At 41.7% G+C, this 270,780-nt stretch overlaps 7 protein-coding genes, 1 long non-coding RNA gene, 1 other non-coding gene and 1 pseudogene across 30 annotated transcripts in view; 2 read left to right on the top strand and 8 right to left on the bottom strand.

The window, feature by feature from the left end:
* Nucleotides 1–28,717: 28,717 nt before the first annotated feature.
* On the bottom strand, nucleotides 28,718–28,824 carry LOC115503605. The gene has a single exon (XR_003965440.1). It is a non-coding gene; the product is annotated as a U6 spliceosomal RNA (small nuclear RNA).
* Nucleotides 28,825–34,336: 5,512 nt separating this feature from the next.
* Nucleotides 34,337–43,019, bottom strand: ZNF233 (zinc finger protein 233). The gene is given in 4 exon segments (XM_032591288.1): nucleotides 34,337–34,524; nucleotides 34,527–35,320; nucleotides 35,322–35,976; nucleotides 42,908–43,019. Coding segments are annotated over 4 exon segments (1,713 nt in total). The 3' UTR covers nucleotides 34,337–34,372.
* Nucleotides 43,020–63,368: 20,349 nt separating this feature from the next.
* Nucleotides 63,369–77,502, bottom strand: ZNF227 (zinc finger protein 227). Of its 9 annotated transcripts, none has more exons than XM_030298151.1 (7): nucleotides 77,453–77,502; nucleotides 76,779–76,941; nucleotides 74,498–74,567; nucleotides 73,992–74,246; nucleotides 71,504–71,630; nucleotides 70,328–70,450; nucleotides 63,369–66,514 (listed from the first exon to the last, which is right to left on the bottom strand). In XM_030298151.1, exons 4-7 carry the CDS (start codon nucleotides 74,097–74,099, stop codon nucleotides 64,398–64,400), a joined length of 2,475 nt encoding a protein of 824 aa, XP_030154011.1. In that variant the 5' UTR covers nucleotides 74,100–74,246; nucleotides 74,498–74,567; nucleotides 76,779–76,941; nucleotides 77,453–77,502; the 3' UTR covers nucleotides 63,369–64,397. The 9 variants fall into 9 exon arrangements, with proteins under 9 accessions (XP_030154011.1, XP_030154016.1, XP_030154013.1 ...); XM_030298156.1 differs by having other exon boundaries at nucleotides 73,992–74,053; XM_030298153.1 differs by lacking the exon at nucleotides 77,453–77,502 and adding an exon at nucleotides 77,262–77,431.
* An 18,828-nt stretch (nucleotides 77,503–96,330) lies between these two features.
* LOC115502985 (zinc finger protein 226-like) lies at nucleotides 96,331–110,458 on the bottom strand. 4 transcript variants are annotated; one of them, XM_032591371.1, is made up of 6 exons: nucleotides 110,287–110,458; nucleotides 109,722–109,769; nucleotides 104,128–104,184; nucleotides 102,901–103,027; nucleotides 101,967–102,056; nucleotides 96,331–98,532 (listed from the first exon to the last, which is right to left on the bottom strand). In XM_032591371.1, the coding sequence occupies exons 3-6, from the start codon at nucleotides 104,140–104,142 to the stop codon at nucleotides 96,347–96,349; spliced, it is 2,418 nt and encodes an 805-aa protein (XP_032447262.1). In that variant the 5' UTR covers nucleotides 104,143–104,184; nucleotides 109,722–109,769; nucleotides 110,287–110,458; the 3' UTR covers nucleotides 96,331–96,346. The 4 variants fall into 4 exon arrangements, with proteins under 4 accessions (XP_032447262.1, XP_032447263.1, XP_030154751.1 ...); XM_032591372.1 differs by having other exon boundaries at nucleotides 101,971–102,056; nucleotides 110,287–110,433; XM_030298891.1 differs by lacking the exon at nucleotides 104,128–104,184 and having other exon boundaries at nucleotides 110,287–110,424.
* An 11,681-nt stretch (nucleotides 110,459–122,139) lies between these two features.
* Nucleotides 122,140–142,250, bottom strand: LOC115502034 (zinc finger protein 234-like). Of its 5 annotated transcripts, none has more exons than XM_032591482.1 (6): nucleotides 142,071–142,249; nucleotides 140,013–140,084; nucleotides 135,410–135,492; nucleotides 135,245–135,339; nucleotides 132,555–132,681; nucleotides 122,140–124,840 (listed from the first exon to the last, which is right to left on the bottom strand). In XM_032591482.1, the coding sequence occupies exons 4-6, from the start codon at nucleotides 135,251–135,253 to the stop codon at nucleotides 122,973–122,975; spliced, it is 2,004 nt and encodes a 667-aa protein (XP_032447373.1). In that variant the 5' UTR covers nucleotides 135,254–135,339; nucleotides 135,410–135,492; nucleotides 140,013–140,084; nucleotides 142,071–142,249; the 3' UTR covers nucleotides 122,140–122,972. The 5 variants fall into 5 exon arrangements, with proteins under 5 accessions (XP_032447373.1, XP_032447372.1, XP_032447375.1 ...); XM_032591481.1 differs by having other exon boundaries at nucleotides 122,278–124,840; nucleotides 135,423–135,492; XM_032591484.1 differs by adding an exon at nucleotides 131,613–131,700 and having other exon boundaries at nucleotides 122,602–124,840; nucleotides 132,538–132,681; nucleotides 135,245–135,492; nucleotides 142,071–142,250.
* A 5,497-nt stretch (nucleotides 142,251–147,747) lies between these two features.
* On the bottom strand, nucleotides 147,748–214,855 carry ZNF45 (zinc finger protein 45). The gene is made up of 13 exons (XM_032591287.1): nucleotides 214,802–214,855; nucleotides 199,269–199,422; nucleotides 199,104–199,176; nucleotides 197,064–197,114; nucleotides 192,671–192,797; nucleotides 191,479–191,574; nucleotides 185,919–187,749; nucleotides 176,752–176,933; nucleotides 174,061–174,140; nucleotides 162,356–162,379; nucleotides 159,808–159,934; nucleotides 159,199–159,291; nucleotides 147,748–150,971 (listed from the first exon to the last, which is right to left on the bottom strand). The coding sequence occupies exons 4-13, from the start codon at nucleotides 197,076–197,078 to the stop codon at nucleotides 149,578–149,580; spliced, it is 3,969 nt and encodes a 1,322-aa protein (XP_032447178.1). The 5' UTR covers nucleotides 197,079–197,114; nucleotides 199,104–199,176; nucleotides 199,269–199,422; nucleotides 214,802–214,855; the 3' UTR covers nucleotides 147,748–149,577.
* LOC115503601 lies at nucleotides 161,253–161,497 on the top strand (annotated as a pseudogene).
* A 2,756-nt stretch (nucleotides 214,856–217,611) lies between the features above and the next one.
* Nucleotides 217,612–233,774, bottom strand: LOC115502038. Its single transcript, XR_003965011.1, has 3 exons — nucleotides 233,765–233,774; nucleotides 230,354–230,356; nucleotides 217,612–217,735 (listed from the first exon to the last, which is right to left on the bottom strand). It is a non-coding gene; the product is annotated as an uncharacterized LOC115502038 (long non-coding RNA).
* ZNF404 (zinc finger protein 404) lies at nucleotides 227,011–250,326 on the top strand. The gene is made up of 4 exons (XM_032591486.1): nucleotides 227,011–227,085; nucleotides 237,820–237,895; nucleotides 240,691–240,817; nucleotides 247,154–250,326. The coding sequence occupies exons 2-4, from the start codon at nucleotides 237,887–237,889 to the stop codon at nucleotides 248,674–248,676; spliced, it is 1,659 nt and encodes a 552-aa protein (XP_032447377.1). The 5' UTR covers nucleotides 227,011–227,085; nucleotides 237,820–237,886; the 3' UTR covers nucleotides 248,677–250,326.
* Nucleotides 250,327–268,099: 17,773 nt separating this feature from the next.
* The window catches only part of ZNF283 (zinc finger protein 283), a 15,979-nt gene continuing 13,298 nt past the window's right edge, over nucleotides 268,100–270,780 (bottom strand). For all 7 annotated transcript variants that reach the window (XM_030297186.2, XM_030297189.2, XM_030297191.2 and 4 more), the window contains one exon: nucleotides 268,100–269,897. In XM_030297186.2, the coding sequence (XP_030153046.1) occupies nucleotides 268,231–269,897 (1,667 nt within the window). In that variant the 3' untranslated portion in view covers nucleotides 268,100–268,230. The remainder of the gene's footprint in view (nucleotides 269,898–270,780) is intronic.

The raw sequence follows: 270,780 nt of genomic DNA, 5'->3' as shown, positions 1-270,780 counted from the left end.
TAGATACCCAGGATATGCAAATAAGAGTGGCCAGAGTTTTGTAGGAGATAGATGCATGTCAATCTATTATGTCCCCTTTAAAAGTAATCAGATCATATTCATACCTCTAGATACACTGTGCTATGTATGTAGAATATTCTCATGTATATGTATGGTACAATTACCTTTAAAAGGGGGGTATTATAGTAAAATTTTAACTTGTTTTGAGAGCATTTTAAAGCCTTTATTTTCAGCGTATTCTAAACATTCAGAAAAGATGCAAGAGCAGAATTCCCATATGTCCTTAGGTTATCCACTGTGATTACAGACCAACCAGATCATTCAACTGTATAATACCTGAGTTGAGAGGACCCACACAGCTTTGGTTCCTCGGGCATGTCTTTCCATCTCTGTGGTCGCAGAGCCACTTCATCCTGACTGGAGACTACGTGGAGGCTCAGAGTATCCTAACAAAAATCGGCAGAAGTACTATGGCCTCGTCTAATCTACCCTCAGAAGTTACAGTGTTAATTCGAGGCGGCAGTTACAAAAACCCATCCAGGATCAAAAAGAGAGGGAGCACGGACTCCACCTTTTGATAAGAGGAGTGTCAAGGAATTTGCAAACGTGTCTTAAGATTACCATACTTGGTTATAATGTTTTCTAATCTACAGCTTATTCAAATTCCACAGTTGTCCCATAATATGTTTATAACAGTTTTTTTTTTTCCTCTATTCCAGGATCTTATCTTTTTTTTTTTTTAATTTTTTTTTCAACGTTTTTTATTTTTATTTTTGGGACAGAGAGAGACAGAGCATGAACGGGGGAGGGGCCGAGAGAGAGAGAGAGACACAGAATCGGAAACAGGCTCCAGGCTCTGGGCTGTCAGCACAGAGCCTGACGCGGGGCTCGAACTCACGGACCGCGAGATCGTGACCTGGCTGAAGTCGGACGCTTAACCGACTGCGCCACCCAGGCGCCCCACCAGGATCTTATCTTAAGACAGGTCGTTAAGTTGTCCTGTTCCTTTAACCTTTAAATCTGGATCTGCTCCACAGTATTTCTCTTTCATGAAGTCAGTATCTCTGAAAAGTATGGGCTAGTTATTTTGTAGACTGTCCCTAAATTTTGGTGTGATTTCTCATGATTAGATTCAAATCAGTGCGGCAAGCATGTTCCATGAATGACACATACTTCTCAGTGCATTAAACCAGGAAACATATTTATCAGTGATCCTAGTTTTGATCATTTGAATAAACTGACAACTTCAAGGGTTTCTCCACTATAAAATTGCTGTTTTGCCTTTGATATTAATAACTAATTTGTGGGGAGGTTTTTGTGTAACAACTACCTTATTACAATCTTTCACCTGCTAGTTTTATTGTTGATATCTTTGGTCTGAATCAGTTATTACTGCGATGATTGCAAAGCGATGGCTTTCTTGCTCCGTCATTCCTCCTATATTTAGCGATTGGCATTCCATCATTACAGGAGCTTTCCCCTCTCCCCTGTGTCTCTTTTCTATCTGTATGTATCATCAATATGAACACTTGATTTCTGGTCTAATAGCATTTTGGGTTTATCTTGTATACTGCCTGCTGCAGCCACAGATTCTACAAAGACCTGATTCCTTTGAGTGGAATGGTACTTAGAAACCAAGATCTGCGTGCTATGTGTTATCATTATTGGGGTATCAGTCCTTCCTGTATATGTATGTATGTGAAAAATGAAGATACCTTCAACTTCAAATAAGTATGTCTAGTCTGTCCCTATTCCATATTAACTTCTTTTGCAATAGTCAGAAATCAGTTCCCACTATCATCAATCTGTTTACTGATTATTTAATCCTTTAATACACAGCAAGTAGTTTTGAGTTGCTAAACAATAGCATTGTGGGGGTAACTGGGTAGCTCGGTCAGTTGAGCATCCAACTCTTGATTTCAGTTCAGGTCATGATCCTACGGTCATGGGGTCATGCCCTGCATGAGGCTTTAAGCTGAGCATGGAGCCTGCTTAAGATTCACTCTCTCTGTCCTTCTCCCCCACTCGTGCGTGCTCTCTCTCAAAAAATAAAACAATAGCATTGCAAAAAATAAACCTGGCTGTGTTCAGGACTTGTTTACAAGAATTTTTCTCTTTAAACCAAGTATATAAAGTACTTTAAAAGTAACTTTGTCTATTTCTTTTTTGTTTCCATTCAATCTAGTTATATTATTCATTTGAAATAAAATTAGATTCTTTTCTTTAATGTTTATATTCCCTTTCAAGCTCTCCGTATCTTGTGATTTACAAAAATTGGTAAATGAATTAAGTTCTGATGAAACTCTAGTTCCATAAGTACCCTAATATGTTTTTATTTGTATTGATTTCCTTTTATTTAGACATATGGTTAGACTTATTTATTAAAGTTTTTGATTTACCTCCTTAGAAATATACAATAAGTACTTTTCATTTTTTCATGAAATTAATCTTTATATTATATATTCCATTGTGTAGATAGGCCACAGGAATGGGGAGGTTAAAATGCATGGTGGAAATTGGGTGGATTCACAGAAGTTTGGTGGTTTACAAATGGTCAAGTCTTTGTATTTTCTTTATATTTGAAATAATCCAGGATTAAAATAAAAAATATGTGTGTATATTTATGTACACATATAAATATAAATCTATACATCAATATATGAAAAGAGAACTAGTGAGTATAGACTTTTAGGGTCAGAGAAAGTTTACCAAACTCTGCAGTTGATGTGCAGTTGTAGTTGCTTTGAGACTTGGACAATTTACTGGGGAAAAAAATGCTGCCTGTTAATGAGGCATTCTTAATAACTACCATGAAATTTCAATGAAGAAAGTTGTCCCCGACCAAGGATTCTAACTCTTCCAAATTGTCTCTTTTCTCTCACATTCCTTGTACTAGTTACTGGACTTGGACATGGGGTAGGTATCTGTTGTTCATTTTCCCTTCCAAACCATTATCTCCATCTCCCCTCTGCCCATTAATTTGCACAAACTACCCACTGTTCCTTCATGCAGCTATCAACCAATCTTCATTCTTCTTGTTCCTTGATTTTATCTCCAGAACGAGTCCTGTTACCCTGCCACTACTCTTGTCACACTACTTGAAGATTATTATATCCACTTCCAAAAACCTGGACTCTCAGTTCTTTGACTGCTGTGCCACCAATGGTCTTGTCTTCCACATCACCTCAGCCCCTGACTCCAATGGTAACATCTTACTTACAAGAAAGTAACCAGAAACCCTCTATAATCTCAAACATTCCAATCCAATCACCAACTCTCATCTTACCAGCCTATATCCTCTTTATTCTCATTTTAATAACCTTTAGAACTCACAAGGACCTAAAATTCATCACTCCTACTCCCTTTCACTCTCCCACCTTAATTTCCCCTATGTGTGGAAAGAAGATCAGACTTCCCCTTAAATCCCAATGCCCAAAATTGTGTCTCATGTCAATCTCTAACAGCAAGGAATACTTCAAGAGTGTTTATGTTTCCCAGTCTATAGAAAGGCAGGGAAGAGGAAACTGGGTTAGGAATATATGCTAGATGAAGCAATCTACAGTTTGTGGTCCAAATAGGCTGTGACTTAAGTGTGTTTTTGCACACTAGCTCCAACCCCAATTTATTATCTTTCACATAAGTCATATTGCAGTTCTAGTGAGAATAAGGCTATTATAGTAATAATGCCAACACTCAGGATTTTTACAAAGTAATTTCAGGGGTGCCTGGGTGGCTCAGTTGGTTTAACATCCAACTCAATTTTGGCTCAGGTCATGATCTCACAGTTCATGGGATCAAGCCCCACATCAAGCTTGTGCTGAAAATGCAGAGCCTGCTTGGTATTCTCTCCTTCTCTCTGCTCCTTCCCTGCTTGTGCTCTCAAATAAACTTAAAAAAATTAAGATTTTGGAGATTGATCAGTTGCTAAAATTAGTTATCTGTGCAACATCTCATGAATTACCATGATGTAGTTGGAAAACACTGCTTTAGAGGTGAACTGCTTAGTGGTGTAAATATATGTAAACAAGTAACCATATATGAAGTATAAGAATGAGAGAAGCATTTTAAATCTGCTGACCAAATGGTCCCTGTTGCACCAAAACTCCAGCAGATGACAAGTATAAATTCTAGACCAAATAGTACAAGAAAAACTATCCAAAGGCATTTGAGAGTGAACAAAAGGCACGCAGATTCTGGAGATGGTCAACACTTGGAAGAAAGAAATAACACAAGGTCAGTTTCCTGATTTTCATGGTTTTTACCCAGAGAGCAAGTCCAGCCTGCACTATTTTGGTCAACTAAAATGTGGATGGAAAATCATAAGTTTTCCAACAAAATTGTTCAAGGCCTACACAACTGCTGCTGGAAAATAAAGTGTGTAGAATATCCTGGAAGAGGGCCAGAGAGGTTAAACCCCAAGTTCTGTATATAAGCATTTCCCAAATGCTTGTTGACTCCTCAACTAGACAGAGGAGACAAATAATCCAAGCCAATACTAACAGAAGTTAATTAAAATTTGATCCACCACCCACAGGAAAGGGAACATTTTTGGTTTGAGTCCAGCTAAATTAAGTGCCTAATAAAAATATAAGAAAAGAAAATAGAGGAACATAATGGAATCCAGAGTTTCCTGAATATATTAATCACAATGTCCAGGATATAATTCAAAATTACTAGATATGTGAGAAAACAAAAACAGGAAAACAGGACTCATTTTCAAGAGAAAACACATCTAAGGAGGTCAACACTGCAATGATCCAGATGTGGGAATTAGACAATGATTTTTAAAAGCTATTATAACTATGCTTAAAATGTAAAGGAAACTATGCTCACCAAAGAAGGAAAAAAAAACAAAAACAAAAAACAAAACAAACAAAAAAAAAGAAACCTTAGCTGAAAAATTGAAACTATCAAAAAATAACCAAATAAAAGGTCCAGGGAGAAGACAGTGGAGGAGTACCCTAAGCTTACCATGTCCCACAGATACATCTAGATAACACCCACATCACTATAAATACTCCAGGAAATGCCCCAAAGACTGGCAGAACAGACTCTCCAGAGCTCCATGTAGAGAAGAGGCCACATCAAAGAGGGTAGGAAGGGCAGAGACATGAAAGCTAAATAGACTTATGAAATAGGCTGCAGGAGGGAGGGATGCCATGGGTGCAGAGAGGGGAGAGGACCAGACCCCATGCCAGGTACCCCAGCCATAGGGGACCCACACAGGAAAGATAAATCCCGATGACATTGGGCTTTAAAAAACGAGAGGGGCCAAATTTCTTTAGTTTTTACAACCAATGGGGCTTAACAACTGGAACTTTAAAAGTCAGCAGGTGGGCTCTGCAAGAGCTTGGAGGGCAATAGGAAATGGAGTCCTCACCCTTAAAGAGATAGCACAACAAACAGCCCTAAAGAGATACAGCAAGAAGCAGCAGTTTGAAAAATGCCTGGGGTATATGAAAAGGAGATTTATTAATCTCAGAGCATGTGCTGGAGAGGCAGATAACATGGGAGACTTCTCTGGGAACAAAGGAGTTGGTAGATGTCATTTCCCAACCCTACCCCCCAGCCTAGATATACACAGGAACCAACATAGCACCAACACTCCCTACCTAACTTGCTAACACAACACATCCTGCCACATATGGTGTGGACCTGCCCTGGCCTAAGCAGGAATTCTGGGTGGCTGCAAGTCCCCTCTTAGCTGACCGGTGCTGACCTTGCTGGTATCACTCACTCTGCCCCCACATCTCCTGAAGATCTGCCTGCCCCCCCCCTCCCCCGCCATACAGCTTTGGCCAGATCCTATCCAAAGAAACATCCCCAATAAAGACCAGCACCACTCCAAAGTGACTCCTGCCCAAGAAAATGGGGAACACAACCACACACGCCAGTCCAACTGTGGCCCCAGCAGAGGGCTTGAAGGCAGACATTGGGCCTGACTGCAGGCCTCATCCACCAATGAAAGCTTCTCAGAGGACAACACAAGGAGAGTGCCCTGCAGGCCAGTGCTACTGAGTCTCTTCCAATGATAAAGACTCAGTAAGCTAGGAATAGTGGGGGAACTTCCTGAACTTGATAAAGAACATCTACAAGAAAACCTAGCACAACATAATAAATTAATGGTGGTAAGCTAGAAGTTTTCCTCTGAAGATCAGAGATAAGGCAAACATGTTCACTTCACCATTCCCATTGAATATTGTACTGGAAGTCCTAGCTAACAAATAAGAAATGGAAATAAGAGGTATGCAGCTTGAAGAGGGAGAAATTAAACAGCCTTTGTTCACAAAGACTATGTAGAAAATCCCAAAGAACTGAAAAAAACAAAAACAAAAAACAAACACCTCCTTCTGGTTAGAGCAAGGTACAGGATACAATATACAAAAGTCAATTTCTTCCCTGTGTAACAGCATGGAAGGTTGTAGTTTGAATTAAAAACAAAATACCATTTATGTTAGCTCCAAAAATGGGAAATACTTATATATAAATCTAACAAAATACATATAAGAACCACATGAGGAAAATTATAAAGCTCTGGTAAAAAAAAAAATTAATGTCTGGGGCACCTGGGTGGCTCAGTTGGTTGAGCGTCCGACTTCGGCTCAGGTCATGATCTTGCAGTTCGTGAGTTCGAGCCCCACGTCAGGCTCTGTGCCAAGAGCTCAGGGCCTGGAGCCTGCTTCGGATTCTGCGTCTCCCTTGCTCTCTGCCCCGCCCCTGCTCATGCTCTGTCTCTGTCTTTCAAAAATAAATAAACATTAAAAAAAAATTTAATGTCTAGATAAATGGAGAGATATTCCATGTTCTTGGACAGGAGGACTTAATACTGTTGAGATGTCCGTTCTCCCGATTAGATCTACAGACTCAAGATGATGCCAACAAAATTCCAGAATGTTATATGGACATTCCATAAATTCCATTCCATAAATATGGACAAATGGACTCTAAAGTTTGTGTAAGAGGCAAGAGACTGAGAACAGCCAACGAAGGAAGAAGAATAAAGTCACAGGACAGGACTGACATTACCTGAATACAAGACTTACTACAAAGGCACGGTACTCAAAATGGGGTGGTACTGAAAAAAGAATAGACTAACAGGTTAATGGAATAGAGCCCAGAAACAAGCCTACACAAATATAGTCAAGTGGTCTTTGAGAAAAAGAGCAAAGGCAATAATACGGAGCCAAGAAAGTCTTTTCAACAAACAGTTGCAAAAGAAAAAAAAGAAATAGACACAAACCTTACATCCTTCACGAAATCTTACTCAAAACGGATTGCAAACCTAAATGTAGAAATGTAAAACTGTCAGACTCCCAGAAGATAAGAGAAAATCTAGATGACCTTGGGTTTGGCAATGAGTTTGTAGATAAAAAACCAAAACCACAATCCATGAAAGAAAAAAAATGTTAGACTTCCTTAAAATTAAAAACTCTGTTCTGCAGAAGACACTGTTGACAGAATAAAAAGACAAGCCACAAAATCAGAGAAAATACCTGAAAAACTCTGACCTAATAAAGGCTGTGTATCCCAAATATACAAAGAAGTCTTAAAGTCAACAACGAACCAACTTAAAAATAAGCACAAGATCTGAACAGACACCTCACTAAAGAAGATACAGATGGAAAAAAAGCATGTGAAAAGAGGTCATGTCATCGGGAACTTGCAAATTAAAAAAATGAGATACCACTCTACACCTATTAGAGTGGCTAAAACACCAAATACTGGCAATACCAACTGCTGTTAAGAATGTAGAGCGCGGGGCGCCTGGGTGGCGCAGTCGGTTAAGCGTCCGACTTCAGCCAGGTCACGATCTCGCGGTCCGTGCGTTCGAGCCCCGCGTCAGGCTCTGGGCTGATGGCTCAGAGCCTGGAGCCTGTTTCCGATTCTGTGTCTCCCTCTCTCTCTGCCCCTCCCCTGTTCATGCTCTGTCTCTCTCTGTCCCAAAAATAAATAAACGTTGAAAAAAAAAAAAAAAAAAAAAAAAAAAAAAAAAAAAAAAATGTAGAGCGCAAAAATGATATTTTATTGCTCGTGGAAAAGCAAAGTGGTACAGACATTTTGAAAGACAGCATTTGGCAGTTTCTTATGAAGCTAAACCTAGTTTTGCCATATAATCTAGCAATTATGCTTCTAGGAACCTACTCACTGGGGTTGAAAACCTATCTATATACCTCCAAATCTTCACACAAATGTTTATAGGAACTTTACCTATAATTGTCAAAAACTGGAAGGAACATGGTTGCCCTTTAATGGGTGAGTTGATGTACAATCTATGGTATATTCTTACAATGGAGTGTTCCTCAATGATTAAAAACAAAGAAATGAGCTATCGAACCACCAAAAAGACACGAAGTGACTTTAAATGTATATTTCTAAGTAAAAGAAGCCAGTCTGAACAGGCTACATATTATAGCATTCCAGCTACATGACATTCTAGAAAAGGCAAAACTATAGAAACCATAAAAAGATCAGGGGGTTGAAGAAAATAAGAGGGGAGGTTAACTAAGTGGGACATAGAGTAATTTTAGAGCCGTGAAACTATTATGTATGATACTGTAATGGGAGATACAGGATATTATGTGTTTGTCAAAACCCATAGACTTGTACAACAGAAAGAGTAAATACTCGGTAAATATAGACTTTAGTTAATAGTATGGATCAAGATTGGTTCATCAGTAGTAACAAATGTATCACGATAGCAAGATGGTAATGACAGGGGAAATAGGTTGGGGGAGGAGGAGGGAAAGAATGTATGGGAACTCCCTGGCTGCTTTATTTTTCTGTAAACAATAGAATTTCACTTAAAAAACAAATTAATTAGGGGCACCTGGCTGGCTCAGTTGGTTGGGCATCCAACTTCGGCTCAGGTCATGATCTTGCGGTCTGTGAGCTCAAGTCCCACATCAGGCTCTGTGCTGACAGCTCAGAGCCTGGAGCCTGCTTCGGATTCTGTGTCTCCTCTCTCTCTCTCTGTCTCTGTCTGTCTGTCTGTCTGTCTCTCTCTCTCTCTCTGCCCCTCCCCTGCTCACTCACACTCGCTCGCTCTCTCAAAAATAAATTTAAAAATATTTTTAAAAAACCAAATGAATTAATTAAAAAGACAATAACAAAAACAAGTTCACTAGATTCCTAAAATAGCAAATGCTAACAACAGAGAAAAGTATCCATGGCCTTGAAGACAGATTAATGGAAATTATCAAATTTGGGGGCACATGGTTTGGTCAGTCAATTGAGCATCCAACTCTTGATTTAGGCTCAGGTCATGATCTTGTGGTTCGTGGGATCAAGCCCCGTGTCAGGCTCTGTGCTAGCAGTGTGGAGCCTGCTTGGGATTCTCTCTCACTCCCTCTGTCTCTGCCCCTTTCCCTGAACTCACTCACTCTCACTCTCAAAATAAACAAACTTTAAAAAGAGAGAGAAATTATCAAATCTGAAGAACAGAGATAGCCCCAAATTTAAAAGAACCTCTGTGATCAGAAGGATAATCAAAAGGGATAACTTAGTGTATTTACAGTCCTAGGAGGAGGGGTAGGGGGAATAAGGCAGACAATAATTTAAAAAAAATAAAGATGAAAAATCCAAATTTGGTGCAAGATATAAATCTACAGATTTAAGAAGTGTACTTCAAACAGGAAAACCAGACCTATCTACACTGCAATCAAACTAATAAAAACCAAGGATATAAATCAAATCATGAGAGCAGCTAAAGACAAATGACATTACAGAGGGAAACAATGGTTCAAATGACTGTTGGCATTTGGGGAAAAGTCCAATCAGAAAACAACGTGGGGCCAAAAAAAATAGCAGCACTGTCTGTAAATTGCTGCGAGGAAACACACACACACACACACACACACACACACACACACACACACCCCAGTATTCAGAATAATGTCCTCTCAAAATAAAGATATTTTCAAATCACAGACAACAGAGAATTCACTCCTAGCAGAACTGCACATCGAGAAATGTACATTTCCAAGCAGAAATGACACTAGAAACATGGACTTCCAGGAATTAAGGAAGAACACCAAAACTGTAAATATGTGGATAATTATAAAATGCTATTTTTCTTAATTTATTTAATATACATGATTGATGATGCAAAATAACATGTGGATGCGATACATGCAAAAAATATTTTTACAGGAAATGACACAATATTAACTTTAAGACAACTGTGAAAAAAAACATAATCACTTAAGTAACTTAATGCAAATATGTACAGCCTGAATTAATACTGAATGCTCAAAAATATTCAATTAGCTCAAAAGAAAGCAGGAAAGGAGAAACAAAGGGAAAAAAAGAAGGGAGAGCAACTGGTAAAACGGAAGCCCTAAATGTAACCATGTAAATAATGGCATCAAATGTTAATTAACTATACAAATGCAAAGATTGAATGGGTAAAAAATTCACTATACGTTGTCTTCAAGAAAGGCACCTTAAGCATAAAGACACAGATAGGTTGAAAAGTCCATATGAACAGTAAATGTGTGAAGACTGGCAGTTATGTTAGTATCAGATAAAGTAGATTTCCTCACAAAAACTCTCACAGAGACACAACAGGGAAATCTTACAACGATAGAAAGGTCAATACATTAGTGACACATACAATTATTAATTTTTTTTTAATATTTTTTAACGTTTATTCATTTTTGAGAAACAGAGCGCAAGCAGGGGAGAAACAGAGAGAGAGGGAGACACAGAATCCGAAGCAGGCTCCAGGCTCTGAGCTGTCTGCACAGAGCCCTACCCAGGGCTTGAACCCACAAACCCTGAGATCATGATTTGAGCCGAAGTCGGATGTTCAACCTACTGAGCCACCCAGGTGCCCCATAGTTATTGTTTATGTGACAAGTCACAAGGTTTTAGAATACATGAAACAAAACTTACAAAATTAAAGGGGAATATAAGAAAACCTAAAATCAGAAGTAAAGATTTTTAACCTCTCTCAAAAAGTATTAGAATTGGAGTTTTTTTAATTACATCTGAAGACAGATATGAACAATATCAACCACCTTGATCTAAGTGATATTTATAGAACACTATACACAAGAACAGCAGAATACTGTTGATGGTTACCTGGGAGTTTACAGAATAAATCTGGTAATGAAAGGAAACTGTATTAATCTGGGCATGTATTAACTTAGTCATTTTACATAAAAATACCCAAATTGTAATTTTTCTTCTTGGTACATTATTCATATAATAATTTGAAGTTTAATAACTTCTATTTTAAACCATTTTGACAGTTTATCTCCTAGTGTGTGTGAATAACAACCAAATGATTTTTTTGATAATCTTAAATGTTTCACGAGAGAGAGAAAACAGGGGCACCTGAGTGGTTCAGTTGGTTAAGCGTACAACTCTTGATTTCAGGTCATAGTCTCATGGTCCTGAGATCGAGTACCGTGTTGGAATTCACACTGGGCATTGAGCCTGCTTAAGATTCTCTCTCTCCCTCTCTCTCCACTCCCTCTAACTCACACATGGGAGAAAATAAAAAAAGAAGTGGAACAGGGGTGCCTGGGTGGCTCAGTCGGTTAAGCGTCCGACTTCGGCTCAGGTCATGATCTCGCGGTCCGTGAGTTCGAGCCCCGCGTGGGGCTCTGTGCTGACAGCTCAGAGCCTGGAGCCTGTTTCAGATTCTGTGTCTCCCTCTCTCTCTGCCCCTCCCCTGTTCATGTTCTGTCTCTCTCTGTCTCAAAAACAAATAAACGTTAAAAAAAGAAAAAAAAGAAGTGGAACAGAAAAAAAAAATGAGAGGGATCCAGCTTCAGACAATGATGCATTTATACCATGATGAGGCTAATATGTTCTCTTTGCAAGAAAAAGGAAGAAAGTTTAGATGCAGAAAAAGATTTGGAATAGACCCATTCAAGGACTGACACATAGCTGGTTTTGAGAAAATTTGGTGCCTGGTAATTTTTAAAAGTTAAATTTAAAAGATAATTTTCATTTTTTTAACTTTTTTTTTGAAAGAGAGACAGAGCTTAGGCAGGGGAGGGGCAGAGAGAGAGAGAGAATCTGAGCTGTCAGCACAGAGCCCAGTGCAGGGCTTGAACTCATGAACCGTGGGATCATGACCCAAACCAAAGTCGGACACTTAACCAACTGAGCCACCCAGGCACCCCTAAAAAATAATTTTTAAAGTTATCAATGATCAACTCTTTAAATACAGAAACAAAGGATCAGGTATCTTCCAAATTAAACAAAATGCTCTCACTTCTAGGTAAAAAAAAATCTCCCAATGAATTTATCTTTCCTTCACTTTGTTCCAAGGTGCGTCTCAAACAGTCTTGCTCACTTGTAAAAGTTCCCCAAGTGGCCAGTGCAATTCTAAATCGTCCCTCCAGAAATTGTGCCAGTTAGGCAACTGTACAAGTTAGCACTATGAGTGAGGAAATGATAGAGGCAGCGGATGGTAAGCCTGGAAGCAAGTTTTGTGATAAACATTGGGGTGCATGTGCCCCTTTAATGGATAAAGAAGAAGTGGTATATATCTACAATGGAATATTACTTGATGATCAAAAAGAATGAAATCTGGCCAGTTGCAACAATGTGGATGGAACTGGATGGTATTATGCTAAGCGAAGTCAGTCAGAGAAAGACAAATGTCATATGTGGAATTTAAGAAACACAACAGACGAACACAGGGAATGGAAGAAAAAATAAGATAAAAACAGACAGAGAGGCAAACCATATGAACCTCTTAAAGAGAACAAATTGATGGGTGCCTGGGTGGCTCAGTCAGTTAAGTGACCCGCTTCAGCTCAGGTCATGATCTCACGGTTCCTGGGTTCCTGAGTTCGAGCCCCGTGTTGGGCTCTGTGCTGGCAGCTCAGAGCCTGGAGCCTGTTTCGGATGCTGTGTCTCCCTCTCTCTCTGACCCTCCCCCGTTCATGCTCTGTCTCTGTCTCAAAAATAAATAAACATTTAAAAAGAGAGAGAGAGAGAGAGAGAGAGAGAGAGAGAGAACAAATTGAGGAGTACTGGAGGGAGGTGGGGCAGGCAGGTGGGGGAGGGGGATGGGCATTAAGGAGGGCACTTGTTGGGCCAAACACTGGGTGATGAATCACTAAGTTCTACTCCTGAAACCAATACTAAACTGTATGTTAACTAACTTGAATTTAAACACATATAAAAACAAACAAACAAAAAAGAGACCCCATGAGTATTGACCAGGCAGTAAGGATGGTGCTTGTATAACTTCATGTCTCTGGAGCTCAGCCAAAGCTCAATAGCCACCAGTTAGGGCAGACAAAACAAAACAAAGAAGTTCTCAGCGACGCAAACACTAGGGAAGAAATTATTATACTATTTTGATAGCGACCTGAAGCAAAGTTTGTGTCCAAAAGGCTACGGTCTGAGGAGACCCTCTGACTTTCCCAATCCCTACAGCAGCTTGACCAGAGTCATGGAACCTGTGCTCATTCTATCAACGAGCAGACAGACCACAGGAGCAGGTGTTAAAAGCCTGGAAAACAATTTCACCAAGGAGCAGTTCAAATTTCATCAGATAACTACAGCAAAATATCCCGGGGGACTTCAATCCTAGAAAAACAAACCCAGTGCCAAATTGCTTCATTGAAACCTCAGAGGTAAGTTCTGCATGAACTTGCCTTCTGGGCAGCACCTTGAATACTCAGCTGGGGGTGGAAATGGTTCATACATACACACTGTTATTGAGCAGGAAGTCCCCATCCAAGGCAGCGAGGGCTTCAATGGGATTATAGTGAACCTCCATTCTGTCAATGCCCCCTAGTCATTATCTTCGCTAAACCTTGCTTCAGATCGCTATCCAAACCGTAGAAGAACTTCATTATTTGTTTGTGTCCCTGAGAACTGCTGTGTTTAGTTTCATCTGTCCTACTTGGTGATAACTGGACTTTGGCTCAACTCCAGAGGCACAGAGTTCCACCAGAAACACTCCTGCTATGTAGCTGAACAAGTTAGGCTGATTACTCATTGCAGCAAGGGACAGCAAAGACCACAACCAAGGGATTTTCAGTGAGTTGTGTGAGGTGATATCGCGGAGGGTTCAAAAGAGTGGGGCTTTGCTCTGGGTTGGGTGTTGTCAGGGGGTAATTCTGTGATTGGGTATATTCATAAATGTTATGTAGGAGGGAAGATTAGACCAAAGCTAAGGGTAGAATTGGTGAAGAAACGGCAGTCACTCAAAGCAGCTGGGAGAGGGTGCTAGTTAGCCATTTCTGTCATTTGGGTAATACTATTTTGTCCCTGCTGAAACAGGATTGCAGAGTGGTCTTGTTTTTGCCTTGATGCATCATGGCAAAAAAGCAGCCTTGTTCAAAGCTGAATTTCTATGAAATCATTTCTTTTCTTTTTTTTTTTTTTTTTTTGAGAGAGAGTGAGTACAGGAGCAGGGGAGGAGCATAGAGAGAGGGAGAGAGAGAATCTTAAGCAGGCCCAGCACAGAGCCCAACGCAGGGCTTGATCTCACAACCACGAGATCATGACCTGAGCCAAAATCAAGAGTCGATTCTCAACTGATTGCCCTGAAAACTGTTTATTTTTCAAAAGAAGGCAGGAAAGGGCAAGCAGTGGGAACAAACAGAAATCAAATGGCAGACCAAATTACAAACGTGAAGGGAATTCCAAACATTTCAGTAAATACATCTAAAAATACAACAATTAGGGGCGCCTGGGTGGCTCAGTCGGTTGGGCGGCCGACTTCGGCTCAGGTCACGATCTCGCGGTCAGTGAGTTCGAGCCCCAAGTCGGGCTCTGTGCTGACAGCTCAGAGCCTGGAGCCTGTTTCAGATTCTGTGTCTCCCTCTCTCTGACCCTCCCCTGTTCATGCTCTGTCTCTCTCTGTCTCAAAAATAAATAAACGTTAAAAAAAATAATAAAAATAAAAATACAACAATTAGAAGACAGATTGTCAGAATAAAATTTTTTTTAATGACACAACTATACGTTGTTTACAAGAGAGGTTCTTCAGTTACAATGATATAGGCAGGTTAAGAGTAAAATGATGGGGTAAAATTTTACCGTGTAACAATCACAAGAAAGCTGTGGCTGTTTGGGAAATGCAAATTAAAGCCATGACAAGATACCACCACATACTCAGAAGAGTGGATTAAAAAAAACCTGACAATCTGAAGGGCTAGTGAGGTTGGAGAGCAAATGGATCTATTACAGGTCGCTAGTGAGAATATAAAATGGTACAGTCACTCTAGAAAAGTTTGCAGTTTCTTTATAAACTAAACATGCCATATGACCATATGACCAAAGCCTATCTGCAAATGTTCACAGCAGCTGCAGTCATAATATCCAAGTGGACCCTGGCTAGCTCAGTCTATAGAGCATGTGACTCTTGATCTCAGGGTCATGAATTTGAACCCCACTTTGGGTGTGGAGCCTACTTAAAAAATAAAGTATAATACCCCAAATTATAATAATAGAAGACAGATTAGTGGTTTCCAGGAGTTGGGGTTGGATAGAGGGTCTATTTATAAAGGAATAATACCAGGTGGGCCAGTTCTATATCCTGAGTGTTATGGTGGTTACCAAAACCTGTATGTGGGATAAATTTTCACACACACACACACACACACACACACACACACACACACACACACACAGTTTCTGCATGCAAACACTGATTAAAATATGCAGCTCTCTGCCAAGCCAGCAATTTTGCTCCTAGGCATTTATCCTGGAGAAAAGGAAACATGTTCACACAAAAATCTGTGCACAAATGCTCATGGCAGCTTTATTTGTAATAGCCGAAAAAATGTAATCAGTGCCCATGTCCTCCAACTGGTGAAAGGTTAATCAAACTGTGGCATATTGCATGGGATACTACATTATCCTAAAATGTACTGAACTACTGATACCCACAATTAGATGGATCTCCAGGGAATTTTGATGAGTGTAAAAACGTTAATTTCCAAGGGTTACCTGCTCTAAGATTCCTTTTATATAACATTCCTGAAATGACAAAATTACAGAGATGGACACAGATAGTGATTGCCAGAGGTTAGGGATGGGGTGAAGAAGTTGGAGGTGGTAGGTAGGGTTATAAATAAGACAAGAAACGTTCAATATTTTGACTATAGTTGTGGATACATGAATCTACACGGCACTTGACCTACACACAACGTGTACCAATAAAACTGGAGAAATCTGATTTAGGTCAGTGCATTGTATGAGTGTCAATATCTTGGTTGAATTATTATATCATAGTTTTGCTAAATTTTTCTATGGAAGGAAACTGGGCAAAAGGCACAAGGGGTCTTTCTGTATTGTGTCTTATAACTGCATGGCAACCTAAATTACCTCATTAAAATTTTCAAGTGAAAAAAGGATGAAAACAAATAAAAATGTGTACAGTTAATAATATTGTATCAAGGGCAATTTCCTGGTTTTAAAACCAGGAGCGTACAATGGTTATGTGAGATTTTGTCATTGTGAAAAGTTGTGTGGCAATACTACCCTTCCCCCTTGCTCCCGTCAAGTTCTTAGGTCTTAAAGTATTTCAAAATAAAAAGTTTTAAAAAGAAAAAAAAAGTCAAAATGGCCACATTAATATAAGACATACTAGTCTTATAACAACAAAAGTTACCGAGGATAAAAAGGGATATTATTCAGGAACCTGGGTGGCTCAGTTGGTTAAGCATCCAACCCTTGATACTGGCTCAGGTCATGATCTTGGGGGTCATGAGATCAAGCCCCCCCCATTGGTCTCCACACTGAGCATGGAGCCTGCTTGGCATTCTCTCTCTCTCTCTCTCTCTCTCTCTCTCTCTCTCTCTCTCTCTCTCTTTCTCCCTCCCTCCCTCCCTCCCCTACTCTCTCACTCTGCTTCTCCCCTGCTCACACTCCTCTCAAAAATAAACATTAAAATTTTTTTATTTATTTATTTTATTTATTTTTGAGAGAGAAAGAGCAGGAGTGGGGGAGGAGCAGAGAGACAGGGAGACACAGAATCTGAAGCAGCCTCCAGGCTCTGGAGCCCTACCCAGGGGAACTCACCAATTGCCAGATCATGACCTTAGCCAAAGTGGGATGCTTAACTGACTGAGCCATCCAGGCGCCCCAATAAATAAACATTTTTTAAAAAAAAAGAGATATGTAATGATTAAAGGTCAATTCATTAAGTAAATATAAAAAACAAGGATAAACTATAAAGCAACCTAACAATAAAACTTCAAAGTACTTAAATAGAAAGAAAGCTGAGGAGAGGAGTTAAGATGGCAGAGGAGTAGGGACACGGTAAGCTTGTCTCCTCCCTCAAACACAGCTAGATAGTCACCAGATCACTCTGAACACCCAAGAAATCAGTTGGAGGTCTGAGAGAACAAAACTGCAAGTCTATAAGTAGAAAAGCTACCACCTTCTGGAAGGTAGGAGGTGTGGAGATGTATAGCTATGAGTATGGCAGTGGGGAGGGAGCCTGTTTACAGAGCCTACTGCAAAGTGTTACAAGCAGGGGAGGGCAAAATCTGAACTTTTAGAAGTCTGCTACAGTGGGAGATGTGCTTTAAAGGCTTTGCTCAGGTGGCAAAGCAGGGTGGAATCCCAGGAGTGACAGCATGACCTGAGGATCCTTGGGTCGCAAGGACAGGTGGTGCCACCATGCTGCGCAGTTTTCAGGCATAGGAACGGGGACTAGGGCTGAGGGCAGAAAGCGGAGTTGCCGGCTTTCTGCTCTGTTTTGATATAAACCCTAAACTGCTACATGGTCATGTGACTGCTTTCCTTGCAAGGGCCAGCAAAAGAACAGTTAGACCTTCCCGCGTAGCAACAGAGCAGGTCTGCACTGTGGGAGTCCCTGAAATTTGGAGTTTTGAAAATGAATTGCACACCTGAGATAAAAAAAAAAAAAAAAAAGCTTGGATACAGGCAAGGTAAACACAGGGTTCTGATGGAAACCAGGGACACAAGAAGGGTGACTGACTGCTCTTCTGTGAGGGTTCCCTGAAGAGTGGGGGGGACATGATCTTTCAGCTCCGGGACGAGAAAGCAGGGCAATGCCATATTTATCCCCTCCCCCCAGTCAGAGCTGAAAGCCTTCAGGGAGCAAAACAGCGCCACCTAATGGCGGCCAGAGCCACTTACGCCAAGCCCTACCCCAATGCCCCCGGAAGCACGGTTCCACTGAAACAAGTCAGCCTGAGAATCAGCCCAGCAGGTCCCTCCCCAAGAAAACCAGCACAAACAATTCCCTGGCACCAACCCTACTGATTATAGAGTGCTACAAAGCTTCAGCTCTAGGGGAAATAGGATCTAGCTTCCTGTTTACTTTCTTTTTTCATTTATTTTCTCATTTTTTCATTTCCTTTTTAAATTATATATTTATTGTATGTATTTTTTTATTTTCATTTTGTTTTATTTTATTTTTAGATCAAGATTCTTTTAACAAGCAGACAGAAACACATCCAGGATCTAGTTTTCGGGTTTTTGTTGTTGTTGTTGTTGTTGTCTCCCTCTCTCCCTCTCCCTTTCCTTCCTTCCTTCCTTTGTTCTTTTCTTTTTGGACAAAATGACAAGATGGAGAAATTCACCCCAAAAGAAGGAACTGGAAGTAGAATTCAAGGCCAGTGATTTAATCAATACAGATATAAGTAAGATGACTGAAATAAAATTTAAAACAAAGATTATAAGGATACTAGATGGGCTTGAAAAAAGCATAGAAGATACCAGAGAATTTCTTTCTGCAGAAATAAAAGAACTAAAATCTTATCAGGCCAAAGATGAGATGCAAATTTGAATGGATGTCATGAAGAATGGATGAGGCAAAGGAGCGAATTAGCAATATAGAAGATAAAATTATGGAAAATAATGAAGCTGAAAAGAAGATGAAAACAAAGGTTATGGATCATGAAGGCAGACTTAGGGAAATCAGCAACTTATTAAAACATAATAACATTTATATCATAGGAGTTCCAGAAGATGAAGAGAAAGAGGGGCAGAAGGTTTATTTGAACAAATTATAGCCAAAAACTTTCCTAATTTGGGGAAGGACACAGATATCAAAGCACAGAGAAGCATAGAGAACTCCCATTCAATTCAACAAAGCCAACCATTGCCAAGGCACATCATAGTCAATTTCACAAAATACTCAGACAAGTAAAGAATCCTGAAAGAATCAAGGGGAAGATAGTCCTTACCCTACAAGGGAAGACAGACCAGGTTTGCAGCAGCAGATCTGTCCACAGAAACTTGACTTAGCAGAAAGGAGTGGCAGGATATATTCAACGTGCTGAATCAGAAAAATATGCAGCCAAGAATTCTTTATCCAGCAAGGCTATCATTCAGAATAAAGGAGAGATAAAGACTTTCCTAGACAAACAAAAACTTAAAGGAGTTCGTGATCACTAAACCAGTCCTATAAGAAATTTTAAGGGAGACTCATTGAGTGGAGGAAGAAAAAAAACAGAAAAGACCAACAGCAACAGAGACTGGAAAGGACCAGAGAATGTTACCAGAAACACCAACTCTACAGGCAACACAAACAAAATTCGTATCTTTCAATGATTATCCTGAATGTAAATGGACGAATTGCCTCCAATCAAAAGACAATAGAGTATTAGAATGGGTTAAAAAGTAAAAACAAGACCCATCTATATGCTGCCTACAAGAGACTCATTTTAGAACTAAAGACATCTGCATACTGAAAGTGAAGAGATGGAGAACCATCTATCATGCCAATGGTGGTCAAAAGAAAGCTGGAGTAGCCATATTATATCAGACATACTAGACTTTAATATTTTTTAAATTTTTAAATGTTTATTTTTGAGAGACAGAGGGAGACAGAGCATGAGCAGGGAAGAGCAGAGACAGGGAGACACAGAATCTGAAGCAGGCTCTAGGCTCTGAGCTGTCAGCACAGAGCCCAACACAGGGCTTAAACCCATAAACCATGAGACCATGACCTGAGCCAAAGTCAGATGCTTAACTGTCTGAGGCACCCAGTTGCCCCAGACAAACTAGACTTTAAAACAATTGTAGACTATCACAAGAGATGAAGAAGGGCATTATATCATAATTAAGGTGTCTATCCATCAAGAAGATCTAACGATTGTAAATATTTATGCCCCCAACTTTAGAGCACCCAAATATAGAAATACATTAATCACAAACATAAAGCAACTCGATAATAATGCAGTAATAGAAGGGAACTTTAACACCCCACTTACAACAGTTGACAGATCATGTAATATCCCTGATGAAACCAAATGCAAAAATTCACACCAGATATAAGCAAATCAAATTCAATAGTATATTTAAAAAATCATTCACCATGATCAAGTGGGATTTATTCCTAGGTTGCAGGCCTGTTTCAATATTCACGAATCAATCAATGAGATACACCACATTAATAAAAGAAAGGATAAGAACCATAGGATTCTGTCAAGATGTAGAAAAAGCATGTGACATGGGGTGCCTGGGTGGCTCAGTCGGTTAAGCGTCCGACTTCGGCTCAGGTCATGATCTCGCGCTCTGTGGGTTCGAGCCTGGCGTCAGGCTCTGTGCTGACAGCTCAGAGCCTGGATCCTGTTTCAGATTCTGTGTCTCCCTGTTTCTCTGACCCTCCCCTATTCATGCTCTCTATCTGTCTCAAAAATAAATAAATGTTAAAAAAATTTAAAAAAAAGAAAAAGCATGTGACAAAAATACAGCATCCATTCTTTACAAAAATCCTCAAGAAAGTAGGAAAAGAAAGAACATACCTCAACATCATAAAGGCCATATACTAAACACCCACATCTAATATCATCCTCAATAGGGAAAAACTGAGAGCCTTTCCCTTATGGTCAGGAACAAGACAAGGATTGCCACTCTCATCATTACTATTTATAGTACTATTTATAGTACTGGAAGTCTTAGCTTCAGCAATCAGACAACAAAAAGAAATAAAGGGCATAAAAATCAGGAAGCAAGAAGTCAAACTTTTACTGTTTGTAGACGGCATGATACTCTATGTAGAAAACCTGAAAGACTGCACAAAAACTGCTAGAATACAAGAATTCAGCAAAGTTGCAGGATACAAAATCAACATGCAGAACTTGGTTGCATTTCTATACACCCAATAACAATGCAAAAGACATGAATAGACACTTTTCCAAAGAAGACGTGCAGATGGCTGACAGACACAGGAAAAGATGTTCCACACCACCCATCATCAGGGAGATACAAATCAAAACCACAATGAGATATCACCCAACACCTTTCAGAATGGCTAAAATTAACACAAGAAAAAACAGGTGTTGGCGAAGACGCAGAGAAAAGGGGAACCCTTTTGCACTGCTGGTGGGAATGCAAACTGGTGCAGCCACTCTGGATACCAGTATGGAGGTTTCTCAAGAAATTAAAAACAGAAGGGCACCTGGGTGGCTCAGTCATTTAAGCATCTGACTTTGGCTCAGGTCATGATTTCATAGTTTGTGAGTTTGAGCCCCATGTTGGAATCTGCTTGGGATTCTCTCTCTCTCTGTCTCTGCCCCTTCCCCCATTTTCTCTCTTTCTCAAAATAAATAAACTTCAAAAAAAAAGAAAAAAACTAAAAATAGAACTATGCAATGATCCAGCAATTTCACTATTAGGTATTTACCCAAAGGATACAAAAATACAGATGCTATGGGGTACATGCACCCCAATATTTATAGCAGTATTATCAACAATAGCCACTATGGAGAGAGCCCAAATTTCCACCGACTGATGAATGGATAAAGAAGATGTGGTGTAAATATATACAGTGGAGTATTACTCAGCCATCAAGAAGAATGAAATCTTGCAATTTCCAATGATGTGGATGGAACTATAATGTATTATGCTAAGTGAAATAAGCCAATCAGAGAAAGACAAATACCATATGATTTAACTCATATGTGGAATTTAGGAAACAAACCAAATGAACACATGGGAAGGTGTGAAAAAGAGAAGAGAGAGAAACAAGCCACAAGAAACTCTTAATGATAGAGAACAAACTGAGTGTTGATGGGGGGAGGTGGGAGAGAGATGGGCTAGATGGGTGATGGGTATTAAAAAGGGCACTTATTGTGATAAGCACTGGGTGTTTTATGTAAGTGATGAATTCTACTCCTGACCAATATTGCACTGTATGCTAAATAAGGTTTAAATGAAAATAAATAATACATAAGCAAAAATTAAAATATAAAATGGCAAAATGTAGTCATACAGAAAAAAATTTAAAAGCAGCAAGAGAAAAGAAAACAGTTATATAAAAGGGAAACCCCAGGGGCGCCTGGGTGGCGCAGTCGGTTAAGCGTCCGACTTCAGCCAGGTCACGATCTCGCGGTCCGTGAGTTCGAGCCCCGCGTCGGGCTCTGGGCTGATGGCCCGGAGCCTGGAGCCTGTTTCCGATTCTGTGTCTCCCTCTCTCTCTGCCCCTCCCCTGTTCATGCTCTGTCTCTCTCTGTCCCGAAAATAAATAAACGTTGAAAAAAAAAATTAAAAAAAAAAATAAAAATAAACATTAAAAAAAAATTAAAAAAAAAAAAAAAAAAGTGAACTGAAAGAACTTGCATCCAGAATTTACAAAGAAGTCTTAGAATTCAATGAGACAAATGATCGATTTTGTAAATGGAAAAAAATGTGCTCAAACACTTTCAAAAGATAGAGGAATGGCCAATAATCACATGGAAATGCTCGGTATCATTAGTCCTAGGGAAATGCAAATTAAAACCACAATGAGATACTACCATACACGCATTAGAATGGATCGAATTAAGCAAAAAAAAAAAAAATGGATAATACCAAGTTCTATTGAGGATACAGAATTGAAACTGTTGCACAAAATATAACAGCACTTTGAAAAGTAGTTTGACGCTTTGCTATACAAAGTTGACTAAGACTTACCTCAAGACCCAGCAATCTCACTCCTAGGTAGTTACTCAAAAGAAATGATAACACACCCAAAAACTACAGTGCAGGTGTTTACAGCAGTTTTATTCATAAGTGACAAAGGCTGGAAATAAACGATTTGGAGAAACTGGAGCCATCATACATTCCTGATGGTCCTCCCCCATTCATGCTCTCTCTCAAAAATAAACATCAAAAATTAAACACACACACACACACACACACACACACACACACGCCAGTCCTAAAGTGCTACATGTTAGAGGTTTCCATTTTTAGGAGGGGTGGAGCAGGGAGCTAAATGGTACAGGGTTACTTTCTGAGGTGATGAAAATGTTCTAAAATTATGGTGATAGTTACACATACCTGAATATACTAAAAACCACTGAATTTTTAAATAGATGAATTGTAGGATATATGAATTCTACCTCAAACTTGTTATAAAAATAGGGAAAGAAAGTACCTATAAAAGTCACACTTTTTCTATTATTGCTACTGTACTTATCAAGGTCTATTTTTATTTTTATTTATATTTATTTTTTTAACCTTTATTTATTTTTGAGGGAAAGAGAGTGTGAGGGGGGAAGAGACAGAGAGAGAGAGGGAGACACAGAATCGGAAGCAGGCTCCGGGCTCCAAGCTGTCAGCACAGAGCCCGATGCGGGGCTCGAACTCACGAACCGTGAGATCATGACCTGAGCTGAAGTCAGACACTCAACCGACTGAGCCACCCAGGCGCCCCTATCAAGGTCTATTTTTTAAAAAGCATTGAAAACAGCTGATTTGTAAGCAGAAGAGTAACACAGACATTTTTATTCACTTTCACACTATTTGTGAAACAACAGTGAGCAACAAAAAGTATAAATGAAATTCAGTGATAAAAAGCACACGTTCGACATATTACAAACACTAAATATTTGGGGGTCATCTTTTAGTCCTCATCAAATTGACAAAAGATGTGCCCGCTCATTGCCAAATGAGAAAAAAAAAAAGCACAACTCACCTGGAACTTGGTCATTGTCTCCTCCTTTTTCTGGAGAAGGACAGAGTCACAAGAAAACGCAACTAGATAAAGGAAAAGAAGTCATGAGAGAAAGGCCAGGAATTCTCCAGCCTGTTTGGCATCTTTGTGAAAACTGGAAAAAAATAAAGAGCCCCCCGTACACGAAACAGACGCAGCCCCAAGTGCCCTGGTAAGCAGAGTATGGGCTGGGTTCCTGTTACCACTAGTTTCCTCTGGGATGAGAACAGCGGGGTCTAATAATGCCAACCACCGTTCCTCAAAGCTCCCTCTCCCCCACCCCCCATCAATCCTCAGTTTGTTCTCGGTATTTAAGAGTTTCTGATGGTTTGTCTCCCTCCCTAACTTTTCCCCCTTTCCCCTCTCCCATGGTCTTCTGTTAAGTTTCTCAGGATCCACATATGAGTGAAAACATATGGTATCTCTCTTTCTCTGCCTGACTTATTTCACTTAGCATAATACCCTCCAGTTTCATCCACGTTGCCACAAATGGCAAGATTTCATTCTTTCTCATTGCCGAGTAGTTGTGAGGTTTAAACATGGGGGTAGAAAGAAAGCTGTTATAATTCTGTTTGTGGGGGTTGGGGACCCCATCTCCTGCCAACTGCAGAGAAACAGAGGCTATATTCTCCATCAGAGAGCTATCCTTGCAAATGGGCTGAGAAGATACCAGAACACCAGGGAACTTCATCTTTGAAAAGTGTGAAATCTTCACTGGTGGCTTTACTTGTTATTTGTTGCCTCGTAGGTGGTTTTTTTTTTTTATGTTCATATTTGTTTCATAAAAGGGGATAATTCCTGGTGGGTTTTCTTCTGGAAGCCGCAAGAGACTCAAAGGCACATTCTCTTCTTTGTTCCTGGACCAATGAAAGCTTTGAGTTTTATTCATCATATTAGCAAAAACTCTGAGTCCCTGTTTAACAATCCTTAATTATAGCGATAATCCTTATTATAGCGATAATAAAACTCAACCCACAGAGATGTTGGGGGCTTTTTTGAGCTTATCTCTGTAAGGCCTGGCACGTTAGATACATTCTCAAAAAATAATGAGGATTTTGATGACTGTTGCTCCTGAGAGATAGGAAGACAGAGATTCAGTGAGAATAGGTCACCCAAGTCATAAAGCTGTCAAGTGGCAGTGGCTGGACCCAAATCTGGCTGAGTCTAGAACCTCTCTGTTCTTTGTCACCGGGCTGCTGTAAAGACAAAGAGGAGAGGGGGAATACTCACCGATTCAGTAAAAGGACAGTCCTGGAGTGGATTCGTTTCCTATGGAGGCTGTAATGAGCTAACTTTGTACTAATTTAAGTGAACATATATTGATTCTCTCACAGTTCTGGAGGTCAGAAGTCCAAAGTGAGTCTTACAGGGCTAAAATCAGGATGTCAGCAAAGCTGACTCCTTCTGGAGGCCCCACGGGGAAAATCCGTTTCTTGCCCCCTCCAGTTCTAGAAGCTGCTTGTGGCAACTTCCTCCACCTTCAAAGCCAGTCGCATAGCATTTTTTCTTCCCTCCAATCACCTGCCTTCCCCTTCTAAGACCCTTGTATTACATTGGGTTCACCTGGATAATGCATGGTACTCTCCCCAAGACCCTTAACTTGATTACACCTGCTAAGTCCATAGAAGAGAACACATTCACAGGTTCTAGGGATTAGGACATGAACATCTTTGGGAGACACTATACCGCCTACTGCAAGGAATAAAGGGCAAACACAGAAAAGAAAGAAAGCTCCTGCTGACAAATGCTCTTTCTGCCAGGTAATACAAAATAGGGAAGGGGGTGGCTTCTGGAGCCACATCTTCGAGGCTCTACCACCAACCTGCTACCTGTCTGTGCCTTGTTGCCTCATCTGTGTAAAAGGAAGACAAGGTGTAACTTCCTCATAGGCCTGTGGGGAGGCATAATGCAGTAAATATACATCAAAATACACAGAACCGTGTAGGGCATGCAGGAGGAAGTCTTTGAGACATGTTACCTGCTATTGTTAGTTTCTCTTCCTACTTGGAGACATTCCTTCCCAAGTAACTTCCTCTGGGCGGCTCCAGGATCATCAGATGCCTTCTGCTCAGGCACTGGGAGTTGCATGGAGATCTGACAATCCCAGATGTGTAGTGGGGAAAACTCTCTAGACCAAATAAGGGTCTGGTGCACCAGGCTCAGTTTCACCCATGACACCCATCAGGGTCTGTTTTCTAGACCCAGCTTTCCAGACATGACCTTTCCCAAGCCAAGTCCTTTCACCACTTTGCTCAGGATATTGGCTCCACCTGGGGGGCTCTCCTTCCCTTCACGTTTGCAGGGCAGGCATGAGACCTTGCACGTGCCCCTCAAAACCCTACTCAGGTGATGCCTTGATGAAGCTTCCCCTCACCCTCCAGGGATATTTTATTAATCAAGCTCCTGCACTGCCTGAGAGGCGATTAGTTCTTCCTCTGTTTCATATCGACAGCCCCCCAAACACATGAGGGGCAGACTGCACAATGAATGGAGGGACAGGGTGAGCCCACGGTTGGATGGGGAATGTGTGACTGTTGAGGTTCCCAGGTCAGGGGACTTGGAGAGCAGCAGCGTCACTTTCTGGGTGCTGCTTCTGCGTTTCTCCCCTTACCTACTGCTCTCAAGCACCTTGAGGACATCTTGGGATATCTTTGAAGACATGAAACATTTCCTGTGACGCCCTGCTTTGGCCACCTACTCCTCCCCCACAAAGTGCCTGCTAGGTCTTCTTACCCCACCTGAGAAAAGAAAAGCCCTTTTCTGTCTCCGTTTGAGACACTTTCAGATTTGGGAAATCGGAGCATTCGCCCTAATGAAAGTCCCTTTGAACGAAGTCTCTCCTCACTGAAGTCCAGATGTGTTTCTAGTTGACAGGTCCCATGAGCTAGGGATGCAATCAGTCTATTGACATCTAGTGTGGATCGGCGAGCACCTCAGTGTCACATGACTCCATCAGGCAATAAGCTTTTTCTGAGGGTGTTTCTGTGCGATCCAGAGGGCCCAGGGGCACCCATAAAGGGTTTTCCACTTTTTAAAAAATTGTTTAATGTTTACTTATTTTTGAGAGAGAGAGAGCACGCGAGACGGCAGGGGAGGGGCTGAAAGAGAGGGAGACACAGAATCCAAAGCAAGCTCCAGGCTCTGGGCTGACAGCACAGAGCCCGACTTGGGGCTTGAACCCACAAACCGTGAGATCATGACCTGAGCTGAAGTCGGATGCTTAACCGACTGAGCCACCCAGGTGCCCCAGGGAGTTATTTATCTACTAGTTGCCAGAGGTAGCCTTAACCAATATCTCTCCCATTACCCCACTCCTAGTCCCTGGTAACTGCCGTTTTACTCTGCTTCTATGACTTTGGTTTTTTTGTTTTTTGGCTTTTTTTAGATTCCACATATAAAAATTATACAGTATTTATGGGGCGCCTGGGTGGCGCAGTCGGTTAAGCGTCCGACTTCAGCCAGGTCACGATCTCGCGGTCCGTGAGTTCGAGCCCCGCGTCGGGCTCTGGGCTGATGGCTCGGAGCCTGGAGCCTGTTTCCGATTCTGTGTCCCCCTCTCTCTCTGCCCCTCCCCCGTTCATGCTCTGTCTCTCTCTGTCCCAAAAATAAATAAACGTTGAAAAAAAAATTAAAAAAAAAATTATACAGTATTTGTCTTTCTCTGTCTGACTTATCACACTTAGTATAATGTGATTGATCCGTGTTGTCCCCAAATGGCAGAATTTCCTTTTTTCTCATGGCTGAACAGTAGTTCATATCTACACCACGTCTTCTTTATCCATTCATCTGTCGATGCCACTTAGGTCGCTGCCATAGTTCGGTTATTGTGAATAATGCTGCCTTATACACGGAGGCGCAGTACCTCTCGGGTGACCTGTGTTCATTTCCTTTGGATATATATACCCCGAAGCTGGAGTATCTATGATGTCACAATTTAGGGCCCCCCAGAGGGGTACACAGTGCCACAATCTGAGTCAGTTTCCTGGGCGGAGCGATCCCAACCCACTTCAACTCAGCACAGTCCATGCTGGGGCTGGAACAGCTCGGGCGGACGGTATCAGATTTCAGCCCAGAGACGGTCCAGGCAATGAGGAACTGTGATTTCAGCATTCCAAAAAAGCCACCTGCTTCTCTCTGGCAGCAGCAGAGCTGAGACTATAGGGCAAGATGGCTGTGCCCAAGTCCAAGTAAGGCCATCCTGAGCCCTTTCTACCTTGTTATTCTTAGAGTCCAAACTGACCTCTCAAAAACATGCACACCAGGCTGGAGAAGCACCTGCCTCTTGGGGTTAGACATCTGATTCTCTGAGAGCTCATTAGCAGCTAAAAACTGCTTTTGAAAACTCCAAAAGTGTATCTCCACAAGGAGATGGCCTCTCTTTTCATGTTGCCTCCTTTTTCCCAGAGGCTCCAACAGACAAGACTCATAGCAAAAAATCATCAATTACAGAGACTTATTCTGTTCCCAAAATTCAAAGTTTAATTTTTTTTAAATTTTTAAATGTTTACTTTTTTATTTTTTTTATTTATTTTTTTTATATATATGAAATATTGACAAATTGGTTTCCATACAACACCCAGTGCTCATCCCAAAAGGTGCCCTCCTCAATACCCATCACCCACCCTCCCCTCCCTCCCACCCCCCATCAACCCTCAGTTTGTTCTCAGTTTTTAACAGTCTCTTATGCTTTGGCTCTCTCCCACTCTAACGTCTTTTTTTTTTCCTTCCCCTCCCCCATGGGTTCCTGTTAAGTTTCTCAGGATCCACATAAGAGTGAAACCATGTGGTATCTGTCTTTCTCTGTATGGCTTATTTCACTTAGCATTACACTCTCCAGTTCCAAAAAATATGGAACGCTTCACGAATTTGCGTGTCATCCTTGCGCAGGGGCCATGCTAATCTTCTCTGTATCGTTCCAATTTTAGTATATGTGCTGCCGAAGCGAGCACATTGTTTACTTATTTTTGACAGAGACAGAGCGTGAGTGGGGGGTGGGCAGAGAGAGAGGGAGTCAGGGAATCTGAAGCAGACATCAGGCTCTGAGCTGTCAGCACAGAGCCTGACGCAGGGCTCGAACCCACGAACTGTGAAATCGTGACCTGAGCCAAAGGTTGGACGCTTAACCAACTGAGCCACCCAGGCGCCCCCAAAGTTTACATTTTAACCTGCTGACAGGAAGCAGGAAGCAAGGGAGTTGTGGCCTCTGACACATCCTCTGCAGCTTTCTCTGACTGAGATGATCCCTCTAGCGTTTAGGTCATAATCTTAGAAACTTGCATCAATTTTTATCATACATCCTAGCCACAAAATACAAAGCCATGTCTTTAAAAGTCCCCGTTGTTTTACCCCCTCTTTGTAAGCTTACTCAAACCCCGGGCAGTAGGTCTAACATTTACAAGGTTAGCAATGGCTGGGGAGGAGGGTTGTGACAACACCATGAAAGTGTTTTCTATCAGGGAACCTCAATCTTTCCCTCCTCCATCCACCCTCTTTATTTCTCTGGTTTATCTAAAATTTTGTCTTGTGGGGTGAAGACACAATTTTCTAGAGAAAGAAAAAAAAAAACAGTCCAAGCTTCCAAGAGTCCTCTCTGTGTGGCGTCAAACAAGACACTCTTGATTCCCCAGCAATGGACTGTCACGACACATGTGAAATATGTCTACCAGGGGACACTCAGCACCATTAGACATTCAGTACCTAAGATTTAATTACAGGCTAGTCACATACACACACTCTGCCTACAATGCATTCACATTCCTGACATCCAAAAGGAAAGCAAGTGTTTGGCCTACACCACATCGTTTGTACAGTTTAGGCCCAAGTGAACCACTTTTTATCACTTAGGGAACGGTGGAAACCCTACAGAAATCCCAGGTCTCAGATGTCAGAGGTAATGAATATCTTTTACAATATCTGCCCTCTCATTGTTTCATTATATTTGACACAGAGAAATGGACAGTGCCTACTATTTGGAAATGAGGTAGGGAAATAGGTTTCTCATGAGTCTTTTGTCAGAGTATATTGGCATAGCCTTTCTAGAAGACTCTCAGACAATGTGGATCAAAATATAAAATGTGGGGTGCTTGGGTGGTTCCATTGGTTAAGAATCAGACTCTTGATTTTGGTTTCGGTCATGATCTCACAGTCATGATATCAAGCCCCATGTCAGGCTCTGTGCTGGTCATGGAGCCTACTTAAGATTCTCTCTCTGGGTTCCTCCCCCACTCATGCATACTCATGCTTTCTCTCTCTCAAAAGAAACATGTAAAATGTGACAATGCTATGCTAGGAAGGGTATGAAGAAACTGAATCACTCATACATTGCTGCTGGGAATATAAAATATCAGATACTCTGGAAAATAGTTTGGGAATTTCTTTTAAAACAAAACTTGCAGGGTGCCTGGGTGGCTCAGGCAGTTAAGTGTCTGGCTCTTGATTTTGGCTCAGGTCATGATCTCGGAGTTCGTGAGATTGAGCCCTGCATGGGGCTCCGTGGTGACAGCTCAGAGCCTGCTTTGGATCCTCTCTCTCCCTCTCTCTCTGCCCTTCCCCTGCTCACACTGTCTCTCTTTCTCAAAATAAATAAATAAACATTAAAAATAAATAAATAAAACAAAACATGCATTGGGAAGCCTGGCTGGATCAGTCAGTAGGCCGTGCAACTCTTGATCTCAGGGTTGTGAGTTCAAGCTCCAAACTGGATATAGAAATTACTCAAAAACTAAATCTTAAAAAAAAAAAAAAACTAGGCCATCAGTTACACTCTTGAACATTTATCCCAGAGTAACAAAAATTTATGTTCATGCAAAAACCTGTGAGTGTTTACAGAAGCTCTACTCATCACATCAAAAACCAGAAACAACCGAAATGCCCTCTAACAGGTACATGGTTAAACAAACTGTAGTACACCTACCCCATGGGATACTCATCAGCAATAAAAGGAACTCTGAAAATCATTAAAAGTAAACCTTATTAAAATTGAGTCGGGAGGCCAGAAGGGGGAGCTCTCACGTGTACCACTCACCCTGAACAAGTACCAATTATAGACTCCATCAGAAGAATCCTCAACAGGAAAGAATCATCAATTACAGGCCCCAACAGGAAAAGACTACCTTGCGTCTTATAGCATACACTGCTATCCAATAGATCTGAGATGACTGAAGCGTTTTGTATCTGTGCTAATATGGTAGCATATGACTACTGAGCACTTGAGGAGTGGGGCTAGAGTGCCTGAAGAACTAAACTTTTAATTGTAATCTGAACAGTCACCTGTGGCTAGTTGGCTACCATATTGGTGGTGCAGCTCTAGGCTCTACTGTTTCAATGTTCACTTTTAGGTCTTAGTAACCATAAGGAACTGGTTTACAAATCAGCATGGTGTGAGATAGAAGTCAAGGTTCATTTATTTTCTATGTATCTGATCACTACCATATACTGAAACGATCCTCTACTGATATACTGATTTACTGGAAGATTTCTCCACTGTATTGCAATGATTCCTTCGTTGTATATCAAGACGGTACCATACATGAACTCTATTGTGCTTCATTCATCTGTTGTCCACCACGGTGCCCACCACCACTATGCCATTCTGTTGTAAAAATTGCATTTTCATCAAAGGTTTGGTATTTGAAAGTATAACCCCTCATGTTGTTCTAGACTGTCTTCACTGTTCTTGGCCCTTCAAATAGCTATATACATTTTAGACACAGTTTGTCATTTTACAGCACTGGTTCTAAAAATTTCTCCCAAGGAAATAACCGTACAAGAGCAGGAAGATGGATGTCACTGTTCTAAATTTTGCATTGAACTGTTTAGGAGATACAAACTGAACATTCATCAGTAGGTAATTGGTTAAAATGTGATATGTCTGTATTACTGGAATACTATGCAATTAAAACATTATAGATCAATATTGATAGAAAAGGTTTCCAGCATATTAATGAGTGAATAACATCAAGTTACAACATAGTATGCATATTGTCCTAGTTTTGCAAAACTGAAAAGATATACAGATACCCTAAAAATGTTCAATACAATCTTATTTATTATGTTTATTATGGAGACATTAGTGCCTTTTTAAAATTATTTGCTTATTTAAAAATTTCAGGCATTATTTTTTTATTTTTTAATGTTTTTATTTATTTTTGAGACAGAGAGAGACAATGCATGAGCAGAGGAGGGGCAGAGAGAGAGGGAGACACAGAATCCGAAGCAGGCTCGAGGCTCTGAGCTGTCAGCACAGAGCCCGACACAGGGCTCAAACTCACAGACCACGAAATCATGACCTGAGCCGAAGTCAGATGCTTAACCGACTGGGCCACCCAGGTTCCCCAACAGGCATTATTTTTTAGAGAAAAATCTAATTTTACTCAGGGGAAAAGAAAAAGATTCTCCAGAACACTGATGTATGATAAAAATGGCAAATCGTACCTCACAGTAATCCTATAAATATTGGCATTTAGATAGGGCATATTTAGGAAAATGCCAACCCTTTAGGTGACAAACACGGACAACAAGAGGTTCAGAAAACTGCTCTATAAGTATATAGAAAAGGGGGTGTGCTAGAAGAGTTAACGGAGCATCAACTCTTTAAATAAATTCGCTACGAGTTGGAAAGAACAAACATGAGAATCAACTCAACCAAAAGCGCAGAGATGAGGAAATCGCAAAAAGAATTAATCCAGAGCCATTTTCAATGGGGCCTATATCTTGTCCTATCCATATTCTTTTTAATTACATACACCAATAAATTCTCCTTCTGTCTCAGCTAGTTCAGACTGGGTTTTCTATTTCTTACAACTGAAAACATCCTGATATAAACATCTATGAGCTCCACTTGTCCACCCTAGGATCTGGTAATGACAAAGCACAGCGTTACTGGCCCTGGATCTCTGATGGTAATATGGAACTCAAGTAGCTGAAAGGTAAGGTCCAGGAAAAAAAAATTGTGTGAAACCGTTCTCTCTCTCTCTCTCTCTCTCTCTCTCTCTCTGTCTGTCTCCAGTAAGTATACACTGAAGTAAACTATTCAACCAAGAAAACTTAAAAAAAAAAAAAGCAAAGGAGATAAGAAGTGTGGGGTGGTATCCAAAATACTCTGTGCCTGGGGCGCCTGGGTGGCTTGGTCGGTTAAGCGTCCAACTTCGGTTCAGGTCATGATCTCACGGTCCATGAGTTCGAGCCCCGCGTCGGGCTCTGTGCTGACAGCTCAGAGCCTGGAGCCTGTGTCAGATTCTGTCTCCCTCTCTCTCTGCCCCTCCCCTGTTCATGCTCTGTCTCTCTCTGTCTCAAAAAAAAATAAATAAACGTTAAAAAAAATTCAAAATACTCTGTGCCTTAATAGCTTAGTTCAACGTCCAAAAGGCTTACTATAATATGTCCCCCTTTTTTCACACACCTTTCTCATGAAGACTTTATGGAATTGAAGACAAGTTTCTCTTTTATCATTCAGTCTCTTCTTGTCACAAAAGACCCAAAAGAGATAATGAGATTTATACACAATGGATGATGTACAGAGAGTCTTAAGTGGTAAGATAAAAACTTGCAGAGGACAGGAGCTAACTGCAAAAAAAATCTTACACTCAAATTACAGATTGCATGATTTTATGTATTTTTATTAAGTGGTCACTTCCTTGAATTACGTTTTAAAGCTCCTTACAAGAATCCTTTTCCTCGGACAACTGATTATGACTGACTGGGTTGAGCTCCTTAAAATTTTTACGTATTTGTCATGTTTATGATAGGTTTCCTTTCCACCAAGTTAGACATTTTCAGGGCACCTACTGTTTGTTAAGCACTGGCTGGAGGTCATGGTCATTCAGCAGTAAACAAACTTCCTGCCCCCATGGAGCTTATATTCTAGTGGGTATGGATTTTGTCATGTCCATCTATATACTTTTGCTAACATCCTGACCTTACCTATCATTCTTAAGGGCTCTCTCCTGTGTAGATTTGACTGAACGTAGAAGTTCTGACTGAAACTTACTGTACTATTCTCACAGGGTTTCTATGGCTTGAGGACTGAAATTTTGAGCTCTGCTGGAAACACTAGCCACATTCACACAATAGGCTTCTTTCAGTGGAATTCAGATATCATAAAAAAAAAAAAAAAAAAAAAAAAAAAAAACCTCAGCTCCGGGCTCCTGGGTGGCTCAGTTGGTTAAGCTTCTGACTTCAGCTCAGGTCATGATCTCCCAGTTTGTGAGTTCAAGCCCCACGTCGGGTTCTGTGCTGACAGCTCAGAGCCTGGAGTCTGCTTCAGATTCCGTGTCTCCCTCTCTCTCTGCCCCTCCTCCATTTGCACTCTGTCTCTCTCTCAAAAGTAAATAAACATTAACAAAAAAAACTCAGCTCATTGCTGAATTCTTAAAATACAATATTTTATAAATATTCTCTGCTGTGTGGATTTTCTGATGAAAATGAGAAGTCTACAGTCTGAAGAACACTTTTCTCACACTCATCACGTGCACTGGATTTATCACCATTATGGACTCTCTAACAAACTTGAAGACGTGAAGTTTTACTAAAGCCATTACCACAGTCAAAACATTTGTAGGGTTTATCTCCCGTATGGACTCTCCAATGGGCTTGAAGATGTGAGGTCTTACCACACTTGCCACATTTATAGGGTTTCTCTCCTGTGTGATCCTCTGACGAACATGAAGATAGGAGTTCCAGATGAAGCCTTTCCCACATTCTTCACATTTGTAGGGTTTCTCCCCTGTATGGACTCTCTGATGGGCTTGAAGATGTGAACTCTGACAAAAGCCCTTACCACACGTCTCACATTTGTATGGCTTCTCTCCTGTATGGACTCTCTGATGGACCTGAAGATGGGAAATCTGAGTGAAGTACTTACCACATGTGTCACACTTATATGGTCTTTCTCCAGTGTGAACTCTCTGATGGGCCTGAAGGTGGGAATTCAGGCTGAAGTTCTTATCACACATACCATATTTATATGTCTTCTCTCCAGTGTGGATTCTCTGATGGACTTGAAGATTGGAGGCCTTACTGAAGTCCTTCCCACATACCTCACACTTATATGGTTTCTCTCCAGTGCTAACTCTCTGATGAGGACCAGGATTCTGATTAACTAGCCTGTCGCATGCCTCCCATTTGTATGTTTTTTTTCTCTAGGAGCGGGGGGGGGGGGGGGGGGGGTGGCTCTAATAGGCTTGAAGTTGTGATGCCTGATTGAAGCCTTTATCACACATCTCACATTTAGAGGATTTCTCTCCAGTGTCATTGATACAGCAAATGTTAAGATCTGGGCTATGACTCGAGCCCTTCCCACACATGTCACACCTATACAGATTGTCTCCTGGGTGAAGGAACTCATGGGTGGGAAGACAGGAGTTCTGACTGAAGCCCCTAGCCTACCCCTGACATTTGTAGGGCTTCTCTCCTGTGTTGATTCCCTGATGATTTTGCAGGTGTGAGCTGACTGAAGCCCTCACCACACTCACCATTCCTACCTCATTTCTCCCCTGCATGAATGCTCTGACAAATGCAAAGCACTGAACTGTTGCTGATGTCCTCCCCACACTCACTACATACATGGTGTTTCTCTCCTGAGTGGGTTATACTATGTTGGAACGATTTCCTCAGGAACTCTTTTCCACAACTATTGTGGTTATAAGCCTTCTGGCTGTTGTGTGCTTCCTGATCATCGTAATGTTGAGAGATCCTTCTCATAACACAATGGTCACACTTAGATGGTTTATTTTTTACATCAATTTGCTGACACCTATTCTGATCATTGTGTGACTCTCTCAGGTAGATTTTCTTCCAGAAATCCCAAGTAGTCTTAATTGGAAATTCTTGACTTTTGATAGTATTGGAACTCTCCCCTTGAAGCTTTATTACACAGTTCTCATCTTCAATAACCTGAGATTCTCCTGCCCACACCCGACAGGAGGAATCACCTTGTGTTGGCAACTCAGACTTCTTGCTTTGCAGATTTATTACAAAGTCTTGATTTCTGGTTAATTTACTTGTAAACGGTTCCCAGATCTGTCAGTATATAACATCTTCATGTGAAAGGTATCTTAATCCTACTTTTTGAAAAGTCTCCATCTTGGTTTGATTCCTGTGTCCTGGAAGGATAAAAAGGATTCAGATGCGAGCATGAAGACAAGTGAATATTGTTCAGAGACAGAAATATTTCACAGATCAATCACACCGGGAGATCTTATTCAACCAGTGAAGACTTCAGCTTGACTTTATCACTGGCTTTTTCGTGCCTATGGAAACACAGTAATGAGCAGGCTCCTTCCTGCCCACTAAGTACCAAGGAGACTCATTTATAACATACCAAGACTAATGTATGAGGTCAAATTAGAAATACAAGGCTACAGAGCAACAAAAAGACGTATCAGAAAGATTTTACAGGGGAGAAACTCTACTTCTTTGTCCATAAAAATAATCACTTAAGTAATTCCTGCCTCTTTTCTGCAGCAGGTATATAAGATATACAAAATCCTGGATATTTATAAGCCTTAAAATCATGGTTACACTATTACCACCTGCATGTATGTATAAGACAAGGCAAAAATGGCTGGGAAATGCCGAATCTGTCTCTTAGTGTTTACAGAAAGATTATCATGTGATGCCAAGAGTTCCCACAGAGAAAAAGAGAAGACATCCTCAGAAAAGTGCAAAGAATTTATTTGTAAAAGGAAACATTTTCTCTGTCCTAATAATAAATCCATGAGATAGTTTCCTTATATCCTTAATTTAGCCAGTAAACACACATTAAACAAGCTAGATTTGAGAGGATTCCCCTTTATTCCAATGAAGTCCTAATATAGAATACCCAACTGATAAACATTATAACTAGAAAAAAAAAACACTAGAAAATGTATTCTCATAGCGGACATATCGTATGGGAGTAAAAATCCTATGACCATTGTGGCCACTTAATTTGGCTGGATTTTCTGCTGAACAGTTAGAGTCATCTCTTAGCTTTTGTGGATTTGTGTTTGTACAAAAGGTGCTATGGTACACAGCACACAAGATGGCCCCCAATGATCCCTGCCTCCTGATATCCATACTCCTATAAAGGTCCCCTCTCACAATGTATCAGGATCACTCTGTGTAAACAGAATATGGCGGAAGTGATGCTATGACACTTCGAAAGTTAGATTATAAAAGATACTGTGGCTTCTGCCTTCCACTCTCTTAGATCACTAGCTCTTGGGGAAAACAGCTTCATGTTTTGGGGACACTCAGGCAGCCCCAGGGAGAGGCCCACTTGGCAAGTAAGTGAGACCCCCAAATAATCAGCGAGGAACTGAGATATTTTGCCAACAATGATGTGAATGAGTCCATCTTGGAAGCAGACCTTTCATCCTCATCAAGCCCTCAGAAGACTTAAGTTCTGGCATCTCCTTGGCAGTGACTTCATGAGATCCTGAGCCTGAACCACCTAGATACCTGCCCGAGATTCCTGGCTTACAAAAACTGTAAATAAATGCTTGTGGCTTTAAACCAATAAGTTTAAGAGTAATTTGTTATATAACTATAGATAACTTAATACAAGTACCACAGAACTTCTAATTAGGTTAGACATTAACAATGTTCTGAAATAATCCTTTTATCACCGTGGTTCACTCTGCTCATGTAAGCTTTCTCCAGGAGGAGCAAATACATAGAGACAGAAGGAAAAAATGGTGGTTTCCAGACTAGGGGGAGGAGGTATCGGAGCTACTGTTTAATGGGTATGGAGTTTCAGTTTGAAGATGAAAAAAGTTCTGGAGATATGTGGTGGTCATGGCTGCACAACACTGGGAATGTACTTAAGGTCATTGAGAAGTACACTTAAAATGATATATTTTGTTATGTATATTTTACCACAATAAAAAAAAAAAAAAGCCCTTGTCAAGTAACTAGTATCTCATCCCTTCTAACTGAGAGCTAACATCAGTGAACATCATTTTACTGTATCTGATTGTCTTTCATACAAGTTGAGATTCCCCTCGTTCTTGTATGACAAGTCATTTTTCCACTGAAACTCAGACATCTTGAGTATTATAAGACTTGGGATTTCATGTAAATCTTCTGTTTTACTAGGCCCCCTCTGACACCTCTCTCAAAGGCGAAGGGGGGCAGAGCTAGGCCCAGATTCCCTACTTGGCCTCTGTTGATATCTGGTGGGGTAAGGAGTTAACTACTTCTGGGCTGGGGTGAGACTTCGGGCCCTTTACTTCTGGTCTCTGCAGATAAGACTGTGGCTGAATGGGGCAGAGGTGGTTTGTTACTGGTCCCCATTGGCTTCTACTGACATGGGGTACGAGGAGTTGGCCTCAACTCTGCCGGGTAGTGGTCAAAGTCCTGAATTTCCACTAGGTCTCCTCTGACACCGCCTAAGCTGGGAAAAGGAGAGGCAACTCATTATCACTAGGTGAGTGTGAAGTCCAGGCTCCCACATTGTCTCCTTTGACAACATAGTGGTGGGTGAGTACTTATTACTCCCTGACAGGGAGTTTGGGGGGCTCATTATAGCTGGCAAGGCAGGAAGCCTAGGCTTGTCATTACAGCCTGGCAGGGGCAGGTGTGGGGCGGGTTTTGTTTGGTTGGTTGGTTTTTTGTTTTTTGGTTTTTGTTTTTTTTTTTTTTTGTGACTGGAAAGAGAGTAGTTACTATCAAAAAGTTTTCTGTCTTGCTAAGCTGCCCCTTTCCTCACCCTCTGACCAGACAGAAAAGGCTTTTTTTTTTTTTTTCTTTGGTCTGTACTCATTGGTATTTCCACATTGCCATCATCTCCAGCACCAAGTCTGGGATATATGAGGCAAAAAGAAAACCCAAGTAACTCACTGCCATATCACTCCTCGAGTCTTAGGTCCCAAGCCAGTCTGCCTGCTTTCATGTTTGCTTTACATACAACATCCAGGATTTTTAGCTGTACTTAGTGGGAAGAATAGGGAAAAGTACGTTTCCTCCATCTTTCCAGAAGTGGCAGTCTCCAGAATTACTTTTTGGGAACAGACCTTGTATGTAAGAACACTGAAGTGTTCTTTAAAAACATTTTTTAGGGGCGCCTGGGTGGCTCAGTCTGTTAAGCATCCAACTTCGGCTCAGGTCATGATCTCACAGTTCTAGCCCCGCGTCGGGCTCTGTGCTGACAGCTCAGAGCCTGGAGCGTGCTTCACATTCTGTGTCTCCCTCTCTCTGACCCTCCCCAGTTCATGCTGTCTCTCTCTGTCTCAAAAATAAACATTAAAACATTTTTTTAAAAATCTTAAACTACCTAAATGTCTAAGATTAGGGAATTCTTTAAGAACAATTCATTGAACTATAATGTAGTCATTAAAAATGCAGATGTGGGCGCCTGGATGGTTCAGTCAGTTGAGGGTCCGACTGTGATTTCAGCACAGGTCATGATCCCAGGGTCATGGGATCAAGCCCCAAGTAGGGCTCTGTGCTGAGCATGGAGCCTGCTTAAGATTCCCTCTCTGTCTCCTTCTGCCCACCACCCCCACTCATGCTCTCTCTAAAATAAATAAAAATGTTTTTAAAATGTAGGTGACAGAAACTTCTATTTCTGGCTATAACAGAATAACTAGGACTAAACATGCCCTCCTATCATGAGTAGGAAAATTGGGGGAAAAAGTATGAAACAACCATCTTCAGACATCGAAAGCACAATACTTTGATCTCTTAAATGCAGGAAACAAATGAGGAGTCCTATGATCACCCCAGATATTTGCCAATCGATAACTTTTGAACTGCAGGTGCAAGAAGGAGGAGCGCAAACAGAGACCTGCTGAGTGGAAGAGACAGAAATCAGAACAAGGAGACTGGGTAGCTGGAAATTGCAGAGCAGAGTTCCAGAAAGAAGAATGCAGAAGAAAAGCACTGTAAATCTGCACAGGAATACCTTTGAGTCCACCACTAAAGACCAAACTGTGCACATATATGAGGAAACTCCACAGGCCAGGCAAAAAGTAACCGGAGAGTTATGGGCTGAATGGTTGCCAGAGCTTAGTAGCTTAGTAGGACTTAGAGGTGTTTGAATTCCAAACAGTCAAAATGGAAAGCCCTCACTGACCACTAGGGACATTTGGCAGCAACTGAGGGGCCATGCTTAGGTAGAAGGGCTAAACTATCTCTAGAACAGAGTTTCTCAACAGTTGACATTTTGCAGCAGGCAATTCTTTGTTGCCAGGTGCTATCATGTGAATTGTAGGATATTTAACAGCATCCCTGTCCACTGCCCAGTAGTTGTCAGTGGTACCCACCCTAATCATGACAACCAAAAATGTCCAGACACTACCAAATGTCCCATGGTGGGGCAAAGCTGCTGGAAAGCCACTGCTCTGGAATAAAGATTACTCTAGACCCAACCTAACTAAGCTTAAAAAACAAGGTCGAAAAGAATCAAATTGAACCAAAGGAACATATGATGATCTGATTATTAAAAGAAAAAGCATTTACAAAAAGTTGATGGTCATTCATAATAAATGCTCTTGAGCAAAGTAGGACTAGAAGGGGACTTCCTCAACCCCAGTGACTGGCATCTACAAAAAGGCCAGCAGGTGATGGAGGACTAAACACTTTCTCCCTAAGATTAGGAACAAGTAAAGGATGTATATGGTGAGTACTTCTATCCAAAATTCTTCTAACAGTCTTAGCCAGTGCAATAAGAGAAGAAAAAGAAATCAACACAATGGGGACAGGAATGGAAGAAGTACAACTTTTTATTTAGTGATGACCATCTGTGTAGAAAATTCTAACAGGTCAGAAAAATGTTTTTAGATTTACTATGCAAAGTTAGCAAGGTCAAGATACAAAAGCCAATTATATATCTATATTCTAGCAACAAACGGACACTGAATTTCAACAATAACAGCACTTAGAATAGTACCCCCTAAATATCAATCCCTTAGAGATAAATTTATCAAATACATGTAAGAAACCCACATACTGAAAGCTGTGAAACAAAGCTGAGGCAAATGAAATGACCCAAATAAGTGAAAGAAGATCTAAATGCTCATGGGTCAAAATGACTTGTATCCAGAATATTAGAAGAACTATTAAAATTCAATACAAAGTAAACAACTTAGCTTTAAAAATGAGCAAAAGAATTGAACCTTTCAAAAAGAAAATATGCAAATGCCCAAAAGGCAAAAAAAAAAAAAAAAAAAAAAAAAAAAAAAGGTAGTCAACATCTAAAGCATCAGAAAATACAAATGAAAACCACAGCAATATATCACAACACAACTGTCATTAGGATGACTAAAATTTAAAAGATTGAAAATATCAAATGTTAGAAAAAATGTGGAGCCAACTGGAACTCTAACATATTGCCAAAAGGAATATAAAATATGCAACTACAAATGAAAAATTATTTGACATCTCTTAAAAAGCTAAGCATATAACCCAGAGATTAGATTCTCCTCCTAGTTATTTATCAAAAAGAAGAAAGAAAAGAAGAGAAAAGAAAAGAGCTCAGAGCCTGGAGCCTGCTTCAGATTCTGTGTCTCCCTTTCCCTGCCCCTCCCCACCTCTCAAAAATAATAAAAAATTTAAAAAATAAAATAAAATAGGCTGCTAACTTCACTAAACTTTTCAGAAAGGATATACAGGTGGTGAAAAAAAAAGCACACTAAAAAAAAAAAAAAAGCACATGACTCAACATCATTTATCATGAGGGAAATACAAATCACAATCACAGTGAGATGTCGATTCATGAGACTTTTATATTTGCTAACTTGTGATTGAGATTGGGACACTGTTAGTGTTATGCCCAGAATTCGTGATCCCCAAAGACCAGCAGGGAGCCGAGTCCAATGCAAAAGCAAAGAGCCTTTATTCGAGCTAGCTCGAGCTCAATCCCCTACCTGCACCGATGCAGCAGTGAAATGCTGGAGAGACTGCGTTTCAAAAGCACAAAGGTTTTATAGGGATCTAGGGGCAGTTAATGGGGTGATGGTCATGGCCTTAGCCGATTGGCTGGGGAAGGGTCAGAGTCCCATTGCGCAGGTTGCCGTGCGTGATTTGAATGGGAAGTTTGAACGGGTGAGCGGGAAGTTACTTCAGGGGAGTAGGCATGGTCTGAGGTTTGAGCGGGAATTTCTTTCTGCGGTTTTCCCGGAAAGGGGGCCATGTCAGGGACATAGTCACTCAAGATGGAGGACACAGAACAAAATGGAGTTGGCCGGCCTAGGTCCGCTCTTTCATTCCCCCCTTGTCATGTAGCTTACAGACCCAATCATGGGACTGGCTGCATTTCTATTTTGTCCTCTTCTGTTATTAGGGGCTTGCACTGAGCACGGAGGACCATTAGTTGGACGGCCTCCACACAGACCCTGACAAACTGGACCAGCCTGTTGATGATACAGGGTCCAAGGGTTACTAGTAGGAGCAGGATGGCAAGGGGTCCGACAAGGGCCGAGATGAGGGTAGTTAACCAGGGAGACCAGTTGAACAGACTCATACCAGGACTGAGATTGTTCTCTCTCTAACTTTTGTTTTTGCAGCCCTTCCCTTATGAGGGCCATAGATTCTTTTATGACACCTGAGTGATCAACATAGAAGCAACATTCTTCCCCTAGGGCTGCGCATCGTCCTCCTTGCTGCATGAATAATAAGTCTAATCCCCTTCTGTTTTGGAGTACTACTTCTGATAAGGAAGTAAGGGATTCCTGTAGATGAGAAATTGATTTCTCAATACTTTCTATGTCTAAGTCAATGGCTGCCCTTAGGGTTCTGTAGTTTTTGTCCTGGATGACGAGTAAGCATATTCTGGTCCCTGCCCCCACTAATCCCAGTCCAAAGAGCGCTAAGAACCTGGGAGTGGACGCAGGGAGTGAGGCCACTGGAACAGGCCCACCAAGCATTTTTTGGGGGAAGTAGATACACTGTCTCCCTGGGGACTGTTAGGGTTTCATTACAGAGATGAGACTGCCCGGGGCAGGGGGGGGGCGCCTATGCAAGTGCCCTGCCCTGTTACTGCCTGGAGGGTTAGTCTTGCAGTAACCTGCTGCCATCTGCAGGAGCTAGAGTTGGAGGCTGTTGTATAATTACCTTTAATGGCAATACCTTCGTAATATGGGGGCCGGACATCTAGACAGAGCCAACAGGACTTGGTCAGGTTGGGCCTAGGAGCGTTTAGTAACTGGTATCCTCCGACAACCATGCTCTACAGGGGGTCTGTATCAGATAGTGAGTTGTGACCTGGGGCAGGAGATGCGGGTGACACTCTGGTAAGGACAGGGGATGTGGAGGGCTGTGTGGCTGGGGCCTGGGTGTTTCTGGGTGTGGCCGTCCGGGCGGGGGCAAGTCAGGGAACTAGTACTTGGTGGGGTCCTACCCCCTTGGGGGACTGCTGGGCAAGGGGAGTCGCTTGCATTCAGAGGGTAAATAGCGTTCCCTTGTCCTTGGCTCCCTGCCTAACCCGGTCGTATATCCTGAGTCCCCAGGTTTTTCCACTCTCCCGTCCTGTTGTTTTTTTACCTTGGCTTGTAAAGGATATAACTATGGGATTACCGCGCCCCCAGGCATATGGCAGTCGGGGGCCACTGGGTCGCTTTACCACGATGAGATCTCTGGTGTGTGGTGGGGTCCACCAGATGTGCCCCATCGAGACACATGACCAGGAGGCGCAAAAGTAGCCAGCCGCGTCCCCATATGTGCTCGAGCGAGAGTGGCCAGGGCAGACATAGAAATAAAGGAATCCGGGGGCATATGGTGATAAGGGGAGCAGAGTTTGGAGGTCTACGCAAAGTTCTGGGAACCAAGTGTCCGTGGGGTGGCTCTGGGAAGTCTGATTAAGTATTGTCCCCAAGCTGGTGTCTATGATCTGCCAGGTGATGTTTTGGGGGGGCGTGGGGACTCTCAGCAGCATGAGCAGTGACAAGCAGAGCTGACAGAGTTACCAATATTAGGTGGGTCGAATGCGCTGTAGCTTGAGCTTGAGTGGGTTGTGTTGGTCCTGATTGATGGCCCATCGCATGACGAAGTCCTTCCAGATCCAGGAGGGGTCTGCTGGCCGAACATGGGTGTGATGGACCCAGGTCGCAATGCCATCTACTTTGAGAGCGGTGGGGATTGTCAGCACCACGATGTAGGGTCCCTTTCAGCACGGCTCAAGGGTCTCTCGGTGGTGCCTCTTGACGTAGACCCAGTCTCCCGGCCTGTACTGAAGTGTCAGGGTTGGGCCAGCCTCGTAGATGGCATGGAGGCACGGCCAAATGTCCTCGTGTGCCTTCTGGAGCCCTCTCAAGGAAAGAAAAAGTTCTTGATCTTTAAACTCAGCAAGAAGTTCATCTCGAAGGTTGGGAATAATAGGGGGTGGCCTGCCAAACATGATCTCGTAGGGAGTAAAACCCAGGGTGTAAGGAGTGTTCCTAACCCGGTAAAGGGCGTACGGAAAGAGAGTCACCCAGTCCCCGCCAGGCTCCATGGTTAATTTGGTAAGGGTCTCTTTTAGGGTTCTATTCATTCTTTCTACCTGTCCTGAGCTCTGGGGCCTCTAAGCACAATGTAATTTCCAGTTTTCCCCCACCGCCTTGGCTACTGCCTGTGTTACCTGCGAGATAAAAGCTGGTCCATTGTCTAACCCTATCATGGCATGAAAACCATACCTGGGTAAGATGTCTTCTAGTAGCTTCTTAGCCACCGTCTAAGCCATTTCATGCTTGGTTGGGTATGCCTCCACCCAGCCAGAGAAGGTGTCTGTAAATACTAAAAGATATTTATAACCATACTTTCCTGGTTTGACTTCAGTGAAGTCAACTTCCCATTGGGCTCCCGGTCTGGTGCCTCTGAGCCTGGTTCCTTTTTTATTTGATGTGGCCCTCGCGTTGGTGAGTTGGCACGTCTTGCAGGCAGATACAACTTGCTCTATTTTGGTGTCCTGTTGGTGAAACTTGATTCCGGCATGTCGGATTAAGTCTTTTAGTTTTCGGGCCCCCATGTGAGTAGACCGATACATGTGCTCTAATACTGAGACTCTGAGCCAGTCTGGCAGCACGAGCTCCTTGTTAGGTGTATACCACCATCCCTTTATCTCCTGGGCCATGGGGAGTTTCTTGATCTGCTGTAACTCCTCCTGGGAGTATTTGGGCTGGTCTGGTAAAACTGGGTCTCCCGGGTCCAGTAGTTGTATGGTCATAGTGGGGACTGAAGTAAGGGCTACTGCCTTGGCTGCCTGGTCAGCCTTTTGATTACCTCTAGCTACTGGGTTATCAGTTTTCTAGTGCCCTTGGCAGTGGATAATGGCCAGCTTGGCAGGAAGCCATAGGGCTGTAAGCAGGTCAAGTATCTCCTCCTTATTTTTTATAGTCAGTCCTTCTGCCGTCAGTAACCCCCTCTCCTGATAAATTGCCCCATGAATATGAGCTGTGGCAAACGCATAATGGCTGTCCGTGTAGATGTTAAGTCGTTTTCCAGCTCCCAGCATCAGCGCCTTGGTGAGGGCGATGAGCTCTGCTCGTTGGGCTGACGTTCCAGAGGGTAGAGCCTCCACCCATACGGTGTCCGTTTCAGTGCCCACCCCTGCACCCGCATACCTGTGTCCATCCCGCACAAGGCTGCTGCCATCAGTGAACCAAGTAGCCTCAGCATCGGGGAGGGGCCGGTTGGTCAGATCCGTCTGGAATCCATGTACTTGCTCCAGGATCCCCACACAGTCATGTAGTAGAGCATCTAGGTCAGGGTCAGGCAGCAGGGTTGCAGGATTGAGGGCCGCACTGGGGTGGAACTGCACCCGTGGAGGGTTGAGTAGGAGGCTCTGGTAATGAGTCATATGTGTGTTGCTTATCTATCTATCAGGAGGCTGTTTCAGGACCCCTTCAATGGCGTGTGGGGGTCATGATCCAGATCTCCTGTCCTAGGATCAGTTTGTCTGCGTCCTTGACTAGGAGTGCTGTCGCCGCAATAATTCTTAGGCATGGCGGTCAGCTGGCAGTCACTGGGTCTAGCTTTTTGGACAGGTAAGCCACGGGGCGGTTCCAGGGGCCTAAGGCTTGAGTTAGAACCCCTTTTGCTATTCCCTTGTGTTCATCTACAAAGAGGTGGAAGGGCTTCGTAATGTCTGGCAGGCCCAGGGCTGAGGCACCTAGGAGGGCCTTTTTTAACTGATTAAAGGCAGTTTCTTCTTTTTCAGTCCATTCAAATGTTTTCCCCTCTTTGGTAGCTTCATATAGGGGCCTGGCGATCTCAGCAAAACCCAGAACCCAGAGGCGGCAGTAGACGGCCGATCCTAGGAATTCCCTTACTTCCCTTCGGGAGGTGGAAGTAGGGATCTTCAGGACAGTTTCTTTTCTGGCATCTGATAACCGCCGCTGTCCACCCTCCAGGATGTATCCCAGGTAACTTACCCTCTCTCTGCATATCTTAGCCTTTTTCGCGGATGCCTGGTACCCCAAGGCCCCCAGGGTAGCCAGCAGGTCCTGGGTCCCTCGCTCACAGTCCTCGGCCGTCTCAGCAGCAATCAGGATGTCATCTACGTACTGTAGAAGGGTGAGGCCAGGGTACTCCTTTCTGTACTCACGAGGACCCAGGTCCTCGTGTAGTGCCTCATCGAAGATGGTGGGCGAATTTTTGAACCCCTGAGGCAGCCGTGTCCAGGTGAGTTGTCCGCTGTAGCACTCCTCTGGATCATGCCACTTGAAGGTGAACAAGGGTTGGCTTTGGGGTGCCAGCGGCAGACTGAAGAGGCGTCCTTTAAATCTAGTACAATATACCAGGCCCTGGAGGGCGCCAAGGAGCTCAAGAGAGTATATGGGTTGGGAACAGTTGGGTGTATGTCCGTGACCCTCTTATTTACTTCCCGGAGGTCTTGTACCAGTCGATAGTCATTTGTGTGAGGCTTTTTGACCGGAAGTAGGGGGGGTGTTCCAGGCAGACTGGCAAGAACTAGTACCCCTAGGCTTCATAGTCTCCGGATGTGTGGCTGGATCCCCTTCCGGGCCTTCTGAGACATGGGGTATTGTTTGATCCTTACCGGACCTTCTCCTGGCTTGAGCTCTACCAGGACTGGGGTCCTGTGGGTGGCTAGTCCTATCCCCCAGTCTCTGCCCAAACCGAGGGGAATTCTTGTAGCCATTCTGTCTATATTATCCTCTCTCAGGAGAGCCTCCTAGTGGAGGCGGTATTCATCCTCTAGTTTCATGGTCAGGACCTGGATGGGGTGGCCCTTGCCATCGGTGACCTGAGGCCCCCCTTGTCTGAAAGTTATCTGAGCTCCAATCTTGGTAAGTCCCGTCCTAACAGCGGATAGGGGCATTCTGGTATTACCATAAAGGAGTGGGATACCTGACCCGTCCCCAAATCTACCGTTCTTCGGGTAGTCCATGAATAGTGGCTCATACCAGTTGCCCCTTGTACCCAGGACTTCTTGCTGGCTAGTTTTCCTTGTGGGGTGCAGAGGACCGAATGTTGCATTCCAGTGTCAACAAGGAAGTCAACAGGGGTCCCCTCCACTTTAAGAGTTACCCTGGGCTCGGGGAGAGGGTCCAAACCCCGGCTCCCCTAATCACTCAGCTCATCTAGCTCTAAGACTTTTACTTGATCAGTCTTGCTTCCCTTCCCGCTGGCCTTTTTCGGACAATCTTGGGCCCAATGCCCCATCTCCTTGTAGTATGCGCACTGATCTTTCTGCAGCCTCTGCTTCCCCCCTTGGTGGTTCCTTTACCTCCTTTTGAGTCGTCTGCCAGCTGCCAGAGACAGCTGTCTCGTTCCTTGGGGGAGTCAGCAGTGGTAGCTAGTAGTATTCTGGCCAGGTCTCGAGTCTGCTTACTGCTGGCAGCCGCCATGGTGTGAGCCTGCTTGTCCTCAGGAGGCTCCCGGTTATTATATACCTTTTCGGCTACCACCAGTAAGTCCTGCAGACTTTTTTCTCCTAGTCTATCTATTTTCTGTAATTTTTTCCTAATGTCTATGGCCAACTGGTTTACAAAGGCCATGATAACAGCTGCCTTGCTTTCCGGAGCCTCTGGATCCATGGGGGTATAGGTACGGAATGCCTCCATGATCCGTTCTAAAAAGGCAACCAGAGATTCATCTTTTTCCTGTTGCACATTTCCTACCTTGGCCAAATTGGTTGGCTTCCTAGCAGCCATTCGGAGACCTCCCATTAGAGTCTGGCGGTAGACCCGGAGCCTCTTCTTACCTTCTGCTGTGTTGAAATCCCACTCGGGCCAAGTTAAAGGGGAAGGAGGCATCTATCTGAGCCTGGTTGGTGGTGGCATTCCCGTCTGCGCCCGGAACTAGTTTTCAGGACTTATTGAGGATTCTTTCTCTTTCCTCAGTCATGAACAGGACCTGCAAAAGCTGCTGGCAATCGTCCCATGTGGGCTGATGGGTAAAAAGAACAGAGACTAATAAATCAATAAGCCCTGCCGGTTTCTCGGAAAACTTAGGATTCTGAGCTTTCCAATTGTAGAGGTCACTAGTGGCGAAAGGCCAATAGTGATGGGGCTGATTCCATCTACGTCTGGGGGTCCGGTGGCTCGCAGGGGCAGAATAGTAGAGTCAGCAGCAGAGGCGGATTGCTCCCTCTGAGCCCTTTGTCTGGTAAAGGGCGGGCTTCCCACTGGAGCGTTTCCACCTCCCGCTCTCGGAACAGCATCTGCCTCCCCTGGAGGGGGAGGATGGTGTTCTTCCGGCATCCTAGGGGGGGTTATACAGGAGAGGAAAAATTAATTCTTCTTTAGTCCCCCCTTGTAGGACAGGGTAGAGGAGTGCTGAAGGCTGGATAAGACTTTTCTTGTTCTCCTTCTTCTCTGTCCCCTGCAAAGCAAGAATGGGTTTCGGCTCCGGAGGGCGTGGGGCTAGGAAGGGCTTAAGCCAAGAGGGTGGGTCTTCTACAAGGTCCTGCCAAGTGGTAATATAAGGGAGCTGATCAGGATGGCCCATCTTAGGCCGAGAGATGATACCCCTGACTCGGTGGATGGTAGGGAGGTCGAAGGTTCTCTCTGGCAGCCATCTGACATTGAAAGCTGGCCACTCGCTAGAACAAAAAACCTGCCACTGACCCTTTCGGACTTCCACACTGAGGTTGTTAGCTCTTCCCCTGACATCTTTAAAGTGATCAATCATAATACTTAGAGTAGTCTGAGTCTGTCCCATAACGTCCGTTCAGTAAGTCCACAGAACAAAACAGAGAAACACAGAAACAGACAGAGGGCCCCTAGAAACAGTCTTCCAACTCCATGGAAGCAAAACTGAAAGCTAGACGACGGCCTCACACTGACCGGCGGGAGCGACCTGCCTCGTCTCAGACCTTTGAGGGGAATCCACGTCCCTCCAGAAGGGAGGATCGGAACGTCTTCCAAAACTCCTGGCCCGAGGTCCTCCAGTGCGTCCACTTAGACTGCACCGGGCACTACCAGAATTTCAGAAATGAGCTCACAGAGAAGAGACAGGGAACGAACAGACACTAACCGTGGCCAGTCAGGCTCTCCGGGTCAGGGGTCCCTCGGGGGTCTTGGGGATCCTGGACGAGCCCCCAAATGTTATGCCCAGAATTCATGATTCCCCAAAGACCACCAGGGAGCCGAGTCCAATGCAAAAGCAAAGAGCCTTTATTTGAGCTAGCTCGAGCTCAATCCCCTACCTGCACCGACACAGCGGTGAGATGCCGGAGAGAGAGCGAGTTTCAAAAGCACAAAGGTTTTATAGGGATCTAGTGGCAGTTGGTGGGGTGATGGTCATGGCCTTAGCCGAGGCTGGGGAAGGGTCATAGTCCCGTTGCGCAGGTTGCCGTGCGTGATTTGAATGGGAAGTTTGAACGGGTGAGCGGGAAGTTACTCCAGGGGGGTAGGCGTGGTCTGAGGTTTGAGCGGGAATTTCTTTCTGTGGTTCTCCCAGAAAGGGGGCCATGTCGGGGACATAGTCACTCAAGATGGAGGACACAGAACAAAATGGAGTCGGCCGGCCTAGGTCCGCTCGTCCAGTTAGCAGGACGCTGGGAGTCACTTCTCCTCTGCACCCTCTGAGAACTTGGGGCAGAGACAGGAAAGGAGGCTGGGAGAGATCACAATTTTGTCTCTGGTCCAGGATAAACCACGGAGGACAATCACAGGCCCGAGCTGGGAGTGAGGCCAGCCCTTCTTTTAAAAAGGGGGTGGGGTGGGGTAGTGAAGAGTCAAGAGGAATCCTAAAGGCCCTGCTTCGCGCAGGCGTCAGAGAAGGGCCGGCGACGCTGCAGCGCTGAACTCACCCGGGCTCACAAGCTTCCAGGATCCCAGCGCTTCTTGGAAAGAAATCGTAGATTGGTAACAACCGGCCACCGTCCCTGTGCCAGGATCGCTTTCAAGCATTCTTACATCTACTTACTTCACGTAAACCCCACTGCACTAGTGCCTACTAGGAAGGTACTACCCTTAATTCCACTTTACAGAGGACAAATGGAGAAAGTAAACAAGTCCACGAAATGTCGCTAGAAGGCGGCAGAGCGTGTAGGAGTGGGGGAGGCGAGAGAAACCGAGGTCGCGACCCCCGCCCGCCCGCAACGCCAAGGTGACACACCCCGCCGCCCCGGCCCTCAGCGGCTTCTATGCCTCTTCTATTCCCCGAGCGAGAGGGCGGCACTTGCGGGCTCCGCGCCCGGGCAAGCTTGGCAGAGACGCAGGGTCTCTGCACCGACTCACCTCCCACAAGGTACCGATGAAGGCGGCTTCGCCCTCCCAGGGCGGAAGTGCCCTGTCGGCCACCGTCTCTCGACTACGCTTCCCAGAACCCCCTGCGGTACAAAGGGCTTATAGCTTCTTTCCGTGGCAGTGGCTGTGACTCCCCCAGGCCTGGACTACACTTCCCAGAATCCTCCGTAATGCGGCTCTAAAGGTTGCCACTTTTTCCCCCCTTAAATGTATAACAGTTGCAGTTAAGTCCTTCTCAGGTGCTATTAGCGTTTGACCTTTCTTTTCTTTTTCTTTTCCTTCTTTACTTGTTTAAAAAAAAAAACCTTCATTAGGAACGCCTGTGGGTGGCTCAATGGGTTGAGCTTCCAACTCTTGATTTTGGCTCAGGTCATGATCTCAGGGTCTTGGGATTGAGCCCAGCTTCTGGCTCTGCGGCTCTGCGCTGAGCGTGAAGCCTACTTAACATTCTTTCTTTCTCCTTCCCCCATCCCCTCGGTCTCTCTGCCTGTTTCCCCCACTCGTTCCCTCTCTAAAAAAAAAAAAAATTATATATATATGTAAATATATATATATATTTTTTAATTACAGTACTAATAGGTGCGACTGTAAAGAAATGTAGCTGTATAGGAGAGAGAAGTGAAGCTAGGCTCTCAAGGCCGGTTTGATGCTAGTGTATCTGGAAGTGTCGAGATCTCTGACAACGTTTACCTGATATGAGGTTTTCTTTCCAATGATAATAAGTTTCCGCAAAAACAAAGAGTGACTTCTGATGGATCCGGACCACAAGACAAATAACTAAAGTTTCCCACTCCTCTCGGTTTTAATTGGGCACTTGGAAATGAGGGTATTTTCTGATAAATGGAAAAAAAAATGTAGTGGCAGGGAAGTAAAGGAAGTACTTCAGTTTGGAAAAGAAAAGCCTGAAATACATCTTGAAAATGTCTCTCTAGTTTGCTTTCAGCATATCACCTACAGTCCATTCTGCACTTGACATAAAATACAATAAGATGTTTTATTTTTCTACAGGGTGGTTGAAATCAATGAACCATGATTATTCAAAATTAGGTGTGAAAGTGGGGGATCTTGATCAGATAATGGTAACAAATTCAACTTTTTTTCAGCTTCATTGAGATATGATTGAGAAAAAGGTTGTAACATATTTAAAGTGTACGTGGTGAACTGATATGTGTTCATTGTGAAAGGATATCCACGATGAATTTGCACATCCATCAACCTAACTCTGTTTTGGTGAGAACCTGTGAGTTCTACCCGCAGCAAATTTCAAGTATGCAATAGGGCACTATCAAATCCTCAGACCCTATTCATCTTATAACTGAAAGTTTGTACCCTTTAAACCAACCTCTCCTCACCTTCCCCACCTTCCAACCTCAAGCAACCACCATCATTCTACTCCCTATTTCTATGAATTCAGCTTTTTATCTTCCCCCCTCCTAGATTCTATACGTAAGTGATAACAGGAAGTATTTGTCTTTCTCTGTCTGGCTTATTTCACTTAGCATAATGCCCTTCAGTTTTATTCATGTTATCACAAATATTTCTCCATACATTCCATATGCCAATGGTTAGAATTAGAGGTTCAATTTGATTCAGATTTTTTTTTTAAGAAAGAATACTACATAGATCGTTCTGTTTGTGTCTCTTATTACCCTTACTGGAAACTGCCAAGACACCCTAAAAGAGAACAAGATGGGAAGACATCCTTCCTTTACCAAATATCAAGACTCACTGCTAAGTTATGGTAACTAAACCAGTGTGGTACTGATGGAAGTATTGAAAAAATAGACCAAAGGCAATTGAGAATGAAGATATATATCTATATCCATATATGACTAAGATAGATAGATAGATAGATAGATAGATGATTGATAGATACATAGAGAAAGAAAGAAAGAAAGAAAGAAAGAGAGAGAGAGAAAAGAAGAAAAGAAAAGAAAAGAAAAGAAAAGAAAAAAGGAAAGGAAAGAAAAGGAAAGGAAAGAAAGGAAAAGAAAAGAAAAAAAAGAAAAAGAGGGTAGGGGGAGAAAGGAAGAAAGAAAGTTTATTCATTTGGAAAAAGTAAATTCTCTACCTATCCAGAGGTTTCAAGGAAAGGAAGTTCATGGCAACAAAGGTAGGGTTTCCCTGGACCTTTATTCATATGTGATTGTAATCACATTACACTTACATTTAGGTTAATGCAGGACACTAGGCTCTTTTTTTTTTTTTTTTAATTTTTTTTTTCAACGTTTATTTATTTTTGGGACAGAGAGAGACAGAGCATGAACGGGGGAGGGGCAGAGAGAGAGGGAGACACAGAATCAGAAACAGGCTCCAGGCTCTGAGCCATCAGCCCAGAGCCCGACACGGGGCTCGAACTCACGGACCGCGAGATCGTGACCTGGCTGAAGTCGGACGCTTAACCGACTGCGCCACCCAGGCGCCCCTAGGCTCTTTGATTCTAAAGTGAGTCGCTTGTAGACAGCATATAGTTGGATGTTGTCTTACCCATTTTGCCAAACTCTACCTTTTAATTGGGAAGCTTAATTGACATCATATTAATAATCCATAATTTAATTCACATTTAAATTAATTCCTAAGAAGATTCCTTCTGCTATATTGCTACTTGTTTTACATACATCTTAACTATTTTTGTTCCTCAGTTCCTCCATTAATGCCATATCTTGTGTTTGATTTTTTTGTATCGTTATGATTTCCTTCTCATTTTTTTCATGTCTTTTAGTTATTTTCTTAGCAGTTACTCTGAGGTTACAGTTAATCTCTTAAATGTATTACAACTTCTTTTGAATTAATACCAACCTAGCTTCAATGGTATAAAAGACTCTGCTCCCATATATCTGTCTTCTTCTCTTTAGGTTATCACAAACTACATCTTTATACCTTGTATACCCCATTAATATAGGTTTATAATTGTCGTTTCATGTTTTTTTTTTTAAATCATATAGGAGTTATCCATTGCCTTCTGGATTCCATGGTTTCTGATGAGAAATGGGTTGTGAGATAATAGAAATATATATTTGTTTCTGCCCCCCCCATTCCTCTCATAGAGCTCCTGAAACCCTTGTAATTTTCATCTTTTGTTCCAATATAGATGGAACAAAATCAAGCACGTGGCATCAGTCCTTCAGGTAGCCCCCAGATGATTCCGAACAGACAAAACACAATTCTTTGAGAACACAGTTAGCTCTGGTCCCTCTGAAGCCAACGATCTGGTTCCTACCAGATGTGAGTGTAGGCTGTCCCCATCAAGACCATTGCTGAGTAGGGGAGGTGGGTGAAGCAAGGGCAAGTAAAATACCACAAAGCTCCCTTACCATCTTCAAGTTGCTGTTTTCTCAATTCACCATTCACTGGGTGGTTGTACATCTTTAGCCATCTTCCAGGATCCCAGTGAAATTGATTCTGAGCTTTTGACCTTTTATTGTTGTTTCTGTGGAAGCTGGGCCCTTGGAACTACTTTCTCCATAATTTTTGCTGACATCACTCTGCAGTTCTTAAACAGTGCAATTTTAAGGGGTTAAAAATGGGAATATTTTTTCTTTTAATTCCAGTATAGTTAACATACAGTGTTATATTAGTTTCAGGTGATTCATATAGTGATTCAACAATTCTATGCATTGCTCAGTGCTTATCATAAGTGAGACTCTAATCAAATAATTAAACTGTTCAAATCGAAACATGAGCTCCAATATTGCAATTTGGGGAGAATTTTTAAATTGAGTTTTTTCCTACACTTGGTAGTATGATCATATGGTTCATAATTAAAATTATACAAATATACATTGAGAACTCTTACCCCATCCTGACCCCAGGTTTGCCTTTACCAAATGTCCATGCCCTAAGTTTTGTTAGCTTTTGTGTGTGTGTGTGTGTGTGTTTCTAGTGGTTCTTCATGCACATAACACAAATTCAAGAGGTATATATTCAAGTTAAAAATCAATTTTAAATATTCCATAATATATGACTATTCTTTGTGAGAGTGTGAGTTAATTTTTGGAACTAGTTCTTTGATTATGTATTAAAGTAAAAGGGTTTAAAAGTGAAGGACATTAGTGAGCTACAAAATATAACCAATGACAAAGTGTATACAAACAAGGCCCTTCTAATGCTTTAAAAAATATATCCTTCAACATACAATGGAATATTACAACATGGATGGACCTAGACAGTGTTATGCTAAGTGAAATAAGCTAGACTGAGAAAGTCAAATACCATATGATTTCACTCATAAGTTTAATCTTTAGGGGCTCCTGAGTGGCTCAGTCAGTTGAGCATTGGACTCTTGATTTTGGCTCAGGTCATGATCCCATGGCCATGGGAATGAGCCCTGTTTAAGATTCTCTCCCCACTCTCCTTGTGCCCCTCCCCCACTCGTGTGCACGACCTCTCAAAAAATATATATAAATATGTTAAAAAATTAAGTCTTTAAAAAAAATGAACAAACAAAAAGCAGAATCAGACCTATAAATATAGCAAACAAACTGATGGTTGCCAGCAGGGCGGGGGTGGGAAGTTGAGAAAAATGGTTGAAGGGGAATGAGAGATACAGACTTCCAGTTACAGAATGAATAAGTCATGGGAATAAAGGCCACTACATAAGGAATAAGAAAGGTAATAGCAATTTATCAGGACAGATTGTAGCTACACTTGTGGTGAACATAGCATGATGTATAAACTTGTCAAGTCACTATGTTGTAAACCTGAGATTAATGTAACATTGTGTGTCAACTATACTCAAATTTAAATACACACACACACACACACACACACACACACACACACAAGGGACAAAGAGAGAGAGAATTACAGAACAATTCTTATCAGAAACTATGCAAACCAGAAGACAATATAGAAAAAAAAAATCTGTCAACTCCAAATGCCACACCCAGCAAAAATACCTTTCAAAAATGAAGTAGAAGGGGCATCTGGGTGGCTCAGTCGGCTAGCGTCTAACTTTGGCTCAGGTCACGATCTCACAGTTTGTGAGTTTGAGCCCCGCATCAGGCTCTGTGCTGACAGCTTGGAACCTGGAGCCTGCTTCAAATTCTGTGTCTTCCTCTCTCTCTTTCCCTTCCCTGCTCGCAATCTTTCTGTGTCTCAAAAATAAATAAATATTTTTAAAATTTTAATAAAAATTTTTTTTAAATGAAGGAGGAATAAATACTTCTTAAAACCAAAACAAACAAACAAAAAAACTGAGAATTCACTAGCAGACTAGCACTACTAGGAATCTTAAAGGAAGTTCTTCAGGCAGAAAAATAAGATAGTACACAGAAATTTGGTCCTACAAAGAAATAAAGATTGCCAGAAGCAGTTAAAATTTTAATTGGTATTTTTAATTGCTCTAAAAGATAACTGTCTAAATCAAAAACAGTAGCAATGTATTATGGCTTTATAGCATGTGCAAAAGAAAAATATTTGACAAGTGCACAAAACGTTGGAGGAAGGAATTGTGGGTATATGTATAAGTAGAATACATTATTTGAAGGTAGACTGTGATTAATTAAAGACGTATATTGCAAGTCCCATGGTAATCACTAAAACAATTACAAAAAGTGATATAAATAATAGGTCAATATTGGACATTATATGAATTCACAAAAAAACTTCCAATTAACAAGAAAAGGAAGAAAAAACAGTAGGCAATGAAAATATAGATTTATATCCAAGCATATCAATAATTATATGAAATATAAATGGCATACACACACCAATTAAATATAAATGGCATACACACAACAACAGAAATTGTCAGACTGGAATAGGATATACTATATGTAGTCATGCACTTTGTATTAATATATTAGAAAGCTACAAATCTGTTTTGTACTTTTCAACGTTTATTTATTTTTGGGACAGAGAGAGACAGAGCATGAACGGGGGAGGGGCAGAGAGAGAGGGAGACACAGAATCGGAAACAGGCTCCAGGCTCTGAGCCATCAGCCCAGAGCCCGACGCGGGGCTCGAACTCACGGACCGCGAGATCGTGACCTGGCTGAAGTCGGACGCTTAACCGACTGCGCCACCCAGGCGCCCCTGTTTTGTACTTTTTATACTGTTGGATACTTATACTCAAAACTTTGACTAGGGGGGTGCCTGAGTGGCTCAGTCGGTTAAGTGTCCAACTTCAGCTCACGTCATGATCTTGCAGTCCGTGAGTTCAAGCCCCACATTGGGTTCTGTGCTGACAGCTCAGAGTCTGGAGCCTGCTTCAGATTCTATGTCTCCCTCTCTCTCTTCCCCTCCCCTGCTCATGCTGTGTGTGTGTGTGTGTGTGTGTGTGTGTGTATAAGATAAATAAACATTAAAAAAACACTTTTACTAGGGTATTGAATAAATTCAGTCTTACTAAAAAAAAAAGAAATTGTCGGATTGGAGAATAAAGCAACAATAATCAAAAGAAAGCTGGAATGGCTATGTAATTTTAGGCAAACACTTATTTTTAAAAAGCAAGAGTGATTATATGATAATCAAAAAAGACATCAAGACAAAGAATATTACCAAGGGAAAAAGGAACATTACATAATAATAAAGGGGTAATTGGACCAAAAAGGCATGAAACATGTATGCACAAAGAAATAGAGCTTCAAAATATATCAACAACTGAAAGGACTGGAAGGCTAAACAAATCCACAATCACAGAGACTCCACCACCCTCACCAATCAATAGGATAAACAGAAAGAAAATCAGTAAGGAAACAGAAGAGCTCAACAACATTATTAATCAACTTCACTTAACTGACATTTATAGAATGCTTTACCCAACAATAGCAGAATACACATTCTTTTTTAAGGGCATATGGAACATACACCAGGATGGATCATATCCTGGACCATGTAACTAACTGCAATGAATTTAAAGGAAGTGAAGCCACATAAAGTACATTCTCAGACACAACAGAATTAAATGAGAATCAATCACAGAAAAAATTAGGAAAATCCCCCAAATCTTGAAATTAAATTAACCATGGTCAAAAAAGGAATTACAAATGGAAATGGGAAATAAATTAAATCAAATCAAATCAAAATATAAAGACAATATATAAGAACTTGTGGAATGCAACTAAGGCATGCTTAGAGGGAAATTTTAGAGTATTGGGAGACAAAAGCAGAAGGAAGAAAATAATAAATGAAGCAGAAATCAATGGAACTGAAAGGTGAAAAACACCAGAGAAAAAACAATAAACTTCGAAAAGAGGTTACAAGAAATTACCAATGGCAGGACTGCAAGACATTTTAATAGATCCTAAAGACATTAAAAGGATAATAAGGGAATTTTATGACAGCTTTGTGCCATAGGTGACAACTTGGATCAAATGGACAAATTCCTTAAAAAGACACAAATTACCTAAATCATTCAGGAAGAAATAGACAACTACAGTATTCCTGTATCTATTAATGACATTGAATTCAAGTTTTAAAAGCTTCTAAAACAATGAAACCAGCCCTAGACTGCTTATATACTACTAACATTTAAGAAAACAAAACAAAACAATTCCTCAAAAAACTGAGCAAACAGAAGTGGAGAGGGGTGCCTGTGGTTCCATCAGTTAAGCATCCCACTCTTGATTTCAGCTCAGGTCATGATCTCACAGTTGTGGGATCGAGCCTCGCATTGGGTTCCATGGTGAGCATGGAGCCTGTTTGAGATTCTCTCTCTCCCTCTCTCTCTAACTCTCCCCAGCTTGTACACACGTGCACAGTCTTTCTTCTCTCTCTCAAAATAAATATTTTTAAAAAGGAAGAAAGAAAATAGACGTGGACAGAACACTTCTCAACTCATTTTATAAGGGCAACATTACCTGTTACCAACGCAAGAAAAAAAACATTACACGAAGAAAGACCATAGGCCAATATCCCTCGTAAACATAGATGCACAATTCCTCAACAATTACTATTAACAAGCAGAAAACAACAACATTTGAAAAGAGCAATACATCATGTCAGGTGGGTTTATCTCAGGAATGCAATATCATTCCAACATTTGAAAACTAATGTAATTTACCATATTCATAGACTACAGAAGAAGTGTATGACATCTTAACAGATGCAGAAAAAAAGCATGTGAGAAAATTTAACATCTGTTCATGATGAAAAAATTTCAGCAAACTGGGGATAGAAGGATTGTCCTTAACTTTATAAAAGACATCTACAAAAACCTACAGTTAATGTAATACTTAAAAGACTAAGTGCTTGAAGAGAAAGGCAAAAATGATTTCTCTCAACATTCCTATTCAACAGCACTCTGGAGGATCCAGACAGTACAATAAGGAAAATAACCAAACAGACACAAAACCAGATCGGATAAGAAATAGCGTTGCAGACAACAGACAATTTGCAGACCATATATATATAGAGGCTATAAAGAATGAAAAAAAATTCAGGAAATACTTAAGTATAGGTCTAACAAAACACAGGCAACATCTGTGTACTGAATAACAAAAATTACTGATGAAATAAAAGATCCAAATAGAGCTATGCCACATCCACAGACTGAAAGATTTAAGATGTGAAATATTCCAACACACTTCCCTTGAAAGTCCCAGCAAATACTTTTTTAAAGAAATCAACAAGATACTTCTACAACTCAAAGCAAAAGACCTAGAATAACTAAAGCAAATTTGAAAAAGCAAAGCTTCTCTACTTGATTGACAGGCTTATTATAAAGCTAGAGTAGTTGGGAACAAGTTGTATTGATACAAGAATAAACACAAAGATCAATGTGACAGAATAGAGTCCAGGAAAAGAAAAAACCCATTCATATATGGTCAATCAGTTTTTGACAAAGATGGAAAACCCAATTCAATGGAGAAAGGATGGTCTCCTGAACAAAAGTGGTGTTGGAATAACTAAGCATCCACGTTTTTTTTTTTTTTTTTTTTTTTCTTCTTCAACGTTTTTATTTATTTTTGGGACAGAGAGAGACAGAGCATGAACTGGGGAGGGGCAGAGAGAGAGGGAGACACAGAATCGGAAACAGGCTCCAGGCTCTGAGCCATCAGCCCAGAGCCTGACGCGGGGCTCGAACTCACGGACCGCGAGATCGTGACCTGGCTGAAGTCGGACGCTTAACCGACTGCGCCACCCAGGCGCCCCTAGCATCCACGTTTTAAAATGAACCTACATTTTGTACCATGTACAAGTATCACAATGAATGATCAAACATGATCAAAATGGATCAGAGACCTAAATGTAAAACCTAACTTATAAAACTTCTGGAAGAAAACATAGGAGAAAATCATAGCGACCTTGGATTAGGCACAGATTTCTTCTGTATGACACCAAAAACATGATCTATAAAAGAACAATTTCAAAATTGACCTCATAAATATTTAAAATTTCCACTTGATAACTTGGTGAAAATCTTTGCAAATCACATACCAGATAAACGATTTGTACTCAGAATATACAAAGAATCTGCAAAACCGAAAATGGGTGTTCAGTTTGGTTACAAGTGGCGAGTTAAAGCTTTCAACATGGCTGTTTTTTCTCAGTTTGAGTTAATTTTCAGAGTTGGCTCTTGAGTCATCAAAGAAAAATGTTAGAAAACTAATGGCATTAGTGAAGTCAGAAACAGTCAAGGAAATACAGAATATAAAACGTATCCCTTAGGTTATTGATTTACTATAAACAAAAAAATAAAAGCCTGAGTAGAAATGTAACAAAGGCTTCCTAGATAAATCTGGTATTTTTCTATGGATTTTCCATTCTTACATTCATGATTCATTCATGTGAGACAGGGAGAATGCTCTATAGAGCAATTTTAGGGGTTCTGGCCCTGCAATGTAATTCATGCAGATGGCAGTTAAAAGTAGCTTCAAAGTCTGTGAGAATGGAGTTCAAACTCTGGTCGTGCTATTTATTATCTACTGTCTTGGGGAAAATAACCTCTTAAAGCCTAAATTTTCTTACATGCAAAAATGGAGAAATAAATAACCTGTATTCTTAGCACTGCAGGTTAATCAGACATTAATAATAGCATAATAGCATATTGCTTCTTCATAAATGGCCAGAACCTTGTATTTAAAAAAAAGTTTCCTGGGGGCGCCTGGGTGGCGCAGTCGGTTAAGCGTCCGACTTCAGCCAGGTCACGATCTCGCGGTCCGTGAGTTCGAGCCCCGCGTCGGGCTCTGGGCTGATGGCTCGGAGCCTGGAGCCTGTTTCCGATTCTGTATCTCCCTCTCTCTCTGCCCCTCCCCCATTCATGCTCTGTCTCTCTCTGTCCCAAAAATAAATAAACGTTGAAAAATAATTTAAAAAAAAAAAAAAAGTTTCCTGATGTTGCTTTGGGCATTTTTTAGACTTCCTGAAGGCTTAAAGTGCTCAAAGTTTTAAATCCTGTGGTTTGAGAAGTGCTAAATTGAGCTAAAACTCTTCTGTATTATCACATATTATGTATATATCTCAGAAGAGTTTTTGAGAAACTGAAATTTGCTCAGACCAGACGACGGCAAACTTTTTATAAAGGCCCAGACAGTAAATGTTTGACGCTTTATGGTCCATACTCTGCTTTCTCCTTACAATTCTTTACAAATGTGAAATTCCAAGGTCTCAGGCCATACAAAAATAGGATACAAGCTGGCTTTGGCCAAGAGCCTATAGTTTATTATTCTCTGGCTTAGAATTTAATTATATAAACATATAGTAATAATTTCATCTGTCGAAGATAATACCTAAATACCTACAGCTCTTACTATTATGGTTTTAATCCCCATAACAGAAGAGCTATTACCCACACTGAACACACAAGCTGCAGAACAGAGAGGTTAAGCATCTTGTCTGCACTTACTCAACTAGCAAACAGCTCCACTGGACAAGTCTGGTTCCAGAATCTGCTTTTTAATTACAATATACTGCTTCGTAACCAACATTCTGGTTTGGTCTCTTTAACATTAGTTTCTCCTAAAATACTTTAGTTTTTTTTTTTTCAAGAAGCAATGGAGGGGTGTGGTCCTCAATGGCCTGAAAGTTGTCAACCTCCTTCTAAGTATAGGGGGGAATGGGAGGTGAATAGTAGATGACATAATGCAGGGCTGGTCAATGGCCAGAACTGCTCCCCAACTCACCCTTCAAAGGAACTATTCCTTTACATTCGCTGTCCTAGTATCTGCAAGGGATCATTAACCGGTGGGTTCTCATCTGGATATGCCCATCTTTGAATTAATGTTTCTATTAGATACTTTTCTTCATGGTCCAACAAGGATATTTTACTTGGTTTAGAGTTGGTGACCTGAGACTGGGAAAACTTATGGTGGAGACTATGCCATTCAAAAGTCGCTTCTAGCTTTAGTTGTCCAATACTCCATTCTTTTCTCATGAACAACAGAACCAAGTTGTAGCTGGGAGTGCATGTCCATACTCTTCAGTTAATATGTGGATGATACTGGGAGTAACATTTTTTATGCTTAGAGAATGAAGATGCAATTTGTAATGGGGCAAGGCTAGAAAGAACACTATACTGTTGAATTAAGAATTGGTGGTTCGAACTCATGGTTCATTCTTTCTACCTGTGAACATCCTTATCTACCTACCTATTTAACATTTTCATCCCCTCAGTAGTGAGGGGCATATCTATTTCTCAGGCCTTAATTTCTAAATACCATTCCACACTGTGAAGAACAAGGTCTCCTAAAGAAATAACAGATTCCATGGCTGGGGTGGGGGACTACAAGATAAGTATGGGACATTATATTGTGCCAAAGTCAGGATGTGGTCAAATTTATGAAGAGTAAATAAGTAGGGGCACTGGCGGCGGGGGGGGGGGGGGGGGGGGGGTATGTCAGTTAAGTCTCACTCTTGATTTTGGCTCAGATCATGATCTCACAGTTCATGGGATCAAGACCCGCATCAGGTTCTATGGTGACAGTGCAAAGCCTGTTTGGGATTCTCTCCCTCTCTCTCTGTCCCCTATTCACCCGTACACTCTCTCTCAAAATAAATAAATAAACTTAAAAAAAATGAGCAAACAGTACAGATATTGGCTAACATATGCTGAGGAAATGATGATGGTAGAAAACCACTCTTTTGCAACCATCAGTAAGTCGATTTAGGCCACATTTAGCAACGGATGCTAAAACTAGCGGACAAAAATTTGTTGAAAAACAAGCTATTTAAGAACCAGAATATACCTCCCCACAAAGTACTAATTACAAAGGTAAAAATGGTAACTTTGCAGTGGAAAAACCCAGCTTACCTACCTTAATCGAGTTAACCAAGTTAACATCACCTATAATAGGACTAACATACCATGTTTCCTTATGGGATATACCAAGGACACATCACTTGTGGAATCCTTATGCCAAAAAATGCATAATTTAAATCCAATAATGAGAAAACCTCACACTAATCCAAATTGTATAACACTCAAAAATATCAAGGTCATTAAAAATAAACAGTAAGGCAGTGATCCAGATTAAAGGAGTCTAAATGAAATGTATAAACCTTGACTAGATTCTAAACCAGAAAGAATGTGATGCATTATCAGGACAACTGATAAAATTTGAATAAGGTTTGTAAGTTAAATAGTATTATGTATCAGTATTAAATTTTCCTGATCACTATACTTGTAGCTGTGTAAGTAAATTAAACATCCTTGTTCTTAGCACATACACTGATGTATCTAGCTGCAAGGGGCAAGAGGTCTGTAACAAACTCATGGTTAAAAATTCTATGTGTGCAGGGACACCTGGGTGGCTCAGTCGGTTGAGCAGTTAAGCATCTGACTTTGACTCAGGTCATGATCTCATGGTTTGTGAGTTTGAGCCCTGCATCAGACTCTGTGCTGACAGCTTGGAGCCTGGAGCCTGCTTTGAATTCTATGTCTCCCTCTCTCTCTGCCCCTTCCCCACTAGTACTCTGTCTCTCAAAAATAAATAAACATTAAAAAAAAAATTTTAAGTTCTATGTGTACATACAGATATCAATATGTGTGTATATACACACATTCACATACAAGGAGAGAATGATTCAAACATGTTAACTCATCAATCTGAATAAAGGGAATACAAGAGATGTTATAGAACTTACATTTTTTGGAAAGTTTGATATTATTTCAAACTAAGAAATTTAAAGAAATGCAAAAATACATATGAAACAAAATATCATCATTTAGCGATAACCAGAAATACCTATTCATCTATACCTTTTCTAATGAGATCACACAAAACCCCATGCCTTGTTTTTTTCAGGTTAATATATTCTGGACATCTTCCAATATCCCAAACTACAAATTTACCTTTTCCCATCTGATGTTTGCATAGTGTCCTACTGGATTAATAAATCATAAAATACTCTATCCAACTGATTGTTTCCTATTATAAACAATGATGCAATGACCATTTTTTTTTATACATCTGTAGCAAATACAAATTTACTTCTGAAGATCAAAGCTTCATCCCAGGGGATCTATTCCTTAATTTTAATCCAATATACCATATGAAATAAAGCAATCATAGTATGAATTCTTGGTTATAGGAAATTTAAGTCAGTAATTTTATTCACTTTTCACAGCTTTACAGCTTTAGTAAAAATAATGGTCACTGTAAATAAGTATAAAATATAAGTTAAAGTAATCCAGAAACCTCCCTGACCACCCCCACCCCCCACCAAAAAACTAGCTAGTATATATATGGCAAATATCCTTTTCACACAGTATCTTTAGGCATGTATTTACTTTTAAAGACTATAGCAGATGGATCTTGCCAAGAGGGTTACAAGCTATTCCTCCCCCTTAATATTAGTTCCATTCCTGGCATTATGGTTCCACGTCATCATTTTAATGGATGTTAGAGAGATTCCATCTGAAGAAATCTCTTTCCACTCTCAATACTTGATAGTTTATCACCAGCAACGACCCTCCAAATATGTGACGACGTACATCCTGACAGAAGCCATTAAGACATTCTTCACTTTTAACGATTCTTGCCAGTGTGGACTTTCTGATGGTACGTGAGACGTGAAGGGTGACTGAAGTCCTTACCACATACATCACATTTGTATGGTTTCTCACCAGTGTGTACTCTCTGATGGGCTTGAAGACGCGAACTCTGACTGAAGCTCTTACCACACTCTTCACATTTAAATAGTTTTTCCCTAATGTGAACACTCAGATGGACTCTCAGATTTGAGGGGAGACTGAAGGCCTTACCACACTCTTCACACCTATGGGGTTTCTCTCCCGTATGGACCCTCTGATGATGGCGAAGGTTCAAGCTCCTCCCAAAGCCTTTCCCACACTCCTCACATTTGTAAGGTTTTTCTCCAGTGTGGCCTCTCTGGTGGTATATAAACTGTGAACTGTATCTAAAACCCTTTCCACAGACATCGCATTTGTATGGCTTCTCCCCAGTGTGGACTCTCTGATGGGACTGAAGACCAGAGGACTGACTGAAGCCCTTACCACATACACCACATTTGTACGGTTTCTCTCCAGTATGGACTCTCTGATGTACCCGAAAGTCTATGGCCTGACTGAAGCTTTTGTCACACTCCTCGCATTTATAGGGTTTCTCTCCAGAGTGGACTCTCTGATGAGCATGAAGATTTGATCGCCAGCTGAAGCCCTTCCCGCACTCCTCACATTTATACGGTTTTTCTCCAGTGTGAATTACCTGGTGCAGTTTAAGATTTGAGCTGTAACTGAAGTCCTTACCACACACATCACATTTGTATGGCTTCTCTCCAGTGTGGACTCTCTGATGGGTTTGAAGCTTTGATGACTGGCTGAAGCCCTTCCCACACGTTTCACATTTGAATCGTTTCTCCCCAGTGTGGACATTCTGATGGACTTGAAGATTAGAAGCCTGACTGAAGCCCTTCCCACACTCCTTACACTTGTAGGGTTTCTCTCCTGTGTGAACTCGGAAATGGATATGAAGATCTGTGTTACGGGTAAAGCCCTTCCCACACGCCTCGCATTTGTATGGTTTCTCTCCAGTGTGGACTCTCCGATGGCATATTAGCGGTGAATTATGACTGAAGCCCTTACCACAGACGTCACATTTGTAAGGCTTCTCCCCAGTGTGGACCCTCTGATGTATGTGATAGTGTGCAGCCTGAGTGAAGCCCTTACCACACTCCTCACATCTGTAGGGTTTCTCACCCCTGTGGACCCTCTGATGAACACGAAGATTAACACTCCAGCCGAAGCCCTTACCACACTCTTCACATTTGTATGGTTTTTCTTCAGTGTGGACCCTCTGATGGCATTGAAAATTTGAACTCTGGCTAAAGCACTTACCGCACTCTTCACATTTGTAAGGTTTCTCTCCGGTGTGAGTCCTGTAATGAATGATAAGGCCTGTGCTGCTACTGAATCCCTTGCCACAACTGTCACATCTGTAGGGCTTTTCCCCTGTGTGGTTAGACTGATGAGGATGAAAAGCGCTCTTACCGAAGCAATCGCCAGGTTCATGACATTTATTGTGTTTCTCTCTTGGGCGAATTCTCTGAAGAGCCTGCAGGTGTGGCCACCGCCTGGAGCATTTCTCTCCTGGGTGAACGTTGTGAAGTGGAAGCACTGAGCTATAACTGAAACCCTTTCCACACTCACGACACGGAAAGAGATCCCCTCCTGGGGGTACGTGTCGACTGAAACCATCGCAAATGCTTTTGCCGCATTCATTGTATTCATAGGGTTTCTGTTCTGTGCCAGTGCTAATACAATCACTAAGTGATTGCTTCACGAAGGCCTCACATATACTCAGGTTATTTTTCACATTTACTTGCTGACCTCTATTCTGCTCCGGTGACTCACGCGGGTAGGTGTTCCCACAAGAATCCTGAGTTCTCAAAATAGATACACCTGCAGTGTAACTGGAGCTACCTGCTTTAGGATTCATTCCATTATTCTCACTTGCAGAAACCTGAACAGAATCACCGTGGAGTAACTGGGAACGCTTCCTCTGAAGACAGCTGGTTAAATCACTTGCCACCTGCTTCCAGATTTGCCAGCAGGATAGTTCTTCGTGTGAAAGGTATTTTAATGCAACTTTTCGAAGAGTCTCCACCTCCTTTTGATGCTTGCTGCCTATAAGAAAAAGCAATATTCAGAGATAAGGACAAGTGAATGCTTAGGTCCAGAAACGTCAGGATTTCACATATAGGCCCTACGATAAGGCCTCCACAAACCATGGGGAGGGTCACGTCTATACAGTATCATGTAACCTTTTATGTGTTTCCATGCAAGTGGAAGCAAAAAATGGGGTCAACAGACTCTTAGCCACTAAGTGTAAATGTAACCCATTTTAGAACCATAAATTTCACAGATTAAAAGGAGAGCTTTAAGTTTGAAATCAAATGGCTGCAGGGCAACAAAGACAAGCCACATTCTATCCTCCAATAACATCAATTAAAAGCCTACTCACCTTTGCCCTAGTAGGCTTATGGTAAGAGGCATCCTCCCCAGTAAGATTAAAAAAGCTTATAGGCATTAAATAGTATTTTAGGTCCTGGCAGAAATCACACATAGTAAGGACACCACTTACTATGAACAAGTGGTGAAACAAGTATGAAATGCTTGTTTCAAAAAAAAAAAAAAGAAAAGAAACAGAAAGAAATGCTTGTTTCAGTTCTAAACACACACCTAAATATTATATTTATGCTGGATAAAGATGTAAAATATCTGATCGAAGGTCATGGCTAAAAATGTATGGAAGCCACTGGCTTAAAATGTTTGAGTGGGGCTGGGTACCAAAAGTCCTTCATTAATTTGCTTCAGCGGAAAGTTACATTCTAATAACATAAGCTGAAACATCTCAACAGGTATATACACACTTCTAGGTATGTTAGGTGAAGATGTCCATGTCCTAATCCCTGGAACCTGTATGTTCATGTATGTAGCAAAAGGGCTTTAGATCTGATTAAATTAAGGATCCTGAGATGGGGAAGTTATCCTGGATTATGTGGATGTGTCCAAAGTCATCACAAGGGTCATTATCAGAGGGAGGTGGGAGGGAACGGTCCCGGGCCTCACCCTATGCATCTCTGCCTTTTGCTGGTTCGGATTTGTATTCTTTTCGGGGCACCTGGCTGGCTCAGTCGGTTGAGCACGTGACTCAATCTCGGGGTGTGAATTCAAGCTCCACGTTGGGTGTAGAGATTACCAAAAAAAGAAAATCTTTTAAAAAATAAATAAATAAATAAAAAGGCTGAACCTCACTACTGAGGCTAAGTCTGCAGGTGAAAACAAGACCCAGTGAAGGGAAGCAAGTATCCAACATCCTGAGCGCATCAACCATGAAGCGACATAGGAAGGGAAAAGGACAAAAGAAGGGGTACATCCATCACTCGCTCACAGAATTCATTGCGTTTGTATTCCTTTGGCTATAATGCAGTTATAATTGTAAGTATAGAGCTTTCCTGTGTTCTGTCATTTTAGTGAATGCCAGCTGGGTCCTAAGAGGGTGGCCCTGGAGAGCCCAGCTGGTGTCTGACGTCTTGGTGGGTGGTCTCGTGGAGGTCTGTGCCCTTAACCTGTGACGCTGGAGCTAACTTCGGGTGTTTCATATCAGGACTCACTACAGCATGTCAAAAGGCTTCTCACATTACTCTATGAGCTAGTTAATATCACTAGGATGCAAATTACACTGGAAAATTTAGAAAGGCTGTAATTTTCTTTCCTGTCAGGACCCTTCTCATGTCCACAGGTACGTATACCAGTCTTCTGATGCCTGGAAATGTCCAATTTGAAATTAATGAACATCTACCATATATGCGTTCTGTGATCGTTTAGGTGTTAGCGAGAGGGGCAGGCGCTCAGCTGGGAAGCTGGTGGCTTCCATTCATATGTAGACAACCTGAGCCTCTTCCCTGAGAACTGATGAACTGAAATGCCTTGCATCCTTGGCACTGATAATTTCTGATAGTTTAGTTATCCATTCTGATAACCGGGAATAGCTTTTATCTTCTAAGTTTACTCAGTATAAATCTTTACATATTCCAAGACATCTTAGAAATGAGAACTATGTTAGACATTCACTGGGAGATGATGTTCCAGACAATCCATTAGTCACATTAGTGTGCTCTAAACCTATGAGCCACCTCTAGAAGTGACGGAGATGGGATGCCCACTTGTCTCCAGTATCTGTAAGCTTTTTGTTTTTAAGAATCTACAAAAATAGGGGCGCCTGGGTGGCGCAGTCGGTTAAGCGTCCGACTTCAGCCAGGTCACGATCTCGCAGTCCGTGAGTTCGAGCCCCGCGTCGGGCTCTGGGCTGATGGCTCGGAGCCTGGAGCCTGTTTCCGATTCTGTGTCTCCCTCTCTCTCTGCCCCTCCCCCGCTCATGCTCTGTCTCTCTCTGTCCCAAAAATAAATAAAAACGTTGCAAATAAAAATTTAAAAAAAATTTAAAAAAAAAAAAAAAAAAAAAAAAAAAAAAACCTGTAAATGAAATCTATTAAAAAAAAAAAAAAAAAAGAATCTACAAAAATAAGCCCTTTAATTTGTCCTCTTGTGACCCGCAAAGAGCACTTTAGCACAGTTTTTGTATGTGGGGCATGGCTGCAAAATCCTGAAACATGCTGATGGTGAAGAGGTCAAAAAACCTTTGAGACAAGGTGACAGCAAATGCTACAAGATTTGTTAAAAGACAGACTTGGTCTATTATGCAAAACTGAGAAGTGACAATACTTAGGGTCGGCATTCCTGAGGTTGAGTCTGCATGTGAAAACGAGACCCAGTGAAGGGAAGCAAGTATCCAACACCCTGAGCGCATCAACCATGAAATGACATAGGAAGGGAAAAGGACAAAAGAAGGGGTACATCCATCAGTCACTTGCAGAATTCATCGCCTAACTTATCATGTTTGCAGACAAGCTACTGTTTCGTTTTCAGGCAGAGGGAGAGCCTATGAATTTACTTGATCTGGGAATATCTAATTTTTAACTTCTAAATGGGTAGAACTGAGAAATATGCCAATTAAAGAGAAAGGACACTAGGGGAGAGAAAGGAAAGGAGATCGAAGAGTGAAGTGAAAGGTGAAGGAGAGAGAGAGGGCAGGAGAAAGGAGGGCGGTAAAAGGCTGGGCAGGAAAGTAATCAGCCTGTCTGAGGACATGGACAAGGCATTCTTCCCATCCGGGAAAGGCTGCTATTGAAAGGCTGGTATTGTAGCTCACTTCTACAAGAACAGTAACTAGGTAACTGACTTACTCACTTAACAAGCACGTATGGGATCACCTTCTGTGCAGAAGGCCCACCCGAGGCTTTGAGTAGACACAGCAGATAAAACTGCCCAAATTCCTACTTCCTGGAGAGATAGAGGACGCACAAGTAAATAAAACTGTGTTACCAGGTCAGGAGGTGATCGGTGCTTAGACACAAAATAAGGCAGGGTGAGGGGATGGAGAAGGGAGAGGATGACACATTAAACAGCAGACACAGAAGGCCTAGCTGATGTAGGTGAAACCCGAGCAAAGACCTGAGTAAGGGAGTGGCTGCGGACTCTATGCCCAGGCAGAGGGGGAGGCAGCCAAAGGCCCTGAAACAGCAGATGACACTCCAAGGGGGCCAGGACACCAGGGATGATGGAATCCAGGGTAAAAGCAAGGCTGATCATAGAGGAACCTGGTGAGGCATCCAGATGAGGTAGGGCCGTGCAGGCCACTGTGAGGACACGGAGAGAAATGGGAAGTCTCTGGAGGGTTTTCAGCAGGGGAATGGCGTGATCCCACTTGCTCCCTAAAGAATCACTCAGGTCCCATGTTAAGAACAGATGATAGGAGTGCAAGGGAGGAGGCAGGGAGACCAATGTGGAGGCTGCTTTCCCAGTCCAGGCAAGGGACGACAGTACTGGGACAAGAGTGGTAATCACGGGCGTGGTGAGAAGCAGATTAGCTGGTACCTGAAGGAACAGCCACATGGTTCTCACTGGAATATCCATTTCTTTGGGTTTCTCTTTCCATCATCCAAAGCTTTTCTTCTGCCTCCAACTGGGACATCATATCTGGCTTGAAGGGAAGATGTCCTATGAAAAAGCAGATATATATTTTTAAGATGAACACAAAGCTGTATTTTTGTCCAAATTCTACAGTCCTTAGAACCTCTAAGTGACAATTTAAGAACTTTTTTGATCACAAACCGTAAGAAATGGATGGAGGTCATGACCTAGTCCGTGTCTGGACAGAGATAAAATTAGATCTAGCCAATGGCTGTTCTCATCCTATTTCCCACTCTCACACCACTCACTGCAAATGGTCAGTTTGTGCCTCAACGTGAGCAGGTCTTGATAAGGAACTTTGATGGTTTCTGCCCTTATTCTTGTTTATTCTATTTCACTGAAAAATAAAATTCCAGTACAATGTATTAATTCCATGACCCACCAATGGGTCACAGCCATAATCTGAAAGATAAAGTATTTGCAAAACATAGAAGCCAATTTATAATTTATAATTCCCATTTATAGTTAATTTTTTTTAATTTTGTTTTTAATGTTTATTTATTTTTGAGACAGAGGCACAAAGCACGAGCAGGGGAGGGACAGAGAGAGAGGTAATACAGAATCTGAGGCAGGCTCCAGGCTCTGAGCCGTCAGCACAGAGCCCAATGCAGGGCTCGAACTCACGGACCGTGAGATCATGACCTGAGCCGAAGTCGGACGCTCAACTGACTGAGCCACCCAGGTGCCCCTCATTTATAGTTAACTTAAAGAGGATTTCTCAACTGCGGCACTATGAATATTGTGGACCAGCTACTTCTTTGTGGTGGGGGTTGTCCTACACGCTGTAGGTTTAGAAGCATTGGCAGCCACTAGGTGGCAGTAGCACCCCTCCCCTCTAGTTGTGACAATCAAAATAGTCTCCAGACATTGCCTAATGGGGGGGGGGGGGGGGGGGATCATCCCTGGACAGAACTTTGCCTGAGCAGAAAGACCAGGAAAAACTATGCCTGCAGTCCCAGGGATTAGAAAAACTTGCGCTTTCAAGTTCAGGGAACCATTTTAAAAGGTCCAAAGCTTTGAAATGAGGACACGGGCTCTCAGTAGGGGTGAGGTTCAGTGTCACAGTGCGCCTGTTCTCACCCACTGAAAGCAGGTTCTCGAAGTTCTCCACCATCACATCTCGGTACAGCTTCCTCTGGGCAGAGTCCAGCAGTCCCAGCTCCTCTATAGTGAAGACCACAGCCACGTCCTTGAAGGTCACTGCCTCCTACGACATCAAACACACACAACCTCGATCCCATAATCTCCACTGGAAAAAAGCCAGGATTGAAAAGGGTAAAGAGGATTACCAAAAATCTTGTTGCTGATTTGAAGGGAACCCAGGCAGATTTCAGTCCCAGAGCTGTCCCCCATTCACCGTCCCCTCCCGATCGCCCCACAAAGCTTGGATTCTGTCCCTGCGATTTTCACAGGCCTTTGGCAGTCCTCCAGGACAGGCACACGGCTTTCTGTGTTCAATGCACATGCTGTATCCACCTGCGGCATTCACAGCTGGTGAAGGCACAGACTGAGTTCAAATTTCAAAGTTTTAATTACAGGACCTTGGGGGAAATTCCATAACTTGCCACTATCTCAATTGCCTCTTTTCTTTAATGGTGTCTAAACCACAAGGTGTTTGAAAACGTTAGATGAGTAAGTGCATGTAAACCACAGAGAGTGGTGCCTGGCACATCTCAAAGTGCTCAATAAATGTGAACAATTACTATTATACGGTCTCATTCCATTTTGCAACCAGAGACTCTAACATTCCTTAGAATTTATGATTTGTCTTTAATCAATACAAATCATGTATAATTAGTTCCAGATTTTTATTTTGTATTTATTTTTTCAGTTCATTTATTTTGAGAGAGGGAGAGCATGCACACCCGAGTTGGCGGAGGGGCAGAGACAGAGGGAAAGAGAATCTTAAGCAGGCGCCACACCCAACATGGAGCCCAACACAGAGCTCGATCTCACGACCATGAAATCATGACCCGAGCCAAAATCAACAGTCAGTCACCCAACCGACTGAGCCATCCAGGCGTCCCATAGTGACAGATTTTTAATTTTAATCAACGCTGCAAAGACCCTTTTACAGAGATTTTGGTTAAGAGCAGCAATTGCAAAGTCACAGAATAAACACTTCCAGATTTTTCAAAGAATAGCAGATTTCCCTCTCAAAAGGTTTTCCCAGTTCACCTTTCATGCAAGAGTACAAGTGTTCCTGAATCTCTAGACTCTGGCCAAAGAGGACAGAACTCCTGTTTAAAAAAATCTCCGACAACCTAAGTGATAAATACACAGAAAGACTTTGTTCACATCTGCATACGTTTACTTATGAGTGACCATTATTTTCTCCATAAATTTGCCTTTTTTAACACTCCATTTCTTTTTTTTTTTTTTTTTTTTTTTTTTTTAACGTTTATTTATTTTTTGAGACAGAGAGAGACAGAGCATGAACAGGGGAGGGGCAGAGAGAGAGGGAGACACAGAATCTGAAACAGGCTCCAGGCTCTGAGCTGTCAGCACAGAGCCCGACGCGGGGCTTGAACTCACGGACCGTGAGATCATGACCTGGGCTGAAGTCGGACGCATAACTGACCAAGCCACCCAGGCGCCCCAACACTCCATTTCTTTTACTCATATACCAATTAAGTTTTTCTTTATCATACTAGTCTTTTTTTTTTTTAATGTTTATTTATTTTTGAGAGAGAGAGAGAGAGAGAGAAAGACAGAGCATGAGCAGAGGAGGGGCAGAGAGAGACAGAGACGCAGAATCTGAAGCAGGCTTCAGGCTCTGAGCTGTCAGCACAGACCAGAGCCCGACACAGGGCTCAAACTCACGAACTGCAAGATCATGACCTGAGCTGAAGTCACACATTTAAACAACTTAGCCACTCAGGCGCCCCCTCTTACTAATCTTAATAGAGTTATTAAGCCTTTCTTTAATGTATGTAAGTACAGCTGACCCTTCAACAAGGGTTTGAACTGCATGGGTCCACCCTATATACAAATTTTTTACAGTACTGTAAATGTATCCTCTCTTAAAATTTTCTTAATAATGTTTTTTTTCTTCTAGCTTATTTTATTGTAAGAACATAGTATATAACATATACAAAATATGTACTAATCAACTGTTTATGTTATTGGTAAGGCCTCTGGTCGACAGTACGCTTAAAAGATAAGTTTCTGAAGAGTCAAAAGTTAATATGTGGATTTTCAACTGTGCAGGGGGTTCAGCATAGTTTGAGGGTCAACTGTAGATCCCACCAATGCCAATACTGCAAATACAGAGTTAAGAATGCAAGTGAAAAAGGAATGCGGGAAAGTGCAAAGAGCTGGTTTGTAAGCAAAGCAGGAGTGTACATTACTTTTGTCTATTTCAAATTGCTATTACTTTTTTCAGAGATCGTTTTGTGAAATAATAAAGATAAAACAGCACACACACATGCACACAGAGTCTGGCCAGAACATGCACTCACAATCTGTTGTTTTCCACTAACCTTTCCAAGGAAGAGAAAAAAGGATGTGCCTAATCTCTGAAAGGTAAAAACACACCTTGGGAGCCACAAAAGAATGCCTTATTTACCTGAAACTTGGTCATTTTCTCCTGCTCCTTCTCGGAAAGGTCAGAGTCCTGAGAAGGCATAACTGGGGAAGGACAAAGAAGCCATGAGATGCAGGCCAGGGCGGCCATGAGCCCATGTGGATCTTTGCAGAAATTATACAAGAGTTCTCCTACTTCCAGGCAGTTGCAGTCACATCCAGCATGGTAAGGAAAGCATGGAGTAGATTCCAACTACTAATAAGTTTGTTAGTCAGGGGCCACTGGACAGTCAATAGCCTGCAGAATCAAACGCAGTAACGCTACTATAAGAATTTTCCATCCTGGGGACAGTAGGAAATGAAGGGCATTGTTAACAACATGTATAGGCTTAAAAAAAAAAAATGTGGTTCTAAGTCAAAGGCCTCGGTTTAAATCCTGGAAATGATACTTGCATCTATGTAATGTCAGGGGTGTTAAAGAAAACACTCTGTGCCTCACTGTGGTCATCTGCACGTGAGGACAGGATACGAACTGCAAATCATACTCACCTCATAAGGTTTTCCCCGGATTAACAGCAGATGGAAAGTTCAAAGAGCCAGGAATCCTTTTTTCCTGCACCTGCAAAAAAGCAGATGATACTTTGCATTATAAACTGTATTTGCACAGGTCTTTTCTCAAAGCAGCAAAAAACACCAGAAAAGTACCTGGACTTCATAATGCTCTCCTATGAAACTCACCTTTCTTCTCTGAAAATCCTAATTTTGACTTAAAATTTTCTCTCGGGGCGCCTGGGTGGCGCAGTCGGTTAAGCGTCCGACTTCAGCCAGGTCACGATCTCGCGGTCCGTGAGTTCCAGCCCCGCGTCGGGCTCTGGGCTGATGGCTCAGAGCCTGGAGCCTGTTTCCAATTCTGTGTCTCCCTCTCTCTCTGCCCCTCCCCCGTTCATGCTCTGTCTCTCTCTGTCCCAAAAATAAATAAACGTTGAAAAAAAAAAATAAAAAATAAATAAAAAATAAAATAAAATAAAATTTTCTCTCACTTAACAACTCTTTCCCCGGGAGTGCCTGGTGGCTGGGTTGGTTAGACATCTGGCTCTTGGTTTCGGCTCAGGTCATGATCTCCTGGTTAGTGAGTTCTAGCCCTGTATCAGGCTCTGCGCTGACACGGCAGAGCCTGCTTGGACTTCTGTGTCTCCCTCTCTCTCTGCCTCTCCCCCACGCATGCTCTCTCTCTCAAAGAAAAAATAAAATAAACATTTAAAAAATAATAATTTGTTGCCCAGCTAGTAACATTTCGACACTGGTATTAGTTTTCTAAAAAGCATCATTTCGAGTCAATTTACTTCATGAAGTCAATAAAAGGCTTATTGGTAAGAGCCTTTTAATCCTATGTGCATAGAGATAAAGAAAGATACAAAATAAAAATCAAGAAACACAGAAGACAGATTGAGAGGCTCCAACATTTGTCCAATAGGAGTATGAGGAAAAGAGAATGAAAGAAATGGCAGAGAGGTCTTACTTCAAAAGATAATTGTGAGTTCATACATAGAAATTCTCAACAGTATAAATAAAAATACTCTCTTAAATCATACTGAAACTCAAGAATGCAAAGAACTAAAAAGTGTACGTAAATAAGAACTAAAAACAACAACAAAAATCCTTAAAGCTCCCAGAAAGAAAATACGGTTTACCTAACAGAAATGACCATTAGACTGACAGAATCAGGGAAACAGAATGGAGATGTGAAACAACTGAACGAGATCTCCAAAAGGAAGGAAAAAAAATAATGGTCAACCTTGAATTCTATGCTCAACAGAGTGACTACTGACACAAGGGAGGAAAAAAAAAAAAATTTCAGCTGAACAAAGATGAAGAACATTTATAACTAAATGAGCCCTAAAGAAGAAATGGTAAAATAACAAAACAACAACAAAAAAAACCCAAAACAAACAAAAAGACCCTTGTAAGTATGTTGGTAACGTCTTTGTGATTTAAAACAAACAAAAAGCCCAAGAAAGATCTGACCAATTTGGAGGGTGGTTAGAACAAAAATATAACCTATCCCACAGAACCTACCCTACAGTTTAAAAAAAAAAAAAGGGGGGGGGCGCCTGGGTGGCTCAGTCGGTTGGGCGTCCGGCTTCGGCTCAGGTCATGATCTCATGGTCCGTGAGTTCGAGCCCCACGTCGGGCTCTGTGCTGACAGCTCAGAGCCTGGAGCGTGTTTCGGATTCTGTGTCTCCCTCTCTCTCTGCCCCTCCCCTACTCATGCTCTGTCTCTGTCTCAAGAATAAATAAACATTAAAAAAAAAAAAAAAAAGGTGGTGGCGTTGGGGCGCCTGGGTGGCTCAGTCAGTTGAGCATCAGATTTCGGCTGGGGTCATGATCTCACAGTCTGGGTTCGAGCCCCACATCCGGCTCTGTGCTGACAGTGCAGGAGCGTGCTTGGGATTCTCTTTCTCTTCCTCTCTCTCTGCCCCTTCCCTGCTTGCTCTCGCTCTCTCTCAAAAAAAAGAAAACATTAGTCTCAGAGACAGATAACCGTTTTTTATCCCAAAGCAGTTGCGAGTAAGTAAAAGAGGAATAAGAAGAAAAGAGAGCAAAAGGAAGAAATGTAAAACGTGGTAAACTGAAAAATGAAGACATATTTAAAACATATGCGCGTGTGGTATAAAATCCACACTCACACCTACCAACGGGGAGATTAAACACCGGCAGGCTGATGCGACAAATATTTGCACATTTTCCTACTGCGAATTTACTGACTGAAAGAAACCTGATGAACTGAAAACAGAGGACAGGACAAGAAAGTGCCTTCGCTGGTACGTACCCGGGGCTATGCCGTGGGCAGCCAAGAAGTCCGTCCTTTCTCCCCTTTGCGACCCCAGGGACGCGGAAGAAAAGGACGCGGTGGGACGGCACGGCTGGCTCTGTCTCCGGGATCAAGCGTAGCGGACATCCCCAGGCGCTAGCGCGGGGTGCCTCGGAGCTTCCTAAAAGAGATCGATAGAGCTGGGGAAGACCTCGGTGCCCGGGACGATGACAGCAGGGCCACGCTGTCGATGCCCCTAGAGCCCTGAGCTCCCTGTCTTCACTGGGGCTTCCAGGCAAAGGGGCGCTGGTGACCGAATTACTCTATCACGAGCGAGAGCCAACCCGTCATCCCGTGCCCCGCCGTTCTAAGCTCTGGACACGTACGGTCTCGTTCAGTTGGAATCACAACCCTACCCAGTAGTTTCTCGCTCTCTCGCTCGCTCGCTACCGTACGGAGGAGGAAAGTAGAGCGCAGAGAACAACTCGCCGGGTATTGTACCGATAGAAGTAGCAGCGCTGCTCGGTAAGTGGGGGAGGAGAGCTGAGGGAATCCAAACTTCTGCCCTCCGTCTCTCGGCCTCCGCCGGCGGCCGCGACTCCTCCATCCTAAAAAGGCCGCCTTGGTAGCGACTAGTCCCACGCTCAGGCCGAAAAGGCTCGGAGGGGTGGGGGGGAGCAAGGCTGACTCACCTCCCGACCGAAAAGATGGTGGCAGCCTCGCTTTTCCGGGGCGGAAGTGCCTCTGCCTACACGGCGCCCCAGAACTACACTTCCCGGAAGCCCCAGGGGGAACAGGCGGTGCAGCGGCCCCTTGTTTCCGGAAAGAGTTAAGGACTACATTTCCCAGAAACTCCAAGAGGAGGAAGAACTTTGCCCGCCCGCCTTAGGCCACTCCCTTCCCTCCTAGCAAATCTCCCAGCTAGTAAGGCGAGGACTACAATGATCAGAAACCGCTTTATGGCTTCCCATTTTGCCGCCCTAAAGCTGTTCTGTGACGCCAGTGAAACTGAGTTTTTCCCACTGACAAACAAAACGCAATTAGCAACTATTTGAAGAGTCAGAGACTTAAAAACAGTTTGTAACAAGATCACGTGATCCTTTAATAACGAAACTGTACCTACTACTAGACGTGAGAAAACGATAGCCTTTATTTTGCAGTTTCAGACACTTTTTAGATATAAAAACGAATGAAAGACCAAAAACAAAAAATGAAGGCAAAACGTATTGTAGATTTCAACTTTTGTGAATATCACAAATAATTAAGAACTTGGCTGCTGAGGACAGCCAGGCATACTCAAGAGCAAAAAGACAAGCTTCAGCATATTTGTATGATCAATTTCCCAACCGGGGGGGGGGGGGTTGTAAACATTCCTCAGAGAAATTTCCGAATTTGAGGATGAATACATTATTAATTAGATTTTTATGCAACAGTCACTGTAAAACTCTTGTTTGCTGATATCTATGATAGAACAGATGTTTCAAAGAAATGAGGGTGGAGAGCAGAGAGGAATACCTAAAAATATCTACGTATCCACTACAATATATGTTTGCATTTCTTATTTACTGAACATGTTAGGCAGGAAAATAGGCATGAGCGACAGGAGGATGGACCTTAGATGTCCCGACAGAGACCCCCAACCAAGGACCGCCCAGGGACCACCCCATTCCATCCACCTAGCGGTAGGTTTGCGTTACAACATCCCAGCAGAGGAAGAGTTAAGTTTGTTGCACTTGTGCAGAAAGCAGCCTGTTGTCCTTATTTAGCTTAGATCTCTAGAAATATGAATAGAAATAATGTTGCGGTTTCCTTCCCCTGCAAGCATTTCGAATACATATTGGGAAAGGACATGTGTAGCTAATTAGCATGTAATCCAGGCCCGTCAATCAAATGTTGAGATCCAAGGACCCTCCAAAAGAAAAAATTGATATAAGCACATAGCCCAGAGTTTCTGTGGGGCCATTCCTTCTGTTATACACCGTTTCTTGTGAAGTACTTTGTGCATGCTAGGGACTATTCCAAACACTTGAGACTCTGGGATTCTCCATTCACAACTGTCTTTTTGAGGTAAATACTATAATTTCCTCCATTTTACAGTTTAGGAGGCAGAGGCAGAGGAAGGGTAAGTACTTTGTCCACGATACTAAATTAGTAAGTGCCAGTGCCAGGTTTCAAAATTTGGCATTTGACACCCAGAGCCTGAGTGCTAACCACTCATTAGGCACATCTTGTATAATCAACACGAACAGATACTTAATTTCAATCAATTTTTTGGCCTCCCTGATGCCAAAGAGATAGAACATAACATGGAAATTCAGTTATCTTCACCTGCATGTCTATCCAGTGCCCTCAAGGCAAGTCACACAAACAGGAATCTTCTATGTCGTTTTCCTCTTCAAACCCGTCTTCCACTCATGTCCGGCCGTGGTGAATAACTTGTACTCCTACAAAAAGCCTCTTTGTATCTACTGTTCATTACATCACACCCCACTGTTCTATTCCCTTCTAGGGCTTAGTCTTCATCTACAGCTTAAATCTTCCCTGTTCCCATAAGACTTCTTGTGGGTTTTGTCTCATACATGAATAAAAGCCGTGTGTAATAACACAGACTACAGATTTGGAATCAGGCTGCCTGGGTTAAAATTCAGTTCTTCCACTTATTCTGTGAACTCTGTTCCATTTTTATTCACTTGCAAAATGGAAATAATACTATGACTGATATGATAAACAAATTAGTAACTACACTGAAGGGCACTGGAAACTCTACCTGACTCATAACCACCATATAAAAAGCAAATATTGGGGCGCCTGGGTGGCGCAGTCGGTTAAGCGTCCGACTTCAGCCAGGTCACGATCTCGCGGTCCGTGAGTTCGAGCCCCGCGTCGGGCTCTGGGCTGATGGCTCAGAGCCTGGAGCCTGTTTCCGATTCTGTGTCTCCCTCTCTCTCTGCCCCTCCCCCATTCATGCTCTGTCTCTCTCTGTCCCAAAAATAAATAAACATTGAAAAAAAAATTAAAAATAAATAAATAAATAAATAAATAAATAAATAAAAAGCAAATATTATCCTCAGGTGACGGGAAACATGAATAAGGGATGAGTGGTTTAGCAACTTTGCTTTAAGATCATTAAAATTAAGAGCAGGGCGCCTGAGTGGCTCAGTTGGGCATCCAACTCTTTTTTTTTTTTTTTTTTTTTTGAGAAAGAGAGAGAGAGAATCCCAAGCAGGCTCTGCAGTAGTAGTGGGGGGCTCAAACTCAAGAAATGTAAGATCATGACCTAAGTCTAAATCAAGAGTCAGACGCTTAGCCAACTGAGCCACCCAGGCACCCCAAACTCTTTATTTCAGCCCAGGGCATGATCGCAGGGTCATGGGATCAAGACCCACATTGAGCTCCACGCTGATAATGGAGCCTACTTAAGATTCTCTCTCTCCCTCTGCCCCTCTCCCTGGCTTGTTCTTTCTCTAAAGTAAATAAAAAAAATAAAATAAAATAAAATAAAATAAAATAAAATAAAATAAAATAAAATGAAATAAAAATAAATTTTTAAAAAGAACTATTTCCTATGTTTGTTTTAATGTACAGCATTGAGATTAAAAACACAGACTTGAGGCTGTAACACCTTGGGCTCGAATGGCAGTTCTGCCTCTTAAAGCGTTAAGTTTTGGGCAAACAGTGTAAACTCACAAAGAGTAAACGAAAAAGAAAAAAAATAATTTTCCTTGTCCTAAAGATGCATTTTCTCTGCCCTTTTTCTTAGAGCATTTCCATAGGAAACCCAGTGCTTTTTGGATCTTTTTTCTGACCTTTAAATACATATGTAAATCTTGTTAGAGGCTAAGTAACTTCTTACCAAGTTTCCAGAAGTGTTTTTCAAAGGTCTGGGTTTTGTCCCTTTTAAATGTAAATGTCCGGGCAAATAATCTAGTGTCCCTATCACTGTGGGAGTTTAACCAAGGTTTCTTTCTCTGCTAGCAGGGGAGATAAGATACATTTCATTATTCCCTCGGATAAGGTCAATTAACTAAGAAAATTCCCAAGAAAAATTAGCATAAATTTATCAACGAATTTGCAGCAAATGGTGTAATTAAGCCCTCTTATAGGAAGACAAGATATCGTTAATACTGAGAATACGTGTACCCAGTAGTTAAACATTTAACAGTATAAAAAGCTTGTAACTGCTTGCCTGTATAAACAGGGCGAAGCTTCTTTACTTGTAATCTCTTCCCGCAAATTACCGACAATACGGTACTCTGAATATGAGTATTCAGTAATAAGCTTACTTTTCTACATTATGTAGCGAGAACTTTGTGTTAGTAGGAGGTTGTATTTCCAGCTACCTCTGCTGAAAAAATAAATAAAAGGCGAATAGCATTACCTGGCTCATAAGGCTGTTGAGGTCATTTCATAAATTAATTCGTATAAAAATGATGAGGGACCACTATACCAATGACACTACTTGAGAGATGAGCATAATGAGACCAAAAGAGATTAGGTAACTCGCATAGCGTTGTTCTGCTAGGAAGTGGCAGCGCTGACTGGTAGGTGAGGAAAGCCGGCTGGAGCGCCGGGAGACCCGCAGACCAGGCGACACGGAGACCTGGGCCGCCCCGACCCAGGGAAGCCAGAGGCGCTGCAGACGGGAGGCTTGGCAGAGGGGAACGCAGACCTCTTCCAACTCCACCCTCCGCTGCCTCGGGCAGCTCCGGGCTCGGAGAGCTCCCTGGGAGGGAAGACTCCTCTACTGGACAGGAAGGCGCGCACCAACCTCGCCCTCCTACCGCGAAAGCGGCTCTTTCCGACTAGAGGGAGCTCATGGACCACTTCCCAGAATTCCCTCGCCAGGCCTTCCAGAAGCGGAAGTGCTCCAGGCTACATGTAGCCCAGACTACATCTCCCAGAATGCCCGAGATAAACGATGCCCTCAGCTCCGCCTCCTAAAGCGGAAATACTTCCGGGTACCCTGAGCGGCTGGGTATTAACTCCTTTAATGCCACAGTGAATCTTGGCGGAATTGTGTCATTTTAGACTGCAAGGGTCTTCCACGGTGGCTCCTACAGATTCTGTTGCTGCAAGCTGATCAGCACTTTAGTCGCGTTCAAGGCGCTCGGAAGGAGGTCGGGGTGGGGCAGTGAAGAATCCCAAAAAGCTGCCCTGTAGGAGTAAAAATAAGAGGGAAGTGGATTGTCTTTGGTAGAGACCGAAGACAAACTCCAAATCACCTCACTAATTGAAATTGGATTAGAGTGAAACGTTTGTTACTGTCTTCAACCACCTAGCAAAAACAAATGAAAATCTTTTCTAGAGAAAGAGAGCATCATCCTAGGCTTCAAATTATTTCTGTAATACTAAAATATATTAATAGCGGGCAAAATAGCCCTTGGAGATAAAACCATTATGAGGCATGGAAAGAAACACTTCATAAGTTTCAAATTATCAAGAATAACAGCTTTGCATGGTCAAAAGCAAACTTTAAAAAGCAAAACTGACAGAATTATAGGGAGAAAAACATTCACAATTAGACTGGGAAGTTTTAACACATATTTAGGAAGAATGTAGAGTCTGGAGAGCATTTACTAAAACAGAAGAGAAGCTGAAAATTAAAATGGAAACATCCATCTGAGGAATTTAATAAACAGAAAAAAAAAACTATAGTAAGTAGATAGAAGGAAATGATGAAAATAAGAAATTCATGAAATAGAAAACAAAATAGACTGAAGTTTTTGTGAAGGGCCAAAAGACGAGTCAATGAATAAACCAATAAAATTGACAACATCCAGTAAGAGTGGCTAAGAAAAAAAAAAGACAGAAATGACATACTACCAATTTCAGTGATAAAAATGGAAACACCAATAAAGATATTAAGAAAACATTGTGCAGAACATTACAATGATAAATTTGAAAATACATGTCAAATGGTTATAAACTCCTAGAAAACTCCAGCTTAAAACTAAAATCAATTTCTACTCCTGAAACCAATATTACACTATATGTCAACTAACTTGAATTTTTTTTAATGTGGAAAGATACCTAAAATAAACGTATACAACAATTACACATAATACTTAGTGATAAAATGTTGAAATTTTTATCTTTGAGAACAGGAAACAGAAGAGAATGCTAAATACCACCCCTTTCATCAAATTGTACTGGGCCTTGTATCCAGCAAACTGGTCAAATTTACTTGTCAATTCCAATAACTTTGTTGTAAATTATTTTAGATTTCCTAAATACATAAACACGCCATTGGTAAATAATGACAATTTTGTTTCTTCTTTTTCAATCCTTACATTTCTTATCTATTTTTCTTTCATTTGTATGTTGAAAAGAACTCTTGTTCCTTTTAGCCTATTCACACTTTTTAAAAAGATTTTTGCGGGAGTATTTTAAAGCAAGTTGCAGAACCTTTTTTCAGTAAAATTAAATTGAAATCCTGGACACATGTGATAAAATAATTTTGTATTTATTCCTTTCTTTTCCCCATCGAACACTTTCATTTGCTCCTCTGACCCATAGGATATTATTTCATCTGAAGTACAGTTGATTCGAACAACACAGGTTTGAACTGTGCAGGTAGACTTATATGTGGATTCTTTTTCAATAAATACAGTACAGTACTATAAATGTATTTTCTCTTATGATTTTCTTTAAAAATTTTTTAAAGTTTATTTTTAATGAGACAGAGACAGCAGGAGAGGGGGAGAGGGAGAGAAAAAGGGGGACAGAAAATCCCAAGCAGGCTCCGCGCTTCCAGGACAGAGCCTGACTTGGGGTTCGAATTCACGAAACCACGAGATCGTGATCTGAGCCAAAACCAAGAGTCAGACACAGACTGAGCCACCCAGGAACGCTTCTCTTATGATTTTCTTAATAACATTTTTTTTCTCTAGCTTACTTGAAAACACAGTGCAACATTCAAAATACATGTAACAACATATTTGTGGGGAATAAGCTTAGGAATCCCCTGGGCTTACACCAATGGGTTAACAAGGCATAAAGAATTACAAAGCAATAGGATGCTCACACCTGAGTTTGGGTAAACAAGATTAGCAACCCAGAATAGGGAGGTGCAAAGGCACCCAGAATAGGGAGATGCAAAGGCACCCCAGAATAGAGAGGGGTGCAAAGGCCCCCAATACAAAGTTATATGAGGTAAGCAAGATTAGGCATTCAGGGCGAAAACGCCCCCCAATTTAGTGTTATAGCATAAAGCTGCTTTCGCAGGAGGGAAGGAACAAATTAGGTAAACAGGTAAATTGAGTTATAGACCACTGTGCTGCGGGTGAAGTTGCCCAGAGTGGAGATGATTAACAAAAGAAAAGGTGCCTTGTTAACCTTGAGGTTATTTCCCCTATCTGTCTTATCCCCTAGGCTAGCTAAGATAAACATATACAGCACCTCCTGTCTGCCGTTAACAACCATCTGCCCATCTTCCTGGCACCAGGATTTTGTTTTATATTGACCCAAGCCCCAAACACTGTGTATCTTCAAAACCCCCTTTTCCCCTCATGCCCATGAGCTAATGTTCACCGATTCAATGTCTCTTTGTGCACACCCATCGTGTTTATAAGGCTTTTCATCTTAATAAATATGGGGCAAGGACACTTATTCGGGGCTCTTGTCTTTTCCTGGACATTAACCATCTCTCACTTTTTATCCTGCATCCTTCTCTCTTGCTAGACGAGAGAGAACTTTAGACCCAGAGTCTATGACAGATATTAATTGTTTATTGGTAATGCTTTGGTCAATAGTAGGCTATTAAGTTTGGGGGGAGTCAAAAGTTATACACAGATTTTTTACTGGGTGGGTTAGTGTCCCTAACCCCTGTGTTGTTCAAGGGTCAGCTGTATTTCTTTTTGTGTGTCTTCTTATGCAGAATATGTGTGGTATGTTTTTGTGTGAACATATTTTTAATTTATGTAAGTAGTATTGATGAGGGAGCCAAAGGCAAGCTGAGGGTAAAGCTAACACCATGCAACTCTCCCCTCTCCCCCGAGGTGGGATATGTGTACATTTCTCAGGTACCCCTAGCTGCCCAAGAACAAAGGAAAGGGAAAAACAAATGGTTAAATGATGGAGATCACAATCATGCAGGGCACGAATCTCCATCAGTTTGCAACTGTCTTAATGATTTATAAGAAAAAAGGAAATCTCCAGAAACCTATAGACTCAGTTTCCTGGAGCCTCAACGTCACCCTCCCCTCCATAGTGATGTGGGTAATGAAGGCAAGAAGAAAATGTACACAAAATTAAATTTGTTTATAACCTGCAGCCCATTGACAAATACTTGAGATAGGCAGAGTAAAACATTCCTCCAAGAAACTCCCATCTTTCTTAATGTTAATGCCTTACTAGAGGGAAAAATAACTTTGGCTCAACCATAGCAAGATCTCCAGTATCTTGTGAGTCTTCTTTAGCATATGAAGGTCCTTTTGGGAACTTCCCCTTGCCTTTACCCACCCCCTCAACTCCCAGGTATACAATCAGTCACTCCTCACAACCCCAGTGCCGCTCTTTCTACCCACTGATCATGTCCCCTTTATTTAGTAAAATCATCTTTTTGCACCAAAGACATCTCAAGAATTCTTTCTTGGTCGTTGGCTCTGGACCCCATCATCACTCCAAAAACACGTCAGTATTGTGTTATAAAACTTAATTGATTTTTTTAACTTTCTTCATTCAGTATTATATCTTTAAGATTTGTCCATGTTTTTAGCATACATCTAATTTATTTTATAAAATTCACACACAACATCTTATCTATTTACTCTTCCATGAAAGATACCCAGTTTTCCATTGCCAATAATGATGTGATATGTCTCCATACTCCTATACAAATGTATGAGAATTTACTTAGGACACATATCTAAGGAGTGCATTTGTTGGTTCACAGCATATTCATATACTTATATTTATTAATAATAGCTAGTTTAATCTTTTCTTTTCTTTTTTTTTTAAATTTTTTTAACGTTTATTTATTTTTGAGACAGAGAGAGATGGAGCATGAATGGGGAAGGGTCAGAGAGAGGGAGACACAGAATCTGAAACAGGCTCCGGGCTCTGAGCTGTCAGCACAGGGGCCCGATGAGGGGCTCGAACTCACGGACCGTGAGATCGTGACCTGAGCCGAAGTCGGCGCTCAACCGACTGAGCCACCCAGGCGCCCCAATCTTTTATTTTCAAGAGAGAGAGAGAAAGAGCATGTGTGAAGGAGAGAGGAAGGAAGAGATAGAAAGAGGGGGAGAGAGAGAGAGAGAGAAAGAGAGAGAGAGAGAGAGAGAGAGAGAGAATCTTAACCAGGCTCCATGACCAGTGCAGAGCCCAACATGAGGCTCCAAACAGGGCTCAGTGTGGGGCTCGATCCAACCACCCTGGGATCATTACCTGAGCTGAAATCAAGAGTTGGATGCTCAACCAACGAAGCCACTGAGGCGCCCTGCTAATTTAACCTTTTGAGAAAGTGCTGGACTGATTTTCCAAAGCCTTTGCACATTCCAAAACATCTCCACTCACAGCGTATGGTAGTTTCAATTTCTCTACTTCCAATCATTTTATTATCAAGTTTTGTTTTGTTTGGTTTTGTATATAGCCAATCTGGTGAATGTGGAGTGCTATCTCATTATGGTTTTGATTTACATTTTCCTAATGTTGACCATCTTTTCATGTGCTCACCGGCCATTTGTGTATCTTCTTTGGAAGAATGTCTATTCCCAAATGCTTTGGCACATGGTTTAATTGGGCCATCTGTCTTTTTATTGATGATGTGGGCTATTTGTCTTTTATTACCAAATTGTAAATGATCTTTATATATTCATTCTAGTTATAACTTCATTATAAGAGATACAACTTCATATATGATATGAAAACAAATATTTTTTTCTCCCATTCTGTGGATGTCTTTTCACTTTCCTGGTGGTATTTTTTGAGACACAAAAGTTTCTAATTTTGATGATGTCCTATAGATCTATCTTTTATTGTTGTTCCTTGTGCCTCCATATCATATCAAGAAACCACTGACTAATGCTAAAAGTTTTATAATGTTTGGTTCTTACATTTAGGTCCTTGATCCATTTTGAGTTGGTTTTTGAAAATTGTGTGTGGTACGGGGTGCAACTTCATCTGCGTGTGTATATCCATTGTCTCAGCGCCATTTGTTGAAGAGACTGTTCTTTTGCCATTGAGTTGTCTTGGCACCCTAACTGGATTTTTAAAATTCATTTATCGTGTCCTACATTGGATAAACAACCTTAATGATGAAGAAATCAATTTAACAAACTTTGTCTTAATTTCTGTGCTTTTGAAACTCCCAAGTTTCAAATTTTTAAAATTAACTTTATAATTTATCCTTTATATTTAGGGCCTTTAATCCTTTTGGAGTCTACCGATGCATGTGTTGTTAGGTGAGGAACCACTTTGTTTTTCTGCATATACAAAAGAAATGCTTAAAAACGAGTAGTGCTATTTATGGATAGAAAATTCCATAATTTAAAATACGCTTAACTAGTATAGTGATCTACAATATCAGTGCAAACCCAACAGAAATGCTGGCTTTATGGGGTACCTGGGGGTCTCAGTCAATTGAGCATCCAACTTTTGAGTTTTGTTCAGGTCATGATCCCAGGGTTGTAGAATTGAGCCCCATGTCAAGTTCTGCACTGAGCGTGGAGCCTGATTAGATTCTCTTTCTCTCTTCCTCTGCCTCTCTCTTCCACTTGCATTTTATCTCTCTCAAAAAAAGAAATACTGGGGTGCCTGGGTGGCTCAATCAGTTAAGCGTCTGACTTCAGCTCAGGTCATGATCTCACGGTCTGTGAGTTAGAGCCCCGCTTCGGGCTCTGTGCTGACAACTCGGAGCCTGGAGCCTGCTTCAGATTCTGTGTCTCCCTCTCTCTCTGCCCCTCCCCTGCTCATGCTCTGTCTCTCTCTGTCTCAAAAATTAAAAAAAAAAATTTTAAAAACATAAAAAAAAAGAAATACTTTTTTTCCTGGAAATTGATGCAGTAGTTATAAAAATTTTGTAAAGAAGCAAAGGGCTAAAAATAGTTAAGATAATGTTAAGACAACAAAATGGAAGCCTTTATCTGATATTAAATAATATTATACAGCTACAGTATCTGAGACAGCGTGGTGTTTGCTTAAAGACGGCCAGATAAAAAAGGGAGGAGAATAGAGACCAGATCAAAGCAGACACTTTCATCTGATTCATGAAAAGGAGACATTGCAATAGAGGGAGAGAGAAGTATTTTTATGTATGTCCTCCATCAATCGGACATCCATATGGAAAAGTATATTTACTTCTACTTCACAGAATCTACAAATATAACTTTCAGAAGGACTGTAGATCTAATTTTGAGAAGTAAAATAATGAAGCTTTTAAGAATAAAACCTTAAAAAAATTTTTTTATGTTTATTTTTGAGAGCAAGAGAGACAAAGCTCAAGCAGGGGAGGGGCAGAAAGAGAGGGAGACACAGAATCCAAAGCAGGCTCCAGTCTCTGAGCTGTCAGAACAGAGCCCAAAGCAGGGCTCAAACCCACGGACCACGAGACCATGACCTGAGCCGAAGTCAGACGCTTAACCAACTGAGCCAGCCAGGCACTCCTTAAGAATAAAACCTAAGAGAGAATGTTCGTTACCTTAGAATAGGGCAATAAAATTCTTAAACAAGTCCAAAAGCAAACTACTAAGTGTTGACAAGGATATGGAGCAACCATAACTCTATCACTTTGCATGTGAGAGCGTACATTAGTTCAGTGACTTGGAAAATGTTTGGCAGTGTCTGCTAGAATTAAATATATGCATCACCCATGACATGCAATTCCACTTCCAGCAAGCAGAAAAATAAACACACTACACACACATCCCAAAATATACGCAAGATTTGGCCCCTAGGATGTAGTTTGCCTACCTCTGCTCTACAGTAAACACGTAAACAATTGCTTATAAACAGCAACATGGTTCAAGCTCACAAACACGATGTTGAGCAAAACAAGCGGGGCACAAAAGAATATATACAACTTAATCCCATTTATGTAAAGATAAACAAAAGGAAAAGTAGTCAATAGTAATAGAAGTTAGGGAAGTGCACTTGAGGCGGGTGGGTAGCAACTGAAAAGGAGCAGCAGAAATGGTTTGTTGTGTCTGTTAGAGCCTACCGATGGTAATGGTCTTGGTTATGGATGCCTGAAGTACTGGCCCAGACTCTGTATTACTTTTATAGAGCCCCACAGACATTTCCCCAACTGGGGCCAATGTTGTGGCTGGACCAGCCCTTATTGGTTATTATGATCACAGGACACACTTCAGCAAAAAACCAGGAGTAAGATTTATAACTCCCATGTCCTGGAGGGTACATGGCATGCCAAAGGACCATACAGCGAGATCAGAGAGAAAGAGCAAGCTGAGACCTGGGGCTCTGCGTTTAATTGGGTCCAAGGGTGGGGTGTCTGGGGTTTCACAAGAGTTCACTTAATTATTTGAAACATACAAGTGGGATTAGAGGATGGGAGAGTAGAGACAGGGTCACCCAGGGTTTCTGAAAGGGAAGTTCATGAATGTGGGTGGCCTAGTTCCTTATCTGGTTGTTTTGCTAGAAACTGCCATATAGCTGGCAATATGTTTATCCAAAATGAGTAAGCGGATGCCTCAAAATTTTTAAGCAGATGCCTCAGGAATCAATAGGCTAATGTCAGGCACTTACAGTGCAGGGTTCAATATCAGCCAGGGTTCAATCAGAAAAGTTGTGTCATTATGATTTTAGAGATAAGTGTATTTTTAAAAAGTAATTAGATTTGGGGCACTTGGGTGGCTCAGTCGGTTAAGCGTCTGACTTCAACTCAGGTCATGATCTCGCATTTCATAAGTTCAAGCCCCACATCGGGCTCTGTGTTGACAGCTCAAGCCTGGAGCCTGCTTCGGATTCTGTGTCTCCCTCTCTCTCTGTCTCAAAAAGAAAGAAACATTAAAAAAAATAGGAATTAGACTTTACACAAATGTGGGAGGAGAAATCAGAGTTTAGGAATTCTGAGAAGCCCAGCTCATCCAGCTTCTGAAGCAGAATTGTTAATGGGGAACATCGTGTAAGATCTGTGAATCCTGTGAACATTAATTTTGCTACACTTCTTTTTTCTTTTTGTAAAATTCTTTGCCTGGTCACAAGCAATGGTGGATGGAATATCATGAGAGAGAACAAAGCATTTTGTGAGGTCCACAGATGGTGTTTCTGGTAGAAGCACTGGACCGGGAAAGGCAGTTCCATATCTAAAAGCAACTTTTTTCCAGTGAAAACAAAATGCTGTCCCTTCCATGATGGAAGTGGTCTTGTGTAATCAAATTCCTAGCAGGGGCCTGGGTAGTTCTCTTTGGAGAACAGCACCAAAATTTTCCCTTCTCATTCAGCTGATCATAGACACCTCCTCATGAAGCCACAGGCATGGGTTGAAAGATGGGACTCACAGTAGCAAGAATTGGAGCTATGGAAATCTGAGTCACTCGTTCATGCAACTTACTTGTGACTTCTATTTAGACCCAACCTCATATGGATCACTTCAACATCAGCACCAGTATAGCTGCTGGTATACTCAAATTTATGACTTCATCACATGGGAATTTTCTGGCTTATGGCCAGATAGTTTCAATTAGGGATTGAAAAACCCAGAAGTTGCTTTCTCAGGATTAATGCTATCAGGAGAGAATGGCTTAATTTTGTTCCCAAATCCTAAATATGTATGCTGTAAGTTCCGTGCAGTGACCCTACCTGTCAGACACTTCATACACCATCAGATATATATCAGGGGTCACAAAATGATTTCAGTCAAGAACCAGATAGTAAATATTTTAGGCTTTGCAGACCACACAGATCTCTGTCACAACTACTCAACTCTGCCATCTTAGCATGAAAGCACTGTGGACAATATGTATAGAGTCATCATGGCTATGTTTCAATAAAGTTTTATTTACAAAAAACAAGTGGCAGCCAGATTTGACCCATGGATTGTAGTTGGCCAATCCTTGGAACTAAACTATGAAGACTGGAAAGTTGGTGTAGCCCTGAGCTGGAGCTATAAAAGTGTATTGATGGCCCTACCAGATGAAACTCAACTTCTTTGAACGTTTACTAACATTCAAACAGGTATAGGAACAGGTATAGGGAAAAAAAAGAAAAAGAAAGCATGTTGGTGTAATGGCTGCATATCAGGTGCCAGCAGATGATTGACGTGCTCCAGCAATAAAACCTCATCTGACGCTACAAGTGATGTCAAGTCCTAGTTAAATTTACAATAATCCCAGGTCATTCCCCCAAGATCCACCTGTCTTTAAGTAAATTAGGGGCGCCTGGGTGGCTCAGTCAGTTGAGCATCCGACTTCAGCTCAGGTCATGATCTCACAGTTTGTGGGCTCAAGCCTTGCATCCAGGCTCTGTGCTGACAGCCCGGAGCCTGGAGCCTGCTTTGGATTCTGTTCCCCTCTCTGTCCCTCCCTGACTCACACTGTCTCTGTCTCTCCAAAAAATAAACACTAAAAAAAATTTTTTTAATGAGTAAACTAGAGGGATATGATAGAATAACAGGACTCCTATCTATGACTTTCAAGATACTGCTGTGGCACTAATCTCTAGAATCCCTTGAATAATATGGCATTTCTTTTGTTTTTCTATTTTGGTACATACAAGGCAGTTAGTGTTTATTTGTCCTTTCTTACCAAAATAGCCTTTGTCTCATGGGTGAGGGAACCAATGTGAGAATTCTGCCAGTGGTTGGGTATTTCTATTGCAATTCGGCATTCTGGAACTTGGGAAATAACCATACAATGGGTTCCACTACATATGGACCTGAGCAAAAGTTAGGTTATTATTTGTTGTTTATAAGCCCCAACTACTAACTGGTGGGCACAATGCATTTGAGGTTCCAGGAATTAATGTCATGTCTACCGTCCAGTAATCCCTCCGTATTCTACTTATTTCCACTTATCTAATGCAAAACTTCCATAAATATGGCTGCAAGTCACTTTGAGGAAGTCTGGAACAATTTATGGTATATACTTTTGGCAGTGTATCAGATGCTTTCCTCAAGGGAACCTGGCCTGTTCTTTAAGATGCTCTGGAAATGGGAATGGACTCACTCACCAAGACTGCCAATGCTCCCCTCACCAATGAACTTCTTAAATCTTTGGCAAAGGCACATAGAGGGTTACGTTGAGCGGGTCTTGCATGACAAATTCACTTCAGCAGTCTGACATTCCCATGTCTTTGTATACCTTCTACAGCAGTTCTTAGCTGGGGACAATTTTGTCCCCCACCCTGGGGCATTTGGCAGTGTCCTGAGACATTTCCTATTGTTACAGCTGTTGGGGGGGGGGGTGCAGCTGGCATCTAGTGGGTAGAGGCCAGAGATGCTGCTGCAGAGATGCTACAATGCACAGGACAGCCCCCAACACCAAAGAGCTACCCAGTCCAAAATGTCAGTTGTGTCAAGGTTGAGAAAATATTTTACAACATACTTATAAAGTTCTAGCATTTTGACTTTAGTGTATATAGGGTAACTAGGTTCAGGTTTTAGTCATTTTACTGAACAAACTGTTGAAGGCATTCACAGATGCTCAGTCTGAAATTGATGTTCAGTGCACTCATACCAACAAATCCACCCTACTCCAATATTATATTACTTCCGCCTGATTCCATACCCTTAAGACCCACAACCATATAGATTTCTCAGGTTTCTATTGATACAAATTATATAAAAATATTTAGGCAAGGTATAGTGTCTCCTCATGGTTATACTTTATACCCGATGGCTCCCTCCACTCCCACTACTTTCCCCTTCCCTGCAAGGATTTAGTTATGATTAACAGGTCTAGGAAAATGAGAGGCAGTAGAGAAAAGTCTTAAGGATCTAGTTTCCTGCAAGGAACCCATCTTGGGGGAGATCATAACAGGTTCTTCAGGCAAGAAAAAACTACATCAGAAGAGAGAAAAAGGCTTCCTTCTAATGGCAAAGGAGGCTCACCTAAGTTTAGAGATCAAAGGCCTCCGTTTTGTTGGAATCTACCCATATATTTCTTCCTCAATTTTTCAGGATTCTAGTCCTTCCCTTTGATGCTCTGTACCATAAGAGAATCTACAAGTTTGTGAATCAATGTGTTATCATTCAGCTGCTTACTGAATTTGACTTTGGGTCTCCTTTTTGTTAGAAAGAAAGAAAGGAAAGAAAGGAAAGAAAGGAAAGCAAGGAAAGCAAGGAAAGCAAGAAAGCAAGAAAGCAAGAAAGAAAGAAAGAGAAAAAAGCCAACTCTTTACAACAAGCCCTCAAAGTATTAATATGCAGCCAAGTTCAAATCTAAGATAGGAAAATCCTCCAGAGGCCATGAGTGTGGGCCCATGGTGTCAAGTGGGAGTTGAAACCGAATGGCCTACAAAAGCCAATGGAACTGGATACAGAGCTAGAGGTTTAATCTTTATGTAGATGGGAGTCAAGGTCAGAGGAGGCAGGCACGCTGGGAGAGAGTAGTGAACTACCCAGTATTACAAAGGAAATTCTCTTTCACTGACTGTGAAGAAACAGGTAGTCCCCACTGCTACCAGCATCTTTGGGCCAACCCAAAAGAACAAGATCAACCAGAAGGGCAGATACAAGAATCAAAAGGAAACCATTCTGAAATCCTGACTGAACCAGGTTTAAGTTCTGTTCTACTTGTAGTCTTTCCAGTTATGGGAGACAAATGTCTTTGGTTTAACACAGGGATTAACAGGCATTTTCTGTATAGGGCCAGAAAGTTCAGTATTTTAGGTTTTGTGGGCCAGTGTTTGTCACAACTACTAAAGTGTCACTGCAATGAGAAAACAGTCACAGATGATATATAAATGGGCATTGCTATGTTCCAATAAAGCTTTCAATACCTTGCCAAACTTTGGTTTAACCCATTAAACTACAAATTACCTTGAAATGACAGGCTATCCTGGTATCCATTAAACAAAACAAAACATGCAAGGCCTAGGATTTCTCATATCTAACGCAATTTGAGGTAGCATGGACTTCACATAGCATGTGAAGGTGTGGTCCAAGAAACCAACTTGGAAACCTTTCACATTATATACATTATATATACATATATGTGTGTATATATGTATATGTGTATATATATGTATATGTATGTATATATACATGTGTATATATATGTACATACGTATATATATATAAAATCTCCATTGCTGAGCAAAGCCCTTTAACCAAATAAGCATTAAATATCAGTAAAGTGACTAAGTAGAAATGATATTCAAACCTCACACAGCTTGCTTCCATCATGCTAGATGTTCCCCTATGCACATCTTTTCCTTAGGAAATCTTTGTTAAATTTTACCTCAAAACAGATGTACTTTCGTTCTCCATCTTCAAGATTTGCCCAGTTACTCTGTAAACAAGTTTTTCATCATCCCTTTTCTCCCACAGCTCAAGGTTCTGTTTCATGGTGTCTGGAAAGAGCCAGCTACCACCCTGATCAGAACAAGCCAGTACTGTGGGATTCCGTTCACCCAGGAGGGAAGTCTGACAAGAAGTAGGGGGTGTACAAATCTCCACTGTTGGAGTTACACTAGAATCTTCTAAGCCACATGGATTTATGCCTAAGCTTCAAATATATTAATTACAAATACACAGTTACGCTCACTGTATGTATCTGTATCTTTGAATGACTACAGAATTTTTTTTTTTCTTTTTACAACTGATTTCCAGGGTTCTATTCCTTAATTTTGGCCTTACATGCCACATGATGATACGATTTTACCGTAAGAGGTATGTTCTTAGAAATTTTTAAAATTATATTTTACATAGCTTACTCTGCTGCTGTAAAATAACAGTATTTTACTATAAAACTGATGCTCAACGAAAAAATCTGAGTTAAATACTATAAAATCTCTGAGAATCTTCCTTGCCACTATTTACGTAATGGAAATATCCCTTCACATGACTGGATGCATTATTAACACATTCATAGACACACACACGTTTGATTAAGGTACTTGATGTGCCTAAACTGCCTTAAACTGTTACATTCTTGTCTTGGCTTTAAGCCTTAGCCATCATTTTAATGAATGTTATTGTATATCAAAACATATTTATATAAATCCCTACTGATGAACATTTATTTCCACTTTTAAAAAATTCAGTTACGGGGCGCCTGGGTGGCTCAGTCGGTTAAGCATCCGGCTTCAACTCAGGTCATGATCTCGCGGTTTTTGAGTTTGAGCCCCGCACCGGGCTCTGTGCTGTCAGTTCAGGGCCTCCAGCTTGCCTCGGATTCTGTGTCTCCCTCTTTCTCTGCCCCTCCCCTACTCTTGCTCTTTCAAAAAATGAATAAATGTTAAAGAAAAAAAAAATTTAGTTAACAGCACTGATGTGCTACTGATCTTTTCTATTTGAAACTCCAAATCATAAGTTCATATTCTACCTTCTCCAGATCAAAGGGATTCCACATTCTACATTTTGATAAATACTGACCAGTTTCAAAACAAAAAGCAATTATTCAATCCACTGCTAGGAAAAAGCGTGAAAGTCAGTCATGCCTCAATGGTCAATGTGTTTGAGGAGATTCTCAAATTCCAACAAATAATTTTTCTTTCCTTCTTTCTCAGGGTGGGGAGAGGACGCAGTAATGGGATAGAGAACTTGACAATAGTAATCTACTTCAAATAGCCTCTCTACCTAAGAAGTTTTGATGAAAGTAATGCTAAAACTCTTAGAAGGCAATGACGTCAAAGTCTGGATGGAAATATGGAGAATAAGACACCAATGATCAATTCAACATTTACTAAGAGATGTGTGTCATTAGTGGAACTTTGACACTTAAACCCCTGCTTTGACATTCTTGAAAATAATAATCGACAGTGTTAAGGTCTTATTATTGTAAGATCAGCAATTTTTTGGTCTATGCTGTCACAAAAGGTAACTGTCTGGGATTCTATTGATTTTATGCAGACTAAGTTCAAGGTCCAATGATAAGACACAACCTGATGAGAGGCTGGAGAAGACAGGAGCTCCTCACAACAGGGCAACGTCAAACTACCAGGACAGACTGCAGTACTGAGTGGTCTCAGTTCAACTGTCTCCCTGAACTAATTTTATTAAGGCCGATTTTAGGTCACCTCTTCTGAATATAAATTTTTGTGAAATTCCGGAGGTGATCTCAACACAATTTTCAAATATACCATTTCCGCCATTCATTAATTTAACAAACACTGAGCACCTCCAAAGTCCCCAGCATGTTAAGACTCTGCAGATCCAGAACAAGTCTGTGCATTTATGGAGCTTACATTCTAACGGGCATTCATTCTAGCATGTCCATCAGACTTTTGTACAAGGCCTGATAAAACTCGTCCTTTCCAAAGCCTCTCCCCTGAATAGTATTTAATAATAAAGCTCAAAGTTCAAACTGTACTTCGCTATACAACCCACAAGCATTCTCTGCTGCGTGCCCTCCTGACTACTGGGGTATGTTAAGCTGGGGCTGAACACTGACTTTAGTGAAACAAACAAGTTCTTTTGAACTTTATGATTGGAAGAATTCACGGGACACTGGGGTTTTCTTTTTAAAAAATCATTTTATGCAACTATTTTCCTGTGTAGATTCTCTGCTGTTCTTACCACTCCTATTGCTTTTGTAAGATTTATCACCGGCGTGGATTCTGTGATGAATGGTAAGGTTGGATCGCCAGCTGAAGCTCTTACCACAGGTCTCACACTTGTAAGGTTTCTCCCCTGTGTGAACTCTCTGATGAGACTGTAGCTGTGAAGAGCGACTGAAGACCTTGCCGCACACATCACATTTGTACGGTTTCTCTCCAGTGTGGACGCTCTGATGCAGCTGAAGACTTGAGGCCTGACTGAAGTGCTTACCACACTCCCCACACTTGTAGGGTTTCTCTCCTGTGTGGACCCTCTGATGCATGTCCAGATTCAAGCTCCACTTGAAGCCCTTCCCACACTCCTCACACTTGTATGGCTTTTCTCCGGTGTGCACTTTTTGATGGGCCTGCAGGTGTGAACTGCGACCAAAGCTCTTCCCGCACTCTGCACACTTGAAAGGTTTCTCTCCGCTGTGAACTCTCTGGTGCGCCAGAAGATTTGAGGCCTGCCTGAATACCTTCCCACACTCCTCACAATTATACGGTTTCTCTCCTGTGTGGATTCTGCAGTGAATTTTGAGATCTGCTCTACGACTGAATCCCTTCCCACACTCTTCACATTTGTGTGGCTTCTCTCCGGTGTGGATCAGCTGGTGAATCTGAAGTCGGGAACTCTGATTGAAGCCCTGCCCGCATTCCTCACACTTGTAAGGTTTCTCCACGCTGTGGGCCTTCAGATGGATCTGAAGATATGAACTCTGACTGAAGCCCTTCCCACATACCTCACATTTGTAGGGTTTCTCCCCTGTGTGGACTACCAGATGAACTTGATAATGGGAGTTCCTCCTGAAGCTCTTCCCACACTCATTGCATTTGTATGGTTTCTCTCCTGTATGGACTCTCTGATGGGCTTGAAGATTTGAACTCAGAGTAAAGCCTTTACCACACACATTACATATATAGGATTTCTCTCCAGTGTGGACTCCCTGATGGGCCTGAAGACTTGAAGGCCGACTAAAGCCTTTACCACATTCCTCACATTTGTAGGGCTTTTCTCCCGTGTGGACCCTCTGATGAATGTATAGGTTTGAGCTACAAATGAAGCCCTTCCCACACTCCTCACATTTGTATGGTTTCTCTCCTGTATGGACTCTCTGATGGGACTGAAGATGTGAATTCCGACTGAAGCTTTTACCACACGCATCACATCTGAATGGTTTCTCCCCAGTGTGGACCCTCTGATGGTCCTGCAGATGAGAGGCCTGACTGAAGGCCCTCCCACACTCCTCACAACTATAAGGTTTTTCTCCTGTGTGGACTTTGCAATGAACGGTAAGTGCTGATCTACGACCAAAGGCTTTCCCACAGTCCTCACATTTGAATGGCTTCTCTACAGCGTGGACATTCTGATGGGTTTGCAGAAGTGAGTTCTGACTGAATCCCTTGCCGCACTCACCACACGTATAGCCTTTCTGTCCCACGTGAACTCTCTGATGAATACGAAGAACTGAGCTATAACGGAAGCCTTTCCCACACTCACTACATGTATGAGACTTCACCTTTGAGTGTAACTGTTTATGAAGACCAAAGGTGGAGAGGTCACTGAAGGTTTTTTCACATTCATTACATCGGTAAGGTTTCTGTCCTGTGTGAATCACACTATCCTGGTTCAATGCTGAAACCTTCATGCCGTCTTTCTCATAATCATCGTGGCAATAAGATTTGTCACTTCTGTGTATTCCATGATTGAGGGGATGTGAAATCCAACCGATCGCGTCAACATCTTGTTTACACCGACACAGATGATTTTTCATGGAAATTTGCTGATATCTGTTCTGATAACTCTGCGACTCAGTCAAAGACGTTTTCCTCCAAGAGTCCTGGACTCTCAGAATTGGAAACTCTGAGTTTTCAGTACCACTGGGACCAGCCACTTTACAATTTAGCATACAGTTTTCATCTTCAGAAATTTGAATAGACAGTCCCGCTCCAAGCTGGCAGGGGGAATCACCCTGCTTGTGAAACTGAGGACTATTTCTCATGGAGTTCTGCCATCTGGTTAGGTCACTTGCGATGTGTTGCCAGATTTGCCGGCAGGAAAGCTCTTCACGTGGTCCTCTGTCTTGAAGAGTCCTCAGCTCACTTTGACTGTTCCCTCCTATAGGGACAGAATTCAGACATGAGGACAAGTGAAAGCACTGTTCAGGGTCAAGATTTCACACTTAGGACACAGCACAAGACTTTACTGAACCTCAGGATGGTCCGGCTTATTTTTTTCACCACGTATGAAATACTCTGGCTTACATACTGATAGAAACCAAGAGGTAGTCCATTAAACTCCCAACCGCTTAGCATCAATGAAACCTACTTGAAACAAAATTACTGCCATCTGACATACTATTTAAATCATGTCAGAAATGACATGTCTTTCCCACCACAATGCATGATCAGTAAGGACAAGCGTGTTGCAGTGTTGACAGCTTTTGACAGTGCATCGCAGTTAGCAGGCACTCAAGAAGCGCATGCATAGATGAATCCCAGTTTGAGGTCTGAGATGATGATGATGATGATGATGATGATGATTAGAATTAGAATTATAAATCCCAGTTTAAGTGTGAACAGGACAGAGGAGCCAAAGAACTTTTACAAGTATTTGAAGTAAGAAAAGAAGGGGCACCTGGGTGGCTCAGTCGGGTGAGTGTCCGACTTCGGCTCAGGTCATGATCTCATGGTTTTTGAGTTCGAGCCCCGCATCAGGCTCTTTGCTGACAGCACAGAGCCTGGAGTCTGCTTTGGATTCTGGGTCTCCCTCTCTATGCCCCTCCCCTGCTCACACTCTTGTCTCTGTTTTCTCTCTTTCAAAAACAAATAAACATTAAAACAAAAAAAAATTGAAATAAGGGGTGCCTGGATGGCTCAGTCGGTTAAGCAACAGACTTTGGGTTGGGTCATGATTTCATGTTCGTGGGTTCGAGCCCCACCTCAGGCTCTCTGCAGACAGCGCGGAGCCCGGACCCTGCTTTGGATTCTGTGTCTCCCTCTCTCTCCGCCGCCCCCCGCTTGTGCTCTTTCTCTCTTTCAAAAATAAACATTTAAAAACATTTCTGAGGGGTGCCTGGGTGGCTCAGTTGGTTAAGTGTCCAACTTCGGCTCAGGTCATGATCTCACGGTTTGTGGGTTCGAGCCCCACATCAGGCTCTGTGCTGACAGCTCAGAGCCTAGAGGCTGCTTCAGATTCTGTGTCTCCCCCTCTCTCTGCTTCTCCCCTGCTTATGCTCTGTCTTTCTGTCCCTCAAAAATAAATTAATGTTTAAATAAATAAGTAAATAAAAATTAAAAATAATAAAAATAAAACATTTTTTGAAATAAGAAAAGGACGGGTAAATACAGATTACTAAGAAAGTGAAAGGCGGCACCAGAGGCAGCAGTACACCAAGGGGGTACTGAGGAGAAAATCAAAGGTGCTAAAGAAAGAAAAGCATGAAGACTTATGCACTAGATCCTTCTGAGACTTTTGTATTATCTAAAATTTTTTTTAATGTTTTTATTTTTTGAGAGAGAGAGAGAGAGAGCTCATGCGCATGAGCAGGGGAGGAGCAGAGAGAGGGGGAGACACAGAATCCGAAGCAGGCTCCAGGCTCCAAGCTGTCAGCACAGAGCCCGACGCGGGGCTCAAACTCACCAGCCGTGAGATCACGGATGACCTGAGGCGAAGTCGGACACCTAACTCACTGAGCCACCCAGGCGCCCCTGTACTATCTCTCTAAATATACCCTAATCACCCTCCCCACACTACCCTGCCAAGTAAGAATCAAATTTAGAGGCCAGGGACGAATGCCGACTCTTTGAAGACAGCGTGGAAAAATTTTGGATATAGATCCATTGGTCTTCAACAAGAATAATTTTCAAAGTGAAGAATGGTTTCTTAGTGAGCTGGGAAATCAATTCCATAGCTTACAATATTTAGAAGAAACAGATCAGAAACGATTAGAGAATCATTACAAGCAATAAAGGTGTCATTATATGAAACGCCTTCAAAAGTCATACATTTATTTTTTTTTTATTTTTTTTAAATTTTTTTTTTTCAACGTTTATTTATTTTTGGGACAGAGAGAGACAGAGCATGAACGGGGGAGGGGCAGAGAGAGAGGGAGACACAGAATCGGAAACAGGCTCCAGCCTCTGAGCCATCAGCCCAGAGCCCGACGTGGGGCTCGAACTCACGGACCGCGAGATCGTGACCTGGCTGAAGTCGGACGCTTAACCGACTGCGCCACCCAGGCGCCCCAAAAGTCATACATTTAAATACATACACAAACACAATGTCTGAGGTAACAACGTTAAGATCCACTTCTTATTATACATGTGGATTTTGGAAGCAGCAAATGGGATGCAGTTGGGCAAATCTTTCAAGGGAAAGGCAAACTCACAAGCTTGCTATTTTCTGAGACCTTTCATTCTCTGATACAAGAGACACAGAAACTGAATATTTTCCCTTCTATGGAGGAGCTGCCTAACTGGACAGAAGAATCCACAATTAAAAAAACAATTCTTCCCCAAATGAATATGCTCTGCTACTAATGGAAAGTCACAGGGAAAGAATGTTATTCAGTTTGGTTATAATGACAGTGCTGCAGGTTCTGTATAGGTTTCTGTACAAGTTGGTGAGGGTCAATTTGTACAGAAAGGCAAACACACACATGCACACGCACGTATACCAGGGGCACCAGAAACATCGGAATCAGGTCAGGAATTCATTTAAAGACAAAAACTGGTTTGCAATATCCCCTATTCACGTGGATCTGCTCACCACCTATCAGCTATCTCCATTGAAGGCAGGTTTCCCTCTAAGGGAACTCATTCATTTATTCAACAAATATTTACAGATCCCCTGCCACGTACCAGGACTGTTCTAAGCACTAAGGATAGTGAACAAGAAACAGAAAAATCCCCCCACTTTTAAAAATTACACTCCAGTGAGGAGAGAAAGGTAATAAGCAATGAACAAAAATATATGTGAGGTGAGGACCAGGGCTCAGACACAGAATAAAGCAGGGCACAGAGAGTAGAAAGGGGAAGGCATTTTCAACAGGGTGGTCAGAGCCCAACATGATATTAAAACTGAGTGACCCAAAAGGAGAGAAGGGGCCTGAAGGATTGGAGGTGGAAAAGTATTCCAGGCAGAGAGAAGAACGAGTGAAGGGCTCTGAGGCAGAAGCTTCCTTTGCAGGTCTGGGGAACGGCAGAGAGGACGCTGTAGGCAGAAAAGATGGGGCAAGAGGGAGGACGGATGTATTCGGAAAGGCAGTGGGGGATGAACAGCAGACCACAGAGGACGTTCTGGAGGCTGTCGTCAGTGGTTCTCATTCTACGTAAATGAAGCCGTAAAAGAATTCTGAACAGAAGACAAGCCTAACCTGGCCTGAAGTTACAAAGGATCACTCTGGCTGCTACTTGAAGAACAGACTGTAGGAGGAGTCACACAATCCAGGAAAGAGCTGTGGCAACTTGGACACGGGCAACAACACAGGGGTGGCGAGAAACAACAAGGATGGTCAGGAAACTGAGAACTCACACGTGCTTGGTTCTTACCCACATTTCTCTCCATCTGGGCTGCGGTCTTCATCGACCAAAGCTTCTCTTTTTCTATACGCCATTTATCTTGTTTCAAGGATTGGTGTCCTAAGAACATGCAAAGTCACGAGTTAGAACGAACACATGAGAGGGGTGCCTGGGTGGCTCAGTCAGTTAAACGGCCAACTTCGGCTCAGGTCATGATCTCACAGTTCATGAGTTCGGGCCCCACATCGGGCTCAGCGCTGACAGCCTGGAGCCTGCTTCAGATTCTGTGTGTGTCTCTCTCTGCCCTCCCCCCACTCTTGCTCTGTCTCTCTCTCTCAAAAATAAATAAACGTTAAAAAAAAAATTAAAAACAAAGAACGCACACACGAGGGCTAAAATTTACTGGAAACTTTTTGAGTTCCAACTGCATATTCGAGGTATCGAAAGTTGTGTTTTTCCAACCTGTTTTAAATCATGACCCAAAAGCTAAATACATGGCATTTATTTCATGACCCAAATACATACCTAAAGATACGTACTGTTGAAACAACGTTTGAATGCTCTATTTCTGACCAATGTCCGTGTTCACTAAATCCCTCCCACTGGCCCTCACACACTCCTGCACTCAGCCAGTTTTTGCTGCAATGCGTCCTCAGAAGCTCATATCCTCTACCTTATTTATTTCATTCAAAGTTGCTCACAGACCTCAATAAACCAGTTTTATAATGCATTAATGGGATAGGAGTGAAATCTGAAATCGAATAGGCAAAGCGTAGCAGTATACATAGTCCATTTATAGTTCTTTACCAAACCCAAATAAAAAAGACCTGAAAGATCCTGTTCACAAAGACCAGAGACATCCTGTGTCCCATAGGAAATGGAAAAGTTCACTCCCCAAACTCAGAGAACCATCTCAAGAGCCCCCAAAGGTCACAAAGATACTCCAGAGGGGGGCTGTCCTCACCCACGGAGACCAGGTTCCTGAAGTTTTCTAACATCACATCCTGGTACAGCTTCCTCTGGGCAGAGTCCAGCAGTCCCAGCTCCTCCTCCGTGAAGGCCACTGCCACATCCCTGAACGTCACTGCCTCCTACGACAAACACACACAACCTCCATCTTACACCAGATGTCCACTGCGAGAGGTGGGAAGGATGGGGGGGAAGTTGCTCTGGCCCCTGAGCAATGTGTAGGTTTCCCAGCGCCACTCCTACCCTACCAGTGCCACACGCGGATTTCCCGCAGCCTCGTCACAAGTGCTGCTATGAGGGGCACCTGGGCGGCTCAGTCGGTTACACATTCGACTTGATTTCAGCTCACTCACGGTGTTTTGGGTTCGAGCCCTGCATCAGGCTCTGCACGGACAACGTGGAACCTGCTTGGGATTCTCCCTCTCTCTCTGCCCCTAGCCCACTCACGCTCTCTCAAAATAAATACAGAACCTTAAAAAAAAAAAAAAAAAAAAAGTGTTGCTATGGAAAGGAAAGCTTGTCTATTCACCCGGCCTTCTCAGTGAACACTATAAAAAGCAAACTCCCTAGAATTTGAATCGCTGTATCCTATACTAAAAAGGTTTTACTTTTTAACTAACGTTGCTAATTACCCCAGGAACATTTAACAGTTTAGCCGCAGCAGTGTTTGATGGCACCTGCCGTCCCACTGAGGTGGGATCAGATGAGGAGTAGCATTCTGTGTGGAAATAATCCAAAGGGAAGCCAGGTCCCTGAATGAAACACTCTCGCCTCCTGTACCTGTCTTCACTTGCACACCACACTCTGCCTCCAGATCCCTGGTTTTCTTGTGTGAACTTAAGCAGGTACCTTTTTCCCAACCCCTTTTCTTTATATTTAAAATGAAGATGGGGATGCCTGGGTGGCTCAGTCAGTTAAGCGTCCTACTCTTGATTTTGATTTTGGCTCAGGTCATGATCTCGCGGTCTGTGAGTTCGAGCCCCACATCGGGCTCTGTGCTGACCGCTCAGAGCCTGGAGCCTGCGTTGGATTCTGTGTCTCCCTCACTCTCTGCCCCTCTCCCGCTAGCTCCCACTCACTCTCTCAAAAATAAATAAATGTTAAAAAAAATTTTTTTAACAAATTTAAAAGACAAATAAAAACTAAAGAGAGAAGAACTTATGTCCAGCCTTGGAGGACTAAAAGGACATTTTTAACAGCAAAAAAGGCAAGCCCTACTCACCTTGAACAAGCTCATTTTCTCTTTCCTTCTGGAGAAACAGAATCCTAAGAAGACAGACTGAGAAAGGAGAAAGAAGTCAGTGGCAATCAGTCAGGTACGTCACTAACCTAGGTGGCGGCTCACTGTGAATCAGCAAGGGCACTCCTTCCTCGGCACAGTGCAGGTGAACAAGCCTTCACAAGCAGAATGAGACATGTATACCAGATACCTGCCCTCTATCCCTTCCATAGTAGTTCAAGGAACACCTGCCCAACCACAAAAATGGCTCCACCACAGTGCCCCTGTAGCTTCCGCTACAGGGAATCCCCGTAGGAATTCTTATCCCGGGTATGATATATATTGAGACTGCACCAGTAAGAGTTGGCTCTGGAGTCAGTGTGCATGGGCTGAAATCCCAGCTAGGCTATTCAGTAGCAGTGTCATCTTGGGCAGATCATTAACACCTCTCTGCCTCGATTTTGTCATGTGCAAGTGGGGGAGAATAACGCTACCAACGTCCTGGGACCACGGAAGAGGTGGAAAGCTCCCAGAGCCCTGCCAGTTCCTTATTTCTTTGCAAATGCAGGGACACATTCTGCAGAATAAGATTCTGCAGTTTAGATTCTCTCTACCGAGAGAATATTGTTAAAATACACAGAGATCAAAGGTTGTCGCTCTGTCGGGTGAGAGTCTTATTAACTGCTCCACATCTCCGGTTGTCTTCCTAATAATTTGAAACCTCAACAACAATATTTAGAGAGACATGGCCAACTTTTTATAAAAGTTACAAAAATAAGTGAAGTTTCTTTCTTTTTTTCTTAATGTTTATTATTTATTTTTGAAAGAGAGAGAGAGAGTCTGGGCAGAGAGAGAGGGAGACACAGAATCCAAAACAGCCTCCAGGCTCCGAGCTGTCAGGACACAGCCTGAAGCAGGGCTGGATCTCACGGATCGTGAGATCATGACCTGAGCTGAAGTCAGATTCTTAACCCACTGAACCACCCAGGCACCCCAAGTGAAGTTTCTTTTTAAGCAGGAAGTGCACTTTTGACAAGTATGCATGGAGATAAAGAAAACTAATAAAACCCAAGCTTCTACAACAAAAAATAGGTTGACAGTCCTGACCTAATTTAAATAAAAAAGACAGACATCTGAGTTGTAACCATACTGTTATAAATAAAGGAATGTATAAGAAATAAATAGGTAGGAAGAAAAAGTTCCCCCTCTGGCAGAAGGCAAGGTAAAAAAAAGTAGAATGAAAGAAAGATAGTTAGAAAATCATCAAAGGATGCCAAAAAATGGTGAAAGTTTGGGAATAAATAAATAAAATATTAACTGCAAAATGGAAAACAGGAACCTGGCAGACACCTTACCCAAGAAAACAAATTTGACACCAGCAGTTGGGTCAAACCAACAAACTGACAGGTGCCTCCCGTGATGCACCAAGAAGGTGGCCTTACCACTGACTTCTGTAGCATCCCTGTTGCTAACGTACAGCCTGAATCAAATCATAAACAAATATCAAATAAACCAAAAAAGAGGGACATTCTACAAAATAATTTGCCAATATTCTTCAAGAATACCATCCTCTAAATTACATAAATGAAGCCTGAGGAATTATTCTATCTTTTTGTTTTAGGTAACCTTTAAAAATTTTTTTCAAACGTTTCATGTTTAATGTTTATTTTAATGTTTAATGGGGCAGGGGGGGAAGTAGAGACACAGGGAAAGAGAAAATCCGAAGCAGGCTCCAGGCTCCAAGCTGTCAGCACAGAGCCCGACGCGGGGTTTGAACTCACGGACTGTGACATCATGACCTGACTTGAAGTCGGATGCTTACCCAACTAGCCATCCAGGTGCCCCAAGGTTTTTTAAATTTTTTTTTTTAATGTTTATTTTTGAGAGAGAAAGAGAGACAGCATGTGAGCAGGGGAGGAGAAGAGAGAGAGGGAGACACAGAATCTGAAGCAAGCTGCAGGCTCTGAGCTGTCAGTACAGAGCCTGACATGGGGCATGAACCCACAAACCAAGAGATCATGACCTGAGCCGAAGTCAGACACTCAACTGACCGAGCCACCCAAGGCGCCCCAAGTTTTAAGTAATCTTTATATCCAACAAGGGGCTCAAACTCATAACTCCAAAATCTGGAGTTGCATGCTCTACAGACTGAGCAAGCCAGGCGCCCCAGAATCATTCTAGAATAAAGACTAACAAAACAAAAACTAAGTTCAACGCATATCACAGGACTGAACCCTGAACTAGAAAAAGGAAATTGCTCTCAAAGACTTTCTTGGAAAAACTGAAAAAAACTGAAATTTGTACTCTGGATTAGATAACAGTACATTATTATCATAATTAATTCCATATTGATCAGTCTATAGCTCACTCTCAAATGGTTCAGCAAAAAAACATAATATACAAGTATGATAAAGCTGCGAAAGAGAAAAAAAAGGGGGGAGGCCTTGAAAGCTAACAGCAGCAAACAGCTAGAGCTTGGTGTTTGCCACCGATCAGTGAGAATCTGACAGGGCCACTCAGTGATCATGATGAACAGGAAGAGGACAAGACACAGGACGCCTGGGTGGCTCAGCCAGTTAAGCGTCCAACTTTGGCTCAGGTCATGATCTCACGGTCCAGGAGTTCAAACCCTGCGTTGGGCTCTGTGCTGACAGCTCGGAGCCTGGAGCCTGCTTCAGATCCTTTGATTCCTCTGCCCCTCCCCTGCTCGTGCTCTCTCTCTCTCACTCTCAAAAATAAATAAACATTAAAAAAAATTTTTTTTTTAAAAAGGATGAGACACTTTGTAACACAGACACAAAGACATTCTTTGTTGTAGCCCACCCCCAGCTAACATGAGTGACTAGTTTATTAATAGTGACAACTGCAGTCTCATTTTGTTTCTCCCATCTACTAGACAAAAATTATTACAACATTCAGTCATCAAATTGCTTCTGCTTCCTGACAGCATCCAAACGAGATCAAACTCTCACTGCTTAAAACTCCCCAACTCAGTTAACACAAGGCAAAAACCCTGTAAGCAGCCCCACTTAATAGCCTCTTACCAAGACACCCTGGGTGTGTGGGATTCCTTGCTTCCCACAAGCTGAAACCAAGCTAATGCTTTGATTACAGAGACGTCCCTGGTGGTTTGGGGCTGACACTCACTGACAGAGCAAATAGACAAAATATAAGTTAGTAACTGATGAATCTGATGAAGATATGAGACTTCGTTATGCTATTTTTGCAACTTTTCTAGAAGTTTGAAGGTACATAAAAAGAAAAAGTGAGGGGTGCCTGGGTGGCGTAGTTGGTTAAGTGTCCAACTCTTGATTTCAGCTCAGGTCGTGATCTTGCGGTCCCTGAGTTCAAGCCCCACATCGGGCTCTGTCTGCACTGGCAGTGTGAACCCTGCTTGGGATTCCCCCTCTCTCTCTCTCTCTCTCTCTCTCTCTCTCTCTCTCTCTGCCCTTCCCCGGCTCTCTCTCTCTCTCTCAAAAATAAATAAACATTTAAAAAATATATTTAAAAAAAGTGAAAGAAAATAGGAAATAGTCATAGCTATAAGAACAGTAATGGGGCTCCTGGGTGACTCAGTCGGTTAAGCATCTGACTTCGGCTCAGGTCATGATCTCACAGTTTGTGAGTTCGAGCCCCGCGTCGGGCTCTGTGCTGACACCTCAGAGCCTGGAGCCTGCTTCGGATTCTGTGTCTCCCTCTCTCTCTGCCCCTCCCCCACTCACGTTCTGTTTCTCAAAAACAAACATTAAAAAAAAAAAAAAGAATACTAATGATAGCAGTAGTTCTGATAAAGGTGACTATAGCAAAAATATCTTATGTTAACAGTAACTACTAGCTGATCTTCAAACTTCCGGAAGAATTTCTCTATTACAAAAGATGGCAACAAATTCACTCCCCAAAGTACACACATCCTCCAATTCCCTCCAGTTTGACTCTACACTTGCCAGCTGCCTTCTGCTCAAGTCAATACACTGCAAGCAGACATGACAGCTGACAAGAACGAGTCGGCGGGGGGTGGGGGGGGAGAAACCACTGGACTGAGCTGGGCTATGGTGTACCCAGCTCAGTTTTATCTGTGACCTCCAGCAAGGTCCATTTTCCAGGTCTCAGCTTCCAGACAAGAGCCTTTTCCTGAGCTTCTGGACTTTTCACGTGCATAGGAATCTCCCCAGAATCTTGCTGGAATGCAGATTCCTGGGTCCCATGGGCAGAAAGTTTAAATAAAAGGTCTCGGAAGGGGCTCAAGGATGAGCATTTCTACCCAAGTGATGCCAAGGCCACTGCTCTGTGGGCCACAGTTTCAGGAACACTGCAGTATCCCATCTGGCCCAAAGAAAGCAACCTCCACTAAACACAAATATACACAGAGCAACCAGACAGGCTAAAATGTTGTTGTTGTTACTGTTACATTCCAAGGTTATGGGTAGTTAACATTTGTATTTACATGCATTTCTGTATTTTCCATAATGATTAGGTTACTTCTATGATATAAATATTATTTAGGGGCGAATGGGTGGCTCAGTTGGTTAAGTGTTTGACTTTGGCTCAGGTCATGATCTCACAGTTTGAGTTCGAGCCCCACATCAAGCTCTGTGCTGATGGTGCAGAGCCTGCTTGGGATTTTCTCTCTCTCTCTCTCTCTCTCTCTCTCTCTGCCCCTCCCCCACTCGTGCTTGCTCTCTCTCAGATACATAAACTTTTAAAAATTAAAAAATATGTATATTATTTAAAACAAATGACACAGACCAAAAATCTACTTTAGAGATTTTGGACACCGAGGTGCCTCAGTAGGTTAAGCATCAGATTCTAGGTTTCAGCTCAGGTCATGATCTCATGGTTTGTGGGATCAAGCCCTAAGCAGGGCTCGGCGCTGATAGCAGGGAGCCTGCTTGGGATTCTCTCCCTCTCCCCCTCCCCCACCTGCGCGCACGCACTCTCAAAATAAATACACTTAAAAAACGGTTTAAAAAAATATAAGAAATTCTTAGAATACCCTAAACCTTGCTCTCAAGGTCCCTGCAGTCAAGTCCCAAAATGTTTTCACAATGATTCTAGCCAGTCCCTTATGCTCAAGGAGAATATATCGAAGAGATTCATGAACTCAGGTGATGGCTTCAGAATGTCCCGCTCTGCCTCCTACTACCTGGATGCCCATAGACAAATGGGCTATATTCTCCACCTCAGTCTCTCCTCATCTTTAAAGTAGGAAAAACATGGGGGCACGTAGGTCCGTGAAGCATTTGACTTTAGTTCAGGTCATGATACCCAAGGTTCGTGGGTCAGGCCCTGTGCTGACAGCTCAGAGCCTAGATAGAGCCTGCTTCGGATTCTGTGTCTCCCTCTCTCTCTGCCCCTCTTCCTGCTCCTGCTCTCTCTCAAAAGTAAATTAAAAATATTTAAAAAAAATCTTTTTTAAGTAGGAAAAACAGCAGTACTTCAAAGAGCCATTGTGTGAGGGGGGGAATGTGTTCATCTGTGTAAAGCTTTTAGAATGGAACTCTGCAACGAAGGCTCAGTTGTAATCATGCCCAAGTGCGTGTCCCACTTTCTCCAGTTTACGTGACTATCTTGGTAGAAGAATGGCAAGTCCTACTCACGTGGGGCTCTGTTGCCTCCTCCCTGCAGTGCTTTTTGAGAAGTCAGGGCTGGGGAAGGAAAGGAGGTTGTGAAATACCAGTATTCTTTCCATTCCCAATAAATCACATTCCCCGGTATCAACTAGAAGCAACCCTCTCCTTCCAAAAAAAGGTCAGGAGTCCAGGACAATTCAGCATCCTGGGCTCGCAGAGTCTGAGAAACGGGCGCTTCTCGGATAATTACAGTAGTATTAATAACCACAACCCTCCCGCCAGGTACTTTTAAATCTTTTGCATGTACTATCTTGGTTTTCTCCCCACGGCACTGTATTAGGAAGGTATTACTTTTACTCCCCTTTTATAAAACAGCAAACCAAGGCATAGAGGGATTAAGTAACTCACCCAATGCGATACCGCATGAAGAGGGGTAGGTCGTAGGTGGGGAGCCAGAACACAGGTGCAGAGAGCCCGGGACACCCTCTAACCCGGAGAAGCACAACCAGAACCCGCCCCATCCCGGGCACTTCCCCAACGCGAAGAAGCTCCGCCCAGGAGAACGCAAATCACCCCCCCTCGGCCATCTAACCTCCGTTTTTAGCCGCTGCTCCTCTTTCTCTCCCAATGAAAGGCTGGTGGCTGCTGGCCCCGGGTGCGTTCCGGGGAAGTTTGAACGAGTCGTGAACAGCGGACCTCAAACCCTACAATCAGAGAAAAGATGGCTGCTACGGCGTCCTCCTGGGGCGGAAGTGCCTGCGGTCACCGGAGCTCCTGGACTACACTTCCCAGAATTCACCAGCACCACCGTGTTGAATGGAAGTACCTGCGACTACTCGGAGTTCCTGGACTACACTTCCCAGAATGCCGCAGGGAAAAACGTTTACAGCCGGGGCTTACAGTCGCTGCGGAGTGCGAGACTATACGGAGGTCTGGACCGCAGGGGCCAACCTGCGTCGCGTTGCGGCTACGGTGATAATAAGGCTCTCCAGACTACCCTTCGCCTAAGGTCGGAGCGGAAAACAGACAAAGCCACGCCCCTGATGCGGAAGTGCTCGACTCTTCTATTTCACTTCCAGGGATGCCTGAGAGGGTCTCCTGCAGTTAGTTGCCTTGCCATTTTAGCACGTCATCTCAGCACTTAGAAGAGTGTAGATTCTGTTCACGAAAAGCCGAGAAGCTAAGTAGCATTTTCGATATGCTCAAGGGACTAAAGCACGTAAATCCTTTTTTTTTTCTTTCTTTTTTTTTTTTTTTTTTTACCACAGATGCTTCTTAGTAAATCCCAAAGAGCTCCACCATAGGAATAGGAGCAAAAGGAAACTGGGCCTTCATTGGCAAACGTTAAATCAGCTCAGTCCTTGAAACTGCATGAAAGTGAATTGTTGGCATCTTCTGACCCTTGCAGAAGCGAGTGGAAATCCTTTGTACGGGAAGATGTCGGTCATCATCCTAAACCTCAAATTATTCCTATCATTATAAAATTTGTCATATCAGTATTAGGCCAAATGAACTTTAAGGTGGAAAAACATTACTTGGCATAGGGCCACTTTTCGTAATGATAAAAGTTTCAAGGTACCAGAAAGTAATAACTTCAGTTTGTATTTTATAAAGCGAAAATTGAACTATGACAGAGAAAGATTCAAACTCAGTTGGAACTGGAGATTTTAACAGGTACACACATAGGGGGAAAATGTTGAGCCTTAAATGCATGTATTAAAATAGAGGAGAAGCTGAAAATCCCTCCGGAGAAAAACTAATCTCAGAAATGTAATTAACGAATAACAAAACCAAAGAAAGCAGATAGAAGGAAAAAAGAGCAGATTAGTGAACTACCAACAAAATTAAGTGGATCCTGCCTTCCACAGAAGGTCAAAAGATCACCCTGTGGGGAAAGCAATGAAATTGATAAAAGTATGGTGAGAATGATTTTTAAAAAAGACATATATGAAAAATAGTAAGTATCAGAAATTAAAGAGAACATCATGAGATACCATGATGATATTGTGAACAACTTTATAAAAATATATTTGTAGAGGTGTAGACGCTCAGTCAGTTGAGCGTCCAACTCTTGATTTTGGCTCAGGTCATGATCCCAGGGTCATGGAATCAGGCCTGGCATCAGCTCTGAGCTGAGTGTGAAACCTGCTTAAGATTCTCTCTCTCTTCCTCTGCCCTTCTCCCCTGCGTGTACTACTTTCTCTCTGTAACAACAACAACAACAAAAATATATATATATATATATATATATATATATATATATATATATATATATGTAATACTTGATGAAATGACAGAAATTTCACTTGCCAAACTCATCTATAAATTTCAGTGTTAACACCACATTCATCTGGACTTTCTATACACTTAATCATGTTAATTTAAGTGGGGTGCCTGGGTGGCTCAGCCAGTTAAGGGACTGACTCTTGGTCTTCGATCAGGTCATAATCTCAAGGTTCCTGAGATTGAGGACCGAGTTGGGCTCTGCACTGAGAGCATGGAGCCTGCTTGGGATTCTATCTCTCTCCCTCTCTCTCTGCCCCCTCTCCTGCTTGCTCACTCTCTCTTTCTCAAAATAAGTAAACTTAAAAAATCATGTTAATTGTAAGTAACAACCATTTTATTTCTTCCTTTCCAATTTGTATACCTTCTCTTTATTTTTCATTCCTTCTTGAACTGGCCAGGATCACTTATTTCCTCTAACACATTCTCAATTTTTATTTTTGCGTTGACTATTTTAAAGCAAATTCCAGAGAGGTACTCTCACATATAAATATATTAGTATCCATCTCTTACTGGTAAGAACATGTTTTTTAAGTAGGCTCCACCCCCCATGTGGGGCTTGAACTCACCACCAGGAGATCAAGGGTCACATGCTTCACTGCCTGAACCAACAAGTACCCCTGATAAGAACATTTTTAAAGCCTAAAGATATTGTGCAATTATGTTTAAGAAAAATAAAATGAGGGGGCACCTGGCTGGCTCAGTCAGAAGAGCGTGCAAGTCTTGATATCAGGATCATGAGTTTAAGCCCAAGGTTGAGTGTAGAGATTACTTAAATAAATAAACTTAAAAGAAAAAAGGAAAAGGAAAAATCTTTGTTTAATAACAATTTATATTCAAGCCCGGGTTAAAAAAAATTTTACTATTGTGTGAAATATGCCTAAACTAAATTTTTTTGAATCCAGATATTAAAAAAAACGATCCATACATTTGAATGTATTGGTTATCACTATTAAATAGTTCTATAGTCATGCACTCTTCCTTTTTTTTTTTAAGTATGTGACTGAATTCATGGAAAATCACATTATTTTCCCTACACTTGCAGTATTTTGGATTTGGTTCATTGCTTCAACAACATTGAAACGCAGAAGTCAGTGGAATAATAATTACAGTATTCTTGTGTCTTTTTTTAATGTTTTTGTGTTCCAAATTCTGGGAAATCATCCTCTAAGAACTGTGCCTGGCTTAATGCAACATGGCACACAGAGCAGACACAGAAATTCTTCCCAATGGACAAGTCAATTGAAATCTTGAATGTAGTATGATGCAGTTTGTGCACATGTGTTTTTACTTTATATAAGTGATACTGTGTCATAAAATTTATCCTGGTGTTTATATTATCCACTCAGGTGTATGTTTTTAAGATTTATCCACCCATCTTATCTAGTTTATAGAACTCCATTTTCTGCACCCACATTTTTTTAAAGTTTGTATTTAAATCCGAGTTAGTTAACATACAGTGTAATATTAGTTTCGGGTGTATAATTTAGTGATTCAGCACTTACATACAATACCTGGTACTCATCACAGTAAGTGCACTCCTTAATTCTATTCTATTCTATTCTATTCTATTCTATTCTATTCTATTCTATTCTATTCATTTAAGATTTTATTTATTTTTTTAAGTAGGCTTCACACCCAACATGGGGAGTGAACTCAACAACCCTGAGATCAAGAGTTGTATTGCTCTACTGACTGAACCAGGCAGGTGCCCCTCCCATCACCTATTTAACCCATCCCACACACACCTCCCCTCTGGCAACCATCAGTTTGTTCTGTATAGTTAAGAGTCTGTTTCTTGGTTTGCCTCTACCTTTTTTCCCAACATTTCATCTATCTACTCTTCCTATTCCTACTGCCAGAAACAATGAAATGAACACACATGTTCACTTACAGACCTATGTGAGAATTTCTTGGGAAGACATATCCAAGAGGGAAATTACTTCATAGCATGCATGTATACTTAAATTTACTATCAGCCAGATTGAATCATTACACCAGTCCACGTTAACAAGAGCTGTCTTTTTATGTAACTATCTCTTCACCTCCATTTGGAAGACTTGTCACCCTAACTTTTGCCAGTTGTTACTACCGGCAGTATAACTATGATACTATTAAATGTATAGTAGTATCACACAGTTTTATTTAAAAAAAATTTTTTTAGCGTTTATTTATTTTTGAGACAGAGAGAGACAAAGCATGAATGGGGGAGGGTCAGAGAGAGGGAGACACAGAATCTGAAAACAGGCTCCAGGCTCTGAGCTGTCAGCACAGAGCCCGACGCGGGGCTCAAACTCACGGACTGCGAGATCATGACCTGGGCCGAAGTCGGCTGCTTAACCGACTGAGCCACCCAGGCGCCCCAGTATCACACAGTTTTAATTAAATTTCTCTAGTTTCTAATAAGTGTGATAATTTTTTCAAATGCTCAGGAGCCTCATTTGTAAATGCCTACTTATACCCTTGGCCCCTTTTCTCTTGTGGATGCTACCTTTTTCTTTCCTCATTTTCATTGCACATTCTGATTATTGATACATTGTCAGTTTTAGAAATTACAAATATTCTTTCCTAAGTGGGCATGTGTTTTTAAATTTTGTCTATTGTGTCCCTCATTGAATAGAAATCATTAATTGTAAGACAACTACTAAATTTCTTCTTAATCTCTGTCCTTTGAAACTCCTAAGGCAAAAGTATCTATTTCTTCCTGCTTAAAATAAATTTCTAGACCTGTCTTTCATATGTAGGTCCTTTAAATGTTTTGGAGTCTATGTATGTGCATCTTATTATATGGGGATTCACTTTTATGTTCTCTAAGAAAAACTCTTAAAAAATAAATAATGATATTCATGGCTTCAAGACTCAGTATTACAAAGATCTCAATACTCATCAAAATGATCTATAGTATCAACCAAACTCCAGTAACAATATCAGCATTTTCCCCTAGAAAATGATAAGATGATTAGAAACATTAGAAGAGAGCTAAGAAGAGTCTAAATAAGAATAAAACAGAGGACTTATTCATATTAGTATACACTAAATCTTCTTAAAAATCTACAATATAAGTCTGGAGTTTGCTCAAGAATAGACGAATGAGTGAATAGACATCAAAATCTATATTGAAACAGACATTATACCTTGATGTGTATAAAGAAAACACTACAACAGAGAGGGTAAAGAGGTCTCACTAATATACAGTTCTCAGTCAGTTGGACATCTCTACAGGGAAAAAATGCTGATTACTGTCTCATAGAATATAAAAATACAAATTCCAGAAGGTCTGCAGATTTAAATTTGAAGAGCAAACAATGATAATTTAGGAAAGAAACAGGGGCGCCTGGGTGGCTCAGTTGGTAAAGTGTCTGACTTCAGCTCAGTTCATGATCTCACGGTCTGTGAGTTTGAGCCCCGCGTCAGGCTCTGTGCGGACAGCTCAGAGCTTGTTTCAGATTCTGTGTCTCCCTCACTCCTTGCCCCTCCCCTGCTCATGCTCTCTCTTGCTCTCAAAAATAAATTTAAAAAGATAAAATAAGTTTTTTTTTTAAAAAGGAAAGAAATGGAACTTCTTTCTTACTCGGACTAGAAAGAATTTCTCCCTCCCTCTTTTTTTTTTAATTTTTTTTCAACGTTTTTTATTTTTTTGGGACAGAGAGAGACAGAGCATGAACGGGGGAGGGGCAGAGAGAGAGGGAGACACAGAATCGGAAACAGGCTCCAGGCTCTGAGCCATCAGCCCAGAGCCTGACGCGGGGCTCGAACTCACGGACCGCGAGATCGTGACCTGGCTGAAGTCGGACGCTTAACCGACTGTGCCACCCAGGCGCCCCTCTCCCTCCCTCTTTTTAAGTAGGAAGAATTTCTTAACCAAAAAAACAAAAACAAAAATCAAATATTGAAATAAAAAATTGAAAAATTGTACTATTTGGGGCGCCTGGGTGGCGCAGTCGGTTAAGCGTCCGACTTCAGCCAGGTCACGATCTCGCGGTCCGTGAGTTCGAGCCCCGCGTCGGGCTCTGTGCTGACTGCTCAGAGCCTGGAGCCTGTTTCCGATTCTGTGTCTCCCTCTCTCTCTGCCCCTCCTCCGTTCATGCTCTGTCTCTCTCTGTCCCAAAAATAAATAAACGTTGAAAAAAATAATAATAAAAATAAAAAAAAAGAAAAATTGTACTATTTTATATATATTTTTATATTTTTTAAACTTGTTTTATTTTTTTAATTTACATCCAAATTAGTTAGCATATAGTGCAACAATGATTTCAGGAGTAGATTCCTTAGTGCCTCTTACCCATTTAGCCCATCCCCCCTCCCAGAACCCCTCCCATAACCCTGTTTGTTCTCCACGAGTCTCTTCTGTTTTGTCCCCCTCCCTGTTTGTATATTATTTTTGTGTCCCTTCCTTTATGTTCATCTGTTTTGTTTCTTAACGTCCTCATTTGAGTGAAGTCATATGATTTTTGTCTTTCTCTAATTTCACCTGGCATAATAACCCTCCAGTTCCATCTACGTAGTTGCAAATGGCAAGATCTCATTCTTTTTGATTGCCGAGTAATACTCCACTGTATATATAGACCACATCTTCTTTATCCATTCATCCATCGATGGACATTTGGGCTCTTTTCATACTTTGGCCATTGTTTATAGTGCTGCTATAAACATGGAGGTGCATGTGTCCCTTTGAAACAGCACACCTGTATCCTTTGGATAAATGCAATTGCTGGGTCATAGGGTAGTCCTATTTTTAGTTTTTTGAGGAACCTCCATACTGTTTTCCAGAGCGGCTGCACCAGCTTGCATTCCCTTGTACTATTTTAAAGTTAAGAAACACTGCTAATCAAAACACACTAAAAGAATGAAAAGGCAAAAAGAGAGATTTTCAAAATGTGTGGAACAAAGGACTCTTATGTAAAATCTAAGTCTTCAGATCAATAAGATAGGCATCCCAACACAAAATATGGAAAAAAGACTTAAGTAAATTCAGAAAAGAGGATGTCAAGTGAGCCAGTAATCATGAAAAGGTACTAAACTCCATGTCATAAGGGAAATACAAATTATGTTGTTATGAGATACCAGCACATTCTGATTAGAAAGGCTAAAATTAAAAAAAAAAAAAAACACACAACAAAAATACTGAGTAAAGATACCAACACTTGCATATCACTATTGAGAAAGTATGACTACACTGGTGTCACTACTTTGGAATATTCTAAGTATCTACTAAAGTTGAACATTTACCTCTAATGTTTTGGTTCTATCCATATAAATATTCCTCAAGTAAATGTATCATATATTAAACACAAGACACATTTTAGACTGTTCATGTCAGTACTAAATGTGATATCCAAAAATTAGAAATTACCCGATGCCCATCAACAATAGAATGAATAGATTATGGTATGTTTACACACTACAATGATCTCCACCAATTAAAGTAAAACAAAGTCCTCTGCTCCCAACAATGTTGGTGAACGTCATAACATGATGTTGAGTGAACGAAGCCAGCGTGTATGTATTTTGTGTATACTGTATACTTCCACTTATATAAAATACAGAACAGACTAAATGAATCTGTGCCATTGAGTTAGTGGCTACCACCGGGAAAAGGAAATAACGGGAATGAGCCCGAGAGGTGTGTTTCTAAGATGTTGGGTTTGTCCTGGTTCTCCAAGGAGTGGATGCCAAGATGTTAAGCAAGACTTTTAAAGAACAGATATTTTATTAGGGGGAAACATCTGAGAGAAAATGGCTGGGAGCTCATGGAGGGAATCATCAGAATCATCAGATCATGGTACAAACGTGACCCTGAGTGAAGGAGTTTTGGAAGATTTGGTGATCATCCTAGACTGCCTTATATCTAAGTTCTTGAAAGCTTTCAGGGGGAGGGGGTCCCTGAAGAAAAGGCTTTGGACAGAGGAGTCCCAGCCTCCAAGAATGGATCCGTTTTAGGACCCCTATTGTGTTGACGGGGAGCAATCATGGGAAGATTGGCCTCCATGTAAATGTAGTGTGGTGGTGCATTTTAGAGCACAGCAGCTGGGCCCTTTGGCCAATTATACTCCTGCAGTCAGGCAATTGTGAAGAAACTATCAATTTGGGTTTATCTGCTATTCCCTCAGAATGCAGGATACAAAAATACAAAAATATTGTATTGGCAGTAATAACAGTGAAGCAACATCATGTCCTTCTTGGTACGTATCAGACCTAAAATGTAGGTTTGTTCTATTATCAATAATATGAACATCTTGGCTAAGGGAATGTTCACCCAGATTTCTCCATGATATACCTACATTTCCTTTAAAACATTTTTTTTAAATGTGTATTTATTTGTGAGAGAGACACAGAGTGTGAGCAGGGGAAGAGGCAGAGAGAGGGAGACACGGAATCCGAAGCAGGCTCCAGGCTCTGAGCTGTCAGCACAGAGCCCGACGTGGGGCTCGAACTCACAAACTGTGAGATCATGACCTGAGCCAAAGTCGGAAGCTTAACCAACTGAGCCACCCAAGTGCCCCTATATTTCTTTTTATAATAATACTGTACTTTGTGGAGATATTTTGGGCTCTGTAGCACCCATCCTGTTTTTCAGTAACTTTCAACCAGTAAGCCGTACCTGCAGTCTTAGAAGTTGTGAGGGCAAATCGTTTTTTTTTTTTTTCATCTACTGAGTTTTCTGTCACAAATTCCCTGACGACACATTATGGTATGACAGCAAAAAATGGTAAACAAAATACAAAAAAACAAAAACAAAGAAACGAAACCAAAATGAAGGCACTGGGCTTCTGATGTCATGTGTACAGAAAAGTTTAAAATAGAGCTGAGACTGAGACCCTTAGAAAGGCCGGTGTGCAAGGCTGGCTCTTGACAAATATCTGGGTAGTTGGATTGGTCAGGAGGATTCCTACTGTTCCCTAAGTAGTTCACAGTGCCTAAGCTCTTTGTGCAAAGTGATTTATCCTGAATATCTCTTTTCCTTCTGAGAATCTCTAATTTTGGTACATGCCAGGCAGAGAATGCCTAAGTAACCAGCCTCGAAAAAAACCCTAGGGCATAGAGTCTCTGATGGTGACACTTCACACGTGTTACCACAATTCAGTGCCAAAGGAATTCGGTACACTGTGATTCCACAGGGAGAGAACTTTTGGAAGCTTGCACCCAATTTCCTCCTCCGGACTTCATCCTATGTACCTTCTCCTTTTGCTCATTTTATTTTGTATCCTTTCAGTTAACAGGTCAGTTGTTGGGTACTCCTAGGGAATGAAAGAACATGAACAGCTTTAGGAACCCCCAACACACGAAACTGAAACAGCACGGACCTAATTAAGTACCTAACATCCAATGAGGGTGTGGTCCACAAAATCAATTGTGGGAATCTGTCTCCAGTAAATAGAGTTTGCTGAGGAAAGCCCCTTTAATCAACTATAATGAATAATCACTATCATGTCTATGTAACAGCATCCAAACCTGGTCTTCATCTTTACCGGTTCCACATCCAGAGGGTCCACATTGCTGTTATGTTCTTCTTTCATGCATACCTTTTCAAAAGGAAATGTTTTATTTTTTAATGCCTCCACAATGCATTTATACCAATGTTGTTTGTAGCTCCAGGATTTGCCTTCTCCCGGTTATGAATTTATACTTAAAGCACAGCATGCGTTAACTACAATTGTTAAAATTCATCCAATTCTTTGTATATGCAAAACCACCAGAGAATTTTTTGGTTTTGCAATTGGCTTCCAGAGACCATACCTTAATTTTGATCTTATATGCCAGATGACAATACAGAACATTCAGAGCAGCTTAACTGCAAGGGATAATTACTTGGTACTTTCCTAAATTCCATTGTAATTTACTGCTTTGGTACTATTCCATGAAAAACTGAAGCATAACTTAAATGGAAGAATACGGGGGGGGGGATGAAAAATGCGAAAATGCTATAAAATGTTCCTTGCCAAGGAAAACCACTATGAAAAAGGATCCCTTTACACATTATCTCTGTATGTAGATACATACATTCCCACAAACACACTCACAAAGATTCATGTGTGATTATGCTATGAAGGCTACAATCTATGATTTCCCAAAGCCCGTATATTTTCTCCTCTTGTCACAGATAACTGCCATAATCTTAATGGCTTCAAGTTAATATATGAATATTCAAAATTCAAGTTCCTACAGACGTGCGCTTATTCCTATTAAAAAATCAGTGATATCATCAATGTGGTGCTCATCTTCTTGGTATTTTAATCTCATAATGTTAACTTCTGATTATAGGATTTCCAAATCAGAGATGTACAACCTATATTCTGACATACTCCTTTCCAAGAACCATGCTTTAGTGCTGCCAGTAGGGAAAAGCATGTATCAATTTCCCCTCAAAAATACATTTGATCAGGGGTGCCTGGGTGGCTCAGTTGGTTAAGCGTCCGACTTCGGCTCAGGTCATGATCTCACAGTTCGTGAGTTCGAGCCCCGCGTCGGGCTCTGTGCTGACAGCTCAGAGCCTGGAGCCTGCTTCACATTCTGTGTCTCCCTCTCTCTCTGCCCCTTCCCTGCTCATGCTGTGTCTCTCTCTGTCTCAAAACTAAACATTAAAAAAAAATTAAAAAAAAAATTGATCAAATTATCAAATTCCCACAAATGTGTGTGTGTGTGGGGGGGGGGGTATTCCTTTCATGAGCATGGGGGAGAAAGAGGGCATAGACCCCACATGAAAGTTTTGATAAAAAAAAATTGCTACAGTAATTAGAAGGCAACATTTTGAGTTGGATGGAGATGCAGAGTTATAAATCAACGATAAACTCAAGGTCAGTTAAGAAAATTGTTGTTGGTAATTAACTGTGACATTTTCAAAGTGTTACAGTAAATTCTTGCCTTAACATTGATAGATAAAAGCAGCTGTGTGAAATGCAGTTAAGTCCTTGCAAACAAAACTTTCTCAGTCTGTAGTGTCAGAAAAATGACAAAAGACAGTTCAACATAACTGTATACAATGCTTAGAAAAGTACACAGGGCCCCAGATAAGAACCCAACTTGAGAACAGAGGCTGTGGGAGGAGAGGAGCCATTTATAGTAGAGGAGTAACATTAACGTTGTGAATTGTAATATCCAGTGGTTTTCTACAGTTCAACAAATGTTCATTTCCCTGAAATTTACTTTGCAGGTTTCCTCCTCTGGATACAATTTTCATATGTTGTTTATTTAACATACAGATAGAGAGCACACCTACAAGGGCTAGTCAATATTAAGGCTGTGCAGACTTTTTTTTTTTTGTAAAGTTTTTATTTAAATTCCAGTTAGTTAACATACAGTGTATTAGTTTCAGGTGTACAATATAGTGCTTCAGAAATTCCACATATCACTTGATGCTCATCACAAGTGCACTCCTTGATCACCATCACCTATTTAAACCATCCCCCCACCCACCTCCCTTCTGATAACCATCAGTTTGTTCTCTATAGTTAAGAGTGTTTCTTGGTTTGCCTCTCCTTTGCCCTTTGCTGGTTTCTTGTTTCTTCAATTCCGCATAGGAGTGTAATTACATATTTGTCTTTGACTTATTTCACTTAGCAATATACCCTTTAGATCCATCTACATCATTGCCAATGTGAAGATTTCATTCTTTTCTATGGCTGAGTAATATTCCGTCGTATATATATACACATACCACATCTTCCTTACCCAGTTATCAACTTATGAATACTTGGGTTCTTTCCGTATTTTGGCTATTGTAAACAATGCTGCTATAAACATTGGGGTGCATGTATCCCTTTAAATTAGTGTTTTCGTATTCTTTGGGTAAATTCCTAATAGTGCAATTGTTGGACCATAGGGCAGTTCTATTTTTAATTTTCTGAGGTACCTCCATACTGTTTTTAACAGTGGCTGCACCAGTTTGCATTCTTGTCAACAGTGCAGGAGGGTTCCCCTTTCTCCACATCCTCGCCAACACCTGTTGTTTTTGTTCTTGAGTTTAGCCATGCTGACAGGTGTGAGGTGATAGCTCACTGTAATTTTGATTTGCATTTCTCTGAGAAGAGACGTTGAGCATCTTTTCATGTGTCTGCTGGCCATCTAGATGTCTTTTTGGAGAAATGTCTAATCAGGTCTTCTGCCCATTTTGTAATTGGATTTTTGGGGGAGGGGGTGTTGAGGTTTACAATTTCTTCATATATTTTGGACAGTAACTCCTCATCGAATGCATCATTTGCAAATATCCTATTCAGTAGGCTGCCTTTTAGTTTTGTGGTTTCCTTTGCCGTGCACCTTTTTCTTTTGATGTAGTTCCAATAGTTTATTTTTGCTTTTGTTTCTCTTACCTCAGGAGATCTATCTAGAAAAAAAAGTCGCTACAGCTGATATCAGAGAAATTACTGCCTATGCTTTCTTCAAGGACTTTTATGGTTTCAGGTCTCACACTTAGGTCTTTAATCTATTTTGGATTTATTTTTGTGTATGGGGTAACAATGCAGTCCAATTTCACTCTCTTGCATGTTGCTGTCCAGTCTTCCCAACGCTATTTTTCCCATTGGATATTCTTTCCTGCTTTGTTGTAGATTAACCGACCATGTATTTGTGGGTTCATTTCTGGGTTTTCTATTCTGTTGTAGTGACCTATGTGTCTATTTTTGTGCCAGTAGAATACTATTTTGTTTGTTACAGTTTTGTAATATAACTTGAAGTCCAGAATTATGATGCCTCCAGCTTTGAGGGCTATGTATATTTAGCAGCAAAGTCCCTGTCCTCATGCAGCTTACATTCTAGTGCATATGAACTCTGGCATGCACACCATTATACTTGTGTTAAAGGCCAGACCAAACTCTATTCCTAAGTACTATCTAAGTGCTTCTGAACAAAGACGTATCACACCACTTAAGGGTTCTCCACTGTGTGATCTGGTGAAAACCGAGATAGGTTCAATTATTGCTTCAATACCAACTAAACCAAACAAGTATTTTCTCTCTTATGAGACTCGATGATGGTAAGAATGCAGGGTTTCACAGAACGTCATTTTGGAGAACTTCTTTCCACACACAATTCCTTCATGTTCTTACCACTCTTGTTACCTTCATAAACCGTACTGCCACCATGAGTTTTGCGATGATGTGAAAGTTTGGATCGCCAACGGAAGCTCTGGCCACAGGTCTCACACTTGTAAGGGGTCTCCCCTGTGTGAACCCTCTGATGAGACTGTAGCTGTGAAGAGTGGCGGAAGACCTTGCCGCACACATCACATTTGTACGGTTTCTCCTCACTGTGGACGCTCTGATGAACCTTAAGACTTGACGCCTGACTGAAGTGCTTACCACACTCCCCACACTTGTAGGGTTTCTCTCCTGTGTGGACCCTCTGATGCATGTCCAGATTCAAGCTCCACTTGAAGCCCTTCCCACACTCCTCACACTTGTATGGCTTTTCTCCGGTGTGCACTTTTTGATGGGCTTGCAGGTGTGAACTGCGACCAAAGCTCTTCCCGCACTCTGCACACTTGAAAGGTTTCTCTCCGCTGTGGATTCTCTGGTGCGCCAGAAGATTTGCGGCCTGCCTGAATACCTTCCCACACTCCTCACAATTAAACGGTTTCTCTCCTGTGTGGATTCTGCAGTGAATTTTGAGATCTGCTCTACGATTGAATCCCTTCCCACACTCTTCACATTTGTGTGGCTTCTCTCCGGTGTGGATCAGCTGGTGAATCTGAAGTCGGGAACTCTGATTGAAGCCCTGCCCGCATTCCTCACACTTGTAAGGTTTCTCCACGCTGTGCGTCTTCAGATGGGACTGAAGATATGCTCTCTGACTGAAGTCCTTCCCACATACTTCACATTTATAGGGTCTCTCTCCCGTGTGTACCACCAGATGAACCTGGTAACGGGTTTTCGTCCCGAAGTTCTTTCCACACTCGTTGCATTTGTATGGTTTCTCTCCTGTGTGGACTCTCTGATGTGCCTGAAGATTTGAACTCATAGTGAAGCCTTTACCACACACTTTGCATACATATGGTTTCTCACCAGTATGGATTCTCTGATGGGCCCGAAAATGAGAAGGCTGAATGAAGCCCTTCCCACACTCCTCACATTTATAAGGTTTCTCTCGCGTGTGGCCCTTCTGATGGATGTGAAGATTTGTGCTACAAAAGAAACACTTCCCGCACTCCTCACATTTGTACAGTTTTTCTCCCGTGTGGACCATACAATGACTATTAAGTGATGATCTACGACGAAAATTCTTACCACATTTATCACATTTGAAGGGTTTCTCCCCGGTGTGGATTCTCTGATGTTCCTGAAGATGGGAAGCATGAATGAAGGCCCTTCCACATTGGTCACAACGATAAGGTTTCTCTTCCATGTGCAATTTATAATGAACATTAAGTGCTGACCTACGACAGAAGCCATTCCCACACTGCTCACATTTGAATGGCTTCTCTACGGTGTGGACTTTCTGATGAGTTTGCAGGCATGAGCTCTGACTGAATTCCTTCCCACACTCATCACACTTATAGCGTTTCTCTCCCAGGTGAACTCTCTGATGAATATGAAGTGCTGAACTGTAACAGAAGCTTTTTCCACACTCACGACATGTGTGAGACTTCACTCCTGAGTGTACTTGTTGATGAAGATCAAAGTTGGAGACATCACTGAAATATTTCTTAAATTCACTGCACTGATCAGGTTTCTGACCTGTGTGAGTTTCAGACAGTCCGGCCCCAACCTGTCCAGGTGAATCACCTTGTTTGGGGAACTGAGAACTCTTTATCACGGAGCCTTCACACTGGGTTAAGTCACTTGCAATCTGTTGCCAGATCTGCCAGCAGGAAAGCTCTTTGTGTGGTTCTGTTTCTAAAACAGTCTTCATTTTATTTTGGATCTTTCCTCCTGTAAAGACAGAGAATGCAGAGATGTGGACAACTGAAGGCTCTGTTCAGTATTTTCAAGATTTCGCATTTAGGAGAGACCGTAAGACTTTACTGAACCCAGAGAATGTCCAGTCGGTCTTTTCCACCACGTATCACAGTCTCTGATTTGCAGGTGTAGGGAACACCGGAGGGGGGCCAGTGGGCTCCTAATCCCTAAGCCCATATTCCCTTCCCCTCCCCCCATCAACCCTCAGTTTGTTCTCTGTATTTAAGAGTCTCTTATGGTTTGCCTCTATGGCCATTTCTATTGAATTTGAAAGTCAGTGTAGAATATTGAATAGAAAATTATGTAGTTAATAAATTATGTAGTTAGAAAAGTTATATAGATAATATCAATCAATTAGAACTTAAAGAAAGGCAGTAACATGACCAAATTTTGGATTTATTATATGTCCTAATACCAAATACCTTGAAATATTTATATTTCTATATTCAAAGTATTCCTGGAAATTCTGCACATGTTCACCTAACCTTATCTTTCTGTGTTGACAGACATTAAATGGGTTGGCTACTATTACAAACTTTTGACCACCTCTAATAACTTAAGTTCAGAAACGTGTTTTCTAAAACATTTACCCCATTCATATTCCCACGTCTCTGTATTTACATAAAGATTATCTAAACATTTGAAGATTATTTTTTCAATAAACTTTTCAAAAAGTACTTTTCTTAAAACTCAACAATAAGGAAAAAGAACCTGATTAAAAAATGGACCAAAGACCTTCTTAACATCGAAGAGGATTGGGGCGCCTGGGTGGCTCCGATGGTTAAGCGTCTGACTTTGGCTCAGGTCATGATCTCATGGCTCGTGGGTTCGAGGCCCGCATCAGGCTCTGTGCTGATGGCTCAGAGCTTGGAGCCTGCTTCAGATTCTGTGTGTGTCTCTCTCTCTGCCCCTCCCCTGCTCATGCTCTGTCTGTCTGTCTGTCTCTCAGAAATAAACATTAAAAAAAAAAAAACATTGAAGAGGATCTACAGATGGCGATAAGTGTATGACAAGATGCTCCCCATGTTATTTTATGCAAATCCAAACACCAAGATACCATCACACATGTATTAGAATGGCCAAAATCTAGAACACCAACACCACCAGTGCTGGCCATGACGTGGAGCACCAGGAACTCATTCATCGCTGGTAGGAATACAAAATAGTATAGACACTTTGGAAGACAGTTTGGTGGTTTCTTACAAAACTAAACATACCCTTACCATACTCTCCCACTACTGCACAGTTTGCTATTAACCAAAGAGAGCTGAAAATGTACGCCCACACAGAAATCTATACACAGACAAAACCTGGACAAGGTTTATTCACAAGGACCAAACTTTTTTTTTTTTTTTTTTTTTTTAAAGGATGTGATCACTATAGATCCAGGGGAGATTTTTTTTTTTTTTTTTATTTTTGGGACAGAGAGAGACAGAGCATGAACGGGGGAGGGGCAGAGAGAGAGGGAGACACAGAATCGGAAACAGGCTCCAGGCTCTGAGCCATCAGCCCAGAGCCTGACGCGGGGCTCGAACTCACGGACCGCGAGATCGTGACCTGGCTGAAGTTGGACGCTTAACCGACTGCGCCACCCAGGCGCCCCAGAAGGACCAAACTTTGAATGAACCAAGATGTCCTTCAGTAGGCGGACAGATAAAAATTCACTGTGGTACATACACACAATGGAATATTATTTGGTGCTAAAAAGAAATGAGCTACTAATCCATGAAAAGATATGGAGGAAATGTAAATGCGTATTACTAAGTGAAAAAAGCCAAACTGAAAAGTATGAGTCCAACTATATGACATTATTGAAAAGGTAAAAGTATGGAGACAGTAAAAAGATCAATGGTGGCTAAGGGTTAGAGGGGAGGGATGAAGGGGCAGAGGACAGAGCATTTTTTAGGGCAGTGTAACTACTCTATATAATACTATAAAGATGGATATGTGGCTTTATCCATTTGTCCAAGTCTATATAATGTATGATACCATGAGTAAACCCTAATGTATACTATAGACTCAGTGACAATGATGTGTCCATATAGGTTCATCAATTGTATCTGGTGGGGATACTGATCATGTAAGAGGTGAGTGTGTGGGGGTAGGGGATATATGGGATATCTCTGTCTCTTTCGCTCAATTTTGCTGTGAACCTAAAACTGCTCTAGAAAGATAGTCTTTGAAAACACTGCTGAAGAAATGTTTAAAAGGGAAATTCACTCGCCTCCCCGTATGAATAGTCAATTAAAAGCTGCCCCCGTTTCGATCCACTAGACGTGTGGGAAACAGCCTCTACAGAGCCCTGCCTTGGGTCACTTTATTGGAAAGTTACTTCAGCGTCCAGGTGACCTGGAATATCTAGAATGACTTGCGGGTTTGGGAGCAAATACCTAATGGCACACTGACTAAAACATAGCATAAAGCAGACAGCAGAACTTTATCTTCTACGGGCAAGTTTCCTTCGTAAGGACAAAAGGGAAATAAAGTTGAACAGAAAACATACATGGTTCTAAAACCTGATGGTAATTCAGAGCTCTAGAAAAAAAGTAAAAACAACAGAGACAGAGCCTGGGAAAAGGAAAAGTTGAGGTTATGGTGTAACCTCCGAAAACCAGCCCAACTGCGGGAGTCTGATCTTGCCAGGAACACTTCCTGGACAGACACAAGGATGATTCCTCACGACTTGTAGGTCTCTGCTCAAAGTCAGTCCAGCAACAAGCCACTTTACGGCCCAGAGTAAAATAATCAGTCCTGTCCGCCCCCAGTTCACCTCCGGCAATTCCCATCCTTCCTTATGTTCCATGCACCCCTCTCACCATGTGACTTGCTAGGTCATCTGTCGGGCACCATATGTCTTTCCCACCACAATGCAGCACCAAGGAGGGAAGCGTGTTATACCTTGTACGGTGAACACATTTTACACTTTCCAACTTTATAACCAATGTCCAGAACTCTGCCTGGAGTGTGGAAAGTACTCCACAAGTGCATGTTAAATGAAATAAATGAATCCTGGTTCAACTATTCTGGTGAGAGTTGAAGCCACATCCTAGAAAGAAAGTATCTTTTCCAGGTAAGTTATTTGATACAGGAAAGGGAAAGAATATTGCAGTTTTGCTGGGAAGCTGAAAAGCTGCACAGGGACATCGAGAGACAGGGGTATCTCAACCAGGATGCTAACAAAAACAATAAAAGGTGGCAAGCGTCTCTGGGGTGAAAAGAAAGGAAGGCCTATTGCTGGTTCCTTCTGAAGCTTTAGGACTATCTCTGTGATAATAGGATGTGGAAGAACTGTGGATGTATGGATGTGTGGATAACATAACCCACCACAACAGTTTTTCAAACTCGAAAACTTTCGAGACTCTAGTAAGCTGGAAAGATTTAAAAGCTTGTAATAAGCTCTCAGAAAAAAGAACCAGGACAGCAACTATCAGAGCATCACTGCCAACAGGACAGGTGTCATTATGCGAAATGCCTGTGAAAGTCACATATAAATCTACAACATGCAAAATGTTCTGGTTACAATGAAAGATGTGTTTCTTACTATGGCTCACGCTGAGAGACTCAGAAACTTTGCTTTTACAAGTTACCCAGTCCCTAATTAAATTGTTCAAATGGAAAGATAAGTTACTAGAATCTTGGGAAAACGCTAATAGGTGAGTATGTACTTTTTGGTGAGTAATTCCGTTTATGGTCATATTTAACAAACCGACCCCTAAAAGGAGGAGTTGTGTGAGGGGAACAGGGAGTCTCTCTGAGGATGCTGACAATTTTAAGCAGGAAATTTCCTGATTCTTTCTACGTCAGAATGTTCACTAGTTGAAGGGCACCTGGGTAGCTCAGTCGGTTGAATGTCCGACTTTTGATTTTGGCTCAGGTCATGATCCCAGGGTCACGGGATCGAGCCCCGTGTCTAGCTCTGTGCTAAGCATGGAGCCTATGTAAGATTCTCTCTCTCTCCTCTCTGCCCCTCTCCCCTACTTGCTCTCTCTCGGTCTAAAATTAAAAAAAAAAAAGTTCTAATGAAAACACAATGAATGTTTACTAATTGAAAAGCACCAAATCTTCATTTAAAAAATCAAGGAAAAATTGTACGAAATCTTTATTCTTTGACATTTGTTTAATGGCTAACTTTGTAGAAAATAAAAAGCATGATCTATTTTTGAACCAGATGCAGGCAGCATTCGGGTATGTGTCTCCTATCGCTCTCACCTTAAATCTTCCCCTCCGAGGACAGGGAAGGGGAAACCTGGAGGCAGTAACGTGGGTGGGTGCTTTGAAAGAGGCAAATGGGCTGCAGATGGCAACTCTTCAAAAGGAAGGCAGCTTGCAACCTGGCTGATACTGCCTGATACAGAAGAAGAAACATATAGAAGAAGAAAGAGGAAACATATCTTTCTTCCTTCTGTTGGGGGATCTGAGAACAGGACATCAGAATCCTCATTCCAGGGGCTCCTGGGTGGCTCAGTCGGTTAAGCGTCCGACTCTTGATTTCGGCTCAGGTCTCGATCTCATGGTTCATGAGTTTGAGCCCTGCATCAGGCTCTGTGCTGACAGCGCGGGGCCTTCTTGGGATTCTGTCTCCCTCTCTCTGCCCCTCCCTGGCTTGCTCTCTGTCTCAAAATAAATAAAAATAAATTTAAACACAAAACCAAAACCAAAACCAAAAAAAGAGATGCTTAACCGACTGAGCCACCCAGGCGCCCCAAGCATCTGGCTCTTGATATCAGCTCAGGTCATTATCTCATGGTCATGAGATCAAGCCCTGCATCAGGCTCAGCACTGGGTGTGGCGCCTGCATGAGATTCTCTCCATCCTCCTGCCCCTCTCCCCAGGACACACATGCTCTCAAAAAAAAAAAAAAAAAGAATTGTCATTCCAAAAGTATTCTTCCCAGAAATGAAAATGCTCCCTTGAGGCGCCTGGGGGGCTCAGTCAGTTAAGCTTCTGACTTCTGCTCAGGTCACGATCTCACTGTCTGTCAGTTTGGGCCCCGTGTCAGGCTTTGTGCTGACAGCTCAGAATCTGGAGCCTGCTTCGGATTCTGTGTCTCCCCCTTTCTCTGTTCCTCCCCTGCTCATACTCTGTCTCTCTCTCAAAAATAAACAAACATTAAAAAAAAATTAAAAAAGATAAAAAAAAAGAAAATGCTCCCCAACAGAAGGTTCCAAGAAAGCCACAGAGCACAGAGACAAAGCATGTTACTCAGTATGACCACAAGCACAATGCCTACCAGTTGCCCTGGGACACGGGTCAAGTGCACATACCCAAACACACTTTCATGCCAAGGGCACCCAAGAAAGTAACAAACAGAAAGAAACTGGATAGGCATTCATCAGAAAACAAACAATGTTCTGCAACATCCTTCCTTCGCTCTGGTTTGCACACGACCTATAGCTATCTCCAGGACCCATGGACACGTGGAGGTCTCCCTTCCATTAACACATTCACGAAGTCAATACATGCTTCCAGACACCTGCCACATACCAGACGATTCTAGGCACTGAGAATAGAGCAATGAACGAAAGAGGCAAAATCCCTTGCCGGGGGCGGAGGTGGGGGGGCGGGGCAGGGATCAAACTCCAGCGGGGACAGAGAGGAGATGAACAAGCAAACAAAAATGTATGAGGCACAACATAAGGCAGAACAAGAAAAGTAAAGAGGGTGATGTTTTACTTAAGTTGGTCAGAGAAGGCCGTTCCTGTGACATTAAAACCGAGCAGACACAGGAAGGGGGGAAGGGAGGAGGGAGGGAAGGAGTGAAGGGACAAAAGGATTTCAGGCAAAAAAATATGTCAGAGAGAGCCACAGAGAGTAAGTAAGGGCTCTGAGGCAGAAGTATGTGTAGTAGGGAGATTAACTGGCTCCGGAAGAATCCACGTCCTGATTTTTGGAGCCTAAAATACGTTAAGTAGATGACAAAGAGGAATTAAGGCTGCAGATGGAAATTAAGGCTGCTAATCAGCTGACCTTAAAATGGAAGACTATCTTCTATTGCCCAGGCGGACTCAAGGCAATCAAGAGGATCCTTCAAAGCGCAAGAAAGCTACGGAAGAAGGGCGGAGGAAGGCAATGCGACCACGAGAGAACGGGCAGGGAGAAGCAGGGTGCTGGCGGTGAAGACGAAAGAAAGGGGCCGTAAGTTCAAAAACGGGGGGTAACCTCTAGAAGCTGAAAAACCCAAGACACAGATCCTCCCCTAGAGCCTCCAAAAAGAAATGCAACTGTGCAGACACCTCGACTAGCCTGGTTAAGAACCATGCCACACTTCTGACCCAGAGAAGCGTCATCAACCGTGTTGCTCTAGGCCATGAAGTGCGTGGCAGTTTGTTCCGGCAGCAGGCGCTAGGGCGTCCCTGGCAGGTCTGGGAGCCCCGAGGGGCCTGGTGTGGGTGGACGAGGCGGAGCAAGAGGAAGGGGACGGGCGAGGTATTCAGAGAGGAAGTGGGGGACGGGGGGCACACCAAGGAGGACTCAAGAAGCCACTTCGAGAGGTTTTAACTCCGGGAAAAATAAGCCCCAAAGGGTCTTGAGCAGAGGAACGGGGCTCTGACTTCCAGTTCCTACGGATCACACGGGCTGCTACGCGGAGAACAGGCAAACAAGAGGAAGCGTGGAAACAGGCAAGCGGCTGAAAGGATTCAAGAAACAGTTTAGCAGTTTGGACCAGGTGACAGCAAAGGGGGCGGAAAGAAGCGAAGACACGCAGGAGAACACCTACGAGGACTCCCACCTGCTTGGCTCTTACCTGATTTCTCTCGTCTGTGGCTTGCTAGCATCATCCAAAGCGTTTTTACCTTCTCTAAGCGGAATGTATCATGTTTGAAGAGGCGGTGCTTTGTGAACATGCAAAGTCCGTATTTAAAACGAACACATTAGGGGCGCCTGGGTGGCTCAGTTGGTTAAGGATCTAACTTTGGCTCAGCGCATGATGTCATGGTTTGTGAGCTCGATCCCACTTCAGATCCCGTCTCTCCTTCTCTCTGCCCCTCCCCCATTCACGTGCTTGAGCACACATGCTCTCAAAACTAGAAAGACATTTAGAAATAAATAGAACACACACTAAAGGTACAATCGACTGAACATTTGGATTCCTGCACATACTGATCAATTAATCAAAACCAGCATTTTTCAAACATTTTTAAAAACATGGCCCATATTGGGGCACCTGGGCGGCTCAGTCGGTTAAGCCTCCGACTTCGGCTCAGGCCGTGATCTCGCGCTTTGTGGGTTCGAGCCCCGAGTCGGGCTCTGTGCTGACCGCTCAGAGCCTGGAGCCTGCTTCGGATTCTGTGTCTCCCTCTTTCTCTGCACCTCCCCCGCTCACACTCTGTGTCTCTCTCTCAAAAATAAACACTAAGAAAAAATTAAAAAAACAAACAAACATGGCCCGTATTTCAAGACCCAGACATACATGCAGAAACGTGCATTACAAACACCTATTTCTAACCAATGTCTATTTTCACTAAATCTCCCACTGGGCTCCTACACCACTGACAAAATTGGCGGGAGATCTTGCTGCAATATATTCTGTTCTAATAAATTGAGATTTTCCACTTTATGTTATTAAAAATTGTTAGTACACCATAAATACAAGGGACCATTTCAAGACCCCCCAAAGCTTTGAACACACAAACACACAAAGCCAATCCAGGAAGCTGACACTGAGTCACAGAGCGCCTGTCCTCACCCAGAGAGAGCAGGTTCCGGAAGTTCTCCAGCATCACGTCTCCATACAGCTTCTTCTGGGCGGGGTCAAGCAGCCCCAGCTCCTCTTCCGTGAAGACCACAGCCACGTCCTTGAACGTCACTGCCTCCTACAACACCAAGCACATATAACCTCAATCTCGCACCCAATGGCCAATGGGAGCGGGGCAGCACGGAAAAGCTGGAGAGGATGGTGGGATGTACTCGAGTCCATCTGTAGGCTTCCAGGCGCTTCTCCTTCTACCCTGCCAATGCCACGGTGAGTTTCGTCAGCCTCACCAAAATGTGTGGCAATGACAACGTCCTTGTGTTTTTGTGTCCTCGTGGAGTTTACTTACAAGTAACCGCCAAAAACTCTAAACACGCATCCTGGACAACACACGTTTTACTTCGCGACGCGTGGTGCTGACTGCCCCAGAAGCATTCAGCAATTTAGTTCAAACGTTTGACAACACCCACCTTGTTCCTCTCACACACGCACGAACCCTATCACTTTGCTTTCACATGTGCCATTAACGAGCTTTTGCTAACCTCGTGGGACAGCTACGTGGTTCTCCCGTGTAACGTTCAGCATCATGTTCCGGAGCCAGCAGGCCTCCGTGCGATTCCCAAGGGCCTGTGCCTTAGTAGCTGTGTGACTTTGGACAAGTCTGTCCATGTGCCTGAGTTTCTTCTCCGCATGTGGTCCTTCTGTGACAGAGTTCCTTCAAGATTTAAACAAGGGAATATCCCTAACACTTGGAACAGTGCATGGCACAGAGTAAGTGCCTAACAGACCTTTATTATTCATATTATTTCTTCACGTTGCCATTATCAACAACTATCTCATCAGGGCACCTGGGTGGTTCAGCTGGTTAGTGTCCAATCTTGATTTTGGCTCAGGTCATGATCTCAGATCTCACGGTTGTGAACTCGAGCCCCAGGGTGGGGTCTGCACCAGGCGTGGAGCCTGCTTGGGATTCTCTCTCTCCGTCTGCCCTTCCCCCACCTGCATACACTTGCTCCCAAGCTCTCTAAAAAAAATAAAAAATAAAAATATTTCCTCTCAGGGTGACTGGGTGGCTCATTGGTTCAGTGTCCAACTCTTCATTTCAGCTCAGGTCATGATCTCGTGGTTAGAGAGTTCAAGCCCCACATCAGGCTCTGTGCTGGCAGTGCAGAACCTGCTTGGGATTCTCTCTCTTCTTCTCTCTCTGCCCCTCCCCCACTTGCTCTGGCTCTCTAAAATAAATAAATTAAAAAAATATTTCATCTCATTTTGTGGCTGTTACCCCAGAGAACAGAAAACTACACTTAACGATACCAATTAAACAGTATTTAATTTTACGTATTTTTCTCATTACAACGTATCCTGCAAAGAACATCGTTTTACATAGACCTTGTTTCCCTGACCACTTGAAAATGATCCCAAAGGAAAATTAAAACGTCAAAAATGAGCATGTTTAAAATTGTGATCATATGATGGCAGATTTTCTTCCCCCTTTTTTTCCTACACCGCTAATCTTTCAAAAGAATACAACAGTCCTGGGTCTCCAAATGACAGCCAAGAGCAGGCTATACATTTTTCCACGGTTTTGGTAATCTGGTTTACAAAAACAACTTGTATTATTATTGCCACTTATTTGACTATAAATTCACAGAACCACCTTTGAGATGTTTATTTGTGTTTCTCATTTTTCACATGCCTACTCTCATTCTTGTTTGTATTTCACTGGATTTTTGCCCTTTACCATATGCATAAGATTCCTACTATGGGCTCTGCCTTTTTATTTTGGCATCCCTGTAGCAAGTATTTTTGCCCCAGGTTGTTGCTCCTGGTAATTCCGTATCAGGTATCTCTGGCCACAGAGAAATTTAAAGATTTTACATTTAAAATTTAAATTTTATAAACGACTGTGCTAACTGCTATCAACGTGCCTGCAGCGCTGAGCAGGTCAGTGTGGCGGGGTGACTCTGAGAAAGGGGTCAGGGAGCAGGCCAGCTGTGGAAATCATCTCTCGAGGGGTGCCTGGGTGGCTCGGTTGGTTAAACGTCTGATTCTTGGTTTCAGCTCAGGTCATGATCTCATGGTTTGTGGGTTCAAGCCCTGCACTGGACTCTGTGCTGACAGCATGAAGCCTGCTTTTATTCTCATTCTCTCTCTCTCTCTCTCTCTCTCTTGTCTCCACCCCTGCTTACGCTCTCTCTCAAAAATAAAAAAATAAAAAACAGTAAAATCCCTAAACCACATACATGTCTTTGAACAGGAAGTAAAGATAAAAAGTACATCGATTCAATGGGGACAGGATGCAACTGTGAAAAATGAACATTACAAAACATTAAAGGAAAAAAATCAGAATTAACATCAGATGTATATCACGAATACAAATTCAGTTATGGATACTGACAAGGATAAGAGAGGGAGAAAATAAAAATAGCTCACTTGTCAGAAAGGAAGTAATGAATTGGAAGAATTGCTCATTTCTAGTAATTTTTCTACTCCGTAAGAAAAATAATAATACAACGAAAACTAAAAATACATGCAAAGTAAATTCAAAAGGGACAAGGGAAGACCCTGGCGCAAAACAGGTCCTCAAACGCCTGGAGTTCTGCTTGAGTCATCCCCAGAAAAAGGTGTGACCATCTGAATAATGAGATGGAATCTGGAAAGTGAGAAAGGCAAGCCTTACTCACCTTGAACATGGTCACGGGTCCTCCTACTTCTGGCAGTGTGCAGAGCGTGGAGTTGCACAGATCCCAGGAAGGCAGAACGGCGCCTGGTGGGGGGCCTAGGGAGGCGGAAAAAAGACATTAAAGGTAGCCCGGGATGTCACTCCCCTCCCGTCCCGGGATGATTACCGGAAATCCGTACATGAGTGTTCACGGCACCATTATTCCTGATAACCCTCCAACCGGAAACCACCGAAATGTCGACCTATGACCTATGCACGAATAAACAAATTGTGACAAATCTGTACAGTGGAATGTTTTTCAGATACTTTTACTGTAATTAAAAGGAATGAAGTATGGATCATGCTGCAACATGGATGAACCTGGTAAACGCTGCTGAAAGTCAAAGAAGCCAGTCACAAAAGGCCAGATATTTTATGATTCCATGTCTAGAAAATGTACAGAAGAGGCAAATCTAAAGAGAAAGAAAGCAGGTTGGTGGTCACCTGGGTATTAGGGGAGAAAATGGAGGTGAACTGAAAATGGGCCTGAGGAATCCAACTGGGGGAATGAACATGTTCTAACTGAATTACAGCAATGGCTGCACCACTCAGCGAAGTTACTAAAAATCACCGATTTGTGTAACTAAAATGGGCAGATTCTATGATATGTACAATACACATCAAGTTGATATAAATAAATGCTTGTTCATCTACGTGTCATTTAAATCACAAAACTAATTGACAGATTCTGAGTGCATCTTGATAAAGGTATTTATATTTGAGGGGCGCCTGGGTGGCTCAATCGGTTGAGCGTCCGACTTCAGCTCAGGTCACGATCTCGCGGTCCGTGAGTTCGAGCCCCGCGTCGGGCTCTGGGCTGATGGCTCAGAGCCTGGAGCCTGCTTCCATTCTGTGTCTCCCCCTCTCTCTGCCCCTCCCCCGTTCATGTTCTGTCTCTCTCTGTCTCAAAAATAAATAAAACGTTAAAAAAAAAAATTTAAAAAAAAAAAGGTATTTATATTTGAGTGAATAAGCAGGGAACATGGGGAAGCCTGGCCTCACAGCAGAATGCCAACCAGTAAGTGTATCTCCCCATAAACTTTACTCATTTTGATTTAAAAAATAGTAACTTTAGGGGAGTCTGGCTGGTTCAGTCGGTAAAGCGTGCGACTCTAGATCTGGGGGTTGTGAGTTCCAGCCCCACGCTGGGTATAGAGGTTACTTAAAAAATACGATCTTTAAAAAAATATAATAAATAAAAATTAGTGACTTCGCAGTGGAGAAACCTAATAGAAATCACCTTAGCTTAGGTAACAACGTTGAGTTCACCGATATACGGACAGACCGACGTCCTTTGGCTCCTGTTATGCTGCAATGTCAAGGACGCCTCGATGTTCTATGGGATCCCTGCTAATGACGCATTACCGAACCTAAACATGTAGTAAGTACATCTGATAAACCCCAAATGGAGAACTTTCTCCAAACTAACTTGCTTCTACACTCTTCAAAAGCATCAAGAACAGGGGCACCTGGCTCAGTCGATGGCACGTGTGACTCTTGCTCTCCGGGTTGTGAGTTCGGGCCCCACGTTGGGTGTAGAGCTTACGTGAAAAACAAAAAGTAAAAAAAAAAAAAAAAAGAAGCACCATCAACAAAAAACACAAAGGTTATGGAATGCATTCCACATTAAAGAACATTAAGTTTATGATAAAATTTTTGTACAATGTCTATCAACAAATATACAGTTTAAGGCAGTACATAAAATTGGACTTTGAAATGAGATGGGGGAGGGGAGACTGGTTATAAGGCGTTTATACATGAAAAACAGAACAAAATTAAATAGAAGACTGCAGATTACAAACCAGGATGTTATATGTTATCTAGCATTATTTAATAAGTAACAACACCATTAACTACTATTTGTAATTACTTACTAAACATCTAACATCTGATAGATAATTCTATCATATAGCATAACATCCAATATTACCAAGCACGGGATGTTAAAATTCTATAATCAGCCTCCCCTAAATCCTTTTTACCAAGATACCTGATTACCCATATGTGGGGCTTCCTTCCTTCAGAAAGCTAAAAGAAGCTGTCATTGAATTGCAGGTATATTCCTGGTGTTATGTGGCTGACGGAGCCACAAGACAGACAGGCAAAATGTAAACAATTGGGGAATTTGTGTAAAGAGTATTTGAGGGGGCACCGAGATGGCTCAATCAGGTAAGCATCTGGCTCTTCATCTCAGCTCAGGTAGTGATTTCAAGGTTCGTGGGATTGAGCCCTGCATAGGCTCTGCACAAGACAGCAAGGAGCCTGCTTGGGATTTTCTCTCTCCCTCTCTCTCTCTGCCCCTCTTCAACTCGCTCTCTCTCAAAACACATAAGTTAGAAAAAAGAAAACAACTTAAAAAGAGTATATGAGGGGCGCCTGGGTGGCGCAGTCGGTTAAGCGTCCGACTTCAGCTCAGGTCACGATCTCGCGGTCCGTGAGTTTGAGCCCCGCGTCAGGCTCTGGGCTGATGGCTCGGAGCCTGGAGCCTGTTTCCGATTCTGTGTCTCCCTCTCTCTCTGCCCCTCCCCCGTTCATGCTCTGTGTCTCTCTGTCCCAAAAATAAATAAACGTTGAAAAAAAAAATAAAAAAAAAAATAAAAAGAGTATATGAGAACTCCTTACACTAGTTTTGCAACTTTTCAATGGAAAAATTTTTAATTTTAAATTATGCAAAAATAAAGTCTTATACTGTCAGGAAACAGTCACAGGAACAACAATAATAACGGGAATAATAAAGATGATCATGAAATTAAATGGAAATTCATTTTTCTTGGCAATGTTTAAAAATTGGCCATAGCCCTGTGGCACCTTGCCTGGCTCAACTCTTGATCATATGAGCCCCACAACGGGTGTAGAGGTTACTTAAAAATCGTTAAAAAAAGGGGCGCCTGGGTGGCTCAGTCGATTAAGCCTCTGACTTCAGCTCAGGTCATGAAGTCACAGTTCATGAACTCGAGCCCTGTGTCGGGCTCTGTGCTGCCCCTCCCCTGCTTGTGTTCTGTCTCTCTCTCTCTCTCTCTCTCTCTCTCTCTCAAAAATAAATAAACATTAAAAAAAAATTTTTTTTAAATCGTAAACAAAATTTCCACAGTTAAAATACATCAGAGGTTACACACAGAAAAATATGATCATTGTGTAAAATGTTCATAAACAAACATACAAATATACACAACCACCAAATAGAAATGCATTAAAAGCTTCACAGTTATCTTTACATCCTCGATTACTGGGTAATTAAAAAAATTTTTTCCAGCGTGCCTGAGTGGCTCAGTCGGTTAAGTGTCCGACTTCGGCCCAGGTCATGATCTCGTGGTTCCCGAGTTCAAGCCCCGCATAGGGCTCTGTGCTGACAGCTCGGACCCTGGAGCCTGCTTAGGATTCTGTGTCTCCCTCTCTGTCTCTCCCGCACTCACACTCTGTCTCTCTCTCAAAAAGTAAACATTTAGGGGCGCCTGGGTGGCGCAGTCGGTTAAGCGTCCGACTTCAGCCAGGTCACGATCTCGCGGTCCGGGAGTTCCAGCCCCACGTCAGGCTCTGGGCTGATGGCTTGGAGCCTGGAGCCTGTTTCCGATTCTGTGTCTCCCTCTCTCTCTGCCCCTCCCCCGTTCATGCTCTGTCTCTCTCTGTCCCAAAAATAAATAAACGTTGAAAAAAAAAATTAAAAAAAAAAAAAAAGTAAACATTTAAAAAAATTTTTTTTAAAATAATTTTTCCCTCATATTTCTGTATTTTTTGATTGTTCCATAATGATACAGTTCTTTAAGGAGGCACGTGGGTGGCTCAGTCGGTTAGGTGTCCGACTCTTAGTTTCAGCTCAGGTCATGTCTCATGGTTTCATGGGTCTGGGCCCCTATATTGGGCTGTGTGCTGGCACTGCTCAGCCTACTTGGGATTCTCTCTTTCTGCCCCTCCCCCACTCACAATGCCTCTGTCTCTCTCAAAATACATAAATAAACTTCAAAAAAAAAAGAATAAAGCATATTACTAGCAATAAGCAGAATAAAATAGTTCACAATGCTTTTAAAAACTCAGAAAAGTCAAAGCCTGCTAGCCTTGCTTTTAAGGTCCTCCAGACCCAAGTACTAACTACCCCAGGGTCTGATGCCTGCTGGTTCCTATAGCTGCAGAACATGCTCAAGAGATTAGCAACCTGAGCTCTGGACTCAGGCTGCCTTCATTCCAACCCCAGTTCAGCCTCTTACTAGGTGGGGACTGTGGGCAAATCACTTATGCTCCCTGGGTCTCAATCTCATTTTATTGACTAGGAAAAAAAAAAAAAAAAGGTAGAATTTCTTTGCATAGCTGTGGTGTGGCCCAATATATTTATTTGTATAAAACCATCATGGTTGAGGTTGGCAATTAAGGATTATTACTAATACCCATGCCCAATTACACAACCTATACATTATCTAGTTGATGTGACTATCGTTGTAAAAGGAAAATGCCCAGGGGCCCCTGGGTGGCTCAGTCCGTTAAGTGTCTGACTCCTGATTTCTGCTCAGGTCATGATCTCAGGTAGGGAGAATGAGCAACCCCCCTCCTTTTTCCAGGCTGTGACAGGCTCTGTGCTGACAGCAGGGGGCCTGCTTGGGATTCTCTCTCTCTCCCTCTCTCTCCCCCTCCCCAACTCACCCACACACGCTTTCTCTCAAAATAAATAAACATAAGAAAGAAAGAAAGAAAGAAAGAAAGAAAGAAAGAAAGAAAGATGCATGCCAAATCCCACTCACGTGGAACTTTGCTGTCAGTAGCCAGGGGAGTCACTCTTTCTACCTCTGTGCAGCCCTTTCTGAGAAATCAGGCTGGGGAAGAAAAATATAATGTCATGAAATGCCATGATCATGTCACTGTCCTCAACAGCAGTGCAATCTAGGGGGGCGCCTGGGGTGACTCAGCTGGTTGGTTGTGCAAGAGACTCCTGATTTCGCCTCAGGTCGTGATCCCAGGGTTGTGGAGCCTGTTAAGATTCTCTCTCTCCCTGTGCCCCTCTCCCCAACTCATGCATGCTCTCTCTCTCTCTAAAATAATAATAATAATAATAATAATAATGCAATCTGGAAGCAACCCTCATCACCAACTAGACCCCAAGACCTGACATCTAACGCCCACCTGCTTGTATTCACCCACCTATGTCTTACATTTTCCCTTAAGCTCTCTTTTCTAGCTTACCTCTTAACTCCGGCGAATGAAACCGGAAACCACCTCAGGTGATGACAACTGCCCTGACAAGACCTGCCGCAGACCCAGACCACCCAGAACTTCTGCGCTAGACCCCCAACTCGTGCCTGCACAGAAGGACCATGGAGTGGCTTCTGGACTGACCTACAATTACCTTTACCTCATTACAATCCTAAAATCTCTGCCCAAGGAGGAGCCTCAGCCTCATGTACATAGCACACAACATACAGGCATGTTTCCTTAATTAAGGCGCATGCTCATCCCTATGCCTGCCTCTACATACCATGACAAGCCTTCCCTATCTAAATATCCACCCTAACCCTAAACAAAAGGAACCCATCCACCCTCTTTTGGGGATTCCCGGCTGCGGAAGCTATTCCCCTGTGATCTCCTTCTTTGCTTGCAAATCAAAGTTTTCTTTATGCAACAACTCAATCTGGTAAGGTTTCTGAGTCACCAAGGTGGGAACTCAACCTTAGTTCCATTACTACCCACACCTTCTGAAAAGAGAGATTAGAAGGGGCCCAGGATGGGGCGCCCGAGTGGCTCAGTCAGTTGAGCGTCCAGCTTCGGCTCAGGTCATGATCTCACAGTTTGTGGGTTCGAACCCCACATTAGGCTCTGTGCTGATGGCTTAGAGCCTGGAGCCTGCTTCGAACTCTGTGTCTCCCTCTCTCTCTGCCCCTCCCCCACTCATGCTCTGTCTCTCTCCCAAAAACATTAAAAAAAAACTTTTTTTTTTAAAAGAAGGGGCCCAGGATGATCCAGCAACCTGATCCACCAGGAATCAGAGAAGAGCAAAGATCACCGCAGTTGGATATGTGACCCTAACCTGGGGACTTGACTGATGCTCGGGAAATTAATACCAAAAAGAGATCACCATTCACCATACGCCAGGAGCTGTTTTGAGACTTTTATTTCCACAGCCATAGCTGGCGAGCGGGGGCGGGGTGGGGAGGAGGGGGCAAGAGCATCTGGCTTTGGGGAGGTCCCAAACAGACCCCATTTGGTCCCTCGCTGCTGACAAAATCCGAAGGCAGAGAATCTAGTCCAGGTGAAAAAGAATTTATCTCAGTAAGGCGAACACCAAAAGACTGCAGACTAACGGCTCCAAGACTGTCTTCAAAGTGCCTGAAAATACGTCCAGGTTTATACAAGCAAAAGGTGGGGTGAAGGCGGGCGGGTACTGCAGGTGGGCAGCGAAGGTCAAATGGATTACTATCTTGGGGTCAATCACAAACGGGGTCTTGCTGGCGCAGGGCAGCCCTTACGGCTTGAGGGGTTAGTTTAGGTTCTCACCAGGGGCTGCTCTGCCCTCAAGGCTGTGCCACCTGCGCCAAGAGACAAGCTGGAAAGAAGCCAACCAGAAAGTTTGAGGTCAAAATGGAGGCAGCTGAAGTCCTCTTTCACCACCTCTTACAATCCTGGAACACCAGGAAGCACAGGCACGCGTGGGTGTAGGGAGGCGGACGGGGCGAGCTGAGACAAGCAGAAACTCAAGCCAGGCGATAGGTGACCCCACCCCACGCCCCACCCCGGGCCTCGGGACCCACCACGAACGCAGAGACTCCCCCAGAGACGCACACCACTGCCTTCCCCCCAGCTAATACCTGCGTGCTCCGCTCAGGCTTTTTTTCCCCCCTAAATCGCCCTGTCGCTGCAGGTTCCAAGCACAGATTCAGGAAGTTTGGAAGCGCTGGGAGAGGCGGAACTGACGCACCGCTCCCATAGAAAATTCAGGAGCAACCTCCCACTCCCCCAGCGGAAGTGCCCGCGAGAACCTGGAGCTTCTGGACTACATCTCCCAGGATGCACCAGACCCTCCTTCCTGAGCGGAAGTGAGCGCGACTACACGGAGCGCGGGGACTACATCTCCCAGAATGCTAAAAGCAAAATGTTCTTAGGCTCGCGCTCCTAAACAGGTTGCGGCTGCTGGAAGCTCCTTGTCTACGCTTCCCCAAATGCCAGAATGGAAGGGGTCACGCAGTCCCGACTTCCTAGGTGGCAATACGGGTTTCCATGTTAAGAGTCTGCGTTACCTCTGCCTGAGTCCTCAGCGAAATTATTCCATGGACACGACTTCCGAATTCGAAATGCCTCCAATTGGGACAGGAGTGTTGTTGGAAAGGGATTAGGTGAGGAGGTACAATCTTCAAGAAATTAACGGGGAATGATTGCTTAAGGGACACTAGACGACTGAGAGGGGGAGGATGTTTAATGTAATCTGACGATATGAGGCCAAAACAGAGTTCAAAGAATGGGTGAGGGAGAATTATTCGGGAGGGGCGGTGAGAAGCGAGGAAGTTACCCGCTTCTACTCCAGACACACCACAGACTTGGGAGGAATTTAGGGCCCAAGTGGAAGCTTGTCCTCATGGAAAAGCACGCTTCCCTTATTTAAACTGTATATTAAAATTGTTATCCCGGGGTGCCTGGGTGGCTCAGCAGGTTAAGCATGTGATTCTTGATTTTGGCTCGGGTCATGATCTCAGGGTGGTGGGATCCGGCCCCACATTGGCCTCTGCGCTGATCAGGGAGCCTGCTTGGGATTCTCTCCTTTTGCCCCTCCCCTATGTGTGCGCTCTCGCTCACTCTCTCTCTAAAATAAAAAATTTTTTTAAATTATTATCCCTACTTGGGAGGTGAACATGTCAAGCTTCTGTGAAGTTACAAAATTGTCCAGTGTCTCAAAGCAAGGGTAATAGCTGCAGAACTTGACATTGGAGTTATTCTGACACCCAAAGCCCATGATTTAAAGGCAAATCACGGAGGAGGATTCTGTAGGTGAGAGAGCATATTTTAGTATTGAGTTTTTTCCTTTATACTTTCTGATAAAAATATCTTATATTTTATAGTTATTTTATTGCATATAGTTAATTTTAAAAGATGTATGTTACTAAAAACTAAAAATAGTATGAAGCAAGATAAGAAAAATGCACCTAGAATCCTTCCTCCTGAAGATAAAATTGTCTCCCCATAAACATGTATCAATATATATCTATATCTATCTATATCTAGCTATCTATCAACATATATATTTAATTTTTTTATTTTTTTTAAAGAATTTTTTTAATGTTTATTTGTTTCTAAGAGAGACAGATGAGCGGGGGAGGGGCAGAGAGAGAGGGAGACACAGAATCGGAAGCAGGCTCCAGGCTCTGAGCTGTCAGCACAGAGCCCGACGCGGGGCTCGAACTCACTGACTGTGAGATCATGACCTGAGCCGAAGTCGGACGCTCAACTGACTGGGCCACCCAGGCGCCCCTATATTTAATTTTTAAAATGAAGTCTCAGGGTGCCTGGGTGGTTCAGTTGGTTGAGTGTCTCGCTCTTGATTTTGGCTCAGGGCATGATCTCACGGTGGTGAGATCAAGCCCTTTGTCAGGGTCTGTGCTGGGTGTGGAGCCTACTTAAGATTCTCTTTCTCCTTCTGCCCCTCTGACCACCCCCCACAAACACACAATCTCTCTCTCTAAAAAAAAAGTAATTGAAAAATAAAATGAAGTCTCATGTTCTATATCCATATAAGCTGAACATTTTGTAATACCAGTTTTGAAAGTCTAGGGGCGCTTGGGTGGCTCAGTCGGTTAAGCAGCCGACTTCAGCTCAGGTCATGATCTCGCCGTCTGTGAGTTTGAGCCCTGCGTCGGGCTCTGTGCCGACAGCTCGGAGCCTGGAACCTGCTTTGGATTCTGAGTCTCCCTCTCTCTCTGCCCCTCCCCTGCTCATGCTCTGTCTCTCTCTGTCTCAAAAATAAATAGAAACATTTAAAAAATTTTTTGAAAAAAGTCTAACTCCTTCCAAATGATGGCTGTAGAACGTTACACTGGATGGACTGAGAACTAAAAACGAAACGGCCCGACATCTGGAAGCTGGTGTAGCCCTCGAAGCTAGGCCATGTTAGTCTCCTTTGGGACATAAATGAATCACAGAATACCATCCTCGAATGAGCGTTCTCTGAGACCATGGTAAAGTGAGACGAAACAAGTCCCCTTCTTAATTTTGTTGAGATGCACACAAAAACGAGGTCACTATGCCATCACACAATGCCAAGCATCCCTTTTTTGCTAGATGGGTGACTGCTACTTCTTTGTCACTTGGACCTTTATTCTTGTTCCAGGCTGCCTTCCCAAAAGGTAACACCTATTGAAATACTCACTCTTAGAATTCCTCCTGCTTTCCGACGGTAGTTCATCTCCAGGAACCCTGCTTCTTTAGGCCTTCCCTAAACCACCCAAACAGAGCTCAAATCCTAGAATAGATTCTTTCTGACACCCTCTTTCTCTCGTGACGCTTCATGGTTTTCCCTGGTGGGTGTACTCCACTGCAACAAATAATAAGCCCAACTTGTCCAACTACTGGTGTGTTTCTGGATGAATTAAGCGTTTTGGCACATCCCCTGAGGAGTAGTAGGTTTGCTATTATATATGGTCCTTAGGCCTGCTTGCAAGGCTGGATTTCGGCTGGTGTCAGGGAACATGGATTTGGGAAGACTTACTCTGTCCATCACTGGTCAGAGCTGTTCACTGTGTCTCAACTGCGCAACAAGGTTTCTTTTGAACATCTGCTTTCTCTGTTGAAGGTTTGAATTTTGTCACGTGCTAAGTAGATGGCGCCTACATGACCAGCCCTCATTAAGAACCCTAGGTTCTCAGGGGCGCCTGGGTGGCTCAGTCGGTTAGGCGTCCGACTTCGGCTCAGGTCATGATTTCACAGCTCGTGGGTTCAAGACCCACGTCGGGCTCTGTGCTGACAGCTCAGAGCCGGGAGCCTGCGTCAGCTTCTGTGACTTTCTCTCTCTCTCTGCCCCTCCTCCACTCACACGGTCTGTGTCTCTCAAAAATGAATAAACATTAAAAAAAGAAAAAACAAGAAACCTAGGTTCTCAGGCGTGCGTGGGTAGCTCAGTGGGTTGAGCATCCGACTTTGGCTCAGGTCATGATCTCAGTTTGTGAGTTCAAACCCCACACTGGGCTTGCTCCTGTCAGTGCAGAGTCCACTTCGGATCCTCTGTCCCCCTCTGTCCCTGTGCCTCCCCCACGCATGCTACCAAAAATGGATAAATATTTTTTTTAAAGAACCCCTTTTAAAACCCCTTTCTTTTGCAGTCCTATTGTAGACACTTCACACATGTATTCTTTCACTGAAATATAGTCCTAAATCCAACTATATTCTGTGTCCTCTCAGCAAGTCACAGAACCTGAAGGTGGTAGAAGGGACCCTCAAGCCACTACGCAAATTGAGATAGCATGGATCGCAGTATCTAGTATTCTGTGGAGATACAGCCCAGAAAATTGATTATGAAAATGAATCTATTAGATACACTTTGTAAGTCAACCCCTCAGTCCATACACTTAAAATATCACCATGGCATCCACGGAGTGTGGAATGGCATCCAAAGCTTCTTTCTCCTTAGAGGCTCCAATGCTATAATACTCTGTAAGATCTCTACCCATGCACATTTTTTCTTCAAAGCATTTTTCTTAACCTCCACAACATAACCACTTTACTATCTCCAGTATTTGCCTGCTCCCTGGCTTATGCCTCAAGATGAATCTTGTGCATCAACAACAAACATGGTTGACCATACTCATTAGTTTATCTGTGAATACAAATTGTGTCTTATTCCTTAGTTTTGATCTTATCTGCCATATGATAATGCAGAACAATTTTAGTAGGTGACCCAACTATAAGGGACTCCTAATCATCTTTCAAATTCTATTGTAATTTGCCAGTTTGATCAAATCGATGTTCACTGAGAAATAAAAACACACAGTAGAATTACAGAATGGAAAATGCCACCAAATACTTCTTGCCAAAGAATATCATTTAGAGTATCCATTTCTGTGTGATGTATGTCTATAAACACATAATACACAGAATTATGAACTTATTACACAATGAAGGCTATGGTCTGATTTCACAAAGCTTTTATTATGTTCTTCTCCTGCTATTACATGTCTTTGACATTAATTTAATGGCCCCATGTTATTACGGGAATATATGAAATTTAAACAAATTCTTATTGAACACTTGTTATATCCGTTGTTAAAACTCTGTGACATTACTGATGTGGTATTCATCTTTTCATTGTTTGAATCTCATAGTATGTTTCCTATAGTACGATTTCCAGATTGAAGTTGCATGTTACACATTCTGAAGTATACTGCTTTTCAAAAAAATGTTTTTATTGTCACCAAGAAAAACATATGTCATGTCTGCACCCTGTAATTAATGTATTTGATGCAATCACCAAATCCCAAATTTTTCTAGTATTTATTTTCATGGGGATGAGGGGAAAATATGGGAAGCTGACAAATTAAATGTCCTTCAAATTGGCATAAATTTCTACCACAGAAGTTTGATTTAAAAAAAAAATCCTACAATTAGAAGGCAATCATATCAAAGACTACATGGAAATGCAGAAATTTAAAACTCAATGACAAATTCAAAATTAAGAAAAATGTCTTTATCACTACTATATAAATCTGATGTTTTTAGTGTTTCTTTGAACCCTTGCCTTAACTTTGTTGAGAAAATTCAATTAAGATATGTGCAGTGGCCAGTTATTGTGAAGTTAAATTGTTTCAGTCTGCAATGTGAGAAAAATCACAAGAGTTCAACTGCTACTGCGTAAACCAATGGGATATGAGATCAAGACATGAAAAATAAGAACTCAACCTCAGAACACAGGCTGATAGCCAGAGCCAACCATAATAGGAAACTACCAAAATAGGGGCGCCTGGGTGGCGCAGTCGGTTAAGCGTCCGACTTCAGCCAGGTCACGATCTCGCGGTCCGTGAGTTCGAGCCCCGCGTCAGGCTCTGGGCTGATGGCTCAGAGCCTGGAGCCTGTTTCCTATTCTGTGTCTCCCTCTCTCTCTGCCCCTCCCCCGTTCATGCTCTGTCTCTCTCTGTCCCAAAAATAAATAAACGTTGAAAAAAAAAAATAAAAAAAAAAAAAAAAAAAAAAAGAAGGAAACTACCAAAATAATGCTGTGGAGCACAGTACTCAGTGTATTTCTGCATTTCAACTACTTGTTCCTCAGAATTATTTATTAGTTTTTTTGCTGGTTTCCTTTTCCAGATACAATTTGTAAAGATTGCACATTTTGCCTCTTTGGTTCATTTAAAATATTTTATCACTTTTTGCCATTTTAACAAATATATATCTTGGTGTGGACATCCTTGGGCTGATTTTTTGGGTGGATCTCTGCCTCCTGGATCTGGTTATCTGTTTCCTTCCTCACATTAGGTAAGTTTTCAGCTATTATTTCTTCAGGTAAAATTTCTGCCCCCTTTTCTCTTTTTTTGGGGTCCCTTTAATGCAAATGTTATTATGCAATTATGCTTGATGGAGTCATTGAGTTCCCTATCCTCAATCTCCATGATTTTCTTCCTCTCATTTGTGTGGCTTACTTTCCATTACTCTGTCTTCCAGGACATTCATTCATTCCTGTTTCATCTCACCTTCTTCTTATCCCATCAAGTGCATTTTTAATTTATTGTGTTCATCTCTGCTTGGTTCTTTTTAATCTATTAAGGGTCTCAGTGATGTCCTCCACTCTTCTCAAACCAAGTGAGTATCTGTGATCATTACTTTAAATTCTCTGTCTGGAATATTACTTATATCCATTTCGCTTAGGTCTCTTGCTGTGGTTTGGTCCTGTACTTTCATTTGGGAGATATTCCCATCTCATTTTGTCTCCATGTCTATTTCTGCATATTAGGAAAGTCAGCTGTGTCTCTTGCTCTTGAAGGTAATGCCCTTATGAAGAACAAGTCCTGTAGTGCCCTGCAGTGCACGGTCTCCTGTTTCCTGGGACCTGTCGCTTCAGGGGCAGGGTCTCCTATGTGTGTTGCCTGCGCCCCAGTGCTGTGTCCTGGGCTCTTTTTATTCAGTCTGGTCACCTGCAGAGGCTCTCTTTGCCTATTGTGGGCAGTGTTTGGTCCCAGCTGGGTAGAGCCCATTTTAATGATATGTGCTGGTCTGTTTGTGAAATGAGACCTGTTGAAGCTGCCACCTCTGGAACTGATGTTCTGCAAAACACACAGGTCAGGAGACAAGGTAGGTTTGCTCTGGTCTTCACAGTGCCGGGACTGAAGCAGGTGTGATTGGGAAAGGCAGACCCACCAGAGCACAGGGGGGCAGGGGCTGGTGTAACCAAGTTAGGTAAGGAGTGTGGGTGCCGTGCTGGTTCCAGCAGGTACCCATATGCTTATGCTGGGGGGGCCAGGGAGGGAAATGGTTCCCTCCTTTGTTCCCAAAGGAGTGTCCCCATGATCCCTGCCTCTCCAGGCCACACTCGGTAAATTGCTGTCCCTGCTGTCTGCCCCAGGCATTTGCCAAACTTGATTCCTGGTTGTGTCTCCACCAGCTGTTCATCGTGCTCTCCCAGAGCCCAGCCCACAGACACTGGAAATCCAGGCTTTAAGTCCAGCTGGCTGTTAAGAACTCATGCCATTTGGCCCCTCTCGCTTTCAAAGCCAAGTGTTACAGGGATTCATCTTCCCCATGTGGGCTCCCCAGTGTGACAGTCTGTTTTTTGTCTTCTCTACACTACTGGATCCTTCCCCTCCACAGACGGCCAGTCTGGCTCACTCCCAAACTGCATCTTTGCCCTTCCTACCTTCTCTGATATGGCCTCTTCTCTACCTTTAGATGTTGACTTTGTTCTGCCAGTGTCGGGGTCAATTTCTGGGTTATTTACGCTGATGTGAGTGCTGTCTAGTTGCATCGATGAGAGGAGAGGAGCTTTTGCGTCCTCCTACTCCACAATCTTCCCTAATTCTCTCTTCCTTTTGATTCATTTAACAAATGTGTACTAAGTGCATACACAGAGTGCTATTCAATGCTGATTGTATAGATTCAGCAGCAAACAAACTCCCTGCCCTCATGAAGCTTCTATTTCAGGGGACATCGATTTTAACATCCACCATTAGAATCTGATAAAGGCCTAAAGAAATTGTTATATTTAGGCCTTTTTCTTGAGTGATAGCTACAACTGCCAAGGTTCTTGTACCTTGTACACTGCACCACTTATGTGACCTTGGGATCACCAGGATGCATTCAGCTATGGCTGAAACATTCACTTTAATGAAACAAATGTTTTCCCTCCTATGAGACAGAATGAGATTTATCCTCAACGTGGATTCTGTGATGAATTTTAACATACGAACTTGAACTGAACTGCTTACTGCATATCTCACACTTGTAAGGTTTCTCCCCTGTGTGAACTCTCTGATGAGATTTTAAATGTCCAGATTGACTGAAGACCTTACCACACACATTACATTTGTACGGTTTCGCTCCAGTGTGGACTCTCTGATGAACTTTAAGATTTGAGGTCCTAGTGAAGTGCTTACCACATGTCCTACAGGTGTATGGGTTCTCTCCCAAATGGACACTCTGGTGCACATCAAGATCCAAGCTCGTCTTGTAGCCCTTCCCACATTCCTCACATTTGTATGGCTTTTCTCTGGTGTGGACTTTCTGATGAGCTTGCAGGCACGATTTCTGACCAAATCCCTTCCCACATTCTTCACATTTGAATGGTTTTTCTCCACTGTGGACTCGCTGATGTGTCAAAAGAGGTGAGACCCACCTGAAGCTCTTCCCACATTCCTTACAATTATAAGGTTTCTCCTCTGTGTGGAACCTCCGATGATAATAAAGATGTGTCCTAGAAAAGAAGCTCTTTCCACATTCTTCACATTTGTGTGGTTTCTGTCCCATGTGGACCTTCTTATGGATACGAAGACGTGAACGCCAAGTGTAGGACTTCCCACACTCCTCACACTTGTATGGTTTTTCTCCCGTGTGGACCACACAATGACTATTAAGTGCTGATCTACGACGGAAGTTCTTACCACAGATATCACACTTGAATGGCTTCTCCCCGGTATGGACTCTCTGATGGTCCTGAAGATGGCAAGCATTAATGAAGGCCTTTCCACATCCCTCACACTTATAAAGTTTCTCTCCCGAGTGTAACCTGCAATGATTACTAAGTTCTGATCTACGACTGAAGCCTTTCCCACATTCCCCACATTTGAATGGCTTCCCTATGGTGTGGATTTTCTGATGAGTTTGCAGGCATGAGCTCTGACTGAATTCCTTACCGCACTCCTCACACCTATACCGTTTCTCTCCCAGGTGAACTCTCTGATGAATACGAAGCGCTGAGCTATAAAAGAAGCATTTCCCACAATCGCGACATGTGTGAGACTTCTCCCCTGAGTTTATGTGTTGAAGATCACAGTGGGAGGTATCACTAAAGATCTTTTTGCACTCATTTCCCAGGGAAGTCTTCTGGCCTTTGTGGGTTATAGACCGTGCTGCCTCAACGTGGCTGGGTAAATCCCATTGTCTGTGGAATTGAGAACTCTTTATCATGGAGTCGTGACACCAGGTTAAGTCATCTGCAATATGCTGCCAGATTTGCCAGCAGGAAAGTTCTTCATGTGGTTCCACTTTAGGAATAGTCTCCATCTTGTGTTGGATTTTGTCTCCTAAAAGAGAATGCAGAGATGTGGGCAAATGAAGGCTTTGTTCGGTGTCCTCAAGATTTAACAGTTAGGAAAGAGCATGAGAGTTTAATGAACCCAGGGAATATTCCCTACATCCTTCTAGTGTACCATGGTCTCTGGTTTAAATGCCTACAGAAACCAAGAGGTAATCCAGTAGGGTCCTATCCACTAAGCACCAATGAAACAAATTTAGAATCATGCCAAGCCTCATATGTAATGGACAAGTTAGAAATCAAAGAATTAACAAAAATGATAATGATAAATATTAATTTTGCGACTTCCACTCAATTTCATAAATCGGTGTAAATTCTTAAATAGTAAAATATGCAGCAAATAAGTTACATAAACAACGAGGCCTGTCCTCAACACCAAAGAGACCGTTCTAAGCCCCTGGAATGTCATGCCTGAAATGAGCGCAATAGGGACTTCAGTCACATTAGATTACTTTAACAATATGATTTAGGGATGACACTGACCACATCAGAAAAACTAAGAACATGATGTTGGGCGGGGCTTTCAATTACCTGGTAGCGTGGACCAAGAGACTGAGAATAACCATATGAAACCATTCAGTCTATACTGAATGGTCATGTGACAGAGCTCCAATAATTACTCTGGACACTGAGGATCACATGAGTTTCCCTAATTGCCAATATCCTGTGTATAACTGTACACTTTCATTTTGGAAAGTAACACAATAACACGTCCCTGATTCTATGGAGACAAGACAATGGAAACTGCATATGGTACTTCTCTAAACTCTCTCTCCTATGCTTTTTCTCATGCCTTTCCTATAATAAACTAAGCATAACAGCTTTCAGTGAATTCTACCAGCCCTTTTAGAAAATTATTCAATCTGAAGGCAATTTTGGGAACCCCTCAAACTTTTAGTTGGTGTCAAGTACAGGAGGTCTGTGTGAACTGTCCCTCGAAACCTTACAGTTGCTTAGACTCTTTGCAATCCTATATATCAAGCACCCAGAACTGATTATATCTATATGTTCTAAGTATTCCCGCAAATTCTACACAGTATGTGTAGCTCATCTTATTTTTGTGCTAATATATGTAGTAACTTAATTAAGATACCTGAAATTAAAAAGGGACAGGAAACGGCAGTTTTACTGTGAGGTCAGAAATTTGTACCCCACAGGAATACAAGGAGGGTGGTGTTCCTAATGAAAGAACTGGAAGATGGCAAGAACTGCGAGGGGTGGAAAGGATACATAAAGGCCTATGCACCGGTTTCTTCTGAGGCTTCTGGACTGTCTCATGCTAAACACGGTGTGGAAAATCTTTGGATGTAGAATATTGGGCTTTCACATGAGTTTTTCTGACTGAAAACTATAGCCTTTTAGTTGGCTGTAAAATAAATTTAAAATCATTCGGGGCGCCTGGGTGGCGCAGTCGGTTAAACGTCCGACTTCAGCCAGGTCACGATCTCGCGGTCCGTGAGTTCGAGCCCCGCGTCGGGCTCTGGGCTGATGGCTCGGAGCCTGGAGCCTGTTTCCGATTCTGTGTCTCCCTCTCTCTCTGCCCCTCCCCCGTTCATGCTCTGTCTCTCTCTGTCCCAAAAATAAATAAACGTTGAAAAAAAAAATTAAAAAAAAAAAAATCATTCAATAAGCATTTAGAAAAAAAGGGACAGAAATCATCAGAGTATCATTATTCATAGGAATGGGGTGATTGCAAGAATTCTTATAAAGTTGTACACATAAATCTACACACAAATGAAATGTTTCTTTTGGATACACTGAAAGATGCATTTCCTAGTAGGGCTTGTGCTCTAAAAAGTTTGAAAACTTAGTTCAGGAACTCAGCAAGTCTATAATTAAACAAAGCGTTCACATGGAAAGTCCTAAGGGCAAAAACTTGGAAAAATATTAATAGGTGTGTATGCACCTCTTGGTAGATGCTAGTTTATGGTTATATTTAATAAACTGTCCCTTTAAAATAGTTTTCTTTGGGGCATCAGGGTGACTCAGTCGGTTAAGCATCCGACTTCGGCTCAGGTCATGATCTCATGGTTCGTGGGTTCAAGCCCTGCATCAGGATCTGTGCCCTCAGCTCAGGGCCTAGAGCCTGCTTCAGCTTTTGTGTCTCCCTCTCTCTCTGCCCCTCCCCTGCTCACACTTTGTGGGTGTGTGTGTGTGTGTCTCAAAAATAAATAAACATTAAAATAGTTTTCTTTGGGTGGGGGATAGAAGAAGTCTCTCCAAGGATGTGACAATTTTGAGTGGGCTGTTTCCTGATACTTTCCAGGTTATAATGTTCATCAATTGCAGATGAAACAATAGGCTTCATGATAAATGTATGGAAATCATGTGAAATGATTATTCTTTAATGGCTAAATTTGTAGAAAATAAAGGTACAGAAATAGATACCTTAATTTTTGACCAAAATGATCAGGTATAGACAACATTCAGCTGTGTGACTGGGGTTACTTTCATCTCCTCCCCTTCTGGCACATGGAGAGGAAACTTGGCAACAGTGGGGTGGATGTAGGCTTTGTAAGATGCCAATGCGCTGTAGATGGGCAAACTGTGCAAAACAAAACCTTTCAAGCTGATTACTATCTTGAGAGATCAGGAAGTTGAGTTGTTTTTTTTTTTTTTTCTCCACTTGTTGGGCAGCTATCTAGGAAAAGACATCAGAATCCTCATTTTTAAAAAAGATTTTCTTGGGGCGCCTGGGTGGCTCAGTCGGTTAAGCATACGATTCTTGGTTTTGGCTCAGGTCATGATCTCACAGTTCGGGAGTTTGAGCCCCGTGTTGGGCTCTGTGCTGACAGTGCAGAGCCTATTTGGGATTCTCTCTCTCTCTCCCTGTCTCTGCCCCTCCCCTGCTCATGCTGCCTCTGTCTCTTTAAAAATAAACAAACTTTGGGGTGCCTGGGTGGCGCAGTCGGTTAAGCGTCCGACTTCAGCCAGGTCACGATCTCGCGGTCCGTGAGTTTGAGCCCCGCGTCAGGCTCTGGGCTGATGGCTCGGAGCCTGGAGCCTGTTTCCGATTCTGTGTCTCCCTCTCTCTCTGCCCCTCCCCCGTTCATGCTCTGTCTCTCTCTGTCCCAAAAATAAAATAAACGTTGAAAAAAAAAATTAAAAAAAAAAATAAACAAACTTTTAAAATATTTAAAAAAAAAAAAAAGATGTTCTAGGGGTGCTTGGTTGGGTCAGTCAGTAAAGCACATGACTCTTGATTTTGGTGTTGTAAGTTCAAGCCCCATGTTGGGCGTAGAAATTACTTAAAAAAATATTTTTTTAAAAGAGAAGTATCTGGGGGGAAGAAGGAAGATGGCAATGGAATAAGAGTACCCATGAACTGTCCCATGAATACAAGTAGGTAACTATGAGACATCCTAAATACCCCAGAAATCAACCTGAACAATGACAGCACAAACTCTGTAACTAAAGGTAGAGAAGAAGCCGCAGAGAAGTCAGGAAGTGTGGGGACACAGTTTGGGAGAGAAACGGATCATGGCTGCTGTGGTGAAGAGGGAGCTGTAGTTGTGGAGAAGGGGGTGAGACAGACGAGCACATGGGAGTGCACGGGGAAAATGAATCCCCACGGCAATTGGCTTGGAAAGCAAGAGGGGCCAAATTTCATGAGTTCTTGCAACCAGCGGTGCTTAAAGCCTGGAGCTGTAAGTCAGCAGGCTTGGCTCAGGGACAGCCTGAAGTCTTTGGGGCTGCTCTTGGAAGGAAAGCAGGACAAACAGCCCACGGACATACAGCACGGAAACGGGAGATCTGAAGAGCACCTGGGGGGCACCTGAGTGGCTTAGTCGGTTAAGTGTCCGACTTCAGTTCAGGTCATGATCTCATGGTTTGCGGGTTCGAGCCCCACGTCGGGCTCTGTGCTGACAGCTCAGAGGTTGGAGCCTGCTTCGGATTCTGTGTCTCCCTCTCTTTGCCCCTCCCCTGCTCGTGCTCTGTCTGTCTCTGTCTCTCTCTCTCAAAAATGAATAAACATTAGCAATAAATAAATAAATGAAAGAAATAAAAAGCATACACATCAGTAAAGAAGAAGTCAAACTTTCACTATTTGCAGAAGCCATAATACCCTATATAGGAAACCTGAAAGATTCCACCAAAAAACTGCCAGAACTGATAAATGAATTCAGTGGAGTCACAGGATACAAATTCAATGTACAGAAATCCGTTGCGTTTCTACACACCAGTAATGAAGCAGCAGAAAAAGAAACTAAGGAATCAATCCCATTTACACATGCACTAAAAATAATGAGATACGTAGGAATTATGCTAACCAAAGAAGTGAAAGACCTATACTCTGAAAACTATAAAACACTGATGAAAGAAACTGAAGACGACTACAAAGAAATGGAAAGACATCCCATGCTCTGAGACTGAAAGAGCAAATACTGTTAAAATGTCTGTACTACCCAAAGCAATCTACATATTTAACGCAATCCCTATCAAAAGACCTGTCAGAATGGCTAAAATCAAAAACACAGAAGACAGCAAGTGTTGGTGAGGAGTTGTGTACTGTTGGTGGGAATGCAAACTGGTTCAGCCACTGTGGAAACAGTATGGGGGCTCCTCAGAAAGTTAAAAACAGAACTAACCTACCATCCAGCAATTGCACTACCAGCTATTCACCCAAAGAATATTAAAAAACTAGTTCAAAGGGATACGTGCATGCATCCCTATGTTTATAGCAGTGTTACTAACAATAGCCAAATTGTGGAAGCAGCCCAAGTGTCCATCAACCGGTAAATGGATAAAGATGTGGTATATATACACAATGGAACATTATCTGGCTAGGAGAAAGAACGAAATCTTGCTATGGGCAATGACATGGATGGATCTAGAGAGTACAATACTAAGTAAAATGAGTCAAAGAAAGACAAATACCATGTGATTTCACTCATCCGTGGAATTTAAGAAAGAAGACAAATGAACAAAGGGGGGGAAAAAAAACAGAGACCAACCAAGAAACTACAGAGAAAAAAGTGGTAGTTACCAGAAGGGAGATGTGGGGGGGGTGGGTGGGTGAAATGGCTGATGGGGATCAAGGAGTGCATCTGTTGTGATGAGCGTGAGGTGATGTATGGAATTGCTGAGTCACTATATCGTACACCTGAAACTGATGTATCATGGTACATTAACTGGAATTACAATAAAAACCTTTAAAAAAAGAAGTATTTCTTTCCAGAAATGACTATGCCCCCTCTAAAAGGAAAGCCATAGGGAAAGCATGTTTGCCTGTATGGTCACAAGCACAGTGCTTAGAAGTTTCCTTGTGAAAACAGATGAACATAAGGGAAGGGAAGCAACAATAATATAAAAACAGGGAGGGGGACAAACCATCAGAGACTCTTAAATACAGAGAACAAACTGAGGGTTGCTGGCGGGGTGCTGGGTGGGGGGGATGGGCTAAATGGGTGAGGGGCATTAAGGAGGACATTTGTTGGGATGAGCACTGGGTTTTCAAAGTAAGTGATGAATCACTAAATTCTATTCCTGAAATCATTATTACACTGTATGTTAACTAACTTGGATATAAATTAAAAATACATCAAAAGTAAATCAATAAATATTTTAAACATCAAAAAAGAAATTTCCTTGTGATACAAGTCAAGGGTACATAAAGAATCAAACTTAAGTGTGATTACATCTAAATAAGTAGAAACCGGATAGCCGGCCATTTGAGGACAAGACATGTTCTGCAGTATCTTCAATTCACTCTGGTTTATGGATCACTTATTAGCGGTTTCCATGAGTCATGGAGTGACTGGGTGAAAAGGAAGCCTACGCACTGGTTTCTTAGAGAAGGTCTGGATGTTTCTTTGGGCTGTTTCGTTGAAAATGGGGCGGAAAAACTTTGGACATAGGTAAATTGGTCTTCAGCAGTTTTTTCCAAATTGCAAATGAAAGACCTTTTAGTACACTGTAAACTAAATTTAAAAGCCTGTAATAAGCGTTCAGAAAAATAAACTATCCTGCATCACCACAAGCAAGAAATACAGTCCATTTCTCCTATCCATTAAGTCATTCACTAAGTCAATAAATATTTACAGGTATCTGCCATATCCCAGGACTAGTCTAGGCACTGAGGACACATCAATAATCAAATCAATCAAAATTCTCCTCCTGAAGATTATATCCACTGGAGTGAGAGGGGTAAGAGGCAAAGACATATGAGACACAATATAAGGCAGGAAGAGTAAAGACAGCATTGTATTTTAAACAGAATGGTCAGAAGGCCTGTGTCATGGTAGTAAAACTCTGCAGAGACCAGAATGAAGAAGGGAAGAGCCGGCAGGAAGTTTTGGGGAAAGACTGTTCCAGGCAGAGCAAAGAAGTAAAGGACCCTGAGGGAGAAGCTTCTGTAACAGACTTAATAATGGTTCCTGAAAGATGTCCGTGTCCCATCCCCAGAACCCGTGAACTTTTAACTGGGTTGAAGATGCAATGCAGGCTGCTGATCAGCTGATCAGAAAAAGAGGAAGATCGTCCTGGATTATCCGGGAGGAATGTAATCAGAAGGGTCCTGAAAGGCAGCAGACACAAGAGGCAGAAGAGGGGCAGAGGGAGAGTACCCAAGAACAGTCAGGGAGATGCAGTGTCGCTGGTTTCGAAGATGGAGGAGGGAGAATGAGAGTCGAGAACTGGGCAGGCCGCACATGCTGGTAGCTTGAGGGAAAAATCTCTCCCCTTGAGCATCCAAAGAGGAACATGGCTCTGTAGGCACCCTGCTATCATCCCAGGGAGATGTGTCAAAGTTCACACCTCAAGAACAAACACACCTTAAAATTTTGTCGTTTAGTCTACTACACTCATAGTAATTTGGAAAGTCAGCAATAAGCAAAGTACAGTATACTTGGCAGGTCCTGGTAACAGCAGGGAGGGCGATGTGGGTGTAGAAATGGAGCGAGAGGAGCACCTCGTTGGCTCCATCGATAAGAGCATGTGACTCTTGATCTCGGTTGTGAGTTTAAGCCCCATGTTGGGTGTAGAGACAACTTAAAAAAAAAAAAACAAACTTGAAGTGCCTGGGTGGCTCAGTCGGTTAAGCGTCTGACTTTGGCTCAGGTCATGATCTCACAGCTTGTGGGTTTGAGCCCCGCATCGGGCTCTGTGCTGACAGCTCACAGCCTGGAGCCTGTTTTAGATTCTGTCTCCCTTTCTCTCTGCCCCTCCCCTGCTCGTGCTCTGTCCCTCTCTCTCTCTCAAAAGTAAATAAACATTAAAAACATTAAAAAACAAATTAAAAAAATTTTTTTAAATCTTGAGAAAGAAAGAAAAATGGAGAAAACAGGAGATGTATTCAAAGGAGAGGGAGTGGGGATGCAGAGCAGACCAGAGAGGACTCTAAGAGCCACTTTAGGGGCACGTGGGTGGATTAGTCGGTTGAGCATCTGATGTCACTTCAGGTCATGATCTCACGGTTCGTGGGTTCGTGCCCCGCATCGGGCTCTGTGCGGACAGCTCACAGCCTGGAGCCTGTTTTAGATTCTGTGTCTCCCTTTCTCTCTGCCCCTCCCTTGCTCGTGCTCTGTCCCTCTCTCTCTCAAAAGTAAATAAATGTTAAAAAAATTAAAAAATTTAAAAATTTTTTTTAAATCTTGAGAAAGAAAGAAAAACGGAGAGAGAACAGGAAATGTATTCAAAGGAGAGGGAGTGGGGATGCAGAGCAGACCAGAGAGGACTCTAAGAGCCACTTTAGGGGCACGTGGGTGGATTAGTCGGTTGAGCACCTGATGTCACTTCAGGTCATGATCCCACGGTTCGTGGGTTCGTGCCCCGCATCGGGCTCTGTGCGGACAGCTCGGAGCCTGGAGCCTGCTTCGGATTCTGTGTCTCCCTCTCTCTCTGCCCCTCCCCACCTCAAGCTCTGTCTTTCTCTCTCTCTCAAAAAAAAATAAACATTAAAAAAAATTGTTTTTAATGAAAAAAAAAAAAGAGCCACTTTAAGTGGTTTTAACTTTAAGGGGGAAAAAGAAGCCATAATGGATTTTGAACAGAGGAATGGCAATCTCGTGTACACTTCCAAAGGATCACTGTGGCTGCTCCCGTGGATAACACATGTAGGATGGGAAGTGTGGAAGCAGGACAACCCATAAAAAGGCTGTTGTAATAATCCAGGAAAGAGGTTTGGCAGTTTAGAACAAGGTGATGGAAATGAGCATGGAAAAACGTGAAAGAGACGGGTGAGTTGCCTCCACGACTCACAGTTACTTGGATCTTACCCGAACTGCCTTTTCCTTGGGTTGCTAACTTCATCATCCAAAACTTTCCTTCCCTTACCAAGTGGACCATATCTCGTTTGAATGGTTGATGCCCTGTGAGCACACAAAGTCATACGTGTTGTAGGTAAAATTCACTGGAGAATTAGGTTCCCACTACATATTCTTCAAGCATTCAGAAGCAGCATTTTTCAAACTTTCTTTTTTCATGACCCATTTGAAGAAATATCATTTGCCAAGTCTCCTACACATATATGTTAAGAAATACTCTTCTTCAATGTTTTGGAAGAGTGGGAAAAGCTTGCTAATATCTCATTTGTTTATTTCATTAAAAGTTGATAATAGGGCTCCCTGTACTGGTTTTATAACTCATGATAGGGTCAGAAATACAAAAAGTAGAGCTGTATACCGTTCATTTAGTTCTTCAACAAAACAAAAACTTGCCCATTGATGAAAACAAAACAAAACAATGCTGTGTGTCCCATATATATTAGGAAAGTCATATCCCCAAACTCAGAGAACCATTTCAAGGGCCCCAAAGCCTCAAAAACCCACGGATACAAAGCTACTCCTGGAGACTAACATTCAGCTACAGAGAGCTCATGTCCTCACCCACAGAGACCAGGTTCCCGAAGTTCTCCAGCATCACTTCTCGGTACAGCTTCCTCTGGGTGGGGTCCAGCAGCCCCAGCTCCTCCTCCGTGAAGACCACAGCCACGTCCTTGAATGTCACTACCTCCTACAACACCAAGCACATATAACCTCAATCTTACAACCAACCTTCACTGAGAGGGATAGCGCTGAGATACTATCTTCTTATCTGTCACTTTTACTCAACGGAATGGCTAATGTTCTTGACCGTTGGTTTCCTGTGTGAACCTGAGCAGGTTTCCTCTATTTTACATATGTAAGTGGAAGATGCAATCAAGAACCTCCTTACACAACAGCTCTGAGAAGTAAATGCAGAGACAGGACTAAGTGCCTGGCAAATCCAGCAAGACTGGATATTTTAAACTAAAGTTATACCTTAGTTTATAGCTGGAGGCAAGCAAGATGTCCCTTAGGTGATGAATGGATAAAAACTATGCACATCCATACCAGAATATAATTTAAAAAAATTTTTTTTAACATTTATTCATTTTTGAGAGAGAGAGGCAGAGAGAGAGGGAGACACAATCCAAAATGGGCTCCAGGCTCCAAGCTGTCAGCACAGAGCCCGACGCAGGGCCTGAACCCATGAACCGTGAGATCGTGACCTGAGCCGAAGTCGGATGCTCAACCAACTGACTGAGCCACCCAGGTGCCCAACACCAGAATATAATTTAAGGGGGAAAAAAACAACTATCAAGCCACAAAAAAAAGGTATGTTTTTACCTTAAATTCATATTACTAAGTAAAAGCAGCCAATCTGAAAGGTTATATACTGTACAATTCCAACCATATAACATTCTGGAAAAGGTAAAACTGTGGAGACTGTAAAGAGATCAGTGGTTGCCAGGGGTTAGGGAAAGGGAGGGGTAAATAGGTGCAACACAGGATTTTTTAGAGCAGTGAAACTACTCTGTATGATACTATAATGGTGGGGCCATATCATTATAAAGTCCCAACCGACAGAAAGAACAACATCAAGAGTGAATCTTAATGTAATCTAGGGACTCTGGGTGATAATGATGTCCCAATACAGGTTCATCGACTGTAACAGTGCACCACTCTGGTGGGGGATGCTGACAATGGGAGGGATTGTGGGTGTGTGGGGGCAGGGGGTACACGGGCAATCTCTGTACTTTCTGCTGGATTTTACTGTCAATGCTCAGCTGTCCTAAAAAAAATAAAATCTATTATTGAAAAACACATATACAAACCTAAGGTTATATGTTATTTTGAAAAAACTCATCAATACGTGAAGGAATAAAAGTAGACCAGGGGTGCCTGGATTGCTCAGTTGGTTAAGTGTCTGACTCTTGGTTTTGGCTCAGGTCATGATCTTAACCATTCATGGGTTCAAGCCCTACATTGGGCTCTGTGCTGACAGTGCAGAACTTGCTTGGGATTCTCTAATCGCTTCTCGGCCTTTTGGCTAAGATCAAGTGTAGAACTTGCTTGGGATTCTCTCTCTCTCCCCCTTTCTCTGCCCCTCCCTCTCCTTCTCTCAAAATAATTAAATAATAACAATAAATAAAGATAATAAAAAGTTTCAAAAAAATTTTTTTAAGTTTCTTTTTTTTTTTTTTTAATGTTTATTTTTGTTTTGAGAGAGAGACAGCATGAGCAGGGGAGGGGCAGAGAGAGAGGGAGACACAAACTCTGAAGCAGGCTCCAGGCTCTGAGCTGTCAGCACAGAGCCCAAGGCGGGGCTTGAACTCACAAACCATGAGATCATGACCTGAGCTGAAGTCGGATGCTTAACTGACAGAGCCACACAGGTGCCCCCCACCCAAAAAAAATTTTTTTTTAAGTACACCAGTAAGTAATAAGAGACATGCAGGGTATGACTCAGACACAGGAAAGACAGAATCTAGCTCTTCCTGTGTGAAAATCTCCAACAATATTTGCATAAAGCAGTGGTTAGAGCCTGTTGCACTATGCTGTATTTGAATATCTGTCTACAAAATCCTAACACGGCATGTATCATGTGTACTCTTTCGTTACTGAGTTCTTAGTACACTGAGGATAAAAAATAGGCAGCGTGTTCGGAGAATTGATTTTTTGGAGAAAAACCTGCAGGCAGGAAAATGATCAATGCAGTGTGCCTTATGACAAACTCCTAAGCCACCCTAATGTCTAGGAGCAACTATAAATAATGGCTGTTATATAATGCCAAATGAAAAAGACACAAGTCAACATTAGATGTATATCTTGAATGCAAATAAATCTATGAATGTGCACAAGAAAGAGTATGGGGAAATAAAAATAGTTAATGTGTCAGCAGTGAAGCAAGCATTCCTACTAATTTGTCCACACTTGTTTTCAAATAAAATGAATAATGGCAAAATAAAACAAATGCTAAAAAAAACCAAAAAACCAAAAAACCAAAAAATAAAAAACAAACAGGTCATTTAGCCTGGTACTCTCCTTGAGTCACCGAGGAAAAGACACAAATGTGTAACACTTTGAGGAGTGAAATGGAATTTTACCAGCAAGAAAGGGAAGCCATATGCACCTTGAATGTGGTCATTTTCTCTTGCTACTTCTGGAGATGTAGACTCTGGGAATAGAGTCCTGCTGAGGCAGATCTGTGCCTGGTAGTGTCTGGAAAAGGCAGAAAAGGACATGAATGGGTGACCAGGGACGATGCTCACCCACATGAATGCTTATTGTGAATTACCCAGGAGCCCCTTTCTTGGGGTGGCTCCTGCCATACACAACTTGAAGAGCAGATCAGGGCATGGATACTCCATTCCTGCCCCCCACGCACATTCACTGTTGTGTGTTGACTTGGTGTGTTGACTTGTGTCATCTTGTGGCTTCCAAGGTGGCAGCTGAGATTCTGATATGATGGAAGTTGAGACAACATAATGCACCCAACAAGAATCATCTCTGGGGCAGAACACCTGGGTGGCTCAGTGGGTTAAGCGTCCGACTTTGGCTCAGGTCATGATCTCGCGGTTCATGGGTTCGAGCCCTGTGTCGGGCTCTGTGCTGACAGCTCAGAGCCTAGAGTCTGCTTTGGATTCTGTGTCTCCCTCTCTCTCTGCCTCTCTCCTGCTCATGCTCTATCCCTATTGCTCAAAAATAAATAAATGCTAAAAAAAAAAAAAACAAAAAAACCACTTAAGAATCATCTCTGGGGCGATCATATCTGGGTTCAAATTCTACCTCTGCTTCTCACTAGTTGTATCATCTTGGGTAATTTAATAACATCTCTTTCCCTCAATTTTGTCATCTGTACAAATGGGAGAATAATATTTCCAAATCCTAGAGCTGTTGAGAGCTGGAGAACACTTTGAATACACTCAGAGTTTCTTATTTTTGTAGCTAATATTAAAAAAGAGGACATTCTGTAATGTGAAATTTCTCTTATAAATATGATTTTCTACCAAAAGACACTGTATGATATCCGAATCTGACACTGACTATTCTGAGGTCACTCATAACCTTTGAAAAATCAGTTAACTCTGCTTCCTTGTCTTCCCTAATATTGTGTTAGCTGAACAATAATTTTTAAATTGTTGTGGACAAGTGTTTTCCCCCGCAACATGGAAGCACCCAAATATATAAAACAATTAATAACAAACATAAAGGAATTCATTGACAATAATACAATAATGGTGGGGGACTTTAATACTCCCCTTCCATCAATGGACAAATCATTTAGGCAGAAAATCAACAAGGAAGCAATGGTTTTGAATGAAACACTGACCAGATGGACTTAACAGATAATCCAGTTAAAAAATGGTCAAAAGACATGAACAGACATTTTTCCAAAAAAGACCTATAGAGGGCTAACAGACACATGAAAAGATTCTCAATGTCACTCATCATTAGGAAAAATACAAGTCAAAACTACAATGAGATACCACCTAACATCTGTCCGATGGCTAAAATGAACAACACAGGAAATAACGGGTGTTGGAGAGGATGCGGAGAAAGGGGAACCCTCTTACATGGTCGGTGGGACTGCAAACTGGTGCAGCCACTCTGGAAAACAGTATAAAGGTTCCTCAAAAGTTAAAAATAGAACTATTGGGGTGCCCAGGTGGCTCAGTTGTTCAAGCGTCTGACTTCGGCTCAGGCTGTGATCTCATGGTTCTTGAGTTTGAGCCCCGCATTGGGCCCTCTGTTGTCAGCAAAGAGCCTGCTTCAGATCCTCTGACTCCCTCTCTCTCTGCACTTCCCCCGCTTGTGCTTTCTCGCTCTCTCTCACTTTCTCAAAAATAAATAAACATGAAAAAATAGAACTGGGGTGACTAGATGGCTCAGTCACTTAAGCGTCCGACTTCAGCTCGAGTCACGATCTCACAGCTTGTGAATTTGAGCCCCATGTCAGGCTCTGTGATAACAGCTCAGAGCCTGGAGCCTGTTTCAGATTCTGTGTCTCCATCTCTCTCTGCCCCTCCCCTGCTCATGCTCGGTCTCTGTCTCTCTCTCAAAAATAGATAAACATTAAAAAAATTAAAGAAAAAATGAACTACCCTATGACCCAGCAATTGCACTACTAGGTATTTACTCCACCCCGATGTTTATAGCAGCATTATCAACAATAGCCGAAGTATAGAAAGAGCCCAAATGTAAAAGAATGGATGAATGGATAAAGAAGATGTTCCCCCCCCCTCTCTCTCTCTCTCTCATATATATATATAATGGATATATATGTGTGTGTGTGTGTGTGTGTGTGTATATATATATATATACATATATATATATATACATATATATATATGATGGAATATTACTCAGCCATCAAAAAGAATGAAATCTTGCCATTTGCAATGACATGGGTAGAGCTAGAGTGTATTACGCTAAGTGAATTAAGCCACTCAGGGAAAGACAAATACCATATAATTTCACTCAGTGTGGAATTTAAGAAACAAAACAGATGAACATAGGGGGGAAAAAGAGAGACAGGCAAATTATAAAAGAGACTCTTAACTGGAAAACAAACTGAGGGTTGCTGGAGGGGAGGTGAGTGGCAGGATGTGTTAAGTGGGTGATGAGTATTAGGGAGGGCACTTTTCTTCAAAAAAAATTTTTTTTAACATTTACTTATTATTGAGAGACAGAGACACAGAGCATGAGCAGGGGAGGGGCCGGGAGATGGAGAGACACAGAATCCGAAGCAGGCTCCAGGCTCCGAGCTGTCAGCACAGAGCCTGATGAGGGGCTCGAACCCACAAAATGCGAGATCATGACCTGAGCCGAAGTCGGATGCCTAACCGACGGAGCCACCCAGGCGCCCCAGGGAGGGCACTTTTTGTGATGAGCATTGGGTGTCGTATGTAAGTGATGAATCACTGAATTCTATTCCTGAAACTAATATTATACTGCATGTTAAGTAGCTGTAATTGAAATAAAAACTTGAATCAAACCATGAAATCTATCACACAAACTTCACAAGATGGACTTTCTCCAATACAGTGTGCTTACACATCGTGAACAAAAACATCATGATCAAAATGAAGGAATCATTCCAGATTAAAGGAGTCAATTAAAGAGTGTTTCCCGGGGCGCCTGGGTGGCGCAGTCGGTTAAGCGTCCGACTTCAGCCAGGTCACGATCTCACGGTCCGTGAGTTTGAGCCCCGCATCAGGCTCTGGGCTGATGGCTCAGAGCCTGGAGCCTGTTTCCGATTCTGTGTCTCCCTCTCTCTCTGCCCCTTCCCCGTTCATGCTCTGTCTCTCTCTGTCCCAAAAATAAATAAACGTTGAAAAAAAATTAAAAAAAAAAAAGAGTGTTTCCCTCTCTCTCTCTCTCTGCCCCTCCCCAGCCTGCACTCTTGCTCTCAAAAAATATTTAAAAATTAAAAAAAAAAAGCACAAATTTAAATATGGACTGTGGGTTAGATAACAGCATATTAACAATGTCATTTTCTGACTTTGACCCTGTGAGTATAGAAGAGAATATCCTTGTTCGTAGAAAATAGACACTGTTTAAAAGAAAAACACAGCCCTAAAACGCTGTCACTTAGGCCAAGTGACCAAACTGGGGCTTAATGCCTAACCTAATTGCAGTTTCAGACTCCCCCAGAAACTCAGAAATTCTCCGATAAGCACCAGCTGAGTAATCTGTCACACAGACCCTCTCCATCCCGGCAAGATGCATAAGATCCCCTGCTCTTCCCTCTAAGGGAAAGTGACCGTGCCCAGAACAATCCTTTGTTTCCACTTGCTAATAACTTCCTTGCCCCACCCTCCTTCCCATAAAAACCTTCCATTCTGTACAACTCCTGGGAGATCCCTCCTACTTGTTTTATGGGATGCCACCCAATTTATGAACCGCTTAATAAAGCCAATGAAGTCTTCACGTTTACTCAGTTGAATTTTTGCTAACAATACAAATATTTAGGGACGAAGAAGTATTTTCTACAGCATAATCCCCAATTCTTGAAAAAAAGAGATGTGTGAAGGAAAAAAAAAAAGGGCAAGGACAGTTGACAGCTGGCAGCAGCTAGGTGTTGGTGTCTTCAACTCATCATACGTAACTCCAAAAGTATCAGCAATTTTTAGACATAACCACAATGGTGCAGCGAGAAACACAATTTTTTTTTTTTTTGCGACAAAAACCAAGGAAAGAGAGGAGGCTCTGAAATGCCACAATTATGTCTCTGTCCCTGAGAAATCATGAGATATTCTGCCCTCCTCCAGACCCCCTACTTTCAGCCAGAAACGGTTTGGGAATGTTAACCTTAAAAATAAAACTGCCAGTTATTTTACTGGAATAGTAGAGAACTGCAATCCAGGACGAGCAGGATATGGCAAAACCACAGGCAAGTCCGCAGAACAAAGGAGAAACCCACTCTTTTGCAGAGGAAAGGGAGAAACTGGGCAAGCTGTCATAAACAAAAAGCCCATTGGATTAACCGGGACTTGGAAATATGGTGGCTTTTCATTGGCTGAGTTTTGACAATCTTTCACTGGTTGGGCTGATGCGGAGCTGGGGGAGGAAAGCCATTCTGGTTCCCTCTGGGATAGCAACGAAGAGCTACGGTAGTTATCAGCCTGAAAGGTGGTCTCTTCCAATAGGGCCTTCCAATTGGGTCTCTTACAATTGACAAGAGCGACAGGGTGTGAGGGCTCTCCCTGCCAGCCTCGGACGCCATCCTAAAGGAGGTTTTCTCACTAACTTTCACAGGAGTAACTCTTCAGAAGGGGCTGGGGACTATGAAGCTAACGATTGGGATCAAAGAGAAATGACAGGAGTCACTGCAGCTGAAGCTCTCACTCCATCCAATATTCATGGCTTTCAGGTTACTAAGCACTTAAAAAAATTAAAGAGTCTAATACCAAGAGATCCCCATTCACCACGTGGCAGGAACTGTCTTTAAGGCTTTACTTAACCCATCTTGTTTAATTCTCAAACCGCTGTATTATAGGAAGGTAGGAAAGTCATCCCAATGTTACAAAAAAAAAAAAAAAAAAAAAAAAAAAGGACACAGATGTTAAGTCCCCCAATATTCAACCGAGAGAAAAGGCGGAGCGAGGGAAAGGTGGGCTGCCCTGGGGTGGGGGGCAGGACCGTAGGCAGAGAGCCCGGGAGACCCCCCCCCCCCACCGGGACATGCACAGCACAAGATCCCCAAACGCCAAGAGGGTCCTTGGGGAGGGAAACACCACTCCAGTTCTCAAACCACCGCTGTCTGACACAGCTCTTTTCCCCAAATCAATGGCCGGTGGTACGGGCACCCAGGGAAGTTCAGAAGGGTCTCGAAACCAGAACCCACTCACCACAGCGACGGAAGAGCCTGTAACAACCTGGCCACCCGAGCGGAAGTGCCTGAGACCGCCCCGCCCCAGGCTGCGGGAGGATCAACTACCCAGAATTCACGTTTCCAGACGGCCTTGGGGAAGTGTACGACTGTCTACGGGACTTCCGGACTACACTTCCCAGAAAGCCAGAGAACCACCGTCCCATTCCCACCCTCTTTGGCCGGAAGTGCTTGCGCCTCCTGAGAGATTCGGTAGTATAGTTCCCACAGTGGTCATGGGGGCGGAGTTCATACTGTCGACTTCAAAGGCAGTAGTAACGTGGGTTCCCACAGTGGGGGCAAGAATTAACCTCTCCGAAATCCGGCAGCAGAAAATATTCTAGGTTATTTAAGCTGCTGTTAGTTTTGTCTCTACTATAACACTAAACCTAGCTGTTATCCAAATATATCAAATATATATATGATATAGGAATATATAAATGATATATATCCCTAATATATCATTGGAAAGTTCAGTTCAGTTGCAGTGGTGAACTTCAGATACTCTGAAGAATGCACAAGGTGAAGGCTTAAGAAGCTGCGCATTTGGAAATCTACACAGCAGAACTGTTGATAAAAATACTTTAAAACTGTGCTACAAAATTCATGGGCGCAAGACAGTTATGGTAATTTGACTGATTCTTTATTACTCTTCCATATGAGTCTGAATCATGAGTGCCAGAATCCATGAGTCACCTCCATTCTGGCAGTACACTCATCATGTGACGGCTTAAAATATTGTGCCACAGGGAAGCAAGCACCAAGGCACCTCGACACGACCTCATGGGCACCAGTCTTGGAAGTTTCCTGGGGTATCTGATAGACCACTCAAATGGGATAAAGACCAGAGACAACCCCAGAAGGAGAAACCAGATTGGACACACACAGGTTCAGATCCAGGCTCTAGACACCCTAACTGGGTAACACTACCAGTCATAACCAGACTCAGGCAGCAGAGGGCAACATGAAAAATTTGGGCACTGCATACTGTAGGCCCTCCTGAGGCACAGGGCCTGACCCCACCTACTTGGACCTAAGAGCGATACAGTCTCCTTTATTCTAACTGATGTTCTCACCTCTTTAAGCACACATAGTCTTATAAGCTGCACAGCCATGAGTATCTTTATCTATGATGTCAGCCCTAGCCGGATATCAGCAAAACTGACCTTTAAAAAGATTGGGTCTATGACACAGAAATTCCGCTCCCAGGTATATACCCAAGAGAAATGAATCATATGCCCACAGTTGTACAAAGATGTTTATAGCAGCATTATTGATAATAGCCAAATTGTAGAAACAATCCAAATATCCAGCAACTGATGACTAGGTAAATAAAATGTGATACATTTATACAATGGGATCTTACTCTGCAATTAAAAAATGAAATACTGATTCAGTCAAGGATTGACCTTGAAAACATGCTTCGTGGAAGAAGCTAGACACAATAAACAATGTGTTTTATGATCCCATTTATATGAAATGTGCATAATACATCAATCCATAGAGGAAGAAATTTGATTATTTATTACCAGGGACTTGTTCATTGGGAGTGGAGAATGAATGCTAATGGATGGGGGGGGGGGGGGAGGGGTTGGTGGGCTGATGAAAAAGCTCTGGAATGAGACAGTGGTGATAGTTTATATCTTTGTGAATATACCAAAAATCATGCAATTATACATCTTACAACAGGTATGTGAAATATATCTCAATCAAAAAGAGAGGTTGGTCTGTTTGAAACTATTTCCCACTCTCAAGATACTATGGACTGGTTTGTGCCCCCTGCCCATGCATACTGATGCCTTAAACCCCAATATGACTGTATTTGGAGATAGGCTCTTTAAGAAAGCAATTAAATAGGTCATTAGAGTGGGGCCCTATTCTGATAGGTTACAAATAAATGGAAAAGTATCCATGTTCATAGACTGGAAGAATTGATACTGTTAAAATATCAAGACTACCAAAAGCATCTATAGATTCAATGAGATCCCCATCAAGATTCCAATGGCAGCTTTTTTTTTTTTTACAGAAGTAGGAAAAACAGTCCAAAAATTTACATAGCACCACAAAAGACCCCCAATAGCCAAATAAATCCTGAGAAAGAACAAAGCAGGAGGCATCACACGGCCTGATTTCAAACTATACTATAAAGTTATAGTCATCAAAACAGTATGGTACTGGCACAAAAACTAATACCAATGGGACAGAATCGATAGCCCAGAGATAAATCTAAGCATATGCAGTCAACGCATATTTGAAAAGGGAGTCAAGAACACTCAATGGAGAAGACTCTCTTTTCAATAAATGGTGCTGGGATAATTTGACATTTACATTCAAAAGAATGAAACTGGACCCAAATCTTATACCATTCACAAAGATTAACTAAAAATTAATTGAAAGACTTAAATGTAAGAAATTCCTAAAAGAAAACAGGAATAAATCTCAACATGGCCCTTAGTAATGATTTATTGGATATGACACCTAAAGCACAAGAAACAAAATAAAAAGTAAACAAGTGAGACTACATCAAACTTAGAAGCTTCTGCAGAGCAAAAGAAATCATCCACAAAGGGAAATTACAACCTATGGGATGAGGAAAAATATTTGCAAACCATGTATCTGATAAGAGGCTAATATCCAAAATATATAAGAACTCAAACAACTCAACAGCAAAACAACCCCTCTCACAAATAATCTAGTTAAAATGGGCAGAGGACCTAAGTAGACACTTCTCCAAAGAAGATATGCAAAAGAACAACAGGTACATGAAAAAATGCTCCACTTCACTAGTCATTAGTGAAATGCAACTTAAAACCACAACGGAGGTATCATTTCATCCCCGTTAGAACAGCCATCATCAAAAAGACAGGGGATAACAAATGATGTTATGGATGTGGAGAAAAGAGAACACTTGTGCACTGCTGGTTCGACTGTAAATTGATACAGCTACTGTGGAAAACAGTACAGAGGATCCTCAGAAAATTAAAAATAGAACTACTGTAGGATTCAGCAATTCCACTTCTGGGAATATATCTAAAGGAATGAAAACACTGATTTGAAAAGATATCGGCACCCCCGTGTTTGTAGCAGCAGCAGCAGCAGCAGCAGCATTCACAATAGCCAACACAAGGAAACAACCTTAGTTTGCATCAATGAGTGAATGGATAAAGAAGCTTTTGTATATATTTACGATGGAATATTATTCAGCCATAAAAAGAAATGATGAAATCCTGCCATTTGCAACCATATGGATAGAACTTGAAGACATTATGCTAAATGAAAAGTCAGAGAAAGACAAATACTGCATAAGTTCACTTATATGTGGGATCTAAAACACAAACAAAAAAACAAACTCACAGAAGAAACAAACTCATAGACTGTGGTTACCAAAGGCAGAGGGTGGGGGGAAGGGGAACTGGGGGAAAGTGGTCAAAAGGTACAAACTTCCAGCTATAAGATAAGTACTAGGGATGTAACGTACAACGTGATGACTACAGTGAGCACTGTCATATAATATATAGGAAACTTCATGAGAGTAAATCCTAAGAGTTCTCATCACAAGATGAAAATGTTTTCTTTTTTTGTTGTTGTTTATTTTTGAGTGAGAGAGACACACACACAGAGTGCAAGCGGGGGAGGGGCAGATGAGACACAGAATCTGAAGCAGGCTCGACTCTGATCTGTCAGCACAGAGCCTGACGTGGGGCTCGAACTCACGAGCTATGAGATCAGGACCTGAGCCAAAGTCAGATGCTTAACCAACTGAGCCACCCAGGCTCCCCTTCTTTTTATTTACATGAGAATATGGACGTTAGCCAAACCTACCGTGGTAATCATTTCACAATATATGTAAATCATACCATCATACTGTATGACTTATACAGTGATGTATGTCAATCATTTCTCAATAAAACTGGGGATAAAAAGAAAATAAATATTTTGTGAGTATGTGAAAATATAACAAAACAATGAATGTTTATAAGTATTACAGTCATCATTTCTGGAACTGATGTAATGACCTACAGCTATCATCATTCACTACCCATTCCATATTCCCCTTGCCCTCAGCAAACACCTCAGTTCATTGTGGTTCTTTTCCTAGCAGGATGAACCAAATTTTCATTCTTCAAGGTTGAGACATTAACAGTCCTGCCTGAACTGTGTTGTATTTTTCCACTGGTTTTTGATCATTAGACATGGTGCTTTTAAGAGACCCCTAAGTGATCTCTTGCATTCCAGACGTACTCTTGCTTACCTCCACTGTGCTGTAGCAACTCAATTGTTTGTTATCGGAATCAATTACCCCAACCAGTAAAATAACCCCCTTCTTTGACTATTCATTCAGAAGTAGGAGACATCAAGTGCCCAGTCTGAAATATCAAGTTCAAGTTCAATGGAATCATTGTTGTGTTTTCTGATGAAATCATTCATCCCCTTGGAATTAAGATCTCTTTAGAGCCTGCTCGTGGAGACAGGAAGCAAAATATTTGCTACTGGAACACTAGAAGTAGTAGTAAGTGGAGCCACTCAAATTTCTACCCCTGGATTCCTGATCTTGGGAAGCTTGGTTATGGACACCATATTCTGAGCACTGATTTAAATCATATACAGTATCTATGAGAACACTGCCACAGCTCAACAAGATACTGCCACCTACCAGGTAATGTAACTGAATTTTCAAAGGGCTAGTCCACTTTCTATCAATCCAAATATGTCAAGGTAATGGGGAACAGGATCGAAACAATGCACTCCGCAAGGATGGGCTCACTGCCACACTTCATTTGCTATGAAGTGAATTCCTTATCAGAAGCAATGCTGTGTGCAGGTTCCTCAAAAAATTAAAAATATAACCATCATATGATCCAGTAATCGCAGTACTGCGTATTTACCCTAAGAACGTGAAAACACTAATTCGAGGGGATATACGCACTCCTATATTTACTGCAGCATTATTTACAATAGCCAAATTATGGAAGTAGCCCAAGTGTCCGTTGATAGGTGAAGAGATAAAGGAGATGTGATTTTTTTTTTTAATTCAGCCATTTAAAAAAAGTTAAATCTTGCTATTTGCGACAACAGGGCTGGATCTAGAGAGTACAATACTAAATGAAATAAGCCACTCAGAGAAGTCAAATACCATATGATTTTACTCACATGTGGAAGTTAAGAAACGAATGAACAAAGGGGAAAAAAGAGACAAGCAAAGAAACACTCTTAACTACAGAGAACAAACTGATGGTTACCATTGGAGGGTGGGGTGGGGGGTGGTTGAAATAGGTAAAGGAGATTAAGAGTACACTTACCTTTTTTTTTTTCTTCCCTTTTTTAACTTTAGAGAGCAAGGGGGCACAAGTGGGGGAGAGGGGCACAGGGGCAGGGAGGGAGGGAGGGAGGGAGAGAGAGAAAGAGAGAAAGTTTAAGCAGGCTCCAGACTCAGCGCAGATTCCAACATGGGACTCAATCCCAGAACCCTGGGATCACGACCTAAGCTGAAATCAAGAATCAAATGCTCATCCCACTGAGCCACCCAGGTGCCCCTAGTACACTTATCTCTTATCTTGATGAGCATCGAGTAATATACGGAATTGCTGAATCACTATATTGTACATCTGAATAAATATAACACCGTATGTTAAGTACACTGGAATTGAAATAAAAATAAGTTTAAAAAAAAGAGAACGAATGCTGCGTGGAATACCACAAAAATAGTGGAAAAGGACTGTTAGAGTACCTAGTTGGTAGTTTTGGCAAAAGCACTGCAGGTATGGAAGGTGAATCCATATCCAGAGTGCCTATTCGATTAAAAACAAGGTACTGCCCCTTCCATGATGGAAATGGTCTAATGGAACCAATCATCCTGGGGAAAGGGACTATATCAAGGAACCAATGTTGGTCTCCGATGCTGGCACATGGCACTCAGCAATAGCTATAGCCAGGATGGCCTTGGTACATGGAGTTTACATTGCTAAAACCATGGATAACCTCCATTCCTGCCATCATGGCCACTTGGCTCATGAGTTCACTGGGCAATGACAGAAGTGGCTGTTGACAGAAGCTAAAAGAGAGAGACACATTGGATCAAACTACTTGTTTATTGAAACCCTCCTCTACTGAAAGTACCATACGGTGGTTGTTTACGTGGAGCACACTTATCTTCACATTCTTTCCCCACTCAGAGTGGTCTATCCAAAATACCTCTCCCTTAGGATACCTTGCAATTAATTTTCCAATCACGTATCTTTGAAGAACATGAAAATCCAGCCAAACCTTTGACCATAGCCTGTATAACTATACAGACTCTTAATTGTAGCCATTTGTTCTTTTAGGCCAAAAGAGCAACGAAGGCACACTGGTCAAAGTTCTGCCCATTAAGAGGTTTTCCTTTCACAACTGCCCTTTACGGACATCCCAGAAAGAAGCTGTTATATTTTAGTTGAACAATTTCAGGTCGGTGCCTGTCTACCTACCGTGCAGAACCATCTGCAAATGGGCCAGGAGTGAACTTTCCCTTCCTCGCCCAACTGGTCATAAGGAACTTTCCCCGAAGCTATAGGGGCACACTGGGAGAAAGTAACATAATACAAGTATGGACCGTGGGCATTTGGGCCATTTACTGATGCTTCCAATGCTTCATATAAATATACTTCCATTTACTTCTCATGTAAATCTCTTCCATTTGACAACAGAGTGCTTCTGTTGTCAAATCCAAGCCTACATTGGTGAGCTGACACCTAGTCCGTGAAGGAGAGTCAGAGTGTGTGGTAACTTGGGAGCCCATGGTTAACTCTTCAGTCTAGTAAAGTGCAATGACAAAACCAAAGTGGTTTCTTTATGTATAATATAATACACATAACTTTTTTAAAGTTTATTTATTTGAGAGAGAGTGAGAGCATGAGTGGGGGAGGGGGAGAGAAAGAGGGAGAGAATCCCAAGCAGGCTCCATGCTATCAGCGCAGAGCCTGATGCAGGGCTTGAACTCACGAACCTGAGATCATGACTGAGCTGAAATCAAGAATTGGGACGCTTAACTGATTGAGCCACCCAGGTGCCCCCCCAAATTATTCCTTAAAGAGAGGTGGGTGTCTATAGAGGATGCAGGGCTTGATGCCAAAATTCTAAGGGTCTGTGCTGTGAATTATCTTTAGGAGCTAGCCAGACATTCCAAACACCATTTCTGTCTGCCACTGACATTTCAAGAACCTTTTAATCTGCTGGGTCATATGGCCCAAGTGGCAGAGAGCTTCCATGGAAGCCTGGACCTGAGAGCCTTATTCTCCTCTGGGCTCCAGGCAGAAGGTTTTCAGGTCACACATAAAAGGGCATAGTAGAACACCCCAATGAGAAATATGCATGTTCAAAAATCTGAGGGAGCACACTAGGCATGGTGACTCTCTTTTGGTTGTAGGAAGGACCTGGATGCAACACGTCCTTTACTTTAGAAGTGGCATTTCAACATGCCAACACCAATGACCCCTTAGAAACTTTACTTAAGTAGAAGGCACCTAGATTTTTAGGGAATTTATTTCCCATCCCCTGGCACAGTCTTATCAATATGCCTAGGAGAACTTTGACTTCCCACTCACCAGGGCCAATCAGCATCAATCAATGGGCCAGTTCAGAGCCATGATCCAGTAATCCCAGCCAAATGGTCCCCTTGAGGGAAGCCCAGGAGAAAGAGTAACATTGCAATGTTTGGCAGGGTAGCAGGGTACTTAGGAAGATGAAGCCTTTTCTTTCTTTTTTTTTTTATGTTTATTTATTTTTGATAGAGAGAGAGCACAAGTGGGAGAGGGGCAGAGAGAGGAGACACAGAATTGGAAGTAGGCTCCAGGCTCCGAACTGTCAGCACAGAGCCCGACGCGGGGCTCGAACCCCAAACCGCGAGATCATGATCTGAGCCGAAGTTGGACGCTTAACCGACTGAGCCACCCAGGCGCACCCAGCCTTTTCTTAATCCACTAAATTCTGGGTGTGAAAACTGGCTCATGTCTGGATACTGTTTAAGGGGTAGTCAATCTCTGTTTTTAGGATAAAGGTAGACTTCTGTTCACATGACCTAGAACTATTCCGCTTGTACATATCACATATACTTCACGTCTATTTATGTTTCAGGGACATCAAAGTCAATAGCCAATGTCACATATCAGACTATTCTGAGTATGATGTTGGCTCTGCTGTCCGTTATAGTATCCCTATCCAACTTGCCTTTGGGATTAAATGCCACCACTTGACCAATACCACACTAGGATCTCATCATTTCATTTCGAGATCCTCCTCTACAGAGCACAAAAAACCTTGAGCTCTTCAAAGATGCTGAAGTTCCTCTCAAATTATTTCTCAAGGTCATGATGAATTATGATTTCTCTATTCCTCCAGGGGCGGGTGACATGTCTAACATGATAAATCTGCTCTAACATTCAAATCTCCGCAAGACTTTGAACACTTCCCTCTACATCGTATCAAAGAAATTCTGGAATTTCAACTCAATTTAGTGAAGCTACATTCCCATCCATTTTTCAACCTACCAACCAACCAACAACAACAAAGCGAAAAAAAAACAAACAAAAAACAAAACAAAAAACTCACACCTTTCTAACCAATGGAGCTGAAATATTGAATTCAGAATGCTTAATGAGCCTGTTTCAATATATTCATCTCATCCAATTTTATACTCCTTGTGTCACAACCCCATATCCCAAAGATCCACCCCCAGACACGTTCCCAGATTTATCTACCTAAGCTGAAGAATCATGAAATTCTTTCAATGTGCAGAGTACCACTTCAGTGTCATTTGTACCTAAGGCTTTGGTACCGGGTGTGACTTGAATCTACGTATAGTTGTGGAAGCAAAGAGGTGTGGCAGGATTCGGTCCTGAGGAGAATCAGCAGTGTCTTTCTTTTTTAAATTTTTTTAATGTTTATTTACTCTTGAGAGACAGAGAGAAAGACACAGCATGAGCAGGGAAGGGGCAGAGAAGAGAGGGAGACACAGAACTCGAAGCGGGCTCCAGGCTCGGAGCTGTCAGCACAGAACCCGAGGTGGGGCTTGAACCCACGGGCTGTGAGATCATGACCTGAGCCGAAGTCGGACGCTTAAGCGACTGAGCCACCCAGGCACCCCTGTCTTTCAAGGTCTCTATCTCAGAGGAAGCCATTACATGCCCTTTGGGGACAAAAGGGGTCATTTTCCTCAGGCAGTAGCAGAATGGCTGCTTCTAGCAGCAAGGACGACTTTGCAAAATTCAGGGGGTTGAGGGCAATCACTCCTGGATACGAGGACATTTGTAGGCATTCCGTATTCCAACAGAAAAGTTCCAGCACGGGTGGAGCAGCAACAAATCTGAGAACAGATGCAGTGAAGGGGAGAAGAGTTTCTCTTTCCCTGTGTCACCTCTCCTCCACGACAGCAGAGCTCACCGTGAAGGCAGATCCCATTGGCCTGCAATTTCTCCCATGTGGGTGGGGAAGTAAGATCATGTGAGTCAAGAGCTAGGCTTCCCCAGCTGTGTGAGCTGCTACTCAAAAGGCCCACTTCTTTCCTGCTCTACCCACAATACCGAGGTGATCTGTATGGCCGAAGGGTTGGGAGAGGCTGGGAGCACAGCAACCAGGGCTTGGAACTCACCAAAGGTACACAGATTCTACTAAGTGCATCACAGACTGCCAGGAAGCCTGCCCACAAGTGCTGGGGATACCTCTCCTGCAGGCTCCCCAAACTGCCCATTAGCACCCCAACACGCCACATGCCTCATTTCCTCCACTTTGTGGCCAGCTGCCTGCACCCACCCCAGAAGATGATGAGCATGAGCCTCTGCGCACCTCTGGCACACACAGACGGTCATCCCAATTCTGCAGGATTGGGAAAAGGGACACAAATGTAAGCGTTTCGGGACAACACTCGAAGGGGGAGAAAAAGGGACGCTCTCATCACCAAGCCTGGCTTTGCTGGGAAAAAGCATACAGTCTTATAAATTCCCCCACCAAGAGGGAACACGAGTGTGGAGTGGATACATCGATAGAAAAGTTCTGAGAAAGACTCAGAATCCCCAGCCAGCTGATAGTGATAGCATTTCTCCCCTGAAGCCAGTCGGTAGAGCCTGGAGGAGGTAACTGCTTCTTCACATGAGAAGACAGCAACACAGTTCAAGGGGTATGAGAAATCAAGGAAACTGGCATTACCAAAGGAACACGCTCCTTTTCCAGTAAGTACCTTCAAAGAAATGGAGAGTGAAGCATCGCCTGACAAAGAATTCAAAATAACTTCTAAGGAAGCTCAGTGAGCTACAGGAGAACACTGATAGACAACCCAACAAAATTAGGAAAAGAATACATGAACAAAACAGCAGGTTCAACGGAGAGATACAAGTTGGAAAAAAAGAAGCAAAGTCAAAGTCTGGAGCCCCAAAATACAATAAATGAAATGAAAAGTGCGACAGAGAGCACGAACCTAAGGGTTGATCAAGCAGAATAAAAAATCTGTTAATTCAAAGAGGGGTCATTAGAAATTTTCAGTCAGAGGACAAGAAAATGAAAAAGAGTGAGGGGTGCCTGGTTGGCTCAGCCAGTTAAGTATCTGACTTTGGCTCAGGTCATGATCTCCCGGTTCGTGGGTTCGCGCCCTGTTGGGCTCTGTGCTGACAGCTTGGAGCCTGGAGCCTGCTTTGGATTCTGTGTCTCCCTCTCTCTCTCAAAAATAAACAAACATTAAAAAAAAAAAAAAAGAAAAGAAAATGAAAAAGAGTGAAGAAAGCCTATGTGAATTATGGGATCGAATACAGATAAACAATATACACATCATGGGAGTCCCAGAAGAAGAAAGGGAAACAAAGCTTATTTTAAAAAATTATATAATGGCTGACGGGGGGCGCCTGGGTGGCTCAGTCGGTAAAGTGTCTGACTTCAGCTCAGGTCATGATCTCACGGTTAGTGGGTTCGAGCCTCTTGTAGGGCTCTGTGCTGACAGCTCAAAGCCTGGAGCCTGCTTCGGATTCTGTGTCTCCCTCTCTCTCTGTCCCTCCCCCACTCACGCTCTCTCAAAAATAAATAAAAGTGTTAAAAAAAATTACCTAATGGCTGAAAAATCCCCAAATCTGGGGAGTGATATGCACACCCAGGTACATGAACTTCATAGGTCCTGGAACATTTTCCATTGAAAGAGGACTTCACTGACACACATTATAATACACCTACTAAAAAATTAAAGAGAGAATTTTGAAAGCAGCACAGGAAAAGAAACTCATCACCATAGGATATGTCATCAAAGACCTCATAGGCTAGGAGAGAGATGATGTATTCCAAGTGCTGAAAGGGAAAAAAACAAAAAACAAAAAAATGGCAACCAACGCTACTCAGCAAAGCTGTGCCGCAGAAATAAAGACTTTTCCGGACAAACAAAAGTCGAAGGAGTTGATCAACCCTAGACCTGCTCTACAGAAACTGCTAAAGGGAGTTCTTCAAGCTGAAATGAAAGGATACGAATTAGTAAAATGAACACGTAAGTATAAACCTCACTGGTAAAGAAAGGGAAGTATACTGTCAAATTCTCCTAGTTGTGATCAATTCCTTAATTCTAGGGTTAAAAAAGAAAAGCATTTAAAACAACTATAGGTTCCTCAAAAAGTCAAAAATAGAACTACCCTATGATCCAACAAATGCACCACAAGGTATTTACTCAAAGGATACAAAAATACAGATTGGAAGGGATATATGCACCCAGATGTTTATAGCAGCATTTGATTCAACAACAGCCAAATTATGGAAAGAGCCCAAGTGTCCATCAAGTGATGAACGGATAAAGAAGATGTAGTATATACACACCATGGAATACAAATCAGCCATAAAAAGAATGAAGTCTTGTCATTTGCAATGACATGGATAGAGCTAGCAAGTATTACGTGAAATAAGTCACTCAGACAAAGACAAATACTACATGATTTCACTCATATGTGGACTTCAAGAAACAAAACAAATGAACGTGGGGAGGGGGGAGGGGGAGAGGAAAACCAAAAAATAGACTCTTAACTTCAGAGAACAAACTGATGGTCACCAGAGTGGAGGTTGAGGGAGGGATGGTTACATAGGTGATGGAGATTAAGGCGGGTACATGGGAAAAGCACCAGGGGTCGTAAGTAAGTGATGAATCCCTAAATTCTACAACTGAAACTAATATTACAAGGTATGTTAACTGGAATTTAAATAAAAGCTTGAAAAAATACGTAGCAACAAAAATTTATTAGTGGCTCCATAATATAAAAATATATAAATTGTGACATCAAAAACATAAAATCTAAGGAGAAAAGCACAAAGTCTTATATGTGATCAAAGGTATAATGGTTATGTTTTATGCAAGCTCATGGAAACCACAAAACAAAACCTGTAGTAGATGCACGAAAGAGAAAGAGAAAGGAATCAAAATACAGCACTATGGAAAATCCTCAGATAACCTAAGTACACAGCAAGAGAGGGAGAGAGGAACAAAGGAACTACAGAACAGTCAGAAAATAATTAACAAGGTGGCATTATTAAGTCCTTAGCTATCAGTATTACTTTAAATGTAAATGGATTGAATTCTCCAGCCAAAAGACACAGAGTCTTGGCTGAATGGATCAAAAAAGAAGAACCAATTACATGCTGCGTACAAGAGACTCACTTCAGCTTTAAGGACCCACATAGGTTGAAAATGAAGAAACGAATACAAAATAATTCACGCAAATGGAAACTGACGAAAGCACAAGCAGCTATACTTATATCAGACAAAACAGACTTTAAGTCAAAAACCGTAACAAGAGACAGAGAAAGTAATCATACAGTGTTAAAGGGGTAAATTTATCGAGATAAAACCAGTGTAAATGTGTGCCCAACATTGAAACTAAATATATTAAGCAAATATTAACAGATCTGAAGAGAGAAATAAAAATGCAATACTAGAAGGGGACCTCAGTACCCTACTTTTAACAATGGATAGATCATCCAGATAGAAAATCAATAATAAGGAGGGTAACCTGGGTGGCTCAGTCGGTTAACTGTCTGACTTTGGCTCAGGTCACAATCTCACAGTTCATGAGTTTGAGCCCTGCTGCGGATTCTGTGCTGACGGCTCGGCGCCTGGAGCCTGCTTCCGAATTCTGCGTCTCCCTCTCCCTACCTTCCCCCACTTGCACTCTGTGTGTGTCTCTCTCTCAAAAATAAATAAACATTTAAAAAAATTAAGAAAATCAATAAGGAAAGATTGAACATGAACTACATTAGACCAAAGGGACCCAACATAGAACATTCCATCCAACAGCAGCAGACTATTCTTCTGAAGCTCACACAGAACATTCTCCAAGAAAGATCACGTTATATCACAAAAGAAGTCTAAAAATTTTAATACTGAAGTCATATCAAATACCTCATGGTTCATTAAATCGAGCCCCATGCCAGGCTCTCTGCTGACAGTATGGAGCCTGCTTGGGATTCTGTCTCTTCCCCTCTCTGCCCCCTCCCCCACCCACGCGCATGTGCACCAACATGCTCTCTCTCTCTCTCTCAAAATAAATAAACAAACAAAAAAAGGAGTCAATTGTGAAGGCCATCGGAAAGAAACATAGACATCTGATTTTGTGTCAGCAACGTATAAGCTTCATCTCCTGCCCATGTCCTCTGCCTCCTTCACAATTCTGGTAAGGTTCTGGGGTAAGGTTCACTCACATAGTACAAGCAACCTCCAACCATTAAAAAAAAAATTTTTTTTAACATTTATTTATTTTTGAGAGTGAGAGAGACAGAGCATGAATGGGGGAGGGGCAGAGAGAGAGGGAGACACAGAATCTGAAGCGGGCTCCAGGCTCCGAGCCATCAGCACAGAGCCCGACGCGGGGCTCAAACTCACGAACCGCGAGATCATGACCTGAGCCGAAGTCAGACACTTAAGCAACTGAGCCACCCAGGCACCACTCATTTTTTAAACTTAACTTCGAGAGGACTTCTACTCGATAAAATACCTGAACATTGACTGTTCTTTCTGCTCTGGACCTTCTCCTAGACAAGTGTTCTCTCCACCTTTGATCATCCCAAAGGGTGTCTGCCATGAGTTTTGTGACCCAAACCTAATGTTGGTGGGGAAGCTTCCTTATGTCACAGTGAAGTTGCTGAACATGCACATCAACTGGCATGGAAAGATTGATCTTTTTGTGGATGATATTATCTGATTACAGAAAATCCCAGGAAATCTATATAGAGGAGCTACTTTAATATACAAGTTTGACAAGATTGTAGGCTACAAGGTTAACATAGAACAATTGCATTTCTATATACTAGCAATGAACAGCTGGAAGTTGAAATTTGAAAAATAGTACCATTTAGTTTAATACCAAAAACCAGAGCACTTAAGTATAAATCTAATAAAATATGTGCAGGATCTATGTACTGAAAACTACAAATTACTGATAAAAGAAATTAAAGGAGTCCTAAACAAATAGGCAGATACATGGTGTCTGTGGTTTAGAATATTAAATATTGCTAAAAAAAAAAAAGAGAGAGAGAGAGAATATCCAATATTGATAAGATGCTAAGTCTCCCTAAACTCACCTATATATATTCAATGCAATTTCAATAAAATCCGCAGTAATGAGCTTAATTTCACAAAGCTTAGTCACAAAGCTTATTCTACAAATTATGGAAAAGCAGACAAAATAGCCAAAACAGGGGGTGCCAGGGTGGCTCAGCTGGTTAAGATTCCAACTCTTTTTTTTTTTTTTTTTAATTATTTTTTTTTTTCGACGTTTATTTATTTTTGGGACAGAGAGAGACAGAGCATGAACGGGGGAGGGGCAGAGAGAGAAGGAGACACAGAATCGGAAACAGGCTCCAGGCTCCGAGCCATCAGCCCAGAGCCTGACGCGGGGCTCGAACTCACGGAGCGCGAGATCGTGACCTGGCTGAAGTCGGACGCTTAGCCGACTGCGCCACCCAGGCGCCCCAAGATTCCAACTCTTAATTTCAGCTCAGGTCATGATCTCATGGTTCGTGAGTTTAAGCCTGTACGGACAATGCAGAGCCCACTGGGATTCTCTTTCCTTCTCTCTCTGCCTCTCTCCTCTGCTCACACACTCTCTCTCTTGTCTCAAAATTAAATAAACTAAAATTAAAAAAAAAGGCAATTTAAACTTAAAAAAAATAGCCAAAATATTCTGAAAAAGAATAGAGTTGGAAGACCCATACTATCTCATCTCAAGACTTAGCGTATAAAGCTACATATTGGCAAAATGATAGACATGTAGATTGGTGGAACCAAAGAGAGGCCAGAAAAAGACCCGCACATGTATGATCTACAGGTTTTTCACAAAGGTACAACAGCAATTTGATGTTAAAAGGATAGTTAACTGGATGTTTCCATGCCAAAAAATTGGCCCTTGACCACACATTTTATACAGACTAACTCACATGGATCATAGACCTAAATGTTAAACCTGAAACAAACTTTTAGATAAAAAAGAGGAGAGGGGCACCTGGGTGGCTCAGTTGGTTAAATATCAGATTCTTGATGTCAGCTCAGGTCACGATCTCATGGTTCATGAGATGGAGCCCCATGTCAGGCTCTGTGCTGACAGTGTGGAGCCTGCGTGGGATTCTCTCTTCCCCTCTCTCTGCCCCTCCCCCACCCACACGCACACACGTGTCTCACTCTCTCAAAATAAATAAACTTAAGAAAAAAAAAGGAGAAAAATCTTTGTGACCTTGGATTAGGCAGAGTTCTCAGATCTGAATCCAAAAGCAGAATCCACGGAAGATGAAAACTGAACTTCATCAAAAACAAAACACCTGCTTCGTGAAAAATACTGATAATGGGGGCGCCTGGGTGGCTAAGTCAGTTAAGCGTCCAACTTTGGCTCAGGTCATGATCTCACTGTTCATGGGTTTAAACCCCGCATCAGGCTCTGTGCTGACAGCTCAGAGCCTGGAGCCTGCTTCGGATTCTGTGTCTCCTTCTCTCTCTGCCCCTTCCCCTGTCACTTACTGTCTTCCTCTCTCTCAAAAATAAACAAACATTAAAAAAATAATTTAAAAAATACTGACAATGGAATAAAAACATAAACCACACGCACAGATAAAACATTTGCAAAACATAGAAGGACATACATCCAGAACATACAAACTTTCAAAATTCAAGAAGAGAACAGTCCCCCAAAGAAAAGACACATGTATAGCAAACATTCAGATATGAAAGATGCCTAACATAGTCATTAGGGAAACGCAAATTAAAAAAATTTTTTTAATGTTTATTTATTTTTGAGAGAGTGAGTGTGAGCGGGGGAGGGTTAGAGAGAGGGAGACACAGAATTGGAAACAGGCTCCAGGCTCTGACCTGTCAGCACAGAGCCCAACGCAAGTCTCGAACCCATAAACCATGAGATCATGACCCGAGCCGAAGTCAGATGCCCAACCAAGACACCCAGGTGCCCCGGGAAATGTAAATTAAAACCAAAGAAAGATGCCACTATGAACCTAGCGAAATGCTAAAAACAAAACAAAACTTTGATACGCACTGATGGTGGGAATACAAAACGGTACATCTATTTTAGAGCCGTTAGCTTTTCCATACAGTTGAACATGCATACAACCCCCCTCTTAAGTATTTACGAAGACAAAGAAAACTTGTGTTGATACACGGCCCTGTATGCAAACACTAGTCACTGTTTTCTTTATCACCACTAACAACTGGAAACTCAAATATCCTTGAAGTGATAAATGGGTAAACCAAACGTGGTACATCCCTGTAACAGAACACGACTCGGCGACAAGGGGAATGACTAGCAATCCGCACATCAAGATCGATGAATCTCAGAAGCATTAAGTGGGAGAAGCCAGACTCCAAAGACTACAGTCTGAATGATTCCATTTTAGGACATTCCAGAAAAAGTAAACTATGCATACAGACAGCAGGTAGATGGTTGCCAAAGGTAGGGAGGGGTGATAGGGAAGGGGCTGACCACGAGAGTACAAAGGAATTTCAGGGCAAGGGGGTCACGGAACTGTTAAATGTCTTGACTGTTGGGGTGGTGATAACAATAGTAATCATTTGCCAAAACACAGAACCCTACACCAAAGAGTCAATTTACTGCATATAAATTAATCCTTAATAATAATTTTAAATAGAATGCTAACTTGTTGGGGCGCCCGGGGGGCTCAGTTAGTGAAGTGTCTGACTTCGGCTCGGGTCGTGATCTCAGGGTTCGTGGGTTCGAGCCCCGCGTTGGGCTCTGTGCCGACAGCTCTGAGCCTGGATCCTGCTTCAGATTCTCTGTCTCCCTCTCTCTCTGTCCCTCCCCTGCTCATGCTCTGTCTCTGTCTCAGAAATAAATAAACATTAAAAAAAAAATTTAAAGAATGCTAACTTGTAGAATTTTCATAGAAGGCTCTTATCTCCCTGAGGAATTTTTCTCATGAATAGATACTGAATTTTTTCAACTTTGCTTTCATGTTTGATGATGTTTGATCCAAAGAATCCAGACGTAAAAGAGTACATACTGAAGCCACAGGAAGTCCAAGAACAGCCTCAACCAACGTGAGGTATAAAAACCATCCTTGTCGCCACCGGAGGTGGGAATGACTAGAAATGCACACAAGGAAACAGTCTGGTTTAATAGAAATACTGCACACATCAATTTGGGTGAGGATTACACAAGTGTTATACATTTGCAAAACTTCAGGAAGCTGTAAACTTGAGATTTATGCATGTTACTGCATGCAAAATATACCTCAATAAAGTATCCGCACACATAAGTGCTGGTCACAACCCACTGAATTGATTTTTGGACCTCCTGACAGGCTGAGAAACACCAGTTCACAGGACCTGCAGGGTTGGGGAAATGAGCCCACATGCCTAATTTACGTGTCCTCTAAGCCTTGCAGATTTCCTCTTCTAAGTACATCTCATAGACATTTTGCGAGACGAACCGAAGAAAAAATCTCAACGATGACTCTTCTCCCTACACTGATTGAACGTTACCGAACACCTTCAACGTGTGAGGCACTGAAAGGCTGAATAGATTTGGCAGCCGACGCATCTCTACTCTCCTGGAGCTTATATTCTAGCGGAAGATGGACTCATCCCTCCTAAGCCTCTCCTCTGTGTCACGTCTGCTACGTGTCAACGTTCTAAATGAAGCCCTTACTTAAGTCTCCGCTCTCATGAGGCTTCTCTGCTATGTGGTCGCCCAACCACTGGGACATGTGGAGCTCCGGCTGAAATATGGACTCTCTTTAAACAAATGTTTTGTCTCCTATGACAGGTCTGGTAACGGGATTGTTTCAGCACCCATTTGAGGTATTAAAACATTATCACTTTTCTGGAGCTTCCTTCCTGCGTGAATCCTCCGAGGTGGGAAAGTCTTTGTCACCCTCATCGTCAGCATGCACTCGCTGATGAATTATAAGGCTTGAGCTCCAACTGAACCCCTTCCCGCACTCCTCACACTTGTATGGTTTCTCTCCAGTGTGGACTCTCTGATGGGCTTGAAGGTATGAGCTCCAACTGAAGACCTTCCCGCACTCCTCACACTTGTATGGTTTCTCCCCAGTGTGGACCCTCTGGTGGGCTTGAAGATAGGATCTCTGTCTGAAGCGCTTACCGCACACGTCACACCGGTACGGTTTCTCTCCCGTGTGGACGCCACGATGAGCCAGAAAATTCGAGGCCCGACAGAATCCTTTCCCACACTCCTCACATTGGTACGGCTTCTCTCCAGTGTGGCACCTCTGATGGGCTTGGAGCTGTGAACCCACGCTGAAGCCCTTCCCACACTCCGCACACTGATACGGTTTCTCTCCAGTGTGGACTCTCTGGTGCACTTGAAGACTCGAGAACTGACTGAAGGCCTTACCACACTTCTCACATTTATAGGGTTTCTCTCCCGTGTGGATTCTACAATGAACGTTAAGATCTGAACTCCGGCTGAAGCCCTTCCCACACGTACCACACTTGTACGGTTTTTCTCCAGTGTGGCCTCTTTGATGGGCCAGAAGATTTGAGGCCTGACTGAAGCCTTTCCCACACTCCTCACATTTATAGGGTTTCTCTCCCGTATGGACTCTAAAGTGAATGTTAAAATCCGAGCTACGACTGAAGCCCTTTCCACAGGCATCACACTGATACGGTTTCTCACCAGTGTGGCCTCTCTGATGGTCCAGAAGATTTGAGGCCCGACAGAAGCCCTTCCCACACTCCTCGCATTTGTAAGGTTTCTCTCCAGTGTGGCTGACCTGATGGGCCTGAAGGTGTGAGCCCACACTGAAGCCTTTCCCACACTCTTCACATTTATAGGGTTTCTCTCCTGTGTGGATTCGACAATGGATGTTAAGGTGTGAGCTGTAACTAAAGCCCTTGCCACAGGCCTCGCATTTGTATGGTTTCTCTCCTGTGTGGATTCGCTGGTGAGCCTGCAGTCGTGAACGCCAACTGAAGCCCTTCCCACACTCTTCACATCTATAGGGCTTCTTTCCAACGTGGACTCTCTGGTGGACTTGAAGATACGAGCCCTGACTGAAGCTCTGCCCGCACTCCTCACATTTATAAGGTTTCTCCAACGTGCGGACTATCAGAGGAGCTTGACACTGGGAGCTTCTCCGGACGCTCCTCCCACACTCCTCGTACTTGTGTGGATTCTCTCCAGGGGGGGCTCTCTGCGGATGGCGAAGATGTGACCTCTGTCTGAGACCCTTACGCGATGTATCGTGTTTGTACGATTTCTCCCTGCTGTGGACTCTCTGATGGGCTCCAAGGCTTGAAAGTCGGCGGAAGGTGTTTCCACATTTTTCACATTTATAGGGCTTCTCTCCCACATGGGCTGTCTGGTGAGTCTGAAGATGAGAGTGCTCAATGAAACCATTCTCACACTCTCCCCCCTTATAGGGGTTTCCTCCTATGTGGTCTCTGTGGTGAATTTGAAGACACGAAGTCTGATTAAAGCCTTTACCAAACTCCCCATCTTTATAGAGTGCATCACCCTGTTTTTCCAGCTGAGAGCCAGTTCCTTGAATATTTACCATGGCATCTTGGCTCTGGATTAACTCCTTTGTAACCTGTTGCCAGATTTGCGAGCAGAAAAGCTCTTCATGTGGCAGGTACTTTAATCCAATTTCCCGAAGAGTCTCCGCATCATTTAGATTCCTGTCTCCTAAAAGGATAAAGAGAATTTAGAGATGGGGCACATTAAATGCTTTGGTCAGAGGTACCAAGGTTATAAACTTAAGGCCCACACCCGAAGGCTTAACATGAACCAGGAGAAGGTACCGTTTTTTAAAGATGTTTATTCATTTTTGAGAGAGAGCGGGAACAGGGAAGGGGTGGGAGGAGGACAGAGGATCCCAAGCAGTCTCTGTGCTGAGAGCAGTGAGCCCGATGCGGGGCTCAAACTCATGAACCGTGAGATCATGACCTGAGCCAAAGTGGGACACTTGACCGACTGAGCCACCCAGGCGCCACACTGTAGGGAATAAGTTTAAGAATTCCCTGAGCTTGCACCAATGGGTTAACAAGGTTGAGGTGGAAAGCTGCCACAGGGTGAAAAAGCCAAGCACAGAACAAAGCATAGAGCAGAAAGCCGCTCCCAAAGGATGCAAGTGTCTAAGAACAGGTAGGGGAACAGTTAGAGGCAGAAAGCCGCCACAGCAGGGCAAAAGTGCCCAGGATTTATCATGAAGTAAAACAAAGCATAGAGTGGAAAGCCGCCACCAGGTGGAAGTGCCCAGAGCTAACTGGTGAGAAAAATGCCTTGTTAGCCCTGAGTTAGCATGCTCTATTTGTCTTGGCCCCTAGAAATGTAAGATAAACAGACACGGTGCCTGGTGCCTGCAGTAAACGGCTGTCTGCTCGGCACCAGGACTCTGATTTGTCTTAACCCAACCCCTAACACTTCATACCTCTGAAACTCCCTTTGTCTCACACACGAGTTAACGTTCACTGTTTCACCGTCGCTTTCTGCATGTCCATCACACTTGTAAGCCATCCGATCCTAATAAATACGGAACAAGGACCCTTACTTGGGATGCTTGTCTCCTCCCGGACATTAGCCTCTCTCATATTCAAGTCTGCGTCCGCTCTCTTGCTGGACAAGAGAGAACTCCAGATTCAAAGTCTGTGACACCCTGCCATTTTTATCATCGAAAACCTAGAGGTGGTCCACTAGGCTCCTATTCACTACACCTTAATGAGATATGTAGTATGTAGTATGATTCCAGTTAGAATCATACTAAGTTTTATATGTGAGAAACAGGTTAGAAATTTGGTGATTGCAGATCAAGAAAAACACTTCCCAGGGAATCTTTCCAAAGACGAAGCTGCACCCACCTAAAAGCTTTCTCTTCTTTGCTAAACCAGGTGTCCGATAAATAGTCTCCACGTAATTCTGCCTACTGCATGCACATCTGACCAAATGCTCAAAATGTCCAGCAGGACCCTTACAGACAGACGATCAGAAGATGTGCTGAAGACACATCTGAAAAACCTTTGCTTCAAATTATTTCATTGGACTTTATTCCATGTTAGAAGCCTTGATGTACTGGGTTGGTTGGAAAGACAGGTGTTTGGGAGAACAGACCTTATCACCCAAGTGCCTGAAATTCAGAGTATAAGCAGGAAAATGTCCTTCAGGACGGCAATCGGGGAAGAGGTTTACGGTACTAACATATATTATTCTAAAACCTCATAGCAATAAAGTTCCTATCACCTCGGGGGGGAAAAAGAGTGGAAAATCAGAAGCTCATCTTTTATTTTCATTCATTTAAAAAAATTTTTTTTAATGTTTATTTATTTTTTTGAGAGAGAGAGAGAGAGACACAGCGTGAGCAGAGGAGGGGCAGAGAGAGAGAGACACACACACACACACACACAGAATCTGAAGCAGCCTCCAGGCTCTGGGCTGTCAACACACAACCCGATGCGGGGCTCGAACCCACAAGCCATAAGACCATGACGTGAGCTGAAGTCGGACACTTAACTGACTGAGCCACCAGGTTCCCCTGAGATGCTCATCTTTTAGAACAGAGCAAGAACCTGTGAGAAGGAGCAGGGCATGGCGTGGATTCTCCAAGTCAGGATCAGTCAGGAAGAGCTATGTTCTCCTTGGGACTCTGTTCCGTCAATAAACTATAGGGCTTGCTACCTACTTCTTTTCAGCTCTCTCTTCAAGTAACACCTCATCAGTGAGGCCTCTTTCACCATCCAGCATCCAGCAGGAAATTCTCCCTATCCCCTGACACCCCCAGCAACCTTCTCGGCATTCACCTTACCCTGTGTTGTTTTTACGTGGCACGTATTACATCAGATGCACTATCTATGCCCTTTATCGTTTTGTTTTATGTCTTCTCCCACCTGAAAGCAATATCCACCAGGACGAGCACTTAGATCATTCGTTGCTTTATCAGCACTCCCAGATGGCAGCGTTCCGTAAGTACATGTTGAACACACAAATAAGCCCCGGTCTGACTTCTTTGCGAGAGTCTGAGCTCTGTTACAAAAGTAAAAGAGCTTTTTCAAGGAAGTTACCCATAACAGGAATGGAAGCAGCAACTTTGCTGGGAAGCTGAAAGGCTTCACCAGAGGCAGGGCTAACCTAAGTGAATGTTGCTGATGATAAAATCATGTTGATCATAAAATCATGGCAAGAATCGCTTGAGAGGAAAGAAGGAAAAAAAAAAAAGCACAAGGCATACAAGTGGCCATGGGGCCTATGGATCAACTGCTTGTGAAAAAATTTTTTTCAATGTTTACTTATCTATTTTTGAGAGAGAGAAGGCACAAGCACACACACACGAGGGGGAGGGGCAGAGAGAGAGGGAGAGAGAATCCCAAGCAGGCTCCACACTGTCAGTGCAGAACCCGACATGGGGTTTGAACTCACAAACTGTGAGATCATGACCTGAGCCAACATCAAGAGTCAGATGCTTAACCGACTGAGCCACTGAGGCACCCCCTTCTGAATTTTTGTAATCTCTTCCTATGTGTATAAAACTTTTCCTTCTTCATATAGGAGTCAATATTTAGAGCCTCAGGAATAATAACTCCGAAAGCAGGCTGTCAAACTGATGGATACAGAAACATGTTCCTGTATGGACACCACCACTGTTTTACAAGCTACAGGTTGGACTCAGTGAGTCTGAAATAAATTTAGTGGCTTATGACAAGCATTAGCAGAATAGTAAAATATTAAAAGTGCTTTGTAAGTAAAGGTTTCTCTGGATAAAATGCATGTTAGGGTTTGAGAAGGACTTACGCGAAGTAAGGGAGGGGCCAAGAGGATGACAGAAGGGAGAACAGGTAGAGGGTGACGAGGCCGGGCCACGGGTAGCATAGCAGAGCGACAAAACTGGACAGAACAGACAGGCAAGGGGGAAAGCGACAGGTCACGTCTGCAGAGGGATGGAGGATGAGCAAGGAGCAGACAGGTGGGACATCAGAAGTCACTGTAAGTACTTGGATTCTGCTCTGAATCAGGTAAGAAGCTACCAGAGGTTCAAGCAGAGGCCTGACAAGACCTGACAAACATGCAAAAGAATCACTTCGAGGGGCTCCTGGGGGGCTCTGTCCGCTTGAGCACCTGACTCTTGATTTCAGCTCAGGTCATGATACCAGGGTCGTGGGGTGGAGCCCCGTGTCGGGCTCTGTGTGGAGCATGGAGCCTGCTTAAGGTTCTTTCTCTGTCTGCCTCTCTCCCCTGCTCTCGCTCTCTCTACAATAAAAATAAAAAAGAGTCACTTCCAGTGGAGAACAACTGTAAATGAGCAAAGGAGAGAGGGAGAGTGCTAAAAACTGCTGCAGAAATTCAGAGACAAGGCACTGACCGCGACCCGCTCCAGAGCTGTGGAGGTGACAAGAGACGTGACAGACTGAGCTGCATGGCTCTCACCTGAGGAGCCGTGGCTCTGGGTTGCTGCCTTTATCATCCAAAGCCTTCCTCCCCTCTTGAACTGGGGTACTGCATCTGGTGTGAAGTTTTGGTGCCCTGTGGAAAGGCAAGGACAAACATTTTAAATTAATATAGCAGAGGCCAAAATCACAACACGTGCGTTTTCACCACACCATGTTTAGGACATCAGAATTAGTGTTTTCCAAACTGTTAATTATGATGCATCAGAGGACAACATTTTATTGCAAAAATCCAGGATATGTAGATCTAAGTGTGAAGTACTGGAGTAAAAAAATGTCTGTTTTCTTCAGATTTTTTCCGCCACTGCTCACACAATTTTCAGCAACTGGCTGTAGTTTTTGCTGCTGCAATGTGTAGTTATTGCCAAGGGCTCTGACGTTTTCTACCCTATTGTAGTTCTTTTTTCTTTTTAATTTTTTTAATGTTTACTTATTTTGGAGAGAGAGAGAGAGAGAGAGAGAGAGAGACAGAGTGTGAGCAGGGGAGGGGCAGAAAGAGAGGGAGACACAGAATCTGAAACAGGCTCCAGGCTCTGAGCTGTCAGCACAGAGCCCAACACGGGGCTTGAACCCACAGACTGTGAGATCATGACCTGAGCCAAAGTCTGATGCTTAACTGACTGAGCCACCCAGGTGTCCTACCCTATTGTATTTCATTAAAAATACTGGTATAGGGGAGCCTAGGTGGCTCAGTCAATTAAGCGTCTGACTCTTGGTTTTTGGCTCAGGTCATGATCTCACGGTTCGTGAGTTCAAGCCCCGCATCAGGCTCTGTGTGACAGCCCAGAGCCTGCTTGGGATTCTCTGTCCCCCCACTCTCTTGGCCCCTCCCCCACTCACGCTCTGTCACTCAAAATAAATAAATAAACTTTAAAAATGCTGGTACAATACCCTAAATATGTGTCATGACCCACTAATTGGAAATGACCACAACTTGGAGAAAAGCCAAAAATGTGGATACAGCAGTCAGGCGTCAATTTATGGCTCATGTACAAAACACAAACTTTGTTGGGGGCGAGGGGGGGTGTGGAAGACCAGAAAAATGCCCTCTCTGCGTCTTATGCTGATTAGAACACTGGAAACCAGGTCAAGAGCTCCAAAGCCCCACACATTGGAGGGTAAATAAACCACACAGAGGGGGTGACATTCAGTCACAGAGCACCTGTCCTCACCCAGAGAGAGCAGGTTCCGGAAGTTCTCCAGCATCACGTCTCCATACAGCTTCTTCTGGGCGGGGTCAAGCAGCCCCAGCTCCTCCTCGGTGAAGACCACAGCCACGTCCTTGAACGTCACTGCCTCCTACAACATCAAGCACACATAAGCTCAATCTTGCACCCGATGGCCACTCAGAGGAAGAGCACGGAGAAAACTGGAAAGGGTGGGTACAAAGTGGTTCCAAATTTTCAGAGACCACAGATTTTCACTACTATCTGATTAAACATTTCAAATAATACATACTATCTTACCTGGCCTTCTTTTCTTTTCAAAATAAATACTGAAAAGAACAACCTTTTCCATAAATACTAGCCTCCCGTCTAATTCTTTTCCTAGGGTAAGTTCCAAGGAGTAAAAATTGCAGTGTTGAAGAATATGCCACTTCAAGACTACTATGTACAACGCCAGGTTTTCTTTTCAACTTTCTCCGTATTTTACGCTTCCCCCAAGAGAATATAAATATCCCTGATTCTCCACATCATACGCAACACTGAATATAACCAGTGTTTCTGAGTCCTAAGAAATTTGATCAGCAAAAAGCAACTTGTTCTTTTCGTACTAATTCGGTAATTAACGAGCTATCGTATTTTCATATATTTACTGGCCATCTTTATTTTTTGCTTCAGTACATTGCCAGTTAATGTTCTTTGCTCATAGTCCAACCAGAGTTTTACTTTATGACTGCAAAATTTCTATTAGAGATTTGAAGCTTTTTTTCTTTTTAAACATATTTAAATACTGTCACCCACGTTTTGCTATTGTTCTTGTATAGCTTCGTGCACTGCATGGTTTCTCGACCTTGACACGACACACATTTTGGGCCAGATAATGTTTGTTGTTGGGGCGGGGGCCTGTCTCACGCACCGCGGGATGTTTATCAGCATCCCGGGCTTCTATGCACTGGAAGCCAGAAGCCTCCCTCAAGTGGTGACACCAGAAATGTTTCCAGACACTGCCTGGGAGCAAAGATCACCCACGGTCAAGAATTGCTGATGTATGGTACTGTCTTAACTTTTCTTGTTTTTAAATTTTTAATGTTTATTTATTTTTGAGAGACAGCAAGACAGCATGAGGGCAGGGGAGGGGCAGAGAGAGAGGGAGACACAGAATCCGAAGCAGGTTCCGGGCTGTGAGCTGTCAGCACAGAGTCTGACTCGGGGTTTGAAGTTACAAGTCTTGGGATCATGACCTGAGCCAAAGTTGGACGATTAACCAACTGAGCCACCCAGGCGCCCCCCCGTCTTAACTTTTCATATGAGAATTGTGTGTTCATCACCGGAGCCCTGCACATCCAAGCGTCCTGAATGAGCATCAGAGATCCTAAAGAAGGAGCCTCTGAAGAGTGACCATGTAGAGGCAGTATTATCTGTGCTGTCTTCCATGCATAGGGTAACCAAGTGCACGTAGAAGGACCAAGACCCTGACTGGAGAATTATTTGCCCTTGCCTCCCTCTTTATCCAAACAAAAATCCACGGAGTCTTTTTGGATCAGTTAGACCTTTGCTTTCCTGTGTGAACTTAAACCGTTTTCTGAAATTCTACAATCCTGTGTCTCTGTAATTAAAATGCAGAGGAGACAAAGTACTGCCTCTTAAGGTCAGTCGGAAGCTAAACGCAGTAAGAAAAGCATCTGGAATGTCTCCCTGTGCTACTAGACTTTATAAAATTAAGTACCTTCTAATGGAATACTACTGAGCCATCAAAAAGAATGAAATCTTGCCATTTGCCACGACGCGGATGGAGCCAGAGGGTATTATGCTAGTAAGTAAGTAGCAGAAAGACAAATACCACATGATTTCACTCATATGTGGAATTTAAGAAACAAATGAACATATGGGAGGGGGAAAAAAAGGAAAAAGAGGAAGAAACAAACCATAAAAGACTCTTCATGATAGAGAACACACTGAGAGTTGATGGAGGGAGGTGGGAGGGGGATGGGCTGGATGGGTGATGGGTACAGGAGGACACTTGTTGGGAAAGGCACTGGGTGTGATATGTAAGTGATCAATCACTGAATTCTACTTCTGAAACCAACACTATTCTAACGAAAATTTAAATAAAAAAACTGAATCGGGGCGCCTGGGTGGCGCAGTCGGTTGGGTGTCCGACTTCAGCCAGGTCACGATCTCGCGGTCCGTGAGTTCGAGCCCCGCGTCAGGCTCTGGGCTGATGGCTCAGAGCCTGGAGCCTGTTTCCGATTCTGTGTCTCCCTCTCTCTCTGCCCCTCCCCCGTTCATGCTCTGTCTCTCTCTGTCCCAAAAATAATAAAAACGTTGGAAAAAAAAAAAAAATGTACATGATAGGATTCAGACATGGATGAGAAAGAATCTAGCTTCCTTTTTTTTAAATTTTTTTTAATGTTTATTTATTTTTGAGAAACAGAGAGACAGAGCGTGAGCAGGGTTGTGGTAGAAAGAGAGGGAGACATAGAATCCAAAGCAGGCTCCAGGCTCTGAGCTGTCAGCACAGAGCCCGACTGTCAGCACAGTTCATTGAACTCGTGAACCGCAATATCATGACCTGAGCTGAAGTTGGATGCTTAACTGACTGAGCTACCCAGACGCCCCAAGCATCTAGCTTTCTTATGGGAAAATATGGAAGAATGTTCTCTCTGTGCAAAGCATCAGTTATACCTGGTTGCACTGTCATATCTGAGTATTCTACATACAATATCCCTGAGGATTTTGCCTATCAAAGGTACTTTTTCAATTTACATTCCTAAAAACATTAAGAACAACAAATGGCAAACCCCTCAAAATTCCTTTACTGTTACTACAGTAACAGTTACTGTTACTACAATGTTCTTTTTTAAGTATGCCAAAATCAGAATTCATTATAATTTTACCTTCCTAGTTTTCATTTTTTTAAATTTTTGTTAAATCCCAGTTAGTTAACATACAGTGTAATATTAGTCTCAGGTGTATGATGCAGTGATTCGGCACTTCTGTACAATAGCTGGTGCTCATCATAACAATGTCCTTTGAAATAGTAAAAATTCTGGGGGCGCCTGGGTGGCTCAGTCGGTTGAGCATCCAACTTTGGCTCAGGCCATGATCTGACGGTTCATGAGTTCAAGCCCCACATCAGGCTCACTGCTGTCACTGCTCACTGCTTGGGATCCTGTCTCCCTCTCTCTCTGCCCCTCCCCGACTTGCACTCTCTCTCAAAAATAAATAAAACAATAAAAAAAATAAAATAGTAAAAATTCTTAACTACCTGAATGTCCGTGAATGGGGTAAAAGTTATGAGACATACACACAGACTACATCAATATAAGGGAATACAATGTAGCCATTAAAAATGTAGGAAATAGGGGCACCTGGGTGGCTCAGTCAGTTAAGCGTCCGACTTTGGCTCAGGTCATGATCTCGCAGTTCGTGGGTTTGAGTCCCGCATCAGGCTCTGTGCTGACAGCTCAGAGCCTGGAGCCTGCTTTGGATCCTGTGTCTTCATCTTTGTCTGCCCCTCCCCCACTCGTGCTCTGTCTCTCAAAAATAACTAAATGTAAAAAAAATAAAATAAATGTAGAAAATATATTTGTATTAATTAGAAAAGGCATAATTTGAGAATTTTTATGTAACTATTAAAAATATACAGTTACCAGGGCACTTGGGTGGCTCAGTCGGTTAAGCGGCTGACTTCAGCTCAGGTCATGATGTCGCGGTCCGTGAGTTCGAGCCCCACGTCAGGCTCTGTGCTGACAGCTCAGAGCCTGGAGCCTGTTTCAGATTCTGTGTCTCCCTCTCTCTCTGACCCTCCCCCATTCATGCTCTGTCTCTCTCTGTCTCAAAAATAAATAAATAAATGTTAAAAAAATAATAATTAAAAAATATATATATACAGTTACCAATGCCTATGAGGGAAAGGACATGGGAAAATGAAAACAGCTTTTATAAGGAAAATAGTAGTAAAATTAGGGAGGCTTTTTTCACTGCTATTCACTTTTGTCCTCTATTTTATTCATGAAATTATGAAAGATAAAATAAAATAACAAAAATTAAACTGTGTCAGCGGCTCTTGGGTGGCTCCGTCAGTTAAACATCCAACTTGAGCTCAGATCATGATCTGGCAGTTCGTGAGTTTGAGTCCCACGCTGGGCTCTGCACTGACAACGTGGAGCCTGCTTCGCATCCTGTCTCTCTCTCTCTCTCTCTGCCCCTCCGTGGCTTGCTGTCTCTCAAGAATAAATAACATTAAAAAAAAAAATTAAACCACACCAAAGTAGGAAGTAGTGATCCTCTGGCACAGAAGAGGTTTTGAAAGGCCTATTAATCTATTGTTTTCAAGGATGCAACTAATCATTGAGAAATGAGACAGTAATTTCAAATCTAGAAAGGAAGCCCAACTCACCTTGAACTTGGTCATTTTGTCCTCCTTCTACTTCTAGGGAAGGGCTGAGTCCTGAGAAGGCAAAAAAAGGGAAGAGGAAGGAGAAAACAAAACCATCAGAGTCTGGCCAAGACTGGTGCTAACCCATATGGCTAACATACATCACTACCTAGGTTTCATGCTTTATATGAACTTGCAAAAGCGCCGTTTCCTCAGGGGGCTCGATGAGCAGAGCGTGGGTTGGATTCCAGAGACCACTCACCCCCTCAGCCGAGAGCCTCTGAACAATGGACAACCACCTAAGCACACACGGTGGTCCTAATGTAAGTTCTCCTTGTCACTCTCAGGGTATGAATCTGATCCTAGGGAAGGTGGAAATTGACAGTCAAGTTAAGAGAGCAGTCTCTGGGGCCAAATTTTAGGCTCATGATACTGCTACTTATTAGTTGTGAAATCTTGGACAAATTATTAATATCTCCGTGCCTGAATTCCTTCACCTGCAAAAATGGAGGGATTAATAATGCCTACCTCACAGGACTGTTTTAAGAATTAAACCAGCAGGCACAAAGCACACAGAACCCTTTCAGAGTACCTTATTTCTTAGTAGCTGCAGAAAAGCAGGTAATATTCGCTAATATAAAACCTGTCCCCAAAGCGCCTGGGTGGGTCAGTCGGTTAAGTGTCCGACTGTGGCTCAGGTCATGATCTTGCAGTTTGTGGGATCGAGCCCAGCACTGGGCTCTGTGCTGACAGCTCAGAGCCTGGAGCCTGCTTCAGATTCTGTGTCTCCCTCTCTCTCTGCCCCTCCCCCACTCGCACACTGTCTCTCTCAAAAATAAATAAAAACATTAAAAAAAAAAACACCTGTCCCCATAAATGGTTTCTATCAATGGTGTCTTTAGAGGCTGTTGTTCTGTCCTATGAAAACCGGCTGTAACCTCTGAAATATAGTATTCTCTCTTGGTCGGTCATTCTTTTTTTATTGATTTAATTTTTTTTTTTAATGTTTATTTATTTCTGAGACAGAGAGCATGAGTGGGGGAGGGGCAGAGAGAGAGAGAGAGAGAGAGACACAGACTCCGAAGCAGGCTCCAGGCTCTGAGCTGTCAGCACAGAGCCCGATGTGGGGCTCGAACCCACAAACCACGAGATCATGACCTGAGCCGAAGTCGGATGCTCAACTGACTGAGCCACCCGGACGCCCCATCTTGGTCGGTCATTCTTAACACGATGTCTTTGCAATAATATTTAAGACTATGTGGATGACTTTTTTCCCTGTGTAAAATATACACAACACCAAATTTACCATTTTAAAGTACTGTACAGTTCATTACATGCATTCCTCTTGTTGTGAACCATCACCACCATCCAACTCGAGAATTTTTTCACCATCCTCAACTAAACCTCTGTATCCATCAAACAGCAGCTCCCCATCACCCCTCCCCTCTACCCCTGGTAACCACTATTCTACTTTCTCTCTGTGAATTTGACTACGCAGACAACTGTTTTGTTTTGTTTTTATGGACGACTGGTTTTTGAAAGATATGAGATCTTGTAAAGTTTACTCTGTTTAACAGTAGGGCCTTAAAAAGGACTCCATATCAAGGGGCGTCTGTGCAGCTCAGTCAGTTAAGCGTCCCATTCTTGGTTTCGACTCAGGCCGTGAGCTCACGTTCGCGGGTTTGAGCCCTATGTCGAGCTCTGTGCTGACTGCTCGGAGCCTGCTTGGGGTTCTCTCTCTCTCCTTCTCTCTCTGCCCCTCCCCTGCTCATGTTCTCCCTCTCTGAAAATAAATAAATTAAAATATATACATATATATATATGTATAAACTATCATGAAGACGGAAGACAAATTAATAAAAGCCTATGACCCTGCAAGATTCGTTTAACTACAGTTAGGCAATCAATAGGCCATTCGAACTCACGAGCTACAGTAATCGTAGAAAATGGTTAAAAACAACAAAAATGGCAATGTGTGACATTACATGGGCGCCGAGTACACGTCAGGGACCTGGCAGAGCGCTTGGCATGCGCAGTTTCACTGAGGTGCTACCCACGTACCTGTGAGGAAGCTACTCTTGTACAAGTCGTGTGACTTTGGTCCAATCACCTACACGTCTGAGCCCATCCTCAGCTATTAACAAGGAGATAAAAACAGAATTTCAGTCATAGGAGTATTGTGGGAGAATAAATAAGCGGATCCACGCAATGCCCTTGGCTTTGTACCTGGCATTTTAGGAAGTTCTCAATCAACGATGATGATGAGGACAGTCGCTCCTATTTAACAGACGAGGAAGCTGAGGCTTGGTAAGGTCAAGATGCAGGGGCGGAATCGGAATCCAGCTCTCACCCCAGAACCAGCATTCTAGGTCTTGTCCCTCTGTGGTTTGTAAAGACAAAAACAAGCAGACGGGACTCTAAGGTCTCACAGAAAGGGACACGAGAGCCTGAGAGCTGGGGATGATAGACACAGAAACGGGGAGAGGACTCTGAAGCCACAGGATCTAGTTTAGGGAGAAGAGAACAGAGTCGTGAAGGGCGTAGGCTCTGGAATCAGACGACCAGGAAGGGAACAGTGGCATTCCCAACTTGCTACTACTTTGTGCCTCAAATTCCAATCTATAAATTGGAAACAATAATGATAATGACAACAATAATACTACCAACCTCAGGGGAAGGGTACTCAGCCTACGTGACTATACATCAAACATTTGAAACAGAGTCTGCAGCTAAAACATTCAATACGGGTTACCCATATAGCCGCTTTACATGGAACCGTCAAGGACCCCCCCACCCCCCACCTCAGGGTGGATGCAGCTGAGCACTGTTTGCTGAGCAGTGCATGCGCTAGATTCCAGAGACCACTCCCCTTCCAGGCAAGAGACCCCCCCCCCCTCCCCCGGCAGTGAACGACCCACCCAACCACACTGGTGGCCTGAATACAAGTTCTCCTTGTAGCTCTCAGGGTAGGATTCTGATTCTGGGAGGGTGGAAACTGAAAGTACTCAGGTTATATTGCTGGTTCACTGCTGGACAATTTATTAATTACTATTAGTGACTGTGCCATCTTTAGATACAAGAACGCTAGTATGGAAAAGGGCAGTGGAAAACTTCCTAATCCTGGAAGAAATACCCTTTCGGGATTTGTGATTCACTTGGTTCTGACTGCTTGCCCAACAACTTCTGTTCGTTAAGAGGGCTCCGTGGGGAGATCTTTCCATCACGTATGGGGGGGAGGAACATAATCGGTAAATCAACCTCGTCATTAACACCTACCCAGCTTTACAGCTCAAGCACCTGAAACAGCGCTTGTAACAGAAACTGCTCAGGAGTCACTCAGCAGTCAGTGTAAGTGTCTTGACGAATGAACCTGCCACCAGGCAGACAGGCGGAGGCACACGGAAGACAAGACTCATTGGTCTGAGATTTTTTTGTGAGTTGTAAAATTTTGAGGCTGATCCCAGTTGGGAGGATTTGGAGAGTGGGGGTTTTATTTCTAACTTTTTCCTCCAGCTCTTTCACGATATTTGGAAGACCAAGGTCATCTGTGGAAGGAAAAGAGCCTCTGAATTTTCTTAAACGCCATCTTAGAAGGTGATGTCTGCTCTTCACAGTCAGTGCCTACATGAACTTCTGATACAAAATCCACAGAATGTGTCCATCAAAATATTCAGAACCACCAACCCACTGCCTATATAGTTAAGCATTAGACAGGCTAATTTATAAACTCTTCATTAAATAACTGAGTTTATTAATTCACTGAACACTCAGGGAAACCTCCCTGAAAGGAAGACAATTACCCAGTGCCAACTTGCTCACGGTCTGGTGATCACACACTGCTACAGGGCAGAGTAGGGCACAGGGTCTGGTGCCCCATGGCCCACACAGCAGGTCCTACATAAACAGGGCTTTAGCTGAGCTGTGGGGGACGATGGAGTTCTGTTAGCCAAAAAGAAGCAGAATTGCTAGAAAACCTCATGAGAACATATGTTATGACGGGAGTGACTACAAACAAGAGGCAGCAACAGATAAGCAGGTAAGCAGGATTCAAATTATGGTGATGTGGGGCACCTGGGTGGCTCAGGTGGCTTAGACATCTTTGGCTCAGGTCATGATCTCACGGTTTGTGGGTTCAAGCCCCGTGCTGACAGCTCAGAGCCTGGAGCCTGCTTCGGATTCTGGGTCTCCCTCGCTCACTGCCCCTCCCCTGCTCACACTCTGCTTCTGTCTCTCAAAAGTAAACATAAAAACAAACTATGGTGAGGTGCCAGTTTTATCTGCATTTCAGCAGGAAAGCTGCAAAGGCCTTGAGGAAGGGAGGGTAAAAAGATTCCTTCTGTGTTGGAAACAGATTACTCTTTCAGCAGAGAGACTCGAGGGGGAAGTGGCTGGGGCCAGAGAGCACTGTTAGGAGAGCCACGTCAAGAACCACCTCCTTCTTGGAGAGGGGGAGATGGGGGCGGAGCAGGAGGACCCTAAGCTCGCCTCCTCCCACGAACACAACTAGGTAACTACGAAACCATCCTAAATGCCCCAGAAATCAACCTGAACAATGGTAGCACAAATTCCACTAAGGGTGGAGGAGAAGCCCGGCTGAAGATGTTAGGAAGTGTGGAGATGCAGTTTTGGAGAGAAACAGATGATGGCCTCAGTGGTGAAGGGGGAGCCACAGTTGCACAGAAGGCGAGGGACAGACTGGCACGCAGGGGAGCGCACAGGGACAATGAATCCCCAGAGCCGTGGGCTTGGAAAGAAAGAGAAGCTGAATTTTGTGAGTTCTTGCAACCAGCGAGGCTGAAAGCCTGGTGGGGTTTTTTTGTTTTGTTTCGTTTCAGTGCTTATTTGCTTTTGATACAGAGAAACACACACACAGAGATGGTGAGTAAGCATGGGAGGGGCAGAGAGAGGGAGACACAGAATCCGAAGCAGGCTGCAGGCTCTGAGCTGTCAGCACAGAGCCCCACGGGGGCCCGGACCCATGAACCACAAGATCACGGCCTGAGCCAAAGTCGGACGCCTAACTGACTGAACCACCCAGGCGCCCTGAAAGCCTGGAGTATTAAAGGTCAGCAGGCTTGGCTCGGGGACAGCCGGGAGACACCGGGACTGCTCTCGGAGAGAAGGCAGCACAGAACCAGACCACAGACACCCAACGTGGCAACAGCAATCTGAAGCGCGCCTGGGGCACACACAGTGGGGAGGTTATTAGCTCATCTCGGAGTGTGTTCCAGAGAGGCAGCATTCACGGAGAGGCCCTCCCGGAACAAAGAAGCTGGCAGGTGCCATTTTCACCCCCCGCCCCTTAGCGTAAACACAGAGCCACCTGCAGGAACCAGGGCAGCACCGACACTCTTTAAATTTAAGCTCTTGTTTAAACCAAGCAGAGGGCACACAGCACACACTGGAGACACTCTGGAAGCACCAGGCCCTGGGAAAACAGAGGACACTACGTTGCAGGAACTGGAGGACCTCTTCTTCGTGAGCCCATAACCATCAACTACAGGAGATGTAGCTGACTCTCCTAACACCGAGAAACAGGCGCAGAGACCCAGACAAAATGAGAACACGGAGGAATCTGTTCCAAACGAAAGACCAGAACAAGCCCGTAGCCAGAGATAATAGTGACACAGGTTCAAGTAACATGCCTAATGGAGAATTTACAGGAATGATCATAAAGATACTCATTGGACTTGAGAAAAGAGTGAAAGACTTCAGTAAGACCATTATCACAGAGATAAAGAATAACATAGAGATTAAGGGCTCAATGAATGAAACGAGAAACACGCTTGATGGAATGAAAAGCAGGCTGGAAGAAGCAGAGGAACGAATTAATGACCTAAAAGAGTAATGGAAAGCAATCAAGCTGAACAAAAGAGAGAAAAAAGAATCACGCAAAACGAGAACACACTCAGGGAACTCTACAACTCCATCAAACATTAGCAACATTTGCATTATAGGCGTCCCAGAATTAGAGAAAAGGGGGCAGAAAATTTATTTGAAGAGATAACAGCTGAAAACTTCCCTAATCTGGGGAAGGAAACAGATATCCAGAACCAGGAGGCACAGAGAATGCCCAACAAAATCAACAAGAGCAGATCCATACCAAGACATGTTGTAACTAAAATGGCAAAACATACAAAATTAAAAAAAAAAATTTTAAGCAGCAGGACAAAAGAAGACCTTTATGAACAAGGGAAGCCCCATAAGGCTATCAAGGGATTTTCAGCAGAAATTTTCCAAGCCCGGGGCACCTGAGTGGCTCAGTTGGTTAAGCATCTGACTCTCGATCTCAGCTCAGGTCATGATCTCACAGTTTGTGGGTCAAAGCCCCGTGTCGGGCTCTGCACTGACCTCATGGACTCTGCTTCGGATTCTGTCTGTCTCTCTCTTTCTCTCTCTCAAAATAAATAAACTTTAAAAAAAGAAAAGAGGGGCACCTGGGTGGCTCAGCCGGTTGAGCATCCGACTTCGGCTCAGGTCATGATCTCACGGTCTGTGAGTTTGAGCCCCGAGTCGGGCTCTGTGCTGGCGGCTCGGAGCCTGGAGCCTGCTTCGGATTCTGTGTCTCCCTCCCTCTCTGCCCCTCCCCCATTCATGCTCTGTGTCTCTCTGTCTCAAAAATAAATAAACGTTAAAAGTTTAAAAAAGAAAAGAAAAGAAAAAAAAGGAAAGGAAAGGAAAGGAAAGGAAAGGAAAGGAAAGGAAAGGAAAGGAAAGAAAAGAAAAGAAAAGAAAAGAAAAGAAAAGAAAAGAAAAGAAAAGAAAAGAAAAGAAAAAAGAAACTTTCCAAGCCAGAAGGGAGTGGCGTTATATATTCAACGTGCTGACTGGAGAAAACCTACAGCCAAGAATATTCTATCTAGCAAGGTTGTCATTCAGAACAGAAGGAGAGGGACACCTAGGTGGCTCAGTCGGTTGAGTGTCCAACTCTGGATTTTGGTTCAGGTCATGATCTCAGGGTCGTGGAGCCCACCGCAGGGGACTGAACCTGCTTAAGATTCTCTCTCTCCCTCTCTTTCTGTCCCTCCCCCATCCACATACTCTCTCTCTCTAAAAAAAAAAAAAAAAAAAAAAAAAAAGACAGGAGGAGATAAGGAGGTTTCCAGACAAACACTAAAGAAGTTCATGAGCACTAAACCAGCCCTGCAAGAAACATTAAAGGGGACTCTCTGAGTGGAAAGGGAATACCAAAAGTGACAGGAAGAAGGTAGGAACACAAAAGCAGTAAAAATTGACTACTTCTGTAAAATAAAGGTAAAAAAAGGAGCTCACAAAAGAAAAGGATGTAAAACATGACACCATAGACCTAAAACGTGGGGAGGAGAGGAGAAAAGAATGGGTTCAAACATAAAAGGCCATCGACTTAATACAGACTGCTATATGCAAAAGAGATTATATACAAACCTAATGGTAACCACAAATGAAAAACTACTAATAAATATGCAAAGAATAAAGACAGAGCCATCCAAATATAGCACTAAAGAAAATGACCAAACCACAAAAGGGAGAAAGACAAGAAAGGAAGAGAAGAGAAGACAAGAGAAAACCTTAAGAAACAATGACAAAACAGGTAATAAAATGGCAATAAATATATATTTACTCTGAATGTAAATGGACTAAATGCTCCAATCAAAAGACACAGGGTGACAGAATGCTTAAAAAAATAAGACCCATTTATATGCTGCTTACAGGAGACCGACATCTAAACACTGAAAGTGAAGGGACACCTGCAGACTGAAAGTGAGGGGATGGTGGAGCCCCTGGGTGGCTCAGTTGGTTAAATGTCTGACTATCTCAGCTCAGGTCCTGATCTCAGGGTCACGAGTTCAAGTCCTGTGTTGGACTCCATGCTGGGCATGAAGCTTACTTAAAAAATAAAAATAATTAATTAATTAATGTTTCAAAAAGTGAGGGGATGGAGAAACATTTATCATGCAAATGGATGTCAAAAGAAAACTGGAATTGCAATACCCTAAATACAAAATGGCTTTTAAAACAAAGACTGTAACAAGAGACAAAGAAGGATACTGTATAATAATAAAGGGGATAATCCAACAAGAAAATATAATAATTGTAAATATTTATGCACCCAATATGAAAGTACCTAAATACCTAAAACAGTTATGAGCAAACATAAAGGCACTAATCCATAATAATACAATAATACTAGGGGACTTTAACACCCTACTTACATCAATGAATAGATCATCCCAACAGAAAATCAACAAGGAAACAATAGCATTGAATGACACTGGAACAGATGGATTTAACAGATATATTCAAAACATTCTATCCTAAAACAGCAGAATACACATTCTTTTCAAGTTCACGTGGGACATTCTCCAGAAGAGATCAGATTTAAGGCCACAAAACAAACCTTAATAAATTCAGTAAGTCATACCATGCATCTTTCTGACCACAACTCTATGAAACCAGAAGTCAACCACAAGGAAAAACCTGGAAAGACCACAAATACATGGGAGGTTAAATAACATGCTACTGAACAATGAACGGGTCAAACAGGAAATAAAAGAAGAAATCCAAAAGTACATGCAAACAAATGAAAATGGAAACACAACTATTCAGAACCTTTGGGATGCAGCAAAAGCAGTTCAAGAGGAAGTTTAAAAGTCTTTTTTTTTTTTTAATTTTTTTTTAATGTTTACTTATTTCTGAGAGAGAGAGAGACAGAGCGTGAGCAGGGGAGGGGCAGAGAGAGAGGAAGACATAGAATCCCAACCAGGCTCCAGGCTGAGCTTTCAGCACAGAGCCCGACATGGGGCTTGCACCCATGAACCCTGAGATCATGACGTAAGCTGAAGTCGGACACTAAACCCACTGAGCCACTCAGCGCCCCCAAGAGGGAAGTTTAAAGAAATACAGGCCTACCTCAAGAGGCAAGAAAAATCTCTGGGGCACCTGGGTGGCTCAGTCGGTTGGGCTTCCGACTTCAGCTCAGGTCATGATGTCACGGTCCGTGAGTTCGAGCCCTGAATCAGGCTTTGTGCTCTCAGTTCAGAGCCTGGAGCTTGCTTCAGATTCTGTCTCCCTCTCTCTCTACCCCTCCCCACTCACTCTCTGTCTCTATCAAAAAATGCATAAATGGTAAAAAAAATATATTTTATTTTTTTAAAAAAAGAAGCAAGAAAAATCTCAAACAACTTAGATTTACATCTAACGGAGCTAGAAACAGAACAACAAATAAAACCTAAAACCAGCAGAAGAAAGGAAATATTAAAGATCAGAGTAGAACTAAATGGTGGAAAAAGAAAACAACTGATCAATAAAACCAGTAGCTGGTTCTTTGGAAAAAAAAATCAGTAAAATTGATAAATGTCTAGCAGCCTTATAAAGAAAAAAGTGGGGGAAAGGACTCAAATAAAATCACAGATGACACAGGAGAAATAGCCAAAACCACAGAAATATGAACAATTATATGAGAATATTATGAAAAACTATATGCCAACAAATTGAACAACCCAGAAGAAATAGACAAACTCCTAGAAACATATCACCTACCAAAACTGAAACAGGAAGAAACAGAACATTTGAACAAACCTATCACCAGCAAAGAAATTGAATCAGTAACCAACTCTCAAAAAATAAAAGTTCAGGACTAGAAGGCTTCACAGGTGAATTCTACTCAACATTTATTTTTTTTTCATGTTTATTTTTGGGAGAGAGTGTGGGAGGGGCAGAGAGAGAAGGAAAGAAATAATCTTATGCAGGCTCCATGCCATCAGCAGAGCCTGACACAGGGCTTGAACCCACAAACCGTGAGGTCAAGACCTGAGCTGAAACCGAGAGTCAAATGCCTAACCAACTGAGCCACTCAGGCACCCTGAATTCTACTAAACATCTAAAGAAGAGTTAATACTTCTTCTCAAACTACTCCAAAAACAAAAACAAAAACAAAAACAAAAACCGAAAAGGAAGGAAAACTTCCAAATTTATTCTATTAGGACAGCATTACCCCAATACCAAAACCAGACAAAGACATCACAAAAAAAGAGAGAACTACAGGCCAATCTCTCTGATGAACACAGATGCAAAAAATCCTCGGCATATATCAGCAAACCAAATCCAACAATACATTTAAAAAGTCATTCACCACGATCAAGTGGGATTTATTCCTGTTACATGGGTGGTTCGATATTTGAAAAAAATCAATCAATAAAAACCATATGATCATTTTAAAAGAGAGAGAAGAAGAGATGAAAGGAGGGGCCATTACAGAATAAGTTTCTGTCACGGAGCTTCTCCCACATTTGAGCAGAGACTTGAATCATGAGAGAGAGAGAGCCATGTGGCTATCTGGTATCTGAAGGATACGGAATTCAGCCAGAGAGAAACAAAATTGTTTTTATTAAAAAGCCACAAGTCTGTTCTCTCTACCAGTGCCTCTCAGATTATTTATTTATTTATTTATTTATTTATTTATTTATTTATTTATTTATTTATTTCCTCTCAGATTTTAATGTTCCATGAATCACCTGGGGGACTCTGGGAAGGCACAGGTACTTGTGTCTCACCCCAGAAATTCTAAATCAGGAGATCACGGATTTGGACTGAGAATCTACATTTTTAGCAATATCCCAGGTGATGCTGATGCCATTGGTTTCTGGGTCACTATTTGAGTAGTATCAGTCAAAAACCGCCTTCCAGGGGTGCCTGGGTGACTCAGTCAGTTAAGCGTCCGGCTTTGGCTCAGGTCATAATCTCACGGTTCGGTTCGTGAGTTTGACCCTGCGTGGAGCTCTGGGCTGACAGCTCAGAGCCTGGAGCCTGCTGTGGATTCTGTGTGTCCCTCTCTCTCTGCCTCCCCCCGACCTTGCACTCTGTGTCTCTCTCTCAAAAATAAATAAAACATTAAAAAAAAAAAAAACAACCAAACCTCCAGATATTTTCCATCAGATTCAGGACTCGAGGTTTTCACCTCCACCTTTTCTACTAACTACAACAGACTGCCCTGTTGCCTAAGAGCAAAAAAGTTAAAGAAAGTAAACACAAGTTGCAAACTTCTCTTTCTCTAGGGTTCTAACAACAGGATTAGAATCAAGGTTTGTTAAGATCAGAAAGCACTCCAAGAGCAACTCTAAGCACCTAATTTTACCCACAAGGAAACCCCACACCATTCATAAAAATACTCCCAGTAATAGTTCCAGCAACTGACACAGCAACTGACCTACTACCTACCAAGGCGCTACTTACATGAATGCTTTACATGCACTACGTCATTTGATCTTCACAAATCTAGAAACGGAGACAATGATTATCCCCATTTCACAGATAAAGAACATGGAGCACAAAGAAGTAGCTTGGCTCATGATTAACCAGTGCCCTACGGAAGGGTCAAGATTTTCACCCAGAGCCTCATCTACTACTAAGACCTTGGTTCTCAACTCAGACAGCATAGTAGACTCAGAAGGAACTTTAAAACAAACAAACAAAAAGGTTCAGGCCTCAGCCACAACTAATCAAATCAGGTCTGGCATGGGCGGCTGACAAGTGCATTTCTACACCCCTCCCATTGTCTCAGGCCACAGTTTCATTGGCCAGTCAGGACACTGAACCAAGCACTAAAGAACCCAGGCAACAGGTCGCCTAGGCCCAGGCCCTTGTCCTATTTGTGTAGTGGTTCTCAAACTCCAGTGTGCAACTGAATTGTAGGGCCTGAAATTCCATGTGCTGCCTGGACATCTTTGAGCTTCCTGGGGCCCAAAGGCCTAGCCAGGAGTTCCTCTGCTGTCTCCAGATACGGCCCTGACCCTGGGGGGAGAGGCTCCCACCCCAGCTACTCCTCCTATGTATCAACCAGGGTTTTAGGTTCTATACTGGCTATTGACATCTGGTATTCCTAACCTCTGCATAAGTCTGCTGAATCACAAGGCCAGCCTGTCAACCAAAGCCAGCTTCCCGAGGGCACGCAGGAGTCATATAATTCCCCCAACCACTGAGCCCAGCCTATTTTCACTAGTACCCCAGGTGGGTGTCTCCACCGAGTTACTTCCTGTCACGATCGTCATAAAGGCAGAGCCCAGGCCCTCTCTGCTTCCCGACCCTGCGTGTGACAGGCTTCATGTGGTCCTGTGTGGCAGGCTGTGTCTCTCGTTTCTGGCAGAACTGAATTAAAAACCTTCTTTCTCAATGGCATCAACCTCTCCATGTTGTCACTCAATCACCTTTATAACTTAAGACCTGACACAATTCCCCCTACTAACCGGACCAGCTGCACACTACTCAGTCATCAACCTAACAGGTCTCACCTCCCTGCCAGACAGGCTGGCCACATCTTCCTGCAGGAGCCCAGGGTCACCGTACCTCGTCACTACAAAACCCACCTCCCTGGCCCCTGCTGGTTCGCTCTGTTCCTGAGTGCCGGACCCTGGATGGCCCTGTAGGACACGCAGTGTCCTCCCCACAAGGCTGCGGGTAAGCTGCTGCCCATCTCGCCTCCCCGGTGTCACGTGTCACCCATTCAGCATCTCACCCTACACAGGACAAGGACTCTCCTTCCTACACAGCGTGAACAGGGAGTGAGCAGGACAGCATCGAGTTCCCTAACGTGATTTTGCTATGACCAAGGTTTGAGAACCACTGTATTATTCTATTCTGCCTCTCATGGAGTTCTCTGTACTGCCCAAGGGCACCCAGAAAGTCAAGGGCAGGGTGAGACCTGGCACCCAGGCCTCCTGCTTTCCCAAATCCCTGCTTCTCTCTGTTGTAAGACTCCCCTGCAGGCAGATCCCCAGAGTGAAAATGGAGGTTCTGTTGAAATCAGCGCCGCCCAATAGAAACGTAATCCGAGCTCTGTGTGTAATTTATTTTTAAAATATTTATTTATTTATTTTTGAGAGAGAGAAAGAGAGAGAGAAGAGAGAGAGAGAGAACAGGGGAGAGGCAGAGAGAGAGGGAGGCAGAATCCCAAGCATGCTGCACACTGTCAGCGCAGAGCCCGATGCAGGGCCTGAACTCACAAACTGTGGGATCATGACTCTTCAAATCAAGAGTCAGAAGCTTAACCGACTGAGCCACCCGGGTGCCCCCACGTGTAATTCAAATGTTTCTAGTAGCCATGTTAAAAAAATGTAAGAAGCAGATGGGCTTTATTTATTTACTTTTAATTTTTTTTTAATGTTTATTGATTTCTGAGACAGAGAGACAGAGCATGAGTGGGGGAGGGGCAGAGAGAGAAGGAGACACAGAATTCGAAGCAGGCTCCAGACTCCGAGCTTTCAGCACAGAGTCCAACGTGGGGCTCGAACTCACAAACCGCGAGATCGTGACCAAGTCGGAGGCTCAACCGACTGAGCCACCCAGGTGCTCCCAAATGGGCTTAATTTAAACAATATGTTTTATTTAACCCAATATACCCAAAATATTACCACTTGAATCTGCAATTGCTATAAAAATTCCTGAGCCATTTTATGGTTTATACTTACAGCACATCTCAGCACCAGACATATTTCGAGTGCTCAACTGTCACATGTGCCTGACGGCTGCCATATTGGATACTGCAGACTTGAACCTTTTTAAAGCAACAGAGACCACATAACCATCTCCCAGGGACTCTCTAGGTTCAAAAGACAGCAGATTCGTGTCAGTTGCAAGTTTAACCAATGGTTATTACAGAAACTAACCATTTCTGTTCAGCTGAATGACAGAACCGAAGTAGTGAAAGCAGAAGGTGCATGAAAAAAACGAATACCTTAAAATCTCCTTTTGCCCTTTCAATAACTGGCTGCATTTTCCATGTTGTAAAGTCATCTATAATGGTAAGATAACTTCAGTCTGTAACACATGGAGGATTTACAACATGCCAAGCACTATTTCAAGCACTTTACATAGCATAGCTCTTTTAAATCTTTAATTAAAATAATTAAAAAAAATTTTTTTAATGTCTATTTATTTTTGAGAGAGAGAGACAGAGTGTGAGCCTAGAAGGGGCAGAGAGAGAGGGAGACACAGAATCTGAAGCTGGCCCCAGGCTCCGAGCTGTCAGCACAGAGCCCGACACGGGGCTCGAACCCACGAACCATGAGATCATGACCAGAGCCGAAGTGCGGCGCTCAATCAACTGAGCCACCCAGGCGCCCCTAAGATAATTTTTTAATGTTTATTTAGAGGGAGAGAGAAAGCATTAGCAGGGGAGGGGCACGGAAAGTGGGAGACAGAGAATCTGAAGCAGGCTCCGCACCAGCAGCGCAAAGCCTGATGTGGGGCTCAAACTGATCAACCGTGAGATCGTGACCTGAGCCGAAGTCAGATGCTCAGCTGACTGAACCACCCAGGTGCCCCCCCTTTTTTTTTGAATTTGAGAGAGAAAGAGCATGAGAGAGAACAAGCAGGGGAAAGGGGGAGAGGGGGAGAGAAAGAGAATCTCAAGCAGGCTTCATACTCAGCGTGGAGCCCAACACGGGGCTCGATTCCACAACCCTGGAATCATGATCTGAGCTGAAATCGAGAGTCTGACACCCAACCAACTGAGCCACCCAGGGACCCCACATAGATGGCTCTTTTAATTTTCACAAAAGCCTTAGGAGGGAGGTACTGCTATCCCTACTGGACCGGTTAGAAAAGTGAGGCACGCAGAAGTTAAATAATGTGCCCAAGGTTATCCAGTCACAGAGTGCTTGAGCTGGGTTTCAAACCTAGCTGCTGAAGTTTGACCCTGGTTCTGCTTCCCGCCAACTGTGCCACCAGGTCATTTATTCAATTGTCTCTGCCTGTCTATTCACCATTAAAATGCGAATAATAATGATGGCATTGTAGTGAAAAATAAGTGAGTTAACACGTGTAAAGCATTAGAAATTCTCCAAGTCATGAGAGCTGCCCAACAAATGTTAGCTATTCTAATCGCCCCCAATGATCTCCACGCAACAAACAAAAACCGAAACATTAACACCGATTTGTTTCTAAGGACATCTGTTTTAGATCATGACATATTATGCACAATTGTACATCAACTTCTGCACTGATGTATTCTATAGCCCACCCCAAGTGAGATAAAAGACAACGAATGTGGATAGAGATTATCTTTCTTTTTTTTTTTTTTAACGTTTATTTATTTTTGAGAACATTAGAGAGCATGAGTGGGGGAGGGGCACAGAGCGAGAGGGAGACAGAATCCGAAGCTGACAGCGTGGAGCCCCATGCAGGGCTTGAACTCATGACCTGTGAGATCATGACCTGAGCCAAAGTCGGACGCTTAACTGACTGAGTCACCCAACTGCCCAGATTATCTTTCTATTTTGTCCTGTAATCCCAGGCTGCGGCTCCCTTTTGGAATGCTATGTGAATCACACTCACTGAATAACTCTTCTCTGATCACCTCATGCTAGGCACTCTGAATAAAGTATGATGAGGTCCAGGAAACAGTGGTCCCTACAGCCAACAGGAGACAGAAAATAAATCAAGAGTTATATATTTTAAAATAAATAAATAAAATAAAATACTCAAGGAGAGGGGCGCCTGGGTGGCTCAGCTCATGATCTCTTGTGGTTTGTGAGTTTGGGCCCCACATCAGGCTCTGTGCTGACAGCTCAGAGCCTGGAGCCTGCTTCTGACTCTGTCTCCCCCTCCCTCTCTGCCCCTCCCCTGCTCCTGCTCTGTCTCTGTCTCTCAAAAATAAACATTAAAAAAAATTTTTTAAATACTCTAGAAGAACAAAATGTGTACATGAGAAGCAGAGAAGCAACAAAATTAGCAAGGACTGAATCAGGGGGATGGTTACATAGCAGTTCATTACATTACACTTTGGGTATGTTTGGAAATTTTCATAGTAAAGACTTAAGGTAGTAACTATGAATAGTGTGATAACAATTTCATAAAATAAATACACAACTAAAAACTACTAAACAGAAGTGCATTAAAATGTTAAACACTGTCTATTTTGTAGTACTATGAGGTGTTTTTTTTGAGTTCTTCTTAATGCTTTATATATTCTATATTTTCTGAATTCCCTTCAGTAAGTGTGCCTATCTTCTTTATGTATTTATTTATTCATTTTGAGACAGAGAATGAGCAGAGGAGGGGCAGAGAGAGAGGGAGACAGAGGATCCCAAGCAGGCTGGGTGCTGACAGCAGAGAGCCTGAGATGGGGCTCGAACTCACCAACTGTGAGATCATGACCAGAGCCAAAGTCAGAAGCTTAACACGCTGAGCCACCCAGGCGCCCCTGAGTGTGCATATCTCCCATAATGAGAACATGAATTACAAACACTCTCTGAAATAAAACTAAATGAGAATGCTTCCAAAATTTTATAAAGAAGTCCAAACTCACAAATGCTGATTTCAAATTCCACTGCAATAAAAGTCCAACGAAACTCCACAACTTGATCCCGAATGACTCTTCTGCAGGCAGTTTTCTACAGTTAAATACTTATGTAGCATATATTTCTGTTTTGTGTCCTAATTCCAACTTGGGGACTTTATGCTTTGGGACCAAGGATATCTATCCGCAGACATAAGGAACACACACCTTGTGCTCAAATCCCACTGTTCCTACTAGCAGTGTGACATATGGTAAGTAACTTATGCTCCTCTGCCTCCATTTCCTCAGCTGTAAAATACAGGTAATAACATTATTCACTTCATAAGGGCTTTGTGGAAACTGTAGGTGTTAATTTTTATAAAGCCCTTAGGATGACACTTAGCGCTCAACGTTTAATCATTATGACCATCATTCGTGCCCTGTACATATTCTACAGATTTTCCCAACTGTTTAACTGAGCACCCTTGTAACGGAAACATTTTGCTAATGAATGAAATATCTTCTACCACCGCAGAAAAGGAAGAGGAATGTTAAGTTCCGTCTCGGTGGGGCTTTGCTGCCAGGACCCCTCTTTTAGAAGTCAAGAAAGCGGAAAGAAAGGAGGCCGAGATACTATGATCTTGTCGGTGGCCCTGTTAAAACCGCAGAAGATAATCCGGGGGTGACGCGCTTTCTTATTAAACGAGTCAGAAGTAGTCCAGGCTCAGCCTCCTTTCCCATACGGATCAGTAAGAAGGGCCAGGGCCTCTTCGAAAAGCTTCCAGAGACATACCTTCCTGATCACTATCACAGAGTGTATATTCACAGCTAACACCTTGCCACACGGCTGAATAGCTCTAAACCTGTTACTTGTATTATACCATTAATTCTCAAAACAAATGTGTAAAGTAGGTACTCGTAATATCGCCGTTTGCAAAAAAAGCAAACTCAGGGGCGCCTGGGTGGCTCAGTCGGTTGAGCCTCCGACTTCAACTCAGGTCATGATCTCGCGGTCCGTGAGTTCGAGCCCCGCGTCGGGCTCTGGGCTGATGGCTCAGAACCTGGAGCCTGCTTCCGATTCTGTGTCTCCCTCTCTCTCTGCCCCTCCCCCGTTCATGCTCTGTCTCTGTCTCAAAAATAAATAAACATTAAAATTTTTTTTTTCTTAAAAAAAAAAAAAAGCAAACTGAGGCACAGAAAGATTAAGTTCTAGGAAGTGACAGCGTGCGGAAGGTGAGCCGGACAGGGCAGCGGAGAGCTGGAAGACCCTCAAACCCTGAGGATCTAGGTCCGCCTCCAGGCCGGGGGAGGGGGAGACTCGCGAACCGCCCCAAACGCACAGGCTAGGGCGAGGGGAGGGGAAGGCAAGCGGCCGCCCCCGTCCCTTAACCTTGCTCTCTGCCGTTGGCCGAGGCTTTTCCTCCCCCGGGACCGAGGGCGTGGCGCGGCTGATTCCACTACCAGATCAAAAGTTAAAAGAAGTCGCGGGGTCGCGGGTATCACTCACCTCCCCGAGAGAAATGAAGGCCGCGATCTTAACCTCCCGCAGCGGAAATACCTCCAACAACGCGGAGCTCCTGGACTACATTTCCCAGCATCCCCGAGAGCAACCCGAGGCCCTGTCCCGCCTCCGTGTGAGACTGAGAAGCCGGCTGCGAGACCCACAGCCTGAATCCAATTCCCAGAGTCCACGAAAGGAAAGGGCTTCTCATTCTTAACCCCAGGTAGCAGAAATGCGTCCGAAAATGCGGAGCACTGTTTTATACGCTCTTATTTCTCGAGCGGAGCAAAGACATCCGCGCTTTCCCGGAGCGGAAGTGTCCCAATCCCAGGAAGCGTGTGGACTACACATCCCAGAATCCTCTGAAGGGCTGAGCTTCCCGCCTGCCTGCAATTTCCTTTTGAATTAGCAGGTGAAGTCTAAATAAGGCCTTCGGTGTTTGTGGAACTTTGTTGGCCTATTTTTTCCCTCACTCCTCCCTATCATACGTGACATAGTTGGAAATATGAGAAACAAAAGTAAAATAATTGCAAAGGCGTGCTATGGGTTAGGTAAAAACAGAGATCAGAAAAGTGACGCCTGAGCTGCACTCAACAAGTCGTTATTACATGGGCCAGCATTCACCTGTGACCAAGAAACCATTAAAAAGGAGATGCAACCATCCAACATGATATAAAACAGAAGCAGCAAACTTTTCCGCTTTACCTTCGCTTTAGGAAAGACGTTAGGAATTTTTTCTTGCATTGGCAGGGAATTGTAGGAAATACAGAATAGGGTCCACCCTATGCAATGTCTTTTTAAAAACTCTTTGAATTCAAATTAAGGGATCATATATAATTTTTGCTCTATTTAATTGAAATGTAAGTGACATATATATTGTATAAGTTTAAGGTGTAAAACATGTTGATTTGATACATTTACATATTGTAATGTGATTACCACCTTAGCCTTAGCTAACACTTGTCACTTCCCTTAGTCATTTCTTTTTTGTGATGAAAACAATTAAGATCTAATCTTTTAGCAACTTTGAAGTTTATAATACAGTTATTGTTAACTATAATCACTATGCTGTGCATTCGCTCTATGGGATTTCTTCATCTACTATTTCCAAATTTGTATATTCCAAACAGCATATCCCCAATTCTCCCACCCCCCCTAGCCTCTGGTAACCATCATTCTATTCTCTGCTTTTATGAATTTTCCCTTTTTAGATTCCACATATGAGATATCATACAGTATTTGTCTTTCTCTGACATATCTCACTCAGCATAATGCCCTAAAGGTCCATCCATGTTGTCCCAAACAGCAGCGTTTCCTTCCTTCTCATGGCTGAATAATATTCCACTGTATATATACCACAAATTATTTATTGACAGACACTTGGATTGTTTCCATACTTTGGCTGCAAGAAACGTGGGAGTGCATGTATCTCTTATAACTCCTATTTTCATGTCCTTTGGTTAAATCTCCAGAGGTAAAATTGCTGTATCATATGGTACTTCTATTTATAATTTTTTAGGAAACTCATATTGTTTTCCATAGTGGCTGAACCAATTTATATTCTCACCAACAATGTACAAGGGTTCCCTTACCTCCACATCTTTACCAACACCTGTTATCTCTCGTCTTCTTTGTGATAGCCATTCTAACATATGTGAGATGATATCTATGTGGTTTTGATCTGCACTTTCCAGATGATTAGCAATGTTGAGCATCTTTTCATGTACATGTTGGCCATTTGGATGTCTTCTTTGGAAAAACGTCTGTTTAGTTCCTCTGTCCATTTTTATAAATCATATTAGTTATTGTTGTTGTGGTTGTTGTGTTGTATGAGTTCTTTATATATTTGGGGTATTGGTCTCATGCTCTGTCTTGCTCTCAAAAATAAATAACATTAATTTTTTTTAAATAAAATCTAGTTTGTTTGATAGAAGTATTGGTACTCTGGCTTTCTATTGACAACCATTTTCATGATAAATATTTCTCTATCCTCTCAATTTGAATTTGCAGGTGCTTTTAGGTCTAAAATGAGACTCCTGTGGGAATATATAGATGGGTCTTGTTTTTGTTTTTTACCTATTCTGATACTCTAGGTCTTTTAATTGGACCATTTAGTCAATTTACATTCAGATTAATTATTGATAGATACATATTTAGTGCCATTTTATTTCTTATTTTGTCGTTGTTTCTGGAGATTTTCTCTATTCCTTTCCAGTCTTTGTCACTTTGGGTCTTTCCTTCCCACTCAAAGAGTCCTCTTTAGTATTTCTTGCAGGGCTGGTTTAGTGGTCAGGAACTCCTTCAGTTTTTCTTTGGGAAATTCTTTATCTCTCTTTCTATTCTGAATGATAGCCTTGATGGCTAGAGTACTCTTGGCAGTAGATTTTTCCCATTCAGCATGCTGAATATATCATACCACTTCCTTCTGGCTTGCCAAGTTTCTGTAGGGAGATTTGTTGCTAGCCTTCTGGGTCTTTGCTTATAAGTTGGGGACTTCTTTTGTCTTGCTGCTTTTAGGAATTTTTATTTATCACTATATTTTGCAAATTTAACTACAGTATGTCTTGGCCTGTTTTTGTTTATTTTGATGGGAGTTCTCTGTGCCTCCTGGATTTGTATGTCTGTTTCTTTCCCAAGATTAGGGGATTTTTCAGCTATAATCTCTTCAAAGAAAACCTTCTGTCCCCTTTCTCTTTTCTTCTTCTTCTGGAACTCCTATGATATGAATGCTGTTATGTTTGATGGAGTCATTGAGTTCTATGTCTACTCTCATGATCCATCATTCTTCTTTCTCTCTTCGGTTCAGCCTTATTATTTTCCATAATTCTATCTTCTATATCATTTATTTGTTCTTCAGCTTCTTCCATCCTAGTGGTCATTACATCCAGCTGGTTTCAAATATCAGTTATTGCATTTTTCATTTCTGCCTGATTAGTTTTTCTTAATGGTTATTTATTTTGAGAGAGAGAGAGAGAGAGAGAGAGAGAGAGAGAGAGAGAGACCACGAGTGGGGGAGGGGCAGAGAGAGAGGGAAAGAGAGAATCCTTAGCAGGCTCTGCGCTGTCAATGCGGAGCTCGATGCAGGGCTTGAACTCACGAGCCATGAGATCATAACTTGAGCTGAAACCAAAAGTCAGATGTTTAACCAATTGAGCCACCCAGGCACCCCTATGCCTCGTTGGTTTTTAGCTCTTTTATCTCTGCAGTAAGACTGTCCCCGATGTCTTCCATGATCTTCTCAAAACCAGCAAGTATCCTTATGATTGTTGTTTTAAAATCTGTGTCGGGCATATTACTTGTATCTGTTTGGTAGGTCTCTGGCTATGACCTTTCCTTATTCTTTCTTTTGGGATGAATTCCTCCATCTTGGCATTTTGTCTAGGTCTCTGTCTTCTTCCCTGTGTTAGAAAATTCTGTTATGCCTCCTGATCCTGAGAGTAATGGCTTTATGAAGAAGAGGTCATATAATTTCTAGGTCCTGGCACTTCAGGAAGTGTTTCTGGTGTATACTGCATGTGCTCTGCTGCTGTGTTTTGGCCACTCCCTCAGGTCTGCTTGCCTACAGTGGGGAGTGTTTGGACCTTGGCCAGAACGTGGTGACTTTTAACTAGGTGTGCTCTCATCTGCTTGTTAAATGATACCTGATGTTATTTCCACTAGAACTGAAACTTTACAAAACCCTGTGGTCAGCAGACATGGTGTGTGCAGGGGTTTGTGCTGGTCTTCTTGGGAAGGGACCCACTGTGCTTGTCCTAAGGCACACTTGCTGTAGAAAAGCAGTACCAGCAGAACACAAAAGGGAAGGACTTGGTGTAAGCAGATTAAGCAGCCAGTGTTGGTGCTGTGCTGTTCACTGGTTTATGCAATGGAGGGAAATGGCACCAGCCAGCTCTTTTGTGTCTGGAGATGGATGACTGTGCTTGCTGCTCTCAAGAAAGCCCTCCCAGAAGAGCAAATAATTTCCCCTTGTGCATCCTAGGCATTTTTCAGATCGCTGTTTTCACACTGTCTGGGTTGCTTGCCTTGCCTGAGGCAGGTCAATACACTTTGGGCTCTCTCCCAGCCAAGCCTGCTTTGTTTTTGTTTTTGTTTTAAGTTTATTTATTTATATTGAGAGAGAGCAAAAGCTCAGGGGAGGCACAGAGAGAGAGAGAGAGAAGGAGAGAGAGAATCCCAAGCAGGCTCCATGCAGTATCACAGAGCCCAGCTCAGGGCTGGAACCCATGAACTGTGAGATCATGACCTGAGCCAAAATCAAGAGTTGGATGCTTAACCAACTGAGCCACCTAGGTGCCCCAAGCCTGCTGACTTTTATAACTCCAAACTTTAGGGACCTGGTGTGGCAGGGACTTGCACTGCTCTTCCAGGAGAGGTTCTCACCAGGCTGGGACTGATGCAGGTTTGACTCAGAAGGGCAGTCATGCCAGAATGCAGGGCTATGAGATTTGGAGCAAAGCAGGCTAAACAGCCAGTGTCCAGGTTAGCCATCCTCAGTAGGTGTCTTTGCACCTATGCTGAGGGGTGGAGAAGGGAAATGCCACCCACCGGCTCTTTTGTCCCTGGAGAGGCAATGCGACTTCTCACAGATGCACTCCAAGGAGAGGTAACAGTCTCTCCCATGCGCCTTAGGTGATCCTCAGATAGCACCATCTGCTCTGGGGTTGCTTGTCTGCCTTTTCTCCCGGAGTAGGGCAGTGGCCTCAGGCCTCCATCCCAGCCTAGAATTCTAGCCACAGACCTCTAAAATTCCAGTATTTGAGCTCTGCTCATTGCAAAAACTCAGGAAAATCAGCCCTTCTAATATTCCTAGCCAATGGCTTTGGGGAAGTGTTCTCTTTGTGCCTACCTCTGTGCACTCCACTTTCTCTCACCTTCCTCTGCAGCCAGGGTTCCTTCCCCTCCGCAGCACCCATGATCCAATTCCCCCCACCTCAAACTATGTCTCCACACTTCCTATCTTCCTTGATGTGGTCTCTTCTCTCCCTCTAGTTGTGCAGTTTGTTCTATCAGTCCTCGGGTTGATCTCTTGGGTATTCAGAATGATTTTTTAAAAGTTTATTTATTTATTCTGAAAGAGAGAGAGAGAGAGAGAGAGAGGAAGAGAGAGAGAGAGAAAGAGAGAGAGAGAGGAGAGGGGTAGAGAGGGAGAGACAGAATCCCAAAAGAATCCCGACATGTGTGGCTTGATCTCACAAACCATGAGATCATGACCTGAGCCTAACACTAAACTGACTGAGCCACGCAGGCACTCCAGGTTTTCAGAATGATTTGTAGTTATCTAGCTATTTCGAGGGAAGAAGCAAGCCTAGGTTCCTCCTACTATGCTGCCATCTTAGCTCCCCTTAAAGTGATTTTTCTGAAGACAGCACAGTTGAGTCATGGCTTTATGTACCATATGACAAACATTCCTTTTACTCAGTATATTTAGACTTTAATTATTGATATGGTTTGATTTGGGTTACCATTTTATTATTCTCTGTCCTTTTCTGTTTCTATGCTCCACGTTTTCTATCTTCTTCTGCATTGTTTGCGTATTTTTGGGTATTCCATTTTTATTTATATATTGTCTTTTTAGTCTATTACTTTGGTTTGGTGTTTTATTGTTTTGTTCACTTGTTTTAGTGTTGGTCTGGGAAATATATATATATATATATATATATATATATATATAATCACAAACTCGTGTGTGTGTGTGTGTATAAACTTTTGCATACTACTTTGAGTAAGTATTTTATGACTTGACATAAAACATGGAAACTTTACAACCTTCCTTCAGGTCCTTCTGTCATCTCTCTTTATGGTATAGCAGCCATATGTATTATATGTATCTACATTGAAAAATCATACCAAGGGGCATCTGGGTGGCTCAGTCAGTTGAGCATCCAATTCTTGATTTCAGCTTGTGTTGTGATCCCAGAGTCATGGGATTGACCCCCACCTTGGGCTCCACACTGAGCATGGAGCCTGCTTGAGATTCTCTCTCTCTCTCTCTCTCTCTGTCCCTCTCCCCCACTCATGCTCTCTAAAATTAAATGAAAAAAAACTTATTTAAAAACATCGTACCAGACATTATGATTTTTTTATTCAATCATCATGCATATTTAAATAACTTAAATGGAGAAATACCATATTATATTTACTTAAATATTTACCATTTCTGTTGCTTTGCTTTCCTTCCTGAGATTTTTCATCTAGTATCATTTCTCATCTGCATTTCTTTTACAGTAGGTCTGCTGGTGACTAATTCTTAGTTTTCCTTCATCATTTTGTCTTCACATTTGAATTTTTTTCCCAGATATAGAATTTTGGATTGACAATTCATTACTTCCAGCATATTTAAAATGTTGTTCTACTGTCTTCTCACATACATAGTTTCTAATCAGAAATATGCAGTGATGTGAAACATTGTTCTCTTATTTATAATGTGAAATATTTTTCTACTAGGTTTTAAGAATTTAAAAATCTATCTTTGGTCTCTTCTCTTATAGTTTAACTATTATAAGTCCAGTGACTTTCTTTTATTATAACATGTTTGGGTTTTATTGCGTTGTTTGAATATGAAAAATGTCCTTTTGAATCTGAAAAACTGGGGAAGTTTTCAACTATGATTCCTCCAAAATTTATCTTATACCTCTTTCTTCTCTCCTTCTGGAATTCCAACAACACGTATATTAGGCTTTTTGATACGGGTCCAAAGGTCACTATGGCTCAGTTGAGATTTTTCTAATTTTTCTTTTCCTACTTCAGATTGGATACTTTCTACTGATCACTTTTAAAGTTTACTGAGCTGCCTTCGTCATCTCTATCTGCCATGATGCTCTTTGAATTTTTAAGTTTGCCATTGTATTTTAAAGTTTTAAAATTTCAATATGGTTGTTATTTCTCTCCTGAGAACTTTTATATTTCCATTCATTTCAAGAGTGTTTACTTCTGCTTCATGGAAAATGGTTATAATACTTGCTTTATTATTGTAACAAAATAATCTTTGGTAATTAAAACATCTGGAACATTTAGGGGTTGGCATCTCTTAATTGTCTTTTCCCTTGAAATTGGTCAGATATTCCTGGCTCTTGTGTATCAGGTAATTTTGGATTGTATCCCAGACATTAAAAAATTTTTTTTTTCTTGAGACAGAGACAGCGTGAACGGGGAGGGGCAGAGAGAGAGGGAGACACAGAATCCGAAACAGGCTCCAGGCTCTGAGCTGTCAGCACAGAGCCCGACGCGGGGCTCGAACCCACAAACCACAAGATCATGACCTGAGCCAAAGTCGGATGCCCAACCGACTAAGCCACCCAGGTGCCCTCCCAGACATTTTTAATGAAACATTAAGAGACTGTGGTTCCTATTAAAATCTCTGGAGTATATTAATTTTTTTTGTTTGTTTTAGCAGGCAATCAACTGGATTAGGTTCAAATCACAAAGTCTGCCTCACTTTCTGTATGTGTTGGTTCCAAAACATTGAATATACTGTTTGGGTCTGTCATTCACTAAGCCACTTAGAAATTAGTTGAGTTCTGAGCAATGTCTTTTCTGCACTTCTTTGGGTATATTCTGTGAATGTGCAGCTTATGGGTGACCCTCAAATTTTATCAGTTCATCCACAGAACTAAAGTGTCTCCTTCAGCAATGTCCTCTTCTCGATCTCCTCTTGAACTTTGGATCCTAAAGGCCCTCTTTCAAGTTTATTTGAACCAAAAGATTAGATTCTATCAGAGTTTTAGCCTCATACCCTATCACATATTTCTACACTACCAGATGACAATGGTGGGGTTACAGTGGTGAAAGTGAAACATACATTGGCCATTACTCCCACACTCTACATAAGAAAAGCTCTTTTCTCAGTTCCTCTATCTAGAGAAATGGGTTTTAACTCACGACTTCATATGCACTGACGTTAGTGCAGTTCCACCAATGGTGTTGGCCTTGGGCAGGCACCAGGAAAGGGGCGGAAAAAAAGAAAAAAAGGGATTACCCCCCCCCCCATACTCTCAAGAGTCACAGGGGCCCTCTTTTCTAGTGCTTGGGTCAGAAGATAAGCTTCTCTCAGAATTTTTACCTCTCTGTTCTCAGGTGTTTCCCAATTTGGCCAACCATTAGTTTAAAGCCAGGAGATAAAAGGGGGGAATAGGAATAGTAATAGTAATAATAATAATAATAATAATAATAATAATAATAATAAATGGATTCACCATGCCACACTAATCGATCTTGAAGTTTTGACTTCCCTCCTTAATCTTCCTGCTATTATTTGCTTTTCAAAGCCCTCAGGTAGTTGCTCTTTGTATTTTTCTCAGAGTTTGATTGTAATCCATGGGGAATATAGGCTGTAGTGGACTTAATCTATCTTAGCTGCACCTGTAATGTTCCATTTATTTTTATACTTTATATTGAACTTATTAAATATGTTACATTTACATATGTTTTAAATTACACAACAAAATGTTATAGTTTTGTTTAAACAGTCATGTGTTTTAAAGGCACTGGGGGAATAAAAGATAACCCACACATTTACTGTTTTGTGCACACTTCTTTTCTTCCTAAAAATGTTTTCATTTGATATCTTTCCCTTCGGCCTGCAGAAATTCCTTTAGCATTCTTTGTAGTTAAGGTCTTCTGATGATAAACTCTCTTTTTAATCTAAAAATATCTTCATTTGGCTCTTGTTATTGAAGGACTTTTTACTGGATGAATAATTTGGGGTTACTCTTTCTTATTTCTTTTCTTTCAGCCCTGTAAGTATGTTGTTCAATTGTCTTCAGTCTTTTAATTTTTTAATGACAAGTCGGCATTTTTGTCATTTATACATCTTCTTTCACAAATCTTTCTTTATATTTGCTTTAAGACAGTTTTATTATGTTGTGCCTCCCTGTAGTTTTCTTTGTTATTCATCCTTCTTAGAGTTCACTGAACTTCTGGGATTTATAAATTTATATTTTTCACTTAATTTTTATTCAAAGGATTACTGTATCCTAGAGGATGGCATTCCAGCCTTGCAAAGTATGGCCTCCAACCTGGCATGTTAGCTGTGTCTTCAAAGGGCCTTTTGATGCTTTATCTGGTTGGCAGTTTTTGGTTGGTATAATATATAATACCGTGGAACATACGGTCATGAGTCCACTCCTGCATCTCCTTTAGAGAAAAGTAGGTTCCTGGTTGGATGGAATGTTATTGGGATCCATGACAATGGTCAAAAGCTCTGTAAGCCTTCATATGCTAGGGCTAGCTGAAGACTTTGTGGACAGGAAAGGTATACCCATAATCAGAATGTGTTAATTCCTGTCCAGTGTGGAAGCAGTTCTGCTTTGCCACCAAATGGTTGATTGGTCTCCTTGAGGGACTGTGTCATATCTGGGATTCCGAATTTGTCCCTGTTGCTAGCAAGTTGAATATTTGGTGGTATTAATAGTTACATCATTTTTGGTAAATGAAAGCCCATGTTGTTTGGCCCAGAGGTAGCTTCTATCCCTGCCACCATAGTGCCACAATTAGTAAAACATGACAAGACTAAATGATATTAACTGACCGCAACATTTTGTCTACCTGATCTGGTGTCACTCACACATGCTCTCTGGTGGGTACTAACATGAAATACAAGGTTGTTTACATACACTTCATGCCTACTACCATGTCTCTCCACATCCCTCTTCCTCAGACCTCCTTTTCCTTGGTCTTCTAATACTGTTCTTCTCAAATATCTTACCAATTGACAATCCATGTACCGCTGCACATGAGTTTATATACGTTCTAACTTTAGGTCACTTATCCTTTCACACGAAGTGGGTCACCAGATAGACTGATAAATTTCTTACTCCACAGGGAGAATTTTCATTTGTCACTGTTCTTCAGGGCCACTCCTGAATGGGGTGATGGTATCCTGCCCATCTATTCCTGGCTTGCATATTGAATGAACACATACATGAAATCAAACTCAGGATTTCTCCTCCTCTATCTGCTGGTCATAAATGATCCCCCAGGAAGCCATGTACACACATGAGCTGAGGGAGAGGTGCTGATGCAACCATGGTGAATGAAATGGAACCAGGGTTACATACTCAGGTAGCTTGCTTGTGCACTCTGGTCCTGATCATACTTGATTCCAGATGTACCACTTTCATCTACAATGTTATGACCTAGTGAGTCTGAGAGAACCCAACTCACAATGGACAGTTACAGCCACTATAGGAGCTATACCCTATAGGAGATGCATACTTAAGTATTTAGGATTGTATTTAAAAATGGAAAGAGGGGCGCCTGGGTGGCGCAGTCGGTTAAGCGTCCGACTTCAGCCAGGTCACGATCTCGCGGTCCGTGAGTTCGAGCCCCGCGTCAGGCTCTGGGCTGATGGCTCGGAGCCTGGAGCCTGTTTCCGATTCTGTGTCTCCCTCTCTCTCTGCCCCTCCCCCGTTCATGCTCTGTCTCTCTCTGTCCCAAAAATAAATAAAAACGTTGAAAAAAAAATTTAAAAATGGAAAGAAATAGGGCCGCTTTGACCTAAACGTTCATTTTTAATTCTGATTTTAAAAGAATTTTTTTTTGTGGGCCTCCAAAAGTATTGTGGGCCCTAGGCATTTTGCCACCTTGCCTCATGGATGAGTTGGCCCTGCTAGGACACCTCTTGGACAGAAGTCAGTCAGAGTCGACATTAATAGAAAGACAACTTACTGGGCACGAGGAATTTTGGGACGGAGATGTAGGCGTAAGGAAGAACAGGGCTTAATAAATTTTATACAGCCTTAAAATCTGAAAAACAAACCACTTTCGCATCCAAAGTAACAAGGTCTGAATCACACACAGAAACACAAGCAAGCGCGCGCGCGCGCACACACACACACACACACACACACACACAGTACAGACGCACAGTGGGTTCCCCAGTGTCACGGAGAATGAAAACCCAAACACACCTACACACACCGAGGCACTGTTTCTTTAAAACCCGCGGTCGTCCTGGCTCTACTGCAGGCGCAGGTGCCACCCTTGGATCGCGAAGGACAAAAGTCCAGGCCCCCTCACAGAGCTCGCACCTAGGGAACTATGGTACCCAGGAACCTGCTACCTCCACTTCCCGCCTGCAGGGTCGAGGCCCCGGAGGCCGCATGCCCTTGCTCCGCGTCCTACAGCCTGGACTTACATCCCACTCGCCTTCTCCACCCATGCGGGACCACCTGAGATCACCGCCCTCCACAGGTCCGCTTCTCTTCCGCCGCGCGCAGGCGCACGCCTGCGCCTGCGCACTCTGAGCACAGGCGCCGGCACCGCCCGCTCCCTGCTGCCTGGGCTGCTCCCGCTGGACTGCATTTCCCAGAAGCCACCGGGCTCGCATCCCCCTCGACCCCTGAGTCCTTTTCCGGTGTCCAAACAGCTGTGGTCCCTACGTGGTGAGTAAGACCTATCCAAAGATAAAAATCAGCGGAGGCTTCCGCACTCTGACCAGAGCGGGACGCAACCCGCGGAGGGGATGAGAGGCTCTCCAGAAGAGAACAATCCGGGAGATGACAGGGCGTGTAGAGCCAGGAGTCTCAGGCCTGTGTCTGCGCGAGCAGCAGAGATTTGTGTGCCCCCGAGATGCGTGCGTGTGTGTGTGACAGCGTGTCTCCGTGACGTCGTCTGCGTTTGCATGTCAGTGACAGATACTTGATTTGTGCTTATTTAACTTCATGGCTTATGGGTGACCGACGGTTGTGTGGCCCTGTGGGTTGTCATTGGAACGCACGGCTCTAGGCTCCGCGGATCCTCCGCCCTGTGTCCTCACAGCCACTTGGGGACGGCCGCAGATAAAAGAGGGAAGTCAGATTCGGGGCCTTAGAATGGAAGAATGGAGAATTACAGCAAGGTCACACAGACTTGATCTTGAGATGAGATTTTTTTTTTTTTGGAAGCTCGATGTGGCCCCAAGGCAGGCTTTTGGGAAGACCTGATGAGGTCCCAGGAGTAGGAGTAGGATCCCCCCTGGAAGCTCCTAGAGGTCACCTACATGTTTCCTAACCACAGCATTTCCAGAACTCCGGCCCCAGGAACATGCTGTGAATTGGAGATAGATTCCACCCGAGACGTCAGTGATCCTGGCCTCTCTCATACTGGGAAGGTCAACACTGCTCTAGTAGCCTTTCTACTCCCAGTCTGGTTGTGTGTGTGGGACTGGTGTTAGAAGTTACTGTGCTATCCAAGAAAATCCTGATGTCTCATGATTGCTTTCTCTTTTCCCAGTGCTGCCAGTCTCTTAAAAAAAAAAAAAGATACTGAGAGCAAAAAGAATTTTTGTTACACATCTAAAAGTTAAAGTTCAGGTGAGTTTGTATATCCTCATTATTCATAAAATGCACTTTAATTGTAAAGTTATGAGACCCTTTCTTTTCCTTCTTCTGAAATGTTCTGCCTAACAGTGACATTATCTGTGAATTGTGTGTGAGGTCATGCAGGTGGATCATCCTTCTCAGGACCCCCAAGCCCTTCTCCCCATAATTTAATCTGTTGCCTACCGTTAGCTATTATGTTTCTAATTTTTGATTACCAACTAGTCTATAGTGAACATCATTATGCATAGATCTTTATGTCCTTTTACAGTCATTCCCTAAGGATAAATTTCTAGTTTTGAAATTTGAGTCAAATACCAGATATTTACAATATATCCATATGCTTGTACTCGTTGGAATACAATGACAAAAAGATACAGTTGCTATCCTCAAATTACTTGTCATCCAGTAAGGAAATGAAATCAAAGTAGGAATAAGATAGACGATGTGAGAGGCCACGAGGAGAAATTCAGGTGATCTGCTTTAGGAGTTCACAGGAAGAGACACCATTCTGTCTCTAGCAGCCCTGTCACAATATGATCACATTATGCCAACTCCCTTGTGTCACCATACCACACTTTGTTTATTCATTCTTGTGACAACGGGTTGTTTTCCGCATTTGACTGTTAGGAATAAACCTTCTATGAACACTCTTGTACAAGGCTTCATGTGGACATCTGTTCTCGGTTTTCCTGGGTATGTACTTATGGGCGGAAGTGATTGACTTCATTTACTCTCCACTGCAAAGTATAGTTACTTTTCAAACTGGCCGTCACTTGATATTGTTAATCGTTTTCATTTTAGTCCATTCTGATAGATGCACAGTAGTATCTCATTGTGATTTTAATTAGCATTTTCTGATAAGTGGTTATGTAATATCTTTTCATATGATACTGTCCATTTTGATATACTCTTACTAAGTATTCAAATCTTTTGTCCATTTTTTGGCCTGTTTTTTGCCATTTTCCTGTTGATTTGTAGGAATTATATACATATTGAATACAAGTCCTTTGTGTGTGTATGTAAGCATATGCATGCCTGTGTGTGTGTGTGTGTGTGTGTGTGTGTGTGTGTGTGTACAGAGACAGAAAAAGAAAGAATATCTTTCATTAGCCTAGAGCTTCTTACTCACTTTATTAATGATATCTTGTAATGAAGAGAAGTTCTTAATTTTAACCAGTCTTTTTCTTTACGGTTATTGCATCTTTGTTCTGTTTAAAACATCTTTTCCTGGGAAAGAAGGGTCAGCTCTTTCTTATGGTGGAATTCCAGGTGTTGAGTGTAGAAGGGAAGAGGGAGATAGAAAATGGCAATTAGGCAAACACCACAGAAATAGTTGTTTCAGACACAATCAACTGATAGATGCTGAAACTAGTGGGTGAAAATTTGAGGAGAGAAAGGATTTGTAGTGTCAAAATATTTCCCACACTGCCTATTGACTACAAAGGGAAAGATAGTAACTTTACAGTGGGGAAACCCAGCAGAAAGCAGTCTAATCAAGTGTTCAAGGTTAACCTCACCAGTAATAAGGCATTGGCATCATGGGCCCTTTCTTATGGTGTGAAGAGAAGGACACAACATCATTGTGGTACTGCCAAAAATACGTGGCCTCACTCCAATCATGAAAATATTAGAAAAACCAAGTGGGGGGACATTTGACAAAATAATTGGTATTTCCCCCAAGATGGCAAGGTCATGAAGATAGGTGCGGTAGACAGACTCTATGGTGACCGCTCAATTCCTGCCTGCTGGTGTCTGTGCCATTATATAATCCCCACCCCTGGAGTACAAGCTGAGCGTCTGACTTGCTTTCAACCAAGAGAAAATAGCAAATGTGAGGGGCTGTCACTCCTGTGATAAAGTTACATTATGGTCAAAGTAATGGTATGTCACTGTTGTGGTTATATCATGTCGTGGAAGACTCCGTTATAGCAGACTAGAGCTAGACTCTCCTTGAGGGCTTGATGTAGTAAGCGGCCATGCGGGAGAAGCCCATATTGCCAGAAACTGCAGGTGGCCTCTAGGACCTGAGGGTGTCCACCAGTTGACAGCCAGCAAAAAGCTGGGGCTCTCAGTCGTATAGCTGCAAAGAAATGAATTCTGCCAACAATCCGAATGAACTGTGAAGTGGGTTCTTCCCCCGGTGAACCTCTGAATGAGAACACAGCCCAGCCAACACCTTGTTTGCAATTTATGAGATCAGCCTAAGGAGAGCATCCTGCTAAACTGTGTGCAAACTCTGGGTCCACAGAAATTGTGAGATGATAAATATGTGTTGTTGTAAGCTAAATTTGTGGTGGTTTGTTATGGCAGCAGTTGAAAACTATTACCGTGAGGAGACCATGGAGATTGGAAGAGACTAAGGACAAATAGTAGCCAAATGCAATGTGGGATCACGTATAGGATCCAGGAAAAGAAAAGGACATTAGTGTGAAAAACTGGTGATATTTGAATAAGATGTGCCATTCTAGTATTGTCCCACTGTTAATCTCCTGGTTTTGATTACTGTCCTATGTAAGACGTTAACATTGGGGTGAGGGGTAAAAAGAACTCTCTGTACTATTGGAACTTTTCGCTAAGTCTAAAATGAGTAAAAATAGAAATTAAACTAAAAACGGGGGAAATTTTGCACATCCATAATCTTGAAGATATTTTCCCATTCTTCCAGAAGGGTTATTGTTTCAGTTTTCAAACTTAGGCGTATGATCCATCTTGAATTTATATCTCTATGTAGTAGAATTAGGGTCAAAATCATTTTTTTGCACACAGATACTCAATTGCTCAGGCACCATTTGTTGAAAAAGACTATCCTGGGGCGCCTGGGTGGCGCAGTCGGTTAAGCGTCCGACTTCAGCCAGGTCACGATCTCGCGGTCCGTGAGTTCGAGCCCCGCGTCAGGCTCTGGGCTGATGGCTCGGAGCCTGGAGCCTGTTTCCGATTCTGTGTCTCCCTCTCTCTCTGCCCCTCCCCCGTTCATGCTCTGTCTCTCTCTGTCCCAAAAATAAATAAACGTTGAAAAAAAAAAAAAGAAAAAGAAAAAGACTATCCTTTCTGATTTATATTGCAATCAGACTTTTTTGAAAAATGTGACCATATATGTGCAAGTCTCTGTCTGGAATCTGTTCTATTGGTCTGTTTGTCCATCCTGTGTCACTATCACTGTTTTAATTTTTTTTTCAACGTTTATTTATTTTTGGGACAAAGAGAGACAGAGCATGAACGGGGGAGGGGCAGAGAGAGAGGGAGACACAGAATCGGAAACAGGCTCCAGGCTCTGAGCCATCAGCCCAGAGCCTGACGCGGGGCTCGAACTCCCGGACCGCGAGATCGTGACCTGGCTGAAGTCGGACGCTTAACCAACTGCGCCACCCAGGCGCCCCGCTATCACTGTTTTAATTACAGTAGCTTTCTGTCATGTCTTGATATCTAGTAATGTGGTTTTGACAACTTTGTTCTTCAGAATTGCCTGGACTATTCTGGGTTCTTTGCATTTCCATATAAATGTAGAACAAGTTTGTTAATTTTCTTTTTTTTTTTTTAATATAACTTGTCAAATTGGCTGTTAATTTTCTTTAAAAAAATATCCTGCTGATATTGTTGGAGTTGCATTGAATCATTAGATCAATTTAGAGAGAATTAAAAGTTAAAATTGAGTCTTCCAATTCTTGAACATAGAATATGTTTCCATTTGTTTAATTGTTAATTTCTTAATGTTTTGTTGTTTTCAGTCTAAAAGTCTTGTACCTCTTTTGTTAGGTTTTTCCAAAGTGTTGTATTTTTTAGTTTTTTTTTTTCATAAACTGTTGGGATTTTGAAATTTCATTTTCCAGTAACTTTGCTTTAATACAATTAATTGTTTTATACTTTGACCTTTTATTCAACAATCTTGCTAATGAATTCATTTATCCTAATAGTTTGTAGAACTGAATTTTTTTTTCAGTGTTCAAAACCATGTTATCTGCAAACAAAGATGGCTTTACTTTTTTTTTTCCAATCTTACCTTTCATTTCACTTTTTTTTCTTTACAGTACTGGATAGGTCTTATAGTATAAAATTTAATGGAACTGGTAAGAATGGACAACCTTACCTTGTTTCTGAACTCAGAAGGCCAGCGACCCATATTTCACCTCTCATATAATGGTAGCTGTGGTTTTATTCTGTAGATTCCCTTTATCAAATTAAAGAAGTTCCCTTCTTTTCCTAGTTTGTCGAGAATTTTTATCATGAACTGTGGTTGAATATTATCAAAGATTCTCCATCTGACAAAATTTATGAATGGCTTCCTCCTTTATTTTTTAAGTTTGGAAGGTTACATTGATTTTTTGAAAATTAAATGACCTTTGTATTTCTACATCAAATCCTTCTCATCATCTATTATCACTGGTACTATTTGGTTTACTATGCTTCCTAATATTTGGTTTAATATGCTTCCATCTATGTTCATGAGAGAGATATCCTGTAATTTTCATTTCTTGTGATTAATATCCCTGTCAGGTTTTGATACTACAGTTAGGCCTCATGATATGGTCCATTTTTTTTTCTGTTTTCTAGAAGATACTGAGTTTTACTAGTATTTTTAATTCCTTCAGTGTTTGGGAGAATTTGCCACTGAAGCCTCTGGGCCTGACATTTTATGGGAAGTTCCTTAATAAAGGTTTCATTTCTTTTTTTTTTTTTAATGTTTGTTTATTTCTGAGAGAGAGAGAGAGAGAGAGAGAGAGAGACTCTTTCTGGGGAGGGACGGAGAGAGAGGGAGACACAGAATCCGAAGCAGGCTCCAGGCTCTGAGCTGTCAGTACAGAGCCGAACATGGGGCTCAAACTCATGAACCCAGTGAGATCATGACCTGAGCCAAAGTCGGACGCTTGACTGACTGAGCCAGCCAGGTGCCCCAAAGATTTTCTTTCTTTAGTAAATACAACAATATTCAGAATTTCCATTTCTTATATCAGTTCAATTAAATTTATTTCAAGGAATTTTAAAATGTCATCTACATTTTCAAGTTTATTGGCATAAAGTTGTTCATGAAATTGTCATCAATTTAATGTCTATAATATATGTAGTGATACCTCCTTTCATATTCCTGATATTGGCATTTATATTCTAGACCAGTATAGCTAGAGGCTTATCAATATTATCTCTTCAATGAAATAGTTTTTGGCTTTATTCATTTTTCTCTGTTGTATAAGTGGGTTTTTTATGTCACTGGTTTCTAAATTTGCTTTTCTAGCTTCCAAAGGTAGATCATTGATTTTTAACCTTTATACTTTGATAATACATACATTTATGTTTAGCTGAAGGGGGTCAAAGAGTGTAAAGAAAGAATAACCTAAGTGGACAATTATTACAAATGCTCACGCTGTCCACTGGGAGAAAATAAATTCCAGATTTATTAGCATTGACATAATTTGACACAGGGGTTCCATCGTAATTTCATTACTAATTTACTTGCTTTGTCAACATATCTGTAGTACATCTAACAACTATGATGGAGATTAAACAATGAATGGCATTTATCTGCAGCATTTATTAAAAAAAAAAAACATAGGTAAAAAATGTTGGGCGTCTGGGTGGCTCAGTCAGTTAAATGTCTGACCTCAGCTCACTTAGGTCACGGTCTCATGGTTCGTGGGTTCGAAACCTCGCATCAGGCTCTATGCTGACAACCCAGAGCCTGGAGCCTGCTTTGGATTCTGTGTCTCCCTCTCCCTGCCCCTCCCCCATTCACGCTCTGTCTCTGTCTTTCTCTTAAAAATAAACATTAAAAAAATTTTTTTAAGGTAAAAAATATCTTTGTAAGTATTGGTTTGGTTGCATCTGACAAGTTGTGTTATATCATACTCTCAGGATCATTCAGGTCTGGTTTCCATTATGATTTGTTTTTTGACCTGTATTTATTTAGAAGTGAACTTTTTATATTTGGAAACATTTGAGAAATACCTGTTTTTAAGTTCTAAGTTAATTCCAGAGGCTTCAGAATATATGCATTCTTTTTTGATATTAATCATTTGAAATTTATAGATGCTTGTTTTATGGCCCAGAATATTCTGATAAATACACTGTGAGCATTTGAAAAGAATGTGTATATAGTCTATAGTTTGGGAGTACAATGTTCAATTAGGTCAATTTGATTACTCCTGTTCAAAGTTTTATGGCCTTGTTTATTTTTTTTCTCTTCCTGTCATTGGTTACCAATGGAGGGTATTAAAATCTCAAACTTTTGAAAGGGTATTAAAATCTTAAACTATCCTTTAATTCTGTTGGCTTTCCTATACATATTTTATTTATTTTAATCTTTTAAGTTTATTTATTTATTTTGAGAGAGTGAGCGAGCAAGGGAGGGGCAGAGAGAGAGGGAGAGAGAGAACCACAGGCAAGCTCTGCACTGTCAGCACAGAGCCCAATGTGGGGCTCGAACTCACAAACTGTGAGATCATGACCTGAGCTGAAACGAAGAGTTGAACACTTACCAACTGAGCCACCCAGGCACCCCTCGCTTTATATGTTTTAAAGCTGTGTTATTAGGTACGTAAGAAATGTAAGACTCCCATTTTGTTCTTGTTGAATTGTACAACATGTCACTTATAATGCTGCTTGCATTGAAGCCCATTGTATCTGTTATTAATATACTAACATCAGCATTCTTCTAATTAATGTCTAATACATTTTCCACTCTTTTATCTTTAATATGTCTGTGTCTTGATGTTTCAAATGTATCTCTTATAAGCAGCATAATTGATCCTGTTGTTCTTTTCAATCTAATCTGACAATCTTAGCTTTTAAATGCAATGTTTAGTACATTTATATTTCACTATAATTACTGATAGAGTTTGATTTAAGTCTGTAATCTTGGGATATATTTTGTTTGTCCTACTCATTCTCATTCCCTGTCTTATTTTCAATTAATCAAGTATTTTTTATTATTTCATTTTATCTCTCTGTTAGGTTTTTCTGGTTGTACATCTTTGTATAATTCTTTAATTCTTTGTATAATTCTATAATTCTTTAACTGAGCTATTTTTGACTGCATCTTTAATATAGTCTCCTTTAGGTTAGGGCTTTTACTACCTACCAAATAATGTGAGACCATTTTAAGTTTAACTCCATTTATGGTGTTACTGTCATTTCTTCTTCATTACAAGCCCCACAAGTGTTATTATTTTTGTTGCTTTAAAACAGTCCATTTGTTTAGTCATATTATTCATATATATACTGTCCTAACTTTTTGTACATCCACACTTCCATCTGGGATTACTTGCCTTTAGCCTGATTGCTGTCCTTTGGTATTTCTTGTATTGTGGGTCTGTTAATAAGAAATTCTCCAAGCTTTTGTTAGAAAAGGTCTTTCTTTCACTTTCATTTCTTTTTTAACTGTTTACTTATTTTGAGAGAGAGAGAGCAAGCAAGGGGGGAAGGGGCAGAAGAGAGGGAGAGAGAAAAATCCCAAGCAGGCTCCACGCTGTGAGCGCAGAGCCCCATGCAGGGCTCCATCCCGCGAACCATGAGATCATGATCTGAGCCAGAATCAAGAGTTAGATGCTTAATTGACTGATCCACCTAGGCGCCCCTCACTTTCACTTCTGAACAATATTTTCTTCGGGTATAAAATTCACAGCTGTCATATTTTTCTTTCAACACTTTAAAGATCTGATTCCATTCTTAGGCTACTATAATTTCTGTTGAGAAATGAACTCTTTCTCTTGTTTTGTTCTTATAACTGATATCCTTTAACAACATACTATTAAGATATGTTTTTAAACTTTGTGTTTCAGTTGTTTGGCCATGCTGTGCCTAGGTATGGATTTGCGCATTTTATCTGGTTAGGTTTGATGAGTTTTTTGATTCATACATCAAAGCATTTCACGAGATTTGTGATGTTTTTGTCCATTGCTTCTTCAAGTAAATTTCCTGTCTTATTTTTTTAGGTGTTCGATCTCATGTCTTGACTATCTCTTGTATTTCTCTTACGTTCTGCCCTGTTCTTCCCTTTTTTCTCTCTGCATAAGATTATTGTTAATTTGACTTTACATTGATAATTCAATACATTCTTAATTTTCAGTATTCTATTCTTATAAAATGTTCATGTGAATCTCTTAAGATTCTAAATCTCTATTGATATGCTTCATTTTGCAGTCTGACTGAGCCAGCCAGATGAACCCCCCTCCCCTTACTTTTTTTAAGTAAGCTCTACACTCAACATGGAGCTTGAATTCACAACCCTGATATCAGTAGTCATGTGATCTACCAATTGAACCCATTTTGCATCCCATTTTGCCCATATTTTTTTTAATTTTTTTGAGCATCTTAATATAATGTTTTTAAGTCCTTGTCTATTAGCTTCACTATGTAGATAATCTCTGGATCTGTTTATACTGAGATTTTTTTCTGTTGATTATCAGTAGCCTTCTCCTGTTTCTTTGCATGTTTAACAATTTTTATTGTATGCTGGCATTGTGGATAATATACAGACTCTGGATTAGGTTATCTTCCTTTAATGAGTCTACTTAAGGGTTTCTCATTAAAAAAAATTTTTTTTTACCGTTTATTTATTTTTGAGACAGAGGGGGACAGAGCATGAGCAGGGGAGGGGCAGAGAGAGAGGGAGACACAGAATCTAAAACAGGCTCCAGGCTCTGAGCTGTCAGCACAGAACCCGACACAGGGCTTGAACTCACGGACCACAAGATCATGACCTGAGCCTAAGTCAGACGCTTAACCGACTGAGCCATCCAGGTGCCCCAGTTTCTCAGTCTTAATGCTGTTGATATTTTCAGCTAGATAATTCTTTGTTGTGGGGAGGAGGGGGCTTTCCTGTACATTACAGGATGTTTCACAGCACCTCTGGTTCTCTACTCACTAGAAACAATAGCAGCCCTTTCCATATTTTGACAACCAAATATGTCTTCAGACATTGCTAAATGTTCCCCTGTTGAGAACCAATGGTCTATACAGTCATTTTCAAAGTCTGCTTCACTTTCCATTGCATGAACGCACTATAATTTATTTAATTGACCATCTATCTAAGTACCTTTAGATTTAGTACCTTTAGATTTCTCTCCAGTTTTTTATTTTCTTTTATTTTTTTTTAATTTTTTTTTCAACGTTTTATTTATTTTTGGGACAGAGAGAGACAGAGCATGAACGGGGGAGGGACAGAGAGAGAGGGAGACACAGAATCGGAAGCAGGCTCCAGGCTCTGAGCCATCAGCCCAGAGCCCGACGCGGGGCTCGAACTCACGGACCGCGAGATCGTGACCTGGCTGAAGTCGGACGCTTAACCGACTGCGCCACCCAGGCGCCCCTCCAGTTTTTTCTTTTAATTTTAACTAGTATCTATAATATTCCTTTATACATCTCTAGGCAAATTTTACAGTTATTTCCTTTGGATGGAAACTCACAAATGGCCTTTCATGGCTAAATTCTTATGGAAAATTCTACTTACATGTCTCAACTGCACTAGGTTTTCAGAAGTCCACAGGACACCATAAGAATGCTCTTAGGGCACCTGGGTGGCTGTTGAGCATCTGACTCTTGATTTCGGCTCAGGTTATGATCCCACTGTCATGGGACTGAGTGCTATACCAGGCTCCTCACTGAACAGAGAATCCCTGCTTGGGATTCTCTCTCTCTTCCTCTGTTCCTCTCCTGTGCTTGCGTGTTCTCTCTCTCGCTCTCGCTCTCTAATAAAAAAAAAAAAAAAATGTTCTTTTCCCCACAACCTTACTGTATGTAGTACATCATCAACCTTTGAAATCCAACAGTTGAATACCTGTAAATGTTAGTACCTTATTGCTTAAAAACCATCTGTTTAGTAAATCTTTTGATAGGTGAAGTTTTAATTACCTATTCTTAGGTTTCACACAAGGGAACAAAAAATCTGGGTTTCAAAGGCAATAGTTGGGGGAAAAAGTTGGCCCTATAATTGTAGAAATTAAATACAAAACATATCACTTCTACTGATTGTTCGTGATATAGGGAAAAGGCTTTAATTAAATGTTAATGTGTACACACTACCTATCACGTAAGGTTGCAAAAATCTGTATGTCGCTGTGTGGTTTCAGTAAGCAGGAATTCACTCCTCTCTTGTGGGTACTGGGTGGGTCGGGAGCTGCGGGCACAGGCAAGGACTCGTGCCAGCAAAGTAGATCCTGATAGGGAAATCCAGGTTGGTTAACCCAGAGGATCTTAGAAGTCAAAGTTTTGGCTTAGGGGAAAGACTTCACATGGGCAGGCAGTTTTACAGTGGTCAAGGTTTCCAGGTTTGTCTCTACTGTTTTCTGTCTTTGGTGCAAAAGATTTTATGTCCAGGTCCATGAAGGATAAAGGTTGTTGCAGTTTGTGTTGCATGACTTGGTCTTTACCCTGGAACATAGGCCTGGATGGGGGAGGATCTATTCAGTATCACTGAACAACCCAGGCAGGGTTCAGTTGGCTTGGTAAGAATGAAAAATAAGGCACTGTCGGTGTCTGGATCGAGCTTTGGTGCAAGAGTGCCCCTGTTCTGTATCCACTCTTGTGTAGCTTGTATCTGTAGGTATGGGGAAGGGCTTGGGTTTCTCTGGACTTCTCATATCCCCTGATGTGTGTTAATGTGTTTGGGAGGGTGGAGAGTGGGAAAGAACAGTGGGAAGCAGAAATAAAGAAGAAAAAAGAAAGGTTCTCCTACCTTAAATAATTTTTGGAGTTCCGAGATACACAAGGTCTCAAGGCCTCTTTTTCCTCTCTCAGCTCTGGCCTCTCTGAACTCAGCTTCCCTAATAGAGGAAACCTGAGGAAGACAGGTGGTTTGAAAACCATGGCCCAGGTAGGTGTCTCTATCCTGAAATACTGTGATTTTTAGCTCATATAAAACTTTCATTCTTTATCCCCAAGCCCCCTATCTAGGAAAGTTGTATCTCTGACCCTATTTCATGGTTTCTCCCCTTACAGAGAAGGATGATGTCCTCCTCATTTGCTCCTTGTTTTTTTAGAACTGATTTTCAGTTATTCATCAAATAATTCATTTATCTTCTATGTGTTCAGTCTTCTCTCGAGAGCATTGTTAAAGGAGTGAAAGAGTAAAGTACCTGGAAGGAAGTATTTGAGCTTCCCTTATCAGGTTTGTGGTTTCATGAGATAGAAGTGATGGTCCTATTTGATCACAGGAGGGTACACTTTCTCCATAGTTTTCCAGGGAGGTAAGGGAGAATTGGGTTATGAATGTTCTCAGGGTCAGGTGTGAGATGAAACCTCAGCTTTGAAAAGCTTTTCAGTTTGGGTAGAAATGGTATTGGTGCTGAGAGACAGACAGACAGACAGACAGACAGACAGACAGACATCAGGGCCCTGGCTAAGGAATCACTGAGAACTGAATAAGGTAGTAAGGTCCATTTTGTATTGGAAGATAAATAGCTGGTCTTGAGTCAATCAGCGTTGGTCTGATCATCCTATATTAGTGTGTTCTAACTCAGGAACAGGAATTCAGTAAGGGATTGTAGAAAGGAAGATCATCTAGAACTACATGTCCTAGATGATACTGAACAGTGGGGAAAAGCTTAGGATTTGGGTCCACCCTAAATATCAAAATAGCATAATACTTTACATTTAATATTATTTTAATGACATTAATAACACCTTAAGACTTTAAGAAAAATTGTATCTGATGTCTTTAAGAGGGACTAAATGAAAACTTTAACTTGTGAAAATATAGGAGATGCTTATGATACACAACCTGACATATATTACGTCTTGATAAAATTACTTAATTTTATAGAAACTATTTCCGAAGATAGAAACTTTATCAGCTTTTTGAAGTATAACTGACATATAATTGAGTGTATTTTGTCTCTTTAGAGTAGCTTTATTGAAATTTAATTTACAATAAATTGCTCATATTTAAAGTGTGGAATTTAATGAGTTTTGACCTAGGTATATACCTGTGAAACTCTTACCACTATCAAGATAATAAAAATTTTTCTCATGTCCCTTTATAATCGCCCCCTCCTTACCTGCTCCCAACCTTGCCCTTTGTGCCCAGGCAACTGCTGTCTTGCTTTCTGTCACTATAGGTTAGTTTGCATTTTTCTAGAATTTTATATAAATGTAATCATACATCATGTGCTCTTTCATTAGCTTATTTCATTCAGCATATTTATGTTGAGATTCATCCATATTGTTGCATATCTTATTCCAGTATATATTCCATTCCAGTAGTATATTCCATTTAATTATTGATTAGTATTCTCATCTCAGGATATACCAAAATTTTCCATCCATTCTTCTGTTGATGGATATTTGAGTTCTTTCCACTTTAAAAAAAATTTTTTTTTTATTTTACTTTTGAGAGAGAGAGACAGAGCGTGAGCAGGGGAGGAGCAGAGAGAGTGGGAGACACAGAATCCAAAGCAGTCTCCAGGCTCTGAGCTGTCAGCTCAGAGCCCAATGTGGGGCCCGAACCCACAAACTGTGAGATCGTGACCTGAGCTGAAGTCGGAGGCTTAACCGACTGAGCCACACAGGTGCCCCTAAGTTCTTTCCACTTTTTGACTACTACAAATAAAGCTGCTATGCCAAAATGCTTCATGCCAAAATCTTTGTGTGGACATATGCTTTCATTTATCTTGCGTGAACACCAGGAGTGGAATGACTGGGTAACGTGGATGTTTAACTTTTTAAGAAATAAACTGGGACACCTGGGTGGCTCAGTCAGTTAAGTGTCTGACTTCAACTCAGGTCATGATCTCTCAGTCCATGAGTTCGAGCCCCGCGTCAGGCTCTGTGCTGACTGCTTCAGATCCTGTGTCTCCCTCTCTCTATGTCCCTCCCCCACTTGCACTGTCTCTCTCTCAAAAATAAGTAAACATTAAAACATTTTTTTTAAAGAAATAAACCGTTTTTCAAAGTGATTGTACCATTTTACATTCCCACCATCAGTATTTGAGAGTTCCATTTCTTTCCACATCCCTGGCAACACCTAACACAGTCTATTAAATTTTAGCCATTCTAATAATTATGTAGAATACTGTCTCCTAGCAGGAAGCTAGGGCAATCATAGAGTTCACTTCATTTGTTACTTATCTCTCAAGGATCACTACCTAATATTTTCTGTTTTGAAAACTATTGTCTCATACATTTTGTCCATGTTTTTGGTTATTTCACATGGGAAGGTAAATCCAATCCCTGTTACTCCATTTTTGCTGGGATAGATTTTTTAATTCATTTTGGGGAAGAAAGTGAACAATGCTCCTTACATATACACTGAGGAGAAAAAATGTCAGAACGTGCATTTACTAACAGTGTCTGATTTAGGTACATAGTAGGTAATGTGCTTATATATATTGTTTCATTTAATTGGGAAAGTCTTGGTTACTTAATTCATTTTCGTGCATTTAAAGTTTTCCTCTATTTTTAAAGAAATTTGTTGTACTCCAACAGGATTCTTCAAGACGGTGTTGGCACTCTACTTCAGAAGCTAATTTATTTATCTTCATCTGATCATGTCATGACCTTGTAACTCAGCTTACTTGTTTTTCTGTATTGCCCCCTTACTGCAATTCAGTCATTCCATCTTGAACATTTTTTCTTTACTGTTACAAATAATACGTGGGTTTGTCATTTCAGGTGCCATTGACATTCAGTGATGTCGCCATAGACTTTTCTCAGGAGGAGTGGGAATGCCTAAATTCTGATCAGAGGGATTTGTACAGAGATGTGATGTTGGAGAATTATACTAACTTGGTCTCACTGGGTAAGGACATCTGCCTGAAGTGATGTAGAATCTGCTGTCTGGAATAGCTGCTTTCTCCACTGTGTATTTTATGTTCTATAGCGAGAAACCAGATAAATGTCTCCATATTCATATTCTCCAAGGCCTAGTTTGACCTTTATTAGGTAGAAATGGGCATCTCTCTTCAGCACCTGAATCTTTTCTGTCTTTCATTTACCTCCCTCCGCCCCATCCTACAATTCCTTCTTTTTCTAAATCAATAAAGGTTTGAATTATTGGACTTTTTCCTGCATAACCGATGCAAAGGAAACAAATTTCATATTATGTGTGTGTCCAGAATATCTACAAATATTCCACTTTAATTGCTGGTCCACCTACATGGAGAACAGATAACATGGGGTCCTGGTTTTCTCTTTGCCACAAAAGAACCATGGTAATTTCTACAGTGTAGAATGAATCAAGAGTATTATCTGCTTAGTATTATTTTTGCATTTACAGCAGGAGAAAAGTTGGTTTGCAGTGCTTTTATAGATTCTACTGAGAAGTGAAAGTCTTTGTTCAGTTTTTGGAAAATGCTTGACCATTATTTCTCCTGGGATGCCAGTTATGGTGATGTTAGATATTTTGAGTGTATCGCACAGTTCTATCATGTATTTATTTCCCTTTCTCTCTATTATTTTCTGTTGACATGTATTTCAGCTCATTTATCCCATATTCTGCTATGACGAGTCTGCTCTTAAAGATGGATTTTTCATATCAGATGTGGTCTTTTTCAGTTCTAGAAATTCAATTTGGTGGTCTTTTATGGCATCTAATTATCTGTTGAAATTCTTCATTCTTTTATTTACTTTCTTTTCCTTACTGTTTTCTCATCTGTTTTCTTAAACATTTTAATCAAAGCTATTATGGAATTCTTGAAGGCCTTCATTTTTTGTACTATCCTTGGGTATGATTCTCTTTCTTTTTTTTCCTCTCATTATTCGTCATCTGGTAATTCCTCTTTAAGTCACCTGGAATTGTGATTGTATGCTGGACATCGTGTTCACAAGAACTGAACAGTTTCCATATGATGGGATCTTCCACCAGAGTATTTACATTTTCCTCTATTAATTGATAGGATGGCAGGCTGATCACTATAATACAATCAGGGAATGAGCTGGGTCAGTGCTAGTTTTCAGTTTGGGTAATGGTCAGCTACCTCTTTTTTATCACTTTACTGCTAGCTGCACTCGGAATCAATGAGTTTCTACAGGGGAAAAGTAGTGGATCCTCAGGACCAATTCACCACTTCTTCATGGCTCTTATTGCTTATCTGTTTCGATTTTAAGCTGCTTCTCCCAAACGATCTTTAAAAAAAAATCCTTTTTAATGTTTATTTATATGAGAGAGAGAGGGAGCAGGGGAGGAGCAGAGAGAGAGAATCCCAATCATAGAGCCTGATGCAGGGCTCAATCTCACGGCTGTGAGGTCATGACCTGAACCAAAATCGAGAGTCAGACGTTCAACCGACTGAGTCACCCAAGTGCCCCTCTGAATGGATTTTTTTGATTCCAGAAGAGTTGTTGAGAATTGATAAGTGAATCATCCGCTTGACATGCCAGGAGAAGAAGAGCATAACAGACTTAAAGAAAGTAGAAGAAAGGAAATAGTACAAGAAAGTAGAAAGTAATGAAATGAAAGCCAAACACAAAAGAGCAAGTCAAATCAATTTGCTTCTCTCTCAACATGAATCAAGAAAAAAAAAATCTGTGTAAGGAAAAAAGCCACCTCATTACAAGCCTTGAAGCCGTGAAATACGGTATTTTGAAAATCATCCTGCCAAAAAGAAACGAAAAATCAAATGAAATAAATGATTAGAAAATTTTACTCTACAAAAATTTCCACTCAAGAAAAAAACCTGAAAAGTCTCATAAGCACTAAAGGAACTGAATCAGTCATCAAGAGTCTCCCCCAACATTAGAAGATTCAGGCCTAAATCATCTGTCATTAAAGTATAGGTGCAACAGTTTGAACATGTAAGAATTTTGGGAAAATATTCCCCATAAATGCTTTTGCATGTTGAGTCTAACAAAGAATAAACTATGGAGAGAGGGCCAAACCATAAAATAGACTCTTAACGACAGAGAACAAACAGGGTTGAGGGAAGGAGGGATGCGGGGGATGGGCTCAATGGGTGATGGGTATTAAGGAGGGCACTGGCTGTGATAAGCACTGGGTGTTGTAGGTAACTGATGCATCACTTTCTGTTCCTGTAATATTTCACTGTATGTTGACTAGCTAGCATTTAAATAAAAACTTGAAACAAAAAAAAAAGAACATTAAAAGATGAGAAGAGTAGCCATCTTTTTAAAATATGGGATATACTTACAATAGCTTTTTCCAGTATCCTTGCCTACTAATTATATTATCTGCATCATTCCTTGGTCTGTTTCTTTTGATTCATTTTTCTCCTAGTAAGGGTCACATTTTCCTGCTATTTGCATGCCTGATCATTTTTTATTAGATGCCAGACATTGTGAAGTTTACTGTGTTGGGATGCTGGATTTCTAATATTCTTTTACACATTTTTGGGCTTTGGTCTGGGATACAATTATGTAATTTGGAATCTGTTGATCCTTTTGTGGTTTGCTTTTAAGTTTTGTTAGGGTGGGTCCAGAACAGCTTTTAGTCTAGGGATAATTTGCCCCACCCTCACCCCCACCCCACTGAGGCCGTATCCTTCTGTGGACTCTGTTTGATGCCTCGTGTGTTATGGGGTCTTTCCATTCTGGTTGGTGGAAACAGGAATTTCCCAGGCCCTTTCTGACTTCAAGGGGATGTTCTGCCTACTTCTATCTGGTAGTACATTCTTTGTTATTTGTTTGCTCACACAGATGTCCAGACTCATACTCATCCAGCTTCAAGGAGATTCCTCTACAGATCTCTAGAGACCTCTCTTCCTCCTCTCTGGTATTCCAACTTGCAAATTCTGCATCTCTTTCTTTCCCTTCATTCTCTACTCTGTCTTCTCAACTCAGGGATATAGCTGCACTGTTTTAGTTTTCCCTCCTTGTGCTTTGTTCTGGAAATTCTCTTTAGGCAGTCAGATGTGGTACTTGTGGGGCACACTTCATTTGTTTCCCTTCTCTCAGGAGATTTCTGTCCGGTGCTATTTTCCAATATTTGAAAGATATTGTTTCATCTATTTTGTTGGGTTTTCTAGTTATTTAAGGTAGGAGGGTAAATTTGATCCCTCTTAATGTTACATGACCAAAATCACAAATTATTCACTCTGTCTTTGAGAGCTTCTTTGCACTTTAATACAAGAGGTTTTAGACTCACCTTATATCTTCCCTGCCCTGGACCAGGAATTAGCTATTTCTCCAAGGCACCCTAGTTCACATTAGTGGGAAATAGTTTACAGAGACTGAAACCTGGCCAACAGGGAAGCTAATTGTAATCACCTTTTTGTGGGCATAAATACACATTTTTAAAATTATTTCTTCTATGGAAATTGGTTTGTTTAGATTTTCCATCTCTTCTGGGGTCTATTTCTGTTATTGTCTTTCTTTTTATTTTGAAATAATTTTAGATTCACATTAGAGTTATAAATGTGGTACAAAGAGTTCTAGTATACCATTCCCATAATGATGATAACATCTTACATAACCATGGTACATTTGTGAAAACTACCAAATTAACATTTTACAATTACTATAAACTAAATATTTTATGTAGATTTCACCAGTTTTTGCACTAATGTCTTTTTTTCTGTTTCAGGATCCAATCCAGGATACCACATTACTTTTAGTCATCACGTGTCCTTAGTTTCCTCCAAATGTGACAGTTTCTCAGTTTTTCCTTCTCTTTCTTGACCTTGATACTTTTGAAGATACAGTTTGGTCAGGTATTTAGTAGAGTGCCTCCAAATTTTGGGCTGTTTGTTTTCTTATGATCAAACTGAGATTATGGATTTGGGGGAAGAATACCAGAGAAGTACCCTTCTCATTGTATAACGGGAGTACATGATATCGATATGATTTATCAGTGTGCTGTTAACCTTAAAAACTTGTATAAAGTGGTATCTGTCAGTTTTCTTCACTGAAAAGTTATTATTTTTGTTTCCTTTTCATATTCTATTTGTTAGGACCAAGTCAGTAAATCTCACTGGGGTCAGTTTTTATAAATAATATTTTCAGAAAAAAACGTCATCATGTACATCTCAAATTTATTTGCATAGTTGTCTTTAAGGATTTCTTAAACATTCTCTATTTCTTTATTGATGACTGACTGCCTGTTGTCATTGCGTTTGGATTGTCCTCCTATCTTTTGTTCCTTGAATAGGTAGGCTAGTGGTTTGTTCGTATGTGTTAATTGTACAGTTTTATTTAAAATTTGTTTTTATTGATTTTCCTTTTCTGCTTTCCTTCAATATATTTTATCATTCTTTTTCTAATTTTTGTCTTTTCCTAATTTTGGATTTCGTATTTAATTTATTCATTTTAATTCTTTAATTTTTCATTAGATGTACGCCTTTTGGTCCATGTGTTTGCAGCAATACAGTTGAAGGCCATAGATTCTGATGTGTTGTATTTTTACTATCATTCTTTTCAAGATGTTCTGTGGCTTCAGTTTGTATGTTATCATTCTCTAACAGTAGTTGTTGGTTTTTATTTATCCAGAGAAAGGGTTTTGGCTTTTTGAGATTGCTACTCATTTTTCATTGATTCAGAGAATATTGTTTGCTTTCCTTCAACTTTGTGAACATATTGTACTTCATTCATAGAAGAATCCCACTTGTCTTCACCTCATACTCGACCCATTTAGCACATGAGAGTCTTTCAGGCTGCTCCACCATCCAGACAGCCCATTTTTAGCCTACGTTCAACGTATTCTTTGTTGCAGCGTCCCAGGCATTTGGTTTCCCAGGGTCTGTTCCCATGGTATTTAGTTACTTTAATTTTCCCCAACATCCTCAAGTTTAATTTCTTAGATGTTCATAAGCATTTAAAAATAATATTAACTATTGCAATTCCTGAAATGCATTTCTGTGAAATTCAAGGACAATTTGCCTTGCCTATAAAGGAATGGAAGGGAGAATTTGGGAAAATCATTACAGTTAGCATCAGTAGGATGGATAAACAATGTTAAAGTTCTACTGATGAAGGTAATACACCATCTGATTATCTTGATTGAGATAAAGCAGAAAAACAATCATGACTTGGCACAGGAAGGATGGAACAATGTACGTCAATTTAAGGGGATAAGCAGGTGGAGAACGATCAGGTATCACCTCTTTCCACTTATATTTTTGACTAAGCTAGTTTGGATGTACATTTTTCTCACCTGTAAGGTAAATGATAGAGGAAAGCATACTTTACTATAATAAGGCATGAGAGATTAGGATCAGCGAGAGATAGTTGATAACTGTTGCATCATTTTCAGAAACTAAATGGTTATTTTGCTTGGCTGTCTTCCCCAGTGACCTTGATTTTCAGCCTTATTTACCTTTATTTTCATCCAAGTTATTTTTTAAAATTCAGTACTTTATTCTACAAGTAAGGACTTGTTTTGCAGTAGTAGTTGCAAGAATTTTTGAGTTTTAGAGTAAGAAACTAAGTAGTAAAACAAATGAGAAAATAAGTATGTAATAGAGAAAAGTATTTTGAAGACAAAAAGTTAGGTGTTGGAATACAGGATAAAGGATATGAATTTACTTAGAGTTAGCGGAGGCAGCCTTTCTGAAGAAGTGATTTCTAACCTGCAACACCTGAAGATAGTAATTTAAAGGAGTGAGGTGAGAGGATTTCTGAAAGGTGGAGCCCCAGGGAATGGGAAAGGTCATGGGACATCTTAGTAGCTGAAGAGATGCATTGGGATAGTATATAGGGAACAAAGATGCCAAGGGCTTGAAATGAATTTGTGTAAATAAGACATCCTTTTTATTCATGATTGTGTATGTAGGTTTCATGCTAAGATAAAGACAACCCACTGAAAAAATTACATAGAGCCTCTGATAGATAATGTTAGAAATGTAGATAACCAGAACCTACTCCTACAGAATCTGATTCAGTCTCAGTGGATCTCTAAAAGGCACTATATATAAAAAGCTCTCTCTGTAAATTTGACTCACACTAAATATGAGAACTACTGACTTTTTCTCTTTGCCTACTCACAAACCTTAAAAGTCTCGTATGAACTTTTATAATTTCCTGAGGCCTTCTTGCCTCTTAAAAATTTAATGACACGATTTTAGGATTTTATAACCCTTTTACTTCCAGTGAGTATACTTCTCAATTTATCCCTATTTTTACTCTAGAAGGCCCCTCCTCACCCCCAGTACAGGAAAATAGCATTTATTTTCTCATTTTCTTTCAGACTTTGATTTTACAACTGAGACCAACAAGTTATCTTCAGAAAAAAGCAGTTATGAAGTAAATTCATACCATCGGGAGACAATGAAAAGAAGTAAAACCTTCAACCTAATGAGATTTATTTTCAGAAATGACCCACAGTGCAGAATTGAATTTGGGAGAGAACAGGGACCCAACATGGGATGTTTTAGTCAAATGACATTTATAAAACATATATCTCTTCCTCTACATCAGAGAATTCACTCTAGAGAGAAATCCTATGAATGTAAGGAATGTAGGAGGGGCTTTAGAAAAAAATCACACTTTACTGAACATTTGAGAGACCATAATGGTGTGAGACCATATGAATGTAAAGAATGTGGAAAGGCCTTTATAGTTCTCCAGCATCTTATTAGACATAAAAAAATGCACACTGATTTGAAACCCTATGGATGTAATGGATGTGAGAAGGCCTTTAGGTTTTATTCACAGCTTATTCAACATCAGATAATTCATACTGGTGTAAAACCTTATGAATGTAAGCAATGTGGGAAGTCTTTTAGACGTTATTCTCACGTTACTGAACATCAGAAAATTCATATTGGTTTGAAACCCTATGAATGCAATGAATGTGGGGAAACTTTTAGATTGTACCGACATATGTGCCTACATCAGAAAATGCATCATGGTGTGAAACCCTATATATGCAAGGAATGTGGGAAGGCTTTTGGTCATCGCTCAAGTCTTTATCAACATAAGAAAATTCATTCTGGTGAGAAACCATATAAATGTAAACAATGTGGAAAGGCCTTTGTTCGCAGCTATCTACTTATTGAACATCAGAGAAGTCATACTGGCGAGAAGCCTCATGAATGTAAGGACTGTGGAAAGGCCTTTAGTAGGGGCTCAAGCCTTCTTAAACATAAGAGAATTCATAGTAGTGAGAAGCTCTATGATTGTAAGGAATGCGGGAAGGCCTTCTGTAGAGGCTCTCAACTTACACAACATCAAAGAATTCATACTGGTGAGAAGCCACATGAATGCAAAGAATGTGGGAAGACATTTAAGCTTCATTCATACCTTATTCAACATCAGATAATTCATACTAATTTGAAACCACATGAATGTAAACAATGTGGGAAAGCCTTCAGTCGTGTTGGAGACCTTAAAACACATCAGTCAATTCATGCAGGGGAGAAACCATATGAATGTAAGGAATGTGGAAAAACCTTTAGACTTAATTCTCAACTGATTTATCATCAGACAGTTCATACTGGTTTGAAACCATATGTATGTAAAGAATGTAAAAAGGCCTTTCGTTCTATCTCAGGTCTTTCTCAACATAAGAGAATTCATACTGGTGAAAAACCCTATGAGTGTAAAGAATGTGGTAAGGCCTTTAATCGTAGTGATCGTCTGACTCAGCATCAGAGAATTCATACTGGTGTGAAACCACACAAATGTAAGGACTGTGGAAAGGCCTTTACTCATTGCTATCAACTTACCCAACATCAAAGATTTCATAGTGGTGAGAAACTCTTGATGTAGTGAGAGTCAGAAAGCCTTTTAGCCATGGCACATCCTTTACCATTATCACTATTCCACCACCTAATGATGTTATGGTAAAGATTAAGTTATTTAACATAAAAATATAAATGCTTAGAAAGGCATCTGGCACATAGTGTTTGTTTACTAAGTATTGTGGTTTTTAAATGATAATCACTAGTATTACTGTATATAAATTCATGTGGAAGGAGGACTCTATAAGCATATTTTTTTCAGATAATTCATTCTGGACAAAATCCCATAGAATATATTAAACAAGACCCTTTTTTATTCAAAGCTCAACCCCTTGAAGGTTAATAAGAAGAAACCCTGTGCCTTTATTGAATATTGAGAATTTAGCTGTTGAAAAATTAGAAAGTAGTTTGCAGAAACTTTTCTTACAATAAATTCTGTAATACAGATAACATACAATCCACATTCCCTACAATTGAAATAAATTAAAAACTAATAATTTGGTAGCCAAAGACATACGTTGACTTGGAAAAGTTTTCCTCAAGTTTTTGAAAGTTTCCAAACTTACATAAAAGGTACAGCAGTGTTACAATGATGTTTTTTTGCCCTCCACCTAGATTCAATATCTAATATTTCTCTATGTATGAACATGTATATATACAGATGCACAAATACCATATATCATTCTTATTGCATATTGAATGTAATTTACATACATCATTTTGCTGTGTTTTTCAGTGAATGTTTTAGATATCACTTCACCTCTAAAAAGTCAACATACAATTCTTAGAATTAAGGATAATCTTCTAGATGACCATTAACCCACTGTTACCTAAAAAGACATTAACAATAACCCTATATTGTTTTACAACATTCAGCCCTTTTACAAATTTCTCTGATTGTTTAAAGAACATCTTCTAAAAGTGCTGGATTTTTAAAAAGTCAAAAACCAAACTAAGCTCATATATATGACTGTGGCTTATTGAGTCTGATAAGAATTGGTCAAGAATTTACTCTCCACCTCCTTACCTTTTTTGAAGACTCAGAAGAAGTAACCTACATAATATTGTTAATTCCATATTTGTCCTTTTTCTCAAGGTGGGCTTAACTTTTCCTCTTTCCTTTGTATTTATTTTGAACTGAAGGTTTATGTCTAGAGGCTTGATTAGGTTTCAGATTACACATTTTTTACAAGACAACTTCATAGGTAATAGTGTACTTAATATTATAAAATATCAGTTGGCATACTAGTGAAACTATGTTTGGTCTCTTGGTTCATGTATTGATCACCATTTCTCTCCGTTGTACTGGTACATTTTTTCTTTGCAATTAGTAATCCACGGAAAGTCACATTGGCATTCCACTTGAAATTTAAATTGGTTATTATTTTAAAGAAATTAAGACCCCCCCAAAACTCCTCATATTTTATATTTATCCATATATTTACCTTTCCCCATGCTCTTCATTATTCCCAGTTACCAATTCCCAATGGTCTGAATTTCCATGTGGTATCATTTTCCTTCACCTTAAAGAACTTTAGCATTTCTTGGAGTGCACATCTGCTGGTGATGAATTTTCAGTTTCTTTTACTGAATGCCTTTGTTCTTGAAGGGAGTATTTTTCTTAAAATAGATTTATGGGTTTTATTGTGTATTTTGAAAAAGATATTGTAACGCTGACTTCTGGCCTCCATAGATTATGATGAGAAGTCATTTGAATTATTTTCCTTCTGTGTCATTTCTCTTTGCATGTTTTCAAGATTTTCTCATTATCTGTTTTTCATCTGTTTGACTATGCTGGTCTAGGTATGGTTTTATGTTAATCCTGTTTGGAGTCTCTGAGCCTCTGAAATCTGTACACTAATGCCTTTCCCCAAATTCCAGAAACTTTTATCCATATTCAGATTTTTTTTTCTGCCCTTGCCTCTCCTTCTGGGATTCCAAGTACTCATGTTAAATCTTTTGATATTATTCCACAGGTTACTTGTTCTGTTTTCTTCAACTGTTTTTCAGATTGGATAATTTCTATTACTCTATCTTCAAATTCACTGATTCTTTTTCCCATCATTTCAATTATGCTGTTAAGCTTATCTATCAAGTCTTAAATTTGAGACGTTGCACTTTTTAGTCCTATAGTCCTCATTTAGTGCTTTTTTTATAGCTTCTATTTCCTTACTAAGATTTTCTGTTTCTTAATTGCATATTTTGACAATGCTTTTGATTCTGAAGAAAATCTTTCATATATCAATTCATGATAGGAAAATTGGTAAAATTAGTATTAACTTATGAAAAGTATCACTTTCAGGAAATATTCCTACCCTTTTAGCTAAGTCATAAAAACAGTTTTTCCTTTCCTTGGAATTTCAGATTTTGTTTGTTCAAATGCAGTGTGATACTTGTGAGAAAGCAAATCACACTGTCATTTTGGGGGTCTTGATTATGAAATATTTGCCAAGTATTTTTAAATTTTTTTAAATGTTTATTTTTGAGACAGAGAAAAAGAGAACAAGTGGGGAAGGGGCAGAGAGAGAGAGAGAGAGAGAGAGACTGAGAGAGCACAGAGCCCGACGAGGGGCTCAAAGTCACAAACCACAAGATCATGACCTGAGCCAAAGTCAGACACTTAACCGACTAAGCCACCCAGGCACCCCACCAAGTATTTTTTTTTTTTTTTTAAAGAAAGCCTCAGAGTTCAAAGTACCATAAATCTTTGTATAACTCTTCCACCATTCAACCAATGAGCACTGGCAAAAAACATAAGATAAATAAATTCATTGTTTTCTGTTTCTTTCAACAGCTCCATAAATGACAATGATTCATAACATTTACATGTATATACCAAGCCATCATACTTTTCATACTGGGAAGCAAGTCAATGAGGGAGACATTAGGCTCTTACCTTAAAATTCCAAGGGATCCACATTTTAACAGCATGGCTGGAGCACCACCTATTGTAATAGAAATTATTTTTTTTTCATATCTAGAGGAAATTCTTTTTTTGACACATATAGATTTTTAATTATCTATGGTATGAATCTAATTTTGTAGGCTGAAAATTGACAACATTTCTATTTGATTTGGAAGTCTTTGAAACAAAATGTACCCAGAGTGTTAATTTGGCAATATTTCATATTGTACAACTCACCTAAAAACTAAAGAAGAATATATGTAGCTTTACTAATTTTGAATTAATCTTTAATATTGTTAGAAAGATCTTTTATGAGCAGTTGACTGGTGGCTTAATTAAAAAAATTTTTTTTACTTAAAATTTTTTTAAATGTTTCTATTTATTATTGAGAGAGAGACAGAGCGTGAGCCAGGGAGGGGCAAAGAGGGGGGACACACAGAATCCGAAGCAGGCTCCAGGCTCTGAGCTGTCAGCACAGAGCCCAACGTGGGGCTCAAACCTACGAACTGTGAGATCATTACCTAAGCAGAAGTTGATGCTTAACCAACTGCGCCACCCAGGCGCCCCAACACAAAGCCATTTTATAGCTACACACAGTTATAAGCTCAGATTATGTTTCAAAGTTATTTAAATATTTTGGTTGCCCATTTAATGCTGCTTTCAGGTAAGTGCTTTTATCTATTCCTTTTTGGTTATTGAAAGGAAAATTTTCATCAATTTTTTTTCCAAAAAATTTTCAAAAAAAAATTTTTGTTTGTTTGCTCTGTTCACAGCAAATTGCAGTTGGCATTTATGGTGAAATTCATAGCACTTCTTCCAGCCTCTTATTTTTTACTACTCTGGCCAGAGTACTGGCTTCCATTTGACTACAGGCCATTAGTATGCTTTCATTTTAACTTTTAAAATTCGTACATATTTATTTAACCTAGAATAATTTAATTATGATTAAAGTAATAAGTATTTATATTTAATTGCCAATTATTATTTCCTTCATATCACTGCAACTCACGTTGTCTTCATAAAATACCCAAGTAAACCCATCGATGGCTTGACATCAGCTACATCAGTGATGCGATTACGTGTAACACTAGAAACAACATCTACACAGGACATGTACATTATGATACAAAAATAAGATCTATGCAGTGGTTGAAGTGAAATGTAGTCCTTCCAAAACAATAAAGTTGTTAGTAATGGCAAAATATGTCACCACTGCTTTTTAAAAAAGTTTTATTGGGGCGCCTGGGTGGCTCAGTCGGTTAAGCGTCCGACTTCGGCTCAGGTCATGATCTCGCCGTCCATGAGTTCGAGCCCCGCGTCGGGCTCTGTGCTGACAGCTCAGACCCTGGAGCCTGTTTCAGATTCTGTGTCTCCCTCTCTCTCTGACCCTCCCCCGTTCATGCTCTGTCTCTCCCTGTCTCAAAAATAAATAAACGTTAAAAAAAAATTTTTTTTTAATAAAAAAATAAATAAAAAAGTTTTATTTATTCATTCATTTAAGTAATCTTTACACCCAACGTGGGGCTTGACCTTATGACCCAGAGATCCAAGAGTTGCACACTCTTTGAGCCAGCCAGTTGCCCCTACACTGCTTTTGTTTGTATATTTAAATTAACTACAATTAGATAAAGTTTAAATCAATTTCTCAGTTACACTAGCCTTGTGTCTTAGAAAGTTCAATTGGGTGGCCATATAGTATGTACTGGATATAGGACAGGAATGAGAGGAGCATCAGGAAAAACTGAATACAAAGTATCTGTCCAATATTACTAGGGACTGCAATAATCCAGGCTGCATATAAGGAAGATTCACTACAGCTGTGATGGTAGGAAAAAAAGTCAAAAAATTTTCATATTTTAAGTAGAATTAGCAGGACATAATGGGATGTAAGAGACCAAAAATTCCAGAAAGACTTTTAAAAAATTTTTTTTTACATTTGTTTATTTTTGAGAGACAGAGAGACAGAGCACAAGTGGGGAGGGGCATAGAGAGGAGACAGAATCCAAAGCAGGCTCCAGGCTCTGAGCTGTCAGCACAGAGCCCAGTACGGGGCTCGAATTCACAAACCGTGAGATCATGACCTGAGCCGAAGTTGGATGCTCAACCAACTGAGCCACCCAGGCGCCCCCAGAAAAACTTAAATACTGTAAGTGTACCTGTAAACTCCCATTTCAGTTATTTAAAAAAAAATTTTTTTTTAATGTTTATTTTTGAGAGAGGGAGACACACAGAGGACAAGTGGGAGAGGGGCAGAGAGAGGGAGACGCAGAATCCAAAGCAGATTCCAGGCTCTGAGCTGTCAGCACAGAGCCCAATGCGGGGCTCAAACCCACAAACCATGAGATCATGGCCTGAGCCGAAGTCGGACATTTAACCGATTGAGTCACTCAGGCACCCCTCAATTATTTACTCCTTAGCGTTTTTGTTCAATACTGGTATCCAAGAAGATAGTTTCCATGGTCCGTATTTGAATTAGGGCCAAGTGTGCTAATTATCTCCTATATTCATCCACTTTCTTCCATAATAAAAGAATGACCATTTCTTTATTTGCTTATGTGCATAACTCAGAATGATGATCCCCCCGCCTTATTATGGATCTTCTGTCATGGCCAACTGGAGACCATTGAGATTGTGTGGCAGTTTGGGGAAATCTTCCTTAAACACGCCTGGCTATCTCCCTTTCTTCCTTACTCCGTGTCTCCATTCTGCTGCCTGGATTTGGATAAAATGGTTTGGAGGACTTTGGAGCAGAGCCACAAAACCAGGCTTAGACTGCCACCTCCAGAATTCTAGGTGACAGAAAAATTTTCCTGTTTGAGCCAGTCATTCTGTCTCTGTCTTACAGCCGAACATAATCTCTACTGATTCACCCAGGTTGTTGTATACTAAAAACAGCTATCACATGTTCCTATCTCACCTCAACCAAAAACAGAGCAAAGATTTTACATAAATATTCCCACGTAAGTGTTTATTCCCACCTCATCAAAAATTCAGAATACCTACAAGGGTGAGACACTGATATTTCCCTCCTTAGGGACATGCTTTTCTGCTTTTTTAACAATTCAGATAGTGCCAAATGACATTTTGGAAGACTCCATGAACTTTGGAGGAAAAGGCATTAGTGGCTGTTATTTGAGACCTTCCTTGGGGAAGAGGAGCTAAGATAATTTATAGAACACTGTAAAATAGGAACTTAAGTAAAATAAATGCTTCTAAGCTTGGGAAACATAAGCAGTGAGCATTAGCAGAAGATAGTGGAATTATCAAAGCCTGCTATCCTTGGCTTTTAAACTGATTATTCCCCCATGTCTATCTTTGGGAAGTTGAAACAGAAAACTGCTTTGAAGCAGGTGGAGAAAGAGGAGCTACAATCCATGAATGAACAGTGCTGACTCATCACTCCTAATTAGGCAACTTACAGTAATTCCATTCTGCAACTCACACTTCACAAATCTGGACTGCTACCTCCAACCTCGGGAACCCTAGGTTCTTTCAAGAGTGGAGACAGAACTCTAGCCTATTAGATGCCATATCCTGATTCATTCAAAATTTGCAGAAAGGGGTTACAATTTTCCTTACAAAGGGTAGAATTGAAACTAGACCCAAAGAAGAGTCTGAGGATTGAGGTCTAGGCTAGGATGTTTGTCCTTAATCTTTCCTGACCTTAATTCCTGACAGAACCAGATACATGACTTAAGTCCTTGGCACTGTAAGGATGAAGGTTTTTGCCCTAAAGCTTGGGATAAGTAAATACTCCTGTGAACTCTTAGACCCAAATTATCCCCTTCAGACATGTGATTGGCCCTTCTCTCACCTAGCCCAGAAACAAATATTTTAAGTACTTCTTCCATGAGCCTACTATTTACTAAATTTGCATTAGTTCCAATCATGACCTCTGACACTTTGTGATTTCATTTCCTGTCAGGATTTTGGGACCAAGAACCTTCTTTTAACCTAGAGATAGCTCTTCTACTGAGGACACGGAGATGAATCTCAAATGTATGTCCCTTCAAAGATCTGCCTGTTGAGTTAGAAAGGAAGACCAATAAAATGACACTTATAATGCCGTACAACTAAGAGCTATGAAATGAGAGTAAAGGGGGCAGAGGTAGGTAGGCACTGAAAACAAACAGAATCTGGCAGGACTTCATGAAATAATATGAAGACTTCTATTTGGAGCAGACTAGATAACTTGAAAAATCCTACAAAATGCTCAGTAAAATAGAAAAATTATCTCAAATGCTGAGATATTCTATAAATGTTATAGAGCTGAGTATCTGAGAATATTAAATCTGCATTGGGGCAAAAGTGAAAAAGTTGACTGAAAAGGCAATAATGCTGAGGCTACTTGGGATGTTACAAAATGAATGGACCTGGAGACAAAAACAATGGTAGAAGCTACAAGGAGTAACAGACAAATCCATACACATAGTGGGAGATTTTAACACATCTCTCAGTAAAAAGTTCAAACCGATAAAAATTGCATGATCAATATGTTGATCTTATGAGCATATTATAAAAGCCATGTACTTAACAAGCACTGAATAAAGTGTATATGGGTTGTTTAAGAATTGGCCAAGTTAGAGAACTCACACATCCTGATTTCAAAACTTACTACAAAGCTATCATCAAAACTGTTACTGACATAAGTGATAGACATACACATTAATAGAATAGAATTGAGAGACCATAAATAAACCCATACACTATACTGTCAACTGATTTTAGCAAGGAGGCCAAGACCATTCGATGGGGAAAGAACAGTCTCTTCAACAAATGATGCTGGGAAAACTGCATACCCTCATGCAGAAGAATAAAGCTGGACCCTTGTCTCACACCATATACAAAAAATAACCCAAAATGGATCAAAACTAAGAGCTGGTAGAATTCTTAGAAGAAAACATAGGAGGAAATCTTCATGAAATTGGATTTGACAGTGATTTCTTGGATATAACACTAAAAGCACAGGAAAGAAAAAATAGATGTGTTGGACTTCACCAAGATTAAAAACCTTTGTATATCAACAGTTACTATAAATATAGTGAAAATGCGGCCCTCAGAAACAAAGGAAATATTTCAGGTTATCTATCTGGCAGATTAATATCCAGAATATATAAAGAATTACTACAACTCTACAACAAAACAACAACCCAATTTAAAAAGAGCAAATGAATATATGTATCTCCCAAGAAGATATGCAAATGGCCAAAAAGCACATGAAAAGATGATCAATATTATTAATCATTAAAGAAATGCAAATCGAAACCACAAATAGATACCACTTCACACTGAGCAGGATGACTATTTAAAAAAAGAAAAAGAGGAGTGCCTGGGTGGCTCAGTCAGTTCGGCTTGGGTCATGATCTTGTGATTGGTGAGTTCCAGCCACACATTGGGCTCTGTTCTGAGAGCTCAGAGCCTGGAGCCTGCCTTGGATTCTGTCTCTCTCTGCCCCTCCCCACTCGCACTCTGTCTCTCTCTCTCTCAAAAATAAACAAACATTAAAAAAATGTTTTAAAAAGAAAAAAAAATAACAAGGGTTGATGAAGACGTTAAAAAACAGCAACATTTGTGCATTGCTGGCAGGAATGTAAAACAGTGCAGTTGCTGTGGAAAACTATGATGATTCCTCAAAATTTTAAATATAGAATTACCATATAATCCAACAGAGAGAGAGAGTGTGTGAGCAGGGGAGGGGCAGAGAGAGAGGGAGATACAGAATCTGAAGCAGGCTCCAGGCTCTGAGCTGTCAGCACAGAGCCCGACGTCGGGCTTGAGCTCACGCACTGTGAGATCATGGCCTGAGCCAAAGTCAGATGCTTAACTGAGCCACCCAGGCACCCCTAAAGATTTTATTTTTAAGTAATCTCTATACCCAATGTGGGGTCCAAACTCACAATCCTGAGATTAAGAGTCACATGCCTGAGTCAGCCAGGCACCTCAGTAAGCAGCTTATGTACAGCAATACAGAGATGAACACTCTGATATGAAAAAGAATGAGCTAAGGATATAAATGGAGATTTAATAAAACAAATGTGTACATGAAAATATATCTAAATTTATGACATGAGTAGAAACGTTACTAAATATTACGTATTAGCCTAAAAACTGGCAAACTTTTATAAAAATAATATCCATTGTACCATAATTTTTATGTGCTATCAATTCCAAGTTAATTTGGTGTAAAATAATCCATATACAACTTTCCTAGAGGGTATTTTATGTCCTTATTTAAAATGAATATGCCCTAGGGGCACCTGGGTGGCTCAGTTGGTTAAGAGTCTGACTCTTGATTTCAGCTCAGGTCATGACACCAAGGTCATGGGATCAAGCCCTGCATTGGGCTCCATGCTGAGCATGGAGCCTGCTTAAAATTCTCTTTCCCTTTGCCCCTCTCCCCTGATGATGAATTCTCTCTCTCCCTCTCTAAAAAAATTTTTAAAAAATAAGTATGTTCTAAGAAAATGAAAATAAAATAAAATATGTTCTTTAATCCAGCAACCATTTAAAAGAATATACTTCAGGGCCACCTGAGTGGTTCAGTCAGTTAAGCGTCCAACTCTTAATTTCAGCTCAGGTCATGATCTCACAGTTTGTGAGATTGTGATATCAAGCCCAGCTTTGGGTTCCAGGCTGATAGCATAGAACCTTCCTGGGATTCTCTCTCTCCCTCTCTCTTTGCCCCACCCCTACTCATACAATGTGCACATGTGCTGTCTCTCTCAAAATAGATAAACATTAAAAACAAAAACAAAAAATAAACAGAAAAATAAAAGAATACTTCACAGTAATGGATAGAGTGAAAAAAATTTTATTTTCCATAGGATTAATTATATTAGCAAACAGTAATTATGAATAGGCAAATAAAGTATTGCATTCTAAAAATGGGAATCTGGGCAGGTGTTAATAATAGTAATTATGTAGAGGTATAATGGCTGATAGTCACAACATTTCAAGAAATAAGAAAAAACAGGTTACATACAAAAATAGGTCTCCCCAATTTTGTATAATTGTAGATGTGCCCTAAAATATAAATCTGTAATATAAACAGCATTTTTAAGAGTATATATGATACTAGACACTGGCTAATTCTAACTAGTTGATAAAAATTTGAAATTCAAGTTTCTTCATCCTTAGGAAGATAATAATTCCTCCTTTAATCTTTGTATAATCAAAGATTATATATAAAGAGTGGTTAAGCCACAACCATTTCAGTTCAAATCCATGTCCCCCCTCTTGGAAGTTGGTGGGCCTTGGACAAGTTTTTTAACTTTCATAAGCTCTATTTTTCCTCTTTGTTATAATGGCAATATATTACCATACATGCAGGGTTTTGTTGCTAGATTTAAATTGGTTAACTATATGAATCTTTTAGCACTGCACCAGACACATTAAGCATAAACATAATTTACTTAGTCCCCCTCCTTGGGGTAGGCATGTTGTCGCTGGAATAAAACCGACAATGATCGTTAGGGTGAACACGAATTGCATCTATTGCTTTAGCCAAAATCCCCCTATCATATCAGAGCTGTGATGGTTAATTTTATCTGCCAGTTTGACTGGGCCATAGGTGTTCAGGTATTTGAACTATTCAGATAAACACTATTTCTGGGTGTGTCTGTGAGGGTGTCTTGTATGGATGAACACCTGAATCAGGACTGAGTAAAGCAGATTGCCCTCCCCTGTGTGAGGAGGCCACACCCAAGCCAGGGAAAGCCTGCATAGAATTAAAAAGCTGAATAAGAAAGAATTCTGTGTTTGTTTTGAAGCTGGGACATCAGTCAGTCTCCTCCTGCTTTCTGACTCAGACTCCAATTGGAACTTAAACCATCATCAGCTTTAGCCTTCAAACTCCAACTGGCACTATATATGGTGATATATGTATCACTGACTCTCCTGGGTCTCCAGTTTGTCAAGTTCAGATCTTGGGACTTCTTGGACTGCCTACCTCTCTCTCTCTTTCCATCCTATTGGTTCAATAGATGATAGATAGATAGATAGATAGATAGACAGACAGACAGATGGATTGACATACATATATAGTACTCTACAGATTTTATCTATCTATCTATCTATCTATCTATCTATCTATCATCTATCTAATCTTTCTTTCTATCTTTCTATCTATCCTATTGGTTCTGTTTCTCTGGAGAACCCAGACTGATAAAAGAGCAAAAGAAATCTCAGGCATACAAGGGCTCAGCAATTCTGCCATTTACTGTAAGTGACCCACATAAGCTGTCTAAGGGAACTCTTAAGAAAGGGGATCCAGCCAAATGACATTTAAACATTTAAATCAGAACTAAGCTTTCACAGAGGAGGGGGATGAGGTGAACACCCAGCACTGATATTCCCACATCTCTGAACCTCCTCCAGTTCCTCTCAGAGTCTCGAGCACTTTCTTTTCTTGGGGACTTTGTGGTACCAGGAATTCTCTTCCCCCTGGTCTTTGCCATAGGAATGTGTTCTCGTCTTTCAAACTGTAGTGTATTTATTAATTTCTCTTACAGGCCTTTCTTATATCCATATTTAAATCAAGATCACCCATCATTGGTTCTCAAAAAAAAATCCTTCTTGTTCTTCATTATCACTCATCATAATGTGTCATTTTATGTTTATTTATATTTGGATTTTCCTAAGTCCATCTCCAAAGGCCAAATAAAATGTCCATTACAGCATGATTGTTGACTTTTCAGTTATTCATCTTTAAAAGGAGTCAGAAAATTATGACCTATGGGGCAAATCTGGCCCACTGTCTTTTTTTGTTTGGCGATGGCCAATCACCAGAGTAAGAATAGTTTTTACATTTGAGGTTATGGGATTTTTCCATTTTTTAAAAAAATATCTTTATTTACTTTTGAAGGGGAGAGAGACAGAGCATGAGTGGGGGAGGAGCAGAGAGAGAGGGAGACAGAATCCGAAGCAGGCTCCAGGCTCTAAGCTGTCAGCACAGAGCCCGATGCGGGGCTCGAACTCAGGAACTGTGAGATCATGACCTAAGCCAAAGCCAGATGCCTAACCGACTGAGCCACCCAGGCGCCCCTTGGGGCTTTCCCATTTTTAAGTGTTGGAAGAAATCAAAGGACAGTCCTTTGTGGAAGTTGAAAATTTTAAGATTCAATGTCATGTCAAATGTCATTGGACCATAGCCACACCCAATCATTTACATATCATCTATGGCTTCTTTTCATGCTACAACCTCAGAGCTCAGTAGTTGTGATCAAGAAGAGACCCCATGAAGGGGCGCCTGGGTGGCTCAGCCAGTTGAGCGACCAACTTCAGCTCAGGTCATGATCTCACAGTTCGTGAGTTCGAGCCCCACGTTGGGCTCTGTGCTGACAGCTCAGAGCCTGGAGTCTGCTTCGGATTCTGTGTCTCCCTCTCTCTCTGCCCCTCCCCCACTCATGCTGTGTCTCTCTCTGTCTCAGAAATAAATAAACATTAAAAAAAAAAAAAAAAAAAAGGCCCTGTGGCTCACAAACTACAATACTGACTGTCAGGCCCTTTACAGAAAAAAATCTGCCAACTCCTGCACTATATTCAGTAGGGAGAACAATGCCTGGCAGGTCATGGAATGGATTGGTCTAAGTCTGGTGTAGCACTTAGACATCAGGCATTTACCTCAAGAGCTAGACTTTTAAAAGCAATCATTTATACATAGGCATAAATTTAACACAATATGACCCAAATAAGGAGACACTAGAAACAGAAGGGTAGAATAATTTTTTTAACCACATGATTTCAAAATCACTTCTTCTAAGAAAGCAACTAGAGGTTTTCCACCAGATAAGTGAACAGAAAATTAAAAATTCAACATAGGAGAGAAGTAAAGAAAATCACCATAGTGATGGTGGTAGAAGAAATCACAACATCTCTTGAGCAACAGGCATAAAAAGCATTAAGAATGGATAATATTTAAAAATTGTGGCCAAGGATAATGCAGACCCTTTCCTCCACAGTAAACACTCGGGAATAGTAAAAGTAAACTGAATGAAAATTTTTATTGGTGAAATCCATAATAATGGCATATGGGTGACACTGAATTATGAGGCATTAATGGAATATTTTCAGTCTTGAATGTCTACTCTGAGGCAATATATTCTGCTATTTTATACAGAATATCTGCCCAAGAATACAGAAGAAGATGAAAAATGTAGTTTTCTCTGAATAGTCATTGTATAGGAAAGGGGACAGAATAACACTTCTTTTGTATTTAGCACTATGTTTGTGTGCTATAAAAATAAACTTAGCAAATACATTCCCCCCAATTCTACTTACACCTTTGACTTCATTTCCACATTGCCAACCTTGACCTTCTCATCCTTGAAACTAACAGAATTCCAGGAGTTAAAAGAGTAGGCTTCTCTGACTCTGGGAACAAAAAAAAAACACTTTACAAGGTTTAAACCATTATTTCCCCTATCCCTCATAGCTGCACACACACAAAAAATCAGATGATTAAAAAGTACTAGTAAATGTTCTAATAATATTGACTACTTCAGAATTTTTGTTGTCTTTGCAAAATAAACGCAAACCTCTGATTAGTCTGTGATTATGTTTGGTGGTCTTAATATATACATTTAATCTTAAATTGTCATCTGTTTTGTGACATGTGTGCATGTAAAGTTTTTTGTTATTGTTAAAATAAAGGATCACTGGTTCTTTCTTCATACATGCATAAAAAGATAATGAAGGGGCACCTGAGTGGCTCAGTGAGTTGAGTGTCTGACTCTTGATTTCAGCTCAGGTCATAACAGGGTCATGGGATTGAGCCCCATGTCAGGCTAGCATGGAATCTGCTTAAGATTCTCTCTCTCCCTCTGCCCCCTCCCCTGCTTGTGCTCGCTCGCTCTCTCCCAAAAAAAAAAAAAAAAAAAAAAAAAAAGATAATGAAATCTTTGAGCCTGACCTATTTATTTAAATAAAACCTTCAAGGGGCGCCTGGGTGGCGCAGTCGGTTAAGCGTCCAACTTCAGCCAGGTCACGATCTTGCGGTCCGTGAGTTCGAGCCCCGCGTCAGGCTCTGGGCTGATGGCTTGGAGCCTGGAGCCTGTTTCCGATTCTGTGTCTCCCTCTCTCTCTCTGCCCCTCCCCCGTTCATGCTCTGTCTCTCTCTGTCCCAAAAATAAATAAAAAACGTTGAAAAAAAATTAAATAAAACCTTCAAGAGTCTGTGATTAACTTAAAGTAATACCAGTGATCATTTCAGAAATTACCTGTGACCCAATTTAACAATTAGGATAAAAGCAGACATACACTGTTGGCTAATGGGAAATGTTCCTTGCTCCTAAAAGTCACAAAAAATGATCTCTCATACTCTTTGCCCTGAATATTGTCATGCCTGTATATAATGTCTAAAACTGTCAGCCATCATGGTACCCTAGTCAACACTGAGGAATGCATAGTAAAAAACAGAAGAGAATCTGCGTCTCTGAATATTTCCTTTTGCTGATGAATCAAAAATCTCTGGAAACTCCTCTCCTCCCAAGAGCCTGTTATTTGACTCAGTATACTTCCTCATTGCTTCAGCTAGTTTGGTATTCTGATTTTTGCTGAGTATATCCTAACTACATCAAATAACTAAGGGTCATGGCCCATATTGGGAGCTAGAGAGGCAAAGATAAAACTGATTCCACCACAGCCATCACCCAGCTCATGTCTGCTGGGGGATGAACACACACACACACACACACACACACACACAGTCACTGCCTATCACTGCCCAGGTGTTACATCCTGCCCTACATGTTTTACAGATGCTTTGTGAAACCAGATACACCTAATGCATCCAATGTCAGGAGCAAGGAGTAGAGAAATTGCAAGAATATCCAAACAGCTAATAAACAATCAGAAAAAAAAAAAAAAAAAAGGAAATGCAAACCATGATATCTACCAGAGTAGCAAACATTGTTTTAAACTGATGCCAAATGTTGTCAAGGATATAGAGAAAGCAGAACATTCATACAACTGTTGGTGGGAGTGCCAGTTGGTACACTTGTTTGGGAATGTATTTAGAAGAATTAAAGTTGAACACAAGCATATCCCTGACCAAACCCAAACAACTCCACTTCCAGTATATGGAGAAAGACATGTACAAGTATGATCATAATAGTCTGATGAGGAGCTCTGACTTCCCAACATAGTATTCCCAAGAACACATAATGAAGGATTTTCAATGAGGGGCCATGTTGGAATGCTCGTTTATGTGGATCGTGACCGGTACTACATGGCTGAAAAGTCTCCTTAAAGGAACTATGCTGGGCACTCTGAATTTGTTGTGTCCAAAGCAGAATTTCAAAGACAAGAAAAATCAACAGATAGAACTAGAAATGTGATTAAAGATCTCCAATTCAAAACACCCCAATACAGTTTTAAAGAACAGGTAATTGCAATATATATATATATATATATATATATATATATATATATATATATATCTATCTTAAAAATAACATTATGTAATCTCACTCATAAGATGTCAATATTCTAAGTGGGAGCAAATGAAATCCAGCAGTGCATCAAAATACATACAAAATATATATCAAAGTAAAATAAATATATCAAATAAAATACATCAAAATATATACACAATTAACCTGGGTTTATCCGGGAATGGGAAAAAGATTCAAGAGAATCTGTCAATATAAACTATCATGTTAACAAATTAAATACTATACATTGCAGGAAGGGATGATGAAATGACATTTGGTAAGACTCAGGAGCCATTTCGACTTAGCTACAACAAATATTTTTACTCACGAGTAAGAGAAAACATTAGAAGGCAATTGTTTGAGAGCATGATGCTAACTGCCCATTCCCTCATAGCTCCCAGGCAGGTTTGGTGACTGAAATGCCCAACTTTAGGGCCTCTATTTATGGCAGCATTTCCCAATACAGTTTCATATCCCTAAGATGGAAATACATAATGGGAATCTGTATTTCCATGGCAAAGTTTGAGATACACCAACTTAAAGGAAGTTGAACAACTTTCTTCACTAGAATACTCTTTAGTTTTCCAATAAATTGATACGGTGCATTTGATTTTTCCTTGAGAGATTTAGTTAAGTGCTACTTCATAAGCTTCTTTAACCGGGGATTCCCACGATTTCTCAAGCACTATTCAGTACTGGTAATTTTTGACACATAACTTCAGAAGTTCTGGGACAATTTTAGTGGTATAAATGGTTTCTGTATATTGGCTTAGGGTTTGTTATTTTGATAGCTTCTTAGTTCAGTGTGACAGGGACCATGTAGATACTGGGGAAAACAAGGCATAGGTCTGGCCCTCCATTTGGCCAGATGCATCTTGGTTTTCTCCAAGACACTTTAAAAGGCATTTTCCAAGGAACAGAGCTTCAGGCACATTCTACAAGTTCTGATACACAATTTCATCATCACTTTTCAAACAACCTATAATTGTTTCAATTTTCTCTTTAATTCAGAACTTATATATACATGATAGGACTACATTTTCAAAAGTAGTTGGCCAAGTAGTTGTATAATGGACCTTTATGATGGGGAGCTCTAGCAGTCACCATCGAATCCAATGAGCAAACTTAGTTTTGGCAAGTGTCTCTGGTGTGTTGCAACATGAAGTACCTATCACCACCTATGATGTATTTGGCCAAAAATGTTTAAGCTTCTGGCTCTAACTTGACTTTATCAGAGATACAAAGGACAGAGGCACACTTAAATTTCACCACGAGGGAAAAAACAAATCTAGAATGCATGGGATTCTACAAACCAGCTTTCCTTAATTCTCAAAAAGTCTGTTCAAGGGGGTGCCTGGATGGTCCAGTCGGTTAGGCATCCGACTTCAGCTCAGGTCATGATCTCACGATTTGTGAGTTTGAGCCCTGTGTCAGGTTCTGTGCTGACAGCGTGGAGCCTGGAGCCTGCTTTGGATTCTGTGTCTCCCTCTCTCTCAAAAATAAATGTTAAAAAATTTTTTTTAAGTCTGTTCAAGATTAAAATCTAGAGACATGAAAACCAAGTGCAATGCATGAATATAGACGAGACGCTCATTAGAAAATACAAAGCAGGGGCACCTGGGTGACTCAGTCAGTTGAGCGTCAGACTTCAGCTCAAGTCATGATCTCACAGTTCGTGAGTTCGAGTTCTGTGTCAGGCTCTGTGCTGACAGCTCAGGGCCCGGAGCCTGCTTCAGATTCTGTGTCTCCCTCTCTCTGTCCCTTCCCCACTCATGCTCTGTCTCCCTCTGTCTCTCAAAAATGAATAAATGTTAAAAAATAAAAATAAAAAATAAAATAAAAAGAAAATACAAAGCAATAGGGTAGCTTGGGAGTACTGGGACATATAAAGTTAATATAAAAGAATATTACAGAATTATTGATAATTTTCTTGTATGACCATGGTCTTAAAGGCTGTGCTTATTCTTTAAAAATCTTTTTTGAGAGGAAGCACGAGCAGTGGAGGGGCAGAGGAAGAGGGAGAAAATCTCAAACAAGCTCCACACTCAACATGGAGCATGACACGGGGCTCAATCTCACAACCATGAGATCATGACCTGAGCCAAAATCAAGAGTTGGACACTTAACTGACCAGCCATCCAGGCACCCCAAGACTGTTCTTATTCTTAAAAGATGCACGCTAATATGTTCAGGAAGGAAGTGTCATAATTTCTACATCGTAAGTCAAACGACATGAGTATACATACACATATGTACGTATAAATTCATAGAGAAAATAGGACCAAATGTTAACAATTATTGTTTCTAAATAGAATATATGGATATTATACTATTCTTTAAGTTTTTTCAGAGTGTCTGAAATTTGTCCTAATAATATCTGGGGAAAGGATTCCCAAATACACAACTTTTTCTTTTTAATTTGTAATTTATCTTGAAATGTGAACAGAGAATTTTAACTACTGGCTACCTCTCTGTTGGGATTCATTACAGGCAAATTGCTTTACACCCCCTGCGCTTCAAGAGGTACATTCCCAACATCTTAACGCTTTCTAAATCCACATTTCTTTTCAGCCTTCATTTTTTATGCAGCTTAAGGGATAAACTGAATAAGAACCCTTTCGAGTTGTTTTTCTAAATTGTATCCATAATGGACTATCTGAAATTTAGATGGATGAGTGGTTATGAAAGCTTTTCTAAATTCATTACACCAATGAGCATTCTCTTCCTAAGAATTCACTGTAGTAATACTAATGATGAGGATAATAAGAATAGCAAGTTTGTATTGAGCATACGCTACATACCAGATATTCTTCCAAAGATCAGATGCATACTAAATCCACCCAATCTCTGCAACAGGACAGAAAGTTACTATCACTAGCATTTCAAAGATGATGCCCAGAGGAAAGGAGCATTTTGCCCGACATCCCAAAGGTAGTAAGGAAGTGGAATTGTGATGACACGGAGTATGGTTTGTGCCATGAGGGAGGGATTTCCTACATTTGCTACATTAATAGGGTTATTCTCTAGGAGGAATTCACTTAAGTTTTATAAAGATTGGATAGGGGCACCTGGGTGGCTCAGTCGTTTGAGTGCAGACTTCGGCTCAGGTCGTGATCTCATAGTTCATGAGTTCGAGTCCCACATTGGGCTCTGTGCTGACAGCTCAGAGCCTGGAGCCTGCTTCGGATTCTGTGTCTCCCTCTCTCTCCCTCCCCAACTTGTGCTCTGCTCTCTCAAAAATAAAATAAACTTAAAAAAAAAAAAAAGATCAGGTAGTGTTAGAACGTTTCTATACTTTCATTAAACGAACATGTTTATTGTAAACTCTCTATGCTTTTATAAGCATAAGGAAGTTGTGTCTCACATTAGCCAAATCATCCTATAGTGTGAATATTCTGCCATTCTAATCAGAGAGGTGACAGTGAGGGGTTTCTTATTCTAATTAAATCGTCTTGTGACTTGTGTCATGTTCTTGAAACTGTGAATGTTGTCTCTCACGTCATTTCTGGAAAAGGGCAAACTTCTTAATTTCTAATCATTCATAAAGTGGTTGATACTTTTATAAAATATAATTTTATGGCAGTAACAAATTGCTATAAAAGTTTCCAAACATTTACTCTCGCTTTCTGCATTCATCTCATGATGGACAGGTAACAATTTTGTGGACTGGCACTAGGCTCTAGACAAGTTTTAGTAGTACTTCTCTAAGGGCCTTCCTACATCCCAATTTAAAGGGTTTCTCACTTGGATGAAGTCTATGATGTACCCTGAGATACTTTCACATCTCTAAGTCTCCCCACATTCCTTACACTCATAATATTTCACAGCAGTATGAGTTCTCTAATGTGCAGAGCAAAAACTGAATTACGATTAGGTTCTTCCTACATTCCTTAAAGTGTTTCTAATGAGTATGAATTCTCCAATGTTTACCAGACTTTGTGCCAAGAATAAAGATCTTCACACGTTCCTTACATTTGAATGGTTTCACATCAGTATAAATTGATGTTCAATAAGATTGTACAAAATCCTAAAGGCCTTTTCATATTCCTTATATTCAAAGCATTTCTCACTAGTATGAATTTTCTGATATATCAAGTAAACTGTCCACACACAGGTAAGGGTTTTACACATTCGCTACATTTATAAGTTTTCTCAAGAGTAAGATTCTCCTTGTATTGTTCGTACACATAAAAAATGTGTTCACATCTCTTCAATCATAAAGTTTCATCAGTATCAATTGTCTCATTTAAGTTGTCCATATAAAGGCTTCCCCACATTCTTTATATTCATAAGGTTTATCATTACTATGAGTTCTCTCATGTTGAACAAAGTTTGAGCCATTAACAAAGGTCTTCCCAAATTCCTTACATTGATAAGGGTTCTCACCAGCATGAAATCTCTGATGAACAGTAAGTTGATAGCCACTACCAAAGGCCTTCCCACATTGCTTACATCCATAGGACTTCTCACCAGTATGGATTCTCTCATGTTTAACAAGGCTTGAAGCCCAACTAAAGGCCTTCCCACATTCCTTACACTTAAAAGGTTTCTCACCAGTATGGATTTTCTGATGTTGCGTAAGGTGATAGCCACGACTGAAAGCCTTCCCACATTCTTTACATTCATAAGGTTTCTCGCCAGTATGGATTCTCTCATGTTGAACAAGACTTGAGCCACAATTAAAGGTCTTCCCACATTCCTTACATTCATAGGGCTTCTCACCAGTATGAAATATCTGATGTCGAGTAAGTTGATAGCTACTACCAAAGGCCTTCCCACATTCTTTACATTCATAGGACTTCTCACCAGTATGGATTCTCTCATGTTTAACAAGGCTTGAACCCCAACTAAAAGCCTTCCCACATTCCTTACATTCAAAAGGTTTTTCACCAGTATGGATTTTCTGATGTTGAGTGAGGTGATAGCCACGACTGAAGGCCTTCCCACATTCTTTACATCCGTAAGGTTTCTCGCCAGTATGGATTCTCTCATGCTGAATAAGACTTGAGCCACAATTAAAGGTCTTCCCACATTCCTTACATTCATAGGGTTTCTTGCCAGTATGAAATACCTGATGTCGAGTAAGTTGATAGCCCCAACAAAAAGCCTTTCCACATACTTTACATTCATAAGGCTTCTTGCCAGTATGAATTTTCTGATGCTGAGTAAGTTGATAACCACGACTGAAGGCCTTCCCACATTCTTTACATTTATAAGGTTTCTCACCTGTATGAATTATCTCATGTTTAGCAAGGCTTGAGCCCCAAAAAAAGGCCTTCCCACATTCCTTACATTTGTAAGATTTCACACCAATATGAATTTTCTGATGTTGAGTGAGGTGGTAGCCACGACTGAAAGCCTTCCCACATTCTTTACATTCATAGGGTTTCTCACCAGTATGGATTCGTTCATGTTTAACAAGACTAGATCCCCAACTAAAGGTCTTCCCACATTCCTTACATTCGTAGGGTTTCTCACCAGTATGGAATCTCTGATGCACAGTAAGTTGATAGGCACTAAAAAAGTCCTTCCCACATTCACTACATTCAAAGTGTTTTTCAGTCGTATGAGTTCTCTCATGTTGAACAAGTTTTGACCCATGACTACAAGCCTTACCACATTCCTTACAAATATAGCGTTTCTCTCTATTATGAATTCTTTGATGTGCACTAGAAGATTTGCTTTTTCTGTAAGTGGGCATTTTTTCATAGCTAATTATCATTTGACTAAAGTATGCCTCTTGATGTCCCTGTAGTCCCTCCAATTTGCTTTTGCACTTAGAATTATTTTTGAAAATGAATGCCTCAAGGCCAAGAGTTTTACTTCTTTCCGTCCTCTCCCATTGGGAAAAATGTATTTCAAAAATGTCTTTTTCTGAAATTTTATTTTTGGTTGCATATGTTGACTCCAAATCTGAAAGAAAACAAGAAAACCACATATTTTATTTCGTTTACCAGAAAAAAATTTAAAAAACCCTCAATAGAAATACAAGGCAAATTAGAAATAATACCCATTATTAAAAAAAAAAAAAAACGAAAGAAAGAAAGAATACCCATAAAAGAACTGGATTATAAGACTTCCTGAGCTCACTCCTAAGCATCAAGTGTCTACCCTGTTGGAACAACAATCTCAGTTTTGACTTTTCAGCTCTTATGTTCTTAATGTTCTGATCTGACAGTTTTCTGGAGGATTCCTCAAAGATCATTTTAACAAGTTCCTTATCTTCCTGTGTGGATGACCCCTTACACAAAATGCCTTTCCATCAAGCAAGCCCTTATGTGCATAGGGGTGGTTCGGCTGAACTTTTTCACAACTATGCAGGTTGGCATCATCAACTAGAATCTAGAAAATCAAGCACACCTGAAACTAATATTGTATGTCAACTACACTTAAAAAAACAAAACACTAAGCTATATAATACTCCACAGGAATTTTTCTGAGGGATTGGTGTTGGGATAAAAGCAGACAAAACTACTAAGTTCCAAGGCTCTACTGGAGGTGAAACATGTGAAACAAAACCAACTAAAACTGTAATAGAACCTCCACTTAGCTCAAATCCTGATACAATCAAAGAGATAAGCACATCAGTGGTCATACAGGAAGTTTAGAGCAAAGAACAATTTTTCAATCTAATTTGAAACCAGAAATAAACTGAAACTAATGAAAGCTATGACCCAGTCCCAGCTCAGCTCTAAGCCTGGGGGGATCTGAGTTATCAGCCCCTCCCCCTAAATAGCTGATTTGAGAAACAGGCAGGGATCTATTCTTTACTGTTCTTCAAAATGTCTGGCACACA

The sequence above is a fragment of the Lynx canadensis genome, chromosome E2 (genome assembly GCF_007474595.2).
Source record: "Lynx canadensis isolate LIC74 chromosome E2, mLynCan4.pri.v2, whole genome shotgun sequence".
NCBI lineage: Eukaryota > Metazoa > Chordata > Mammalia > Carnivora > Felidae > Lynx > Lynx canadensis.
The sequence above is the reverse complement of the archived record's forward strand: the minus strand, read 5'-3'. Positions and strand labels throughout refer to the sequence as shown.

What these genes read in the sequence shown, in the direction of transcription:
- ZNF404 (XM_032591486.1), top strand. An exon ending in TACTAACTTGGTCTCACTGG is followed by an intron (nt 240,818 to 247,153) that starts GTAAGGACATCT and finishes ATTTTCTTTCAG; the next exon opens with ACTTTGATTTTACAACTGAG.
- LOC115502034 (XM_032591484.1), bottom strand. An exon ending in TGGGTGAGGACAGGCGCTCT is followed by an intron (nt 131,701 to 132,537) that starts GTGACTCAGTGT and finishes ATGTTCACAAAG; the next exon opens with CACCGCCTCTTCAAACATGA. An exon ending in CCACAGACGAGAGAAATCAG is followed by an intron (nt 124,841 to 131,612) that starts GTAAGAGCCAAG and finishes CTGTCTTTACAG; the next exon opens with GAGGAAAGATCCAAAATAAA.
- LOC115502985 (XM_032591371.1), bottom strand. An exon ending in CAGGAACCTGGTCTCCGTGG is followed by an intron (nt 102,057 to 102,900) that starts GTGAGGACAGCC and finishes GCATGTTCTTAG; the next exon opens with GACACCAATCCTTGAAACAA. An exon ending in CCAGATGGAGAGAAATGTGG is followed by an intron (nt 98,533 to 101,966) that starts GTAAGAACCAAG and finishes CTGTCCCTATAG; the next exon opens with GAGGGAACAGTCAAAGTGAG.
- ZNF45 (XM_032591287.1), bottom strand. An exon ending in CCAGAGCCACGGCTCCTCAG is followed by an intron (nt 187,750 to 191,478) that starts GTGAGAGCCATG and finishes TTATCCTTTTAG; the next exon opens with GAGACAGGAATCTAAATGAT. An exon ending in CTTTTGTCCCCAAAGGGCAT is followed by an intron (nt 174,141 to 176,751) that starts GTAATGGCTTCC and finishes GTGCCCCTATAG; the next exon opens with CTTCGGGGAAAGTTCCTTAT.
- ZNF227 (XM_030298151.1), bottom strand. Translation starts at nt 74,099, where the DNA reads ATGGCCGCCCTGGCCTGCATCTCATGGCTTCTTTGTCCTTCCCCAGTT. An exon ending in AGAAAATGACCAAGTTTCAG is followed by an intron (nt 71,631 to 73,991) that starts GTAAATAAGGCA and finishes TTGATGTCGTAG; the next exon opens with GAGGCAGTGACCTTCAAGGA. An exon ending in CGAGAACCTGCTTTCAGTGG is followed by an intron (nt 70,451 to 71,503) that starts GTGAGAACAGGC and finishes GCTTTTTCATAG; the next exon opens with GACATCTTCCCTTCAAGCCA.